General features: G+C 47.0%; 1 protein-coding gene across 1 annotated transcript; it reads right to left on the bottom strand.

The window, feature by feature from the left end:
* Nucleotides 1–110,474: 110,474 nt before the first annotated feature.
* LOC138750538 (endogenous retrovirus group 3 member 1 Env polyprotein-like) lies at nt 110,475–118,712 on the bottom strand. Its single transcript, XM_069912629.1, has 2 exons — nt 118,070–118,712; nt 110,475–113,014 (listed from the first exon to the last, which is right to left on the bottom strand). The coding sequence occupies exon 2, from the start codon at nt 112,701–112,703 to the stop codon at nt 111,000–111,002; it is 1,704 nt and encodes a 567-aa protein (XP_069768730.1). The 5' UTR covers nt 112,704–113,014; nt 118,070–118,712; the 3' UTR covers nt 110,475–110,999.
* Nucleotides 118,713–288,358: the final 169,646 nt, after the last annotated feature.

The following is a 288,358-nucleotide window of genomic DNA, read 5'->3' as shown; positions in this document are numbered from 1 at the left end:
TCCAATTTTTTTGCCATGATCGCTTTAGTTCCTCTCTGTCTGCAGTGTTCTTCACAGTTCCCCACTTTATCCAATCCGTTCCCCCTGCTACCTTTGTTTCCCCTCTGTCCTGCAATGTTCTCCACGGTTCCCCACTTTTTGCAATCCATTCCCCCTGCTCCTTTTGGTTCTCCACTGTTCTGCAGAACTCCCCACGGTTACCCACTTTTTCCAAACCGTTCCCCCTGCTCCCTTTGGTTCCCCTCTGTCCTGCAGTGGTTCCCACGGTTACCCACTTTTTCCAATCTGTTCCCCCTGCTCCCTTTTTTTTCCTCACTCTACTGCATTTTCCACACCGTTCCCCACTTTTTCCAATCTGTTCCCCCTGCTCCCTTTGTTTCCTCACTCTTCTGCATTTTCCACACTGCTCCCCACTTTTTCCAATCTGTTTCCCCCGCTCCCTTTGGTTCCCCACTGTTCTGCAGTGTTCCCCACTTCTCCACTATTTTCCAATTTGTTCGCCGTGCTCGCTTTGGTTCCTCTCTGTCTGCAGTGTTGTTCACAGTTCCCCACTTTTTCCAATCCGTTACCCCTGCTCTCTCGGTTCCCCTCTATTCTGCAGTGTTCCCCACGGTTCCCCACTTTTCCGAGTTCTTCCCTCTGCTCCCTTTGAGTCCTCTCTGTTCTGCAGTGTTCCCCATAGTTCTCCACATTCTTTCCAATCTGTTCCCATGCTCCATTATTTTCCCCTCTGTTCTGCTGTGTTCCAGACAGTTCCCCAATTTTTTCAAATCTGTTCCCCCTGCGCCTTTGGTTCCCCTCTGTTCTGCAGCTTCCCCCCGGTTCTCCAAATTTTTCCAATCTGTTCCCCCTGATCCCTTTGGTTCCCCTCTTTTCTGCAGTGTTCCCCAAGATTCCCCACTTTTTCCAATCTGTTCTCCCTGCTCCCTTTGGTTTTCCTCTGTCCTGCAGTGTTCGCCATGGCTCCACACTTTTTACAATCTGTTCGCCGTGCTCTCTTTGGTTCCCCTCCATTCTACAGTGTTCCCCACAGTTCCCCACTTTTTCCAATGTATACCCCCTGCTCCCTTTGTTTCCTCACTCTTCTGCATTTTCCACACTGTTCCCCACTTTTTCCAATCTTTTTCCCCCGCTCCCTTTGTTCCCCTCTGTTCTGCAGTTTCCCCACGGTTCTCCACATTTTTCCAATCTGTTCCCCCTGCTCCCTTTGGTTCCCCTCTTTTCTGCAGTGATTCCCAGTATTCCCCAATTTTTCCAATCTGTTCTCCCTGCTCCCTTTGGTTCCCCTCTGTCCTGCAGTGTTCCCCACGCTTCCACACTTTTTCCAATCTGTTCGCCGTGCTCTCTTTGGTTCCCCTCTGTTCAACAGTGTTCCCCACAGTTCCCCACTTTTTCCAATCTGTTCCCCCTGCTCCCTTTGGTTCCCCTCCGTCCTGCACTGTCCTCCATTGTTTCCCAATTTTTCCAATCTCTTCCCCGTGCTCCTTTGATTCCCCTCTGTTGTGCTGTGTTCCTAACGGTTCCCCACTTTTTCCAATCCGTTCCCCCTGCTTCCTTTGTTTCCCCTCTGTTCTGCAGTGTTCCAAACACTTCCCCACTTTTTCCAATCCGTTCACCCTGCTCCCGTTGTTTCTCCACTCTTCTGCATTTTTCCACACCGTTCCCCACTTTTTCCAATCTGTTCGCCCTGCTCCCATTGTTTCCCCTCGGTTCTGCTGTGTTCCCCACAGTTCCCCACTTTTTCCAATCCGTTCCCCCTGTGCCCTTTCTTTCCCCTCTGTCCTGCATTGTCCTTCGCGATTCCCCACTTTTTCCAATCCGTTCCACCTGCTCCATTGGTTCCCCTCTGTTCTGCAGTGTTCCCCACGGTTCCGCAAATTTTCCAATGTATACCCCCTGCTCCCTTTGTTTCCTCACTCTTCTGCATTTTTCCACACTGTTCCCCACTTTTTCCAATCTGTTTCCCCCGCTCCCTTTGGTTCCCACTGTTCTGCAGTATTCCCCACTTTTCCACTATTTTCGAATTTGTTCGCCGTGATCGCTTTGGTTCCTCTCTTTCTGCAGTGTTCTTCACAGTTCCCCACTTTATCCAATCCGTTCCCCCTGCTCCCTTTGTTTCCCCTCTGTCCTGCAGTGTTCCCCACTTCTCAACTTCTTTCCGATATGCTCGCCGTGCTCCATTTCGTTCCCCTCTGTTCTGCAGTGTTTCCCACGGTTCCCCACTTTTTCCAATCCGTTCCCGCTGCTTCCTTTGGTTCCCCACTGTTTTGCAGTTTTCGCCATGGTTCTGCACTTTTTCCAATCTGTTCCCTTTGCTCCGTTTAGTTCCCCTCTATTCAGCAGTGTTCCCCAATTTGCACACTTTTTCGAATCTGTTCACCCTGCTCCCTTTGTTTCCCCTCTGTCCTGCAGTGTTCCCCACGTTTCCCCACTTTTTCCAATCAGTTCGCCCTGCTCCCTTTGTTTCCCCTCTGTCCTGCAATGTTCTCCACGGTTCCCCACTTTTTCCAATCCATTCCCCCTGCTCCTTTTGGTTCCCCACTGTTCTGCAGAACTCCCCACGATTCCCCACTTTTTCCAATCTGTTCCCCCTGCTCCGTTTGGTTCTCCTTTATTCTGCAGTATTCCCCAAGGTTCCCCACTTTTCCGAGCTGTTCCCCCTGCTCCCTTTGCTTCTGCAGTGTTCTGCAGTGTTCCCCACGGTTACCCACTTTTTCCAAACCGTTCCCCCTGCTCCCTTTGGTTCCCCTCTGTCCTGCAGTGTTCCCCACGGTTACCCTGTTATTCCAATCCATTCCCCCTGCCTCCTTTGGTTCCCCTCTGTCCTGCATTTTCCCCCACAGTTCCCCACTTTTCCAATCCGTTTCCCCTGCTCCCTTTAGTTCCCCTCTGTACTGCAGTGCTCTCCACGGTTCCCCGCATTTTCCAATCCCTTCTCCCTGCTCCCTTTGGTTTCCCACTGTTCTGCATTTTTCCAGACGGTTCCCCAATTTTTCCAATCTGTTCCCATGCTCCATTTGGTTCCCCTCTTTTCTGCAATATTCCCCACTGTTCTCCACCTTTTGCAATATGTTCCCCCTGCTCCCTTTGGTTCCCCACTGTTCTGCAGTGTTCGCTAACGGTTCCCCACTTTTTACAACCTGTACCTCCTGTTCCCTTTGGTTCCCCTCTGTCCTGCAGTGTTCCCCACAGTTCCCCACTTTTTCCAATCTGTTCCCCCTGCTCCCTTTGGTTCCCCTCCGTCCTGCACTGTCCTCCATTGTTTCCCAATTTTTACAATCTCTTCCCCGTGCTCCTTTGGTTCCCCTCTGTTGTGCTGTGTTCCTAACGGTTCCCCACTTTTTCCAATCCGTTCCCCCTGCTTCCTTTGTTTCCCCTCTGTTCTGCAGTGTTCCAAACACTTCCCCACTTTTTCCAATCCGTTCACCCTGCTCCCGTTGTTTCTCCACTCTTCTGCATTTTTCCACACCGTTCCCCACTTTTTCCAATCTGTTCGCCCTGCTCCCATTGTTTCCCCTCGGTTCTGCAGTGTTCCCCACAGTTTCCCACTTTTTCCAATCCGTTCCCCCTGTGCCCTTTCTTTCCCCTCTGTCCTGCATTGTCCTTCGCGATTCCCCACTTTTTCCAATCCGTTCCACCTGCTCCATTGGTTCCCCTCTGTTCTGCAGTGTTCCCCACTGTTCCGCAAATTTTCCAATGTATACCCCCTGCTCCCTTTGTTTCCTCACTCTTCTGCATTTTTCCACACTGTTCCCCACTTTTTCCAATCTGTTTCCGCCGCTCCCTTTGGTTCCCACTGTTCTGCAGTATTCCCCACTTTTCCACTATTTTCGAATTTGTTCGCCGTGATCGCTTTGGTTCCTCTCTTTCTGCAGTGTTCTTCACAGTTCCCCACTTTATCCAATCCGTTCCCCCTGCTCCCTTTGGTTCCCCTCTGTTCTGCAGTGTTTCCCACGGTTCCCCACTTTTTCCAATCCGTTCCCGCTGCTCCCTTTGGTTCCCCACTGTTTTGCAGTTTTCGCCATGGTTCTGCACTTTTTCCAATCTGTTCCCTTTGCTCCGTTTAGTTCCCCTCTATTCAGCAGTGTTCCCCAATTTGCACACTTTTTCGAATCTGTTCACCCTGCTCCCTTTGTTTCCCCTCTGTCCTGCAGTGTTCCCCACGTTTCCCCACTTTTTCCAATCAGTTCGCCCTGCTCCCTTTGTTTCCCCTCTGTCCTGCAATGTTCTCCACGGTTCCCCACTTTTTCCAATCCATTCCCCCTGCTGCTTTTGGTTCCCCACTATTCTGCAGAACACCCCACGATTCCCCACTTTTTCCAATCTGTTCCCCCTGCTCCGTTTGGTTCTCCTTTATTCTGCAGTGTTCCCCAATGTTCCCCACTTTTCCGAGCTGTTCCCCCTGCTCCCTTTGGTTCTGCAGTGTTCTGCAGTGTTCCACACGGTTACCCACTTTTTCCAAACCGTTCCCCCTGCTCCCTTTGGTTCCCCTCTGTCCTGCAGTGTTCCCCACGGTTACCCTCTTATTCCAATCCATTCCCCCTGCCTCCTTTGGTTCCCCTCTGTCCTGCATTTTCCCCCACAGTTCCCCACTTTTCCAATCCGTTTCCCCTGCTCCCTTTAGTTCCCCTCTGTACTGCAGTGCTCTCCACGGTTCCCCGCATTTTCCAATCCGTTCTCCCTGCTCCCTTTGGTTTCCCACTGTTCTGCATTTTTCCACACGGTTCCCCAATTTTTCCAATCTGTTCCCATGCTCCATTTGGTTCCCCTCTTTTCTGCAATATTCCCCACTGTTCTCCACCTTTTGCAATCTGTTGCCCCTGCTCCCTTTGGTTCCCCACTGTTGTGCAGTGTTCGCTAACGGTTCCCCACTTTTTACAACCTGTACCTCCTGTTCCCTTTGGTTCCCCTCTGTCCTGCAGTATTCCCCACGGTTCCACACTTTTTCCAATCTGTTCGCCATGCTCTCTTTGGTTCCCCTCAGTTCTACAATGTTCCCCACAGTTCCCCACTTTATCCAATCTGTTCCCCCTGCTCCCTTTGGTTCCCCTCCGTCCTGCACTGTCCTCCATGGTTTCCCAATTTTTCCAATCTCTTCCCCGTGCTCCTTTGGTTCCCCTCTGTTGTTCAGTGTTCCGAACGGTTCCCCACTTTTTCCAATCCGATCCCCCTGCTTCCTTTGATTCCCCTCTGTTCTGCAGTGTTCCACACTGTTCCCCACATTTTCCAATCCGTTCACCCTGCTCCCGTTGTTTCTCCACTCTTCTGCATTTTCCACACCGTTCCCCACTTTTTCCAATCTGTTCCCCCTTCTCCTTGGGCTCCTCTCTGTTCTGCAGTTTTCCCCACAGTTTCCACTTTTTCCAATCGGTTCCCCCTGCTCCCGTTGGTTCCCCTCTATTCTGCAGTTTTCTATACAGTTCCCCACATTTTCCAATCCCTTACCCCTGCTCGCTTTGGTTCCCCTCTGTTCTGCAGGGTTCTCCACAGTTCCCGACTTTTTCCAATCTGTTCCTCCTGCTCCCTTTGGTTTCCCACTCTTCTGCATTTTTCCACACAGTTCCCCACTTTTTCCAATCTGATCCCCCTGCTCCCTTTGATTCCCCACTGTTCTGCAGTCTTCCCCACTTCTCAACTTTTTTCCGATATGTTCGTCCTGCTCCCTTTCGTTCCCCTCTGTTCTGCAGTGTTTCCCACGGTTCCCAACTTTTTCCAATCCGTTCCCACTGCTCCCTTTCGTTCCCCACTGTTTTGCAGTGTTCGCCATGGTTCCGCTCTTTTTCCAATCTATTCTCCATGTTCCCTTTAGTTCTCCTATGTTCTGCAGTGTTCCACACAGTTCCCCACTTTTTCGAATCTGTTCACCCTGCTCCCTTTGTTTCCCCTCTGTCCTGCATTGTTCTCCACGGTTCCCCACTTTTTCCAATCCATTCCCCCTGCTCCTTTTGGTTCCCCACTGTTCTGCAGAACTCCCCACGATACCCCACTTTTTCCAATCTGTTCCCCCTGCTCCGTTTGGTTCTCCTTTATTCTGCAGTGTTCCCCACGGTTCCCCACTTTTCCGAGCTGTTCCCCCTGCTCCCTTTGGTTCCCCTCTGTTGTGCAGTGTTCCCCACAGTTCCCCACTTTTTCCATCCGTTCCCCCTGTGCCCTTTCTTTCCCCTCTGTCCTGCATTGTCCTTCGCGATTCCCCACTTTTTCTAATCCGTTCCACCTGCTCCCTTGGTTCCCCTCTGTTTTTCAGTGTTCCCCATGGTTCCCCAATTTTTCCAATGTTTTCCCCCTGCTCCCTTTGTTTCCTCACTCTTCTGCATTTTTCCACACTGTTCCCCACTTTTTCCAATCAGTTTCCCCCGATCCCTTTGGTTCTCCACTGTTCTGCAGTATTACCCACTTTTCCACTATTTTCGAATTTGTTCGCCGTGATCGCTTTTGTTCCACTCTGTCTGCATTGTTCTTCACAGTTCCCAACTTTATCCAATCCGTTCCCCCCTGCTCCCTTTGGTTCCCCTCTGTCCTGCAGTGTTCCCCACTTCTCAACTTCTTTCCGATATGCTCGCCGTGCTCCATTTCGTTCCCCTCTGTTCTGCAGTGTTTCCCACGGTTCCCCACTTTTTCCAATCCGTTCCCGCTGCTCCCTTTGGTTCCCCACTGTTTTGCAGTGTTCGCCATGATTCTGCACTTTTTCCAATCTGTTCCCCATGCTCCGTTTAGTTCCCCTCTATTCTGCAGTGTTCCCCAAGGTGCACACTTTTTCGATTCTGTTCACCCTGCTCCCTTTGTTTCCCCTCTGTCCTGCAGTGTTCTCCACGGTTCCCCACTTTTTCCAATCCATTCCCCCTGCTCCTTTTGGTTCCCCACTGTTCTGCAGAACTCCCCACGATTCCCCACTTTTTCCAATCTGTTCCCCCTGCTCCGTTTGGTTCTCCTTTATTCTGCAGTGTTCCCCAAGGTTCCCCACTTTTCCGAGCTGTTCCCACTGCTCCCTTTGGATCTGCAGTGTTCTGCAGTGTTCCCCACGGTTACCCACTTTTTCCAAACCGTTCGCCCTGCTCCCTTTGGTTCCCCTCTGTCCTGCAGTGTTCCCCACGGTTACCCTCTTATTCCAATCCATTCCCCCTGCCCCCTTTGGTTCCCCTCTGTCCTGCATTTTCCCCCACAGTTCCCCACTTTTCCAATCCGTTTCCCCTGCTCCCTTTAGTTCCCCTCTGTACTGCAGTGCTCTCCACGGTTCCCCGTATTTTCCAATCCGTTCTCCCTGCTCCCTTTGGTTTCCCACTGTTCTGCATTTTTCCACACGGTTCCCCAATTTTTCCAATCTGTTCCCATGCTCCATTTGGTTCCCCTCTTTTCTGCAATATTCCCCACTGTTCCCCACCTTTTGCAATCTGTTCCCCCTGCTCCCTTTGGTTCCCCACTGTTCTGCAGTGTTCGCTAACGGTTCCCCACTTTTTACAACCTGTACCTCCTGTTCCCTTTGGTTCCCCTCTGTCCTGCAGTATTCCCCACGGTTCCACACTTTTTCCAATCTGTTCCCCCTGCTCCCTTTGGTTCCCCTCAGTTCTACAATGTTCCCCACAGTTCCCCACTTTATCCAATCTGTTCCCCCTGCTCCCTTTGGTTCCCCTCCGTCCTGCACTGTCCTCCATGGTTTCCCAATTTTTCCAATCTCTTCCCCGTGCTCCTTTGCTTCCCCTCTGTTGTGCAGTGTTCCGAACGGTTCCCCACTTTTTCCAATCCGTTCCCCCTGCTTTCTTTGATTCCCTTCTGTTCTGCAGTGTTCCACACTGTTCCCCAATTTTTCCAATCCGTTCACCCTGCTCCCATTGTTTCTCCACTCTTCTGCATTTTTCCACACCATTCCCCACTTTTTCCAATCTGTTCGCCCTTCTCCATGGGCTCCCCTGTGTTCTGCAGTTTACCCCACAGTTTCCACTTTTTCCAATCTGTTCCCCCTGCTCCCTTTGGTTTCCCCTCTATTCTGCAGCATTCTATACAGTTCCCCACATTTTCCAATCTGTCTCCCTGCTCCCTTTGGTTCCCCTCTGTCCTGCAGTGTTCCCCACGGCTCCACACTTTTTCCAATCTGTTCGCCGTGCTCTCTTTGGTTCCCCTCTGTTGTGCAGTGTTCCGAACGGTTCCCCACTTTTTCCAATCCGTTCCCCCTGCTTTCTTTGATTCCCTTCTGTTCTGCAGTTTTCCACACTGTTCCCCAAATTTTCCAATCCGTTCACCCTGCTCCCATTGTTTCTCCACACTTCTGCATTTTTCCACACCGTTCCCCACTTTTTCCAATCTGTTCGCCCTTCTCCATGGGCTCCCCTGTGTTCTGCAGTTTACCCCACAGTTTCCACTTTTTCCAATCTGTTCCCCCTGCTCCCTTTGGTTTCCCCTCTATTCTGCAGTATTCTATACAGTTCCCCACATTTTCCAATCCGTTACCCCTGCTCCCTTTGGTTCCCCTCTGTTCTGCAGTGTTCTCCACGGTTCCCGACTTTTTCCAATCTGTTCCTCCTGCTCCCTTTGATTCCCCACTCTTCTGCATTTTTTCACACAGTTCCCCACTTTTTCCAATCTGTTACCCCTGCTCCCTTTGTTTCCTCACTCTTCTGCATTTTTCCACAATATTCGCCACTTTTTCCAATCTGATCCCCCTGCTCCCTTTGTTTCCTCACTCCTCTGCATTTTTCCACACTGTTCCCCACTTTTTCCAATCTGTTTCCCCCGATCCCTTTGGTTCCCCACTGTTCTGCAGTATTCCCCACTTTTCCACTATTTTCGAATTTGTTCGCCGTGATCGCTTTGGTTCCTCTCTGTCTGCAGTGTTCTTCACAGTTCCCCACTTTATCCAATCCGTTCCCCCCTGCTCCCTTTGGTTCCCTCTGTCCTGCAGTGTTCCCCACTTCTCAACTTCTTTCCGATATGCTCGCCGTGCTCCATTTCGTTCCCCTCTGTTCTGCAGTGTTTCCCACGGTTCCCCACTTTTTCCAATCCGTTCCCGCTGCTCACTTTGGTTCCCCACTGTTTTGCAGTGTTCGCCAGGGTTCTGCACTTTTTCCAATCTGTTCCCCATGCTCCGTTTAGTTCCCCTCTATTCTGTAGTGTTCCCCAAGGTGCACACTTTTTCGAATCTGTTCACCCTGCTCCCTTTGTTTCCCCTCTGTCCTGCAGTGTTCCCCAAGTTTCCCCACTTTTTCCAATCAGTTCACCCTGCTCCCTTTGTTTCCCCTCTGTCCTCCAATGTTCTCCACGGTTCCCCACTTTTTCCAATCCATTCCCCCTGCTCCTTTTGGTTCCCCACTGTTCTGCAGAACTCCCCACGATTCCCCACTTTATCCAATCTGTTCCCCCTGCTCCGTTTGGTTCTCCTTTATTCTGCAGTGTTCGCCAAGGTTCCCCACTTTTCCGAGCTGTTCCCCCTGCTCCCTTTGGTTCTGCAGTGTTCAGCAGTGTTCCCCACGGTTACCCACATTTTCCAATCCGTTCTCCCTGCTCCCTTTGGTTTCCCACTGTTCTGCATTTTTCCACACGGTTCCCCGATTTTTCCAATCTGTTCCCATGCTCCATTTGGTTCCCCTCTTTTCTGCAATATTCCCCACTGTTCCCCACCTTTTGCAATCTGTTCCCCCTGCTCCCTTTGATTCCCCACTGTTCTGCAGTGTTCGCTAACGGTTCCCCAGTTTTTACAACCTGTACGTCCTGTTCCCTTTGGTTCCCCTCTGTCCTGCAGTATTCCCCACGGTTCCACACTTTTTCCAATCTGTTCCCCCTTCTCCTTGGGCTCCCCTCTGTTCTGCTTTTTTCCCCACAGTTTCTACTTTTTCCAATCTGTTCCCCCTGCTCCCGTTGGTTCCCCTCTATTCTGTAGTTTTCTATACAGTTCCCCACATTTTCCAATCCGTAAACCCCTGCTCCGTTTGGTTCCCTTCTGTTCTGCAGTGTTCTACACGGTCCCCGACTTTTTCCAATCTGTTCCTCCTGCTCCCTTTGGTTCCCCACTCTTCTGCATTTTTCCACACAGTTCCCCACTTTTTCCAATCCGTTCCACCTGCTCCCTTGGTTCCCCTCTGTTCTGCAGTGTTCCCCATGGTTCCCCAATTTTTCCAATGTATAACTCCTGCTCCCTTTATTTCCTCACTCTTCTGCATTTTTCCACACTGTTCCCCACTTTTTCCACTCTGTTTTCCCCGCTCCGTTTGGTTCCCCACTGTTCTGCAGTATTCCCCACTTCTCCACTATTTTCCAATTTTTTTGCCATGATCGCTTTAGTTCCTCTCTGTCTGCAGTGTTCTTCACAGTTCCCCACTTTATCCAATCCGTTCCCCCTGCTACCTTTGTTTCCCCTCTGTCCTGCAATGTTCTCCACGGTTCCCCACTTTTTGCAATCCATTCCCCCTGCTCCTTTTGGTTCTCCACTGTTCTGCAGAACTCCCCACGGTTACCCACTTTTTCCAAACCGTTCCCCCTGCTCCCTTTGGTTCCCCTCTGTCCTGCAGTGGTTCCCACGGTTACCCACTTTTTCCAATCTGTTCCCCCTGCTCCCTTTTTTTTCCTCACTCTACTGCATTTTCCACACCGTTCCCCACTTTTTCCAATCTGTTCCCCCTGCTCCCTTTGTTTCCTCACTCTTCTGCATTTTCCACACTGCTCCCCACTTTTTCCAATCTGTTTCCCCCGCTCCCTTTGGTTCCCCACTGTTCTGCAGTGTTCCCCACTTCTCCACTATTTTCCAATTTGTTCGCCGTGCTCGCTTTGGTTCCTCTCTGTCTGCAGTGTTGTTCACAGTTCCCCACTTTTTCCAATCCGTTACCCCTGCTCTCTCGGTTCCCCTCTATTCTGCAGTGTTCCCCACGGTTCCCCACTTTTCCGAGTTCTTCCCTCTGCTCCCTTTGAGTCCTCTCTGTTCTGCAGTGTTCCCCATAGTTCTCCACATTCTTTCCAATCTGTTCCCATGCTCCATTATTTTCCCCTCTGTTCTGCTGTGTTCCAGACAGTTCCCCAATTTTTTCAAATCTGTTCCCCCTGCGCCTTTGGTTCCCCTCTGTTCTGCAGCTTCCCCCCGGTTCTCCAAATTTTTCCAATCTGTTCCCCCTGATCCCTTTGGTTCCCCTCTTTTCTGCAGTGTTCCCCAAGATTCCCCACTTTTTCCAATCTGTTCTCCCTGCTCCCTTTGGTTTTCCTCTGTCCTGCAGTGTTCGCCATGGCTCCACACTTTTTACAATCTGTTCGCCGTGCTCTCTTTGGTTCCCCTCCATTCTACAGTGTTCCCCACAGTTCCCCACTTTTTCCAATGTATACCCCCTGCTCCCTTTGTTTCCTCACTCTTCTGCATTTTCCACACTGTTCCCCACTTTTTCCAATCTTTTTCCCCCGCTCCCTTTGTTCCCCTCTGTTCTGCAGTTTCCCCACGGTTCTCCACATTTTTCCAATCTGTTCCCCCTGCTCCCTTTGGTTCCCCTCTTTTCTGCAGTGATTCCCAGTATTCCCCAATTTTTCCAATCTGTTCTCCCTGCTCCCTTTGGTTCCCCTCTGTCCTGCAGTGTTCCCCACGCTTCCACACTTTTTCCAATCTGTTCGCCGTGCTCTCTTTGGTTCCCCTCTGTTCAACAGTGTTCCCCACAGTTCCCCACTTTTTCCAATCTGTTCCCCCTGCTCCCTTTGGTTCCCCTCCGTCCTGCACTGTCCTCCATTGTTTCCCAATTTTTCCAATCTCTTCCCCGTGCTCCTTTGATTCCCCTCTGTTGTGCTGTGTTCCTAACGGTTCCCCACTTTTTCCAATCCGTTCCCCCTGCTTCCTTTGTTTCCCCTCTGTTCTGCAGTGTTCCAAACACTTCCCCACTTTTTCCAATCCGTTCACCCTGCTCCCGTTGTTTCTCCACTCTTCTGCATTTTTCCACACCGTTCCCCACTTTTTCCAATCTGTTCGCCCTGCTCCCATTGTTTCCCCTCGGTTCTGCTGTGTTCCCCACAGTTCCCCACTTTTTCCAATCCGTTCCCCCTGTGCCCTTTCTTTCCCCTCTGTCCTGCATTGTCCTTCGCGATTCCCCACTTTTTCCAATCCGTTCCACCTGCTCCATTGGTTCCCCTCTGTTCTGCAGTGTTCCCCACGGTTCCGCAAATTTTCCAATGTATACCCCCTGCTCCCTTTGTTTCCTCACTCTTCTGCATTTTTCCACACTGTTCCCCACTTTTTCCAATCTGTTTCCCCCGCTCCCTTTGGTTCCCACTGTTCTGCAGTATTCCCCACTTTTCCACTATTTTCGAATTTGTTCGCCGTGATCGCTTTGGTTCCTCTCTTTCTGCAGTGTTCTTCACAGTTCCCCACTTTATCCAATCCGTTCCCCCTGCTCCCTTTGTTTCCCCTCTGTCCTGCAGTGTTCCCCACTTCTCAACTTCTTTCCGATATGCTCGCCGTGCTCCATTTCGTTCCCCTCTGTTCTGCAGTGTTTCCCACGGTTCCCCACTTTTTCCAATCCGTTCCCGCTGCTTCCTTTGGTTCCCCACTGTTTTGCAGTTTTCGCCATGGTTCTGCACTTTTTCCAATCTGTTCCCTTTGCTCCGTTTAGTTCCCCTCTATTCAGCAGTGTTCCCCAATTTGCACACTTTTTCGAATCTGTTCACCCTGCTCCCTTTGTTTCCCCTCTGTCCTGCAGTGTTCCCCACGTTTCCCCACTTTTTCCAATCAGTTCGCCCTGCTCCCTTTGTTTCCCCTCTGTCCTGCAATGTTCTCCACGGTTCCCCACTTTTTCCAATCCATTCCCCCTGCTCCTTTTGGTTCCCCACTGTTCTGCAGAACTCCCCACGATTCCCCACTTTTTCCAATCTGTTCCCCCTGCTCCGTTTGGTTCTCCTTTATTCTGCAGTATTCCCCAAGGTTCCCCACTTTTCCGAGCTGTTCCCCCTGCTCCCTTTGCTTCTGCAGTGTTCTGCAGTGTTCCCCACGGTTACCCACTTTTTCCAAACCGTTCCCCCTGCTCCCTTTGGTTCCCCTCTGTCCTGCAGTGTTCCCCACGGTTACCCTGTTATTCCAATCCATTCCCCCTGCCTCCTTTGGTTCCCCTCTGTCCTGCATTTTCCCCCACAGTTCCCCACTTTTCCAATCCGTTTCCCCTGCTCCCTTTAGTTCCCCTCTGTACTGCAGTGCTCTCCACGGTTCCCCGCATTTTCCAATCCCTTCTCCCTGCTCCCTTTGGTTTCCCACTGTTCTGCATTTTTCCAGACGGTTCCCCAATTTTTCCAATCTGTTCCCATGCTCCATTTGGTTCCCCTCTTTTCTGCAATATTCCCCACTGTTCTCCACCTTTTGCAATATGTTCCCCCTGCTCCCTTTGGTTCCCCACTGTTCTGCAGTGTTCGCTAACGGTTCCCCACTTTTTACAACCTGTACCTCCTGTTCCCTTTGGTTCCCCTCTGTCCTGCAGTGTTCCCCACAGTTCCCCACTTTTTCCAATCTGTTCCCCCTGCTCCCTTTGGTTCCCCTCCGTCCTGCACTGTCCTCCATTGTTTCCCAATTTTTACAATCTCTTCCCCGTGCTCCTTTGGTTCCCCTCTGTTGTGCTGTGTTCCTAACGGTTCCCCACTTTTTCCAATCCGTTCCCCCTGCTTCCTTTGTTTCCCCTCTGTTCTGCAGTGTTCCAAACACTTCCCCACTTTTTCCAATCCGTTCACCCTGCTCCCGTTGTTTCTCCACTCTTCTGCATTTTTCCACACCGTTCCCCACTTTTTCCAATCTGTTCGCCCTGCTCCCATTGTTTCCCCTCGGTTCTGCAGTGTTCCCCACAGTTTCCCACTTTTTCCAATCCGTTCCCCCTGTGCCCTTTCTTTCCCCTCTGTCCTGCATTGTCCTTCGCGATTCCCCACTTTTTCCAATCCGTTCCACCTGCTCCATTGGTTCCCCTCTGTTCTGCAGTGTTCCCCACTGTTCCGCAAATTTTCCAATGTATACCCCCTGCTCCCTTTGTTTCCTCACTCTTCTGCATTTTTCCACACTGTTCCCCACTTTTTCCAATCTGTTTCCGCCGCTCCCTTTGGTTCCCACTGTTCTGCAGTATTCCCCACTTTTCCACTATTTTCGAATTTGTTCGCCGTGATCGCTTTGGTTCCTCTCTTTCTGCAGTGTTCTTCACAGTTCCCCACTTTATCCAATCCGTTCCCCCTGCTCCCTTTGGTTCCCCTCTGTTCTGCAGTGTTTCCCACGGTTCCCCACTTTTTCCAATCCGTTCCCGCTGCTCCCTTTGGTTCCCCACTGTTTTGCAGTTTTCGCCATGGTTCTGCACTTTTTCCAATCTGTTCCCTTTGCTCCGTTTAGTTCCCCTCTATTCAGCAGTGTTCCCCAATTTGCACACTTTTTCGAATCTGTTCACCCTGCTCCCTTTGTTTCCCCTCTGTCCTGCAGTGTTCCCCACGTTTCCCCACTTTTTCCAATCAGTTCGCCCTGCTCCCTTTGTTTCCCCTCTGTCCTGCAATGTTCTCCACGGTTCCCCACTTTTTCCAATCCATTCCCCCTGCTGCTTTTGGTTCCCCACTATTCTGCAGAACACCCCACGATTCCCCACTTTTTCCAATCTGTTCCCCCTGCTCCGTTTGGTTCTCCTTTATTCTGCAGTGTTCCCCAATGTTCCCCACTTTTCCGAGCTGTTCCCCCTGCTCCCTTTGGTTCTGCAGTGTTCTGCAGTGTTCCACACGGTTACCCACTTTTTCCAAACCGTTCCCCCTGCTCCCTTTGGTTCCCCTCTGTCCTGCAGTGTTCCCCACGGTTACCCTCTTATTCCAATCCATTCCCCCTGCCTCCTTTGGTTCCCCTCTGTCCTGCATTTTCCCCCACAGTTCCCCACTTTTCCAATCCGTTTCCCCTGCTCCCTTTAGTTCCCCTCTGTACTGCAGTGCTCTCCACGGTTCCCCGCATTTTCCAATCCGTTCTCCCTGCTCCCTTTGGTTTCCCACTGTTCTGCATTTTTCCACACGGTTCCCCAATTTTTCCAATCTGTTCCCATGCTCCATTTGGTTCCCCTCTTTTCTGCAATATTCCCCACTGTTCTCCACCTTTTGCAATCTGTTGCCCCTGCTCCCTTTGGTTCCCCACTGTTGTGCAGTGTTCGCTAACGGTTCCCCACTTTTTACAACCTGTACCTCCTGTTCCCTTTGGTTCCCCTCTGTCCTGCAGTATTCCCCACGGTTCCACACTTTTTCCAATCTGTTCGCCATGCTCTCTTTGGTTCCCCTCAGTTCTACAATGTTCCCCACAGTTCCCCACTTTATCCAATCTGTTCCCCCTGCTCCCTTTGGTTCCCCTCCGTCCTGCACTGTCCTCCATGGTTTCCCAATTTTTCCAATCTCTTCCCCGTGCTCCTTTGGTTCCCCTCTGTTGTTCAGTGTTCCGAACGGTTCCCCACTTTTTCCAATCCGATCCCCCTGCTTCCTTTGATTCCCCTCTGTTCTGCAGTGTTCCACACTGTTCCCCACATTTTCCAATCCGTTCACCCTGCTCCCGTTGTTTCTCCACTCTTCTGCATTTTCCACACCGTTCCCCACTTTTTCCAATCTGTTCCCCCTTCTCCTTGGGCTCCTCTCTGTTCTGCAGTTTTCCCCACAGTTTCCACTTTTTCCAATCGGTTCCCCCTGCTCCCGTTGGTTCCCCTCTATTCTGCAGTTTTCTATACAGTTCCCCACATTTTCCAATCCCTTACCCCTGCTCGCTTTGGTTCCCCTCTGTTCTGCAGGGTTCTCCACAGTTCCCGACTTTTTCCAATCTGTTCCTCCTGCTCCCTTTGGTTTCCCACTCTTCTGCATTTTTCCACACAGTTCCCCACTTTTTCCAATCTGATCCCCCTGCTCCCTTTGATTCCCCACTGTTCTGCAGTCTTCCCCACTTCTCAACTTTTTTCCGATATGTTCGTCCTGCTCCCTTTCGTTCCCCTCTGTTCTGCAGTGTTTCCCACGGTTCCCAACTTTTTCCAATCCGTTCCCACTGCTCCCTTTCGTTCCCCACTGTTTTGCAGTGTTCGCCATGGTTCCGCTCTTTTTCCAATCTATTCTCCATGTTCCCTTTAGTTCTCCTATGTTCTGCAGTGTTCCACACAGTTCCCCACTTTTTCGAATCTGTTCACCCTGCTCCCTTTGTTTCCCCTCTGTCCTGCATTGTTCTCCACGGTTCCCCACTTTTTCCAATCCATTCCCCCTGCTCCTTTTGGTTCCCCACTGTTCTGCAGAACTCCCCACGATACCCCACTTTTTCCAATCTGTTCCCCCTGCTCCGTTTGGTTCTCCTTTATTCTGCAGTGTTCCCCACGGTTCCCCACTTTTCCGAGCTGTTCCCCCTGCTCCCTTTGGTTCCCCTCTGTTGTGCAGTGTTCCCCACAGTTCCCCACTTTTTCCATCCGTTCCCCCTGTGCCCTTTCTTTCCCCTCTGTCCTGCATTGTCCTTCGCGATTCCCCACTTTTTCTAATCCGTTCCACCTGCTCCCTTGGTTCCCCTCTGTTTTTCAGTGTTCCCCATGGTTCCCCAATTTTTCCAATGTTTTCCCCCTGCTCCCTTTGTTTCCTCACTCTTCTGCATTTTTCCACACTGTTCCCCACTTTTTCCAATCAGTTTCCCCCGATCCCTTTGGTTCTCCACTGTTCTGCAGTATTACCCACTTTTCCACTATTTTCGAATTTGTTCGCCGTGATCGCTTTTGTTCCACTCTGTCTGCATTGTTCTTCACAGTTCCCAACTTTATCCAATCCGTTCCCCCCTGCTCCCTTTGGTTCCCCTCTGTCCTGCAGTGTTCCCCACTTCTCAACTTCTTTCCGATATGCTCGCCGTGCTCCATTTCGTTCCCCTCTGTTCTGCAGTGTTTCCCACGGTTCCCCACTTTTTCCAATCCGTTCCCGCTGCTCCCTTTGGTTCCCCACTGTTTTGCAGTGTTCGCCATGATTCTGCACTTTTTCCAATCTGTTCCCCATGCTCCGTTTAGTTCCCCTCTATTCTGCAGTGTTCCCCAAGGTGCACACTTTTTCGATTCTGTTCACCCTGCTCCCTTTGTTTCCCCTCTGTCCTGCAGTGTTCTCCACGGTTCCCCACTTTTTCCAATCCATTCCCCCTGCTCCTTTTGGTTCCCCACTGTTCTGCAGAACTCCCCACGATTCCCCACTTTTTCCAATCTGTTCCCCCTGCTCCGTTTGGTTCTCCTTTATTCTGCAGTGTTCCCCAAGGTTCCCCACTTTTCCGAGCTGTTCCCACTGCTCCCTTTGGATCTGCAGTGTTCTGCAGTGTTCCCCACGGTTACCCACTTTTTCCAAACCGTTCGCCCTGCTCCCTTTGGTTCCCCTCTGTCCTGCAGTGTTCCCCACGGTTACCCTCTTATTCCAATCCATTCCCCCTGCCCCCTTTGGTTCCCCTCTGTCCTGCATTTTCCCCCACAGTTCCCCACTTTTCCAATCCGTTTCCCCTGCTCCCTTTAGTTCCCCTCTGTACTGCAGTGCTCTCCACGGTTCCCCGTATTTTCCAATCCGTTCTCCCTGCTCCCTTTGGTTTCCCACTGTTCTGCATTTTTCCACACGGTTCCCCAATTTTTCCAATCTGTTCCCATGCTCCATTTGGTTCCCCTCTTTTCTGCAATATTCCCCACTGTTCCCCACCTTTTGCAATCTGTTCCCCCTGCTCCCTTTGGTTCCCCACTGTTCTGCAGTGTTCGCTAACGGTTCCCCACTTTTTACAACCTGTACCTCCTGTTCCCTTTGGTTCCCCTCTGTCCTGCAGTATTCCCCACGGTTCCACACTTTTTCCAATCTGTTCCCCCTGCTCCCTTTGGTTCCCCTCAGTTCTACAATGTTCCCCACAGTTCCCCACTTTATCCAATCTGTTCCCCCTGCTCCCTTTGGTTCCCCTCCGTCCTGCACTGTCCTCCATGGTTTCCCAATTTTTCCAATCTCTTCCCCGTGCTCCTTTGCTTCCCCTCTGTTGTGCAGTGTTCCGAACGGTTCCCCACTTTTTCCAATCCGTTCCCCCTGCTTTCTTTGATTCCCTTCTGTTCTGCAGTGTTCCACACTGTTCCCCAATTTTTCCAATCCGTTCACCCTGCTCCCATTGTTTCTCCACTCTTCTGCATTTTTCCACACCATTCCCCACTTTTTCCAATCTGTTCGCCCTTCTCCATGGGCTCCCCTGTGTTCTGCAGTTTACCCCACAGTTTCCACTTTTTCCAATCTGTTCCCCCTGCTCCCTTTGGTTTCCCCTCTATTCTGCAGCATTCTATACAGTTCCCCACATTTTCCAATCTGTCTCCCTGCTCCCTTTGGTTCCCCTCTGTCCTGCAGTGTTCCCCACGGCTCCACACTTTTTCCAATCTGTTCGCCGTGCTCTCTTTGGTTCCCCTCTGTTGTGCAGTGTTCCGAACGGTTCCCCACTTTTTCCAATCCGTTCCCCCTGCTTTCTTTGATTCCCTTCTGTTCTGCAGTTTTCCACACTGTTCCCCAAATTTTCCAATCCGTTCACCCTGCTCCCATTGTTTCTCCACACTTCTGCATTTTTCCACACCGTTCCCCACTTTTTCCAATCTGTTCGCCCTTCTCCATGGGCTCCCCTGTGTTCTGCAGTTTACCCCACAGTTTCCACTTTTTCCAATCTGTTCCCCCTGCTCCCTTTGGTTTCCCCTCTATTCTGCAGTATTCTATACAGTTCCCCACATTTTCCAATCCGTTACCCCTGCTCCCTTTGGTTCCCCTCTGTTCTGCAGTGTTCTCCACGGTTCCCGACTTTTTCCAATCTGTTCCTCCTGCTCCCTTTGATTCCCCACTCTTCTGCATTTTTTCACACAGTTCCCCACTTTTTCCAATCTGTTACCCCTGCTCCCTTTGTTTCCTCACTCTTCTGCATTTTTCCACAATATTCGCCACTTTTTCCAATCTGATCCCCCTGCTCCCTTTGTTTCCTCACTCCTCTGCATTTTTCCACACTGTTCCCCACTTTTTCCAATCTGTTTCCCCCGATCCCTTTGGTTCCCCACTGTTCTGCAGTATTCCCCACTTTTCCACTATTTTCGAATTTGTTCGCCGTGATCGCTTTGGTTCCTCTCTGTCTGCAGTGTTCTTCACAGTTCCCCACTTTATCCAATCCGTTCCCCCCTGCTCCCTTTGGTTCCCTCTGTCCTGCAGTGTTCCCCACTTCTCAACTTCTTTCCGATATGCTCGCCGTGCTCCATTTCGTTCCCCTCTGTTCTGCAGTGTTTCCCACGGTTCCCCACTTTTTCCAATCCGTTCCCGCTGCTCACTTTGGTTCCCCACTGTTTTGCAGTGTTCGCCAGGGTTCTGCACTTTTTCCAATCTGTTCCCCATGCTCCGTTTAGTTCCCCTCTATTCTGTAGTGTTCCCCAAGGTGCACACTTTTTCGAATCTGTTCACCCTGCTCCCTTTGTTTCCCCTCTGTCCTGCAGTGTTCCCCAAGTTTCCCCACTTTTTCCAATCAGTTCACCCTGCTCCCTTTGTTTCCCCTCTGTCCTCCAATGTTCTCCACGGTTCCCCACTTTTTCCAATCCATTCCCCCTGCTCCTTTTGGTTCCCCACTGTTCTGCAGAACTCCCCACGATTCCCCACTTTATCCAATCTGTTCCCCCTGCTCCGTTTGGTTCTCCTTTATTCTGCAGTGTTCGCCAAGGTTCCCCACTTTTCCGAGCTGTTCCCCCTGCTCCCTTTGGTTCTGCAGTGTTCAGCAGTGTTCCCCACGGTTACCCACATTTTCCAATCCGTTCTCCCTGCTCCCTTTGGTTTCCCACTGTTCTGCATTTTTCCACACGGTTCCCCGATTTTTCGAATCTGTTCCCATGCTCCATTTGCTTCCCCTCTTTTCTGCAATATTCCCCACTGTTCCCCACTTTTTGCAATCTGTTCCCCCTGCTCCCTTTGGTTCCCCTCTGTCCTGCAGTGTTCCCCACGGTTACCCTCTTATTCCAATCCATTTCCCCTGCCCCCTTTGGTTCCCCTCTGTCCTGCATTTTCCCCCACAGTTCCCCACTTTTCCAATCCGTTCCCCCTGCTCCCTTTAGTTCCCCTCTGTACTGCAGTGCTCTCCACGGTTCCCCGCATTTTCCAATTCGTTCTCCCTGCTCCCTTTGGGTTCCCACTGTTCTGCATTTTTCCACACGGTTCCCCAATTTTTCCAATCTGTTCCCATGCTCCATTTGGTTCCCCTCTTTTCTGCAATATTCCCCACTGTTCCCCACCTTTTGCAATCTGTTCCCCCTGCTCCCTTTGGTTCCCCACTGTTCTGCAGTGTTCGCTAACGGTTCCCCACTTTTTACAACCTGTACCTCCTGTTCTCTTTGGTTCCCCTCTGTCCTGCAGTATTCCCCACGCTTGCACACTTTTTCCAATCTGTTCGCCGTGCTCTCTTTGGTTCCCCTCAGTTCTACAATGTTCCCCACAGTTCCCCACTTTATCCAATCTGTTCCCCCTGCTCCCTTTGGTTCCCCTCCGTCCTGCACTGTCCTCCATGGTTTCCCAATTTTTCCAATCTCTTCCCCGTGCTCCTTTGCTTCCCCTCTGTTGTGCAGTGATCCGAACGGTTCCCCACTTTTTCAAATCCGTTCCCCCTGCTTTCTTTGATTCCCTTCTGTTCTGCAGTGTTCCACACTGTTCCCCAATTTTTCCAATCCGTTCACCCTGCTCCCATTGTTTCTCCACTCTTCTGCATTTTTCCACACCATTCCCCACTTTTTCCAATCTGTTCGCCCTTCTCCATGGGCTCCCCTGTGTTCTGCAGTTTACCCCACAGTTTCCACTTTTTCCAATCTGTTCCCCCTGCTCCCTTTGGTTTCCCCTCTATTCTGCAGCATTCTATACAGTTCCCCACATTTTCCAATCCGTTACCCCTGCTCCCTTTAGTTCCCCTCTGTTCTGCAGTGTTCTCCACGGTTCCCGACTTTTTCCAATCTGTTCCTCCTGCTCCCTTTGGTTCCCCACTGTTCTGCATTTTTCCACACAGTTCCCCACTTTTTCCAATCTGTTCCCCCTGCTCCCTTTGTTTCCTCACTCTTCTGCATTTTTCCACGCTGTTCGCCACTTTTTCCAATCTGATCCCCCTGCTCCCTTTGTTTCCTCACTCTTCTGCATTTTTCCACACTGTTCCCCACTTTTTCCAATCTTTTTCCCCCGATCCCTTTGGTTCCCCACTGTTCTGCAGTATTCCCCACTTTTCCACTATTTTCGAATTTGTTCGCCGTGATCGCTTTGGTTCCTCACTGTCTGCAGTGTTCTTCACAGTTTCCCACTTTATCCAATCCGTTCACCCCTGCTCCCTTTGGTTCCCCTCTGTCCTGCAGTGTTCCCCACTTCTCAACTTCTTTCCGATATGCTCGCCGTGCTCCATTTCGTTCCCCTCTGTTCTGCAGTGTTTCCCATGGTTCCCCACTTTTTCCAATCCGTTCCCGCTGCTCCCTTTGGTTCCCCACTGTTCTGCAGAACTCCCCACGATTCCCCACTTTTTCCAATCTGTTCCCCCTGCTCCGTTTGGTTCTCCTTTATTCTGCAGTGTTCCCCAAGGTTCCCCACTTTTCCGAGCTGTTCCCCCTGCTCCCTTTGGTTCTGCAGTGTTCAGCAGTGTTCCCCACGGTTACCCACTTTTTCCAAACCGTTCCCCCTGCTCCCTTTGGTTCCCCTCTGTCCTGCAGTGTTCCCCACGGTTACCCTCTTATTCCAATCCATTCCCCCTGCTCCCTTTCGTTCCCCTCTGTCCTGCATTTTCCCCCACAGTTCTCCACTTTTCCAATCCGTTCTCCCTGCTCCCTTTAGTTCCCCTCTGTACTGCAGTGCTCTCCACGGTTCCCCGCATTTTCCAATCCGTTCTCCCTGCTCCCTTTGGTTTCCCACTGTTCTGCATTTTTCCACACGGTTCCCCAATTTTTCCAATCTGTTCCCATGCTCCATTTGGTTCCCCTCTTTTCTGCAATATTCCCCACTGTTCCCCACCTTTTGCAATCTGTTCCCCCTGCTCCCTTTGGTTCCCCACTGTTCTGCAGTGTTCGCTAACGGTTCCCCACTTTTTACAACCTGTACCTCCTGTTCCCTTTGGTTCCCCTCTGTCCTGCAGTGTTCCCCACGGTTCCACACTTTTTCCAATCTGTTCGCAGTGCTCTCTTTGGTTCCCCTCAGTTCTACAATGTTCCCCACAGTTCCCCACTTTATCCAATCTGTTCCCCCTGCTCCCTTTGGTTCCCCTCCGTCCTGCACTGTCCTCCATGGTTTCCCAATTTTTCCAATCTCTTCCCCGTGCTCCTTTGGTTCCCCTCTGTTGTGCAGTGTTCCGATCGCTTCCCCACTTTTTCCAATCCGTTCCCCCTGCTTTCTTTGATTCCCTTCTGTTCTGCAGTGTTCCACACTGTTCCCCAATTTTTCCAATCCGTTCACCCTGCTCCCATTGTTTCTCCACTCTTCTGCATTTTTCCACACCGTTCCCCACTTTTTCCAATCTGTTCGCCCTTCTGCTTGGGCTCCCTTCTGTTCTGCAGTTTACCCCACAGTTTCCACTTTTTCCAATCTGTTCCCCCTGCTCCCTTTGGTTTCCCCTCTATTCTGCAGTATTCTATACAGTTTCCCACATTTTCCAATCCGTTACCCCTGCTCCCTTTGGTTCCCCTCTGTTCTGCAGTGTTCTCCACAGTTCCCGACTTTTTCCAATCTGTTCCTCCTGCTCCCTTTGGTTACCGACTGTTCTGCATTTTTCCACACAGTTCCCCACTTTTTCCAATCTGTTCCCCCTGCTCCCTTTGTTTCCTCACTCTTCTGCATTTTTCCACACTGTTCGCCACTTTTTCCAATCTGATCCCCCTGCTCCCTTTGGTTTCCCACTGTTCTGCGTTTTTCCACACGGTTCCCCAATTTTTCCAATCTGTTCCCATGCTCCATTTGGTTCCCCTCTTTTCTGCAATATTCCCCACTGTTCCCCACCTTTTGCAATCTGTTCCCCCTGCTCCCTTTGGTTCCCCACTGTTCTGCAGTGTTCGCTAACGGTTCCCCACTTTTTACAATCTGTACCTCCTGTTCCCTTTGGTTCCCCTCTGTCCTGCAGTGTTCCCCACAGTTCCACACTTTTTCCAAATTGTTCGCCGTGCTCTCTTTGGTTCACCTCAGTTCTACAATGTTCCCCACAGTTCCCCATTTTTTGCAATCTGTTCCCCCTGCTCCCTTTGTTTCCTCACTCTTCTGCATTTTTCCACACTGTTCCCCACTTTTTCCAATCTGTTTCCCCCGATCCCTTTGGTTCCCCACTGTTCTGCAGTATTCCCCACTTTTCCACTATTTTCGAATTTGTTCGCCGTGATCGCTTTGGTTCCTCTCTGTCTGCAGTGTTCTTCACAGTTCCCCACTTTATCCAATCCGTTCCCCCCTGCTCCCTTTGGTTCCCTCTGTCCTGCAGTGTTCCCCACTTCTCAACTTCTTTCCGATATGCTCGCCGTGCTCCATTTCGTTCCCCTCTGTTCTGCAGTGTTTCCCACGGTTCCCCACTTTTTCCAATCCGTTCCCGCTGCTCCCTTTAGTTCCCCACTGTTTTGCAGTGTTCGCCAGGGTTCTGCACTTTTTCCAATCTGTTCCCCATGCTCCGTTTAGTTCCCCTCTATTCTGTAGTGTTCCCCAAGGTGCACACTTTTTCGAATCTGTTCACCCTGCTCCCTTTGTTTCCCCTCTGTCCTGCAGTGTTCCCCAAGTTTCCCCACTTTTTCCAATCAGTTCACCCTGCTCCCTTTGTTTCCCCTCTGTCCTCCAATGTTCTCCACGGTTCCCCACTTTTTCCAATCCATTCCCCCTGCTCCTTTTGGTTCCCCACTGTTCTGCAGAACTCCCCACGATTCCCCACTTTTTCCAATCTGTTCCCCCTGCTCCGTTTGGTTCTCCTTTATTCTGCAGTGTTCGCCAAGGTTCCCCACTTTTCCGAGCTGTTCCCCCTGCTCCCTTTGGTTCTGCAGTGTTCAGCAGTGTTCCCCACGGTTACCCACATTTTCCAATCCGTTCTCCCTGCTCCCTTTGGTTTCCCACTGTTCTGCATTTTTCCACACGGTTCCCCGATTTTTCGAATCTGTTCCCATGCTCCATTTGCTTCCCCTCTTTTCTGCAATATTCCCCACTGTTCCCCACTTTTTGCAATCTGTTCCCCCTGCTCCCTTTGGTTCCCCTCTGTCCTGCAGTGTTCCCCACGGTTACCCTCTTATTCCAATCCATTTCCCCTGCCCCCTTTGGTTCCCCTCTGTCCTGCATTTTCCCCCACAGTTCCCCACTTTTCCAATCCGTTCCCCCTGCTCCCTTTAGTTCCCCTCTGTACTGCAGTGCTCTCCACGGTTTCCCGCATTTTCCAATTCGTTCTCCCTGCTCCCTTTGGGTTCCCACTGTTCTGCATTTTTCCACACGGTTCCCCAATTTTTCCAATCTGTTCCCATGCTCCATTTGGTTCCCCTCTTTTCTGCAATATTCCCCACTGTTCCCCACCTTTTGCAATCTGTTCCCCCTGCTCCCTTTGGTTCCCCACTGTTCTGCAGTGTTCGCTAACGGTTCCCCACTTTTTACAACCTGTACCTCCTGTTCCCTTTGGTTCCCCTCTGTCCTGCAGTATTCCCCACGCTTGCACACTTTTTCCAATCTGTTCGCCGTGCTCTCTTTGGTTCCCCTCAGTTCTACAATGTTCCCCACAGTTCCCCACTTTATCCAATCTGTTCCCCCTGCTCCCTTTGGTTCCCCTCCGTCCTGCACTGTCCTCCATGGTTTCCCAATTTTTCCAATCTCTTCCCCGTGCTCCTTTGCTTCCCCTCTGTTGTGCAGTGATCCGAACGGTTCCCCACTTTTTCAAATCCGTTCCCCCTGCTTTCTTTGATTCCCTTCTGTTCTGCAGTGTTCCACACTGTTCCCCAATTTTTCCAATCCGTTCACCCTGCTCCCATTGTTTCTCCACTCTTCTGCATTTTTCCACACCATTCCCCACTTTTTCCAATCTGTTCGCCCTTCTCCATGGGCTCCCCTGTGTTCTGCAGTTTACCCCACAGTTTCCACTTTTTCCAATCTGTTCCCCCTGCTCCCTTTGGTTTCCCCTCTATTCTGCAGCATGCTATACAGTTCCCCACATTTTCCAATCCGTTACCCCTGCTCCCTTTGGTTCCCCTCTGTTCTGCAGTGTTCTCCACGGTTCCCGACTTTTTCCAATCTGTTCCTCCTGCTCCCTTTGGTTCCCCACTGTTCTGCATTTTTCCACACAGTTCCCCACTTTTTCCAATCTGTTCCCCCTGCTCCCTTTGTTTCCTCACTCTTCTGCATTTTTCCACGCTGTTCGCCACTTTTTCCAATCTGATCCCCCTGCTCCCTTTGTTTCCTCACTCTTCTGCATTTTTCCACACTGTTCCCCACTTTTTCCAATCTTTTTCCCCCGATCCCTTTGGTTCCCCACTGTTCTGCAGTATTCCCCACTTTTCCACTATTTTCGAATTTGTTCGCCGTGATCACTTTGGTTCCTCACTGTCTGCAGTGTTCTTCACAGTTTCCCACTTTATCCAATCCGTTCACCCCTGCTCCCTTTGGTTCCCCTCTGTCCTGCAGTGTTCCCCACTTCTCAACTTCTTTCCGATATGCTCGCCGTGCTCCATTTCGTTCCCCTCTGTTCTGCAGTGTTTCCCATGGTTCCCCACATTTTCCAATCCGTTCCCGCTGCTCCCTTTGGTTCCCCACTGTTTTGCAGTGTTCGCCATGGTTCTGCACTTTTTCCAATCTGTTCCCCATGCTCCGTTTAGTTCCCCTCTATTCTATAGTGTTCCCCAAGGTGCACACTTTTTCGAATCTGTTCACCCTGCTCCCTTTGTTTCCCCTCTGTCCTGCAGTGTTCCCCACGATTCCCCACTTTTTCCAATCCATTCCCCCTGCTACTTTTGGTTCCCCACTGTTCTGCAGAACTCCCCACGATTCCCCACTTTTTCCAATCTGTTCCCCCTGCTCCGTTTGGTTCTCCTTTATTCTGCAGTGTTCCCCAAGGTTCCCCACTTTTCCGAGCTGTTCCCCCTGCTCCCTTTGGTTCTGCAGTGTTCAGCAGTGTTCCCCACGGTTACCCACTTTTTCCAAACCGTTCCCCCTGCTCCCTTTGGTTCCCCTCTGTCCTGCAGTGTTCCCCACGGTTACCCTCTTATTCCAATCCATTCCCCCTGCTCCCTTTCCTTCCCCTCTGTCCTGCATTTTCCCCCACAGTTCTCCACTTTTCCAATCCGTTCTCCCTGCTCCCTTTAGTTCCCCTCTGTACTGCAGTGCTCTCCACGGTTCCCCGCATTTTCCAATCCGTTCTCCCTGCTCCCTTTGGTTTCCCACTGTTCTGCATTTTTCCACACGGTTCCCCAATTTTTCCAATCTGTTCCCATGCTCCATTTGGTTCCCCTCTTTTCTGCAATATTCCCCACTGTTCCCCACCTTTTGCAATCTGTTCCCCCTGCTCCCTTTGGTTCCCCACTGTTCTGCAGTGTTCGCTAACGGTTCCCCACTTTTTACAACCTGTACCTCCTGTTCCCTTTGGTTCCCCTCTGTCCTGCAGTGTTCCCCACGGTTCCACACTTTTTCCAATCTGTTCGCAGTGCTCTCTTTGGTTCCCCTCAGTTCTACAATGTTCCCCACAGTTCCCCACTTTATCCAATCTGTTCCCCCTGCTCCCTTTGGTTCCCCTCCGTCCTGCACTGTCCTCCATGGTTTCCCAATTTTTCCAATCTCTTCCCCGTGCTCCTTTGGTTCCCCTCTGTTGTGCAGTGTTCCGATCGCTTCCCCACTTTTTCCAATCCGTTCCCCCTGCTTTCTTTGATTCCCTTCTGTTCTGCAGTGTTCCACACTGTTCCCCAATTTTTCCAATCCGTTCACCCTGCTCCCATTGTTTCTCCACTCTTCTGCATTTTTCCACACCGTTCCCCACTTTTTCCAATCTGTTCGCCCTTCTGCTTGGGCTCCCCTCTGTTCTGCAGTTTACCCCACAGTTTCCACTTTTTCCAATCTGTTCCCCCTGCTCCCTTTGGTTTCCCCTCTATTCTGCAGTGTTCTCCACAGTTCCCGACTTTTTCCAATCTGTTCCTCCTGCTCCCTTTGGTTACCGACTGTTCTGCATTTTTCCACACAGTTCCCCACTTTTTCCAATCTGTTCCCCCTGCTCCCTTTGTTTCCTCACTCTTCTGCATTTTTCCACACTGTTCGCCACTTTTTCCAATCTGATCCCCCTGCTCCCTTTGGTTTCCCACTGTTCTGCGTTTTTCCACACGGTTCCCCAATTTTTCCAATCTGTTCCCATGCTCCATTTGGTTCCCCTCTTTTCTGCAATATTCCCCACTGTTCCCCACCTTTTGCAATCTGTTCCCCCTGCTCCCTTTGGTTCCCCACTGTTCTGCAGTGTTCGCTAACGGTTCCCCACTTTTTACAATCTGTACCTCCTGTTCCCTTTGGTTCCCCTCTGTCCTGCAGTGTTCCCCACAGTTCCACACTTTTTCCAAATTGTTCGCCGTGCTCTCTTTGGTTCACCTCAGTTCTACAATGTTCCCCACAGTTCCCCATTTTTTGCAATCTGTTCCCCCTGCTCCCTTTGGTTCCCCTCCGTCCTGCACTGTCCTCCATGGTTTCCCAATTTTTCCAATCTCTTCCCCGTGCTCCTTTGTTTCCCCTCTGTTGTGCAGTGTTCCTAACGGTTCCCCACTTTTTCCAATCCATTCCCCCTGCTTCCTTTGATTCCCCTCTGTTCTGCATTTTTCCACACCGTTTCCCACTTTTTCCAATCTGTTCCCCCTGCTCCCTTTGGTTCCCCTCTATTCTGCAGTTTTCCATACAGTTCCCCACATTTTCCAATCCGTTACCCCTGCTCCCTTTGGTTCCCCTCTGTTGTGCAGTGTTCCGCGCTTCTCAACTTCTTTCCGATATGCTCGCCCTGCTCCATTTCGTTCCCCTCTGTTCTGCAGTGTTTCCCACGGTTCCCCACTTTTTCCAATCCGTTCCCGCTGCTCCCTTTGGTTCCCCACTGTTTTGCAGTGTTCGCCATGGTTCTGCACTTTTTCCAATCTGTTCTCCATGCTCCGTTTAGTTCCCCTCTATTCTGCAGTGTTCCCCAAGGATGCACACTTTTTCGAATCTGTTCACCCTGCTCCCTTTGTTTTTCCTCTGTACTGCAGTGCTCCCCACGATTCCCCACATTTTCCAATCTGTTCTCCCTGCTCCCTTTGGTTTCCCACTGTTCTGCATTTTTCCACACGGTTCCCCAATTTTTCCAATCTGTTCCCATGCTCCATTTGGTTCCCCTCTTTTCTGCAATGTTCCCCACTGTTCCCCACTTTTTGCAATCTGTTCCCCCTGCTCCCTTTGGTTCCCCACTGTTCTGCAGTGTTCGCCAACGGTTCCCCACTTTTTCCAACCTGTACCTCCTGTTCCCTTTGGTTCCCCTCTGTCCTGCAGTGTTCCCCATGGTTCTCCACTTTTTCCAATCTGTACTCCATGCTCCGTTTAGTTCCCCTCTATTCTGCAGTGTTCCCCAAGGATGCACACTTTTTCGAATCTGTTCACCCTGCTCCCTTTGTTTCCCCTCTGTACTGCAGTGTTCCGCACAGTTCCCCACTTTTTCCAATCTGTTCCCCCTGCTCCCTTTGGTTCCCCTCCGTCCTGCACTGTCCTCCATGGTTTCCCAAATTTTCCAATCTCTTCCCCGTGCTCCTTTGGTTCCCCTCTGTTGTGCAATGTTCCGAACGGTTCCCCACTTTTTCCAATCCGTTCCCCCTGATCCCTTTAGTTTCCCTCTGTACTGCAGTGCTCCCCACGATTCCCCACATTTTCCAATCCGTTCTCCCTGCTCCCTTTGGTTTCCCACTGGTTCTGCATTTTTCCACACGGTTCCCCAATTTTTCCAATCTGTTCCCATGCTCCATTTGGTTCCCCTCTTTTCTGCAATATTCCCCACTGTTCCCCACTTTTTGCAATCTGTTCCCCCTGCTCCCTTTCGTTCCCCACTGTTCTGCAGTGTTCGCCAACGGTTCCCCACTTTTTCCAACCTGTACCTCCTGCTCCCTTTGGTTCCCCTCTGTTCTGCAGTTTTCTCCATGGTTCCCGACTTTTTCCAATCTGTTCCTCCTGCTCCCTTTGCTTCCCCACTGTTCTGCATTTTTCCACACTGTTCCCCACTTTTTCCAATCTGATCCCCCTGCTCCCTTTGATTCCCAACTGTTCTGCAGTGTTCCCCACTTCTCAACTTTTTTCCGATATGTTCGCCCTGCTCCCTTTCGTTACCCTCTGTTCTGCAGTGTTTTCCACGGTTCCCCACTTTTTCCAATCCGTTCCCACTGCTCCCTTTGGTTCCCCACTGTTTTGCAGTGTTCGCCACGGTTCCCCTTTCCTAATTGTTCCCCACTATTCCCCTCTGTTCCCCATTGTTCTGCAGTGTTCCTCATGGTTCCACACTGTACCCCATTTGTTCCTCACTGTTTCCCACCTGTTCAAAACAGGTTCACCAGACGTCCCCACTGTTCCTCTCAATTCCCCACTGAACCCCACATTATTTCACTCTTCCCTGCTGTTCTCCAGCAGGTCCCGAACTGTTTCCCACTGTTCCCGCATTTTCCACAGTTCGCTATCTGTTCTCCACCGCTCCCCACTATTCCCCACTGTTCCGCAGTTTTCCAAACTGTTCACCATATGTTCCCTGAGGTCCGCATTATTCTCCGCTACTCCCCACTATTCCCCTCCATTCCCAATTATTATGCAGTGTTCACCAGAGTTCCACACTGTTGCCCATTTGTTCCTCACTGTTAATCACATGTTCGACATATTTTACCCACATGTTCGACACATGTTCCCCACAAGTCCCAACTGTAACTCAGCAGTTCCACACTATGTCTCCAATGTTCCCCACTATTCTCAGTTTTCCCTACAGTTCCCCACTGTTCCTCAATATTTCCCTCTGTTCCTAACTGTTCCCCAGCTGTTCTCCATTTCTTTTCCATCTGTTACTCACTGTTCCCCCATTCTCCACTGTTCCCCATCTGTTCCCCTTTCCTCATTGTTAACCCCCTGCTTCCCACTATTCCCCTCTATTTCCCACTGCCCAGCAGTATTTTCCACGGTACCCCACACTTTCCCATCTGTTCCTCACTGTTCCCCACCTGTTCCTCAACAGTTTACCACAATTTCTAGTCTGTTCCCCATCTGTTCTCCACTGTTCCTCACAAGTTCCCCACTGTTCACCACTTAGACACTATGTTCCCCCACTGTTCCCTTTGGATCCCCACTGTTCCCCTCATTTCCCAATCTGTTTCCCATTTTTCCCCACTGTTCCCCCATTCTCCACAGTTCACCATCTGTTCACCACTGCTCCCCACTATTCCCCTCTGTTCTGCAGATTTTCCCACTGTTCCCCATCTGTTCCTTCAATTTCTCATTTTTCTCCCCTGTTCCCCACTATTCCCCTCCATTCCCCATTGTTATGCAGTGTTCATCCCAGTTCCACACTGTTCCCCACATGTTTGACACATGTTCACCACTTGTTTGACACATGTTCCACACTATTCCCCTCTGTTCACCAGCAGTTCTCTCCATTCCTTAATGTTACCCTCTGTTACCCACTCTTCTCCACTGATCCCCACTGTTCCTCAATGATCCCCCTCTGTTATCCACTGTTCCACACAGTTCCTCACTGTTTCCCAGCTGTTCTCTATCTCATTTCCATCTGTTACCCACTGTTCCCCACATTCTCCAATGTTCTGCATTTGTTCACCTTTCCTCGTTATTCACCCCTGCACCCCACTCTTTCCCTCTGTTCTGCACTGTTCTCAACTGTTCAACATTTGTTCCCCTTTCCTCATTGTTCACCCCTGCTCCCCACTATTCCCTCTGTTACCCACTGCTTGGCAGTGTTCCCCAAGGTTCCCCACTCCTCCCCATCTTTTCTTCACTTTTTCCCACCTGTTAGATACATGTTCCCACAAGTCCCCATTTTTCACCTGCAGTTCCCCACCATCTCTCCACTGTTCCCCATCAGTTCCCCATCTAATACCCACTGTTTTCAAGCTGTTTCCGCAATGTTCCCCTCCTGTTCGACACATGTCCCCAGCAGTTCTCCACCATTTCTCCACTTTTCCCTACGGTTCCCCATCATTTTAACATTCCTCAGTGTTTCCCCCCCCACTGCTCTCCAATATTCCCCTCCATTACCCATTATTCTGCAGTGTTCTGCACGGTTCCACATTGTTCCCTACTATTCCCCACTGATCCACATCTGTTCTTCCCCGTTGCCCATATTCCCAAATGTTCCTCACAGTTCCCCATTTTTCCCCATTAATACCACTGTTGCCCATCTGTTCGTCACTGTTGCCCAATTTTAGTAATATTCCCACTGTTCACTATCAGTTCCCCACTGTTCCTCAATTGTTCCCCACAGTTTCCCACTTTAACCTTCTTATTCCCACAGTTCCACATATGTTCCGCCATCTTGCCCATTTTCCCCAATGTTTCCCACTGTTCCCCATCTTTTCCCACTGTTTCCCATTTACCCACTGTTCCCCACTGTTTCACACCTGTTCTCCACTGTTCCACAACTGTTCCCCACAGTTCCTTACATTTCCCCACTGTTCCCCACCAATCCCATCTGTTTCCCAGAAGTTTCCCAACTGTTCCCTAGGGTTGCCCACTGTCCCCAATAGTTCCTCACTGTTCCCTACCTGTTCGACACATGTTCCCCAGCAGTTGTCCATCATTTCACCACTGTTCCCCACTGATCCCCAGAGTTCCACATCAGTTCCCCATCTGTACTAAACTGTTTCACACTGTCCCTCCACATCAGTTCCCCATCTGTACTAAACTGTTTCACACTGTCCCTCACCTTTTCCCCATCTGTTCCTCACTGTTCCCGACCTGTTCGACACATGTTCCCCAGCAGTTGCCCACCATTTCTGCACTGTTCCTCACTGATCGCCACAGTTCCACATCAGTTCTCCATTTGTTCTAAACATTTTCCCACCGTCCCTCACCTTTTTCGACTGTTCCCCACCTGTGTCCCACCAGTTCTGCACTTTTCAACACTGTTTCCCAAGATTCCCCACTGTTCACCTCATTCCCAATCTGTTCCCCATTTTTCCCCACTCTTCCCCCATTCTCCATTGTTCACCATCTGTTCCACACTGTTCTTCCTGCTCCCCACAGTTTGGCAGCTGTTTTCCAGCAGTTCCCCCTTTACCACTGTAGCCTACTGTTCCGGATCTGCTTCCCACTGTACCCCACTTTTTTCCACATGTTCCCCAACTGTTTCCTACTCTTCCCCATCAATCCCAACTGTTTACCAGCAGTTTCCCACCTGTCCCCCTTGGTTTACCTGTGTTCCCCATCAGTTCCCCATCTGTTCCCCTCTGTTCTCCAGCTGTTCCTAAACTGTTCCCCACTGTTCACCACTGTTCACCACTGTTCCCCATTTTTCTTACTGTTCCACATCTGTTCCCCAACTTTTCCCCACTTTCCCACCAATCCCAACTTTATCCCAGCATTTTCCCACATATTACCCACAGTTCCCCACTGTTTCCCATCAGATTCCCAACTGTTCCCCCAACACTCTTTTGCTCACCTCTGTTCTGCAGTGTTCCCCATCAGTTCCCCTTTCCTCGTTGTTCCACTCTGCTCCCCAATATTCCCCTGTTCATCATTTTTCTAGAGTTTTCCCCACGGTTCCACACTTTTCCCCACTGTTTCACACCTGTTCTCCTTTATTTAACAACTGCTCCACAATTACTTTTCCCCACTGTTCCCCATGTGTTCTGCATTGTTGCCCAATTTTTGCAATGTTCCCCAATCTTCATATTCAGTTCCCCACTGTCCCACAACTATTCCCCACTGTTCCACACAGTTCCCCACTTTTCCCCTCTGTTCCCCATTTATACCACTGTTCCCCAATGTTTTACAACTGTTCTCCACTATTCCACAACTATTCCCCAAATGTTCCTTACTTTTCCCCACTGTTCCCCAATTGTTCCTCACTATTCCCTACCTGTTCGACACATGTTCCCCATCAGTTCCCCACTGTTCTCCAGCTGTTCCCGATCTGTTCCCGATCTGTTCCCCATTTTTCCCACTGTTCCCCATGGGTCCACACTGTTCCCCAACAGTTACCAATCTGCTTCCCACTGTTCCACACAGTTCACCACTTTTCCCCACTGTTTCTCTTTTTTCCCACCTTTCCACCTCTGTTCACCACCATTCCCGACTGTCCCCCAATGTTCCCCAATATTCTCCAGCTGTTCCCCACAGTTCCACATAATTCTTCACTGTACTCCACTGTTCTTCACCTGTTCTGCATGGTCCCCACTGTTCTCCAGCTGTAACCAAACTGTTCCCCACCTTTTCCCAACTATTTCCCAAAGTTCATCGCTGTTCCCCACTGTTCCCCTTTGTTCCCAACTCTTACTCATTTTCCCCACTGTTCCCTACTGTTCCACATCTGTTCCGCACTGTTCCACACAGTTCTTCACTATTCTCTCGCCGTACCCTAATTGTTCCCCATTTATCCCACTGATCCCTATTGTTCCACATCTGTTACCCACAATTCTTCACTGTACCATGCTGTTCTTCACCTGTTTCCCAACTGTTACGCACTGTTCGCCACCAATCCCAACTGTTTTCCAGCATTTTCCCACCTGTTCCCCACGGTTCCCCATGGATCCCCACTGACACCTCATTTCCCAATCTGTTCCCCACTGTTCCCCCGTTCTCCACAATTCCCTATCTGGTCCCCACTATTCCCCGCTGTTGCCCACTGTTCTCCTCTGTTCTGCAGAGATCTCCACTGTTCCCCATCCCTTCCTTCCATTCCTCAATTTTCCCCAATGTTGCCCTCTATACACCACTGTTCCTCAACTTTTTCCCAAGTGTTCCCTGCTGTTCCCCACCTGTCACACACTTTTTAACAGTTAACCACATTCTCCAGTGTTCCCTACTGCTCTCCCCTGTTACCCTCTGTTCCTCATTCTCCCCATTACCCACTGTTCCCTCACAGTTCCTCACTGTTCTCCAGCTGTTCCCAAATGTTACCCATCCTTTCTCCACTGTTCTCCATTTTTCCCACTGTTTCCTACTGTTCCACACCTCTTCTCCACTGTTCCCCAGCTGCTCTCAAACTGTTCACCACTGTTCTCCATTTTTCCCACTGTTCCCTACTGTTCCACACCTGTTCTCCACTGTTCCCCAGCTGCTCTCAAACTGTTCACCACTGTTCTCCATTTTTCCCACTGTTTCCTACTGTTCCACACCTGTTCTCCACTGTTCCCCAGCTGCTCTCAAACTGTTCACCACTGTTCCCCATTTTTCCCACTGTTCCCTACTGTTCCACACCTGTTCTCCACTGTTCCCCAGCTGCTCTCAAACTGTTCACCACTGTTCCCCATTTTTCCCACTGTTCCCTACTGTTCCACACCTGTTCTCCACTGTTCCCCAGCTGCTCTCAAACTGTTCACCACTGTTCTCCATTTTTCCCACTGTTTCCTACTGTTCCACACCTGTTCTCCACTGTTCCCCAGCTGCTCTCAAACTGTTCACCACTGTTCCCCATTTTTCCCATTGTTCCCTAATGCTCCATATCTGTTCCACACTGATCCCCACAGTTCTTCACTGTTCCCCACTGTACTCCAGCTATTCACAAACTGTTCCCCACTCTTCCCCATTTGTTCTACCGTTCCCTAATGTTCCACATCTATTTCCCACAATTATTCACTATACCACACTGCTTTTCACCTTTCTCCAACTGTTCCACACTTTTCCCCACCAATCCCAACTGTTTTCCAGCAGTTTCCCTCCTGTTCCTCACGGTTCCACACTGTTCCCCATCAGTTCCCCCTGGTCCCTACTGTTCCCCTTTGTTCTCATCTGTTCTGCAGTGTTCCCCACTGTTTCCCATCTGTTCCTTTCCTCATTGATCCCCCCTGCTCCCCAATATTCCCCTCTGATCCCCATTGTCCTACAGTGTTCCCCATGCTTCCAGACTGTTTCACATCTGTTCCACACTGTTGCCCATTTTTCCCCACTGTTCTCCATCTGTTCCCCACTCTTCCATTTTCCCCCATGTTCTGCACTGTTTCCCAATGTTCTCTAGCTGTTCCCCATCTGTTCCCTAATTTTTCCACAGTTACCCCAATTCCCCATTGTTCACCTCTGTTCCCCACTGTTCCCCAGAGTTCTTCACTGTTCCACACTTTTCCCAACTGTAGCCAAACTGTTCCCCATTTTTCCCACTGTTCGCCATCTGATCACCACTGTTCCCGACTATTCCCCACAGTTCTCCACTGTTCCGCTCTGTTGCCTACTGTTCCCCATGGTTCTTCACTGTTCTCCACCTCTCCACTGTTATCCAGATGTTCCCGAACTGTTTCCTACTGTTCGCCACTTTTCTCCACTGTTCCTCACTGTTCCCCAATGTTCTCCACAGTTCTGCAGTGTACCCCACTATACCCCATCTGTTCCCCTTGTTCCTCATTGTCCTCACTGTTCTCCACTATTTCACACCTGTTCCCTACTGATCCCAACTGTTCCCTTTAGTTCCCCACTTTTCCCCACTGTTTCCCATTTTTGCCATTGTTCCACATCTGTTCACCACCATTACTGACTGTTCCTGACTATTCCCCACTATTCTCATCAGTCCCCCATCTGTTCCCCACTGTTCCTCCTATTCCCCAATGTTCTCCACTGTTCCCCTCATTACCCATCAGTTACCCACATTTCTCCACTATTACCCCGTTCTCCACAGTTCGCTATCTATTACCCACTGTTACTCATTCTTCCCTTTGACCCCTCAGTTTCCCACCAGGTCCCATGGTTCCTCACTGTTCCCCACTGTTCCCCATTTGTTCCCCACTGTTATCCAGCTGTTTTCCACCACTTCCCCACTTTTCACCACTGTTCCACATGGTTCCCCACTTTTCCCCTCATTTCCCAATCTGTTCCCTACTGTTCCCACATTCTCCACAGGTCAATATCTGTTCCCCATTGCTCCCCCCTATTTGTCTCTGTTCCACTGTTCTCCACTGTTCCTCAGTGATCTCAACTGTTCCCCATCTCTTCCTTCTGTACCTCAATTTCCCCACTGTTGCCCACTATACACCACTGTTCCCTAATTGTGCCCCGTGTTTCCCACTGTTCTTCACAGTTCTCCATCTGTCACACACATTTGACCACTGTTCCCCACATTCTCCAATGTTCACATTCTGTTCCCCACTGCTCTCCCCGTTACCCTGTATACCCCACTGTTACTCATTCTTCCCCTCTTTCCCACTGTCTCCCACAGTTCCTCACTGTTCCCCACTTCTCTCCATCTATTCTAAACTGTTCCCTACTTTTCCACTCTGTTCACCACTGTTCCCCTCTGTTTTTTACTTTTCCCCTCTGTTCCCAACTGTTCCCCATTTCTCCCACTTTCCCCTATTGTTCCTCACTGTTCCCGACTGTACCCCACAGATCCCAACTGTTACCCACTGCACCCCATGTTTCCCATTGTTGCCCATCAGATACTCCTCTTTTTCCCATCTGTGACCTAATTTTCCACACTGTTTCCCACAGTTCTCCACTGTTCACCATCTGTTCCCCACTGCTCCCCACTGTCCTCAACAGTTCCCCAGTTTTCACCAATGTTTCCCAGAGTTGCTCACAGTTCCCCAGCTGTTCGACACATGTTCCCGATAGTTCCCCACATTTCTCCACTGTTCACTAATGTTCCACATCAGTTCCCCATCTGTTCTAAACTGTTTCCCACTGTCCCTCATCTTTTCCCCACTGTTCCCCACCGTTTTCCTACTGTTCCAAACCTGTTCCCACTGTTTCCCAGCTATTCCACACCTGTTCGCCACTGTTCCCCAACTGTCTCCCACCAATTCCCCACTTTTCCCCCATTCTCCACCGTTCACCATCTCTTCCACACTGTTCCCCTGCTCCCCACAGTTTGGCTCTGTTTTCCAGCTGTTCACCAATTTTTCCACTGTACCCTACTGTTCCACCTCTTTACTCCACAGTTCATCACTGTCCCCCACTGTTCTTCACCTGTTCCCAAATGTTCCCTACTCTTCTCCACCAATCCCAACTGTTTTCTACCAGTTTCCCACCTGTTTCCCCATGGTTCCCCACTGTTCCCCATCAGTTCCCCTCTGTTCTCCAGCTGTTCCCAAACTGTTCTCTACTGTTTCACATCTGTTCCACACAGTTCTGCACTGTAGCCCATTGTTCTTCACCTGTTCCCCAACTTTCCCCACTGTTCCCCACCAATCCCAACTGTTTTCTAGCAGTATCCCACCTATTACCCACAGTTCCCCACTGATTCCCATCAGTTCCCCATCTGTTCTCCTGCTCCCTTTTGTTCCCCTCTGTTCTGCAGTGTTCCCCACTCTTTCCCATCTGTTCCCCTTTCCTCATTGTTCCACCCTGCTCCCCAATATTCCCGTGTTCTCCATTTTACTGCAGTGATCACCACGGTTCCACACCATTCCCTACTTTTCCCCACACTTGATCTCATGACAAGATCTACCTTGGTGAAAGCACAGAAATTGTGCAGATGGGCAGTGAAATCTCGCATATGAGGTATAGGGTACTGGAACAGTAGTTATTGATCCTACGGTAATCGCTGCAGGGTGTCCATCCACCTGTTTTCTTGGACTGTTGGAGCGCTGAATGATACCTAATTCCTCAATTGCAGTTCACTCTGCCCTTGCCTGCGCAGTTTATCAGGTGGAAGATGACGAACCCTGGCGTCATTTGGTGGGCCTGAAGTGTCTATGTAATGGGACACACCCTGGGCTGTTTAGGAGATATTGAAATTAGGTGAGAGAGTACAGGGAAATTCGTTGAGCAGAGCAGCATGTGCACATTTGTTCAAGGTATGCACCCCGAGGTGGGAAACTCTCCCTTTGCTGCATCCCAGAGGGTATGTTTGAAAAGTGGTAGCAGGAACCAATTTCCTCCACTTCACATCTACTGGCAAGTCATGGGACCTTAAAAAATCTGCACCCAAAATAGGCTGTGCAATGGAAGCCAATAGGCAATTCCAATGGAATGTCACACCTCCTATCCCAATCGTGACCTATCCTGTGCCAAAGCAGGGAATTTTCATCCCATTTGTGTTTGAAGAGTCAGGTGGTGTTGTTTATGTGGGTTTTATTTCAAAATAGGTTGGTGGGAGCAAACGAACCTCAGCACTCGTGTCTACAAGAAACTTGTGCTTACCAGCGCAGTCTTGAAAGATACAATGGGACGTACTTGTGCCAGCTGACATGGCCATAAATGGTAGACGGCCTTATCTTTCCTGCCTTTTTTCTGTAATAGGTACATGTCGGGACACATTTATGGGCATTTTTCACCAACGGCCATGGTAAAAACACCATTCTCACCGCCTGTCAGCACGTTCATCCTTCTTTGACTGAACTGAAGATATAGTTGGCTCATAGGACACGGGATATGGATCTGCTGCGAAAACAGTCTGTACGTGAGCAGACTCTAGCGTTGGAGTGTGATCCAGCCTGTCAGTCTCCTGCGCTACGTCATGGGGATGGTGGAAATCCATGTTAATGATTGGTATTGCGACACGACCTGGGAGTTTGGACAGGAATAGAGTCTCAAAAAGTAAACAATGAGAATAACCATCTGCTAATGCGAGCATCTCATTCATTAAATCGGATAGATTCCTATCACCTAGGTCCTCCATATTTAAAAGTCGTGTTCATGTCTAGTCAATTCCAGCGAGTCCAGGAGAAATTGGCGGAACCTGGTTTACTGGTTTTCTGCCAGGGGATTGGCAACATATTCTATTACTTGAGACGCTGCAGTAGTGTCCAATGCACCTATTACATGGCAGAATTTCATGTCCTCTGCCATTATGCCACAAGACAAATCTGGGTTTCAGCCTGATTAAGCCATACCCGAGGTTGATGTGTCCATAAAGGAGGGAAGTGAAGTTCCACCACATTAACTGCAGCCCTGGTGGCAACAGCTGCTGCCGTCCTTGTGTACATGGTAACTGGAGATTCAAGTTTCCCTGAATCTTGCATTTTGGGTCCCCAATTGTAGCGGCGACTTCGGTAGAGCTACTAAAGTAATACACACACAAACACACATACACCAAGTTAGTCAACACAAGACTGCTTTATTCAGACTTTACAGACTTCTTTTAGGAACAGTGGGGAACAATGAGGGAACAGTGGGGAACAGAGGGGAAAAGTGGTGTATAGTGGGCAACAGAGGTGAAAATTGAGGAATGAAAGGAAGAGATGAGGAAAAGTGGGGATCGCTGAGGAACAATGGAGAACAGTGGGGAACAGAGACAAATGGGAGGAACAGTGGGGAACAGATTGGGAAATGAGGGGAAGAGTGGGGAATCATGGGGTACGGTGGTGAATAGTGGGGAACTGGTGGGGAACAGCTGGGGAATAGTGGGGAACAGGTGTACCACATCTGTTCCACCCTGTTGCCCATTCTTCACAATGTTCCCCACTTTGCCCCATCTGTTCCCCATTTATCCCAGCCCATAAGTATTACATTCCTTAAATGGCAATTATTACCCCTTCTGGGCTTTTTGAATTTCTTAGGATGCCATTTGGGTTGAAGAATGCTGTTCAAACCTGCCAGCAGCTTATTGGCACTTAGGGCAGATATTTAGAATTCCCTTAAATATACTTGGAAACATCTGGTAAAAACAATGGCGTCATGAATATTCTGTCCAGACCGACTGTATATCATATTCAGGATGAGATTGATATTCCTGAATTAGCCAGTGTCCAGGCAATGGACCCCGATGGTCAGCCATATAGTACGACCATGACTAACTTGGACATACTGCAGGTGGCATCACAACTGGGCGGCCAACCTTACTTTGTGACATGTCTTTGGGCTACATTAGACCAGTGATTCCGGATATCTTGGAGGCAACGCCTTTTTGACCAGATACACACCTTGTCTCATCTGTCCATCAGAACATCTGTCAAGCTCATGTCAAATAAATATGTATTGCATGGACTAAAAAAGGGTGTTGCATAATGGGTCTGCACAGGTACCTCCTGCCAGACTGCCAAAATTCAGCGGCACAATAAGGCACCTCTTCAACATTTCCCGGTGGTACACAGGCGGTTGGAACACGTGCATGTGGACCTGCTTGGATCATTGCCATTATCTCAAATTTTGAAATACATTCTAACAGTCATAGAACGTTTCACACGCTGGTCAGGGGCTGTCCCGTTGCCATCCAGTGACACTGAGACAAGGGCAAGAGCATTCACTGTCGATTGGATGGCTAGATTTGGTTTTCCAACACACATTACTTCAGATCGTTGAGCACAATTCATCCACAGTCCAACAGACTTGTGGAACGTTTCTACTGGCAACTGAAGTCCGCACTTAAGGCCTGACTCACCAGTCCCAATTAGGTCGATGAGTTGCCATGGATTCTATTCGGAGTGCACATCTCTTCAAAGGAAGATATGTCCGCATTGTCCACAGAGATGGTTTATGGTACAGTTCTTACAGTTTCATGGGACATTCATTTCACAACCAACTCTGACCTGAATTTCCTTCACAGCTTTGACATGGAGTCATGATCAGCAAACTTTTTCCTACCCACTGGCATGGATCACCTAAACAGAATGTGCCCCACCATTCCTGGACGCTGATTTTGTTTTTGTGCGCGGACAGGTCCCAGGAGCGCGATTACAATTAACGTATGAGGGCCCTTTCCATGTGGTGAAGAAGGATGGGCTTGTGTATACTTTGGACATAAGGGGACATTCACAGCTGTTTCGTGTAGACTCAAGCCTGCCCATGTGAAGCCCGCTTCACCTATTTCAGTGCCCCCAGCCCAGACGGCGAGGGGGTCCACCTCAGGTGCATGCAGCTGATGTTTTAGTTTCTGTGAAGGTTCTGGGGGGGAACTGGGTGGTTTAGCAGCTGTGTAGTGGGCCGAGCGGGTAAGGTTCTTTGGCACGCGAGTGAAAATATAAGACAGACAGTTGGGAACTCATCCATTTAATTGACTGTCCAGGCGTGGTGCTTCGTGGCGTGGAACGGCACGTTGATCTGTGGATTCTCCTGCCGGATGGCACGGGACACTCACACGGCTTCATTTAAATCTGCGGTCCTGTGGTTCAGAAGCAAACTCATAATGATGTCCCATGGAGCCCAGGACACACTAAATCAAAGAAGCCTGTAAAGTCTGAATAAAGCAGTCTTGTGTTGACTAACCTGGTGTGTGTGTGTGGGTGTGTTGCTTTAGTAGCCCTATCGAAGTAGCCGCTACATATATAAATATTTGGGATGATTATCCCACTTACAGGATACTTTTCTTCCATCTCACAGCCTGTGGGAAGAAGCTATTCCCCAGCCTGGCAGTCCTGATTTTGATGATGGACGTGGTTAAAGATGCTGTGCACTGGATGGAAATGGTCTTTTTACAATTCCTTGAGCCCTATTTAAACAACACTCCCAGTAAATGTCATCTACAGAAGAAAGGGAGACCCCAGTGATCCTCACAACTCTTTGCATCATTCCTGTCTGATGCTTTACAGCTACTAGACCATCCAATGATGCAGCCAGACAGGAGACTCAACTGCGCTCCTGTAAAATCTCAGGATGAGAGCCGTTGGCCTTGACCTCCTCAGTCTCCTTGTGAGGTTTACGCACTTCCTGACCAATAAGGAGGTGTGATTGTTTTGTGTATTAATACATGTTCTGTATAGATGTAACAATCTTTAGTGGAGAGAATTACTCATTGTACTTCAGGGTGTACAATCAGGTACAGAATATCCTTAAATAGCCATTTGGCCCAGATGTCTATTCAGTACAAGAATACTTTCAATCTCAGGGAGATTTTGAACAATAACACCATTCATTTTGCAACAAGCGCAACTTAATTTTGCCAGTTGTTCAATGGCAAGCGACATGGGGAAAACACCACTGTCAACTCTTCTACCTTAAAGGAGTAATTTTATTCAAATGGGCAGTAGATCAAGAGATGGAAACTGAAATCAGACAGAGGTGAGTGATTGGTTAAAATTAGAAACATTCGTATTCATGCTATAGAGTTTAAGGCTGCCCAGGAGGAATATAATATGTTTTCTTTAAGTTTGTGTGCCCTCAGCCTGCCAAAGGATGGGGCCAACAGACATGTTGCTGGAAGGGTTTGAGAAATGATATGGAAGGCCACAGGAAGCTCAAGGTTAGATCCACAGAGCACAGATGTTTAGCAAAATGGCTACCCAGTCTGTATTTGGTCTTGGTGATATCGAGGTCAACTGAGTCGACCAAATGTAGTAGATTAGGTTGGATGGGGTGCATGTGAAACAGTGCCTCACCTGGAAGGTCTGATTGTGGCCTTGGATGGAGGTGGCAGGAAATGGAGGGACAACTTTGGAAATTTCTGCAATTCCAAAGGGGAGTGCGTCAGGTGGTGGTGGGTGGAGAGGGAAGTGCTCTTGAGGGATTCACAGAAAGACGTGCCCCTGTGAAAAGAGGATCTGAGTGGAGTGGGTTAGATGTAGCAGGTTAGAGAATGGTGCTGAAGTTGGAAGTGTTCAAGGATAATGTGTCAGATGTGGCAGCTGATGGGTGGTAAGCGAGAAATCTGAGGATTCTGTCCTTGTTCTGCCGGAGAGGAGGTGGGGTAAGGGCAGAAAGAAAATTGGAGATATGGGTGCAGGCTTTATGGGGGAATCTGCATTTATTGAAGAAATAAGACATTTTGGGTGTTCTGGAGTAGAAAACCTCCTTGGGTCTTTTACAAGCCCAGAGGACCCAAAACCTAGCAGCAATAGAAAATCACCAAGACAAAAGATACTTTAACAAACGTCATTTTTAATTTTCTTTAAACAAAAAAACAGGATCAAACTTTAACTTATCACTATTAACTTAACAGCCTTACTTTGCCCCGTTCTAATTCTCAGTGCAGGTGTATTTAATGTGCATAAAGTTCTTTGACACAACTCCATGTTCACTGGTGTCTATCAATTCTTATACTGTGCAAAGAATTCAACATTTATGAATTTGCACCAAGCTCTGGTGCTTAAAAGTGAATGGTTACCCCTCCAGGAAGGCTCTTGTTGGTTTCAGAGAGGGATTTCTTGCTCATTGGACACACAAAAACTGATTCCCTCTGATCAGCCACTTTGGGGTCTTGTCAATGAAACCCGTCACGGTTTTCCAAATGATCACCTCTTCTGCAGGTCACCATAGAGTTCCTTTTGTTTTCCTTATTTCAGGTGAAACACTCAGGCCAGCCATTTCCTATAGTTTGGATTAAAAGTTTTTCAACAGGCTGAACTGAGAACTCACAAACCGTCTTCAGCTTGCCATCTCTCTATTAGAAAAAGCATATTTGGTCTCTCCTCTATGCTTGCAAAAGCACATGACCTTCGTAGAACAGCAAACTGCAACCAGCCAGATTACTGCACTGGACCCAAACTTCTGAGTCCATTCATCAGTTGATTTAAAATCAATAATCCATTTACACCTGCTTTTGAAATTCTTTAGCAAAGCAGTCTCCTTGTTTTGTCTTTGCAAAGGCTCTTGGCACCTGAATGACTCTCTATCAGCAAAGCTCTTGCATTTTAAATAAGAGCTGTTTTGTGAAGTGTTTGTGTTTGTTTGTGGCCTCCACGACTCCTACAATAATCTCTTTCAAAAACATATCAATATACAATGTGGTGTCCTTGCAAAAAAATAAAGTGGGAAGAGGTATAATCCAGGTAGCTCTGGTGACTGGAGTTTGTAATAGTTTGAAACTTGAACCTCTCTCTCTATTTACTGTCATGTAATTAAAAAGTGTCTTATCACACAAAATTGCTTTTTTCCTGCTGTGAGGCAGACAGATTCGCCATTGATTTTAATTATCTTTAAATATGAATATGGAATTACACTTCAACTTATGACTGTTTTACTACTTTAAATTACTTTACTTAACTTACCGACCTTCTAATTCTAAGTGCACGTGTGTGTAATGTGTGTGTAAGTTCAGAAAAGTTCTTTGGTTCACAGTCCAATCTCACTTCTCATTCCTCAAAGTTCACTGGTTGCAGGCCATTCTTATACTGTGCACAGAATTTAACATATGTAAAATTCACCAGGCTTTGGTGCTCGAAAGGTAAAAAAAACATTAAAGTTCAGGAAGGTTCTTGCTGGTTTTCAGAGAGAGGTGTGTTGTTCAGGGAAGTATTAGGGTGTTTCTGACTCGTCGTATCTGCATCTGAATTCTGATATCTCTTCAGAAAAGCTCTGATAGCTTTAGCATGGAGCAGAGCTGAGCCAGGACTTTGGAGGTATTTAAGGGAGTGTGTGGGCAGGGTTTGTTCTGGACCAACAATCTCACCAAATGACTCTGCTTGAAATCAAGATTCAAACCATTTTGAGGAATACAACAGGAATTGTTCAACAAAAGCCTGAGTTTTCTTTCAATAGTGGAAATGATTTTTTTTTAAAAGCCCGTTAATATTCCTGATACAGATCTTTGTATTTATCTTTCAGGTTGCTATCTGTTGTTAACTTGGAGGCCTTTAATGAGGTGACTGGGAGGAATCTTTGCTTTAACCCAGCAGTTCTCTTGCAATTTTCCAGCTGTAGGATGAGGTGCAGTTGCTTGCAAGTTTAGCAAGTAGGATTAAGATGTGAAACTGCAAGTCACAGCACCATTTTTGTTTTTGAAAATGCAAATATGAAAATTTTAACTTTGGTCTCCTTGGTTTGCTTAAGTTTACAGAGGAGACGTTGGGTCAAGCTGAGAAGAGAGAGTTGGATGCCCATTTGGTGAAGCTGCACAGGCAAAAAAGAAAACACAAAACGAGGGACTGAAAAAATGATGAAGCAAACTGAAGAGCTGTTGCAACCAAACCCAAGTAAAGAATTTAATTTTGTGAGGCGTACTTTAGAGACCAAATGATTTGGGCTTTTAATGGTGACCTATTTAAATGAACAAAATCTGATTAGAATTTAACTTTATGGAAAGTTTGGAAGTTGCCACAAGAAAAATGGAGCACATAAATTAGATGTTGTCTTTTCTTTGGCTTGGCTTCGCGGACGAAGATTTATGGAGGGGGTAAAAAGTCCACGTCAGCTGCAGGCTCGTTTGTGGCTGACCAGTCCGATGCGGGACAGGCAGACACGATTGCAGCGGTTGCAAGGGAAAATTGGTTGGTTGGGGTTGGGTGTTGGGTTTTTCCTCCTTTGCCTTTTGTCAGTGAGGTGGGCTCTGCGGTCTTCTTCAAAGGAGGCTGCTGCCCGCCAAACTGTGAGGCGCCAAGATGCACGGTTTGAGGCGTTATCAGCCCACTGGCGGTGGTCAATGTGGCAGGCACCAAGAGATTTCTTTAGGCAGTCCTTGTACCTTTTCTTTGGTGCACCTCTGTCACGGTGGCCAGTGGAGAGCTCGCCATATAATACGATCTTGGGAAGGCGATGGTCCTCCATTCTGGAGACGTGACCCATAATGAAGAGAAATTAACAATACAATGAGCCTTGTGTCATAGTATCTACCTCAGTCTACCATACATCACGTTAAACCTTCTCCCCATTGTGAACTTGGTGTCACAGTATCAAACACAGTTTATCGTACATTACTGTTCAACCGTATGACGGATGTGAACCCAGTGTCACAATATTTGACACAGTTTATCGTTCATCACTGTTCAAACTCATTCCCTCTATTCAACTAGTGTCACAGTATCCATCTCAATTTACCGTACATCACCATTAAACTTTCTCCCCACTGTGAACCTGGGGTCACAGTATTTGACACAGTTCATCGTTCATTACTGTGAAACATTCTCGCACTGTGAACCTAGGGTCAAAGTATCTTGCACAGTTTATGGTCCAGCAGTGATTGACCTTCTCCCCATTGTGAATCCGGTTTCACAGTATCTGCCTCTGTCTTCCGTTCATCACCATTAAACCACTCCCCACACTGAATCCGGTGTCACAGTATCTCATGGAGTTTCTAGTATCTGTCTCAATCTGCCATACATCATCATTAAACCATCTCCCCACAGTGAACCCGGTGTCATAATATCTGGAACTGTTTATCGTGTATCACTGTTAAACATTCTCATTACTGTGAACCCGGTGTCACAGTATCTGACGTAGTTTATTGTACATCAATGTTGAACCTTCTCCCCACTATGAAACCGGGGTCATAGTATATGCCAGAGTTTATTATACATCACCATTAAAACTTCATAATATTGTGAACATCATGTCACAGTATTGCCACAATTTATCATACATCACTGTTCATCCTTCTCCCCACTGTAAACCCATTGTCTCTCTATCTGCCACAGATTATCGTACATCGCCATTAAACCTCTTTCCCCTTTGAACCTTCTGTCAAAATATCTGCTACACATAATCCTACACTGTTAAATCCACTAACAAATGGTTATCAGGTGTCACAGAACCTGGGACTGTTTATCGTACTGTTAAATCTTCCACCACTGTGAACTCAATGTCACAGTATCTGTCTCACTCTAACAAACATCATAAAACCTTCTCCTCACTGTGAACCTGGTGTCTCTGCATCTGCCATAATGTATCATCTTTGGCTTGGCTTCGCGGACGAAGATTTATGGAGGGGGTAAAAAGTCCACGTCAGCTGCAGGCTCGTTTGTGGCTGACAAGTCCGATGCGGGACAGGCAGACACGATTGCAGCAGTTGCAAGGGAAAATTGGTTGGTTGGGGTTGGGTGTTGGGTTTTTCCTCCTTTGCCTTTTGTCAGTGAGGTGGGCTCTGCGGTCTTCTTCAAAGGAGGTTGCTGCCCGCCAAACTGTGAGGCGCCAAGATGCACGGTTTGAGGCGTTATCAGCCCACTGGCGGTGGTCAATGTGACAGGCACCAAGAGATTTCTTTAGGCAGTCCTTGTACCTTTTCTTTGGTGCACCTCTGTCACGGTGGCCAGTGGAGAGCTCGCCATTTAACACGATCTTGGGAAGGCGATGGTCCTCCATTCTGGAGACGTGACCCATCCAGCGCAGCTGGATCTTCAGCAGCGTGGACTCGATGCTGTCGACCTCTGCCATCTCGAGTACTTCGACGTTAGGGGTGTAAGCGCTCCAATGGATGTTGAGGATGGAGCGGAGACAACGCTGGTGGAAGCGTTCTAGGAGCCGTAGGTGGTGTCGGTAGAGGACCCATGATTCGGAGCCGAACAGGAGTGTGGGTATGACAACGGCTCTGTATACGCTTATCTTTGTGAGGTTTTTCAGTTGGTTGTTTTTCCAGACTTGTAGTCTTCCAAAGGCGCTATTTGCCTTGGCGAGTCTGTTGTCTTTCTCAATGTATCATATATCACTGTTAAACCTACTCACTACTGTGTACCTGGTGTGAACAGTATCTGTCAAAGTGTACCATACATCCTCATTAAACATTCTCCCCACTGTGTAACTGGTGTCACAGTATCTGCCTCAGTCTGCCATACATCACCATTGTTTTATCTCTCAAATGTGAATCCAGTGTCACAGTATTTGCTACATTATATTGGACATAATTGTTAAACCTTCTCACTGCTGCTGTGAACCCTGTCTCACAGTATCTTCCTCATTCTTCCGTATATCACCGTTAAACCTTCTGCCCGGTGAACCCGGTGTAACATTATTTGCCTATGTCTGCCATGCATCACCGTTAAATCTTCTCACTACTGTGAGCCCAGTGTCTGAGTACCTGCCTCAGTCAACCATATACCACCATTGAACATTCTCACATCTGTGAACTTGGTGTCTCAGTATCTGTCACAGTTTATCTTACAGCACCGTTAAACCTTATGCCAACTGGAAACCTCTTCTCAGAGTTTCTGCCACAGTTTATTGTACAAAACTGTAAACTTTCTCCCTACTGTGAACCCAGTGTAACGGTCTCTGCCTCAGTCTGCCGTACATCACCATTAAACCTTCTTACTGTGAACATGGTGTTACAGTATCTGACACAGTTTATCGTACATCACTTTTTAACCATTTCACTACTGTGAACACAGTGTCACAAAATATGCCTGAGTCTACCATATATCACCATTAAACCATCTCTCCACTTTAAACTCGGTCACCATATCCACCAAAGTTTATCGTACGTCACTATTTAAACTTCTCAACACTGTGAAACCTTTGTCACAGGATCTGTCTAACATCACCGTTAATCTTTCTCCCCACTATGAGACCCGTGTTACTGTATTTGGCACAGTTTATTGTACATCACTGTTAAACCCTCTCAACACTGTGTACCTGGTATCATAATATCTGCTTCAGTTTACAGTACATCACTGTTAAACCATCTCCTAACTGTCAAATTGGAGTCACTGCATCTGGCAGGAAGACCATTCTACATCCGGCATCTGGCAGGTGGACCATTGGAAATCCGACATATTGAAGAAGAACCATTCCAGATCCAGCAACTGGCAGGAAGACCATTCTCCTTCTTCCTTCTGGCAGGCAGACTATTCCTCATCCAGCATATGTCAGATGGACCATTCCATATCGGACATTTTCCAGGAAGGCCATTCCACATCATGAATCTGACAGGCAGAACATTCCACATCCGGCATCTGGCAAAGGACCATTCCACATTCTGTAAGTTGCTAGCAGTCCATTCCACATCCAGAAACTGGCACGAAGTCCATTCCACATCCAGATTCTCACATGAGGACCATTCCACCTCCAACATTTGGCAGGTGTACCATTCCACATCCGGAATCTGGCAGAGGAACATTCCACATCCAGCATCTGACAGGCAGACCATTCCACATCCGGCATCTGGCAGGTAGTCAATTCTAAATCCGGCATCTCGTTGGCAGACCAGTCCAAATCTGGCATCTGGCAGGCCAACCGCTCCACATTCAGCATCTGGCAGGAATACCATTCCACATCTGGCATTTGGCAGCAAACCAATCCACATCTGGCAATTGAAAGCAGGACCATTCCACATCTGGCATTCTACAGGAGTACCATTCTACAATCGGCATCTGGCAGGCAGACAATTTCACTTCAGGCATTTTTCAGGCAGACCATTCCATATCTGGCATCTGTCGACCATTCAACATCCAGTGTTTGGCAGGTGGACCATTTCACATCTGGCATCTGTTAATTGGACAATTTCACATCTGGCAGTAGGACCATACCATATCTGGCATCTGGTAGGTGGACCATTCCGTCTGCAATTTGTCAGGATGACCATTCCACCTCTGCATCTGGCAGGTGGACTATTCCACATTAACATCAGCCAGGCAGGACATTCCACATCTGTCATCTGGCAGGAGGACAATTCCACCTCTGATATCTGGCAAGTGGACAATTTCACATCTGAAATCTGGTAGGCAGACAATTCCACATCTGGCATCTGGCAGGATGACCATTCAACCTCAGGCATCTGGCAGATGGACTATTCCACTACAGCATCAGCCAGGTGGCTCATTCCACATCCAGCATCTGGCAGGAGTACCATTATACATTCAGCATCTGGCAGGCATACCATTTGACATCAGGCATTTTTCAGATGGATCATTCCATATCTGGTATCTGTCGACCATTCACCATCCAGCATCTTGCAGGTGGACCATTTCACATCTGGCATCTGTCAAGTGAACCATTCCACATATGGCAGGAGGACAATACCATATCTGGCACCTTCTAGGCAGACCATTCCACATTTGCAAATTGTCAGGATGACCATTCAACCTCCAGCATCTGGCAGGTGGACTATTCCACACCAGCATCAGCCACGCAGACCATTCCACATCTGGCATCTGGCATGAATTCCATTCCACATCCAGCATCTGTCCAGAAGATAATTCCACATTTGGCATATGGCCGGTGAACCATTACACATCTGGCAACTGGCAAGTGGACGTTTCCATATCCAGCAAATGGCAGGAAGCTGATATGACATTTGACATCTGACATGCAGACCATTCTGCATCCGGCATCTGACAAGTGGTCCATTCCAAATCCGGCATCTGACAGGTAGACCATTGCACATCTGGCATCTGTCAGGTAGACTAGTCAATATCTGACCTCAAGTGGGTGGACAATGCCACATCTGGCATCTGGCCAGACGACCACTCCACATCCTGCATCTAGGAAAAACACCATTCCACATTTGGCATCTGACAGCAAACCATTCCTCATCCGGCAACTGTGGTCTATTCCACTCCAGCAAACTATTCCTCATCTGGCAACGTGGTCTATTCCACTCCAGCATCAGCCAGGCGGACCATTCCATATCTTTCATCAGTCAGGTCCATCATTCCACATCTGGGAGGCGGACCAGACCATTACACATCTGGCATCTCTCAGGCGGTCCATTCTACATCTGGCATCTGGTAGGCAGACCATTCAACATCTGGCATGTGGCAGGAGGACCATTCCACCTCCGGCATCTGTCTGGTGGACCATTCCACATCCAGCAACTGGCATGCGGAACATTCCACATGTGGCATCTGGCAGGAGGACTATTCCACATGCCATCTGGCAGGAGGTCCTTTCCAAATCTGGCATCTGACCAGAAGATCATTCCACATCTAGCATCTGTCAAGTGGACCATTCCACTTCCGGCATCTGGCAGGTGGACCATTCCACATCCGGCAACTGCCAGTTGGACTGTTTGACATCTGACATCTTTAAGGAAGACCATTCCACATCTAGCATTTGGCAGGAGGACTATTCCATTTAAGGCATCTGGCAGGCGGAACTTTCCAAACCTGGCATTTGGCCATAAGACCATTCTACATCTGGCATCTGGCAGGCGGACCATTCCACATCCAGCATCTGGCAGGTTGACCATTCCACATCCAGCATCTGGCAGGTTGACCATTTCACATCCAGCATCTGGCAGGTTGACCATTTCACATCCAGCATCTGGCAGGTGGTCCATTCCACATCCGGTATATGGCAGGCGGACCATTCCACGTCCAGCATCTTGCATATGGACCATTCCACATCCGGCATCCTGAAGTGCTCTCGGCAATGGGTAAAGTAGTACCTCTCACTTTGTTCGTTTTAGATTGGTCACAATGTTTGAGCTTCTGAAAGAAAACAGACACACACACTGAGAGCACTTTAGTTTATACAAAACTTTATTACTAAATCTGAAGCTGAATTCAAAGTACAATATCACATCTCCAGGTCACACTGATAAAATTACTCACATAACAAGCTTACACTGTGGGACTCAGTAACATAAAATGTACAATATGGGATTTACAAAGAAAACATGATTATACAGTGGAACTCACTCACGTAACAAGGTTACACTGTGGAACTCACTAACAAAACATTTTCAATGTCGAACCCAGTGATATAACAAGGTCAGAATGTGGGACTCACTCACATAACAAGGTAGGACGGTGGGTAAAAATTACATCACGTTCCTTCTGTGGAACTCATTCAAATAACAAAGTTAAGTTGTGTAATCCCCCTCAATAAGAAAATTAAACTGTGGGAATCTCTCATATAATAGGTTTGCAATGTGGAACTCACTAGCACATCAATATCACACTGTGGAACTAACTCAAATAGCAAGGTCACACTGTGAAAGTCACCAACATAACAATCTCACACTGTGGTACACTTTACTTAACAAGGTTACACAGTGCAACTCATTAACATAACATGGCTGGAATGTGGAATTCACACACATAACCATCCACATTGTGAAAATCGTTCATATCAAAAGGTCACACTGTAAAAACCACTCACTTTACATTTTCAATCTCGAACTCACTGACATAACAAGGTGAAACTGTGGGACTCACTCACAGAACAAGTTCACCCTGTTTGACTAACTCACTTTAATGTTTACACAGTAGAACTCGCTCACATAACATGATAACACTATGGGAATACCTCAAATAACAAGGTCACACTGTGGAACTGACTAACAAAATGTTTACATGGTGGGAATCTCACACATAACAACGTCACACTGTCAAACTCACTAACATACCAATTTTACACTCTGAGATTCACTAACTAGAGGTTGACAGTGTGGAATTCACTCCCATCACTCACATAACACGGTTACACTGTGGGACTCAGGAACATAAAATGTATAATATGGGATTTACAAAGAAAACATGATTATACAGTGGAACTCACTCACGTAACAAGGTTACACTGTGGAACTCACTAACAAAACATTTTCAATGTCGAACACCAGTGATATAACAAGGTCAGAATGTGGGACTCACTCACATAACAAGGTTAGACGGCAGGTAAAAATCACATCACATGTTCATTCTGTGGAACTCATTCACATTGTGGAATCCCCCTCAATAAGAAAGTTAAACTGTGGAAATCTCTCACATAATAAGTTTACAATGTGGAACTCATGACCTCAGCAATGTCACACTGTGGAACTGATTCACATAACAAGGTCAAACTGTGGGACTCACTCACGTAACATTTACAATGTGGGATTCTCTAAGTAAACCAAATTATACTGTGCAACTCTCACACATAACAAATTTACACCATTGAACTATCTCACATGACATTTTCAAATGTCGAATACACTGACATAAAAAGTTCATTCTGTGGAACTCATTCACCTCCTCAATAAGAAGGTGAAATAAACTGTGGGAATATCTCACATAATAAATTTACCCTTTGGAACTCACTAGAACACCAAGGTCACAGTGTTGAAGTGACTAACATAACAAGCTCACACTGGTACTCAATTAGTTCACAAGGTTTCACTGTGGGACTCACTGACATAACATGGTTTGAATGTGGAACTCACTCACAGAACCAGTCCACACTGTGAAAATCATTCCTATCACCAGGTCACACTGTGAAAATCACTCACGTTACATTTTCAATGTCGAACTCACTGACATAACCAGGTCAAACAGTGCGACTCACTCACAGAACATGAGAACACTATGGGAATCCCTCAAATAACAATGTTACACTGTGAAACTGACCCAGATAACAAGCTTACACTGTGGAACTCTCTCACATAAAAAATTTACACTGTGGGAGTCACTAACATGAAGTTTACAATATGGGATTCACTAAGTGAACAAAATTATACTGTGCAACTCTCTCACATGACAATGTTACAGTGTGGAACTAACTCTCATAACACAGTTACACTGTGGAGCTGACTGACATAACAAGTATACACTGTGGGACTCACTCACCTAAAAAGGGTACACTGAGGAACTCACTAACATCACATTTTCAATCTCGAATATAGTGGAATTACAAGGTTACACAGTGAAACTCACCCACATAACAAGTTTACACGGTGGGAATCACACACATTACAATGTCACAATGTCAAATTCACTCACATTACAAGATCAAATTGTGGTACACACTCACCTAACAAGGTCACACTGTGGAACTCACTCACCTAAAAAAGTTGCACTGAGGAACTCACTAACATAACATTTTCAATATCGAATTTAGCAAAATTACAAGAAAACACTGTGAAACTACGACACATAACAATTTTACATGGTGGAAATCACTCACATAACAAGGTCACACTGTGTAAATTACTCACACAACAAGTTTACACTGTGGGACACACTAACATATAGTTTAGAATATGGGTTTCACTAAGTAAACAAAAGTATACTGTGCAACTCTCTCACATGACGTTTACACTGTAGAACTGATTCACATGACACTGTTACACTGTGGAACTCACTCACAAAACAAGGTTATACTGTGTAACTCACTCACCTAAATAGGTTTCACTGAAGAACTCACTAACATCACATTTTCAATATCGAATTTAGCGAAATTAAAAGGTAACACTGTGAAACTCAGACACATAACAAGTTTACACGGTGGGAATCTCACACATAACAATGTCACACTGTCATACTCACTCTGTACCAATGTTACACTCTGAAGCTCACTAACTAGACAGGTTGACACTAGAATTCACTTCCATAACAACGTCACACTTTGAAACTCTCTCATATTACAAGGTCAAATGGTGGGACTCACTCACACTGTGGAACACACTCACCTAAAAAATTTCAACTGAGGAACTCACTAACATAACTTTTATAATATCGAATTTAGCCAAATTACAAGGTTACACTGTGAAACTCAGACACATAACAAGTTTACATGGTGCGAATAAATCACATCACACAAAGTAAATTACTCACACAACAAGTTTACATTGAGGGACACACTAACACATAGATAGTTTAGAATATGGGTTTCACTAAGAAAACAAAATTATATTGTGCAACTCTCTCACGTGATAGTTTAGAATATGGGTTTCAATAAGTAAACAAAATTATACTGTGCAATTCTCTCACATGACAAGTTTACACTGTGGAACTGACTAACATAACACGGTTACACTCTTTAAAACACTCACATAAAAATGTTGCACTGAGTTTTTATCTATCGGATTTAGCGAAATTACAAGGTTACAGTGTGAAACTCACACACATAACAAGTTTACACTGTGGGACTAACTCACATGAAGTTTACAATATGGGATTCCCCAAGTAAACAAAATTATACGGTGCAACTCTCTCACACGACGTTTACACTGTGGAAATGACTCACATAACACGGTTACACTGTGGAACTCACAAACATCACATTTTCAATGTCGAATTTAGCAAAATTACAAGGTTACACAGTGAAACTCAGACACATAACAAGTTTACAGGGTGGGAATCACTCACATAATAAGGTCACACTGTCTAAATTACTCACACAACAAGTTTACTCTGTGGGACACACTAACATATAGTTTGGAATATGGGTTACGCTAAGTCAACAAAATTATACTGTGCAACTCTCTCATATGACAAGTTTACACTGTGGAACTGACTCACATAACACGGTTACACTGTGGAACTCACTCACATAACAAATTTATACTGTCAATCTCCGGATGTGGATTTGTTTGCTGCCAAATGCCAGATGTGGAATGGTACTCCTGCCAGATACTGAATGTGGAGTGGTTGGCCTGCCAGATGCCAGATTTGGACTGGTCTGCCAGTGAGATGCCGGATTTAGCATTGACTACCTGCCAGATGCTAGATATGGAATGGTCTGCCAGTAAGATGCTGAATCTGGTATCATCTTCCTGCCATTTGCTGGACATGGACTGCTCTGCCTAACAGATGCCAGATGTGGAATTGTCCATCTGGAAGATGCTGGATGTGGAATGTTCCTCTGACACATTCCGGATTTGGAATGGTACATCTGCCAGATGGTCCTCATGTGAGAATGTGGATGTACAATATAATTCGTGCCAGATGCTAGATGTGGAATTGCCCACCTGCAAGATATCGGAGGTATAATTGTCCACCTGCGAGTCGCCAGATGTGGAATGTTCCACCTGCCAGATGCCGGAGGTAGAATGGTCCTTCTGTGAGAATCCGGATGTGGAATGGACTTTGTACCAGATGCCGGATGTGTAATGGTACAGCGGCGAGATGCCGGATGTAGAATGATCTTCTGGACGGATGCCGGATGTGGAATGAAATTCGTGCCAGATGCCAGATGTGAAATGGTACAGCGGTGAGTTTACAGTGTGGGACTCACTCACCTAAAAAGGTTACACTGAGGAATTCACTAACATGACATTTTCAATCTCGAATTTAGCGAAATACAAGGTAACACTGTGAAACTCACCCACATAACAAGTTTACACGGTGGGAATCTCACATATAACAATGTAACACTGTCGCACACACTCCAAACCAATGTTACACCCTGATACTCACTAAGTAGAAAGGTTGACACTATGGAAATCACTTCGATAACAATGTCACACTTTCAAACTCACTCACAAAACAAATTTAAACTCTGGGAATCTCTCACATAATAAGGTGAATTTTTGGGACGCATATAATAAGGTCACACTGTGTAAATTACTCACAGAACAAATTTACACTGTGGGACTCACTAACATAAAGTTTACAATATGGGATTCCCTAAGTACCCAAAATTATACTGTGTAAATCTCTCACACGACAAGTTTACACTGTGGAACTCACTCACCTAAAAAAGTTGCACTGAGGAATACACTTACATAACTTTTACAAGATCGAATTTAGCAAAATTACAAGGTTACACAGTGAAACTCAGACACATTACAAGTTTACATGGTGGGAATCACTCACATAATAAGGTCATACTGTCTAAATTACTCAAACAACGTTTACACTGTGGGACTAACTCAAATGAAGTTTACAACATGGGATTCCCCAAGTGAACAAAATTATACGGTGCAACTCTCTCACACGACAAGTTTACACTGTGGAAATGACTCACATAACACGGTTACACTGTGGAACTCACTCGCATAACAAATTTATACTGTCAATCGCCGGATGTGGATTTGTTATCTGCCAAATGCCAGATGTGGAATGGTACTCCTACCAGATACTGAATGTGGAGTGGTTGGCCTGCCAGATGCCAGATTTGGACTGGTCTGCCAGTGAGATGCGGATTTAAAATTGACTACCTGCCAGATGCTAGATATGGAATGGTCTGCCTGTAAGATGCTGAATCTGGTATCATCTTCCTGCCATTTGCTGGACATGGACTGCTTTGCCTAACAGATGCCAGATGTGGAATTGTCCATCTGGAAGATGCTGGATGTGGAATGTTCCTCTGACACATTCCGGATTTGGAATGGTACATCTGCCAGATGGTCCTCATGTAAGAATGTGGATGTACAATATAATTCGTGCCAGATGCTAGATGTGGAATTGTGCACCTGCAAGATGTCGGAGGTATAATTGTCCACCTGCGAGTCGCAAGATGTGGAATAGTCCTTCTGTGAGAATCCGGATGTTGAATGGACTTTGTACCAGATGCCGGACGTGTAATGGTACAGCGGCGAGATGCCGGATGTAGAATGATCTTCTGGACGGATGCCGGATCTGGAATGAAATTCGTGCCAGATGCCAGATGTGAAATGGTATGCTTGTCAGTTGCAGGATGTGGAATGGTCCTCTGCCAGATACTGGATATGGAATGGTCTGCCTGGCTGATGCTGGAGTGGAATAGACCACCTGTCAGTTGCAGGATGGGAAATTGTTTGCTGCCGGATGCCAGATGTAGAATGGTTTTCTTTTCCCAGATTCAGGATGTGGAGTGGTCGGCCTGCCAGGTGCCAGATGTGGCATTCTCCACCCACTTGATGCCAGGTATTGACTAGTCTGCCTGATAGATGCCAGATGTGGACTGGTCTGCCAGCGAGATGCCGCATTTAGAATTGACTACCTGCCAGATGCTGGATGTGGAATGGTCTGCCTGTAAGATGCTGAATCTGGTATCATCTTCCTGCCATTTGCTGGAATTGGACTGCTCAGCCTAACAGATGATGGATGTGGAATTGTCCACCTGGAAGATGCTGGATGTGGAATGTTCCTCTGACACATTCCGCATGTGGAATGGTACATCTGCCAGATGACGGAGGTGGAATGTTCCTCATGTGAGGCTCTGGATGTACAATATAATTTGTGCCAGATGCCAGATGTGGATATGTATGCTTGCAAGATCCCGTAGTTGGAATTGTCGACCTGCAAACACACAAATGTGGAATGGTCTGCCTGCCAGATTCCAGATGTGGAATGGTCCACCTGTCAGATGCCGGAGGTGGAATGGTCCTTCTGTGAGAATCCGGATGTGGAATGGACTTCATGACAGATGCTGGATGTGTAATGGAACAGTGGCAAGATGCCAGAGTATAATGATCTTCTTGACAATATACCGGATGTGGAATGGAATTCGTGCCAGATGCCAGATTTGAAATGGTACAGCGGTGAGTTTACAGTGTGGGACTCACTCACCTAAAAAGGTCACGCTGAGGAATTCACTAACATAACATTTTCAATACTGAATTTAGCGAAATTACAAATTACACTGTGAAACTCACCCACATAACAAGTTTACACGGTGGGAATCTCACATATAACAATGTAACACTGTCGAACACACTCCATACCAATGTTACACTCTGATACTCACTAAGTAGAAAGGTTGACACGATGGAAATCACTTCGATAACAATGTCACACTTTCAAACTCATTCACATAACAAGTTTACACTCTGGGAATCTCTCACATAATAAGGTGAATTTGTGGGATGCACATAATAAGGTGACACTGTGTAAATTACTCACAGAACAAATTTACACTGTGGGACTCACTAACATAAAGTTTACAATATGGGATTCCCTAAGTACCCAAAATTATACTGTGCAAATCTCTCACATGACAAGTTTACACTGTGGAACTCACTCACATAACAAGTTTACACTGTGGAACTCACTCACCTAAAAAAGTTGCACTGAGGAACTCACGAACAAACAATATCGAATTTAGCAAAATTATAAGGTTACACAGTGAAACTCAGACACATTACAAGTTTACATGGTGGGAATCACTCACATAATAAGGTCACACTGTCTAAATTGCTCACACAACAAGTTTACTCTGTGGGACACACTAACATATAGTTTGGAATATGGGTTACACTAAGTAAACAAAATTGTACTGTGCAACTCTCTCACATGACGTTTACACTGTGGAACTGACTCACATAACACGGTTACACTGTGGAACTCACTCACATAACAAATTTATACTGTCCATCGCCGGATGTGGATTTGTTTGCTGCCAAATGCCAGATGTGGAATGGTACTCCTGCCAGATACTGAATGTGGAGTGTTTGGCCTGCCAGATGCCAGATTTGGACTGGTCTGCCAGTGAGATGCCGGATTTAGAATTGACTACCTGCCACATGCTAGATGTGGAATGGTCTGCCAGTAAGATGCTGAATCTGGTATCATCTTCCTGCCATTTGCTGGACATGGACTGCCCTGCCTAACAGATGCCAGATGTGGAATTGTCCATCTGGAAGATGCTGGATGTGGAATGTTCATCTGACACATTCCGGATTTGGAATGGTACATCTGCCAGATGGTCCTCATGTGAGAATGTGGATTTACAATATAATTCGTGCCAAATGCTAGATGTGGATTTGTGCACCTGCAAGATGTCGGAGGTATAATTGTCCACCTGCGAGACGGCAGATGTGGAATGTTCCACCTGCCAGATGCCGGAAGTGGAATGGTCATTCTGTGAGAATCCGGATGTGGAATGGACTTTGTACCAGATGCCGGACGTGTAATGGTACAGCGGCTAGATGCCGGATGTAGAATGATCTTCTGGACGGATGCCGGTTGTGGAATGAAATTCGTGCCAGATGCCAGATGTGAAATGGTATGCTTGTCAGTTTCAGGATGTGGAATGGTCCTCTGCCAGATGCTGGATATGGAATAGTCTGCCTGGCTGATGCTGGTGTGGAATAGACCACCTGCCAGTTGCAGGATGGGGAATGGTTTGCTGCCAGATGCCAGATATAGAATGTTTTTTTTTCCCAGATGCAGCATGTGGAGTGGTCGGACTGCCTGATGCCAGATGTGGCATTGTCCACCCACTTGATCCCAGATATTGACTAGTCTGCCTGATAGATGCCAGATGTGGACTGGTCTGCCAGCGAGATGCCGCATTTAGAATTGACTACCTGCCAGATGCTGGATGTGGAATGGTCTGCCTGTAAGATGCTGAATCTGGTATTATCTTCCTGCCATTTGCTGGAATTGGACTGCTCAGCCTAACAGATAATGGATGTGGAATTGTCCACCTGGAAGATGCTGGATGTGGAATGTTCCTCTGACACATTCCGCATGTGGAATGGTACATCTGCCAGATGACGGAGGTGGAATGTTCCTCATGTGAGGCTCTGGATGTACAATATAATTTGTGTCAGATGCCAGATGTGGATATGTATGCTTGCAAGATCCCGGAGTTGGAATTGTCGACCTGCAAACACACAAATGTGGAATGGTCTGCCTGCCAGATGCCAGATGTGGAATGGTCCACCTGCCAGATGCCGGAGGTGGAATGGTCCTTCTGTGAGAATCCGGATGTGGAATGGACTTCCTGACAGATGCTGGATGTGTAATGGTACAGCGGCGAGATGCCAGAGTAGAATGATCTTCAGGACAGATACCAGATGTGGAATGGAATTCGTGCCAGATGCCAGATGTGAAAGTGTACAGCGGCGAGTTTACAGTGTGGGACTCACTCACCTAAAAAGGTTACACTGAGGAATTCACTAACATAACATTTTCAATGTCGAATTTAGCGAATTACAAGGTAACACTGTGAAACTCAACCACATAACAAGTTTACACGGTGAGAATTTCACATATAACAATGTCACAATGTCGAACACACTCTATACCAATGTTACACTCTGAGGCCCATTAACTAGACAGGTTGACACTGTGGAATTCACTTCCATAACAATGTCACACTTTCAAACTCATTGACATTACAAGGTCAAATGGTGAGACTGTGGAACACACTCACCGAAAAAAAGTTGCACTGAGGAACTCACCAACAAACAATATCGAATTTAGCAAAATTACAAGGTTACACAGTGAAACTCAGACACATAACAAGTTTACATGGTGGGTATCACTCACATAACAAGGTCACACTGTGTAAATGACTCACACAACAAGTTTACACTGTGGGACTAACTCACATGAAGTTTATAATATGGGATTCCACAAGTGAACAAAATTATACGGTGCAACTCTCTCACACGACAAGTTTACACTGTGGAAATAACTCACATAACATGGTTACACTGTGGGAATCTCTCACCTAAAAAGGTTACACTGAGGAACTCATTAAAATCACATTTTGAATATCGAATTTAGCGAAATTAAAAGGTAACTCTGTGAAACTCAGACACATAACAAGTTTACACGGTGGGACTCTCACACATAACAATGTCACACTGTCAAACTCACTCTATACCAATGTTACACTCTGAGGCTCACTAACTAGACAGGTTGACACTGTGGAATTCACTTCCATAACAATGTCACACTTTCAAACTCACTGACATTACAAGGTCAAATGGTGAGACTCACTCACACTGTGGAACACACTCACCTAAAAAAGTTGCACTGAGGAACTCACTAACATAACATTTTCAATACTGAATTTAGCGAAATTACAAGGTTACACTGTGAAACTCACCCACATAAAAAATGTACACCTTGGGAATCTCACACATAAAATGTCACACTGTCGAACGCACTCCATACCAATATTACACCCTGAGACTCACTCAGTAGAAAGGTTGACACTATGGAAATCACTTCGATAAAAATGTCACACTTTCAAACTCACTCACATAACAAATTTACACTGTGGGACTCACTAACATAAAGTTTACAATATGGGATTCCCTCAGTAGCCAAAATTATACTGTGCAACTCTCTCACATGACAAGTTTACACTGTGGAACACACTCACCTAAAAAAGTTGCACTGAGGAACTCACTAACATAACTTTTTCAATGTCAAATTTAGCAAAATTACAAGGTTAGACTGTGAAATTCAGACACATAACAAGTTTACATGGTGGGAATCAATCACATGACAAGGTCACACTATGTAAATTACTCACAGAAGTTTACACTGTGGGACACACTAACATATAGTTTGGAATATGGGTTACACTAAGTAAACAAAATTATACTGTGCAACTCTCTCATATGACAAGTTTACACTGTGGAACTGACTCACATAACACGGTTACACTGTGGAACTCACTCACGTAACAAATCTATACTGTCAATCGCCGGATGTGGATTTGTTTGCTGCCAAATGCCAGATGTGGAATGGTACTTCTGCCAGACACTGAATGTGGAGTGGTTGGCCTGCCAGATGCCAGATTTGGACTGGTCTGCCAGTGAGATGCGGATTTAAAATTGACTACCTGCCAGATGCTAGATGTGGAATGGTCTGCAAGTTAGATGCTGAATCTGGTATCATCTTCCTGCCATTTGCTGGACATGGACAGCTCTGCCTAACAGATGCCAGATGTGGAATTGTCCATCTGGAAGATGCTGGATGTGGAATGTTCCTCTGGCACATTCTGGATTTGGAATGGTACATCTATCAGGTGGTCCTCATGTGAGAATGTGGTTGTACAATATAATTCGTGCCAGATGCTAGATGTGGAATTGTCCACCTGCAAGATGTCAGAATATAATTGTCCACCTGCGAGACGCCAGATGTGGAATGTTCCACCTGCCAGATGCCGGAGGTGGAATGGTCCTTCTGTGAGAATCCGGATGTGGAATGTACTTTGTACCAGATGCCGGACGTGTAATGGTACAGCGGCGAGATGCCGGATGTAGAATGATCTTCTGGACGGATGCCTGATCTGGAATGAAATTCGTGCCAGATGCCAGATGTGAAATGGTATGCTTGTCATTTGCAGGATGTGGAATGGTCCTCTGCCAGATGGTGAATATGTAATGGTCTGCCTCGCTGATGCTGGAGTGGAATAGACCACCTGCCAGTTGCAGATGGGGAATGGTTTGCTGCCAGATGCCAGATGTAGAATGTTTTTTTTTTCCGAGATGCAGGATGTGGAGTGGTCTGCCTGCCAGATGCCAGATGTGGCATTGTCCACCCTCTTGATGCCAGATATTGACTAGTCTGCCTGATAGATGCCAGATGTGGACTGGTTTGCCAACGAGATGTCGCATTTAGAATTGACTACCTGCCAGATGCTGGATGTGGAATGGTCTGCCTGTAAGATGCTGAATCTGGTATCATCTTCCTGCCATTTGCTGGAATTGGACTGCTGAGCCAAACAGATGCTGGATGTGGAATGTTCCTCTGACACATTCCGGATGTGGAATGGTACATCTACCAGATGCCGGAGGTGGAATGTTCCTCATGTGAGACTATGGATGTACAATATAATTCGTGCCAGATGCCAGATGTGGAATTGTATGCTTGCCAGATCCCGGAGGTGGAATTGTCACCTGCAAAAGCCCAAATGTGGAATGGTCTGCCTGCCAGATGCCAGATGTGGAATGGTCCACCTGTCAGATGCCGGAGGTGGAATCGTCCTTCTGTGAGAATCCGGATGTGGAATGGACTTCATTACAGATGCTGGATGTCTAATGGTACAGCGGCGAGATGCCAGAGTAGAATGATCTTCTGGACAGTTACCGGATGTGGAATGGAATTCGTGCCAGATGCCAGATGTGAAAGTGTACAGCGGTGAATTTACAGTGTGGGACTCACTCACCTAAAAAGGTTGCACTGAGGAACTCACGAACATAACTTTTTCAATATCGCATTTAGTAAAATTACAGGGTTACACTGTGAAACTCAGACACATAACAAGTTTACATGGTGGGAATCACTCACAATAAGGTCACACTGTGTAAATGATTCACGAATCAAGTTAACACTGTGGGACTCACTTACATGAAGTTTACAATATGGGATTCCCTAAGTGAACAAAATTGGACTGTGAAACTCTCTAACATGACAAGTTTACACTGTGGAACTGACTCACATAACACGGTAACACTGTGTAATTCGCTCACTTTAAACGGTTACACTGTGGAACTCACCTAAAAAGGTTACACTGAGGAACTGACTAACATAACATTTTCAATATCGAATTTAGCAAAATTACAAGGTTACACTGTGAAACTCAGATACATAACAGGTTTACATGGTGGGAATCTCTCACACAACAAGGTCAAATTTTGGGACTCACATAATAAGGTCACACTGTGTAAATGACTCCCATAACAAGTTTACATTGTGGGACTCACTCACCTAAAAAGGTTACACTGAGGAACTCATTAACATCACATTTTCAATATCGAATTTAGCGAAATTAAAAGGTAACACTGTGAAACTCAGACACATAACAAGTTTACATGGTGGGACTCTCACACATAACAATGTCACACTTTCAAACTCACTGACATTACAAGTTTACTCTGTGGGAATTTCTCACATAAAAAGGTCAATTTGTGGGACTCACATAATAAGGTCACATTGTGAAAATTACTCACAGAACAAATTTACACTGTGGGACTCACTAACATAAAGTTTACAATATGGGATGCCCTAAGTACCCAAAATTATACTGTGGAACTCTCCAAAATAACACGGTTACACTGTGGAACACACTCACCTAAACATGTTTCATTGAGGAACTCACTAATATAACATGTTCCATATCGAATTTAGCAAAATTACAAGGTTAGACTGTGAAACTAACCCACATAACAAATTTACACTGTGGGAATCTCACACATAACAATGTCACACAGTCAAACTCACTCTCTCCAATGTTACACTCTGAGGCTCACTAACTAGACAGGTTGACACTGTGGAATTCACTTCCATAACAACGTCACACTTTCAAACTCTCTCATATAACAAGGTCAAACGGTGGGACTCACTCACATTACAAGGTCACACTGTGTAAATTACATAACAAGTTTACACTGTGGGACACACTAACATATAGTTTAGAATATGGGTTTCACAAAGTAAACAAAATTATACTGTGCATTTCTCTTACATGACGTTTACACTGTGGAAATGACTCACATAACACGGTTACACTGTGGAACTCACTCACCTAAAAAAGTTGCACTGAGGAACTCATTAACATCACATTTTCAATATCGAATTTTGCAAAATTACAAGGTTACACTGTGAAACTCAGACAAATAACAAGTTTACATGGTGGGAATCACTCACATAATAAGGTCACACTGTGTAAATTACTCACACAACAAGTTTACTCTGTGGGACACACTAACATATAGTTTGGAATATGGGTTACACTAAGTAAACAAAATTATAAAGTGCAACTCTCTCATATGACAAGTTTACACTGTGGAACTGACTCACATAACAAATTTATACTGTCCATCGCCGGATGTGGATTTGTTTGCTGCCACATGCCAGATGTGGAATGGTACTCCTGCCAGATACTGAATGTGGAGTGGTTGGCCTGCCAGATGCCAGATTTGGACTGGTCTGCCAGTGAGATGCCCGATTTAGAATTGACTACCTGCCACATGCTAGATGTGGAATGGTTTGCCTGTAAGATGCTGAATCTGGTATCATCTTCCTGCCATTTGCTGGACATGGACTGCTCTGCCTAACAGATGCCAGATGTGGAATTGTCCATCTGGAAGATGCTGGATGTGGAATGTTCCTCTGACACATTCCAGATTTGGAATGGTACATCTGCCAGATGGTCCTCATGTGAGAAAGTGGATTTACAATATAATTTGTGCCAGATGCTAGATGTGGAATTGTGCACCTGCAAGATGTCGGAGGTATAATTGTCCACCTGCGAGACGCCAGATGTGGAATGTTCCACCTGCCAGATGCCGGAGGTGGAATGGTCCTTCTGTGAGAATCCGGATGTGGAATGGACTTTGTACCAGATGCCGGACGTGTAATGGTACAGCGGCGAGATGCCGGAGGTAGAATGATCTTCTGGACGGATGCCGGATGTGGAATGAAATTCGTGCCAGATGCCAGATGTGAAATGTTATGCTTGTCAGTTTCAGGATGTGGAATGGTCCTCTGCCAGATGCTGGATATGGAATGGTCTGCCTGGCTGATGCTGGTGTGGAATAGACCACCTGCCAGTTGCAGGATGGGGAATGGCTTGCTGCCAGATGCCAGATATAGAATGTTTTTTTTTTTTCCCAGATGCAGCATGTGGAGTGGTCGGACTGCCTGATGCCAGATGTGGCATTGTCCACCCACTTGATGCCAAATATTCACTAGTCTGCCTGATAGATGCCAGATGTGGACTGGTCTGCCAGCGAGATGCCGCATTTAGAATTGACTACCTGCCAGATGCTGGATGTGGAATGGTCTGCCTGTAAGATGCTGAATCTGGTATCATCTTCCTGCCATTTGCTGGAATTGGACTGCTCAGCCTAACAGATGATGGATGTGGAATTGTCCACCTGGAAGATGCTGATGTGGAATGTTCCTCTGACACATTCCACATGTGGAATGGTACATCTGCCAGATGACGGAGGTGGAATGTTCCTCATGTGAGGCTCTGGATGTACAATATAATTTGTGCCAGATGCCAGATGTGGAATTGTATGCTTGCCAGATCCCAGAGTTGGAATTGTCCACCTGCAAACACCCAAATGTGGAATGGTCTGCCTGCAAGATACCAGATGTGGAATGGTCCACCTGCCAGATGCCAGAGGTGGAACGGTCCTTCTGTGAGAATCTGGATGTGGAATGGACTTCATGACAGATGCTGGATGTGTAATGGTACAGCGGCGAGATGCCAGAGTAGAATGATCTTCTGGACAATATACCGGATGTGGAATTGAATTCGTGCCAGATGCCTGATTTGAAATGGTACAGCGGTGAGTTTACAGTGTGGGACTCACTCACCTAAAAAGGTCACGCTGAGGAATTTACTAACATAACATTTTCAATGTCGAATTTAGCGAAATACAAGGTAACACTGTGAAACTCACCCACATAACAAGTTTACACGGTGGGAATCTCACATATAACAATGTCACACTGTCGAACACACTCCATACCAATGTTACACTCTGATACTCACTAAGTAGAAAGGTTGACACTATGGAAATCACTTCGATAACAATGTCACACTTTCAAACTCACTCACATAACAAGTTTACACTCTGGGAATCTCTCACATAATAAGGTGAATTTGTGGGATGCACATAATAAGGTGACACTGTGTAAATTACTCACAGAACATATTTACACTGTGGGACTCACTAACATAAAGTTTACAATATGGGATTCCCTAAGTACCCAAAATTATACTGTGCAAATCTCTCACATGACAAGTTTACACTGTGGAACTCACTCACATAACAAGTTTACACTGTGGAACTCACTCACCTAAAAAAGTTGCACTGAGGAACTCACTAATATAACTTTTTCATTTTCGAATTTAGCAAAATTACAAGGTTACACTGTGAAACTCAGGCACATAACCAGTTTACATGGTGGGAATCACTCACACAACAAGGTCAAATTTTGGGACTCACATAATACGGTCACACTGTGTAAGTTACTCCCAGAACAAGTTTACACCATGGAACTTACTCACCTAAAAAAATTACACTGAGGAACTCATTAACATCACATTTTCAAAATCGAATTTAGCGAAATTAAAAGGTAACACTGTGAAACTCAGACACATAACAAGTTTACACGGTGGGACTCTCACACATAACAATGTCACACTGTCAAACTCACTCTATACCAATGTTATACTCTGAGGCCCACTAACTAGACAGGTTGACACTGTGGAATTCACTTCCATAACAATGTCACACTTTCAAACTCACTGACATTACAAGGTCAAATGGTGAGACTCACTCACACTGTGGAACACACTCACCTAAAAAAGTTGCACTGAGGAACTCACTAACATAACAAATTTGTACTGTCCATCGCCGGATGTGGATTTGTTTGCTGCCAAATGCCAGATGTGGAATGGTACTCCTACCCGATACTGAATGTGGAGTGTTTGGCCTGCCAGATGCCAGATTTGGACTGGTCTGCCAGTGAGATGCCGGATTTAGAATTGACTACCTGCCACATGCTAGATGTGGAATGGTCTGCCAGTAAGATGCTGAATCTGGTATCATCTTCCTGCCATTTGCTGGACATGGACTGCTCTGCCTAACAGATGCCAGATGTGGAATTGTCCATCTGGAAGATGCTGGATGTGGAATGTTCCTCTGACACATTCTGGATTTGGAATGGTACATCTGCCAGATGGTCCTCATGTAAGAATGTGGATGTACAATATAATTCGTGCCAGATGCTAGATGTGGAATTGTCCACCTGCAAGATGTCGGAGGTATAATTGTCCACCTGCGAGTCGCCAGATGTGGAATGTTCCACCTGCCAGATGCTGGAGGTGGAATGGTCCTTCTGTGAGAATCCGGATGTTGAATGGACTTTGTACCAGATGCCGGATGTGTAATTGTACAGCGGCGAGATGCCGGATGTAGAATGATCTTCTGGACGGGATGCCGGATGTGGAATGAAATTCGTGCCAGATGCCAGATGTGAAATGGTATGCTTGTCAGTTTCAGGATGTGGAATGGTCCCCTGCCAGATGCTGGCTATGGAATGGTCTGCCTGGCTGATGCTGGAGTGGAATAGACCACCTGCCAGTTGCAGGATGGGGAATAGTTTGCTGCCAGATTCCAGATGTAGTATGGGTTTTTTTTCCCCAGATGCAGGATGTGGAGTGGTCTGCCTGCCAGATGCCAGATGTGGACTGGTCGCTAGCGAGATGCCGCATTTAGAATTGACTAGCTGCCAGATGCTGGATGTGGAATGGTCTGCCTGTAAGATGCTGAATCTGCTATCATCTTCCTGCCATTTGCTGGAATTGGACTGCTCAGCCTAACAGATGATGGATGTGGAATTGTCCACATGGAAGATGCTGGATGTTGAATGTTCGTCTGACACATTCCGAATGTGGAATGGTCTGCCTGCCAGATGCCAGATGTGGAATGGTCCACCTGTCAGATGCCGGAGGTGGAATGGTCCTTCTGTGAGAATCCGGATGTGGAATGGACTTCATGACAGATGCTGGATGTGAAATGGTACAGCGGCGAGATGCCAGAGTAGAATGATCTTCTGGACAGATACCGGATGTGGAATGGAATTCGTGCCAGATGTGAAATGATACAACGGCGAGTTTACAGTGTGGGTCTCACTCACCTAAAAAGGTTACACTGAGGAACTCACTAACAAAACATGTTCAATATCGAATTTAGCAAAATTAAAAGGTAACACTGTGAAACTCACCCGCATAACAAGTTTACACTGTGGGAATCTCACACATAACAATGTCACACAGTCAAACTCACTCTCTACCAATGTTACACTCTGAGGCCCACTAACTAGACAGGCTGACACTGTGGAATTCACTTCCATAACAACGTCACACTTTCAAACTCACTGACATTACAAGTTTACTCTGTGGGAATTTCTCACATAATAAGGTCAATTTGTGGGACTCACATAATAAGGTCACACTGTGAAAATTACTCACATAACAAATTTACACTGTGGGACTCACTAACATAAAGTTTACAATATGGGATGCCCTAAATACCCAAAATTATACTGTGGAACTCTCCAAAATAACACGGTTACACTGTGGAACACACACACCTGAACATGTTTCATTGAGGAACTCACTAACATAACATGTTCAATATCGAATTTAGCAAAATTACAAGGTAACACTGTGAAACACACCCACATAACAAGTTTACACTGTGGGAATCTCACACATAACAATGTCACACAGTCAAACTCACTCTCTACCAATGTTACACTCTGAGGCTCACTAACTAGACAGGTTGACACTGTGGAATTCACTTCCATAACAACGTCACACTTTCAAACTCTCTCATATAACAAGGTCAAACCGTGGGATTCACTCACATAACAAGGTCACACTGTGTAAATTACATAACACGGTTACACTGTGGAACTCACTCACCTAAAAAAGTTGCACTGAGGAACTCACGAACAAACAATATCGAATTTAGCAAAATTATAAGGTTACACAGTGAAACTCAGACACATTACAAGTTTACATGGTGGGAATCACTCACATAATAAGGTCACACTGTCTAAATTGCTCACACAACAAGTTTACTCTGTGGGACACACTAACATATAGTTTGGAATATGGGTTACACTAAGTAAACAAAATTGTACTGTGCAACTCTCTCACATGACGTTTACACTGTGGAACTGACTCACATAACACGGTTACACTGTGGAACTCACTCACATAACAAATTTATACTGTCCATCGCCGGATGTGGATTTGTTTGCTGCCAAATGCCAGATGTGGAATGGTACTCCTGCCCGATACTGAATGTGGAGTGTTTGGCCTGCCAGATGCCAGATTTGGACTGGTCTGCCAGTGAGATGCCGGATTTAGAATTGACTACCTGCCACATGCTAGATGTGGAATGGTCTGCCAGTAAGATGCTGAATCTGGTATCATCTTCCTGCCATTTGCTGGACATGGACTGCTCTGCCTAACAGATGCCAGATGTGGAATTGTCCATCTGGAAGATGCTGGATGTGGAATGTTCCTCTGACACATTCCGGATTTGGAATGGTACATCTGCCAGATGGTCCTCATGTGAGAATGTGGATTTACAATATAATTCGTCCCAAATGCTAGATGTGGATTTGTGCACCTGCAAGATGTCGGAGGTATAATTGTCCACCTGCGAGACGGCAGATGTGGAATGTTCCACCTGCCAGATGCCGGAGGTGGAATGGTCCTTCTGTGAGAATCCGGATGTGGAATGGACTTTATACCAGATGCCGGACGTGTAATGGTACAGCGGCGAGATGCCGGATGTAGACTGATCTTCTGGACGGATGCCGGATGTGGAATGAAATTCGTGCCAGATGCCAGATGTGAAATGGTATGCTTGTCAGTTTCAGGATGTGGAATGGTCCTCTGATAGATGCTGGATATGGAATAGTCTGCCTGGCTGATGCTGGTGTGGAATAGACCACCTGCCAGTTGCAGGATGGGGAATGGTTTGCTGCCAGATGCCAGATATAGAATGTTTTTTTTCCCCAGATGCAGCATGTGGAGTGGTCGGACTGCCTGATGCCAGATGTGGCATTGTCCACCCACTTGATCCCAGATATTGACTAGTCTGCCTGATAGATGCCAGATGTGGACTGGTCTGCCAGCGAGATGCCGCATTTAGAATTGACTACCTGCCAGATGCTGGATGTGGAATGGTCTGCCTGTAAGATGCTGAATCTGGTATCATCTTCCTGCCATTTGCTGGAATTGGACTGCTCAGCCTAACAGATGATGGATGTGGAATTGTCCACCTGGAAGATGCTGGATGTGGAATGTTCCTCTGACACATTCCGCATGTGGAACGGTACATCTGCCAGATGACGGAGGTGGAATGTTCCTCATGTGAGGCTCTGGATGTACAATATAATTTGTGCCAGATGCTAGATGTGGATATGTATGCTTGCAAGATCCCGTAGTTGGAATTGTCGACCTGCAAACACACAAATGTGGAATGGTCTGCCTGCCAGATTCCAGATGTGGAATGGTCCACCTGTCAGATGCCGGAGGTGGAATGGTCCTTCTGTGAGAATCCGGATGTGGAATGGACTTCATGACAGATGCTGGATGTGTAATGGAACAGCGGCAAGATGCCAGAGTATAATGATCTTCTTGACAATATACCGGATGTAGAATGGAATTCGTGCCAGATGCCACATTTGAAATGGTACAGCGGTGAGTTTACAGTGTGGGACTCACTCACCTAAAAAGGTCACGCTGAGGAATTCACTAACATAACATTTTCAATACTGAATTTAGCGAAATTACAAGGTTACACTGTGAAACTCACCCACATAACAAGTTTACACGGTGGGAATCTCACATATAACAATGTAACACTGTCGAACACACTCCATACCAATGTTACACTCTGATACTCACTAAGTAGAAAGGTTGACACTATGGAAATCACTTCGATAACAATGTCACACTTTCAAACTCACTCACATAACAAGTTTACACTCTGGGAATCTCTCACATAATAAGGTGAATTTGTGGGATGCACATAATAAGGTGACACTGTGTAAATTACTCACAGAACAAATTTACACTGTGGGACTCACTAACATAAAGTTTACAATATGGGATTCCCTAAGTACCCAAAATTATACTGTGCAAATCTCTCACATGACAAGTTTACACTGTGGAACTCACTCACATAACAAGTTTACACTGTGGAACTCACTCACCTAAAAAAGTTGCACTGAGGAACTCACGAACAAACAATATCGAATTTAGCAAAATTATAAGGTTACACAGTGAAACTCAGACACATTACAAGTTTACATGGTGGGAATCACTCACATAATAAGGTCACACTGTCTAAATTGCTCACACAACAAGTTTACTCTGTGGGACACACTAACATATAGTTTGGAATATGGGTTACACTAAGTAAACAAAATTGTACTGTGCAACTCTCTCACATGACGTTTACACTGTGTAACTGACTCACATAACACGGTTACACTGTGGAACTCACTCACATAACAAATTTATACTGTCCATCGCCGGATGTGGATTTGTTTGCTGCCAAATGCCAGATGTGGAATGGTACTCCTGCCAGATACTGAATGTGGAGTGTTTGGCCTGCCGGATGCCAGATTTGGACTGGTCTGCCAGTGAGATGCCGGATTTAGAATTGACTACCTGCCACATGCTAGATGTGGAATGGTCTGCCAGTAAGATGCTGAATCTGGTATCATCTTCCTGTCATTTGCTGGACATGGACTGCCCTGCCTAACAGATGCCAGATGTGGAATTGTCCATCTGGAAGATGCTGGATGTGGAATGTTCCTCTGACACATTCCGGATTTGGAATGGTACATCTGCCAGATGGTCCTCATGTGAGAATGTGGATTTACAATATAATTCGTGCCAAATGCTAGATGTGGATTTGTGCACCTGCAAGATGTCGGAGGTATAATTGTCCACCTGCGAGACGGCAGATGTGGAATGTTCCACCTGCCAGATGCCGGAAGTGGAATGGTCATTCTGTGAGAATCCGGATGTGGAATGGACTTTGTACCAGATGCCGGACGTGTAATGGTACAGCGGCTAGATGCCGGATGTAGAATGATCTTCTGGACGGATGCCGGTTGTGGAATGAAATTCGTGCCAGATGCCAGATGTGAAATGGTATGCTTGTCAGTTTCAGGATGTGGAATGGTCCTCTGCCAGATGCTGGATATGGAATAGTCTGCCTGGCTGATGCTGGTGTGGAATAGACCACCTGCCAGTTGCAGGATGGGGAATGGTTTGCTGCCAGATGCCAGATATAGAATGTTTTTTTTTCCCAGATGCAGCATGTGGAGTGGTCGGACTGCCTGATGCCAGATGTGGCATTGTCCACCCACTTGATGCCAAATATTCACTAGTCTGCCTGATAGATGCCAGATGTGGACTGGTCTGCCAGCGAGATGCCGCATTTAGAATTGACTACCTGCCAGATGCTGGATGTGGAATGGTCTGCCTGTAAGATGCTGAATCTGGTATCATCTTCCTGCCATTTGCTGGAATTGGACTGCTCAGCCTAACAGATGATGGATGTGGAATTGTCCACCTGGAAGATGCTGATGTGGAATGTTCCTCTGACACATTCCACATGTGGAATGGTACATCTGCCAGATGACGGAGGTGGAATGTTCCTCATGTGAGGCTCTGGATGTACAATATAATTTGTGCCAGATGCCAGATGTGGAATTGTATGCTTGCCAGATCCCAGAGTTGGAATTGTCCACCTGCAAACACCCAAATGTGGAATGGTCTGCCTGCCAGATGCCAGATGTGGAATGGTCCACCTGCCAGATGCCAGAGGTGGAACGGTCCTTCTGTGAGAATCTGGATGTGGAATGGACTTCATGACAGATGCTGGATGTGTAATGGTACAGCGGCGAGATGCCAGAGTAGAATGATCTTCTGGACAATATACCGGATGTGGAATTGAATTCGTGCCAGATGCCTGATTTGAAATGGTACAGCGGTGAGTTTACAGTGTGGGACTCACTCACCTAAAAAGGTCACGCTGAGGAATTTACTAACATAACATTTTCAATGTCGAATTTAGCGAAATACAAGGTAACACTGTGAAACTCACCCACATAACAAGTTTACACGGTGGGAATCTCACATATAACAATGTCACACTGTCGAACACACTCCATACCAATGTTACACTCTGATACTCACTAAGTAGAAAGGTTGACACTATGGAAATCACTTCGATAACAATGTCACACTTTCAAACTCACTCACATAACAAGTTTACACTCTGGGAATCTCTCACATAATAAGGTGAATTTGTGGGATGCACATAATAAGGTGACACTGTGTAAATTACTCACAGAACATATTTACACTGTGGGACTCACTAACATAAAGTTTACAATATGGGATTCCCTAAGTACCCAAAATTATACTGTGCAAATCTCTCACATGACAAGTTTACACTGTGGAACTCACTCACATAACAAGTTTACACTGTGGAACTCACTCACCTAAAAAAGTTGCACTGAGGAACTCACTAATATAACTTTTTCATTTTCGAATTTAGCAAAATTACAAGGTTACACTGTGAAACTCAGGCACATAACCAGTTTACATGGTGGGAATCACTCACACAACAAGGTCAAATTTTGGGACTCACATAATACGGTCACACTGTGTAAGTTACTCCCAGAACAAGTTTACACCATGGGACTTACTCACCTAAAAAGATTACACTGAGGAACTCATTAACATCACATTTTCAAAATCGAATTTAGCGAAATTAAAAGGTAACACTGTGAAACTCAGACACATAACAAGTTTACACGGTGGGACTCTCACACATAACAATGTCACACTGTCAAACTCACTCTATACCAATGTTATACTCTGAGGCCCACTAACTAGACAGGTTGACACTGTGGAATTCACTTCCATAACAATGTCACACTTTCAAACTCACTGACATTACAAGGTCAAATGGTGAGACTCACTCACACTGTGGAACACACTCACCTAAAAAAGTTGCACTGAGGAACTCACTAACATAACAAATTTGTACTGTCCATCGCCGGATGTGGATTTGTTTGCTGCCAAATGCCAGATGTGGAATGGTACTCCTACCCGATACTGAATGTGGAGTGTTTGGCCTGCCAGATGCCAGATTTGGACTGGTCTGCCAGTGAGATGCCGGATTTAGAATTGACTACCTGCCACATGCTAGATGTGGAATGGTCTGCCAGTAAGATGCTGAATCTGGTATCATCTTCCTGCCATTTGCTGGACATGGACTGCTCTGCCTAACAGATGCCAGATGTGGAATTGTCCATCTGGAAGATGCTGGATGTGGAATGTTCCTCTGACACATTCTGGATTTGGAATGGTACATCTGCCAGATGGTCCTCATGTAAGAATGTGGATGTACAATATAATTCGTGCCAGATGCTAGATGTGGAATTGTCCACCTGCAAGATGTCGGAGGTATAATTGTCCACCTGCGAGTCGCCAGATGTGGAATGTTCCACCTGCCAGATGCTGGAGGTGGAATGGTCCTTCTGTGAGAATCCGGATGTTGAATGGACTTTGTACCAGATGCCGGATGTGTAATTGTACAGCGGCGAGATGCCGGATGTAGAATGATCTTCTGGACGGGATGCCGGATGTGGAATGAAATTCGTGCCAGATGCCAGATGTGAAATGGTATGCTTGTCAGTTTCAGGATGTGGAATGGTCCCCTGCCAGATGCTGGCTATGGAATGGTCTGCCTGGCTGATGCTGGAGTGGAATAGACCACCTGCCAGTTGCAGGATGGGGAATAGTTTGCTGCCAGATTCCAGATGTAGTATGGGTTTTTTTTCCCCAGATGCAGGATGTGGAGTGGTCTGCCTGCCAGATGCCAGATGTGGACTGGTCGCTAGCGAGATGCCGCATTTAGAATTGACTAGCTGCCAGATGCTGGATGTGGAATGGTCTGCCTGTAAGATGCTGAATCTGCTATCATCTTCCTGCCATTTGCTGGAATTGGACTGCTCAGCCTAACAGATGATGGATGTGGAATTGTCCACATGGAAGATGCTGGATGTTGAATGTTCGTCTGACACATTCCGAATGTGGAATGGTCTGCCTGCCAGATGCCAGATGTGGAATGGTCCACCTGTCAGATGCCGGAGGTGGAATGGTCCTTCTGTGAGAATCCGGATGTGGAATGGACTTCATGACAGATGCTGGATGTGTAATGGAACAGCGGCAAGATGCCAGAGTATAATGATCTTCTTGACAATATACCGGATGTAGAATGGAATTCGTGCCAGATGCCACATTTGAAATGGTACAGCGGTGAGTTTACAGTGTGGGACTCACTCACCTAAAAAGGTCACGCTGAGGAATTCACTAACATAACATTTTCAATACTGAATTTAGCGAAATTACAAGGTTACACTGTGAAACTCACCCACATAACAAGTTTACACGGTGGGAATCTCACATATAACTATGTAACACTGTCGAACACACTCCATACCAATGTTACACTCTGATACTCACTAAGTAGAAAGGTTGACACTATGGAAATCACTTCGATAACAATGTCACACTTTCAAACTCACTCACATAACAAGTTTACACTCTGGGAATCTCTCACATAATAAGGTGAATTTGTGGGATGCACATAATAAGGTGACACTGTGTAAATTACTCACAGAACAAATTTACACTGTGGGACTCACTAACATAAAGTTTACAATATGGGATTCCCTAAGTACCCAAAATTATACTGTGCAAATCTCTCACATGACAAGTTTACACTGTGGAACTCACTCACATAACAAGTTTACACTGTGGAACTCACTCACCTAAAAAGGTTGCACTGAGGAACTCACGAACAAACAATATCGAATTTAGCAAAATTATAAGGTTACACAGTGAAACTCAGACACATTACAAGTTTACATGGTGGGAATCACTCACATAATAAGGTCACACTGTCTAAATTGCTCACACAACAAGTTTACTCTGTGGGACACACTAACATATAGTTTGGAATATGGGTTACACTAAGTAAACAAAATTGTACTGTGCAACTCTCTCACATGACGTTTACACTGTGTAACTGACTCACATAACACGGTTACACTGTGGAACTCACTCACATAACAAATTTATACTGTCCATCGCCGGATGTGGATTTGTTTGCTGCCAAATGCCAGATGTGGAATGGTACTCCTGCCAGATACTGAATGTGGAGTGTTTGGCCTGCCGGATGCCAGATTTGGACTGGTCTGCCAGTGAGATGCCGGATTTAGAATTGACTACCTGCCACATGCTAGATGTGGAATGGTCTGCCAGTAAGATGCTGAATCTGGTATCATCTTCCTGTCATTTGCTGGACATGGACTGCCCTGCCTAACAGATGCCAGATGTGGAATTGTCCATCTGGAAGATGCTGGATGTGGAATGTTCCTCTGACACATTCCGGATTTGGAATGGTACATCTGCCAGATGGTCCTCATGTGAGAATGTGGATTTACAATATAATTCGTGCCAAATGCTAGATGTGGATTTGTGCACCTGCAAGATGTCGGAGGTATAATTGTCCACCTGCGAGACGGCAGATGTGGAATGTTCCACCTGCCAGATGCCGGAAGTGGAATGGTCATTCTGTGAGAATCCGGATGTGGAATGGACTTTGTACCAGATGCCGGACGTGTAATGGTACAGCGGCTAGATGCCGGATGTAGAATGATCTTCTGGACGGATGCCGGTTGTGGAATGAAATTCGTGCCAGATGCCAGATGTGAAATGGTATGCTTGTCAGTTTCAGGATGTGGAATGGTCCTCTGCCAGATGCTGGATATGGAATCGTCTGCCTGGCTGATGCTGGTGTGGAATAGACCACCTGCCAGTTGCAGGATGGGGAATGGTTTGCTGCCAGATGCCAGATATAGAATGTTTTTTTTTCCCAGATGCAGCATGTGGAGTGGTCGGACTGCCTGATGCCAGATGTGGCATTGTCCACCCACTTGATGCCAAATATTCACTAGTCTGCCTGATAGATGCCAGATGTGGACTGGTCTGCCAGCGAGATGCCGCATTTAGAATTGACTACCTGCCAGATGCTGGATGTGGAATGGTCTGCCTGTAAGATGCTGAATCTGGTATCATCTTCCTGCCATTTGCTGGAATTGGACTGCTCAGCCTAACAGATGATGGATGTGGAATTGTCCACCTGGAAGATGCTGATGTGGAATGTTCCTCTGACACATTCCACATGTGGAATGGTACATCTGCCAGATGACGGAGGTGGAATGTTCCTCATGTGAGTCTCTGGATGTACAATATAATTTGTGCCAGATGCCAGATGTGGAATTGTATGCTTGCCAGATCCCAGAGTTGGAATTGTCCACCTGCAAACACCCAAATGTGGAATGGTCTGCCTGCCAGATGCCAGATGTGGAATGGTCCACCTGCCAGATGCCAGAGGTGGAACGGTCCTTCTGTGAGAATCTGGATGTGGAATGGACTTCATGACAGATGCTGGATGTGTAATGGTACAGCGGCGAGATGCCAGAGTAGAATGATCTTCTGGACAATATACCGGATGTGGAATTGAATTCGTGCCAGATGCCTGATTTGAAATGGTACAGCGGTGAGTTTACAGTGTGGGACTCACTCACCTAAAAAGGTCACGCTGAGGAATTTACTAACATAACATTTTCAATGTCGAATTTAGCGAAATACAAGGTAACACTGTGAAACTCACCCACATAACAAATTTACACGGTGGGAATCTCACATATAACAATGTCACACTGTCGAACACACTCCATACCAATGTTACACTCTGATACTCACTAAGTAGAAAGGTTGACACTATGGAAATCACTTCGATAACAATGTCACACTTTCAAACTCACTCACATAACAAGTTTACACTCTGGGAATCTCTCACATAATAAGGTGAATTTGTGGGATGCACATAATAAGGTCACACTGTGTAAATTACTCACAGAACATATTTACACTGTGGGACTCACTAACATAAAGTTTACAATATGGGATTCCCTAAGTACCCAAAATTATACTGTGCAAATCTCTCACATGACAAGTTTACACTGTGGAACTCACTCACATAACAAGTTTACACTGTGGAACTCACTCACCTAAAAAAGTTGCACTGAGGAACTCACTAATATAACTTTTTCATTTTCGAATTTAGCAAAATTACAAGGTTACACTGTGAAACTCAGGCACATAACCAGTTTACATGGTGGGAATCACTCACACAACAAGGTCAAATTTTGGGACTCACATAATACGGTCACACTGTGTAAGTTACTCCCAGAACAAGTTTACACCATGGGACTTACTCACCTAAAAAGATTACACTGAGGAACTCATTAACATCACATTTTCAAAATCGAATTTAGCGAAATTAAAAGGTAACACTGTGAAACTCAGACACATAACAAGTTTACACGGTGGGACTCTCACACATAACAATGTCACACTGTCAAACTCACTCTATACCAATGTTATACTCTGAGGCCCACTAACTAGACAGGTTGACACTGTGGAATTCACTTCCATAACAATGTCACACTTTCAAACTCACTGACATTACAAGGTCAAATGGTGAGACTCACTCACACTGTGGAACACACTCACCTAAAAAAGTTGCACTGAGGAACTCACTAACATAACAAATTTGTACTGTCCATCGCCGGATGTGGATTTGTTTGCTGCCAAATGCCAGATGTGGAATGGTACTCCTACCCGATACTGAATGTGGAGTGTTTGGCCTGCCAGATGCCAGATTTGGACTGGTCTGCCAGTGAGATGCCGGATTTAGAATTGACTACCTGCCACATGCTAGATGTGGAATGGTCTGCCAGTAAGATGCTGAATCTGGTATCATCTTCCTGCCATTTGCTGGACATGGACTGCTCTGCCTAACAGATGCCAGATGTGGAATTGTCCATCTGGAAGATGCTGGATGTGGAATGTTCCTCTGACACATTCCGGATTTGGAATGGTACATCTGCCAGATGGTCCTCATGTAAGAATGTGGATGTACAATATAATTCGTGCCAGATGCTAGATGTGGAATTGTCCACCTGCAAGATGTCGGAGGTATAATTGTCCACCTGCGAGTCGCCAGATGTGGAATGTTCCACCTGCCAGATGCTGGAGGTGGAATGGTCCTTCTGTGAGAATCCGGATGTTGAATGGACTTTGTACCAGATGCCGGATGTGTAATTGTACAGCGGCGAGGTGCCGGATGTAGAATGATCTTCTGGACGGGATGCCGGATGTGGAATGAAATTCGTGCCAGATGCCAGATGTGAAATGGTATGCTTGTCAGTTTCAGGATGTGGAATGGTCCCCTGCCAGATGCTGGCTATGGAATGGTCTGCCTGGCTGATGCTGGAGTGGAATAGACCACCTGCCAGTTGCAGGATGGGGAATAGTTTGCTGCCAGATTCCAGATGTAGTATGGGTTTTTTTTCCCCAGATGCAGGATGTGGAGTGGTCTGCCTGCCAGATGCCAGATGTGGACTGGTCGCTAGCGAGATGCCGCATTTAGAATTGACTAGCTGCCAGATGCTGGATGTGGAATGGTCTGCCTGTAAGATGCTGAATCTGCTATCATCTTCCTGCCATTTGCTGGAATTGGACTGCTCAGCCTAACAGATGATGGATGTGGAATTGTCCACCTGGAAGATGCTGGATGTGGAATGTTCGTCTGACACATTCCGAATGTGGAATGGTCTGCCTGCCAGATGCCAGATGTGGAATGGTCCACCTGTCAGATGCCGGAGGTGGAATGGTCCTTCTGTGAGAATCCGGATGTGGAATGGACTTCATGACAGATGCTGGATGTGAAATGGTACAGCGGCGAGATGCCAGAGTAGAATGATCTTCTGGACAGATACCGGATGTGGAATGGAATTCGTGCCAGATGTGAAATGATACAACGGCGAGTTTACAGTGTGGGTCTCACTCACCTAAAAAGGTTACACTGAGGAACTCACTAACAAAACATGTTCAATATCGAATTTAGCAAAATTAAAAGGTAACACTGTGAAACTCACCCGCATAACAAGTTTACACTGTGGGAATCTCACACATAACAATGTCACACAGTCAAACTCACTCTCTACCAATGTTACACTCTGAGGCCCACTAACTAGACAGGCTGACACTGTGGAATTCACATCCATAACAACGTCACACTTTCAAACTCACTGACATTACAAGTTTACTCTGTGGGAATTTCTCACATAATAAGGTCAATTTGTGGGACGCACATAATAAGGTCACACTGTGAAAATTACTCACATAACAAATTTACACTGTGGGACTCACTAACATAAAGTTTACAATATGGGATGCCCTAAATACCCAAAATTATACTGTGGAACTCTCCAAAATAACACGGTTACACTGTGGAACACACACACCTGAACATGTTTCATTGAGGAACTCACTAACATAACATGTTCAATATCGAATTTAGCAAAATTACAAGGTAACACTGTGAAACACACCCACATAACAAGTTTACACTGTGGGAATCTCACACATAACAATGTCACACAGTCAAACTCACTCTCTACCAATGTTACACTCTGAGGCTCACTAACTAGACAGGTTGACACTGTGGAATTCACTTCCATAACAACGTCACACTTTCAAACTCTCTCATATAACAAGGTCAAACCGTGGGATTCACTCACATAACAAGGTCACACTGTGTAAATTACATAACACGGTTACACTGTGGAACTCACTCACCTAAAAAAGTTGCACTGAGGAACTCACGAACAAACAATATCGAATTTAGCAAAATTATAAGGTTACACAGTGAAACTCAGACACATTACAAGTTTACATGGTGGGAATCACTCACATAATAAGGTCACACTGTCTAAATTGCTCACACAACAAGTTTACTCTGTGGGACACACTAACATATAGTTTGGAATATGGGTTACACTAAGTAAACAAAATTGTACTGTGCAACTCTCTCACATGACGTTTACACTGTGGAACTGACTCACATAACACGGTTACACTGTGGAACTCACTCACATAACAAATTTATACTGTCCATCGCCGGATGTGGATTTGTTTGCTGCCAAATGCCAGATGTGGAATGGTACTCCTGCCCGATACTGAATGTGGAGTGTTTGGCCTGCCAGATGCCAGATTTGGACTGGTCTGCCAGTGAGATGCCGGATTTAGAATTGACTACCTGCCACATGCTAGATGTGGAATGGTCTGCCAGTAAGATGCTGAATCTGGTATCATCTTCCTGCCATTTGCTGGACATGGACTGCTCTGCCTAACAGATGCCAGATGTGGAATTGTCCATCTGGAAGATGCTGGATGTGGAATGTTCCTCTGACACATTCCGGATTTGGAATGGTACATCTGCCAGATGGTCCTCATGTGAGAATGTGGATTTACAATATAATTCGTCCCAAATGCTAGATGTGGATTTGTGCACCTGCAAGATGTCGGAGGTATAATTGTCCACCTGCGAGACGGCAGATGTGGAATGTTCCACCTGCCAGATGCCGGAGGTGGAATGGTCCTTCTGTGAGAATCCGGATGTGGAATGGACTTTATACCAGATGCCGGACGTGTAATGGTACAGCGGCGAGATGCCGGATGTAGACTGATCTTCTGGACGGATGCCGGATGTGGAATGAAATTCGTGCCAGATGCCAGATGTGAAATGGTATGCTTGTCAGTTTCAGGATGTGGAATGGTCCTCTGATAGATGCTGGATATGGAATAGTCTGCCTGGCTGATGCTGGTGTGGAATAGACCACCTGCCAGTTGCAGGATGGGGAATGGTTTGCTGCCAGATGCCAGATATAGAATGTTTTTTTTCCCCAGATGCAGCATGTGGAGTGGTCGGACTGCCTGATGCCAGATGTGGCATTGTCCACCCACTTGATCCCAGATATTGACTAGTCTCCCTGATAGATGCCAGATGTGGACTGGTCTGCCAGCGAGATGCCGCATTTAGAATTGACTACCTGCCAGATGCTGGATGTGGAATGGTCTGCCTGTAAGATGCTGAATCTGGTATCATCTTCCTGCCATTTGCTGGAATTGGACTGCTCAGCCTAACAGATGATGGATGTGGAATTGTCCACCTGGAAGATGCTGGATGTGGAATGTTCCTCTGACACATTCCGCATGTGGAATGGTACATCTGCCAGATGACGGAGGTGGAATGTTCCTCATGTGAGGCTCTGGATGTACAATATAATTTGTGCCAGATGCCAGATGTGGATATGTATGCTTGCAAGATCCCGTAGTTGGAATTGTCGACCTGCAAACACACAAATGTGGAATGGTCTGCCTGCCAGATTCCAGATGTGGAATGGTCCACCTGTCAGATGCCGGAGGTGGAATGGTCCTTCTGTGAGAATCCGGATGTGGAATGGACTTCATGACAGATGCTGGATGTGTAATGGAACAGCGGCAAGATGCCAGAGTATAATGATCTTCTAGACAATATACCGGATGTGGAATGGAATTCGTGCCAGATGCCAGATTTGAAATGGTACAGCGGTGAGTTTACAGTGTGGGACTCACTCACCTAAAAAGGTCACGCTGATGAATTCACTAACATAACATTTTCAATACTGGATTTAGCGAAATTACAAGGTTACACTGTGAAACTCACCCACATAACAAGTTTACACGGTGGGAATCTCACATATAACAATGTAACACTGTCGAACACACTCCATACCAATGTTACACTCTGATACTCACTAAGTAGAAAGGTTGACACTCTGGAAATCACTTCGATAACAATGTCACACTTTCAAACTCACTCACATAACAAGTTTACACTCTGGGAATCTCTCACATAATAAGGTGAATTTGTGGGATGCACATAATAAGGTGACACTGTGTAAATTACTCACAGAACAAATTTACACTGTGGGACTCACTAACATAAATTTACAATATGGGATTCCCTAAGTACCCAAAATTATACTGTGCAAATCTCTCACATGACAAGTTTACACTGTGGAACTCACTCACATAACAAGTTTACACTGTGGAACTCACTCACCTAAAAAAGTTGCACTGAGGAGCTCACGAACAAACAATATCGAATTTAGCAAAATTATAAGGTTACACAGTGAAACTCAGACACATTACAAGTTTACATGGTGGGAATCACTCACATAATAAGGTCACACTGTCTAAATTGCTCACACAACAAGTTTACTCTGTGGGACACACTAACATATAGTTTGGAATATGGGTTACACTAAGTAAACAAAATTGTACTGTGCAACTCTCTCACATGACGTTTACACTGTGGAACTGACTCACATAACACGGTTACACTGTGGAACTCACTCACATAACAAATTTATACTGTCCATCGCCGGATGTGGATTTGTTTGCTGCCAAATGCCAGATGTGGAATGGTACTCCTGCCAGATACTGAATGTGGAGTGTTTGGCCTGCCAGATGCCAGATTTGGACTGGTCTGCCAGTGAGATGCCGGATTTAGAATTGACTACCTGCCACATGCTAGATGTGGAATGGTCTGCCAGTAAGATGCTGAATCTGGTATCATCTTCCTGCCATTTGCTGGACATGGACTGCCCTGCCTAACAGATGCCAGATGTGGAATTGTCCATCTGGAAGATGCTGGATGTGGAATGTTCCTCTGACACATTCCGGATTTGGAATGGTACATCTGCCAGATGGTCCTCATGTGAGAATGTGGATTTACAATATAATTCGTGCCAAATGCTAGATGTGGATTTGTGCACCTGCAAGATGTCGGAGGTATAATTGTCCACCTGCGAGACGGCAGATGTGGAATGTTCCACCTGCCAGATGCCGGAAGTGGAATGGTCATTCTGTGAGAATCCGGATGTGGAATGGACTTTGTACCAGATGCCGGACGTGTAATGGTACAGCGGCTAGATGCCGGATGTAGAATGATCTTCTGGACGGATGCCGGTTGTGGAATGAAATTCGTGCCAGATGCCAGATGTGAAATGGTATGCTTGTCAGTTTCAGGATGTGGAATGGTCCTCTGCCAGATGCTGGATATGGAATAGTCTGCCTGGCTGATGCTGGTGTGGAATAGACCACCTGCCAGTTGCAGGATGGGGAATGGTTTGCTGCCAGATGCCAGATATAGAATGTTTTTTTTTTTCCCAGATGCAGCATGTGGAGTGGTCGGACTGCCTGATGCCAGATGTGGCATTGTCCACCCACTTGATCCCAGATATTGACTAGTCTGCCTGATAGATGCCAGATGTGGACTGGTCTGCCAGCGAGATGCTGCATTTAGAATTGACTACCTGTCAGATGCTGGATGTGGAATGGTCTGCCTGTAAGATGCTGAATCTGGTATTATCTTCCTGCCATTTGCTGGAATTGGACTGCTCAGCCTAACAGATAATGGATGTGGAATTGTCCACCTGGAAGATGCTGGATGTGGAATGTTCCTCTGACACATTCCGCATGTGGAATGGTACATCTGCCAGATGACGGAGGTGGAATGTTCCTCATGTGAGGCTCTGGATGTACAATATAATTTGTGTCAGATGCCAGATGTGGATATGTATGCTTGCAAGATCCCGGAGTTGGAATTGTCGACCTGCAAACACACAAATGTGGAATGGTCTGCCTGCCAGATGCCAGATGTGGAATGGTCCACCTGCCAGATGCCGGAGGTGGAATGGTCCTTCTGTGAGAATCCGGATGTGGAATGGACTTCCTGACAGATGCTGGATGTGTAATGGTACAGCGGCGAGATGCCAGAGTAGAATGATCTTCAGGACAGATACCAGATGTGGAATGGAATTCGTGCCAGATGCCAGATGTGAAAGTGTACAGCGGCGAGTTTACAGTGTGGGACTCACTCACCTAAAAAGGTTACACTGAGGAATTCACTAACATAACATTTTCAATGTCGAATTTAGCGAATTACAAGGTAACACTGTGAAACTCAACCACATAACAAGTTTACACGGTGAGAATTTCACATATAACAATGTCACAATGTCGAACACACTCTATACCAATGTTACACTCTGAGGCCCATTAACTAGACAGGTTGACACTGTGGAATTCACTTCCATAACAATGTCACACTTTCAAACTCATTGACATTACAAGGTCAAATGGTGAGACTGTGGAACACACTCACCGAAAAAAAGTTGCACTGAGGAACTCACCAACAAACAATATCGAATTTAGCAAAATTACAAGGTTACACAGTGAAACTCAGACACATAACAAGTTTACATGGTGGGTATCACTCACATAACAAGGTCACACTGTGTAAATGACTCACACAACAAGTTTACACTGTGGGACTAACTCACATGAAGTTTATAATATGGGATTCCACAAGTGAACAAAATTATACGGTGCAACTCTCTCACACGACAAGTTTACACTGTGGAAATAACTCACATAACATGGTTACACTGTGGGAATCTCTCACCTAAAAAGGTTACACTGAGGAACTCATTAAAATCACATTTTGAATATCGAATTTAGCGAAATTAAAAGGTAACTCTGTGAAACTCAGACACATAACAAGTTTACACGGTGGGACTCTCACACATAACAATGTCACACTGTCAAACTCACTCTATACCAATGTTACACTCTGAGGCTCACTAACTAGACAGGTTGACACTGTGGAATTCACTTCCATAACAATGTCACACTTTCAAACTCACTGACATTACAAGGTCAAATGGTGAGACTCACTCACACTGTGGAACACACTCACCTAAAAAAGTTGCACTGAGGAACTCACTAACATAACATTTTCAATACTGAATTTAGCGAAATTACAAGGTTACACTGTGAAACTCACCCACATAAAAAATGTACACCTTGGGAATCTCACACATAAAATGTAACACTGTCGAACGCACTCCATACCAATATTACACCCTGAGACTCACTAAGTAGAAAGGTTGACACTATGGAAAGCACTTCGATAAAAATGTCCCACTTTCAAACTCACTCACATCACAAATTTACACTGTGGGACTCACTAACATAAAGTTTACAATATGGGATTCCCTCAGTAGCCAAAATTATACTGTGCAACTCTCTCACATGACAAGTTTACTCTGTGGAACACACTCACCTAAAAAAGTTGCACTGAGGAACTCACTAACATAACTTTTTCAATGTCAAATTTAGCAAAATTACAAGGTTAGACTGTGAAATTCAGACACATAACAAGTTTACATGGTGGGAATCAATCACATGACAAGGTCACACTATGTAAATTACTCACAGAAGTTTACACTGTGGGACACACTAACATATAGTTTGGAATATGGGTTACACTAAGTAAACAAAATTATACTGTGCAACTCTCTCATATGACAAGTTTACACTGTGGAACTGACTCACATAACACGGTTACACTGTGGAACTCACTCACGTAACAAATCTATACTGTCAATCGCCGGATGTGGATTTGTTTGCTGCCAAATGCCAGATGTGGAATGGTACTTCTGCCAGATACTGAATGTGGAGTGGTTGGCCTGCCAGATGCCAGATTTGGACTGGTCTGCCAGTGAGATGCGGATTTAAAATTGACTACCTGCCAGATGCTAGGTGTGGAATGGTCTGCAAGTTAGATGCTGAATCTGGTATCATCTTCCTGCCATTTGCTGGACATGGACAGCTCTGCCTAACAGATGCCAGATGTGGAATTGTCCATCTGGAAGATGCTGGATGTGGAATGTTCCTCTGGCACATTCTGGATTTGGAATGGTACATCTATCAGGTGGTCCTCATGTGAGAATGTGGTTGTACAATATAATTCGTGCCAGATGCTAGATGTGGAATTGTCCACCTGCAAGATGTCAGAATATAATTGTCCGCCTGCGAGACGCCAGATGTGGAATGTTCCACCTGCCAGATGCCGGAGGTGGAATGGTCCTTCTGTGAGAATCCGGATGTGGAATGTACTTTGTACCAGATGCCGGACGTGTAATGGTACAGCGGCGAGATGCCGGATGTAGAATGATCTTCTGGACGGATGCCTGATCTGGAATGAAATTCGTGCCAGATGCCAGATGTGAAATGGTATGCTTGTCATTTGCAGGATGTGGAATGGTCCTCTGCCAGATGGTGAATATGTAATGGTCTGCCTCGCTGATGCTGGAGTGGAATAGACCACCTGCCAGTTGCAGATGGGGAATGGTTTGCTGCCAGATGCCAGATGTAGAATGTTTTTTTTTTCCGAGATGCAGGATGTGGAGTGGTCGGCCTGTCAGATGCCAGATGTGGCATTGTCCACCCTCTTGATGCCAGATATTGACTAGTCTGCCTGATAGATGCCAGATGTGGACTGGTTTGGCAACGAGATGTCGCATTTAGAATTGACTACCTGCCAGATGCTGGATGTGGAATGGTCTGCCTGTAAGATGCTGAATCTGGTATCATCTTCCTGCCATTTGCTGGAATTGGACTGCTGAGCCAAACAGATGCTGGATGTGGAATGTTCCTCTGACACATTCCGGATGTGGAATGGTACATCTACCAGATGCCGGAGGTGGAATGTTCCTCATGTGAGACTATGGATGTACAATATAATTCGTGCCAGATGCCAGATGTGGAATTGTATGCTTGCCAGATCCCGGAGGTGGAATTGTCACCTGCAAAAGCCCAAATGTGGAATGGTCTGCCTGCCAGATGCCAGATGTGGAATGGTCCACCTGTCAGATGCCGGAGGTGGAATCGTCCTTCTGTGAGAATCCGGATGTGGAATGGACTTCATTACAGATGCTGGATGTGTAATGGTACAGCGGCGAGATGCCAGAGTAGAATGATCTTCTGGACAGTTACCGGATGTGGAATGGAATTCGTGCCAGATGCCGGATGTGAAATGGTACAGCGGTGAATTTACAGTGTGGGACTCACTCACCTAAAAAGGTTGCACTGAGGAACTCACGAACATAACTTTTTCAATATCGCATTTAGTAAAATTACAGGGTTACACTGTGAAACTCAGACACATAACAAGTTTACATGGTGGGAATCACTCACAATAAGGTCACACTGTGTAAATGATTCACAAATCAAGTTAACACTGTGGGACTCACTTACATGAAGTTTACAATATGGGATTCCCTAAGTGAACAAAATTGGACTGTGAAACTCTCTAACATGACAAGTTTACACTGTGGAACTGACTCACATAACACGGTAACACTGTGTAATTCGCTCACTTTAAACGGTTACACTGAGGAACTGACTAACATAACATTTTCAATATCGAATTTAGCAAAATTACAAGGTTACACTGTGAAACTCAGATACATAACAGGTTTACATGGTGGGAATCTCTCACACAACAAGGTCAAATTTTGGGACTCACATAATAAGGTCACACTGTGTAAATGACTCCCATAACAAGTTTACATTGTGGGACTCACTCACCTAAAAAGGTTACACTGAGGAACTCATTAACATCACATTTTCAATATCGAATTTAGCGAAATTAAAAGGTAACACTGTGAAACTCAGACAAATAACAAGTTTACATGGTGGGACTCTCACACATAACAATGTCACACTTTCAAACTCACTGACATTACAAGTTTACTCTGTGGGAATTTCTCACATAAAAAGGTCAATTTGTGGGACTCACATAATAAGGTCACATTGTGAAAATTACTCACAGAACAAATTTACACTGTGGGACTCACTAACATAAAGTTTACAATATGGGATGCCCTAAGTACCCAAAATTATACTGTGGAACTCTCCAAAATAACACGGTTACACTGTGGAACACACTCACCTAAACATGTTTCATTGAGGAACTCACTAATATAACATGTTCCATATCGAATTTAGCAAAATTACAAGGTTAGACTGTGAAACTAACCCACATAACAAATTTACACTGTGGGAATCTCACACATAACAATGTCACACAGTCAAACTCACTCTCTCCAATGTTACACTCTGAGGCTCACTAACTAGACAGGTTGACACTGTGGAATTCACTTCCATAACAACGTCACACTTTCAAACTCTCTCATATAACAAGGTCAAACGGTGGGACTCACTCACATTACAAGGTCACACTGTGTAAATTACATAACAAGTTTACACTGTGGGACACACTAACATATAGTTTAGAATATGGGTTTCACAAAGTAAACAAAATTATACTGTGCATTTCTCTTACATGACGTTTACACTGTGGAAATGACTCACATAACACGGTTACACTGTGGAACTCACTCACCTAAAAAAGTTGCACTGAGGAACTCATTAATATCACATTTTCAATATCGAATTTTGCAAAATTACAAGGTTACACTGTGAAACTCAGACAAATAACAAGTTTACATGGTGGGAATCACTCACATAATAAGGTCACACTGTGTAAATTACTCACACAACAAGTTTACTCTGTGGGACACACTAACATATAGTTTGGAATATGGGTTACACTAAGTAAACAAAATTATAAAGTGCAACTCTCTCATATGACAAGTTTACACTGTGGAACTGACTCACATAACAAATTTATACTGTCCATCGCCGGATGTGGATTTGTTTGCTGCCACATGCCAGATGTGGAATGGTACTCCTGCCAGATACTGAATGTGGAGTGGTTGGCCTGCCAGATGCCAGATTTGGACTGGTCTGCCAGTGAGATGCCCGATTTAGAATTGACTACCTGCCACATGCTAGATGTGGAATGGTTTGCCTGTAAGATGCTGAATCTGGTATCATCTTCCTGCCATTTGCTGGACATGGACTGCTCTGCCTAACAGATGCCAGATGTGGAATTGTCCATCTGGAAGATGCTGGATGTGGAATGTTCCTCTGACACATTCCAGATTTGGAATGGTACATCTGCCAGATGGTCCTCATGTGAGAAAGTGGATTTACAATATAATTTGTGCCAGATGCTAGATGTGGAATTGTGCACCTGCAAGATGTCGGAGGTATAATTGTCCACCTGCGAGACGCCAGATGTGGAATGTTCCACCTGCCAGATGCCGGAGGTGGAATGGTCCTTCTGTGAGAATCCGGATGTGGAATGGACTTTGTACCAGATGCCGGACGTGTAATGGTACAGCGGCGAGATGCCGGAGGTAGAATGATCTTCTGGACGGATGCCGGATGTGGAATGAAATTCGTGCCAGATGCCAGATGTGAAATGGTATGCTTGTCAGTTTCAGGATGTGGAATGGTCCTCTGCCAGATGCTGGATATGGAATGGTCTGCCTGGCTGATGCTGGTGTGGAATAGACCACCTGCCAGTTGCAGGATGGGGAATGGTTTGCTGCCAGATGCCAGATATAGAATGTTTTTTTTTTTTCCCAGATGCAGCATGTGGAGTGGTCGGACTGCCTGATGCCAGATGTGGCATTGTCCACCCACTTGATGCCAAATATTCACTAGTCTGCCTGATAGATGCCAGATGTGGACTGGTCTGCCAGCGAGATGCCGCATTTAGAATTGACTACCTGCCAGATGCTGGATGTGGAATGGTCTGCCTGTAAGATGCTGAATCTGGTATCATCTTCCTGCCATTTGCTGGAATTGGACTGCTCAGCCTAACAGATGATGGATGTGGAATTGTCCACCTGGAAGATGCTGATGTGGAATGTTCCTCTGACACATTCCGCATGTGGAATGGTACATCTGCCAGATGACGGAGGTGGAATGTTCCTCATGTGAGGCTCTGGATGTACAATATAATTTGTGCCAGATGCCAGATGTGGAATTGTATGCTTGCCAGATCCCAGAGTTGGAATTGTCCACCTGCAAACACCCAAATGTGGAATAGTCTGCCTGCCAGATGCCAGATGTGGAATGGTCCACCTGCCAGATGCCAGAGGTGGAACGGTCCTTCTGTGAGAATCTGGATGTGGAATGGACTTCATGACAGATGCTGGATGTGTAATGGTACAGCGGCGAGATGCCAGAGGAGAATGATCTTCTGGACAATATACCGGATGTGGAATTGAATTCGTGCCAGATGCCAGATTTGAAATGGTACAGCGGTGAGTTTACAGTGTGGGACTCACTCACCTAAAAAGGTCACGCTGAGGAATTCACTAACATAACATTTTCAATGTCGAATTTAGCGAAATACAAGGTAACACTGTGAAACTCACCCACATAACAAGTTTACACGGTGGGAATCTCACATATAACAATGTCACACTGTCGAACACACTCCATACCAATGTTACACTCTGATACTCACTAAGTAGAAAGGTTGACACTATGGAAATCAATTCGATAACAATGTCACACTTTCAAACTCACTCACATAACAAGTTTACACTCTGGGAATCTCTCACATAATAAGGTGAATTTGTGGGATGCACATAATAAGGTGACACTGTGTAAATTACTCACAGAACATATTTACACTGTGGGACTCACTAACATAAAGTTTATAATATGGGATTCCCTAAGTACCCAAAATTATACTGTGCAAATCTCTCACATGACAAGTTTACACTGTGGAACTCACTCACATAACAAGTTTACACTGTGGAACTCATTCTCCTAAAAAAGTTGCACTGAGGAGCTCACGAACAAACAATATCGAATTTAGCAAAATTATAAGGTTACACAGTGAAACTCAGACACATTACAAGTTTACATGGTGGGAATCACTCACATAATAAGGTCACACTGTCTAAATTGCTCACACAACAAGTTTACTCTGTGGGACACACTAACATATAGTTTGGAATATGGGTTACACTAAGTAAACAAAATTGTACTGTGCAACTCTCTCACATGACGTTTACACTGTGGAACTGACTCACATAACACGGTTACACTGTGGAACTCACTCACATAACAAATTTATACTGTCCATCGCCGGATGTGGATTTGTTTGCTGCCAAATGCCAGATGTGGAATGGTACTCCTGCCAGATACTGAATGTGGAGTGTTTGGCCTGCCAGATGCCAGATTTGGACTGGTCTGCCAGTGAGATGCCGGATTTAGAATTGACTGCCTGCCACATGCTAGATGTGGAATGGTCTGCCAGTAAGATGCTGAATCTGGTATCATCTTCCTGCCATTTGCTGGACATGGACTGCCCTGCCTAACAGATGCCAGATGTGGAATTGTCCATCTGGAAGATGCTGGATGTGGAATGTTCATCTGACACATTCCGGATTTGGAATGGTACATCTGCCAGATGGTCCTCATGTGAGAATGTGGATTTACAATATAATTCGTGCCAAATGCTAGATGTGGATTTGTGCACCTGCAAGATGTCGGAGGTATAATTGTCCACCTGCGAGACGGCAGATGTGGAATGTTCCACCTGCCAGATGCCGGAAGTGGAATGGTCATTCTGTGAGAATCCGGATGTGGAATGGACTTTGTACCAGATGCCGGACGTGTAATGGTACAGCGGCTAGATGCCGGATGTAGAATGATCTTCTGGACGGATGCCGGTTGTGGAATGAAATTCGTGCCAGATGCCAGATGTGAAATGGTATGCTTGTCAGTTTCAGGATGTGGAATGGTCCTCTGCCAGATGCTGGATATGGAATAGTCTGCCTGGCTGATGCTGGTGTGGAATAGACCACCTGCCAGTTGCAGGATGGGGAATGGTTTGCTGCCAGATGCCAGATATAGAATGTTTTTTTTTCCCAGATGCAGCATGTGGAGTGGTCGGACTGCCTGATGCCAGATGTGGCATTGTCCACCCACTTGATCCCAGATATTGACTAGTCTGCCTGATAGATGCCAGATGTGGACTGGTCTGCCAGCGAGATGCCGCATTTAGAATTGACTACCTGCCAGATGCTGGATGTGGAATGGTCTGCCTGTAAGATGCTGAATCTGGTATTATCTTCCTGCCATTTGCTGGAATTGGACTGCTCAGCCTAACAGATAATGGATGTGGAATTGTCCACCTGGAAGATGCTGGATGTGGAATGTTCCTCTGACACATTCCGCATGTGGAATGGTACATCTGCCAGATGACGGAGGTGGAATGTTCCTCATGTGAGGCTCTGGATGTACAATATAATTTGTGTCAGATGCCAGATGTGGATATGTATGCTTGCAAGATCCCGGAGTTGGAATTGTCGACCTGCAAACACACAAATGTGGAATGGTCTGCCTGCCAGATGCCAGATGTGGAATGGTCCACCTGCCAGATGCCGGAGGTGGAATGGTCCTTCTGTGAGAATCCGGATGTGGAATGGACTTCCTGACAGATGCTGGATGTGTAATGGTACAGCGGCGAGATGCCAGAGTAGAATGATCTTCAGGACAGATACCAGATGTGGAATGGAATTCGTGCCAGATGCCAGATGTGAAAGTGTACAGCGGCGAGTTTACAGTGTGGGACTCACTCACCTAAAAAGGTTACACTGAGGAATTCACTAACATAACATTTTCAATGTCGAATTTAGCGAATTACAAGGTAACACTGTGAAACTCAACCACATAACAAGTTTACACGGTGAGAATTTCACATATAACAATGTCACAATGTCGAACACACTCTATACCAATGTTACACTCTGAGGCCCATTAACTAGACAGGTTGACACTGTGGAATTCACTTCCATAACAATGTCACACTTTCAAACTCATTGACATTACAAGGTCAAATGGTGAGACTGTGGAACACACTCACCGAAAAAAAGTTGCACTGAGGAACTCACCAACAAACAATATCGAATTTAGCAAAATTACAAGGTTACACAGTGAAACTCAGACACATAACAAGTTTACATGGTGGGTATCACTCACATAACAAGGTCACACTGTGTAAATGACTCACACAACAAGTTTACACTGTGGGACTAACTCACATGAAGTTTATAATATGGGATTCCACAAGTGAACAAAATTATACGGTGCAACTCTCTCACACGACAAGTTTACACTGTGGAAATAACTCACATAACATGGTTACACTGTGGGAATCTCTCACCTAAAAAGGTTACACTGAGGAACTCATTAAAATCACATTTTGAATATCGAATTTAGCGAAATTAAAAGGTAACTCTGTGAAACTCAGACACATAACAAGTTTACACGGTGGGACTCTCACACATAACAATGTCACACTGTCAAATTCACTCTATACCAATGTTACACTCTGAGGCTCACTAACTAGACAGGTTGACACTGTGGAATTCACTTCCATAACAATGTCACACTTTCAAACTCACTGACATTACAAGGTCAAATGGTGAGACTCACTCACACTGTGGAACACACTCACCTAAAAAAGTTGCACTGAGGAACTCACTAACATAACATTTTCAATACTGAATTTAGCGAAATTACAAGGTTACACTGTGAAACTCACCCACATAAAAAATGTACACCTTGGGAATCTCACACATAAAATGTCACACTGTCGAACGCACTCCATACCAATATTACACCCTGAGACTCACTCAGTAGAAAGGTTGACACTATGGAAATCACTTCGATAAAAATGTCACACTTTCAAACTCACTCACATAACAAATTTACACTGTGGGACTCACTAACATAAAGTTTACAATATGGGATTCCCTCAGTAGCCAAAATTATACTGTGCAACTCTCTCACATGACAAGTTTACACTGTGGAACACACTCACCTAAAAAAGTTGCACTGAGGAACTCACTAACATAACTTTTTCAATGTCAAATTTAGCAAAATTACAAGGTTAGACTGTGAAATTCAGACACATAACAAGTTTACATGGTGGGAATCAATCACATGACAAGGTCACACTATGTAAATTACTCACAGAAGTTTACACTGTGGGACACACTAACATATAGTTTGGAATATGGGTTACACTAAGTAAACAAAATTATACTGTGCAACTCTCTCATATGACAAGTTTACACTGTGGAACTGACTCACATAACACGGTTACACTGTGGAACTCACTCACGTAACAAATCTATACTGTCAATCGCCGGATGTGGATTTGTTTGCTGCCAAATGCCAGATGTGGAATGGTACTTCTGCCAGACACTGAATGTGGAGTGGTTGGCCTGCCAGATGCCAGATTTGGACTGGTCTGCCAGTGAGATGCGGATTTAAAATTGACTACCTGCCAGATGCTAGATGTGGAATGGTCTGCAAGTTAGATGCTGAATCTGGTATCATCTTCCTGCCATTTGCTGGACATGGACAGCTCTGCCTAACAGATGCCAGATGTGGAATTGTCCATCTGGAAGATGCTGGATGTGGAATGTTCCTCTGGCACATTCTGGATTTGGAATGGTACATCTATCAGGTGGTCCTCATGTGAGAATGTGGTTGTACAATATAATTCGTGCCAGATGCTAGATGTGGAATTGTCCACCTGCAAGATGTCAGAATATAATTGTCCACCTGCGAGACGCCAGATGTGGAATGTTCCACCTGCCAGATGCCGGAGGTGGAATGGTCCTTCTGTGAGAATCCGGATGTGGAATGTACTTTGTACCAGATGCCGGACGTGTAATGGTACAGCGGCGAGATGCCGGATGTAGAATGATCTTCTGGACGGATGCCTGATCTGGAATGAAATTCGTGCCAGATGCCAGATGTGAAATGGTATGCTTGTCATTTGCAGGATGTGGAATGGTCCTCTGCCAGATGGTGAATATGTAATGGTCTGCCTCGCTGATGCTGGAGTGGAATAGACCACCTGCCAGTTGCAGATGGGGAATGGTTTGCTGCCAGATGCCAGATGTAGAATGTTTTTTTTTTCCGAGATGCAGGATGTGGAGTGGTCTGCCTGCCAGATGCCAGATGTGGCATTGTCCACCCTCTTGATGCCAGATATTGACTAGTCTGCCTGATAGATGCCAGATGTGGACTGGTTTGCCAACGAGATGTCGCATTTAGAATTGACTACCTGCCAGATGCTGGATGTGGAATGGTCTGCCTGTAAGATGCTGAATCTGGTATCATCTTCCTGCCATTTGCTGGAATTGGACTGCTGAGCCAAACAGATGCTGGATGTGGAATGTTCCTCTGACACATTCCGGATGTGGAATGGTACATCTACCAGATGCCGGAGGTGGAATGTTCCTCATGTGAGACTATGGATGTACAATATAATTCGTGCCAGATGCCAGATGTGGAATTGTATGCTTGCCAGATCCCGGAGGTGGAATTGTCACCTGCAAAAGCCCAAATGTGGAATGGTCTGCCTGCCAGATGCCAGATGTGGAATGGTCCACCTGTCAGATGCCGGAGGTGGAATCGTCCTTCTGTGAGAATCCGGATGTGGAATGGACTTCATTACAGATGCTGGATGTCTAATGGTACAGCGGCGAGATGCCAGAGTAGAATGATCTTCTGGACAGTTACCGGATGTGGAATGGAATTCGTGCCAGATGCCAGATGTGAAAGTGTACAGCGGTGAATTTACAGTGTGGGACTCACTCACCTAAAAAGGTTGCACTGAGGAACTCACGAACATAACTTTTTCAATATCGCATTTAGTAAAATTACAGGGTTACACTGTGAAACTCAGACACATAACAAGTTTACATGGTGGGAATCACTCACAATAAGGTCACACTGTGTAAATGATTCACGAATCAAGTTAACACTGTGGGACTCACTTACATGAAGTTTACAATATGGGATTCCCTAAGTGAACAAAATTGGACTGTGAAACTCTCTAACATGACAAGTTTACACTGTGGAACTGACTCACATAACACGGTAACACTGTGTAATTCGCTCACTTTAAACGGTTACACTGTGGAACTCACCTAAAAAGGTTACACTGAGGAACTGACTAACATAACATTTTCAATATCGAATTTAGCAAAATTACAAGGTTACACTGTGAAACTCAGATACATAACAGGTTTACATGGTGGGAATCTCTCACACAACAAGGTCAAATTTTGGGACTCACATAATAAGGTCACACTGTGTAAATGACTCCCATAACAAGTTTACATTGTGGGACTCACTCACCTAAAAAGGTTACACTGAGGAACTCATTAACATCACATTTTCAATATCGAATTTAGCGAAATTAAAAGGTAACACTGTGAAACTCAGACACATAACAAGTTTACATGGTGGGACTCTCACACATAACAATGTCACACTTTCAAACTCACTGACATTACAAGTTTACTCTGTGGGAATTTCTCACATAAAAAGGTCAATTTGTGGGACTCACATAATAAGGTCACATTGTGAAAATTACTCACAGAACAAATTTACACTGTGGGACTCACTAACATAAAGTTTACAATATGGGATGCCCTAAGTACCCAAAATTATACTGTGGAACTCTCCAAAATAACACGGTTACACTGTGGAACACACTCACCTAAACATGTTTCATTGAGGAACTCACTAATATAACATGTTCCATATCGAATTTAGCAAAATTACAAGGTTAGACTGTGAAACTAACCCACATAACAAATTTACACTGTGGGAATCTCACACATAACAATGTCACACAGTCAAACTCACTCTCTCCAATGTTACACTCTGAGGCTCACTAACTAGACAGGTTGACACTGTGGAATTCACTTCCATAACAACGTCACACTTTCAAACTCTCTCATATAACAAGGTCAAACGGTGGGACTCACTCACATTACAACGTCACACTGTGTAAATTACATAACAAGTTTACACTGTGGGACACACTAACATATAGTTTAGAATATGGGTTTCACAAAGTAAACAAAATTATACTGTGCATTTCTCTTACATGACGTTTACACTGTGGAAATGACTCACATAACACGGTTACACTGTGGAACTCACTCACCTAAAAAAGTTGCACTGAGGAACTCATTAACATCACATTTTCAATATCGAATTTTGCAAAATTACAAGGTTACACTGTGAAACTCAGACAAATAACAAGTTTACATGGTGGGAATCTCACATATAACAATGTCACACTGTCGAACACACTCCATACCAATGTTACACTCTGATACTCACTAAGTAGAAAGGTTGACACTATGGAAATCACTTCGATAACAATGTCACACTTTCAAACTCACTCACATAACAAGTTTACACTCTGGGTATCTCTCACATAATAAGGTGAATTTGTGGGATGCACATAATAAGGTCACACTGTGTAAATTACTCACAGAACATATTTACACTGTGGGACTCACTAACATAAAGTTTACAATATGGGATTCCCTAAGTACCCAAAATTATACTGTGCAAATCTCTCACATGACAAGTTTACACTGTGGAACTCACTCACATAACAAGTTTACACTGTGGAACTCACTCACCTAAAAAAGTTGCACTGAGGAACTCACTAATATAACTTTTTCAATTTCGAATTTAGCAAAATTACAAGGTTACACTGTGAAACTCAGGCACATAACCAGTTTACATGGTGGGAATCACTCACACAACAAGGTCAAATCTTGGGACTCACATAATACGGTCACACTGTGTAAGTTACTCCCAGAACAAGTTTACACCATGGGACTTACTCACCTAAAAAGATTACACTGAGGAACTCATTAACATCACATTTTCAAAATCGAATTTAGCGAAATTAAAAGGTAACACTGTGAAACTCAGACACATAACAAGTTTACACGGTGGGACTCTCACACATAACAATGTCACACTGTCAAACTCACTCTATACCAATGTTATACTCTGAGGCCCACTAACTAGACAGGTTGACACTGTGGAATTCACTTCCATAACAATGTCACACTTTCAAACTCACTGACATTACAAGGTCAAATGGTGAGACTCACTCACACTGTGGAACACACTCACCTAAAAAAGTTGCACTGAGGAAATCACTAACATAACATTTTCAATACTGAATTTTGCAAAATTACAAGGTTACAATGTGAAAGTCACCCACATAACAAATTTACACCTTGGGAATTTCACACATAAAATGTCACACTGTCGAACGCACTCCATACCAATGTTACACCCTGAGACTCACTAAGTAGAAAGGTTGACACTGTGGAAATCACTTCTATAACAATGTCACACTTTCAAACTCACTGACATTACAAGTTTACTCTGTGGGAATTTCTCACATAATAAGGACAACTTGTGGGACCAACATAATAAGGTCACACTGTGAAAATTACTCACGTAACAAATTTACACTGTGGGACTCACTAACATAAAGTTTACAATATGGGATGCCCTAAATACCCAAAATTATACTGTGGAACTCTCCAAAATAACACGGTTGCACTGTGGAACACACACACCAGAACATGTTTCATTGAGGAACTCACTAACATAACATGTTCAATATCGAATTTAGCAAAATTACAAGGTAACACTGTGAAACACACCCACATAACAAGTTTACACTGTGGGAATCTCACACATAACAATGTCACACAGTCAAACCCACTCTCTACGAATGTTACACTCTGAGGCTCACTAACTAGACAGGTTGACACTGTGGAATTCACTTCCATAACAACGTCACACTTTCAAACTCTCTCATATAACAAGGTCAAACGGTGGGACTCACTCACATAACAAGGTCACACTGTGTAAATTACATAACACGGTTACACTGTGGAACTCACTCACCTAAAAAAGTTGCACTGAGGAACTCACGAACAAACAATAACGAATTTAGCAAAATTATAAGGTTACACAGTGAAACTCAGACACATTACAAGTTTACATGGTGGGAATCACTCACATAATAAGGTCACACAGTCTAAATTACTCACACAACAAGTTTACTCTGTGGGACACACTAACATATAGTTTGGAATATGGGTTACACTAAGTAAACAAAATTATACTGTGCAACTCTCTCATATGACAAGTTTACACTGTGGAACTGACTCACATAACACGGTTACACTGTGGAACTCACTCACATAACAAATTTATACTGTCCATCGCCGGATGTGGATTTGTTTGCTGCCAAATTCCAGATGTGGAATGGTACTCCTACCCGATACTGAATGTGGAGTGTTTGTCCTGCCAGATGCCAGATTTGGACTGGTCTGCCAGTGAGATGCCGGATTTAGAATTGACTACCTGCCACATGCTAGATGTGGAATGGTCTGCCAGTAAGATGCTGAATCTGGTATCATCTTCCTGCCATTTGCTGGACATGGACTGCTCTGCCTAACAGATGCCAGATGTGGAATTGTCCATCTGGAAGATGCTGGATGTGGAATGTTCCTCTGACACATTCCGGATTTGGAATGGTACATCTGCCAGATGGTCCTCATGTAAGAATGTGGATGTACAATATAATTCGTGCCAGATGCTAGATGTGGAATTGTCCACCTGCAAGATGTCGGAGGTATAATTGTCCACCTGCGAGTCGCCAGATGTGGAATGTTCCACCTGCCAGATGCTGGAGGTGGAATGGTCCTTCTGTGAGAATCCGGATGTGGAATGGACTTTGTACCAGATGCCGGATGTGTAATTGTACAGCGGCGAGATGCCGGATGTAGAATGATCTTCTGGACGGGATGCCGGATGTGGAATGAAATTCGTGCCAGATGCCAGATGTGAAATGGTATGCTTGTCAGTTTCAGGATGTGGAATGGTCCCCTGCCAGATGCTGGCTATGGAATGGTCTGCCTGGCTGATGCTGGAGTGGAATAGACCACCTGCCAGTTGCAGGATGGGGAATAGTTTGCTGCCAGATTCCAGATGTTGTATGGGGTTTTTTTCCCCAGATGCAGGATGTGGAGTGGTCTGCCTGCCAGATGCCAGATGTGGACTGGTCGCTAGCGTGATGCCGCATTTAGAATTGGCTAGCTGCCAGATACTGGATGTGGAATGGTCTGCCTGTAAGATGCTGAATCTGCTATCATCTTCCTGCCATTTGCTGGAATTGGACTGCTCAGCCTAACAGATGATGGATGTGGAATTGTCCACCTGGAAGATGCTGGATGTGGAATGTTCGTCTGACACATTCCGAATGTGGAATGGTCTGCCTGCCAGATGCCAGATGTGGAATGGTCCACCTGTCAGATGCCGGAGGTGGAATGGTCCTTCTGTGAGAATCCGGATGTGGAATGGACTTCATGACAGATGCTGGATGTGAAATGGTACAGCGGCGAGATGCCAGAGTAGAATGATCTTCTGGACAGATACGGGATGTGGAATGGAATTCGTGCCAGATGTGAAATGATACAACGGCGAGTTTACAGTGTGGGTCTCACTCACCTAAAAAGGTTACACTGAGGAACTCACTAACAAAACATGTTCAATATCGAATTTAGCAAAATTACAAGGTAACACTGTGAAACTCACCCGCATAACAAGTTTACACTGTGGGAATCTCACACATAACAATGTCACACAGTCAAACTCACTCTCTACCAATGTTACACTCTGAGGCCCACTAACTAGACAGGCTGACACTGTGGAATTCACTTCCATAACAACGTCACACTTTCAAACTCACTGACATTACAAGTTTACTCTGTGGGAATTTCTCACATAATAAGGTCAATTTGTGGGACTCACATAATAAGGTCACACTGTGAAAATTATTCACATAACAAATTTACACTGTGGGACTCACTAACATAAAGTTTACAATATGGGATGCCCTAAATACCCAAAATTATACTGTGGAACTCTCCAAAATAACACGGTTACACTGTGGAACACACACACCTGAACATGTTTCATTGAGGAACTCACTAACATAACATGTTCAATATCGAATTTAGCAAAATTACAAGGTAACACTGTGAAACACACCCACATAACAAGTTTACACTGTGGGAATCTCACACATAACAATGTCACACAGTCAAACTCACTCTCTACCAATGTTACACTCTGAGGCTCACTAACTAGACAGGTTGACACTGTGGAATTCACTTCCATAACAACGTCACACTTTCAAACTCTCTCATATAACAAGGTCAAACCGTGGGATTCACTCACATAACAAGGTCACACTGTGTAAATTACATAACACGGTTACACTGTGGAACTCACTCACCTAAAAAAGTTGCACTGAGGAACTCACGAACAAACAATATCGAATTTAGCAAAATTGTAAGGTTACACAGTGAAACTCAGACACATTACAAGTTTACATGGTGGGAATCACTCACATAATAAGGTCACACTGTCTAAATTGCTCACACAACAAGGTTACTCTGTGGGACACACTAACATATACTTTGGAATATGGGTTACACTAAGTAAACAAAATTGTACTGTGCAACTCTCTCACATGACGTTTACACTGTGGAACTGACTCACATAACACGGTTACACTGTGGAACTCACTCACATAACAAATTTATACTGTCCATCGCCGGATGTGGATTTGTTTGCTGCCAAATGCTAGATGTGGAATGGTACTCCTGCCCGATACTGAATGTGGAGTGTTTGGCCTGCCAGATGACAGATTTGGACTGGTCTGCCAGTGAGATGCCGGATTTAGAATTGACTACCTGCCACATGCTAGATGTGGAATGGTCTGCCAGTAAGATGCTAAATCTGGTATCATCTTCCTGCCATTTGCTGGACATGGACTGCTCTGCCTAACAGATGCCAGATGTGGAATTGTCCATCTGGAAGATGCTGGATGTGGAATGTTCCTCTGACACATTCTGGATTTGGAATGGTACATCTGCCAGATGGTCCTCATGTGAGAATGTGGATTTACAATATAATTCGTCCCAAATGCTAGATGTGGATTTGTGCACCTGCAAGATGTCGGAGGTATAATTGTCCACCTGCGAGACGGCAGATGTGGAATGTTCCACCTGCCAGATGCCGGAGGTGGAATGGTCCTTCTGTGAGAATCCGGATGTGGAATGGACTTTATACCAGATGCCGGACGTGTAATGGTACAGCGGCGAGATGTCGGATGTAGACTGATCTTCTGGACGGATGCCGGATGTGGAATGAAATTCGTGCCAGATGCCAGATGTGAAATGGTATGCTTGTCAGTTTCAGGATGTGGAATGGTCCTCTGATAGATGCTGGATATGGAATAGTCTGCCTGGCTGATGCTGGTGTGGAATAGACCACCTGCCAGTTGCAGGATGGGGAATGGTTTGCTGCCAGATGCCAGATATAGAATGTTTTTTTTTCCCAGATGCAGCATGTGGAGTGGTCGGACTGCCTGATGCCAGATGTGGCATTGTCCACCCAATTGATCCCAGATATTGACTAGTCTGCCTGATAGATGCCAGATGTGGACTGGTCTGCCAGCGAGATGCCGCATTTAGAATTGACTACCTGCCAGATGCTGGATGTGGAATGGTCTGCCTGTAAGATGCTGAATCTGGTATCATCTTCCTGCCATTTGATGGAATTGGACTGCTCAGCCTAACAGATGATGGATGTGGAATAGTCCACCTGGAAGATGCTGGATGTGGAATGTTCCTCTGACACATTCCGCATGTGGAATGGTACATCTGCCAGATGACGGAGGTGGAATGTTCCTCATGTGAGGCTCTGGATGTACAATATAATTTGTGCCAGATGCCAGATGTGGAATTGTATGCTTGCCAGATCCCGGAGGTGGAATTGTCCACCTGCAAAAGCCCAAATGTGGAATGGTCTGCCTGCCAGATGGCAGATGTGGAATGGTCCACCTTCCAGATGCCAGATGTGGAATGGTTAACCTGCCAGATGCCGAAGGTGGAATGGTCCTTCTGTGAGAATCCGGATGTGGAATGGACTTCATGACAGATGCCGGACGTGTAATGGTACAGCGGCGAGATGCCAGATGTAGAATAATCTTCTGGACGGATGCCGGATGTGGAATGAAATTCGTGCCAGATGCCAGATGTGAAATGGTATGCTTGTCAGTTGCAGGATGTGGAATGGTCCTCTGCCAGATGCTGGATATGGAATGGTCTGCCTGGCTGATGCTGGAGTGGAATAGACCACCTGCCAGTTGCAGGATGGGGAATGGTTTGCTGCCAGATGCCAGATGTAGAATGTTTTTTTTTTCCCAGATGCAGGATGTGGAGTGGTCGGCCTGCCAAATGCCAGATGTGGCATTGTCCACCCACTTGATGCCAGATATTGACTAGTCTGCCTGATAGATGCCAGATGTGGACTGGTCTGCCAGCGAGATGCCGCATTTAGATTTGACTACCTGCCAGATGCTGGATTTGGAATGGTCTGCCTGTAAGATGCTGAATCTGGTATCATCTTCCTGCCATTTGCTGGAATTGGACTGCTCAGCCTAACAGATGAGGGATGTGGAATTGTTCACCTGGAAGATGCTGGATGTGGAATGTTTCTCTGACACATTCCGGATGTGGAACGGCAAATCTGCCAGATGCCGGAGGTGGAATGTTCCTCATGTGAGACTCTGGATGTAAAATATAATTCGTGCCAGATGCCAGATGTGGAATTGTATGCTTGCCAGATCCCGGAGGTGGAATTGTCCACCTGCAAAAGCCCAAATGTGGAATGGTCCACCTGCCAGATGCCAGATGTGGAATGGTCCACCTGCCAGATGCCGAAGCTAGAATGGTCCTTCTGTGAGAATCTGGATGTGGAATGGACTTCATGACAGATGCCGGACGTGTAATGGTACAGCAGCGAGATGCCGGATGTAGAATAATCTTCTGGACGGATGCCGGATGTGGAATGAAATTCGTGCCAGATGCCAGATGTGAAATGGTATGCTTGTCATTTGCAGGATGTGGAATGGTCCTCTGCCAGATGGTGAATATGTAATGGTCTGCCTCGCTGATGCTGGAGTGGAATAGACCACCTGCCAGTTGCAGATGGGGAATGGTTTGCTGCCAGATGCCAGATGTAGAATGCTTTTTTTTCCGAGATGCAGGATGTGGAGTGGTCGGCCTGCCAGATGCCAGATGTGGCATTGTCCACCCTCTTGATGCCAGATATTGACTAGTCTGCCTGATAGATGCCAGATGTGGACTGGTTTGCCAACGAGATGTCGCATTTAGAATTGACTACCTGCCAGATGCTGGATGTGGAATGGTCTGCCTGTAAGATGCTGAATCTGGTATCATCTTCCTGCCATTTGCTGGAATTGGACTGCTGAGCCAAACAGATGCTGGATGTGGAATGTTCCTCTGACACATTCCGGATGTGGAATGGTACATCTACCAGATGCCAGAGGTGGAATGTTTCTCATGTGAGACTATGGATGTACAATATAATTCGTGCCAGATGCCAGATGTGGAATTGTATGCTTGCCAGATCCCGGAGGTGGAATTGTCACCTGCAAAAGCCCAAATGTGGAATGGTCCACCTGTCAGATGCCGGAGGTGGAATCGTCCTTCTGTGAGAATCCGGATGTGGAATGGACTTCATTACAGATGCTGGATGTGTAATGGTACAGCGGCGAGATGCCAGAGTAGAATGATCTTCTGGACAGTTACCGGATGTGGAATGGAATTCGTGCCAGATGCCGGATGTGAAATGGTACAGCGGTGAATTTACAGTGTGGGACTCACTCACCTAAAAAGGTTGCACTGAGGAACTCACGAACATAACTTTTTCAATATCGCATTTAGTAAAATTACAGGGTTACACTGTGAAACTCAGACACATAACAAGTTTACATGGTGGGAATCACTCACAATAAGGTCACACTGTGTAAATGATTCACAAATCAAGTTAACACTGTGGGACTCACTTACATGAAGTTTACAATATGGGATTCCCTAAGTGAACAAAATTGGACTGTGAAACTCTCTAACATGACAAGTTTACACTGTGGAACTGACTCACATAACACGGTAACACTGTGTAATTCGCTCACTTTAAACGGTTACACTGTGGAACTCACCTAAAAAGGTTACACTGAGGAACTGACTAACATAACATTTTCAATATCGAATTTAGCAAAATTACAAGGTTACACTGTGAAACTCAGATACATAACAGGTTTACATGGTGGGAATCTCTCACACAACAAGGTCAAATTTTGGGACTCACATAATAAGGTCACACTGTGTAAATGACTCCCATAACAAGTTTACATTGTGGGACTCACTCACCTAAAAAGGTTACACTGAGGAACTCATTAACATCACATTTTCAATATCGAATTTAGCGAAATTAAAAGGTAACACTGTGAAACTCAGACACATAACAAGTTTACATGGTGGGACTCTCACACATAACAATGTCACACTTTCAAACTCACTGACATTACAAGTTTACTCTGTGGGAATTTCTCACATAAAAAGGTCAATTTGTGGGACTCACATAATAAGGTCACATTGTGAAAATTACTCACAGAACAAATTTACACTGTGGGACTCACTAACATAAAGTTTACAATATGGGATGCCCTAAGTACCCAAAATTATACTGTGGAACTCTCCAAAATAACATGGTTACACTGTGGAACACACTCACCTAAACATGTTTCATTGAGGAACTCACTAATATAACATGTTCCATATCGAATTTAGCAAAATTACAAGGTTAGACTGTGAAACTAACCCACATAACAAATTTACACTGTGGGAATCTCACACATAACAATGTCACACAGTCAAACTCACTCTCTCCAATGTTACACTCTGAGGCTCACTAACTAGACAGGTTGACACTGTGGAATTCACTTCCATAACAACGTCACACTTTCAAACTCTCTCATATAACAAGGTCAAACGGTGGGACTCACTCACATTACAAGGTCACACAGTGTAAATTACATAACAAGTTTACACTGTGGGACACACTAACATATAGTTTAGAATATGGGTTTCACAAAGTAAACAAAATTATACTGTGCATTTCTCTTACATGACGTTTACACTGTGGAAATGACTCACATAACACGGTTACACTGTGGAACTCACTCACCTAAAAAAGTTGCACTGAGGAACTCATTAACATCACATTTTCAATATCGAATTTTGCAAAATTACAAGGTTACACTGTGAAACTCAGACAAATAACAAGTTTACATGGTGGGAATCACTCACATAATAAGGTCACACTGTGTTAATTACTCACACATCAAGTTTACTCTGTGGGACACACTAACATATAGTTTGGAATATGGGTTACACTAAGTAAACAAAATTATACTGTGCAACTCTCTCATATGACAAGTTTACACTGTGGAACTGACTCACATAACAAATTTATACTGTCCATCGCCGGATGTGGATTTGTTTGCTGCCAAATGCCAGATGTGGAATGGTACTCCTGCCAGATACTGAATGTGGAGTGGTTGGCCTGCCAGATGCCAGATTTGGACTGGTCTGCCAGTGAGATGCCCGATTTAGAATTGACTACCTGCCAGATGCTAGATGTGGAATGGTCTGCCAGTAAGATGCTGAATCTGGTATCATCTTCCTGCCATTTGCTGGACATGGACTGCTCTGCCTAACAGATGCCAGATGTGGAATTGTCCATCTGGAAGATGCTGGATGTGGAATGTTCCTCTGACACATTCCAGATTTGGAATGGTACATCTGCCAGATGGTCCTCATGTGAGAATGTGGATTTACAATATAATTCGTGCCAGATGCTAGATGTGGAATTGTGCACCTGCAAGATGTTGGAGGTATAATTGTCCACCTGCGAGACGGCAGATGAGGAATGGTCCACCTGCCAGATGCCGGAGGTGGAATGGTCCTTCTGTGAGAATCCGGATGTGGAATGGACTTTGTACCAGATGCAGGACGTGTAATGGTACAGCGGCGAGATGCCGGAGGTAGAATGATCTTCTGGACGGATGCCGGATGTGGAATGAAATTCGTGCCAGATGCCAGATGTGAAATGGTATGCTTGTCAGTTTCAGGATGTGGAATGGTCCTCTGCTAGATGCTGGATATGGAATGGTCTGCCTGGCTGATGCTGGTGTGGAATAGACCACCTGCCAGTTGCAGGATGGGGAATGGTTTGCTGCCAGATGCCAGATATAGAATGTTTTTTTTTTTTCCCAGATGCAGCAAGTGGACTGGTCGGACTGCCTGATGCCAGATGTGGCATTGTCCACCCACTTGATGCCAAATATTCACTAGTCTGCCTGATAGATGCCAGATGTGGACTGGTCTGCCAGCGAGATGCCGCATTTAGAATTGACTACCTGCCAGATGCTGGATGTGGAATGGTCTGCCTGTAAGATGCTGAATCTGGTATCATCTTCCTGCCATTTGCTGGAATTGGACTGCTCAGCCTAACAGATGATGGATGTGGAATTGTCCACCTGGAAGATGCTGATGTGGAATGTTCCTCTGACACATTCCGCATGTGGAATGGTACATCTGCCAGATGACGGAGGTGGAATGTTCCTCATGTGAGGCTCTGGATGTACAATATAATTTGTGCCAGATGCCAGATGTGGAATTGTATGCTTGCCAGATCCCAGAGTTGGAATTGTCCACCTGCAAACACCCAAATGTGGAATGGTCTGCCTGCCAGATGCCAGATGTGGAATGGTCCACCTGCCAGATGCCAGAGGTGGAACGGTCCTTCTGTGAGAATCTGGATGTGGAATGGACTTCATGACAGATGCTGGATGTGTAATGGTACAGCGGCGAGATGCCAGAGTAGAATGATCTTCTGGACAATATACCGGATGTGGAATTGAATTCGTGCCAGATGCCAGATTTGAAATGGTACAGCGGTGAGTTCACAGTGTGGGACTCACTCACCTAAAAAGGTCACGCTGAGGAATTCACTAACATAACATTTTCAATGTCGAATTTAGCGAAATACAAGGTAACACTGTGAAACTCACCCACATAACAAGTTTACACGGTGGGAATCTCACATATAACAATGTCACACTGTCGAACACACTCCATACCAATGTTACACTCTGATACTCACTAAGTAGAAAGGTTGACACTATGGAAATCACTTCGATAACAATGTCACACTTTCAAACTCACTCACATAACAAGTTTACACTCTGGGAATCTCTCACATAATAAGGTGAATTTGTGGGATGCACATAATAAGGTCACACTGTGTAAATTACTCACAGAACATATTTACACTGTGGGACTCACTAACATAAAGTTTACAATATGGGATTCCCTAAGTACCCAAAATTATACTGTGCAAATCTGTCACATGACAAGTTTACACTGTGGAACTCACTCACATAACAAGTTTACACTGTGGAACTCACTCACCTAAAAAAGTTGCACTGAGGAACTCACTAATATAACTTTTTCATTTTCGAATTTAGCAAAATTACAAGGTTACACTGTGAAACTCAGGCACATAACCAGTTTACATGGTGGGAATCACTCACACAACAAGGTCAAATTTTGGGACTCACATAATACGGTCACACTGTGTAAGTTACTCCCAGAACAAGTTTACACCATGGGACTTACTCACCTAAAAAGATTACACTGAGGAACTCATTAACATCACATTTTCAAAATCGAATTTAGCGAAATTAAAAGGTAACACTGTGAAACTCAGACACATAACAAGTTTACACGGTGGGACTCTCACACATAACAATGTCACACTGTCAAACTCACTCTATACCAATGTTATACACTGAGGCCCACTAACTAGACAGGTTGACACTGTGGAATTCACTTCCATAACAATGTCACACTTTCAAACTCACTGACATTACAAGGTCAAATGGTGAGACTCACTCACACTGTGGAACACACTCACCTAAAAAAGTTGCACTGAGGAACTCACTAAAATAACATTTTCAATACTGAATTTTGCAAAATTACAAGGTTACACTGTGAAACTCACCCACATAACAAATTTACACCTTGGGAATTTCACACATAAAATGTCACACTGTCGAACGCACTCCATACCAATGTTACACCCTGAGACTCACTAAGTAGAAAGGTTGACACTGGAAATCACTTCTATAACAATGTCACACTTTCAAACTCACTGACATTACAAGTTTACTCTGTGGGAATTTCTCACATAATAAGGACAACTTGTGGGACTAACATAATAAGGTCACACTGTGAAAATTACTCACGTAACAAATTTACACTGTGGGACTCACTGTCAGAAATAAAACTTCTCACACGAGTCTCTTTAAAACTGATGACACGACAAGCTTTATTTACAAGTCTGCAGAGTTGGACTCAAATGGTTTCTCACCAGTTAAGTCCCGATACATACAGTGCATTGATTTTTATACCTTTATTATTTGCCCTTCCCCTTCTTATTAATACTGTTTTAATTGGTTAGTATTACAAAAACATTCTAAGTATAACTGCATTATTAATTATCACGTTCGTTACGTACGCTGTGAACTCTACATTCACTGAATTCTGTTTCTCACACTTCTTATCAATCCTTTGTCTCCTGCATGTCTCTCACTATGACCATGAAAAGATAGGTTTAAAAAAACATATTCAGCAGATCCTTCTGTCCTTGACTGCTAGTAAACTCTCTGTCCGTTCTGGCTTCCCTGTTTATGATTAATCATCACATTTTAACTTAAGTCTTTTTAACCTAAATTCTCTATATCACAATCCACCCCTTTCTCTCTTTAAAATGTGTTGAATATATGTATAGATATGAATGGGGATTCTAAGCTAGGGAAGAGAAATGTTTTATGATACATTAATCTCACGCTGAAATAAAAGTCTTACAGGGTCTCCCATCCCCCCTGGTTGCATAGCTTGTTCGACCATGGAAATCACCAGGCTGCGTAGACAGGGAATAATACAGGGCAAAATAAGTAGGAGGAATAAAATACCTCCGATGACCCACAAGAAGGTACGCCACCAGGTTCCTCCAAACCATTTGTCCATCCAATTAAATTGTGGGAAAGGATGCCAGGTTTGAACCGGTACATGGGACAATGTTCGAATATTATCAGCGATTTTACGAACGGCTTTTCCATTATCATCAATCTGTAAGCAGCAGTTAGTCAAATTAAGTTTGCCACATACACCTCCTTCCGTGGCTAGGAGATAGTCTAGGGCTAGACGGTTCTGATATATAGCAGAGCGCATTTGACCTTGCTGGGATGCAAGTAATTGCAGGGCTATAGCTGTTTGATTTGTAACAATTTCAAGCACTGCTTGTAAGCGAATTATGCGATTTAACATATATATAGGAGTACGATAACCCCAAGATCCATCTTGAGCCCATGTAGCGGGACCATAATATTGAATTATGCGCTCTGGAGGCCAATCATCTCTCCATTCTCCCAAATGTACCGTGGTAGAGCGGGGTTCACGATGTAATGTATCAAAGACCTTCACGCCTAATTTATGACCGTGATCCTGGGGTAGAAGGAAAAATTCTGGGCGGATTATTCCTAGGAAACAAGTTCCACTCCACTGTGAGGGAAGACGAGTATAAGCTTTATTACCACATACCCAGAATAATCCATTTGGGGATACTCCATACCCCCTTTCCCAAACTCTTTTAAGAACAGGATTTGATTGGTATGGTCCTGTGATGGTGGAAGTGGTACAATTCCAAAACTGAATACTGCTATTAGACAGGGGTAGGCAATTAGTTTTAAAAACAGTGGATAAGAACCAAGTCTGAGGTTTAGGAAACCAAGTGAAAACACCAGGCGAAATGCGAATCCATACAGCCTTGCAGGGACTTTCTCCTACTGGGTATTTGCCAGCTCGTGAGAGACAATAAAAACCAGAGGGGACGTTAGAGAGAGACCAGGTTTCTCTTGATCTCGTTCGGTTAGTTGTCCAAATGCGGGAAATCATGGTCAATGAATTGAGAGGTTCTCCCCACCAAGGCCATTGTTCTGACATCCGTGGACCCCCGCAGACCCAACAATTAGTTACATTAAAAGTTCCTGCAATTTTAGTTGCCAGATCTACAAAAAGGTTATCTCCCCCAATTACATTACTGAAACTTACATGGTTATTTGGATGGACTCGAACTAAGTCCGGCTGTCTTAAAGGGACAGGCAATCTCGAGTGTGGAGTGTAACTTCTCATTGGAACAGTACGTTGGTGTATGCAAAACCAGAGTCCATCAGGGCATGGTGGGCTTGAGTCACCTTTCCAACCGTTAAGAGGGAAAGGAGTGGTATTAGGAATCTGTATATAATGACCCATATTATTTCCTTCTTTTTCCACACAAGGGGTATATGGATGTTGGGTGGTATTTTCTGCCCAGCATTTCTCAGGAACTGAGGTATGGGAAATGAAATTACCTTCCTTTCTTCCCCAAATGTGGTCCTGAAACAGGACCACTGTATCTCTGCATTTCTTACATTTCACACCTGATAAAGACATAGGCAAACTAAGAAAAATCAAAGAACATAACAATAACATTGTGAATTAAGTCTTTTTACGAAATCGTAAGGTAAGAGGTTTTTCTCCAGGAATACAAGTCCAATCTGAGTTCGTATCAGGGTCCTGTGGCGCCTCTACAGGTCCCTTAAATCTGGATGCGTGTGTCCACCCCTTCTCTCTTGTTCGTGCTGCAGCTTCTGTAGTTAAGAGAACTTGGTATGGACCTTCCCACTGGGGCTGGAGTTTTTCAGTCTTCCAGGTCTTGATAAGAATCCAGTCTCCTGGTTCCACTTTGTGTAAAGAAAAGTCTAGAGGCGGTGTTTGTGCCAATAGTCCTCTCTTTCGTAAATCTGTAAGAGAGCGTGACAGTGCCTGTAAATAGTTCCTAACAAATATATCCCCTTCCCCCAAGGTGGGACACCCCTCAACTGTACTCCAGAAGGGAAGCCCAAACATCATTTCATAAGGGGACAGCCCTACATCTTTTCGTGGGGCAGTACGAATTCTCAATAAGGCTAGGGGCAGACACTTTATCCAAGGCATTTTAGTTTCCACCATTAACTTTGTCAATTGGATTTTTAGTGTTCCATTCATACGTTCGACCTTCCCTGAGCTTTGTGGATGCCAAGGGGTATGTAATTTCCAAGAGACCTGTAATGCATCACAAATCAATTGCTGGATTTTTGAAGAAAAATGTGGACCCCTGTCTGAGTCTATAGAATCCATTATACCATATCTGGGGATTATCTGCTCTAGGAGGAGGCGAGCTACTGTAGAGGCTGTAGTATTTATTGTTGGGAAGGCTTCTACCCATCGGGTAAAGTGATCTATTATCACCAACAGATATTTCCATCTTTGAACTTGAGGTAACTCTGTGAAGTCGATCTGGATACGTTGAAAAGGGCGTATGGCTAATGGTTGACCTCCCATGGTCCCTGTCCTCATTATCTTCTTATTAATTTTTGTGCATAGGTAACAATTTTGCACCTCTTGTTGGGCCAAGGTGTAGATTCCCTTACACACATATTCTCGAAGCACTGTGTCACATAAGGCTTGGGTGCCCCAGTGGCTCTGTTGATGCAGGTGTTTTAAAATATTGCGAGTTATTTCTTTATTTAGAACAATTCTTCCATCTGGTGTTTTCCATGTTCCATCAGGTAACTGGCTTGCGCCCAGCAATCCATGTTCTTTTCTTCCTTAGCAGTGAAAATGGGAGCTGTCTTTATGCCTTGCCTTATTGGGATTAAAGTCAGCAAACGGACTTCTTGTTGCATGGCTGCTCTTTTGGCTTCTTCATCAGCCAGTCTGTTTCCAATTGCTGTCGGGTTATCTCCCCTTTGATGGCTTGGTATGTAGACCACTGCTATTTCTTGGGGTAATGTTAAGGCTTCTAGAGTCAGAGTAATCATCTGTTCGTGTGCCAATTCCTTTCCTCTTGATGTAATTAGACCACGCTCCTTCCAGATCTTACCAAAGGTATGCACTACCCCGTATGCGTATTTGGAATCTGTGTAAATTGTTCCAATTTTCTTTGCCAGTATTTTGAGGGCTCTCTGCAAGGCATATAGTTCACAGGATTGTGCTGACCAGCTTCCGGGTAGTCTCGTGGATTCTACTACTTTCCAAGTATTTCCTTCTATTATAGCATACCCATTTCTTCTCATTCCGTCAACACATCTGGCGGAGCCGTCAATGTAGAATTCATATCCTTCTCCCAGCGGAGTATCGCAAAGGTCTTCTCGGGTCTTGGTCTGAAGATCTGTCAACTCGACACAGTCATGCTCCACCTCTTTCTCTGTTTCACTGCCGTATAAAAATTGAGCTGGGTTGCAGCTATTAATTTTTGCAAACTGTAAATCTTCTCCAACCATTAAAATGGTTTCATACTTTAATATGCGAGAATCAGTCAGCCATCGATGGGCAGTTTGTGTTAATAAAACACTTACAGAATGGGAGGTGTACACAGTCATCTTTCCTCCAAAAGTAAGTTTACGTGCTTCCTCTACCAACAGAGCAGCAGCCGCTACTCCCTGGATACACGTCGGCCATCCGCGAGACACTGGGTCCATCATTTTGGAAAGGAAAGCTACTGGGTGTCGCTGACCGCCTTTTTCTTGTGTTAAAACTCCCACAGCTGTTCCTTGGTTATGAGTGACAAATAGCTGGAAGGGCTGTTTTAAAGAGGGCAGAGTGAGCACTGGGGCTCGTGTTAGGCGATGTTTCAAGTCCTCGAACCATCCCTCCTCCTCCTGGGTCCATTTCAATGGATAGTCATTTTCATTTGTCAGTTTATCATACATAAACTTCACCAAAGCTGAGTAGTCCTCTATCCATAACCTACAGTATCCTAAGAGTCCCAGGAATTGTCTTATTTCCTTCTTATTACGGGGTAAAGGCATTCTAGTGATTCCCGCAATTCGTTCAGGGGTAATCCGTTTCTGTCCTTTACTTATCTGGTGTCCCAGATATATCACAGTTTTCTCAACAAACTGTAACTTGTTTCTGGACACTCGTAGACCCTTTTTCCCCAGATAATTCAAGAGTCTAATGGTCTCTCTCCTCATTTCTTGTTCCTTGGGTCCTGATAATAGTAAATCATCCACATACTGCATTAGTTGGGAATCATCAGATTGTGGATAGTCCATCAGGATTTGTTCTAGCATTTGTCCAAACAGGTTTGGAGATTCAGTGAACCCTTGGGGCAATACAGTCCACCGAAACTGTCTCCGTCTACCTGTCCATGGATTTTCCCATTCAAACGCAAACATATCTCTACTTTCCTCTTCTAACGGACAAGTCCAGAAGGCATCCTTCAAGTCGATAACACTAAACCACTCATGGTCTGGGGGAATCCGACTCATAATAGTATAGGGATTAGGTACCACTGGGTGGCGGGTCTGAACAATAGCATTCAAACTTCTTAGATCCTGAACTAGGCGATAGGATCCATCTGACTTTTTTACTGGGAGTATAGGGGTGTTATAAGGTGACATGCATTCTTCTAATAGTCCGTCTCGTATTAAAGTCTCAATTACCGGTTGTAGCCCTTTTCTCCCTTCCAAAGAAATAGGATACTGACGTTTCCTTACCGGCTGATGACCTGGTATTAATGTGACATGTAAAGGTGGGATGTCCAGACCTCCTCGATTTCCCTCCTTATACCAGACTCTCTCGTCAATCTGCCGTTCATTCTCTTCCTTTAAAGCGCAGAGGTGGACTCGCACTTCTCCGTCCACAGGGAGAGCACCCAAACCTAGGAGAGCCTGTAAGTCCCTTCCTAGGAGGTTAAATCCAGCCAAAGGTAATAACAAGAGGTCTTGTACCCCTTCTCTTTCTTCCAGTTTCACTGTTACTTGGGGAATTATTGATACCATTCTGGGAGCTCCTTCTATCCCAGAAATTGTCAAATTACTTTTTATAGGCTCAGTTCCGATTGGCACAGTTATTACACTACTTCGTTCCGCTCCTGTGTCCACCATAAACACCACCTCTTCTCCCTTGGGACCAATTTTTAGTTTTACCAGGGGTTCCCTCTTATATTTGGTCCCTAACATTTGGAACCCCTGACACCCCTAATCTTCTTCCATAAGTTCGAGGGCACGCAATTCCCTCTTGTATCGGGGGCATTCCCTCTTAAAGTGTCCTTCCTCATTGCAGTAATAGCACTTAACGAATCTCCGGGGTCTTCCCTCTCTTGGATATTTTGGATTGTTTAGAGGAAGGTTTTGTTTTCTTTCCCCTCTGGATTCAGCATTCATCTGTCGGATAGTCTGTACCATAACCTTTGTCGCCTTCTTTTGATCTTCTTCTTCTCTCTGCACATATACTTTTTGTGCCTTTTTTAACAGTTCACTTAGGGGTTTTTCACTCCAGTCCTCCTCCTTTTCTAGTTTCTTTCTAATGTCTTGCCATGATTTGGAAACAAATTCAATTCGAATAAGCTGTTCACCCATTGGTGTACTAGGGTCCACACCAGCATACTGTTGGACATTCTTTCTCACCCTCTCCAAAAAATCAGTAGGGGACTCGTCTTTCCCCTGGTGGTTCCCAAATGCCTTGGTAAAATTGTGACCCTTTGGCACAGCCTCCCGTATCCCTTTAATTGTCCACTCTCTATATTGTCTCATACTTGCCAATCCCTCGGGTGTTCGTTTGTCCCACCTGGGTTCATTTAAGGGATATTTTTGTTCATGGGGTCTAGGGTCCCCAGGTTGTTCATATTCCCACATGAGGAGGGCAGCCCGTCGAATCATCTGCCTCTCCTGGGGTGAAAATAATGTTCCCATTATTGCCTGCATCTCTTCCCACGTATATGTGTTTGGTCCCAAGAATTGGTCAAGCTGTTCAGCCAGTCCTATAGGATCTTCCAATAACTTTTTCATTTCTTTCTTAAATCCCCGCACCTCTGTACTAGTTAGGGGAACATTCACATATCCCGTTCCCCCTCCCGGTCCTCCCATAGGAACTTCTCTCAGGGGATTTAGGTTTATTGAAAACTTTGATGGTCCTGGACCAGTCTGGGATCTTGTCCAGGGTCGGTTTACCGGTGGAAGTTTAGGGTCCGACTCCCTTAATTCATCCTTTTTATCCCGGCCCCCTTCGGGGCAATCAGATTCATCACCTTTCCCCTCCGGTAATAAGCTTTCCTCGGGCGCAGTAGGCACCGGGGGAATATAAGGAGGGGGAAGGTTGTCCAGAGGTTCCCATTTCTTTTCTCCTGCCACTCTCAATTTAAAACATTCTGTTAAGGATCCTGGCCAGGGAACCCAACAAAATGCATATGCTGACTCTTCTTGATTCACCTTTTGTCTCGAATTTACATATATGTTTAATGCTTGTCTAACCCAATCCTCATCAGATCCAAATTTCGGCCACCAGACCGAGGAACCTTTAATAGGTTGTTTTGACCAAAGGAGACAATACTGGACCATCTTTTTCTTGTTTTTGTCCCGATATCTTTTACTATCCCAATTTTCAAACATTCTCCCCAAAGGGCTGTCAAGGTGTACTCCCAGGAATTGTCCTGAATTTTCAGACGAGCCCTTAGATTTTGATCCTCCCATTTTCCCACCTAGATCTGTTTATCGTTGCTGAGGACCCTCTCGCTCTGGACCCTACTCCCTTCCTCTCAGACGCCTCGTCGGAGGTGCTGTCCCTCCTTCGGTTACCGCTGAGGTTTTCCTGGGGTTGACCCCTCTCTTCTCGGCACTTCGTCGGAGGTGCTGTCCCTCCTTCGGTTACCGCCGAGGTTTCCCTGGGGTCTATCCTAGAGTCCCGCGACAGGGTCCTCACACAACGACAAAAGATCTATACTTAATCTATTCCGTTAGGTTTTTATCCAAACAGGTGTATCCCGTTACACCTGTTACCCAATCCCCACACCACAATCGTAAGTCGTCACTTACCGGTGTCTTCCCGGGGATTGAACCGTCACCCTTCTCCTCTCCGTCTTGTCGTGTCACCCTGTCCGGATACCACTCGCTCAAGCCGCCCGAAGCGACGAGCAAGGGACTAGGAGCCGCTGAACTCAGCGGGGTGCACCGCCTCCGATGTCCCTCTTCTCGCCTCCCCTCACGGCCGGAGTGTGGATCCCGGACGAGCCCCCATTTGTCAGAAATAAAACTTCTCACACATGAGTCTCTTTAAAACTGATGACACGACAAGCTTTATTTACAAGTCTGCAGAGTTGGACTCAACTGGTTTCTCACCAGTTAAGCCCCGATACATACAGTGCATTGATTTTTATACCTTTATTATTTGCCCTTCCCCTTCTTATTAATACTGTTTTAATTGGTTAGTATTACAAAAACATTCTAAGTATAACTGCATTATTAATTATCACGTTCGTTACGTACGCTGTGAACTCTACATTCACTGAATTCTGTTTCTCACACTTCTTATCAATCCTTTGTCTCCTGCATGTCTCTCACTATGACCATGAAAAGATAGGTTTAAAAAAACATATTCAGCAGATCCTTCTGTCCTTGACTGCTAGTAAACTCTCTGTCCGTTCTGGCTTCTCTGTTTATGATTAATCATCACATTTTAACTTAAGTCTTTTTAACCTAAATTCTCTATATCACACTCACTAACATAAAGTTTACAATATGGGATGCCCTAAATACCCAAAATTATACTGTGGAACTCTCCAAAATAACACGGTTACACTGTGGAACACACACACCAGAACATGTTTCATTGAGGAACTCACTAACATAACATGTTCAATATCGAATTTAGCAATATTACAAGGTAACACTGTGAAACACACCCACATAACAAGTTTACACTGTGGGAATCTCACACATAACAATGTCACACAGTCAAACTCACTCTCTACGAATGTTACACTCTGAGGCTCACTAACTAGACAGGTTGACACTGTGGAATTCACTTCCATAACAACGTCACACTTTCAAACTCTCTCATATAACAAGGTCAAACGGTGGGACTCACTCACATAACAAGGTCACACTGTGTAAATTACATAACACGGTTACACTGTGGAACTCACTCACCTAAAAAAGTTGCACTGAGGAACTCACGAACAAACAATATCGAATTTAGCAAAATTATAAGGTTACACAGTGAAACTCAGACACATTACAAGTTTACATGGTGGGAATCACTCACATAATAAGGTCACACAGTCTAAATTACTCACACAACAAGTTTACTCTGTGGGACACACTAACATATAGTTTGGAATATGGGTTACACTAAGTAAACAAAATTATACTGTGCAACTCTCTCATATGACAAGTTTACACTGTGGAACTGACTCACATAACACGGTTACACTGTGGAACTCACTCACATAACAAATTTATACTGTCCATCGCCGGATGTGGATTTGTTTGCTGCCAAATGCCAGATGTGGAATGGTACTCCTGCCCGATACTGAATGTGGAGTGTTTGGCCTGCCAGATGCCAGATTTGGACTGGTCTGCCAGTGAGATGCCGGATTTAGAATTGACTACCTGCCACATGCTAGATGTGGAATGGTCTGCCAGTAAGATGCTGAATCTGGTATCATCTTCCTGCCATTTGCTGGACATGGACTGCTCTGCCTAACAGATGCCAGATGTGGAATTGTCCATCTGGAAGATGCTGGATGTGGAATGTTCCTCTGACACATTCCGGATTTGGAATGGTACATCTGCCAGATGGTCCTCATGTAAGAATGTGGATGTACAATATAATTTGTGCCAGATGCTAGATGTGGAATTGTCCACCTGCAAGATGTCGGAGGTATAATTGTCCACCTGCGAGTCGCCAGATGTGGAATGTTCCACCTGCCAGATGCCGGAGGTGGAATGGTCCTTCTGTGAGAATCCGGATGTGGAATGGACTTTGTACCAGATGCCGGATGTGTAATCGTACAGCGGCGAGATGCCGGATGTAGAATGATCTTCTGGACGGGATGCCGGATGTGGAATGAAATTCGTGCCAGATGCCAGATGTGAAATGGTATGCTTGTCAGTTTCAGGATGTGGAATGGTCCCCTGCCAGATGCTGGCTATGGAATTGTCTGCCTGGCTGATGCTGGAGTGGAATAGACCACCTGCCAGTTGCAGGATAGGGAATAGTTTGCTGCCAGATTCCAGATGTAGTATGGGTTTTTTTTCCCCAGATGCAGGATGTGGAGTGGTCTGCCTGCCAGATGCCAGATGTGGAATTGTCCATCCACTTGATGCCAGATATTGACTAGTCTGCCTGATAGATGCCAGATGTGGACTGGTCGCTAGCGAGATGCCGCATTTAGAATTGACTAGCTGCCAGATGCTGGATGTGGAATGGTCTGCCTGTAAGATGCTGAATCTGCTATCATCTTCCTGCCATTTGCTGGAATTGGACTGCTCAGCCTAACAGATGATGGATGTAGAATTGTCCACCTGGAAGATGCTGGATGTGGAATGTTCGTCTGACACATTCCGAATGTGGAATGGTCTGCCTGCCAGATGCCAGATGTGGAATGGTCCACCTGTCAGATGCCGGATGTGGAATGGTCCTTCTGTGATAATCCGGATGTGGAATGGACTTCATGACAGATGCTGGATGTGAAATGGTACAGCGGCGAGATGCCAGAGTAGAATGATCTTCTGGACAGATACCGGATGTGGAATGGAATTCGTGCCAGATGTGAAATGATACAACGGCGAGTTTACAGTGTGGGTCTCACTTACCTAAAAAGGTTACACTGAGGAACTCACTAACAAAACATGTTCAATATCGAATTTAGCAAAATTACAAGGTAACACTGTGAAACTCACCCGCATAACAAGTTTGCACTGTGGGAATCTCACACATAACAATGTCACACAGTCAAACTCACTCTCTACCAATGTTACACTCTGAGGCCCACTAACTAGACAGGCTGACACTGTGGAATTCACTTCCATAACAACGTCACACTTTCAAACTCACTGACATTACAAGTTTACTCTGTGGGAATTTCTCACATAATAAGGTCAATTTGTGGGACTCACATAATAAGGTCACACTGTGAAAATTACTCACATAACAAATTTACACTGTGGGACTCACTAACATAAAGTTTACAATATGGGATGCCCTAAATACCCAAAATTATACTGTGGAACTCTCCAAAATAACACGGTTACACTGTGGAACACACACACCTGAACATGTTTCATTGAGGAACTCACTAACATAACATGTTCAATATCGAATTTAGCAAAATTACAAGGTAACACTGTGAAACACACCCACATAACAAGTTTACACTGTGGGAATCTCACACATAACAATGTCACACAGTCAAACTCACTCTCTACCAATGTTACACTCTGAGGCTCACTAACTAGACAGGTTGACACTGTGGAATTCACTTCCATAACAACGTCACACTTTCAAACTCTCTCATATAACAAGGTCAAACCGTGGGATTCACTCACATAACAAGGTCACACTGTGTAAATTACATAACACGGTTACACTGTGGAACTCACTCACCTAAAAAAGTTGCACTGAGGAACTCACGAACAAACAATATCGAATTTAGCAAAATTATAAGGTTACACAGTGAAACTCAGACACATTACAAGTTTACATGGTGGGAATCAGTCACATAATAAGGTCACACTGTCTAAATTGCTCACACAACAAGTTTACTCTGTGGGACACACTAACATATAGTTTGGAATATGGGTTACACTAAGTAAACAAAATTGTACTGTGCAACTCTCTCACATGACGTTTACACTGTGGAACTGACTCACATAACACGGTTACACTGTGGAACTCACTCACATAACAAATTTATACTGTCCATCGCCGGATGTGGATTTGTTTGCTGCTAAATGCCAGATGTGGAATGGTACTCCTGCCCGATACTGAATGTGGAGTGTTTGGCCTGCCAGATGACAGATTTGGACTGGTCTGCCAGTGAGATGCCGGATTTAGAATTGACTACCTGCCACATGCTAGATGTGGAATGGTCTGCCAGTAAGATGCTGAATCTGGTACCATCTTCCTGCCATTTGCTGGACATGGACTGCTCTGCCTAACAGATGCCAGATGTGGAATTGTCCATCTGGAAGATGCTGGATGTGGAATGTTCCTCTGACACATTCCGGATTTGGAATGGTACATCTGCCAGATGGTCCTCATGTGAGAATGTGGATGTACAATATAATTCGTGCCAGATGCTAGATGTGGAATTGTGCACCTGCAAGATGTCGGAGGTATAATTGTCCACCTGCGAGTCGCCAGATGTGGAATGTTCCACCTGCCACATGCCGGAGGTGGAATGGTCCTTCTGTGAGAATCCGGATGTGGAATGGACTTTGTACCAGATGCCGGACGTGTAATGGTACAGCGGCGAGATCCCGGATGTAGAATGATCTTCTGGACGGGATGCCAGATGTGGAATGAAATTCGTGCCAGATACCAGATGTGAAATGGTATGCTTGTCAGTTGCAGGATATGGAATGGTCCTCTGCCAGATGCTGGCTATGGAATGGTCTGCCTGGCTGATGCTGGAGTGGAATAGACCACCTGCCAGTTGCAGGATGGGGAATGGTTTGCTGCCAGATTCCAGATGTAGAATGGGTTTATTTTCCCCAGATGCAGGATGTGGAGTGGTCGGACTGCCAGATGCCAGATGTGGCATTGTCCACCCACTTGATGCCAGATATTGACTAGTCTTCCTGATAGATGCCAGATGTGGACTGGTCGATAGCGAGATGCCGCATTTAGAATTGACTACCTGCCAGATGCTGGCTGTGGAATGGTCTGCCTGTAAGATGCTGAATCTGCTATCATCTTCCTGCCATTTGCTGGAATTGGACTGCTCAGCCTAACAGATGATGGATGTGGAATTGTCCACCTGGAAGATGCTGAATGTGGAATGTTCCTCTGACACATTCTGGATGTGGAATGGTACATCTGCCAGATGCCGGAGGTGGAATGTTCCTCATGTGAGACTCTGGATGTATAATATAATTCGTGCCAGATGCCAGATGTCGAATTGTATGCTTGCCAGATTCCGGAGGTGAAATTGTCCACCTGCAAAAGCCCAAATGTGGAATGGTCTGCCTGCCAGATGCCAGATGTGGAATGGTCCACCTGCCAGATGCCAGATATGGATTGGTCCACCTGCCAGATGCCGGAGGTGGAATGGTCCTTCTGTGTGATTCCGGATGTGGAATGGACTTCATGACAGTTGCTGGATGTGTAATGGTACAGCGGCGAGATGCCAGAGTAGAATGATCTTCTGGACAGATACCGGATGTGGAATGGAATTCGTGCTAGATGCCAGATGTGAAATGGTACAGCGGCGAGTTTACAGTGTGGGACTCACTCACCTAAAAAGGTTACCCTGAGGAATTCACTAACGTAATATTTTCAATGTCGAATTTAGCGAAATACAAGGTAACACTGTGAAACTCACCCACATAACAAGTTTACACGGTGGGAATCTCACATATAACAATGTAACACTGTCGAACACACTCCATACGAATGTTACACCCTGATACTCACTAAGTAGAAAGGTTGACACTATGGAAATCACTTCGATAACAATGTCACACTTTCAAACTCACTCACATAACAAGTTTACACTCTGGGAATCTCTCACATAATAAGGTGAATTTGTGGGATGCACATAATAAGGTCACACTTTGTAAATTACTCACAGAACAAATTTACATTGTGGGACTCACTAACATAAAGTTTACAATATGGGATGCCCTAAGTACCCAAAATTATACTGTGGAACGCTCCAAAATAACACGGTTACACTGTGGAACACACTCACCTAAACATGTTTCATTGAGGAACTCACTAACATAACATGTTCAATATCGAATTTAGCAAAATTACAAGGTAACACTGTGAAACTCACCCACATAACAAGTTTACACTGTGGGAATCTCACACATAACAATGTCACACAGTCAAACTCACTCTCTACCAATGTTACACTCTGAGGCTCACTAACTAGACAGGTTGACACTGTGGAATTCACTTCCATAACAACGTCACACTTTCAAACTCTCTCATATAACAAGGTCAAACGGTGGGACTCACTCACATAACAAGGTCACACTGTGTAAATTACATAACACGGTTACACTGTGGAACTCACTCACCTAAAAAAGTTGCACTGAGGAACTCACGAACAAACAATATCGAATTTAGCAAAATTATAAGGTTACACAGTGAAACTCAGACACATTACAAGTTTACATGGTGGGAATCACTCACATAATAAGGTCACACAGTCTAAATTACTCACACAACAAGTTTACTCTGTGGGACACACTAACATATGGTTTAGAATATGGGTTTCACAAAGTAAACAAAATTATACTGTGCATTTCTCTTACATGACGTTTACACTGTGGAAATGACTCACATAACACGGTTACACTGTGGAACTCACTCACATAACAAGGTTATACTGTGGAACTCACTCACCTAAAAAGGTTACACTGAGGAACTCATTAACATCACATTTTCAATATCGAATTTTGCAAAATTACAAGGTTACACTGTGAAACTCAGACAAATAACAAGTTTACATTGTGGGAATCACTCACATAATAAGGTCACACTGTGTAAATTACTCACACAACAAGTTTACTCTGTGGGACACACTAACATATAGTTTGGAATATGGGTTACACTAAGTAAACAAAATTATACTGTGCAACTCTCTCATATGACAAGTTTACACTGTGGAACTGACTCACATAACAAATTTATACTGTCCATCGCAGGATGTGGATTTGTTTGCTGCCAAATGCCAGATGTGGAATGGTACTCCTGCCAGATACTGAATGTGGAGTGGTTGGCCTGCCAGATGCCAGATTTAGACTGGTCTGCCAGTGAGATGCCCGATTTAGAATTGACTACCTGCCAGATGCTAGATGTGGAATGGTTTGCCTGTAAGATGCTGAATCTGGTATCATCTTCCTGCCATTTGCTGGACATGGACTGCTCTGCCTAACAGATGCCAGATGTGGAATTGTCCATCTGGAAGATGCTGGATGTGGAATGTTCCTCTGACACATTCCGGATTTGGAATGGTACATCTGCCAGATGGTCCTCATGTGAGAATGTGGATTTACAATATAATTCGTGCCAGATGCTAGATGTGGAATTGTGCACCTGCAAGATGTCGGAGGTATAATTGTCCACCTGCGAGACGCCAGATGTGGAATGTTCCAACTGCCAGATGCCGGAGGTTGAATGGTCCTTCTGTGAGAATCCGGATGTGGAATGGACTTTGTACCAGATGCCGGACGTGTAATGGTACAGCGGCGAGATGCCGGATGTAGAATGATCTTCTGGACGGATGCCGGATGTGGAAAGAAATTCGTGCCAGATGCCAGATGTGAAATGGTATGCTTGTCAGTTTCAGGATGTGGAATCGTCCCCTGCCAGATGCTGGATATGGAATGGTCTGTCTGGCTGATGCTGGTGTGGAATAGACCACCTGCCAGTTGCAGGATGGGGAATGGTTTGCTGCCAGATGCCAGATATAGAATGTTTTTTTTTCCCAGATGCAGCAAGTGGAGTGGTCGGACTGCCTGATGCCAGATGTGGCATTGTTCACCCACTTGATGCCAAATATTGACTAGTCTGCCTGATAGATGCCAGATGTGGACTGGTCTGCCAGCGAGATGCCGCATTTAGAATTGACTACCTGCCACATGCTGGATGTGGAATGGTCTGCCTGTAAGATGCTGAATCTGGTATCATCTTCCTGCCATTTGCTGGAATTGGACTGCTCAGCCTAACAGATGATGGATGTGGAATTGTCCACCTGGAAGATGCTGATGTGGAATGTTCCTCTGACACATTCCGCATGTGGAATGGTACATCTGCCAGATGACGGAGGTGGAATGTTCCTCATGTGAGGCTCTGGATGTACAATATAATTTGTGCCAGATGCCAGATGTGGAATTGTATGCTTGCCAGATCCCGGAGTTGGAATTGTCCACCTGCAAACACCCAAATGTGGAATGGTCTGCCTGCCAGATGCCAGATGTGGAATGGTCCACCTGCCAGATGCCAGAGGTGGAACGGTCCTTCTGTGAGAATCTGGATGTGGAATGGACTTCATGACAGATGCTGGATGTGTAATGGTACAGCGGCGAGATGTCAGAATAGAATGATCTTCTGGACAATATACCATATGTGGAATTGAATTCGTGCCAGATGCCAGATTTGAAATGATACAGCGGTGAGTTTACAGTGTGGGACTCACTCACCTAAAAAGGTCACGCTGAGGAATTCACTAACATAACATGTTCAATGTCGAATTTAGCGAAATACAAGGTAACACTGTGAAACTCACCCACATAACAAGTTTACACGGTGGTAATCTCACATATAACAATGTCACACTGTCGAACACACTCCATACCAATGTTACACTCTGATGCTCACTAAGTAGAAAGGTTGACACTATGGAAATCACTTCGATAACAATGTCACACTTTCAAACTCACTCACATAACAAGTTTGCACTCTGGGAATCTCTCACATAATAAGGTGAATTTGTGGGATGCACATAATAAGGTCACACTGTGTAAATTACTCACAGAACATATTTACACTGTGGGACTCACTAACATAAAGTTTACAATATGGGATTCCCTAAGTACCCAAAATTATACTGTGCAAATCTCTCACATGACAAGTTTACACTGTGGAACTCACTCACATATCAAGTTTACACTGTGGAACTCACTCACCTAAAAAAGTTGCACTGAGGAACTCACTAATATAACTTTTTCAATTTCGAATTTAGCAAAATTACAAGGTTACACTGTGAAACTCAGGCACATAACCAGTTTACATGGTGGGAATCACTCACACAACAAGGTCAAATTTTGGGACTCACATAATACGGTCACACTGTGTAAGTTACTCCCATAACAAGTTTACACCATGGGACTTACTCACCTAAAAAGATTACACTGAGGAACTCATTAACATCACATTTTCAAAATCGAATTTAGCGAAATTAAAAGGTAACATTGTGAAACTCAGACACATAACAAGTTTACACGGTGGGACTCTCACACATAACAATGTCACACTGTCAAACTCACTCTATACCAATGTTATACTCTGAGGCCCACTAACTAGACAGGTTGACACTGGAATTCACTTCCATAACAATGTCACACTTTCAAACTCACTGACATTACAAGTTTACTCTGTGGGAATTTCTCACATAATAAGGACAACTTGTGGGACTAACATAATAAGGTCACACTGTGAAAATTACTCACATAACAAATTTACACTGTGGGACTCACTAACATAAAGTTTACAATATGGGATGCCCTAAATACCCAAAATTATACTGTGGAACTCTCCAAAATAACACGGTTACACTGTGAAACACACACACCTGAACATGTTTCATTGAGGAACTCACTAACATAACATGTTCAATATCGAATTTAGCAAAATTACAAGGTAACACTGTGAAACACACCCACATAACAAGTTTACACTGTGGGAATCTCACACTTAACAATGTCACACAGTCAAACTCACTCTCTACCAATGTTACACTCTGAGGCCCACTAACTAGACAGGCTGACACTGTGGAATTCACTTCCATAACAACGTCACACTTTCAAACTCACTGACATTACAAGTTTACTCTGTGGGAATTTCCCACATAATAAGGTCAATTTGTGGGACTCACATAATAAGGTCACACTGTGAAAATTACTCACGTAACAAATTTACACTGTGGGACTCACTAACATAAAGTTTACAATATGGGATGCCCGAAGTACCCAAAATTATACTGTGGAACTCTCCAAAATAACACGGTTACACTGTGGAACACACTCACCTAAACATGTTTCATTGAGGAACTCACTAATATAACATGTTCCATATCGAATTTAGCAAAATTACAAGGTTAGACTGTGAAACTCACCCACATAACAAGTTTACACTGTGGGAATCTCACACATAACAATGTCACACAGTCAAGCTCACTCTCTACCAATGTTACACTCTGAGGCCCACTAACTAGACAGGCTGACACTGTGGAATTCACTTCCATAACAACGTCACACTTTCAAACTCACTGACATTACAAGTTTACTCTGTGGGAATTTCTCACATAATAAGGTCAATTTGTGGGACTCACATAATAAGGTCACACTGTGAAAATTACTCACATAACAAATTTACACTGTGGGACTCACTAACATAAAGTTTACAATATGGGATGCCCTAAATACCCAAAATTATACTGTGGAACTCTCCAAAATAACACGGTTACACTGTGGAACACACACACCTGAACATGTTTCATTGAGGAACTCACTAACATAACATGTTCAATATCGAATTTAGCAAAATTACAAGGTAACACTGTGAAACACACCCACATAACAAGTTTACACTGTGGGAATCTCACACATAACAATGTCACACAGTCAAACTCACTCTCTACCAATGTTACACTCTGAGGCTCACTAACTAGACAGGTTGACACTGTGGAATTCACTTCCATAACAACGTCACACTTTCAAACTCTCTCATATAACAAGGTCAAACCGTGGGATTCACTCACATAACAAGGTCACACTGTGTAAATTACATAACATGGTTACACTGTGGAACTCACTCACCCAAAAAAGTTGCACTGAGGAACTCACGAACAAACAATATCGAATTTAGCAAAATTACAAGGTTACACAGTTAAACTCAGACACATTACAAGTTTACATGGGGGGAATCACTCACATAATAAGGTCACACTGTCTAAATTACTAACACAACAAGTTTACTCTGTGGGACACACTAACATATAGTTTGGAATATGGGTTACACTAAGTAAACAAAATTATACTGTGCAACTCTCTCATATGACAAGTTTACACCGTGGAACTGACTCACATAACACGGTTACACTGGGGAACTCACTCACATAACAAATTTATACTGTCAATCGCCAGATGTGGATTTGTTTGCTGCCAGATGCTAGATATGGAATGGTCTGCCTGTAAGATTCTGAATCTGGTATCATCTTCCTGCCATTTGCTGGACATGAACTGCTCTGCCTAACAGATGCCAGATGTGGAATTGTCCATCTGGAAGATATCGGAGATATAATTGTCCACCTGCGAGACGCCAGATGTGGAATGTTCCACCTGCCAGATGCCGGAGGTAGAATGGTCCTTCTGTGAGAATCCGGATGTGGAATGGAATTTGTACCAGATGCCGGACGTGTAATGGTACAGCGGCGAGATGCCGGATATAGAATGATCTTCTGGACGGATGCCGGATGTGGAATGAAATTCGTGCCAGATGCCAGATGTGAAATGGTATGCTTGTCAGTTGCAGGATGTGGAATGGTCCTCTGCCAGATGCTGGATATGGAATGGTCTGCCTGGCTGATGCTGGAGTGGAATAGACCATCTGCCAGTTGCAGGATGGGGAATGGTTTGCTGCCAGGTGCCAGATGTAGAATGGTATTTTTTTCCCAGATGCAAGATGTGGAGTGGTCATCCTGCCAGATGCCAGATGTGGCATTGTCCACCCACTTGATGCCACATATTGACTAGTCTGCCTGATAGATGCCAGATGTGGACTGGTCTGCCAGCGAGATGCTGCATTTAGAATTGACTACCTGCCAGATGCTGGATGTGGAATGGTCTGCCTGTAAGATGCTGAATCTGGTATCATCTTCCTGCCATTTGCTGGAATTGGACTGCTCAGCCTAACAGATGATGGATGTGGAATTGTCCATCTGGAAGATGCTGGATGTGGAATGTTCCTCTGACACATTCCAGATTTGGAATGGTACATCTGCCAGATGGTCTTCATGTGAGAATGTGGATTTACAATATAATTTGTGCCAGATGCTAGATGTGGAATTGTGCACCTGCAAGATGTTGGAGGTATAATTGTCCACCTGCGAGGCGGCAGATGAGGAATGGTCCACCTGCCAGATGCCGGAGGTGGAATGGTCCTTCTGTGAGAATCCGGATGTGGAATGGACTTTGTACCAGATGCCGGACGTGTAATGGTACAGCGGCGAGATGCCGGAGGTAGAATGATCTTCTGGACGGATGCCGGATGTGGAATGAAATTCGTGCCAGATGCCAGATGTGAAATGGTATGCTTGTCAGTTTCAGGATGTGGAATGGTCCTCTGCCAGATGCTGGATATGGAATGGTCTGCCTGGCTGATGCTGGTGTGGAATAGACCACCTGCCAGTTGCAGGATGGGGAATGGTTTGCTGCCAGATGCCAGATATAGAATGTTTTTTTTTTTTCCCAGATGCAGCATGTGGAGTGGTCGGACTGCCTGATGCCAGATGTGGCATTGTCCACCCACTTGATGCCAAATATTCACTAGTCTGCCTGATAGATGCCAGATGTGGACTGGTCTGCCAGCGAGATGCCGCATTTAGAAATGACTACCTGCCAGATGCTGGATGTGGAATGGTCTGCCTGTAAGATGCTGAATCTGGTATCATCTTCCTGCCATTTGCTGGAATTGGACTGCTCAGCCTAACAGATGATGGATGTGGAATTGTCCACCTGGAAGATGCTGATGTGGAATGTTCCTCTGACACATTCCGCATGTGGAATGGTACATCTGCCAGATGACGGAGGTGGAATGTTCCTCATGTGAGGCTCTGGATGTACAATATAATTTGTGCCAGATGCCAGATGTGGAATTGTATGCTTGCCAGATCCCAGAGTTGGAATTGTCCACCTGCAAACACCCAAATGTGGAATGGTCTGCCTGCCAGATGCCAGATGTGGAATGGTCCACCTGCCAGATGCCAGAGGTGGAACGGTCCTTCTGTGAGAATCTGGATGTGGAATGGACTTCATGACAGATGCTGGATGTGTAATGGTACAGCGGCGAGATGCCAGAGTAGAATGATCTTCTGGACAATATACCGGATGTGGAATTGAATTCGTGCCAGATGCCAGATTTGAAATGGTACAGCGGTGAGTTTACAGTGTGGGACTCACTCACCTAAAAAGGTCACGCTGAGGAATTCACTAACATAACATTTTCAATGTCGAATTTAGCGAAAAACAAGGTAACACTGTGAAACTCACCCACATAACAAGTTTACACGGTGGGAATCTCACATATAACAATGTCACACTGTCGAACACACTCCATACCAATGTTACACTCTGATACTCACTAAGTAGAAAGGTTGACACTATGGAAATCACTTCGATAACAATGTCACACTTTCAAACTCACTCACATAACAAGTTTACACTCTGGGAATCTCTCACATAATAAGGTGAATTTGTGGGATGCACATAATAATGTCACACTGTGTAAATTACTCACAGAACATATTTACACTGTGGGACTCACTAACATAAAGTTTACAATATGGGATTCCCTAAGTACCCAAAATTATACTGTGCAAATCTCTCACATGACAAGTTTACACTGTGGAACTCACTCACATAACAAGTTTACACTGTGGAACTCACTCACCTAAAAAAGTTGCACTGAGGAACTCACTAATATAACTTTTTCATTTTCGAATTTAGCAAAATTACAAGGTTACACTGTGAAACTCAGCCACATAACCAGTTTACATGGTGGGAATCACTCACACAACAAGGTCCAATTTTGGGACTCACATAATACGGTCACACTGTGTAAGTTACTCCCAGAACAAGTTTACACCATGGGACTTACTCACCTAAAAAGATTACACTGAGGAACTCATTAACATCACATTTTCAAAATCGAATTTAGCGAAATTAAAAGGTAACACTGTGAAACTCAGACACATAACAAGTTTACACGGTGGGACTCTCACACATAACAATGTCACACTGTCAAACTCACTCTATACCAATGTTATACTCTGAGGCCCACTAACTAGACAGGTTGACACTGTGGAATTCACTTCCATAACAATGTCACACTTTCAAACTCACTGACATTACAAGGTCAAATGGTGAGACTCACTCACACTGTGGAACACACTCACCTAAAAAAGTTGCACTGAGGAACTCACTAACATAACATTTTCAATGCTGAATTTTGCAAAATTACAAGGTTACACTGTGAAACTCACCCACATAACAAATTTACACCTTGGGAATTTCACACATAAAATGTCACACTGTCGAACGCACTCCATACCAATGTTACACCCTGAGACTCACTAAGTAGAAAGGTTGACACTGTGGAAATCACTTCTATAACAACGTCACACTTTCAAACTCACTGACATTACAAGTTTACTCTGTGGGAATTTCCCACATAATAAGGTCAATTTGTGGGACTCACATAATAAGGTCACACTGTGAAAATTACTTACGTAACAAATTTACACTGTGGGACTCACTAACATAAAGTTTACAATATGGGATGCCCTAAATACCCAAAATTATACTGTGGAACTCTCCAAAATAACACGGTTACACTGTGGAACACACACACCTGAACATGTTTCATTGAGGAACTCACTAACATAACATGTTCAATATCGAATTTAGCAAAATTACAAGGTAACACTGTGAAACACACCCACATAACAAGTTTACACTGTGGGAATCTCACACATAACAATGTCACACAGTCAAACTCACTCTCTACCAATGTTACACTCTGAGGCTCACTAACTAGACAGGTTGACACTGTGGAATTCACTTCCATAACAACGTCACACTTTCAAACTCTCTCATATAACAAGGTCAAACGGTGGGACTCACTCACATAACAAGGTCACACTGTGTAAATTACATAACACGGTTACACTGTGGAACTCACTCACCTAAAAAAGTTGCACTGAGGAACTCACGAACAAACAATATCGAATTTAGCAAAATTATAAGGTTACACAGTGAAACTCAGACACATTACAAGTTTACATGGTGGGAATCACTCACATAATAAGGTCACACAGTCTAAATTACTCACACAACAAGTTTACTCTGTGGGACACACTAACATATAGTTTGGAATATGGGTTACACTAAGTAAACAAAATTATACTGTGCAACTCTCTCATATGACAAGTTTACACTGTGGAACTGACTCACATAACACGGTTACACTGTGGAACTCACTCACATAACAAATTTATACTGTCCATCGCCGGATGTGGATTTGTTTGCTGCCAAATGCCAGATGTGGAATGGTACTCCTGCCCGATACTGAATGTGGAGTGTTTGGCCTGCCAGATGCCAGATTTGGACTGGTCTGCCAGTGAGATGCCGGATTTAGAATTGACTACCTGCCACATGCTAGATGTGGAATGGTCTGCCAGTAAGATGCTGAATCTGGTATCATCTTCCTGCCATTTGCTGGACATGGACTGCTCTGCCTAACAGATGCCAGATGTGGAATTGTCCATCTGGAAGATGCTGGATGTGGAATGTTCCTCTGACACATTCCGGATTTGGAATGGTACATCTGCCAGATGGTCCTCATGTAAGAATGTGGATGTACAATATAATTCGTGCCAGATGCTAGATGTGGAATTGTCCACCTGCAAGATGTCGGAGGTATAATTGTCCACCTGCGAGTCGCCAGATGTGGAATGTTCCACCTGCCAGATGCCGGAGGTGGAATGGTCCTTCTGTGAGAATCCGGATGTGGAATGGACTTTGTACCAGATGCCGGATGTGTAATCGTACAGCGGCGAGATTCTGGATGTAGAATGATCTTCTGGACGGGATGCCGGATGTGGAATGAAATTCGTGCCAGATGCCAGATGTGAAATGGTATGCTTGTCAGTTTCAGGATGTGGAATGGTCCCCTGCCAGATGCTGGCTATGGAATGGTCTGCCTGGCTGATGCTGAAGTGGAATAGACCACCTGCCAGTTGCAGGATGGGGAATGGTTTGCTGCCAGATTCCAGATGTAGAATGGGTTTATTTTCCCCAGATGCAGGATGTGGAGTGGTCGTCGTGCCAGATGCCAGATGTGGCATTGTCCACCCACTTGATGCCAGATATTGACTAGTCTTCCTGATAGATGCCAGATGTGGACTGGTCGATAGCGAGATGCCGCATTTAGAATTGACTACCTGCCAGATGCTGGATGTGGAATGGTCTGCCTGTAAGATGCTGAATCTGCTATCATCTTCCTGCCATTTGCTGGAATTGGACTGCTCAGCCTAACAGATGATGGATGTGGAATTGTCCACCTGGAAGATGCTGGATGTGGAATGTTCGTCTGACACATTCCGAATGTGGAATGGTACATCTGCCAGATGCCGGAGGTGGAATGGTCCTTCTGTGAGAATCCGGATGTGGAATGGACTTCATGACAGATGCTGGATGTGAAATGGTACAGCGGTGAGATGCCAGAGTAGAATGATCTTCTGGACAGATACCGGATGTGGAATGGAATTCGTGCCAGATGTGAAATGATACAACGGCGAGTTTACAGTGTGGGTCTCACTCACCTAAAAAGGTTACACTGAGGAACTCACTAACAAAACATGTTCAATATTGAATTTAGCAAAATTACAAGGCAACACTGTGAAACTCACCCGCATAACAAGTTTACACTGTGGGAATCTCACACATAACAATGTCACACAGTCAAACTCACTCTCTACCAATGTTACACTCTGAGGCTCACTAACTAGACAGATTGACACTGTGGAATTCACTTCCATAACAATGTCACACTTTCAAACTCACTGACATTACAAGTTTACTCTGTGGGAATTTCTCACATAATAAGGTCAATTTGTGGGACTCACATAATAAGGTCACACTGTGAAAATTACTCACGTAACAAATTTACATTGTGGGACTCACTAACATAAAGTTTACAATATTGGATGCCCTAAATATCCAAAATTATACTGTGGAACTCTCCAAAATAACACGGTTACACTGTGGAACACACACACCTGAACATGTTTCATTGAGGAACTCACTAACATAACATGTTCAATATCGAATTTAGAAAAATTACAAGGTAACACTGTGAAACACACCCACATAACAAGTTTACACTGTGGGAATCTCACACATAACAATGTCACACAGTCAAACTCACTCTCTACCAATGTTACACTCTGAGGCTCACTAACTAGACAGGTTGACACTGTGGAATTCACTTCCATAACAACGTCACACTTTCAAACTCTCTCATATAACAAGGTCAAACCGTGGGATTCACTCACATAACAAGGTCACACTGTGTAAATTACATAACACGGTTACACTGTGGAACTCACTCACCTAAAAAAGTTGCACTGAAAAACTCACGAACAAACAATATCGAATTTAGCAAAATTATAAGGTTACACAGTGAAACTCAGACACATTACAAGTTTACATGGTGGGAATCACTCACATAATAAGGTCACACTGTCTAAATTGCTCACACAACAAGTTTACTCTGTGGGACACACTAACATATAGTTTGGAATATGGGTTACACTAAGTAAACAAAATTGTACTGTGCAACTCTCTCACATGACGTTTACACTGTGGAACTGACTCACATAACACGGTTACACTGTGGAACTCACTCACATAACAAATTTATACTGTCCATCGCCGGATGTGGATTTGTTTGCTGCCAAATGCCAGATGTGGACTGGTCTGCCAGTGAGATGCCGGATTTAGAATTGACTACCTGCCACATGCTAGATGTGGAATGGTCTGCCAGTAAGATGCTGAATCTGGTATCATCTTCCTGCCATTTGCTGGACATGGACTGCTCTGCCTAACAGATGCCAGATGTGGAATTGTCCATCTGGAAGATGCTGGATGTGGAATGTTCCTCTGACACATTCCGGATTTGGAATGGTACATCTGCCAGATGGTCCTCATGTGAGAATGTGGATTTACAATATAATTCGTGCCAGATGCTAGATGTGGAATTGTGCACCTGCAAGATGTCGGAGGTATAATTGTCCACCTGCGAGAGGCCAGATGTGGAATGTTCCAACTGCCAGATGCCGGAGGTGGAATGGTCCTTCTGTGAGAATCCGGATGTGGAATGGACTTTGTACCAGATGCCGGACGTGTAATGGTACAGCGGCGAGATGCCGGATGTAGAATGATCTTCTGGACGGATGCCGGATGTGGAATGAAATTCGTGCCAGATGCCAGATGTGAAATGGTATGCTTGTCAGTTTCAGGATGTGGAATGGTCCTCTGCCAGATGCTGGATATGGGATGGTCTGTCTGGCTGATGCTGGTGTGGAATAGACCACCTGCCAGTTGCAGGATGGGGAATGGTTTGCTGCCAGATGCCAGATATAGAATGTTTTTTTTTCCCAGATGCAGCAAGTGGAGTGGTCGGACTGCCTGATGCCAGATGTGGCATTGTCCACCCACTTGATGCCAAATATTGACTAGTCTGCCTGAGAGATGCCAGATGTGGACTGGTCTGCCAGCGAGATGCCGCATTTAGAATTGACTACCTGCCAGATGCTGGATGTGGAATGGTCTGCCTGTAAGATGCTGAATCTGGTATCATCTTCCTGCCATTTGCTGGAATTGGACTGCTCAGCCTAACAGATGATGGATGTGGAATTGTCCACCTTGAAGATGCTGATGTGGAATGTTCCTCTGACACATTCCGCATGTGGAATGGTACATCTGCCAGATGACGGAGGTGGAATGTTCCTCATGTGAGGCTCTGGATGTACAATATAATTTGTGCCAGATGCCAGATGTGGAATTGTATGCTTGCCAGATCCCGGAGTTGGAATTGTCCACCTGCAAACACCCAAATGTGGAATGGTCTGCCTGCCAGATGCCAGATGTGGAATGGTCCACCTGCCAGATGCCAGAGGTGGAACGGTCCTTCTGTGAGAATCTGGATGTGGAATGGACTTCATGACAGATGCTGGATGTGTAATGGTACAGCGGCGAGATGCCAGAGTAGAATGATCTTCTGGACAATATACCGGATGTGGAATTGAATTCGTGCCAGATGCCAGATTTGAAATGGTACAGTGGTGAGTTTACAGTGTGGGACTCACTCACCTAAAAAGGTCACGCTGAGGAATTCACTAACATAACATTTTCAATGTCGAATTTAGCGAAATACAAGGTAACACTGTGAAACTCACCCACATAACAAGTTTACACGGTGGTAATCTCACATATAACAATGTCACACTGTCGAACACACTCCATACCAATGTTACACTCTGATACTCACTAAGTAGAAAGGTTGACACTATGGAAATCACTTCGATAACAATGTCACACTTTCAAACTCACTCACATAACAAGTTTGCACTCTGGGAATCTCTCACATAATAAGGTGAATTTGTGGGATGCACATAATAAGGTCACACTGTGTAAATTACTCACAGAACATATTTACACTGTGGGACTCACTAACATAAAGTTTACAATATGGGATTCCCTAAGTACCCAAAATTATACTGTGTAAATCTCTCACATGACAAGTTTACACTGTGGAACTCACTCACATAACAAGTTTACACTGTGGAACTCACTCACCTAAAAAAGTTGCACTGAGGAACTCACTAATATAACTTTTTCAATTTCGAATTTAGCAAAATTACAAGGTTACACTGTGAAACTCAGCCACATAACCAGTTTACATGGTGGGAATCACTCACACAACAAGGTCAAATTTTGGGACTCACATAATACGGTCACACTGTGTAAGTTACTCCCATAACAAGTTTACACCATGGGACTTACTCACCTAAAAAGATTACACTGAGGAACTCATTAACATCACATTTTCAAAATCGAATTTAGCGAAATTAAAAGGTAACATTGTGAAACTCAGACACATAACAAGTTTACACGGTGGGACTCTCACACATAACAATGTCACACTGTTAAACTCACTCTATACCAAAGTTATACTCTGAGGCCCACTAACTAGACAGGTTGACACTGTGGAATTCACTTCCATAACAATGTCACACTTTCAAACTCACTGACATTACAAGTTTACTCTGTGGGAATTTCTCACATAATAAGGACAACTTGTGGGACTAACATAATAAGGTCACACTGTGAAAATTACTCACATAACAAATTTACACTGTGGGACTCACTAACATAAAGTTTACAATATGGGATGCCCTAAATACCCAAAATTATACTGTGGAACTCTCCAAAATAACACGGTTACACTGTGAAACACACACACCTGAACATGTTTCATTGAGGAACTCACGAACATAACATGTTCAATATCGAATTTAGCAAAATTACAAGGTAACACTGTGAAACACACCCACATAACAAGTTTACACTGTGGGAATCTCACACTTAACAATGTCACACAGTCAAACTCACTCTCTACCAATGTTACACTCTGAGGCTCACTAACTAGACAGGTTGACACTGTGGAATTCACTTCCATAACAACGTCACACTTTCGAACTCTCTCATATAACAAGGTCAAACAGTGGGACTCACTCACATAACAAGGTCACACTGTGTAAATTACATAACATGGTTACACTGTGGAACTCACTCACCTAAAAAAGTTGCACTGAGGAACTCACGAACAAACAATATCGAATTTAGCAAAATTACAAGGTTACACAGTTAAACTCAGACACATTACAAGTTTACATGGGGGGAACCATTAACATAATAAGGTCACACTGTCTAAATTACTAACACAACAAGTTTACTCTGTGGGACACACTAACATATAGTTTGGAATATGGGTTACACTAAGTAAACAAAATTATACTGTGCAACTCTCTCATATGACAAGTTTACACCGTGGAACTGACTCACATAACACGGTTACACTGGGGAACTCACTCACATAACAAATTTATACTGTCAATCGCCAGATGTGGATTTGTTTGCTGCCAGATGCCAGATTTGGACTGGTCTGCCAGTGAGATGCCGGATTTAGCATTGACTACCTGCCAGATGCTAGATATGGAATGGTCTGCCTGTAAGATGCTGAATCTGGTATCATCTTCCTGCCATTTGCTGGACATGAACTGCTCTGCCTAACAGATGCCAGATGTGGAATTGTCCATCTGGAAGATATCGGAGATATAATTGTCCACCTGCGAGACGCCAGATGTGGAATGTTCCACCTGCCAGATGCCGGAGGTAGAATGGTCCTTCTGTGAGAATCCGGATGTGGAATGGAATTTGTACCAGATGCCGGACGTGTAATGGTACAGCGGCGAGATGCCGGATGTAGAATGATCTTCTGGACGGATGCCGGATGTGGAATGGAATTCGTGCCAGATGCCAGATGTGAAATGGTATGCTTGTCAGTTGCAGGATGTGGAATGGTCCTCTGCCAGATGCTCGATATGGAATGGTCTGCCTGGCTGATGCTGGAGTGGAATAGACCATCTGCCAGTTGCAGGATGGGGAATGGTTTGCTGCCAGATGCCAGATGTAGAATGGTATTTTTTCTCCCAGATGCAGGATGTGGAGTGGTCGGCCTGCCAGATGCCAGATGTGGCATTGTCCACCCACTTGATGCCACATATTGACTAGTCTGCCTGATAGATGCCAGATGTGGACTGGTCTGCCAGCGAGATGCCGCATTTAGAATTGACTACCTGCCAGATGCTGGATGTGGAATGGTCTGCCTGTAAGATGCTGAATCTGGTATCATCTTCCTGCCATTTGCTGGAATTGGACTGCTCAGCCTAACAGATGATGGATGTGGAATTGTCCACCTGGAAGATGCTGGATGTGGAATGTTCCTCTGACACATTCCGGATGAGCAATGGTACATCTGCCAGATGCCGGAGGTGGAATTGTCCACCTGAAAAAGCCCAAATGTGGAATGGTCTGCCTGCCAGATGCCAGATGTGGAATGGTACACCTGCCAAATGCCAGATGTGGAATGGTCCACCTGCCAGATGCCGGAGGTGGAATGGTCCTTCTGTGAGAATCCGGATGTGGAATGGACTTCCTGACAGATGCTGGATGTGTAATGGTACAGCGGCGAGATGCCAGAGTAGAATGATCTTCAGGACAGATACCAGATGTTGAATGGAATTCGTGCCAGATGCCAGATGTGAAAGTGTACAGCGGCGAGTTTACAGTGTGGGACTCACTCACCTAAAAAGGTTACACTGAGGAATTCACTAACATAACATTTTCAATGTCGAATTTAGCGAATTACAAGGTAACACTGTGAAACTCAACCACATAACAAGTTTACACGGTGAGAATCTCACATATAACAATGTCACACTGTCGAACACACTCTATACCAATGTTACACTCTGAGGCCCATTAACTAGACAGGTTGACACTGTGGAATTCACTTCCATAACAATGTCACACTTTCAAACTCATTGACATTACAAGGTCAAATGGTGAGACTCACTCACACTGTTGAACACACTCACCTAAAAAAAGTTGCACTGAGGAACTCACCAACAAACAATATCGAATTTAGCAAAATTACAAGGTTACACAGTGAAACTCAGACACATAACAAGTTTACATGGTGGGAATCACTCAAATAACAAGGTCACACTGTGTAAATGACTCACACAACAAGTTTACACTGTGGGACTAACTCACATGAAGTTTACAATATGGGATTCCCCAAGTGAACAAAATTATACGGTGCAACTGTCTCACACGACAAGTTTACACTGTGGAAATAACTCACATAACATGGTTACACTGTGGGAATCTCTCACCTAAAAAGGTTACACTGAGGAACTCATTAAAATCACATTTTGAATATCGAATTTAGCGAAATTAAAAGGTAACTCCGTGAAACTCAGACACATAACAAGTTTACACGGTGGGACTCTCACACATAACAATGTCACACTGTCAAACTCACTCTATACCAATGTTACACTCTGAGGCTCACTAACTAGACAGGTTGACACTGTGGAATTCACTTCCATAACAATGTCACACTTTCAAACTCACTGACATTACAAGGTCAAATGGTGAGACTCACTCACACTGTGGAACACACTCACCTAAAAAAGTTGCACTGAGGAACTCACTAACATAACATTTTCAATACTGAATTTAGCGAAATTACAAGGTTACACTGTGAAACTCACCCACATAAAAATTTTACACCTTGGGAATCTCACACATAAAATGTCACACTGTCGAACGCACTCCATACCAATATTACACCCTGAGACTCACTAAGTAGAAAGGTTGACACTATGGAAATCACTTCGATAACAATGTCACACTTTCAAACTCACTCACATAACAAATTTACACAGTGGGACTCACTAACATAAAGTTTACAATATGGGAATCCCTCAGTAGCCAAAATTATACTGTGCAACTCTCTCACATGACAAGTTTACACTGTGTAACACACTCAGCTAAAAAAGTTGCACTGAGGAACTCACTTACATAACTTTTTCAATGTCGAATTTAGCAAAATTACAAGGTTAGACTGTGAAACTCAGACACATAACAAGTTTACATGGTGGGAATCAATCACATGACAAGGTCACACTATGTAAATTACTCACAGAAGTTTACACTGTGGGACACACTAACATATAGTTTGGAATATGGGTTACACTAAGTAAACAAAATTATACTGTGCAACTCTCTCATATGACAAGTTTACACTGTGGAACTGACTCACATAACACGGTTACACTGTGGAACTCACTCACATAACAAATTTATACTGTCCATCGCCGGATGTGGATTTGTTTGCTGCCAAATTCCAGATGTGGAATGGTACTCCTACCCGATACTGAATGTGGAGTGTTTGTCCTGCCAGATGCCAGATTTGGACTGGTCTGCCAGTGAGATGCGGATTTAAAATTGACTACCTGCCAGATGCTAGATGTGGAATGGTCTGCAAGTAAGATGCTGAATCTGGTATCATCTTCCTGCCATTGGCTGGACATGGACTGCTCTGCCTAACAGATGCCAGATGTGGAATTGTCCATCTGGAAGATGCTGGATGTGGAATGTTCCTCTGACACATTCCGGATTTGGAATGGTACATCTATCAGGTGGTCCTCATGTGAGAATGTGGTTGTACAATATAATTCGTGCCAGATGCTAGATGTGGAATTGTCCACCTGCAAGATGTCGGAGGTATAATTGTCCACCTGCGAGACGCCAGATGTGGAATGTTCCACCTGCCAGATGCCGGAGGTGGAATGGTCCTTCTGTGAGAATCCGGATGTGGAATGGACTTTGTACCAGATGCCGGACGTGTAATGGTACAGCGGCGAGATGCCGGATGTAGAATGATCTTCTGGACGGATGCCTGATCTGGAATGAAATTCGTGCCAGATGCCAAATGTGAAATGGTGTGCTTGTCAGTTGCAGGTTGTGGAATGGTCCTCTGCCAGTTGCTGGATATGGAATGGTCTGCCTGGCTGATGCTGGAGTGGAATAGACCATCTGCCAGTTGCAGGATGGGGAATGGTTTGCTGCCAGATGCCAGATGTAGAATGTTTTTTTTTCCCAGATGCAGGATGTGGAGTGGTCGTCCTGCCAGATGCCAGATGTGGCATTGTCAACCCACTTGATGCCAGATATTGACTAGTCTGCCTGATAGATGCCAGATGTGGACTGGTCTGCCAGCGAGATGCCGCATTTAGAATTGACTCCCTGCCAGATGCTGGATGTGGAATGGTCTGCCTGTAAGTTGCTGCATCTGGTATCATCTTCCTGCCATTTTCTGGAATTGGACTGCTCAGCCTAACAGATGTGGGATGTGGAATTGTTCACCTGGAAGATGCTGGATGTGGAATGTTTCTCTGACACATTCCGGATGTGGAACGGCAAATCTGCCAGATGCCGGAGGTGGAATGTTCCTCATGTGAGACTCTGGATGTAAAATATAATTCGTGCCAGATGCCAGATGTGGAATTGTATGCTTGCCAGATCCCGGAGGTGGAATTGTCCACCTACAAAAGCCCAAATGTGGAATGGTCCACCTGCCAGATGCCAGATGTGGAATGGTCCACCTGCCAGATGCCGAAGGTAGAATGGTCCTTCTGTGAGAATCTGGATGTGGAATGGACTTCATGACAGATGCCGGACGTGTAATGGTACAGCAGCGAGATGCCGGATGTAGAATAATCTTCTGGACGGATGCCGGATGTGGAATGAAATTCGTGCCAGATGCCAGATGTGAAATGGTATGCTTGTCAGTTGCAGGATGTGGAATGGTCCTCTGCCAGATGGTGAATATGTAATGGTCTGCCTCGCTGATGCTGGAGTGGAATAGACCACCTGCCAGTTGCAGATCGGGAATGGTTTGCTGCCAGATGCCAGATGTAGAATTTTTTTTTTTTCCGAGATGCAGGATGTGGAGTGCGGCCTGCCAGATGCCAGATGTGGCATTGTCCACCCTCTTGATGCCAGATATTGACTAGTCTGCCTGATAGATGCCAGATGTGGACTGGTTTGCCAGCGAGATGTCGCATTTAGAATTGACTACCTGCCAGATGCTGGCTGTGGAATGGTCTGCCTGTAAGATGCTGAATCTGGTATCATCTTCCTGCCATTTGCTGGAATTGGACTGCTGAGCCAAACATATGATGGATGTGGAATTGTCCACCTGGAAGATGCTGGATTTTGAATGTTCCTCTGACACATTCCGGATGTGGAATGGTACATCTACCAGATGCCGGAGGTGGAATGTTCCTCATGTGAGACTATGGATGTACAATATAATTCGTGCCAGATGCCAGATGTGGAATTGTATGCTTGCCAGATCCCGGAGGTGGAATTGTCCACCTGCAAAAGCCCAAATGTGGAATGGTCTGCCTGCCAGATGCCAGATGTGGAATGGTCCACCTGTCAGATGCCGGAGGTGGAATCGTCCTTCTGTGAGAATCCGGATGTGGAATGGACTTCATGACAGATGCTGGATGTGTAATGGTACAGCGGCGAGATGCCAGAGTAGAATGATCTTCTGGACAGTTACCGGATGTGGAATGGAATTCGTGCCAGATGCTGGATGTGAAATGGTACAGCGGTGAATTTACAGTGTGGGACTCACTCACCTAAAAAGGTTGCACTGAGGAACTCACGAACATAACTTTTTCAATATCGCATTTAGTAAAATTACAGGGTTACACTGTGAAACTCAGACACATAACAAGTTTACATGGTGGGAATCACTCACAATAAGGTCACACTGTGTAAATGATTCACAAATCAAGTTAACACTGTGGGACTCACTTACATGAAGTTTACAATATGGGATTCCCTAAGTGAACAAAATTGGACTGTGAAACTCTCTAACATGACAAGTTTACACTGTGGAACTGACTCACATAACACGGTAACACTGTGTAATTCGCTCACTTTAAACGGTTACACTGTGGAACTCACCTAAAAAGGTTACACTGAGGAACTGACTAACATAACATTTTCAATATCGAATTTAGCAAAATTACAAGGTTACACTGTGAAACTCAGATACATAACAGGTTTACATGCTGGGAATCTCTCACACAACAAGGTCAAATTTTGGGACTCACATAATAAGGTCACACTGTGTAAATGACTCCCATAACAAGTTTACATTGTGGGACTCACTCACCTAAAAAGGTTACACTGAGGAACTCATTAACATCACATTTTCAATATCGAATTTAGCGAAATTAAAAGGTAACACTGTGAAACTCAGACACATAACAAGTTTACATGGTGGGACTCTCACACATAACAATGTCACACTTTCAAACTCACTGACATTACAAGTTTACTCTGTGGGAATTTCTCACATAAAAAGGTCAATTTGTGGGACTCACATAATAAGGTCACATTGTGAAAATTACTCACAGAAAAAATTTACACTGTGGGACTCACTAACATAAAGTTTACAATATGGGATGCCCTAAGTACCCAAAATTATACTGTGGAACTCTCCAAAATAACACGGTTACACTGTGGAACACACTCACCTAAACATGTTTCATTGAGGAACTCACTAATATAACATGTTCCATATCGAATTTCGCAAAATTACAAGGTTAGACTGTGAAACTCACCCACATAACAAATTTACACTGTGGGAATCTCACACATAACAATGTCACACAGTCAAACTCACTCTCTCCAATGTTACACTCTGAGGCTCACTAACTAGACAGGTTGACACTGTGGAATTCACTTCCATAACAACGTCACACTTTCAAACTCTCTCATATAACAAGGTCAAACGGTGGGACTCACTCACATTACAAGGTCACACTGTGTAAATTACATAACAAGTTTACACTGTGGGACACACTAACATATAGTTTAGAATATGGGTTTCACAAAGTAAACAAAATTATACTGTGCATTTCTCTTACATGACGTTTACACTGTGGAAATGACTCACATAACACGGTTACACTGTGGAACTCACTCAAATAACAAGGTTATACGGTGGAACTCACTCACCTAAAAAAGTTGCACTGAGGAACTCATTAACATCACATTTTCAATATCGAATTTTCCAAAATTACAAGGTTACACTGTGAAACTCAGGCACATAACCAGTTTACATGGTGGGAATCACTCACACATCAAGGTCAAATTTTGGGACTCACATAATACGGTCACACTGTGTAAGTTACTCCCAGAACAAGTTTACACCATGGGACTTACTCACCTAAAAAAATTACACTGAGGAACACATTAACATCACATTTTCAAAATCGAATTTAGCGAAATTAAAAGGTAACACTGTGAAACTCAGACACATAACAAGTTTACATGGTGGGACTCTCACACATAACAATGTCACACTTTCAAACTCACTCTATACCAATGTTATACTCTGAGGCCCACTAACTAGACAGGTTGACACTGTGGTATTCACTTCCATAACAATGTCACACTTTCAAACTCACTGACATTACAAGGTCAAATGGTGAGACTCACACTGTGGAACACACTCACCTAAAAAAGTTGCACTGAGGAACTCACTAACATAACATTTTCAATACTGAATTTTGCAAAATTACAAGGTGACACAGTGAAACTCAGACACATTACAAGTTTACATGGTGGGAATCACTCACATAATAAGGTCACACTGTCTAAATTACTAACACAACAAGTTTACTCTGTGGGACACACTAACATATAGTTTGGAATATGGGTTACACTAAGTAAACAAAATTATACTGTGCAACTCACTCATATGACAAGTTTACACTGTGGAACTGACTCACATAACACGGTTACACTGTGGAACTCACTCACATAACAAATTTATACTGTCCATCGCCGGATGTGGATTTGTTTGCTGCCAAATGCCAGATGTGGAATGGTAATCCTGCCAGATACTGAATGTGGAGTGTTTGGCCTGCCAGATGCCAGATTTGGACTGGTCTGCCAGTGAGATGCCGGATTTAGAATTGACTACCTGCCACATGCTAGATGTGGAATGGTCTGCCAGTAAGATGCTGAATCTGGTACCATCTTCCTGCCATTTGCTGGACATGGACTGCTCTGCCTAACAGATGCCAGATGTGGAATTGTCCATCTGGAAGATGCTGGATGTGGAATGTTCCTCGGACACATTCCGGATTTGGAATGGTACATCTGCCAGAAGGTCCTCATGTAAGAATGTGGATGTACAATATAATTCGTGCCAGATGCTAGATGTGGAATTGCCCACCTGCAAGATGTCGGAGGTATAATTGTCCACCTGCCAGATGCCGGAGGTGGAATGGTCCTTCTGTGAGAATCCAGATGTGGAATGGACTTTGTACCAGATGCCGGATGTGTAATCGTACAGCGGCGAGATGCCGGATGTAGAATGATCTTCTGGACGGGAAGCCGGATGTGGAATGAAATTCGTGCCAGATGCCAGATGTGAAATGGTATGCTTGTCAGTTTCAGGATGTGGAATGGTCCCCTGCCAGATGCTGGCTATGGAATGGTCTGCCTGGCTGATGCTGGAGTGGAATAGACCACCTGCCAGTTGCAGGATGGGGAATGGTTTGCTGCCAGATTCCAGATGTAGTATGGGTTTTTTTTCCCCAGATGCAGGATGTGGAGTGGTCTGCCTGCCAGATGCCGGATGTGGAATTGTCCATCCACCTGATGCCAGATATTGACTAGTCTGCCTGATAGATGCCAGATGTGGACTGGTCGCTAGCGAGATGCCGCATTTAGACTTGACTACCTGCCAGATGCTGGATGTGGAATGGTCTGCCTGTAAGATGCTGAATCTGCTATCATCTTCCTGCCATTTGCTGGAATTTGACTGCTCAGCCTAACAGATGATGGATGTGGAATTGTCCACCTGGAAGATGCTGGATGTGGAATGTTCCTCTGACACATTCCGGATGTGGAATGGTGCATCTGCCAGATGCCGGAGGTGGAATGTTCGTCATGTGAGACTCTGGATGTACAATATAATTCGTGCCAGATGCCAGATGTGGAATTGTATGCTTGCCAGATTCCGGAGGTGGAATTGTCCACCTGCAAAAGACCAAATGTGGAATGGTCTGCCTGCCAGATGCCAGATGTGGAATGGTCCACCTGCCAGATGCCAGATATGGAATGGTCCACCTGCCAGATGCCGGAGGTGGAATGGTCCTTCTGTGTGAATCTGGATGTGGAATGGACTTCATGACAGTTGCTGGATGTGTAATGGTACAGCGGCGAGATGCCAGAGTAGAATGATCTTCTGGACAGATACCGGATGTGGAATGGAATTCGTGCTAGATGCCAGATGTGAAATGGTACAGCGGCGAGTTTACAGTGTGCGACTCACTCACCTAAAAAGGTTGCCCTGAGGAAATCACTAACGTAACATTTTCAATGTCGAATTTAGCGAAATACAAGGTAACACTGTGAAACTCACCCACATAACAAGTTTACAGGGTTGGAATCTCACATATAACAATGTAACACTGTCGAACACACTCCATACCAATGTTACACCCTGATACTCACTAAGTAGAAAGGTTGACACTATGGAAATCACTTCGATAACAATGTCACACTTTCAAACTCACTCACATAACAAGTTTACACTCTGGGAATCTCTCACATAATAAGGTGAATTTGTGGGATGCACATAATAAGGTCACACCTTGTAAATTACACACAGAACAAATTTACACTGTGGGACTCACTAACATAAAGTTTACAATATGGGATGCCCTAAGTACCCAAAATTATACTGTGCAACTCTCTCACATGACAAGTTTACACTGTGGAACACACTCACCTAAAAAAGTTGCACTGAGGAACTCACTAACATAACTTTTTCAATGTCGAATTTAGCAAAATTACAAGGTTAGACTGTGATACTCAGACACATAACAAGTTTACATGGAGGGAATCAATCACATTACAAGGTCACACTATGTAAATTACTCACAGAAGTTTACACTGTGGGACACACTAACATATAGTTTGGAATATGGGTTACACTAAGTAAACAAAATTATACTGTGCAACTCTCTCATATGACAAGTTTACACTGTGGAACTGACTCACATAACACGGTTACACTGTGGAACTCACTCACGTAACAAATTTATACTGTCAATCGCCGGATGTGGATTTGTTTGCTGCCAAATGCCAGATGTGGAATGGTACTCCTGCCAGATACTGAATGTGGAGTGGTTGGCCTGCCAGATGCCAGATTTGGACTGGTCTGCCAGTGAGATGCCGGATTTAGAATTGACTACCTGCCAGATGCTAGATGTGGAATGGTCTGCCAGTAAGATGCTGAAACTGGTATCATCTTCCTGCCATTTGCTGGACATGGACAGCTCTGCCTAACAGATGCCAGATGTGGAATTGTCCATCTGGAAGATGCTGGATGTGGAATGTTCCTCTGACACATTCCGGATTTGGAATGGTACATCTGCCAGAAGGTCCTCATGTAAGAATGTGGATGTACAATATAATTCGTGCCAGATGCTAGATGTGGAATTGCCCACCTGCAAGATGTCGGAGGTATAATTGTCCACCTGCCAGATGCCGGAGGTGGAATGGTCCTTCTGTGAGAATCCAGATGTGGAATGGACTTTGTACCAGATGCCGGATGTGTAATCGTACAGCGGCGAGATGCCAGAGTAGAATGATCTTCTGGACAGATACCGGATGTGGAATGGAATTCGTGCTAGATGCCAGATGTGAAATGGTACAGCGGCGAGTTTACAGTGTGCGACTCACTCACCTAAAAAGGTTGCCCTGAGGAATTCACTAACGTAACATTTTCAATGTCGAATTTAGCGAAATACAAGGTAACACTGTGAAACTCACCCACATAACAAGTTTACAGGGTTGGAATCTCACATATAACAATGTAACACTGTCGAACACACTCCATACCAATGTTACGCCCTGATACTCACTAAGTAGAAAGGTTGACACTATGGAAATCACTTCGATAACAATGTCACACTTTCAAACTCACTCACATAACAAGTTTACACTCTGGGAATCTCTCACATAATAAGGTGAATTTGTGGGATGCACATAATAACGTCACACCTTGTAAATTACACATAGAACAAATTTACACTGTGGGACTCACTAACATAAAGTTTACAATATGGGATGCCCTAAGTACCCAAAATTATACTGTGCAACTCTCTCACATGACAAGTTTACACTGTGGAACACACTCACCTAAAAAAGTTGCACTGAGGAACTCACTAACATAACTTTTTCAATGTCGAATTTAGCAAAATTACAAGGTTAGACTGTGAAACTCAGACACATAACAAGTTTACATGGTGGGAATCAATCACATGACAAGGTCACACTATGTAAATTACTCACAGAAGTTTACACTGTGGGACACACTAACATATAGTTTGGAATATGGGTTACACTAAGTAAACAAAATTATACTGTGCAACTCTCTCATATGACAAGTTTACACTGTGGAACTGACTCACATAACACGGTTACACTGTGGAACTCACTCACGTAACAAATCTATACTGTCAATCGCCGGATGTGGATTTGTTTGCTGCCAAATGCCAGATGTGGAATGGTACTTCTGCCAGACACTGAATGTGGAGTGGTTGGCCTGCCAGATGCCAGATTTGGACTGGTCTGCCAGTGAGATGCGGATTTAAAATTGTCTACCTGCCAGATGCTAGATGTGGAATGGTCTGCCAGTAAGATGCTGAAACTGGTATCATCTTCCTGCCATTTGCTGGACATGGACAGCTCTGCCTAACAGATGCCAGATGTGGAATTGTCCATCTGGAAGATGCTGGATGTGGAATGTTCCTCTGACACATTCCGGATTTGGAATGGTACATCTATCAGGTGGTCCTCATGTGAGAATGTGGATGAACAATATAATTCGTGCCAGATGCTAGATGTGGAATTGTCAACCTGCAAGATGTCGGAGGTATAATTGTCCACCTGCGAGTCGCCAGATGTGGAATGTTCCACCTGCCAGATGCCGGAGGTGGAATGGTCCTTCTGTTAGAATCCGGATGTGGAATGGACTTTGTACCAGATGCCGGACATGTAATGGTACAGCGGCGAGATGCCGGATGTAGAATGATCTTCTGGACGGATGCCGGATCTGGAATGAAATTCGTGCCAGATGCCAAATGTGAAATGGTATGCTTGTCAGTTGCAGGATGTGGAATGGTCCTGTGCCAGATGCTGGATATGGAATGGTCTGCCTGGCTGATGCTGGAGTGGAATAGACCACCTGCCAGTTGCAGGATGGGGAATGGTTTTCTGCCAGATGCCAGATGTAGAAATTTTTTTTTTCACAGATGCAGGATGTGGAGTGGTCGGCCTGCCAGATGCCAGATGTGGCATTGTCAACCCACTTGATGCCAGATATTGACTAGTCTGCCTGATAGATGCCAGATGTGGACTGGTCTGCCAGCGAGATGCCGCATTTAGAATTGACTACCTGCCAGATGCTGGATGTGGAATGGTCAGCCTGTAAGATGCTGAATCTGGTATCATCTTCCTGCCATTTGCTGGAATTGGACTGCTCAGCCTAACAGATGATGGATGTGGAATTGTCCACCTGGAAGATGCTGATGTGGAATGTTCCTCTGACACATTCCGGATGTGGAACGGCAAATCTGCCAGATGCCGGAGGTGGAATGTTCCTCATGTGAGACTCTGGATGTAAAATATAATTCGTGCCAGATGCCAGATGTGGAATTGTATGCTTGCCAGATCCCGGAGGTGGAATTGTCCACCTGCAAAAGCCCAAATGTGGAATGGTCTGCCTGCCAGATGGCAGATGTGGAATGGTCCACCTCCCAGATGCCAGATGTGGAATGGTCCACCTGCCAGATGCCGAAGGTGGACTGGTCCTTCTGTGAGAATCCGGATGTGTAATGGACTTCATGACAGATGCCGGACGTGTAATGGTACAGCGGCGAGATGCCAGATGTAGAATAATCTTCTGGACGGATGCCGGATGTGGAATGAAATTCGTGCCAGATGCCAGATGTGAAATGGTATGCTTGTCAGTTGCAGGATGTGGAATGGTTCTCTGCCAGATGCTGGATATGGAATGGTCTGCCTGGCTGATGCTGGAGTGGAATAGACCACCTGCCAGTTGCAAAATGGGGAATGGTTTGCTGCCAGATGCCAGATGTAGAATGTTTTTTTTTCCCAGATGCAGGATGTGGAGTGGTCGACCTGCCAGATGCCAGATGTGGCATTGTCAACCCACTTGATGCCAGATATTGACTAGTCTGCCTGATAGATGCCAGATGTGGACTGGTCTCCCAGCGAGTTGCCGCATTTAGATTTGACTACCTGCCAGATGCAGGATTTGGAATGGTCTGCCTCTAAGATGCTGAATCTGGTATCATCTTCCTGCCATTTGCTGGAATTGGACTGCTCAGCCTAACAGATGAGGGATGTGGAATTGTTCACCTGGAAGCTGCTGGATGTGGAATGTTTCTCTGACACATTCCGGATGTGGAACGGCAAATCTGCCAGATGCCGGAGGTGGAATGTTCCTCATGTGAGACTCTGGATGTAAAATATAATTCGTGCCAGATGCCAGATGTGGAATTGTATGCTTGCCAGATCCCGGAGGTGGAATTGTCCACCTGCAAAAGCCCAAATGTGGAATGGTCCACCTGCCAGATGCCAGATGTGGAATGGTCCACCTGCCAGATGCCGAAGGTAGAATGGTCCTTCTGTGAGAATCCGGATGTGGAATGGACTTCATGACAGATGCCGGACGTGTAATGGTACAGCGGCGAGATGCCGGATGTAGAATAATCTTCTGGACGGATGCTGGATGTGGAATTGTCTTGGATAAACTTATACCTCTCATTTTGTTCATTTTAGATTGGTCACAGTGTTTGAGCTACCGAAAGAAAATAGACACACACACCGAGAGCAGTTCAGTTTATACAAATGTTTATTACTAATTCAAAAGCTGATTTCACACTACAATATGCAAGCCCTTCCCAACTATACTTATCAACGCTTGGACTGGTCCCAACTGCCGAAGCGAGGCAACGACTGCACAGTTGTAGTAGGTTGTCAGGGCGCTGGTAGCAGCTTCTCCACCTCCCCCGACCGGGACGTTGCTCGGACTCTGGCTGTTCTTCCTTCTTGACAAGGGGTGTTCCCACCCCTCGGAGAGTCTAAACTTCAGCAGCAGGACCACAGGCTTATATACCCCAAAAACAATTATCATGCGTCTACTCCTTCTAATATTTGTCAGTCAAAATCAAAACTGAACATTACATTCTACAATTTAGAAGATTAATTATTATGGAACCAGGATGTTATAATTTCCTGGTTTATCTCATAGATACAAAGACTTATTAAAACTTCTCGAGCAAGACAGGTTGTGACCATTTCGTCAATTTCAGAGTGTTGCATTTGACAACTGCTTTCCCTGGGCCTCACAGTGGAATTCCATTTCAAAGTGTATCTTCGGATAAGTCCCCATGGCTGAGTTAATTACATCTGCTAGTTCTGAAAGTAAGATGACCTGCGTGTGGACCCAGTGTCGTCAGTTCCACATAAGCAAAAAGCATCTGGGTACATGGTTTTAATCCTCCATTACATTCCACCCCTTGGTCACAATCTGTCATTTGCGAGGCCTAACCAGTATTTGAGTACAGAGGGAGCGAAAAAAGAGAAATCAAAACAACAATTACAAAGATAAGCAATGACGCGAGCAACCAACGGAGGATAGTGTGGCCCACTCCCCCAAATGTAGCAGTTAGCCATGAGAAAGGATTCCAACCAAGGTTCAAATTATCCTTGTTGGCCACACTACCCAGATACTGGAGCTCACGAACAGATTTTGAAACATGCTGAACAATAACATATTTATATAAGCTGCACTTGAGGCTGGTGACCGAGGACTTCCTTGGTGTAATGCATCGGACCGTGTTTCCCACGGGGAACTCCCTTGGAATGTCCTCGACATTACAAATCCAATTGCTGGCATCAAAGCAGCTGTTAAGCCAGATCACCAGGAGTGTAAAATGGAGAACCTGGAACAAAGAAGCCTGACACATGTCACTCACGATACCATAAGTGTTCAGTGTTTAAACAGACTAAATCATCCTGTCCCTCAATAGCTACCCACTGAGTGTTACCCTGGGCAGGTGTCACTATTTCCCCTTTTACAGGAGGGCCACTACCTGGTGGTGCCACCCATACCTTTTCTCCAACATTCTCTAGTTCGGGGATGGGGGGCAATGACTGTTTTTCCTCTGGAATAGGCTGTAATTCAGGAGCGTGAAGAAGTCGGTGGAATCATCCTTTTAAAGGGCGATGATTCAAATTGTCGACTGCCTGCTGCAGCACATGGCAGCATCCCTTCTGGGTCCCCAGTGATGTTAACTGTTAGGAATTAAAGTACCTTTAAAGAAATTGCTCGAGACAAAAATTGAGAACAAAGAACATTTATTACTACAACAATGCAAAGTTGGGTGCTTCCCCTTACCCTGGGAATACACACACACACTGGGGCTCACCCAACTTTTATACAGTTGATTTCAGTGTAGGAATACCCTCCCCCTTACATTCTTCTGCCTCCTGCTGGAGAGGTTTGGCATTAGGCAATCCTGCCTGCCTACGTGCAATTTCAGTATACTTGGAGAACCAGGGGGGGTATCCTGTCGGTGTCCCTTCATGTCATTGTCCTTATTCACACCTTCCTGATTCTCGGGGCTACAGTCTCTTGATATGCAGAGTTGACTCATTCTATCTAGGGTTGGCTAATTTCATATGTATAAATCTGTGTATGGTTAGCTAATTAGAAATGTATGACTTGGTACTTCTGTCCAGGGCTAGGAGACCCTTATCTGATCCAGACTACCTCAACTTCCTACATTCTATTGTACCTTACCATTCCTTATCTTAGTCCTATGGTCTTGTCACAAAGACTAGAAGATTCTTATGTTAATCGTGCTGACTCTGCTTTCCTGCATCCTAAGCCCCAAGCTTATCCTGTTTGAACTGGTTACAGCCATTTTACTGATGAACTTTAGTTTCTTCCATGTTCATAATTTTAGATCAATTTTCCCATCTCTCACAATCCTCACTTTTCTTTTAGATCAGTAATACTGATCTTTGGTTACTAGTGTCAGTGTGACTGATCCCCCCCCCCCCCCTCACTTTTCTTTTAGATCAGTAATACTGATCTTTCAAGTGTAAGGTGTAGTTTTACCCAGCTGGTCAATAACCGAAATGTAACACCTTTAGGTAGGGGAGCACCATGAAGGTCAGAGTAGCGAGTCCAGCTGCTTATTAGAGTTGTGAGTATCAGGCTCCAGTTCTCAGTAAAGAGTCTAGTCCATCCCACATCAGTCCGAAGTTGCCACGTCTGAACATGGGCATGGGCAGAATCACATTGAAACATTGAAGCAGTGTCTTTGAACCACCCGACTTTTGTAAGCATTGTCCTGACGAAGTCTGTGAGAGACGCTGCCTTCAGCAGCGAACGAGTAGCAGTAGTCAGGCGGTTCCGTTGAATTGTGGCTAGTATCTGATGTCCTCTTCAGCCCCGAACCCTAGGGCCACCGATCTCCGAAGGCTGTTTGGAGCCTGATATTAAAGTGTCAAGCAGCTCACGTTGTTGGTAACTGGTGCTCCCCTTCACGGGGTGATGAAAAGAGACCAAGCTGGGGGGGATTGTTTCTTGTGATTTAACTGTGTGTTGCAGCTTGTCTGCTAACATTAGCATGGGTATCATTGAACTTGTGAGTTGCAGCCTGTCTGTGTACATTAGCATATGTATTAACTCTCTCTCTCTCTGTTACATGTACAATGCTGACTACCATTCTGTCTGTCTTTGTCCCACCATGTCCTTTGTGCTATCGCTTCAAAACTCCTGTCTTTAATACCTGTGTAGGCTATGATACAAATTAGATGTGCTCCACTAAAGCTGTTTAATTCCCCTGGTCCGTATTGGGATCCCTTATATCCCATTATGATTATACATTAAATCTATGCCCTGTCTACATTCTAAAGGAGCTGAATTGTAACATCTGCTGCCCCTATTCCAGGGGGGCTTAAAACATTAACGAACAATATTCCAAAGAAATTAGTAAACAACAATGAACAATACATGTAAAGCTCATTAAAAACAGCATTAAAATACAATAAGAACTGAATAAAGCACAATAAATGTAAAGCTCATTGAAAACTGCAATAAAATACAATAAGAACTGAATAAAACACAATAAATGTAAAGCTCATTGAAAACTGCAATAAAATACAATAAGAACTGAATAAAACACAATAAATGTAAAGCTCATTGAAAACTGCAATAAAATACAATAAGAACTGAATAAAACACAATAAATGTAAAGCTCATTGAAAACTGCAATAAAATACAATAAGAACTGAATAAAACCACAATAAATATCAAGCTCATTGAAAACTGCAATAAAATACAACAATAACTGAATAATCAAAAGACAAGTAAAATACAACAATAACTGAATAAACCATTAAAGAAACGAAAAAAAATGTTAAATTACGGCACTTTGTAACAATCTGACTTTCCTTTGTGTTAGTGTAAAAATTGTAAAATGAAACACAAACCATATTTGCATGGGTTTTGAATATGTTAGACCTTATTAAAATGCAGTTGGAGCTGCTTGTCTGTATGGGGCACAACCCTCCAATTTGTTAGAGTGAGTACATAACAGACATTGCAGCACAAGAGCCCCTGCAAGAGAACTTGAAACATATTCAACCTTTAGTTCTGCCTTAAGTAAAATGCCTTGTGCCACAGCTCACAGGAGCTGGTCTTATTTAAAACAGTCTGTAAAACACGCACCAAAAAAAGTTAAAAGATGTTCTTATGAAGATTGCACACACAATAATTTAAGTACAGGCTAGTTTCTATTATATTCCACTTAAAAGTTCTGCTGCATGAATCCTGGAGCTTGTGGAGTCATTATTGAATCAAGAAATATTGGTACCATGCCAATCTCATTCTAACATGCCAATTTCTCCAGTCCTTAAGTCAAGATGTACTGAATAGCATCCGGTACAAGATCTGTGAGTTCTTAATGATATTATTATTCTTATGCACCCAATTGTTCTGAACTATGCCACCAATTTAAATCATATTCCACCTATTGCAGTACTCACACAGCACCACAGACCAGTTCGCAGGTTTATTTCTCCATTAAGCTGAATCCAGTTGTGCAGGGTTTACCTCCGTGATTATTTACAATGTAACTTCCGCACTACCGGATTTAAATATAAACCTGATGAATGGGGGAAAGTTATCATGAATTAAATAACAGCGGCAATACAGAGAAATTGTGCTGAGGCATTAATTTCACTCCAGAGGAAAATGCACCAGAGAAATGAATGATTAAACTTATAGGAATCCCCATAGGAATCCCCAGAGGTATCTTTATTCTCCAGAGGTGGGTGATCTTTAAACTCACGGACCTTGACTGCTGAATGTGTAGAAGAAATGTATTAAATGTGTTGATAGGGCTCCATACCTCTAACTGCAAGACAAGAGCCTGAAGCCTCAATTTCAAGTGCCACAGTGCACTTAAAGGGACATGCACACTCCCCCTTCAACTGGCTGATCCAGCCACTTTACACATCAGATCCTTTCTTTATCTTACATACACTTAAAATAAGATGTAGAACTCACCCTATTTGCGCAAACATTTCTCCCTGCAAATGTTATAACATCACTCAACTCTCAGGTACTCCCTGTGCAAATTCACATTTGAATACAATTTATTTCATAAATTGGAATTAACTGGTAGTTCAATTCGCTCATTCTACAGTATTGATAAACGATCCTTTATGACATTTAAATTTTAGCATGAATTTTAATCAATATTGGTCAGTGACTGAAGTGGGAAGTCGTGATTTATGAAATTATCTCTGGTCTCTACTCTCCCACTCCCTGCACTTCTCCCAACATTCAGGAGCTGGCACACAGTCCCTGCCTTTTCCATGTTACTCATCTACTATTACTTTAACTGCTTGCATCAAAATGTTAGCCTTTGCTTTCTGCTTATCCTCAGATGTCTGGACAAATGCTTTTTGTGTGATCTGTAGAAGCTGGGTTATTCCCTGCTCATGCCAATTTTCTGTCTTTTGTAATTTTCTCCTAATGTCTGGGGCTGAGTTGGTAACAAAACCTGTTAGTACCAATTGTTCCCCTGCTGGGGATTCTATGTCGAGACCCCCATATTGTATATATATATGGTCCCAAAAATTGGTCTAACTGTTCAGCACATCCCTGGGGATCTTCTATCAGGGAGGTCAGTTCTTTCTTAAAGTTACACACTTCAGTACTGGTCAGGGGCACATTTACGAAACCGAGACCCTCTCCCATGGGAACTTCCCGCAGTGGTCTCATCCAATTGGTTTCTGGCTTATTAGGTCTGGGTTCCTGCTCCCTGGGAAATGAATCAAAGGGTTCTGCCCTTTCTTCCTGAAGAGTCTCACGCTGTTCTGAATTAAAGTTACCTCTCTCTCCTGCCAACAGAGGTGGTAATCGAGTGCTTTGTGAGCAAGTTATCAAACCACTCCTGCTCTCTTCTCTCTTCTCTAGTGGTGGGGGAGGTGGGGAAGGTGCAGAAGGGTAGGTCATAGGAGGGGAAGGAAAGATAGGAGCTGGCATAGGAGGAACATAGGGTGGAGGGAGGGAATGTAACACATCCCAACCCTGTGATTCAGGGACAAGAGGTTCCTCCTCTCTCTTATCCCTGGATTCTTTCTCATTCAAAACCAGCTGTTCAATGGATCCCTTGAGCCAGCAGGCTGCATATTCCCTGCTCTCAACATTGTCTTTCTGGTTTTGATAGAGCCATAAGTTCAAAGCTTCACACATCCATTCATCCTCGGATCCGAATTTTGGCCAGTACACGGAGCTCCCTTTAACCGGGTATCTCACCCATTCATTACAACAATACCTGACCGTCGTCAGTTTGTCTTTACCGCGGGTCTTTCCTGTGCCCCACTCAGATAACATCATCCCAAGCGGGCTGTACGTAGCTATCTGGTGGTCACGTCCTGTGTCAGGACTCTCATCTCTACTGCCCGCTATTCCCATACTTAGGAACAAGTAAAATACTCTTACCGAGTTCTGGCAGTACTGCTCTAGCGCGCGTCCTTCCGCCGTTTGTTCTCAATGCCTCTTCTCGGATATCACTCGCTTCTTCCACTGACCAGCCACCCGTCGCCCGTGAGTCCAGCTGAACAAGCCGGGGTGCACCTACTCTCGTCGTCGGGGTACTCTGTCAGTGGAGGGAGTGTGATCCCGGACGAGCCCCCATTTGTTAGGAATTAAAGTACCTTTAAAGAAATTGCTCGAGACAAAAATTGAGAACAAAGAACATTTATTACTACAACAATGCAAAGTTGGGTGCTTCCCCTTACCCTGGGAATACACACACACACTGGGGCTCACCCAACTTTTATACAGTTGATTTCAGTGTAGGAATACCCTCCCCCTTACATTCTTCTGCCTCCTGCTGGAGAGGTTTGGCATTAGGCAATCCTGCCTGCCTACGTGCAATTTCAGTATACTTGGAGAACCAGGGGGGGTATCCTGTCGGTGTCCCTTCATGTCATTGTCCTTATTCACACCTTCCTGATTCTCGGGGCTACAGTCTCTTGATATGCAGAGTTGACTCATTCTATCTAGGGTTGGCTAATTTCATATGTATAAATCTGTGTATGGTTAGCTAATTAGAAATGTATGACTTGGTACTTCTGTCCAGGGCTAGGAGACCCTTATCTGATCCAGACTACCTCAACTTCCTACATTCTATTGTACCTTACCATTCCTTATCTTAGTCCTATGGTCTTGTCACAAAGACTAGAAGATTCTTATGTTAATCGTGCTGACTCTGCTTTCCTGCATCCTAAGCCCCAAGCTTATCCCACAACAGCTGCCACAACTCTTTTCCCCATACTGGGCGGTCATGTATCATCCAGTTGTTCTTTTGCAAATCAGGCATCCATACCACAAGTCCATTAGCCAAAGCCCAGGAATCAGTAAACAGGCGAAGAGGGTGATCATGGGGATTTAGTGGTAAAATGACTGCCTTCAACTCAGCATACTGACTGGAGCCACCATCCCCCTCCTCCGATAAGTGAGTTCCTGACCAGGGATGGTAAGCCACCTGTTCGTGTACGCGGCCCACCCCTTCAGGCCCTCTGGTCGCACGACTCTGAATATACCACTTCCATTTAACAATAGAAGACTGCTGAGCCCTCCCGATCTTTAGATTAGCGTCATTAGCCAGGACCCAATTCATTATAGGAAGTGCAGGTCGCAATTGAACATCTGCATCACCTGTCATTCTTTCAGTCTCTAGCAGGGCCCAGTAACAGGCTAGTAACTGTTGTTCAAAAACAGAATAACGAGTGGCAGCCTCAGGCATGGTACGTGACCAGAATCCCAGTGGGACTCAGCGACCCTCTTGTTTCTGCCAGAGGCTCCAGGAGGCCACATCATCAATATAATGGTGAATTGAGAGGGAAGGCGATACTGGAAGGTGGGTGAAGGTATACTGGCACCCCTTCCAGTTAAAGGCGAACTGATCCTGTGAGTCCTCAGCTATAAGAATACTGAAGAAGGCGTTTGCAAGATCAATGACAGTATACCGTGTTCCTGAGTTCCCAGTAGCAATGTTTTCAATAAGGGTGACAATGTCCGGAACTGCTGAAGCAAGTGGTGGGGCATGTTTGTTCAAAAAACGATAATCAACTGTCATTCTCCAGGAGCCGTCCGGCTTCTGGACCGGCCAAACAGGGCTATTAAAGGGCGACGTTGCGGGCCTCACTACCCCTTCTTCTTGCAGAGCATCGATGGTGGCAGTAATCTCTTCCTGCCCCCCAGGGAGACGATATTGTGGAATGCACACTGGTTTCATGGGGGCTGGCACCATCACAGGATCCCACTTAGCCTGACCCACTACTAGTTTTTTTGTAATAGTTCGAATTCCAAATTCAAATCCCCCTTGGCTAGTATTAAGGGCCATACCGGCCAACATATTAATACCCAGGATACACTTGTCAGTAGCAGCCACCAGGGCATGTAACCAGACAGGGGAAGGGCTATCACCCACCATGGCACAGACTTTTATTTCCTTTGCCAGGGTGACCGCTCCTCCCAACCCATCTATTCGAAAGGCCGGTCCAGTCCAGAGGTCGGGATTACCAGGAATCACCGAGTGCTCTGTACCGGTGTCGACCAAAGCCAAGTATTGGCGATCATTACCCCCACCCCAGTGGATTGTTAACGGTATGTAGGGCCGCGGATCCCCGTGTGTGCGCCGTGTCTCGATCGAGTAGACACGAGAATCCTGCCCACACCTTCAGGCTTCAGAAGGGTTCGGGGGCTTCCAGGACCACATGCTATTGTTATCTTTAAGAGCCTGTTTAACCCATTGTTTTACCTCATCATGAGTAACTGGAGCAGGAGAAGCCGGATCGATAGAAGCAGCAGTGGGAACAGAAGGCACAGCTGGGCCAGGAGGACTCAGCAGCTGGGGATGATGTTCCCCTGCCTTCCTCTCATAAAGGGCATAAAGGACCGCAGTAGGTTTCCCATCAATATCACTTTTAGGTACACCTAACTTTAACAAGGTTAGAAAAAGGTCCTTCCTTGTCGGTCCTCTCTTTTCATCCTGCTTATCTGATTTAACCTGGGCTGTACATGAGTGGATTTTATTTCCCAGTTCTAATTCTCTAGGCCCAGATAAGGCGTGCACCGCCTCAGATACAGAGTGCCCAATTAGTGGACTAGTTATGGACAGAACCAATCCCTGTGTGGTGGGTTGGGCAGAACGAACCAATCTGGTATGCATTCCGGCAGTGAATATCTCTTCATCAGGGCTCCCCCCATGTACCCACAGCCTCAAACGCCCTCCATACAAGGCAGAGGCCAGGGCCTGTTGACGAATTAATGCTATACCCTCCTCTGGGGTTCTCCAATTGTTTTGCAAATGTAAATCCCAATCTATTGGTGATGGGTATACTCGTAGCAGGGCATCCCCTAGAGTAGTAAGTAAGTAATCCATCTCTCTCCCTCTACCCCGCAGCTCAGCAGTGACCCGGATATCAGTAGTCAATGTTCCTAATCCCAACAATTCCTCAGGGGTTAAAAATACATTACCCCCTCCTTGTTCCCAGACATGCAGGAGCCAGGCCGCCAGAGTTTCTCCTGCCTTTTGCCTAAATTGATCTCCAATGGCAGCCAGCTCTTTTACAGAGAAATCACGTATCTTTGACTCCTTCCGACCCCTGTTCCCACTTTGGCTCCATCCAGTCTAGGGGAGGAGGTGGAGGCCATCCAACAGAGGGAGTAGGCCATAGAGCATAAGCAGGGGTTTGGGTATTTTCCCCTGGGTCCACATGGGAAACTGGGGTATCTATCCCTTCCATCTCTACTCTTACATCATCCCCCCTTCTGTCTGTTTGGGAAATCTGCTGCCTTATAGGGCGGGCATGAACAGCAGATGGAGAGGGTAGTATGTTAGACACATGCTGAGGAGTATCTGCATTATTACCATTGTCATTCCAGATATTCCCATCCCAATCCTCAATTACATCAGGATCGTCACCATTCCTTATCATGGCATGAATACGATATGGATCGGGTTCTACTCCATGCCTTTCCTTATCTGCACAGAGCTGCTGTCGGAGTTTAATATTACGGCAAATCATTTGGACGTGCTTATCTTCCCATTCTTTGGCTCTGTCCTGACTGGTGCGAACAATCTCGCTCATCATGGAACAGCATTGTCGCAGGACTTCTAGCTCCTCCTCTAATTGCTTTCTTTTGCACTGAGATTCTACTTCTCTTTGAATTAATTCTGCTTCACGCTGAACGGAGTGGCGTAATGCTGTGGCCAGCAACCAAAAACCATTCATCAGCGTTCCCTTTTTATCAGGAAATTTACTTTCTCGAAGGAGAGTGGCAACCCGCTCTCCCAGAGGTGCACTTGATGAGTCTAACTTCTCATCCCAACTAATGGGTGGTCCCAACAAAGACAGGGTATTAGCCAACATGCCAAACCCATCGTCTTTGGAAGTCCATCCAGGAATCAAGAACTGCTCAGGGCTCACCTCTTTCTTTCGGTGAAACATCTTGAGACCAACCCTGCTCGCAGCGCCAATTGTCTTGGGTAAACTTATACCTCTCATTTTGTTCATTTTAGATTGGTCACAGTGTTTGAGCTACCGAAAGAAAATAGACACACACACCGAGAGCAGTTCAGTTTATACAAATGTTTATTACTAATTCAAAAGCTGATTTCACACTACAATATGCAAGCCCTTCCCAACTATACTTATCAACGCTTGGACTGGTCCCAACTGCCGAAGCGAGGCAACGACTGCACACTTGTAGTAGGTTGTCAGGACGCTGGTAGCAGCTTCTCCACCTCCCCCGACCAGGACGTTGCTCGGACTCTGGCTGTTCTTCCTTCTTGACAAGGGGTGTTCCCACCCCTCGGAGAGTCTAAACTTCAGCAGCAGGACCACAGGCTTATATACCCCAAAAACAATTATCATGCGCCTACTCCTTCTAATACTTGTCCGTCAAAATCAAAACTGAACATTACATTCTACAATTTAGAAGATTAATTATTATGGAACCAGGATGTTATAATTTCCTGGTTTATCTCGTAGATACAAAGACTTGTTAAAACTTCTCGAGCAAGACAGGTTGTGACCAATTCGTCAATTTCAGAGTGTTGCATTTGACAACTGCTTTCCCTGGGCCTCACAGTGGAATTCCATTTCAAAGTGTATCTTCAGATAAGTCCCCATGGCTGAGTTTAATTACATCTGCTAGTTCTGAAAGTAAGGTGACCTGCGTGTGGACCCAGTGTCGTCAGTTCCACATAAGGAAAAAGCATCTGGGTACATGGTTTTAATCCTCCATTACAGTTCCCCTCTGTTGTGCTGTGTTCCTAACGGTTCCCCACTTTTTCCAATCCGTTCCCCCTGCTCCCGTTGTTTCTCCACTCTTCTGCATTTTTCCACACCTTTCCCCACTTTATCCAATCTGTTCGACCTGCTCCCATTGTTTCCCGTCTGTTCTGCAGTGTTCCCCACAGTTCCCCACTTTTTCCAATCCGTTCCCCCTGTGCCCTTTCTTTCCCCTCTGTCCTGCATTGTCCTTGGCGATTTCCCACTTTTTCCAACCTGTACCCCCTGCTCCCTTTGTTTCCTCACTCTTCTGCATTTTTCCACACTGTTCCCCACTTTTTCCAATCTGTTTCCCCCGCTCCCTTTGGTTCCCCACTGTTCTGCAGTATTCCCCACTTTTCCACTATTTTCGAATTTTTTCGCCGTGATCGCTTTGGTTCCTCTCTTTCTGCTGTGTTCTACACAGTTCCCCACTTTATCCAATCCATTCCCCCTGCTCCCTTTGGTTCCCCTCTGTCCTGCAGTGTTCCCCACTTCTCAACTTCTTTCCGATATGCTCGCCGTGCTCCATTTCGTTCCCCTCTGTTCTGCAGTGTTTCCCACGGTTCCCCACTTTTTCCAATCCGTTCCCGCTGCTCCCTTTGGTTCCCCACTGTTTTGCAGTGTTCGCCATGGTTCTGCACTTTTTCCAATCTGTTCCCTTTGCTCCGTTTAGTTCCCCTCTATTCTGCAGTGTTCCCCAAGGTTGCACACTTTTTCGAATCTGTTCACCCTGCTCCCTTTGTTTCCCCTCTATCCTGCAGTGTTCCCCACGTTTCCCCACTTTTTCCAATCAGTTCGCCCTGCTCCCTTTGTTTCCCCTCTGTCCTGCAATGTTCTCCACGGTTCCCCACTTTTTCCAATCCATTCCCCCTGCTCCTTTTGGTTCCCCACTGTTCTGCAGAACTCCCCACGATTCCCCACTTTTTCCAATCTGTTCCCCCTGCTCCATTTGGTTCTCCTTTATTCTGCAGTGTTCCCCACGGTTCCCCACTTTTCCGAGCTGTTCCCCCTGCTCCCTTTGGTTCCGCAGTGTTCTGCAGTGTTCCCCACGGTTACCCTTTTTTTCCAAACCGTTCCCCCTGCTCCCTTTGGTTCCCCTCTGTCCTGCATTTACCCCCATATTTCCCCACTTTTCCAATCCATTCCCCTTGCTCCCTTTAGTTCCCCTCTGTACTGCAGTGCTCCCCACGGTTCCCCACATTTTCCAATCCGTTCTCCCTGCTCCCTTTGGTTTCCCACTGTTCTGCATTTTTCCACACGGTTTCCCGATTTTTCCAATCTGCTCCCATGCTCCATTTGCTTCCCCTCTTTTCTGCAATATTCCCCACTGTTCCCCACTTTTTGCAATTTGTTCCCCCTGCTCCCTTTGGTTCCCCACTGTTCTGCAGTGTTCGCCAACGGTTCCCCACTTTTTCCAACCTGTACCTCCTGTTCCCTTTGGTTCCCCTCTGTCCTGCAGTGTTCCCCACGGTTCCACACTTTTTCCAACCTGTTCGCCGTGCTCTCTTTGGTTCCTCTCTGTTCTACAGTGTTCCCCACAGTTCCCCACTTTTTCCAATCTGTTCCCCCTGCTCCCTTTGGTTCCCCTCCGTCCTGCACCGTCCTCCATGGTTTCACAATTTTTCCAATCTCTTCCCCGTGCTCCTTTGGTTCCCCTCTGTTGTTCAGTGTTCCGAACGGTTCACCACTTTTTCCAATCCGTTCCCCCTGCTTCCTTTGATTCCCCTCTGTTCTGCAGTGTTCCACACTGTTCCCCACTTTTTCCAATCCGTTCACCCTGCTCCCGTTGTTTCTCCACTCTTCTGCATTTTCCACACCGTTCCCCACTTTTTCCAATCTGTTCCCCCTTCTCCTTGGGCTCCCCTCTGTTCTGCAGTTTTCCCCACAGTTTCCACTTTTTCCAATCTGTTCCCCCTGCTCCCGTTGGTTCCCCTCTATTCTGCAGTTTTCTATAAAGTTCCCCACATTTTCCAATCTGTTCCTCCTGCTCCCTTTGGTTCCCCACTGTTCTGCATTTTTCCACACAGTTCCCCACTTTTTCCAATCCGTTCCACCTGCTCCCTTGGTTCCCCTCTGTTCTGCAGTTTTCACCACAGTTTCCACTTTTTCCAATCTGTTCCCCCTGCTCCCGTTGGTTCCCCTCTATTCTGCAGTTTTCTATACAGTTCCCCACATTCTCCAATCCGTTACCCCTGCTCCCTTTGGTTCCCCTCTGTTCTGCAGGGTTCTCCATGGTTCCCGACTTTTTCCAATCTGTTCCTCCTGCTCCCTTTGGTTCCCCACTGTTCTGCATTTTTCCAAACAGTTCCCCACTTTTTCAAATCTGATCCCCCTGCTCCCTTTGATTCCCCACTGTTCTGCAGTGTTCCCCACTTCTCAACTTTTTTCCGATATGTTCGTCCTGCTCCATTTCGTTCCCCTCTGTTCTGCAGTATTTCCCACGGTTCCCAACTTTTTCCAATCCGTTCCCACTGCTCCCTTTCGTTCCCCACTGTTTTGCAGTGTTCGCCACGGTTCCGCACTTTTTCCAATCTATTCTCCATGTTCCCTTTAGTTCCCCTATGTTCCGAAGTGTTCCACACAGTTCCCCACTTTTTCCAATCTGTTCCCCCTGCTCCCTTTGTTTCCTCACTCTTCTGCGTTTTCCACACTGTTCCCCACTTTTTCCAATCTGTTTCCCCCGCTCCCTTTGGTTCCCCACGGTTCCCCACTTTTCCGAGTTCTTCCCTCTGCTCACTTTGGGTCCTCTCTGTTCTGCAGTGTTCCCCATGGTTCTCCACATTTTTTCCAATCTGTTCCCATGCTCCTTTTGGTTCCCCTCCGACCTGCACTGTCCTCCATTGTTTCCCAATTTTTCCAATCCCTTTGCCCTGCTCTTTTGGTTTCCCTCTGTTCTGCAGTGTTCCCCACGTTTCCCCACTTTTTCGAATCTGTTCCCCCTGCTCCCTTTGGTTCCCCTCTGTTCTGCAGTTTTCCATACAGTAACCCACTTTTTCCAATCCGTTCCCCCAGCTCCCTTTGGTTCCCCTCTTTCCTGCAGTGTTCTACACGGTTCCCCCCTTTTTCCAATCCGTCCCCCCTGATCCCTTTGGTTCCCCTCTGTTCTGCAGTTTTCCCCACAGTTCCCACTTTTTTCCAATCTGTTCGCTCTGCTCCCATTGGTTCCCCTCTGTTCTGCAGTGTTCCCCACAGTTCCCCACTTTTTCCAATCCGTTCCCCCTCTGCCCTTTCTTTCCCCTCTGTCCTGCATTGTCCTTCGTGATTCCCCATTTTTTCCAATCCGTTCCACCTGCTCCCTTGGTTCCCCTCTGTCATGCAGTGTTCCCCATGATTCCCCAATTTTTCCAATGTATACCCCCTGCTCCCTTTGTTTCCTCACTCTTCTACATTTTTCCACACTGTTCCCCACTTTTTCCAATCTGTTTCCCCCGATCCCTTTGGTTCCCCACTGTTCTGCAGTATTCCCCACATTTCCACTATTTTCGAATTTGTTCGCCGTGATCGCTTTGGTTCCTCTCTGTCTGCATTGTTTTTCACAGTTCCCCACTTTATCCAATCCGTTCCCCCCCGCTCCCTTTGGTTCCCCACGGTTCCCCACTTTTCCGAGTTCTTCCCTCTGCTCACTTTGGGTCCTCTCTGTTCTGCAGTGTTCCCCATGGTTCTCCACATTTTTTCCAATCTGTTCCCATGCTCCTTTTGGTTCCCCACCGACCTGCACTGTCCTCCATTGTTTCCCAATTTTTCCAATCCCTTTGCCCTGCTCTTTTGGTTTCCCTCTGTTCTGCAGTGTTCCCCACGTTTCCCCACTTTTTCGAATCTGTTCCCCCTGCTCCCTTTGGTTCCCCTCTGTTCTGCAGTTTTCCATACAGTAACCCACTTTTTCCAATCCGTTCCCCCAGCTCCCTTTGGTTCCCCTCTTTCCTGCAGTGTTCTACACGGTTCCCCCCTTTTTCCAATCCGTCCCCCCTGATCCCTTTGGTTCCCCTCTGTTCTGCAGTTTTCCCCACAGTTCCCACTTTTTTCCAATCTGTTCGCTCTGCTCCCATTGGTTCCCCTCTGTTCTGCAGTGTTCCCCACTTTTTCCAATCCGTCCCCCCTCTGCCCTTTCTTTCCCCTCTGTCCTGCATTGTCCTTCGTGATTCCCCATTTTTTCCAATCCGTTCCACCTGCTCCCTTGGTTCCCCTCTGTCCTGCAGTGTTCCCCATGATTCCCCAATTTTGCCAATGTATACCCCCTGCTCCCTTTGTTTCCTCACTCTTCTACATTTTTCCACACTGTTCCCCACTTTTTCCAATCTGTTTCCCCCGATCCCTTTGGTTCCCCACTGTTCTGCAGTATTCCCCACATTTCCACTATTTTCGAATTTGTTCGCCGTGATCGCTTTGGTTCCTCTCTGTCTGCATTGTTCTTCACAGTTCCCCACTTTATCCAATCCGTTCCCCCCTGCTCCCTTTGGTTCCCCTCTGTCCTGCAGTGTTCCCCACTTCTCAACTTCTTTCCGATATGCTCGACGTGATCCATTTCGTTCCCCTCTGTTCTGCAGTGTTTCCCACGGTTCCCCACTTTTTCCAATCCGTTCCCGCTGCTCCCTTTGGTTCCCCACTGTTTTGCAGTGTTCGCCATGGTTCTGCACTTTTTCCAATCTGTTCCCCATGCTCCGTTTAGTTCCCCTCTATTCTGCAGTGTCCCCAAGGTGCACACTTTTTCGAATCTGTTCACCCTGCTCCCTTTGTTTCCCCTCTGTCCTGCAGTGTTCCCCACGTTTCCCCACTTTTTCCTATCAGTTCGCCCTGCTCCCTTTGTTTCCCCTCTGTCCTCCAATGTTCTCCACGGTTCCCCACTTTTTCCAATCCATTCCCCCTGCTCCTTTTGGTTCCCCACTGTTCTGCAGAACTCCCCACGATTCCCCACTTTTTCCAATCTGTTCCCCCTGCTCCGTTTGGTTCTCCTTTATTCTGCAGTGTTCAACAAGGTTCCCCACTTTTCCGAGCTGTTCCCCCTGCTCCCTTTGGTTCTGCAGTGTTCTGCAGTGTTCCCCACGGTTACCCACTTTTTCCAAACTGTTCCCCCTGCTCCCTTTGGTTCCCCACTGTTCTGCAGTGTTGCCCACTTCTCAACTTCTTTCCGATATGCTCGCCGTGCTCCATTTCGTTCCCCTCTGTTCTGCAGTGTTTCCCACGGTTCCCCACTTTTTCCAATCCGTTCCCGCTGCTCCCTTTGGTTCCCCACTGTTTTGCAGTGTTCGCCATGGTTCTGCACTTTTTCCAATCTGTTCCCCATGCTCCGTTTAGTTCCCCTCTATTCTGCAGTGTTCCCAAAGGTTGCACACTTTTTCAAATCTGTTCACCCTGCTCCCTTTGTTTCCCCTCTGTCCTGCAGTGTTCCCCACATTTCCCCACTTTTTCCAATCAGTTCGTCCTGCTCTCTTTGTTTCCCCTCGGTCCTGCAGTGTTTCCCACCGTTACCCACTTTTTCGAATCCATTCCCCCTGCTCCCTTTGGTTCCCCACTGTTCTGCATTTTTCCACACAGTTCCCCACTTTTTCCAATCCGTTCCACCTGCACCCTTGGTTCCCCTCTGTTCTGCACTGTTCCCCATGGTTCCCCAATTTTTCCAATGTATACCCCCTGCTCCCTTTGTTTCCTCACTCTTCTGCATTTTTCCACACTGTTCCCCACTTTTTCCAATCTGTTTTCCCGCTCCCTTTGGTTCCCCACTGTTCTGCAGTATTCCCCACTTCTCCACTATTTTCCAATTTGTTCGCCATGATCGCTTTGGTTCCTCTCTGTCTGCAGTGTTCTTCACAGTTCCCCACTTTATCCAATCCGTTCCCCCTGCTCCGTTTGGTTCCCCTCTGTTCTGCAGTGTTCCCCACGGTTCCCCATTTTTTCCACTCCATTCCCCCTGCTCCCTTTGGTTCCCCACTGTTCTGTACATTTCCACATAATCCCCCAATTTTACAATTCTGTACCCCGTACTCTATTCGGTTCCCCTCTGTTCTGCAGTGTTCCCCACGGTTCCCCTCTTTTTCTAATCAGTTGCCCTTGCTCCTTTGCTACCCCTCTGTTCTGCAGTGTTCCCCACGGTTCCCCTCTTTTTCTAATCAGTTGCCCTTGCTCCTTTGCTACCCCTCTGTTCTGCAGTGTTCCCCACGGTTCTTCACATTTTTTCCAATCTGTTCCCCTTCTCCCTTTTTTCCCCTCTGTTCTGCAGTGTTCTCCACAGTTCCCCACTTTTTTCCAATCTGTTCCCCCTGCTCCTTTGGTTCCACTCACTTCTGCATTTTCCACACCGTTGCCCACTTTTTCCAATCTGTATCCCCTGCTCCCTTTTTTTTCCTCACTCTTCTGCATTTTCCACACCGTTCCCCACTTTTTCCAATCTGTTCCCCCTGCTCCCTTTGTTTCCTCACTCTTCTGCATTTTTCCACACTGTTCCCCACTTTTTCCAATCTGTTTCCCCCGCTCTCTTTGGTTCCCCACCGTTCTGCAGTATTCCCCACTTTTCCACTATTTTCGAATTTGTTCGCCGTGATCGCTTTGGTTCCTCTCTTTCTGCAGTGTTCTTCACAGTTCCCCACTTTATCCAATCCTTTCCCCCTGCTCCCGTTGGTTCCCCTCTATTCTGCAGTTTTCTATACAGTTCCCCACATTTTCCAATCCGTTACCCCTGCTCCCTTTGTTTCCCTTCTGTTCTGCAGTGTTCTCCACGGTCACCCGACTTTTTCCAATCTGTTCCTCCTGCTCCCTTTGGTTCCCCACTCTTCTGCATTTTTCCACACAGTTCCCCACTTTTTCCAATCCGTTCCACCTGCTCCCTTGGTTCCCCTCTGTTCTGCAGTGCTCCCCATGGTTCCCCAATTTTTCCAATGTATACCCCCTGCTCCCTTTGTTTCCTCACTCTTCTTCATTTTTCCACACTGTTCCCCACTTTTTCCACTCTGTTTTCCCCGCTCCCTTTGGTTCCCCACTGTTCTGCAGTATTCCCCACTTCTCCACTATTTTCCAATTTGTTCGCCATGATCGCTTTGGTTCCTCTCTGTCTGCAGTGTTCTTCACAGTTCCCCACTTTATCCAATCCGTTCCCCCTGCTCCCTTTGTTTCCCCTCTGTCCTGCAATGTTCTCCACGGTTCCCCACTTTTTCCAATCCATTGCCCCTACTCCTTTTGGTTCCCCACTGTTCTGCAGAACTCCCCACGATTCCCCACTTTTTCCAATCTGTTCCCCCTGCTCCGTTTGGTTCTCCTTTATTCTGCAGTGTTCCCCACGGTTCCCCACTTTTCCGAGCTGTTCCCCCTGCTCCCTTTGGTTCCGCAGTGTTCTGCAGTTTTCCCCACGATTACCCACTTTTTCCAAACCGTTCCCCCTGCTCCCTTTGGTTCCCCTCTGTCCTGCAGTGTTTCCCACGGTTACCCACTTTTTCCAATCCATTCCCCCTGCTCCCTTTGGTTCCCCTCTGTCCTGCATTTTCCCCCACAGTTCCCCACTTTTCCAATCCGTTCCCCTTGCTCCCTTTAGTTCCCCTCTGTACTGCAGTGCTCCCCACGGTTCCCCACATTTTCCAATCCGTTCTCCCTGCTCCCTTTGTTTCCCACTGTTCTGCATTTTTCCAAACGGTACCCCGATTTTTCCAATCTGTTCCCATGCTCCATTTGCTTCCCCTCTTTTCTGCAATATTCCCCACTGTTCCCCACTTTTTGCAATCTGTTCCCCCTGCTCCCTTTGGTTCCCCACTGTTCTGCAGTGTTCGCCAACGGTTCCCCACTTTTTCCAACCTGTACCTCCTGTTCCCTTTGGTTCCCCTCTGTCCTGCAGTGTTCCCCACGGTTCCACATTTTTTCCAATCTGTTCGCCGTGCTCCCTTTGTTTCCTCACTCTTCTGCATTTTTCCACACTGTTCCCCACTTTTTCCACTCTGTTTTCCCCGCTCCCTTTGGTTCCCCACTGTTCTGCAGTATTCCCCACTTCTCCACTATTTTCCAATTTGTTCGCCATGATCGCTTTGGTTCCTCTGTCTGCAGTGTTCTTCACAGTTCCCCACTTTATCCAATCCGTTCCCCCTGCTCCGTTTGGTTCCCCTCTGTTCTGCAGTGTTCCCCACGGTTCCCCATTTTTTCCACTCCGTTCCCCCTGCTCCCTTTGGTTCCCCACTGTTCTGTAGATTTCCACATAATCCCCCAATTTTTCGAATCTGTACCCCGTACTCCATTCGGTTCCCCTCTGTTCTGCAGTGTTCCCCATGGTTCCCCTCTTTTTCTAATCAGTTGCCCTTGCTCCTTTGGTTCCCCTCTGTTCTGCAGTGTTCCCCACGGTTCTTCACATTTTTTCCAATCTGTTCCCCTTCTCCCTTTTTTCCCCCTCTGTCCTGCATTGTCCTTCGTGATTCCCCATTTTTTCCAATCCGTTCCACCTGCTCCCTTGGTTCCCCTCTGTCCTGCAGTGTTCCCCATGATTCCCCAATTTTGCCAATGTATACCCCCTGCTCCCTTTGTTTCCTCACTCTTCTACATTTTTCCACACTGTTCCCCACTTTTTCCAATCTGTTTCCCCCGATCCCTTTGGTTCCCCACTGTTCTGCAGTATTCCCCACATTTCCACTATTTTCGAATTTGTTCGCCGTGATCGCTTTGGTTCCTCTCTGTCTGCATTGTTCTTCACAGTTCCCCACTTTATCCAATCCGTTCCCCCCTGCTCCCTTTGGTTCCCCTCTGTCCTGCAGTGTTCCCCACTTCTCAACTTCTTTCCGATATGCTCGACGTGATCCATTTCGTTCCCCTCTGTTCTGCAGTGTTTCCCACGGTTCCCCACTTTTTCCAATCCGTTCCCGCTGCTCCCTTTGGTTCCCCACTGTTTTGCAGTGTTCGCCATGGTTCTGCACTTTTTCCAATCTGTTCCCCATGCTCCGTTTAGTTGCCCTCTATTCTGCAGTGTCCCCAAGGTGCACACTTTTTCGAATCTGTTCACCCTGCTCCCTTTGTTTCCCCTCTGTCCTGCAGTGTTCCCCACGTTTCCCCACTTTTTCCTATCAGTTCGCCCTGCTCCCTTTGTTTCCCCTCTGTCCTCCAATGTTCTCCACGGTTCCCCACTTTTTCCAATCCATTCCCCCTGCTCCTTTTGGTTCCCCACTGTTCTGCAGAACTCCCCACGATTCCCCACTTTTTCCAATCTGTTCCCCCTGCTCCGTTTGGTTCTCCTTTATTCTGCAGTGTTCAACAAGGTTCCCCACTTTTCCGAGCTGTTCCCCCTGCTCCCTTTGGTTCTGCAGTGTTCTGCAGTGTTCCCCACGGTTACCCACTTTTTCCAAACTGTTCCCCCTGCTCCCTTTGGTTCCCCACTGTTCTGCAGTGTTGCCCACTTCTCAACTTCTTTCCGATATGCTCGCCGTGCTCCATTTCGTTCCCCTCTGTTCTGCAGTGTTTCCCACGGTTCCCCACTTTTTCCAATCCGTTCCCGCTGCTCCCTTTGGTTCCCCACTGTTTTGCAGTGTTCGCCATGGTTCTGCACTTTTTCCAATCTGTTCCCCATGCTCCGTTTAGTTCCCCTCTATTCTGCAGTGTTCCCAAAGGTTGCACACTTTTTCGAATCTGTTCACCCTGCTCCCTTTGTTTCCCCTCTGTCCTGCAGTGTTCCCCACATTTCCCCACTTTTTCCAATCAGTTCGTCCTGCTCTCTTTGTTTCCCCTCGGTCCTGCAGTGTTTCCCACCGTTACCCACTTTTTCGAATCCATTCCCCCTGCTCCCTTTGGTTCCCCACTGTTCTGCATTTTTCCACACAGTTCCCCACTTTTTCCAATCCGTTCCACCTGCTCCCTTGGTTCCCCTCTGTTCTGCACTGTTCCCCATGGTTCCCCAATTTTTCCAATGTATACCCCCTGCTCCCTTTGTTTCCTCACTCTTCTGCATTTTTCCACACTGTTCCCCACTTTTTCCAATCTGTTTTCCCGCTCCCTTTGGTTCCCCACTGTTCTGCAGTATTCCCCACTTCTCCACTATTTTCCAATTTGTTCGCCATGATCGCTTTGGTTCCTCTCTGTCTGCAGTGTTCTTCACAGTTCCCCACTTTATCCAATCCGTTCCCCCTGCTCCGTTTGGTTCCCCTCTGTTCTGCAGTGTTCCCCACGGTTCCCCATTTTTTCCACTCCATTCCCCCTGCTCCCTTTGGTTCCCCACTGTTCTGTACATTTCCACATAATCCCCCAATTTTACCAATCTGTACCCCGTACTCTATTCGGTTCCCCTCTGTTCTGCAGTGTTCCCCACGGTTCCCCTCTTTTTCTAATCAGTTGCCCTTGCTCCTTTGCTACCCCTCTGTTCTGCAGTGTTCCCCACGGTTCCCCTCTTTTTCTAATCAGTTGCCCTTGCTCCTTTGCTACCCCTCTGTTCTGCAGTGTTCCCCACGGTTCTTCACATTTTTTCCAATCTGTTCCCCTTCTCCCTTTTTTCCCCTCTGTTCTGCAGTGTTCTCCACAGTTCCCCACTTTTTTCCAATCTGTTCCCCCTGCTCCTTTGGTTCCACTCACTTCTGCATTTTCCACACCGTTGCCCACTTTTTCCAATCTGTATCCCCTGCTCCCTTTTTTTTCCTCACTCTTCTGCATTTTCCACACCGTTCCCCACTTTTTCCAATCTGTTCCCCCTGCTCCCTTTGTTTCCTCACTCTTCTGCATTTTTCCACACTGTTCCCCACTTTTTCCAATCTGTTTCCCCCGCTCTCTTTGGTTCCCCACCGTTCTGCAGTATTCCCCACTTTTCCACTATTTTCGAATTTGTTCGCCGTGATCGCTTTGGTTCCTCTCTTTCTGCAGTGTTCTTCACAGTTCCCCACTTTATCCAATCCTTTCCCCCTGCTCCCGTTGGTTCCCCTCTATTCTGCAGTTTTCTATACAGTTCCCCACATTTTCCAATCCGTTACCCCTGCTCCCTTTGTTTCCCTTCTGTTCTGCAGTGTTCTCCACGGTCACCCGACTTTTTCCAATCTGTTCCTCCTGCTCCCTTTGGTTCCCCACTCTTCTGCATTTTTCCACACAGTTCCCCACTTTTTCCAATCCGTTCCACCTGCTCCCTTGGTTCCCCTCTGTTCTGCAGTGCTCCCCATGGTTCCCCAATTTTTCCAATGTATACCCCCTGCTCCCTTTGTTTCCTCACTCTTCTTCATTTTTCCACACTGTTCCCCACTTTTTCCACTCTGTTTTCCCCGCTCCCTTTGGTTCCCCACTGTTCTGCAGTATTCCCCACTTCTCCACTATTTTCCAATTTGTTCGCCATGATCGCTTTGGTTCCTCTCTGTCTGCAGTGTTCTTCACAGTTCCCCACTTTATCCAATCCGTTCCCCCTGCTCCCTTTGTTTCCCCTCTGTCCTGCAATGTTCTCCACGGTTCCCCACTTTTTCCAATCCATTGCCCCTACTCCATTTGGTTCCCCACTGTTCTGCAGAACTCCCCACGATTCCCCACTTTTTCCAATCTGTTCCCCCTGCTCCGTTTGGTTCTCCTTTATTCTGCAGTGTTCCCCACGGTTCCCCACTTTTCCGAGCTGTTCCCCCTGCTCCCTTTGGTTCCGCAGTGTTCTGCAGTTTTCCCCACGATTACCCACTTTTTCCAAACCGTTCCCCCTGCTCCCTTTGGTTCCCCTCTGTCCTGCAGTGTTTCCCACGGTTACCCACTTTTTCCAATCCATTCCCCCTGCTCCCTTTGGTTCCCCTCTGTCCTGCATTTTCCCCCACAGTTCCCCACTTTTCCAATCCGTTCCCCTTGCTCCCTTTAGTTCCCCTCTGTACTGCAGTGCTCCCCACGGTTCCCCACATTTTCCAATCCGTTCTCCCTGCTCCCTTTGTTTCCCACTGTTCTGCATTTTTCCACACGGTACCCCGATTTTTCCAATCTGTTCCCATGCTCCATTTGCTTCCCCTCTTTTCTGCAATATTCCCCACTGTTCCCCACTTTTTGCAATCTGTTCCCCCTGCTCCCTTTGGTTCCCCACTGTTCTGCAGTGTTCGCCAACGGTTCCCCACTTTTTCCAACCTGTACCTCCTGTTCCCTTTGGTTCCCCTCTGTCCTGCAGTGTTCCCCACGGTTCCACATTTTTTCCAATCTGTTCGCCGTGCTCCCTTTGTTTCCTCACTCTTCTGCATTTTTCCACACTGTTCCCCACTTTTTCCACTCTGTTTTCCCCGCTCCCTTTGGTTCCCCACTGTTCTGCAGTATTCCCCACTTCTCCACTATTTTCCAATTTGTTCGCCATGATCGCTTTGGTTCCTCTGTCTGCAGTGTTCTTCACAGTTCCCCACTTTATCCAATCCGTTCCCCCTGCTCCGTTTGGTTCCCCTCTGTTCTGCAGTGTTCCCCACGGTTCCCCATTTTTTCCACTCCGTTCCCCCTGCTCCCTTTGGTTCCCCACTGTTCTGTAGATTTCCACATAATCCCCCAATTTTTCGAATCTGTACCCCGTACTCCATTCGGTTCCCCTCTGTTCTGCAGTGTTCCCCATGGTTCCCCTCTTTTTCTAATCAGTTGCCCTTGCTCCTTTGGTTCCCCTCTGTTCTGCAGTGTTCCCCACGGTTCTTCACATTTTTTCCAATCTGTTCCCCTTCTCCCTTTTTTCCCCCTCTGTCCTGCATTGTCCTTCGTGATTCCCCATTTTTTCCAATCCGTTCCACCTGCTCCCTTGGTTCCCCTCTGTCCTGCAGTGTTCCCCATGATTCCCCAATTTTGCCAATGTATACCCCCTGCTCCCTTTGTTTCCTCACTCTTCTACATTTTTCCACACTGTTCCCCACTTTTTCCAATCTGTTTCCCCCGATCCCTTTGGTTCCCCACTGTTCTGCAGTATTCCCCACATTTCCACTATTTTCGAATTTGTTCGCCGTGATCGCTTTGGTTCCTCTCTGTCTGCATTGTTCTTCACAGTTCCCCACTTTATCCAATCCGTTCCCCCCTGCTCCCTTTGGTTCCCCTCTGTCCTGCAGTGTTCCCCACTTCTCAACTTCTTTCCGATATGCTCGACGTGATCCATTTCGTTCCCCTCTGTTCTGCAGTGTTTCCCACGGTTCCCCACTTTTTCCAATCCGTTCCCGCTGCTCCCTTTGGTTCCCCACTGTTTTGCAGTGTTCGCCATGGTTCTGCACTTTTTCCAATCTGTTCCCCATGCTCCGTTTAGTTGCCCTATATTCTGCAGTGTCCCCAAGGTGCACACTTTTTCGAATCTGTTCACCCTGCTCCCTTTGTTTCCCCTCTGTCCTGCAGTGTTCCCCACGTTTCCCCACTTTTTCCTATCAGTTCGCCCTGCTCCCTTTGTTTCCCCTCTGTCCTCCAATGTTCTCCACGGTTCCCCACTTTTTCCAATCCATTCCCCCTGCTCCTTTTGGTTCCCCACTGTTCTGCAGAACTCCCCACGATTCCCCACTTTTTCCAATCTGTTCCCCCTGCTCCGTTTGGTTCTCCTTTATTCTGCAGTGTTCAACAAGGTTCCCCACTTTTCCGAGCTGTTCCCCCTGCTCCCTTTGGTTCTGCAGTGTTCTGCAGTGTTCCCCACGGTTACCCACTTTTTCCAAACTGTTCCCCCTGCTCCCTTTGGTTCCCCACTGTTCTGCAGTGTTGCCCACTTCTCAACTTCTTTCCGATATGCTCGCCGTGCTCCATTTCGTTCCCCTCTGTTCTGCAGTGTTTCCCACGGTTCCCCACTTTTTCCAATCCGTTCCCGCTGCTCCCTTTGGTTCCCCACTGTTTTGCAGTGTTCGCCATGGTTCTGCACTTTTTCCAATCTGTTCCCCATGCTCCGTTTAGTTCCCCTCTATTCTGCAGTGTTCCCAAAGGTTGCACACTTTTTCGAATCTGTTCACCCTGCTCCCTTTGTTTCCCCTCTGTCCTGCAGTGTTCCCCACATTTCCCCACTTTTTCCAATCAGTTCGTCCTGCTCTCTTTGTTTCCCCTCGGTCCTGCAGTGTTTCCCACCGTTACCCACTTTTTCGAATCCATTCCCCCTGCTCCCTTTGGTTCCCCACTGTTCTGCATTTTTCCACACAGTTCCCCACTTTTTCCAATCCGTTCCACCTGCTCCCTTGGTTCCCCTCTGTTCTGCACTGTTCCCCATGGTTCCCCAATTTTTCCAATGTATACCCCCTGCTCCCTTTGTTTCCTCACTCTTCTGCATTTTTCCACACTGTTCCCCACTTTTTCCAATCTGTTTTCCCGCTCCCTTTGGTTCCCCACTGTTCTGCAGTATTCCCCACTTCTCCACTATTTTCCAATTTGTTCGCCATGATCGCTTTGGTTCCTCTCTGTCTGCAGTGTTCTTCACAGTTCCCCACTTTATCCAATCCGTTCCCCCTGCTCCGTTTGGTTCCCCTCTGTTCTGCAGTGTTCCCCACGGTTCCCCATTTTTTCCACTCCATTCCCCCTGCTCCCTTTGGTTCCCCACTGTTCTGTACATTTCCACATAATCCCCCAATTTTACCAATCTGTACCCCGTACTCTATTCGGTTCCCCTCTGTTCTGCAGTGTTCCCCACGGTTCCCCTCTTTTTCTAATCAGTTGCCCTTGCTCCTTTGCTACCCCTCTGTTCTGCAGTGTTCCCCACGGTTCCCCTCTTTTTCTAATCAGTTGCCCTTGCTCCTTTGCTACCCCTCTGTTCTGCAGTGTTCCCCACGGTTCTTCACATTTTTTCCAATCTGTTCCCCTTCTCCCTTTTTTCCCCTCTGTTCTGCAGTGTTCTCCACAGTTCCCCACTTTTTTCCAATCTGTTCCCCCTGCTCCTTTGGTTCCACTCACTTCTGCATTTTCCACACCGTTGCCCACTTTTTCCAATCTGTATCCCCTGCTCCCTTTTTTTTCCTCACTCTTCTGCATTTTCCACACCGTTCCCCACTTTTTCCAATCTGTTCCCCCTGCTCCCTTTGTTTCCTCACTCTTCTGCATTTTTCCACACTGTTCCCCACTTTTTCCAATCTGTTTCCCCCGCTCTCTTTGGTTCCCCACCGTTCTGCAGTATTCCCCACTTTTCCACTATTTTCGAATTTGTTCGCCGTGATCGCTTTGGTTCCTCTCTTTCTGCAGTGTTCTTCACAGTTCCCCACTTTATCCAATCCTTTCCCCCTGCTCCCGTTGGTTCCCCTCTATTCTGCAGTTTTCTATACAGTTCCCCACATTTTCCAATCCGTTACCCCTGCTCCCTTTGTTTCCCTTCTGTTCTGCAGTGTTCTCCACGGTCACCCGACTTTTTCCAATCTGTTCCTCCTGCTCCCTTTGGTTCCCCACTCTTCTGCATTTTTCCACACAGTTCCCCACTTTTTCCAATCCGTTCCACCTGCTCCCTTGGTTCCCCTCTGTTCTGCAGTGCTCCCCATGGTTCCCCAATTTTTCCAATGTATACCCCCTGCTCCCTTTGTTTCCTCACTCTTCTTCATTTTTCCACACTGTTCCCCACTTTTTCCACTCTGTTTTCCCCGCTCCCTTTGGTTCCCCACTGTTCTGCAGTATTCCCCACTTCTCCACTATTTTCCAATTTGTTCGCCATGATCGCTTTGGTTCCTCTCTGTCTGCAGTGTTCTTCACAGTTCCCCACTTTATCCAATCCGTTCCCCCTGCTCCCTTTGTTTCCCCTCTGTCCTGCAATGTTCTCCACGGTTCGCCACTTTTTCCAATCCATTGCCCCTACTCCTTTTGGTTCCCCACTGTTCTGCAGAACTCCCCACGATTCCCCACTTTTTCCAATCTGTTCCCCCTGCTCCGTTTGGTTCTCCTTTATTCTGCAGTGTTCCCCACGGTTCCCCACTTTTCCGAGCTGTTCCCCCTGCTCCCTTTGGTTCCGCAGTGTTCTGCAGTTTTCCCCACGATTACCCACTTTTTCCAAACCGTTCCCCCTGCTCCCTTTGGTTCCCCTCTGTCCTGCAGTGTTTCCCACGGTTACCCACTTTTTCCAATCCATTCCCCCTGCTCCCTTTGGTTCCCCTCTGTCCTGCATTTTCCCCCACAGTTCCCCACTTTTCCAATCCGTTCCCCTTGCTCCCTTTAGTTCCCCTCTGTACTGCAGTGCTCCCCACGGTTCCCCACTTTTCCGAGTTCTTCCCTCTGCTCCCTTTGGGTCCTCTCTGTTCTGCAGTGTTCCCCACAGTTCCCCACTTTTTCCAATGTATACCCCCTGCTCCCTTTGTTTCCTCACTCTTCTGCATTTTCCACACTGTTCCCCACTTTTTCCAATCTTTTTCCCCTGCTCCCTTTGGTTCTCCTCTTTTCTGCAGTGTTTCCCAGGATTCCCCAATTTTTCCAATCTGTTCTCCCTGCTCCCTTTGGTTCCCCTCTGTCCTGCAGTGTTCCCCACGCCTCCACACTTTTTCCAATCTGTTCGCCGTGCTCTCTTTGGTTCCCCTCTGTTCAACAGTGTTCCCCACAGTTCCCCACTTTTTCCAATCTGTTCCCCCTGCTCCCTTTGGTTCCCCTCCGTCCTGCACTGTCCTCCATTGTTTCCCAATTTTTCCAATCTCTTCCCCGTGCTCCTTTGGTTCCACTCTGTAGTGCTGTGTTCCTAACGGTTCCCCACATTTTCCAATCCGTTCCCCCTGCTTCCTTTGTTTCCGCTCTGTTCTGCAGTGTTCCAAACACTTCCCCACTTTTTCCAATCCGTTCACCCTGCTCCCGTTGTTTCTACACTCTTCTGCATTTTTCCACACCGTTCCCCACTTTTTCCAATCTGTTCGCCCTGCTCCCATTGTTTCCCCTCGGTTCTGCAGTGTTCCACACAGTTCCCCACTTTTTCCAATCCGTTCCCCCTGTGCCCTTTCTTTCCCCTCTGTCCTGCATTGTCCTTCGCAATTCCCCACTTTTTCCAATCCGTTCCACCTGCTCCGTTGGTTCCCCTCTGTTCTGCAGTGTTCCCCACGGTTCCGCAATTTTTCCAATGTATACCCCCCGCTCCCTTTGGTTCCCCACTGTTCTGCAGTATTCCCCACTTTTCCACTATTTTCAAATTTGTTCGCCGTGATCGCTTTGGTTCCTCTCTTTCTGCAGTGTTCTTCACAGTTCCCCACTTTATCCAATCCGTTCCCCCTGCTCCCTTTGGTTCCCCTCTGTCCTGCAGTGTTCCCCACTTCTCAACTTCTTTCCGATATGCTCGCCGTGCTCCATTTCGTTCCCCTCTGTTCTGCAGTGTTTCCCACAGTTCCCCACTTTTTCCAATCCGTTCCCGCTGCTCCCTTTGGTTCCCCACTGTTTTGCAGTGTTCGCCATGGTTCTGCACTTTTTCCAATCTGTTCCCTTTGCTCCGTTTAGTTCCCCTCTATTCTGCAGTGTTCCCCAAGGTTGCACACTTTTTCGAATCTGTTCACCCTGCTCCCTTTGTTTCCCCTCTGTCCTGCAGTGTTCCCCACGTTTCCCCACTTTTTCCAATCCATTCCCCCTGCTCCTTTTGGTTCCCCACTGTTCTGCCGAACTCTCCACGATTCCCCACTTTTTCCAATCTGTTCCCCCTGCTCCGTTTGGTTCACCTTCATTCTGCAGTGTTCCCCACGGTTCCCCACTTTTCCGAGCTGTTCCCCCCGCTCCCTTTGGTTCCCCAGTGTTCTGCAGTATTCCCCACTTTTCCACTATTTTCAAATTTGTTCGCCGTGATCGCTTTGGTTCCTCTCTTTCTGCAGTGTTCTTCACAGTTCCCCACTTTTTCCAAACCGTTCCCCCTGCTCCCTTTGGTTCCCCACTGTTCTGCAGTGTTGCCCACTTCTCAACTTCTTTCCGATATGCTCGCCGTGCTCCATTTCGTTCCCCTCTGTTCTGCAGTGTTTCCCACGGTTCCCCACTTTTTCCAATCCGTTCCCGCTGCTCCCTTTGGTTCCCCACTGTTTTGCAGTGTTCGCCATGGTTCTGCACTTTTTCCAATCTGTTCCCCATGCTCTGTTTAGTTCCCCTCTATTCTGCAGTGTTCCCCAAGGTTGCACACTTTTTCAAATCTGTTCACCCTGCTCCCTTTGTTTCCCCTCTGTCCTGCAGTGTTCCCCACATTTCCCCACTTTTTCCAATCAGTTTGCCCTGCTCTCTTTGTTTCCCCTCGGTCCTGCAGTGTTTCCCACCGTTACCCACTTTTTCGAATCCATTCCCCCTGCTCCCTTTGGTTCCCCACTGTTATGCATTTCTCCACACAGTTCCCCACTTTTTCCAATCCGTTCCACCTGCTCCCTTGGTTCCCCTCTGTTCTGCACTGTTCCCCATGGTTCCCCAATTTTTCCAATGTATACCCCCTGCTCCCTTTGTTTCCTCACTCTTCTGCATTTTTCCACACTGTTCCCCACTTTTTCCACTCTGTTTTCCCCGCTCCCTTTGGTTCCCAACTGTTCTGCAGTATTCCCCACTTCTCCACTATTTTCCAATTTGTTCGCCATGATCGCTTTGGTTCCTCTCTGTCTGCAGTGTTCTTCGCAGTTCCCCACTTTATCCAATCCGTTCCCCCTGCTCCGTTTGGTTCCCCTCTGTTTTGCAGTGTTCCCCACGATTCCCCATTTTTTCCACTCCATTCCCCCTGCTCCCTTTTGTTCCCCACTGTTCTGTACATTTCCACATAATCCCCCAATTTTTCCAATCTGTACCCCGTACTCTATTCGGTTCCCCTCTGTTCTGCAGTGTTCCCCACGGTTCCCCTCTTTTTCTAATCAGTTGCCCTTGCTCCTTTGCTACCCCTCTGTTCTGCAGTGTTCCCCACGGTTCTTCACATTTTTTTCCAATCTGTTCCCCTTCTCCCTTTTTTCCCCTCTGTTCTGCAGTGTTCTCCACAGTTCCCCACTTTTTTCCAATCTGTTCCGCCTGCTCCTTTGGTTCCACTCACTTCTGCATTTTCCACACCGTTGCCCACTTTTTCCAATCTGTATCCCCTGCTCCCTTTTTTTTCCTCACTCTTCTGCATTTTCCACACCGTTCCCCACTTTTTCCAATCTGTTCCCCCTGCTCCCTTTGTTTCCTCACTCTTCTGCATTTTTCCACACTGTTCCCGACTTTTTCCAATCTGTTTCCCCCGCTCTCTTTGGTTCCCCACCGTTCTGCAGTATTCCCCACTTTTCCACTATTTTCGAATTTGTTCGCCGTGATCGCTTTGGTTCCTCTCTTTCTGCAGTGTTCTTCACAGTTCCCCACTTTATCCAATCCTTTCCCCCTGCTCCCGTTGGTTCCCCTCTATTCTGCAGTTTTCTATACAGTTCCCCACATTTTCCAATCCGTTACCCCTGCTCCCTTTGTTTCCCTTCTGTTCTGCAGTGTTCTCCACGGTCCCCGACGTTTTCCAATCTGTTCCTCCTGCTCCCTTTGGTTCCCCACTCTTCTGCATTTTTCCACACAGTTCCCCACTTTTTCCAATCCGTTCCACCTGCTCCCTTGGTTCCCCTCTGTTCTGCAGTGTTCCCCATGGTTCCCCAATTTTTCCAATGTATACCCCCTGCTCCCTTTCTTTCCTCACTCTTCTGCATTTTTCCACACTGTTCCCCACTTTTTCCACTCTGTTTTCCCCGCTCCCTTTGGTTCCCCATTGTTCTGCAGTATTCCCCACTTCTCCACTATTTTCCAATTTGTTCGCCATGATCGCTTTGGTTCCTCTCTGTCTGCAGTGTTCTTCACAGTTCCCCACTTTATCCAATCCATTCCCCCTGCTCCCTTTGTTTCCCCTCTGTCCTGCAATGTTCTCCACGGTTCCCCACTTTTTCCAATCCATTCCCCCTACTCCTTTTGGTTCCCCACTGTTCTGCAGAACTCCCCACGATTCCCCACTTTTTCCAATCTGTTCCCCCTGCTCCGTTTGGTTCTCCTTTATTCTGCAGTGTTCCCCACGGTTCCCCACTTTTCCGAGCTGTTCCCCCTGCTCCCTTTGGTTCCGCAGTGTTCTGCAGTTTTCCCCACGATTACCCACTTTTTCCAAACCGTTCCCCCTGCTCCCTTTGGTTCCCCTCTGTCCTGCAGTGTTTCCCACGGTTACCCACTTTTTCCAATCCATTCCCCCTGCTCCCTTTGGTTCCCCTCTGTCCTGCATTTTCCCCCACAGTTCCCCACTTTTCCAATCCGTTCCCCTTGCTCCCTTTAGTTCCCCTCTGTACTGCAGTGCTCCCCACGGTTCCCCACATTTTCCAATCCGTTCTCCCTGCTCCCTTTGTTTCCCACTGTTCTGCATTTTTCCACACGGTTCCCCGATTTTTCCAATCTGTTCCCATGCTCCATTTGCTTCCCCTCTTTCCTGCAATATTCCCCACTGTTCCCCACTTTTTGCAATCTGTTCCCCCTGCTCCCTTTGGTTCCCCACTGTTCTGCAGTGTTCGCCAACGGTTCCCCACTTTTTCCAACCTGACCCTCCTGTTCCCTTTGGTTCCCCTCTGTCCTGCAGTGTTCCCCACGGTTCCACATTTTTTCCAATCTGTTCGCCGTGCTCCCTTTGTTTCCTCACTCTTCTGCATTTTTCCACACTGTTCCCCCCTTTTTCCAATCCGTCCCCCCTGATCCCTTTGGTTCCCCTCTGTTCTGCAGTTTTCCCCACAGTTCCCACTTTTTTCCAATCTGTTCGCTCTGCTCCCATTTGTTCCCCTCTATTCTGCAGTATTCCCCACAGTTCCCCACTTTTTCCAATCCGTTCCCCCTGTGCCCTTTCTTTCCCCTCTGTCCTGCATTGTCCTTCGTGATTCCCCATTTTTTCCAATCCGTTCCACCTGCTCCCTTGGTTCCCTTCTGTCCTGCAGTGTTCCCCATGATTCCCCAATTTTTCCATTGTATACCCCCTGCTCCCTTTGTTTCCTCACTCTTCTACATTTTTCCACACTGCTCCCCACTTTTTCCAATCTGTTTCCCCCGATCCCTTTGGTTCCCCACTGTTCTGCAGTATTCCCCACATTTCCACTATTTTCGAATTTGTTCGCCGTGATCGCTTTGGTTCCTCTCTGTCTGCATTGTTCTTCACAGTTCCCCACTTTATCCAATCCGTTCCCCCCTGCTCCCTTTGTTTCCCCTCTGTCCTGCAGTGTTCCCCACTTCTCAACTTTTTTCCGATATGCTCGACATGATCCATTTCGTTCCCCTCTGTTCTGCAGTGTTTCCCACGGTTCCCCACTTTTTCCAATCAGTTCCCGCTGCTCCCCTTGGTTCCCCACTGTTTTGCAGTGTTCGCCATGGTTCTGCACTTTTTCCAATCTGTTCCCCATGCTCCGTTTAGTTCCCCTCTATTCTGCAGTGTTCCCCAAGGTGCACACTTTTTCAAATCTGTTCACCCTGCTCCCTTTGTTTCCCCTCTGTCCTGCAGTGTTCCCCACGTTTCCCCACTTTTTCCAATCAGTTCGCCCTGCTCCCTTTGTTTCCCCTCTGTCCTCCAATGTTCTCCACGGTTCCCCACATTTTCCAATCCATTCCCCCTGCTCCTTTTGGTTCCCCACTGTTCTGCAGAACTCCCCACGATTCCCCACTTTTCCCAATCTGTTCCCCCTGCTCTGTTTGGTTCTCCTTTATTCTGCAGTGTTCAACAAGGTTCCCCACTTTTCCGAGCTGTTCCCCCTGCTCCCTTTGGTTCTGCAGTGTTCTGCAGTGTTCCCCACGGTTACCCACTTTTTCCAAACCATTCCCCCTGCTCCCTTTGGTTCCCCACTGTTCTGCAGTGTTGCCCACTTCTCAACTTCTTTCCGATATGCTCGCCGTGCTCCATTTCGTTCCCCTCTGTTCTGCAGTGTTTCCCACGGTTCCCCACTTTTTCCAATCCGTTCCCGCTGCTCCCTTTGGTTCCCCACTGTTTTGCACTGTTCGCCATGGTTCTGCACTTTTTCCAATCTGTTCCCCATGCTCCGTTTAGTTCCCCTCTATTCTGCAGTGTTCCCCAAGGTTGCACACTTTTTCAAATCTGTTCACCCTGCTCCCCTTGTTTCCCCTCTGTCCTGCAGTGTTCCCCACATTTCCCCACTTTTTCCAATCAGTTCGTCCTGCTCTCTTTGTTTCCTCTCGGTCCTGCAGTGTTTCCCACCGTTACCCACTTTTTCAAATCCATTCCCCCTGCTCCCTTTGGTTCCCCACTGTTCTGCATTTTTCCACACAGTTCCCCACTTTTTCCAATCCGTTCCACCTGCTCCCTTGGTTCCCCTCTGTTCTGCACTGTTCTCCATTGTTCCCCAATTTTTCCAATGTATACCCCCTGCTCCCTTTGTTACCTCACTCTTCTGCATTTTTCCACACTGTTCCCCACTTTTTCCACTCTGTTTTCCCCGCTCCCTTTGGTTCCCCACTGTTCTGCAGTATTCCCGACTTCTCCACTATTTTCCAATTTGTTCGCCATGATCGCTTTGGTTCCTCTCTGTCTGCAGTGTTCTTCACAGTTCCCCACTTTATCCAATCCGTTCCCCCTGCACCGTTTGGTTCCCCTCTGTTCTGCAGTGTTCCCCACGGTTCCCCATTTTTCCACTCCATTCCCCCTGCTCCCTTTGGTTCCCCACTGTTCTGTACATTTCCACATAATTCCCTAATTTTTCCAATCTGTACCCCCTGCTCCTTTGGTTCCACTCACTTCTGCATTTTCCACACCGTTGCCCACTTTTTCCAATCTGTATCCCCTGCTCCCTTTTTTTTTCCTCACTCTTCTGCATTTTCCACACCGTTCCCCACTTTTTCCAATCTGTTCCCCCTGCTCCCTTTGTTTCCTCACTCTTCTGCATTTTTCCACACTGTTCCCCACTTTTTCCAATCTGTTTCCCCCGCTCTCTTTGGTTCCCCACCGGTCTGCAGTATTCCCCACTTTTCCACTATTTTCGAATTTGTTCGCCGTGATCGCTTTGGTTCCTCTCTTTCTGCAGTGTTCTTCACAGTTCCCCACTTTATCCAATCCTTTCCCCCTGCTCCCATTGGTTCCCCTCTATTCTGCAGTTTTCTATACAGTTCCCCACATTTTCCAATCCGTTACCCCTGCTCCCTTTGTTTCCCTTCTGTTCTGCAGTGTTCTCCACGGTCCCCGAATTTTTACAATCCGTTCTCCCTGCTCCCTTTGTTCCCCACTCTTCTGCATTTTCCACACCGTTGCCCACTTTTTCCAATCTGTATCCCCTGCTCCCTTTTTTTTTCCTCACTCTTCTGCATTTTCCACACGATTCCACACTTTTTCCAATCTGTTCCCCCTGCTCCCTTTGGTTCCGCAGTGTTCTGCAGTTTTCCCCACGATTACCCACTTTTTCCAATCCATTCCCCCTGCTCCCTTTGGTTCCCCTCTGTCCTGCAGTGTTTCCCACGGTTACCCACTTTTTCCAATCCATTCCCCCTGCTCACTTTAGTTCCCCTCTGTACTGCAGTGCTCCCCACGGTTCCCCACATTTTCCAATCCGTTCTCCCTGCTCCCTTTGTTTCCCACTGTTCTGCATTTTTCCACACGGTTCCCCGATTTTTCCAATCTGTTCCCATGCTCCATTTGCTTCCCCTCTTTTCTGCAATATTCCCCACTGTTCACCACTTTTTGCAATCTGTTCCCCCTGCTCCCTTTGGTTCCCCACTGTTCTGCAGTGTTCGCCAACGGTTCCCCACTTTTTCCAACCTGTACCTCCTGTTCCCTTTGATTCCCCTCTGTCCTGCAGTGTTCCCCACGGTTCCACATTTTTTCCACTCCGTTCCCCCTGCTCCCTTTGGTTCCCCACTGTTCTGTACATTTCCACATAATCCCCAAATTTTTCCAATCTGTACCCCGTACTCCATTCGGTTCCCCTCTGTTCTGCAGTGTTCCCCATGGTTCCCCTCTTTTTCTAATCAGTTGCCCTTGCTCCTTTGGTTCCCCTCTGTTCTGCAGTGTTCCCCACGGTTCTTCACATTTTTTCCAATCTGTTCCCCTTCTCCCTTTTTTCCCCCTCTGTTCTGCAGTGTTCTCCACGGTTCGCCACTTTTTTTCCAATCTGTTCCCCCTGCTCCTTTGGTTCCACTCACTTCTGCAGTTTCCACACCGTTGCCCACTTTTTCCAATCTGTTCCCCCTGCTCCCTTTTTTTTCCTCACTCTTCTGCATTTTCCACACCGTTCCCCACTTTTTCCAATCTGTTCCCCCTGCTCTCTTTGTTTCCTCACTCTTCTGCATTTTCCACACTTCCCCACTTTTTCCAATCTGTTTCCCCCACTCCCTTTGGTTCCCCACTGTTCTGCAGTGTTCCCCACTTCTCCACTATTTTCCAATTTGTTCGCCGTGCTCGCTTTGGTTCCTCTCTGTCTGCAGTGTTCTTCACAGTTCCCCACTTTTTCCAATCCGTTCCCCCTGCTCTCTTGGTTCCCCTCTATTCTGCAGTGTTCCCCACGGTTCCCCACTTTTCCGAGTTCTTCCCTCTGCTCCCTTTGGGTCCTCTCTGTTCTGCAGTGTTCCCCATGGTTCTCCACATTTTTTCCAATTTGTTCCCATGCTCCCTTTTTTTCCCCTCTGTTCTGCTGTGTTCCAGACAGTTCCCCAATTTTTTCCAATCTGTTAACCCTGCGCCTTTGGTTCCCCTCTGTTCTGCAGTTTCCCCACGGTTCTCCAAATTTTTCCAATCTGTTCCCCCTGATCCCTTTGGTTCCCCTCTTTTCTGCAGTGTTCCCCAAGATTCCCAACTTTTTCCAATCTGTTCTCCCTGCTCCCTTTGGTTCCCCTCTGTCCTGCAGTGTTCGCCATGGCTCCACACTTTTTCCAATCTGTTCGCCGTGCTCTCTTTGGTTCCCCTCCGTTCTACAGTGTTCCCCACAGTTCCCCACTTTTTCCAATGTATACCCCCTGCTCCCTTTGTTTCCTCACTCTTCTGCATTTTCCACACTGTTCCCCACTTTTTCCAATCTTTTTCCCCTGCTCCCTTTGGTTCCCCTCTGTTCTGCAGTTTCCCCACTGTTCTCCACATTTTTTCCAATCTGTTCCCCCTGTTCCCTTTGGTTCCCCTCTTTTCTGCAGTGTTTCCCAGGATTCCCCAATTTTTCCAATCTGTTCTCCCTGCTCCCTTTGGTTCCCCTCTGTCCTGCAGTGTTCCCCACGCCTCCACACTTTTTCCAATCTGTTCGCCGTGCTCTCTTTGGTTCCCCTCTGTTCAACAGTGTTCCCCACAGTTCCCCACTTTTTCCAATCTGTTCCCCCTGCTCCTTTTGGTTCCCCACTGTTCTGCAGAACTCTCCACGATTCCCCACTTTTTCCAATCTGTTCCCCCTGCTCCGTTTGTTTCACCTTTATTCTGCAGTGTTCCCCACGGTTCCCCACTTTTCCGAGCTGTTCCCCCTGCTCCCTTTGGTTCCGCAGTGTTCTGCAGTGTTCCCCACGGTTACCCACTTTTTCCAAACCGTTCCCCTTGCTCCCTTTGGTTCCGCAGTGTTCTGCAGTGTTCCCCACGGTTACCCACTTTTTCCAAACCGTTCCCCCTGCTCCCTTTGATTCCCCTCTGCCCTGCAGTGTTCTCCACGGTTACCCACTTTTTCCAATCCATTCCCCCTGCTCCCTTTGGTTCCCCACTGTTCTGCAGAACTCTCCACGATTCCCCACTTTTTCCAATCTGTTCCCCCTGCTCCCTTTGGTTCCCCTCTGCCCTGCAGTGTTCTCCACGCGTATCCACTTTTTCCAATCCATTCCCCCTGCTCCTTTTGGTTCCCCAATGTTCTGCAGAACTCCCCACGATTCCCCACTTTTTCCAATCTGTTCCCCCTGCTTCGTTTGGTTCTCCTTTATTCTGCAGTGTTCCCCACGGTTCCCCACTTTTCTGAGCTGTTCCCCCTGCTCCCTTTGGTTCCGCAGTGTTCTGCAGTGTTCCCCACGGTTACCCACTTTTTCCAAACCGTTCCCCCTGCTCCCTTTGGTTCCCCTCTGCCCTGCAGTGTTCTCCACGGGTACCCACTTTTTCCAATCCATTCCCCCTGCTCGCTTTGGTTCCCCTCTGTCCTGCATTTTCCCCCATATTTCCCCACTTTTCCAATCTGTTCTCCCTGCTCCCTTTGGTTCCCCTCTGTCCTGCAGTGTTCCCCACGGCTCCACACTTTTTCCAATCTGTTCGCCGTGCTCTCTTTCGTTCCCCTCTTTTCTACAGTGTTCCCCACTGTTCCCCACGTTTTCCAATCTGTTCCCCCTGCTCCCTTTGGTTCCCCTCCGTCCTGCACTGTCCTCCATTGTTTCCCAATTTTTCCAATCTCTTACCCGTGCTCCTTTGGTTCCCCTCTGTAGTGCTGTGTTCCTAACGGTTCCCCACTTTTTCCAATCCGTTCCCCCTGCTTCCTTTGTTTCCGCTCTGTTCTGCAGTGTTCCAAACACTTCCCCACTTTTTCCAATCCGTTCACCCTGCTCCCGTTGTTTCTCAACTCTTCTGCATTTTTCCACACCGTTCCCCACTTTTCCCAATCTGTTCGCCCTGCTCCCATTGTTTCCCCTCAGTTCTGCAGTGTTCCACACAGTTCCCCACTTTTTCCAATCCGTTCCCCCTGTGCCCTTTCTTTCCCCTCTGTCCTGCATTGTCCTTCGCAATTCCCAACTTTTTCCAATCCGTTCCACCTGCTCCATTGGTTCCCCTCTGTTCTGCAGTGTTCCCCACGGTTCCGCAATTTTTCCGATGTATACCCCCCGCTCCCTTTGGTTCCCCACTGTTCTGCAGTATTCCCCACTTTTCCACTATTTTCAAATTTGTTCGCCGTGATCGCTTTGGTTCCTCTCTTTCTGCAGTGTTCTTCACAGTTCCCCACTTTATCCAATCCGTTCCCCCTGCTCCCTTTGGTTCCCCTCTGTCCTGCAGTGTTCCCCACTTCTCAACTTCTTTCCGATATGCTCGCCGTGCTCCATTTCGTTCCCCTCTGTTCTGCAGTGTTTCCCACGGTTCCCCACTTTTTCCAATCCGTTCCCGCTGCTCCCTTTGGTTCCCCACTGTTGTGCAGTGTTCGCCATGGTTCTGCACTTTTTCCAATCTGTTCCCTTTGCTCCGTTTAGTTCCCCTCTATTCTGCAGTGTTCCCCAAGGTTGCACACTTTTTCGAATCTGTTCACCCTGCTCCCTTTGTTTCCCCTCTGTCCTGCAGTGTTCCCCACGTTTCCCCACTTTTTCCAATCCATTCCCCCTGCTCCTTTTGGTTCCCCACTGTTCTGCAGAACTCTCCACGATTCTCCACTTTTTCAAATCTGTTCCCCCTGCTCCGTTTGGTTCACCTTTATTCTGCAGTGTTCCCCACGGTTCCCCACTTTTCCGAGCTGTTCCCCCTGCTCCCTTTGGTTCTGCAGTGTTCTGCAGTGTTCCCCATGGTTACCCACTTTTTCCAAACCGTTCCCCCTGCTCCCTTTGGTTCCGCAGTGTTCTGCAGTGTTCCCCACGGTTACCCACTTTTTCCAAACCGTTCCCCCTGCTCCCTTTGGTTCCCCTCTGCCCTGCAGTGTTCTCCACGGTTACCCACTTTTTCCAATCCATTCCCCCTGCTCCCTTTGGTTCCCCACTGTTCTGCAGAACTCTCCACGATTCCCCACTTTTTCCAATCTGTTCCCCCTGCTCCCTTTGGTTCCCCTCTGCCCTGCAGTGTTCTCCACGGGTACCCACTTTTTCCAATCCATTCCCCCTGCTCCTTTTTGTTCCCCAATGTTGTGCAGAACTCCCCACGATTCCCCTCTTTTTCCAATCGGTTCCCCCTGCTCCGTTTGGTTCTCCTTTATTCTGCAGTGTTCCCCACGGTTCCCCACTTTTCCGAGCTGTTCCCCCTGCTCCCTTTGGTTCCGCAGTGTTCTGCAGTGTTCCCCACAGTTACCCACTTTTTCCAAACCGTTCCCCCTGCTCCCTTTGGTTCCCCTCTGCCCTGCAGTGTTCTCCACGGGTACCCACTTTTTCCAATCCATTCCCCCTGCTCGCTTTGGTTCCCCTCTGTCCTGCATTTTCCCCCATATTTCCCCACTTTTCCAATCTGTTCTCCTTGCTCCCTTTGGTTCCCCTCTGTCCTGCAGTGTTCCCCACGCCTCCACACTTTTTCCAATCTGTTCGCCGTGCTCTCTTTGGTTCCCCTCTTTTCTACAGTGTTCCCCACTGTTCCCCACGTTTTCCAATCTGTTCCCCCTGCTCCCTTTGGTTCCCCTCCGTCCTGCACTGTCCTCCATGGTTTCCCAATTTTTCCAATCTCTTCCCCGTGCTCCTTTGGTTCCCCTCTGTTGTGCTGTGTTCCTATTGGTTCCCCACTTTTTCCAATCCGTTCCCCCTGCTCCCGTTGTTTCTCCACTCTTCTGCAGTTTTCCACACCGTTCCCCACTTTTTCCAATCTGTTCGCCCTGCTCCCATTGTTTCCCCTCTGTTCTGCAGTGTTCCCCACAGTTCCCCACTTTTTCCAATCCGTTACCCCTGTGCCCTTTCTTTCCCCTCTGTCCTGCATTGTCCTTCGCGATTCCCCACTTTTTCCAACCTGTACCCCCTGCTCCCTTTGTTTCCTCACTCTTCTGCATTTTTCAACACTGTTCCCCACTTTTTCCAATCTGTTTCCCCCGGTCCCTTTGGTTCCCCACTGTTTTGCAGTGTTCGCCATGGTTCTGCACTTTTTCCAATCTGTTCCCTTTGCTCCGTTTAGTTCCCCTCTATTCTGCAGTGTTCCCCAAGGTTGCACACTTTTTCGAATCTGTTCACCCTGCTCCCTTTGTTTCCCCTCTGTCCTGCAGTGTTCCCCACGTTTCCCAACTTTTTCCAATCAGTTCGCCCTGCTCCCTTTGTTTCCCCTCTGTCCTGCAATGTTCCCCACGGTTCCCCACTTTTCCGAGCTGTTCCCCCTGCTCCCTTTGGTTCCGCAGTGTTCTGCAGTGTTCCCCACGGTTACCCTTTTTTTCCAAACCGTTCCCCCTGCTCCCTTTGGTTCCCCTCTGTCCTGCAGTGTTCCCCACGGTTACCCACTTTTTCCAATCCAATCCCCCTGCTCCCTTTGGTTCCCCTCTGTCCTGCATTTTCCCCCATATTTCCCCACTTTTCCAATCCGTTCCCCTTGCTCCCTTTAGTTCCCCTCTGTACTGCAGTGCTCCCCACAGTTCCCCACATATTCCAATCCGATCTCCCTGCTCCCTTTGGTTTCCCACTGTTCTGCATTTTTCCACACGGTTCCCCGATTTTTCCAATCTGTTCCCATGCTCCATTTGCTTCCCCACTTTTCTGCAATATTCCCCACTGTTCCCCACTTTTTGCAATCTGTTCCTCCTGCTCCCTTTGGTTCCCCACTGTTCTGCAGTGTTCGCCACTTCTCAACTTTTTTCCGATATGTTCGTCCTGCTCCCTTTCGTTCCCCTCTGTTCTGCAGTGTTTCCCACGGTTCCCAACGTTTTCCAATCCATTCCCACTGCTCCCTTTCTTTCCCCACTGTTTTGCAGTGTTCGCCACGGTTCCGCACTTTTTCCAATCTATTCTCCATGTTCCCTTTAGTTCCCCTATGTTCTGAAGTGTTCCACACTGTTCCCCACTTTTTCCAATCTGTTTCCCCCGCTCCCTTTGGTTCCCCACGGTTCCCCACTTTTCCGAGTTTTTCCCTCTGCTCACTTTGGGTCCTCTCTGTTCTGCAGTGTTCCCCATGGTTCTCCACATTTTTTCCAATCTGTTCCCATGCTCCTTTTGGTTCCCCTCCGACCTGCACTGTCCTCCATTGTTTCCCAATTTTTCCAATCCCTTTTCCCTGCTCTTTTGGTTCCCCTCTGTTCTGCAGTGTTCCCCATGTTTCCCCACTTTTTCGAATCTGTTCCCCCGCTCCCTTTGGTTCCCCTCTGTTCTGCAGTTTTCCATACAGTAACCCACTTTTTCCAATCCGTTCCCCCAGCTCCCTTTGGTTTCCCTCTTTCCTGCAGTGTTCTACACGGTTCCCCCCTTTTTCCAATCCGTCCCCCCTGATCCCTTTGGTTCCCCTCTGTTCTGCAGTTTTCCCCACAGTTCCCACTTTTTTCCAATCTGTTCGCTCTGCTCCCATTGGTTCCCCTCTGTTCTGCAGTGTTCCCCACAGTTCCCCACCTTTTCCAATCCGTTCCCCCTGTGCCCTTTCTTTCCCCTCTGTCCTGCATTGTCCTTCATGATTCCCCATTTTTTCCAATCCGTTCCACCTGCTCCCTTGGTTCCCCTCTGTTCTGCAGTGTTCCCCATGATTCCCCAATTTTTCCAATGTATACCCCCTGCTCCCTTTGTTTCCTCACTCTTCTACATTTTTCCACACTGTTCCCCACTTTTTCCAATCTGTTTCCCCCGATCCCTTTGGTTCCCCACTGTTCTGCAGTATTCCCCACTTTTCCACTATTTTCGAATTTGTTCGCCGTGATCGCTTTGGTTCCTCTATGTCTGCATTGTTCTTCACAGTTGCCACTTTATCCAATCCGTTCCCCCCTGCTCCCTTTGGTTCCCCTCTGTCCTGCAGTGTTCCCCACTTCTCAACTTCTTTCCGATATGCTCGCCGTGCTCCATTTCGTTCCCCTCTGTTCTGCAGTGTTTCCCACGGTTCCCCACTTTTTCCAATCCGTTCCCGCTGCTCCCTTTGGTTCCCCACTGTTTTGCAGTGTTCGCCATGGTTCTTCACTTTTTCCAATCAGTTCCCCATGCTCTGTTTAGTTCCCCTCTATTCTGCATTGTTCCCTAAGCTGCACACTTTTTCGAATCTGTTCGCCCTGCTCCCTTTGGTTCTGCAGTGTTCTGCAGTGTTCCCCACGGTTACCCACTTTTTCCAAACCATTCCCCCTGCTCCCTTTGATTCCCCTCTGTCCTGCAGTGTTCCCCACGGTTACCCACTTATTCCAATCCATTCCCCCTGCTCCCTTTGGTTCCCCTCTGTCCTGCATTTTCCTCCACAGTTCCCCACTTTTCCAATCCGTTCCCCCTGCTCCCTTTAGTTCCCCTCTATACTGCAGTGCTCTCCACGGTTCCCCGCATTTTCCAATCCGTTCTCCCTGCTCCCTTTGGTTTCCCACTGTTCTGCATTTTTCCACACGTTTCCCCAATTTTTCCAATCTGTTCCAATGCTCCATTTGGTTCCCCTCTTTTCTGCAATATTCCCCACTGTTCCCCACCTTTTGCAATCTGTTCACCCTGCTCCCTTTGGTTCCCCACTGTTCTGCAGTGTTCGCTAACGGTTCCCCACTTTTTACAACCTGTACCTCCTGTTCCCTTTGGTTCCCCTCTGTCCTGCAGTGTTCCCCATGGTTCCACACTTTTTCCAATCTGTTCGTCGTGTTCTCTTTGGTTCCCCTCAGTTCTACAATGTTCCCCACAGTTCCCCACTTTATCCAATCTGTTCCCCCTGCTCCCTTTGGTTCCCCTCCGTCCTGCACTGTCCTCCATGCTTTCCCAATTTTTCCAATCTCTTCCCCGTGCTCCTTTGGTTCCCCTCTGTTGTGCAGTGATCCGAACGGTTCCCCACTTTTTCCAATCCGTTCTCCCTGCTCCCTTTTGTTTCCCACTGTTCTGCATTTTTCCACACGGTGACCCAATTTTTCCAATCTGTTCCCATACTCCATTTGGTTCCCCTCTTTTCTGCAATATTCCCCACTGTTCCCCACCTTTTGCAATCTGTTCCCCCTGCTCCCTTTGGTTCCCCACTGTTCTGCAGTGTTCGCTAACGGTTCCCCACTTTTTACAACCTGTACCTCCTGTTCCCTATGGTTCCCCTCTGTCCTGCAGTGTTCCCCACGGTTCCCCACATTTTCCAATCCGTTCTCCCTGCTCCCTTTGGTTTCCCACTGTTCTGCATTTTTCCACATGGTTCCCCGATTTTTCCAATCTGTTCCCATGCTCCATTTGCTTCCCCTCTTTTCTGCAATATTCCACACTGTTCCCCACTTTTTGCAATCTGTTCCCCCTGCTCCCTTTTGTTCCCCACTGTTCTGCAGTGTTCGCCAACGGTTCCCCACTTTTTCCAACCTGTACCTCCTGTTCCCTTTGGTTCCCCTCTGTCCTGCAGTGTTCCCCACGGTTCCACACTTTTTCCAATCTGTTCCCCCTGCTCCCTTTGGTTCCCCTCCGTCCTGCACTGTCCTCCATGCTTTCCCAATTTTTCCAGTCTCTTCCCCGTGCTCCTTTGGTTCCCCTCTGTTGTTCAGTGTTCCGAACGGTTCCCCACTTTTTCCAATCCGTTCCCCCTGCTTCCTTTGATTCCCCTCTGTTCTGCAGTGTTCCACACTGTTCCCCACTTTTTCCAATCCGTTCACCCTGCTCCCGTTGTTTCTCCACTCTTCTGCATTTTACACACTGTTCCCCACTTTTTCCAATCTGTTCCCCGTTCTCCTTGGGCTCCCCTCTGTTCTGCAGTTTTCCCCACAGTTTCCACTTTTTCCAATCTGTTCCCCCTGCTCCCGTTGGTTCCCATCTATTCTGCAGTTTTCTATACAGTTCCCCACATTTTCCAATCCGTTACCCCTGCTCCCTTTGGTTCCCCTCTGTTCTGCAGGGTTCTCCACGGTTCCCGACTTTTTCCAATCTGTTCCTCCTGCTCCCTTTGGTTCCCCACTATTCTGCATTTTTCCACACAGTTCCCCACTTTTTCCAATCTGTTCCCCCTGCTCCCTTTGTTTCCTCACTCTTCTGCATTTTTCCACACTGTTCGCCACTTTTTCCAATCTGATCCCCCTGTTCCCTTTGATTCCCCACTGTTCTGCAGTGTTCCCCACTTCTCAACTTTTTTCCGATATGGTCGTCCTGCTCCCTTTCGTTCCCCTCTGTTCTGCAGTGTTTCCCACGGTTCCCAACTTTTTCCAATCCGTTCCCACTGCTCCCTTTCGTTTCCCACTGTTTTGCAGTGTTCGCCACGGTTCCGCACTTTTTCCAATCTATTCTCCATGTTCCCTTTAGTTCCCCTATGTTCTGCAGTGTTCCACACAGTTCCCCACATTTTCCAATCTGTTCTCCCTGCTCCCTTTGTTTCCTCACTCTTCTGCGTTTTCCACACTGTTCCCCACTTTTTCCAATCTGTTTCCCCCGCTCCCTTTTGTTCCCCACGGTTCCCCACTTTTCCGAGTTCTTCCCTCTGCTCACTTTGGGTCCTCTCTGTTCCGCAGTGTTCCCCATGGTTCTCCACATTTTTTACAATCTTTTCCCATGCTCCTTTGGTTTCCCTCCGACCTGCACTGTCCTCCATTGTTTCCCAATATTTCCAATCTCTTCCCCGTGCTCCTTTGGTTCCCCTCTGTTCTGCAGTGTTCCAAACAGTTCCCCACTTTTTCCAATACGTTCACCCTGCTCCCATTGTTTCTCCACTCTTCTGCATTTTCCACACCGTTCCCCACTTTTTCCAATCTGTTCCCCCTTCTCCTTGGGCTCCCCTCTGTTCTGCAGTTTTCCCCACAGTTTCCACTTTTTCCAATCTGTTCCCCCTGCTCCCGTTGGTTCCCCTCTATTCTGCAGTTTTCTATACAGTTCCCCACATTTTCCAATCCGTTACCCCTGCTCCCTTTTGTTCCCCACTGTTCTGCAGTGTTCGCCAACGGTTCCCCACTTTTTCCAACCTGTACCTCCTGTTCCCTTTGGTTCCCCTCTGTCCTGCAGTGTTCCCCACGGTTCCACACTTTTTCCAATCTGTTCGCCGTGCTCTCTTTGGTTCCTCTCTGTTCTACAGTGTTCCCCACAGTTCCCCACTTTTTCCAATCTGTTCCCCCTGCTCCCTTTGGTTCCCCTCCGTCCTGCACTGTCCTCCATGGTTTCCCAATTTTTCCAATCTCTTCCCCGTGCTCCTTTGGTTCCCCTCTGTTGTTCAGTGTTCCGAACGGTTCACCACTTTTTCCAATCCGTTCCCCCTGCTTCCTTTGATTCCCCTCTATTCTGCAGTGTTCCACACTGTTCCCCACTTTTTCCAATCCGTTCACCCTGCTCCCGTTGTTTCTCCACTCTTCTGCATTTTACACACCGTTCTCCACTTTTTCCAATCTGTTCCCCGTTCTCCTTGGGCTCCCCTCTGTTCTGCAGTTTTCCCCACAGTTTCCACTTTTTCCAATCTGTTCCCCCTGCTCCCGTTGGTTCCCATCTATTCTGCAGTTTTCTATACAGTTCCCCACATTTTCCAATCCGTTACCCCTGCTCCCTTTGGTTCCCCTCTGTTCTGCAGGGTTCTCCACGGTTACCGACTTTTTCCAATCTGTTCCTCCTGCTCCCTTTGGTTCCCCACTATTCTGCATTTTTCCACACAGTTCCCCACTTTTTCCAATCTGTTCCCCCTGCTCCCTTTGTTTCCTCACTCTTCTGCATTTTTCCACACTGTTCCCCACTTTTTCCAATCTGTTTCCCCCGCTCCCTTTGGTTCCCCACGGTTCCCCACTTTTCCGAGTTCTTCCCTCTGCTCACTTTGGGTCCTCTCTGTTCTGCAGTGTTCCCCATGGTTCTCCACATTTTTTACAATCTTTTCCCATGCTCCTTTGGTTTCCCTCCGACCTGCACTGTCTTCCATTGTTTCCCAATATTTCCAATCACTTCCCCGTGCTCCTTTGGTTCCCCTCTGTTCTGCAGTGTTCCAAACAGTTCCCCACTTTTTCCATTGCGTTCACCCTGCTCCCATTGTTTCTCCACTCTTCTGCATTTTCCACACCGTTCCCCACTTTTTCCAATCTGTTCCCCCTTGTCCTTGGGCTCCCCTCTGTTCTGCAGTTTTCCACACAGTTTCCACTTTTTCCAATCTGTTCCCCCTGCTCCCGTTGGTTCCCCTCTATTCTGCAGTTTTCTATACAGTTCCCCACATTTTCCAATCCGTTACCCCTGCTCCCTTTGGTTCCCCTCTGTTCTGCAGGGTTCTCCACGGTTCCCGACTTTTTCCAATCTGTTCCTCCTGCTCCCTTTGGTTCCCCACTGTTCTGCATTTTTCCACACAGTTCCCCACTTTTTCCAATCTGTTCCCCCTGCTCCCTTTGTTTCCTCACTCTTCTGCATTTTTCCACACTGTTCGCCACTTTTTCCAATCTGATCCCCCTGCTCCCTTTCGTTCCCCTCTGTTCTGCAGTGTTTCCCACGGTTCCCAACTTTTTCCAATCCGTTCCCACTGCTCCCTTTCGTTTCCCACTGTTTTGCAGTGTTCACCACGGTTCCGCACTTTTTCCAATCTATTCTCCATGTTCCCTTTAGTTCCCCTATGTTCTGCAGTGTTCCACACAGTTCCCCACATTTTCAAATCTGTTCCCCCTGCTCCCTTTGTTTTCTCACTCTTCTGCGTTTTCCACACTGTTCCCCACTTTTTCCAATCTGTTTCCCCCGCTCCCTTTGGTTCCCCAAGGTTCCCCACTTTTCCGAGTTCTTCCCTCTGCTCACTTTGGGTCATCTCTTTTCTGCAGTGTTCCCCATGGTTCTCCACATTTTTTCCAATCTGTTCCCATGCTCCTTTGGTTCCCCTCCGACCTGCACTGTCCTCCATTGTTTCCAAATTTTTCCAATCTCTTCCCCGTGCTCCTTTGGCTCCCCTCTGTTCTGCAGTGTTCCAAACAGTTCCCCACTTTTTCCAATACGTTCACCCTGCTCCCGTTGTTTCTCCACTCTTCTGCATTTTTCCACACCGTTCCCCAATTTTTCCAATCTGCTCCCCCTGCTCCCTTGGTTCCCCTCTGTTCTTCAGTGTTCCCCATGGTTCCCCAATTTTTCCAATGTATACCCCCTGCTCCCTTTGTTTCCTCACTCTTCTGCATTTTTCCACACTGTTCCCCACTTTTTCCAATCTGTTTCCCCCGATCCCTTTGGTTCCCCACTGTTCTGCAGTATTCCCCACTTCTCAACTTCTTTCCGATATGCTCGCCGTGCTCCATTTCGTTCCCCTCTGTTCTGCAGTGTTTCCCACGGTTCCCCACTTTTTCCAATCCGTTCCCGCTGCTCCCTTTGGTTCCCCACTGTTTTGCAGCGTTCGCCATGGTTCTGCACTTTTTCCAATCTGTTCCCCATGCTCCGTATAGTTCCCCTCTATTCTGCAGTGTTCCCCGAGGTGTACAATTTTTCGAATCTGTTCACCCTGCTCCCTTTGTTTCCCCTCTGTCCTCCAATGTTCTCCACGGTCCCCGACTTTTTCCAATCTGTTCCTCCTGCTCCCTTTGGTTCCCCACTCTTCTGCATTTTTCCACACAGTTCCCCACTTTTTCCAATCCGTTCCACCTGCTCCCTTGGTTCCCCTCTGTTCTGCAGTGTTCCCCATGGTTCCCCAATTTTTCCAATGTATACCCCCTGCTCCCTTTCTTTCCTCACTCTTCTGCATTTTTCCACACTGTTCCCCACTTTTTCCACTCTGTTTTCCCCGCTCCCTTTGGTTCCCCATTGTTCTGCAGTATTCCCCACTTCTCCACTATTTTCCAATTCGTTCGCCATGATCGCTTTGGTTCCTCTCTGTCTGCAGTGTTCTTCACAGTTCCCCACTTTATCCAATCTATTCCCCCTGCTCCCTTTGTTTCCCCTCTGTCCTGCAATGTTCTCCACGGTTCCCCACTTTTTCCAATCCATTCCCCCTACTCCTTTTGGTTCCCCACTGTTCTGCAGAACTCCCCACGATTCCCCACTTTTTCCAATCTGTTCCCCCTGCTCCGTTTGGTTTTCCTTTATTCTGCAGTGTTCCCCACGGTTCCCCACTTTTCCGAGCTGTTCCCCCTGCTCCCTTTGGTTCCGCAGTGTTCTGCAGTTTTCCCCACGATTACCCACTTTTTCCAAACCGTTCCCCCTGCTCCCTTTGGTTCCCCTCTGTCCTGCATTTTCCCCCACAGTTCCCCACTTTTCCAATCCGTTCCCCTTGCTCCCTTTAGTTCCCCTCTGTACTGCAGTGCTCCCCACGGTTCCCCACATTTTCCAATCCGTTCTCCCTGCTCCCTTTGTTTCCCACTGTTCTGCATTTTTCCACACGGTTCCCCGATTTTTCCAATCTGTTCCCATGCTCCATTTGCTTCCCCTCTTTTCTGCAATATTCCCCACTGTTCCCCACTTTTTGCAATCTGTTCCCCCTGCTCCCTTTGGTTCCCCACTGTTCTGCAGTGTTCGCCAACGGTTCCCCACTTTTTCCAACCTGACCCTCCTGTTCCCTTTGGTTCCCCTCTGTCCTGCAGTGTTCCCCACGGTTCCACATTTTTTCCAATCTGTTCGCCGTGCACCCTTTGTTTCCTCACTCTTTTGCATTTTTCCACACTGTTCCCCCCTTTTTCCAATCCGTCCCCCCTGATCCATTTGGTTCCCCTCTGTTCTGCAGTTTTCCCCACATTTCCCACTTTTTTCCAATCTGTTCGCTCTGCTCCCATTTGTTCCCCTCTGTTCTGCAGTATTCCCCACAGTTCCCCACTTTTTCCAATCCGTTCCCCCTGTGCCCTTTCTTTCCCCTCTGTCCTGCATTGTCCTTCGTGATTCCCCATTTTTTCCAATCCGTTCCACCTGCTCCCTTGGTTCCCTTCTGTCCTGCAGTGTTCCCCATGATTCCCCAATTTTTCCATTGTATACCCCCTGCTCCCTTTGTTTCTTCACTCTTCTACATTTTTCCACACTGCTCCCCACTTTTTCCAATCTGTTTCCCCCGATCCCTTTGGTTCCCCACTGTTCTGCAGTATTCCCCACATTTCCACTATTTTCGAATTTGTTCGCCGTGATCGCTTTGGTTCCTCTCTGTCTGCATTGTTCTTCACAGTTCCCCACTTTATCCAATCCGTTCCCCCCTGCTCCCTTTGTTTCCCCTCTGTCCTGCAGTGTTCCCCACTTCTCAACTTTTTTCCGATATGCTCGACATGATCCATTTCGTTCCCCTCTGTTCTGCAGTGTTTCCCACGGTTCCCCACTTTTTCCAATCCGTTCCCGCTGCTCCCCTTGGTTCCCCACTGTTTTGCAGTGTTCGCCATGGTTCTGCACTTTTTCCAATCTGTTCCCCATGCTCCGTTTAGTTCCCCTCTATTCTGCAGTGTTCCCCAAGGTGCACACTTTTTCAAATCTGTTCACCCTGCTCCCTTTGTTTCCCCTCTGTCCTGCAGTGTTCCCCACGTTTCCCCACTTTTTCCAATCAGTTCGCCCTGCTCCCTTTGTTTCCCCTCTGTCCTCCAATGTTCTCCACGGTTCCCCACATTTTCCAATCCATTCCCCCTGCTCCTTTTGGTTCCCCACTGTTCTGCAGAACTCCCCACGATTCCCCACTTTTTCCAATCTGTTCCCCCTGCTCTGTTTGGTTCTCCTTTATTCTGCAGTGTTCAACAAGGTTCCCCACTTTTCCGAGCTGTTCCCCCTGCTCCCTTTGGTTCTGCAGTGTTCTGCAGTGTTCCCCACGGTTACCCACTTTTTCCAATCCATTCCCCCTGCTCCTTTTGGTTCCCCACTGTTCTGCCGAACTCTCCACGATTCCCCACTTTTTCCAATCTGTTCCCCCTGCTCCGTTTGGTTCACCTTTATTCTGCAGTGTTCCCCACGGTTCCCCACTTTTCCGAGCTGTTCCCCCCGCTCCCTTTGGTTGCCCACTGTTCTGCAGTATTCCCCACTTTGCCACTATTTTCAAATTTGTTCGCCGTGATCGCTTTGGTTCCTCTCTTTCTGCAGTGTTCTTCACAGTTCCCCACTTTTTCCAAACCGTTCCCCCTGCTCCCTTTGGTTCCCCACTGTTCTGCAGTGTTGCCCACTTCTCAACTTCTTTCCGATATGCTCGCCGTGCTCCATTTCGTTCCCCTCTGTTCTGCAGTGTTTCCCACGGTTCCCCACTTTTTCCAATCCGTTCCCGCTGCTCCCTTTGGTTCCCCACTGTTTTGCAGTGTTCGCCATGGTTCTGCACTTTTTCCAATCTGTTCCCCATGCTCTGTTTAGTTCCCCTCTATTCTGCAGTGTTCCCCAAGGTTGCACACTTTTTCAAATCTGTTCACCCTGCTCCCTTTGTTTCCCCTCTGTCCTGCAGTGTTCCCCACATTTCCCCACTTTTTCCAATCAGTTCGCCCTGCTCTCTTTGTTTCCCCTCGGTCCTGCAGTGTTTCCCACCGTTACCCACTTTTTCGAATCCATTCCCCCTGCTCCCTTTGGTTCCCCACTGTTCTGCATTTCTCCACACAGTTCCCCACTTTTTCCAATCCGTTCCACCTGCTCCCTTGGTTCCCCTCTGTTCTGCACTGTTCCCCATGGTTCCCCAATTTTTCCAATGTATACCCCCTGCTCCCTTTGTTTCCTCACTCTTCTGCATTTTTCCACACTGTTCCCCACTTTTTCCACTCTGTTTTCCCCGCTCCCTTTGGTTCCCCACTGTTCTGCAGTATTCCCCACTTCTCCACTATTTTCCAATTTGTTCGCCATGATCGCTTTGGTTCCTCTCTGTCTGCAGTGTTCTTCACAGTTCCCCACTTTATCCAATCCGTTCCCCCTGCTCCGTTTGGTTCCCCTCTGTTCTGCAGTGTTCCCCACGGTTCCCCATTTTTTCCACTCCATTCCCCCTGCTCCCTTTGGTTCCCCACTGTTCTGTACATTTCCACATAATCCCCCAATTTTTCCAATCTGTACCCCGTACTCTATTCGGTTCCCCTCTGTTTGGCAGTGTTCCCCACGGTTCCCCTCTTTTTCTAATCAGTTGCCCTTGCTCCTTTGCTACCCCTCTGTTCTGCAGTGTTCCCCACGGTTCTTCACATTTTTTTCCAATCTGTTCCCCTTCTCCCTTTTTTCCCCTCTGTTCTGCAGTGTTCTCCACAGTTCCCCACTTTTTTCCAATCTGTTCCGCCTGCTCCTTTGGTTCCACTCACTTCTGCATTTTCCACACCGTTGCCCACTTTTTCCAATCTGTATCCCCTGCTCCCTTTTTTTTCCTCACTCTTCTGCATTTTCCACACCGTTCCCCACTTTTTCCAATCTGTTCCCCCTGCTCCCTTTGTTTCCTCACTCTTCTGCATTTTTCCACACTGTTCCCGACTTTTTCCAATCTGTTTCCCCCGCTCTCTTTGGTTCCCCACCGTTCTGCAGTATTCCCCACTTTTCCACTATTTTCGAATTTGTTCGCCGTGATCGCTTTGGTTCCTCTCTTTCTGCAGTGTTCTTCACAGTTCCCCACTTTATCCAATCCTTTCCCCCTGCTCCCGTTGGTTCCCCTCTATTCTGCAGTTTTCTATACAGTTCCCCACATTTTCCAATCCGTTACCCCTGCTCCCTTTGTTTCCCTTCTGTTCTGCAGTGTTCTCCACGGTCCCCGACGTTTTCCAATCTGTTCCTCCTGCTCCCTTTGGTTCCCCACTCTTCTGCATTTTTCCACACAGTTCCCCACTTTTTCCAATCCGTTCCACCTGCTCCCTTGGTTCCCCTCTGTTCTGCATTGTTCCCCATGGTTCCCCAATTTTTCCAATGTATACCCCCTGCTCCCTTTCTTTCCTCACTCTTCTGCATTTTTCCACACTGTTCCCCACTTTTTCCACTCTGTTTTCCCCGCTCCCTTTGGTTCCCCATTGTTCTGCAGTATTCCCCACTTCTCCACTATTTTCCAATTTGTTCGCCATGATCGCTTTGGTTCCTCTCTGTCTGCAGTGTTCTTCACAGTTCCCCACTTTATCCAATCTATTCCCCCTGCTCCCTTTGTTTCCCCTCTGTCCTGCAATGTTCTCCACGGTTCCCCACTTTTTCCAATCCATTCCCCCTACTCCTTTTGGTTCCCCACTGTTCTGCAGAACTCCCCACGATTCCCCACTTTTTCCAATCTGTTCCCCCTGCTCCGTTTGGTTTTCCTTTATTCTGCAGTGTTCCCCACGGTTCCCCACTTTTCCGAGCTGTTCCCCCTGCTCCCTTTGGTTCCGCAGTGTTCTGCAGTTTTCCCCACGATTACCCACTTTTTCCAAACCGTTCCCCCTGCTCCCTTTGGTTCCCCTCTGTCCTGCAGTGTTTCCCACGGTTACCCACTTTTTCCAATCCATTCCCCCTGCTCCCTTTGGTTCCCCTCTGTCCTGCATTTTCCCCCACAGTTCCCCACTTTTCCAATCCGTTCCCCTTGCTCCCTTTAGTTCCCCTCTGTACTGCAGTGCTCCCCACGGTTCCCCACATTTTCCAATCCGTTCTCCCTGCTCCCTTTGTTTCCCACTGTTCTGCATTTTTCCACACGGTTCCCCGATTTTTCCAATCTGTTCCCATGCTCCATTTGCTTCCCCTCTTTTCTGCAATATTCCCCACTGTTCCCCACTTTTTGCAATCTGTTCCCCCTGCTCCCTTTGGTTCCCCACTGTTCTGCAGTGTTCGCCAACGGTTCCCCACTTTTTCCAACCTGACCCTCCTGTTCCCTTTGGTTCCCCTCTGTCCTGCAGTGTTCCCCACGGTTCCACATTTTTTCCAATCTGTTCGCCGTGCACCCTTTGTTTCCTCACTCTTTTGCATTTTTCCACACTGTTCCCCCCTTTTTCCAATCCGTCCCCCCTGATCCCTTTGGTTCCCCTCTGTTCTGCAGTTTTCCCCACATTTCCTACTTTTTTCCAATCTGTTCGCTCTGCTCCCATTTGTTCCCCTCTGTTCTGCAGTATTCCCCACAGTTCCCCACTTTTTCCAATCCGTTCCCCCTGTGCCCTTTCTTTCCCCTCTGTCCTGCATTGTCCTTCGTGATTCCCCATTTTTTCCAATCCGTTCCACCTGCTCCCTTGGTTCCCTTCTGTCCTGCAGTGTTCCCCATGATTCCCCAATTTTTCCATTGTATACCCCCTGCTCCCTTTGTTTCCTCACTCTTCTACATTTTTCCACACTGCTCCCCACTTTTTCCAATCTGTTTCCCCCGATCCCTTTGGTTCCCCACTGTTCTGCAGTATTCCCCACATTTCCACTATTTTCGAATTTGTTCGCCGTGATCGCTTTGGTTCCTCTCTGTCTGCATTGTTCTTCACAGTTCCCCACTTTATCCAATCCGTTCCCCCCTGCTCCCTTTGTTTCCCCTCTGTCCTGCAGTGTTCCCCACTTCTCAACTTTTTTCCGATATGCTCGACATGATCCATTTCGTTCCCCTCTGTCCTGCAGTGTTCCCCACGTTTCCCCACTTTTTCCAATCAGTTCGCCCTGCTCCCTTTGTTTCCCCTCTGTCCTCCAATGTTCTCCACGGTTCCCCACATTTTCCAATCCATTCCCCCTGCTCCTTTTGGTTCCCCACTGTTCTGCAGAACTCCCCACGATTCCCCACTTTTTCCAATCTGTTCCCCCTGCTCTGTTTGGTTCTCCTTTATTCTGCAGTGTTCAACAAGGTTCCCCACTTTTCCGAGCTGTTCCCCCTGCTCCCTTTGGTTCTGCAGTGTTCTGCAGTGTTCCCCACGGTTACCCACTTTTTCCAATCCATTCCCCCTGCTCCTTTTGGTTCCCCACTGTTCTGCCGAACTCTCCACGATTCCCCACTTTTTCCAATCTGTTCCCCCTGCTCCGTTTGGTTCACCTTTATTCTGCAGTGTTCCCCACGGTTCCCCACTTTTCCGAGCTGTTCCCCCCGCTCCCTTTGGTTGCCCACTGTTCTGCAGTATTCCCCACTTTGCCACTATTTTCAAATTTGTTCGCCGTGATCGCTTTGGTTCCTCTCTTTCTGCAGTGTTCTTCACAGTTCCCCACTTTTTCCAAACCGTTCCCCCTGCTCCCTTTGGTTCCCCACTGTTCTGCAGTGTTGCCCACTTCTCAACTTCTTTCCGATATGCTCGCCGTGCTCCATTTCGTTCCCCTCTGTTCTGCAGTGTTTCCCACGGTTCCCCACTTTTTCCAATCCGTTCCCGCTGCTCCCTTTGGTTCCCCACTGTTTTGCAGTGTTCGCCATGGTTCTGCACTTTTTCCAATCTGTTCCCCATGCTCTGTTTAGTTCCCCTCTATTCTGCAGTGTTCCCCAAGGTTGCACACTTTTTCAAATCTGTTCACCCTGCTCCCTTTGTTTCCCCTCTGTCCTGCAGTGTTCCCCACATTTCCCCACTTTTTCCAATCAGTTCGCCCTGCTCTCTTTGTTTCCCCTCGGTCCTGCAGTGTTTCCCACCGTTACCCACTTTTTCGAATCCATTCCCCCTGCTCCCTTTGGTTCCCCACTGTTCTGCATTTCTCCACACAGTTCCCCACTTTTTCCAATCCGTTCCACCTGCTCCCTTGGTTCCCCTCTGTTCTGCACTGTTCCCCATGGTTCCCCAATTTTTCCAATGTATACCCCCTGCTCCCTTTGTTTCCTCACTCTTCTGCATTTTTCCACACTGTTCCCCACTTTTTCCACTCTGTTTTCCCCGCTCCCTTTGGTTCCCCACTGTTCTGCAGTATTCCCCACTTCTCCACTATTTTCCAATTTGTTCGCCATGATCGCTTTGGTTCCTCTCTGTCTGCAGTGTTCTTCACAGTTCCCCACTTTATCCAATCCGTTCCCCCTGCTCCGTTTGGTTCCCCTCTGTTCTGCAGTGTTCCCCACGGTTCCCCATTTTTTCCACTCCATTCCCCCTGCTCCCTTTGGTTCCCCACTGTTCTGTACATTTCCACATAATCCCCCAATTTTTCCAATCTGTACCCCGTACTCTATTCGGTTCCCCTCTGTTTGGCAGTGTTCCCCACGGTTCCCCTCTTTTTCTAATCAGTTGCCCTTGCTCCTTTGCTACCCCTCTGTTCTGCAGTGTTCCCCACGGTTCTTCACATTTTTTTCCAATCTGTTCCCCTTCTCCCTTTTTTCCCCTCTGTTCTGCAGTGTTCTCCACAGTTCCCCACTTTTTTCCAATCTGTTCCGCCTGCTCCTTTGGTTCCACTCACTTCTGCATTTTCCACACCGTTGCCCACTTTTTCCAATCTGTATCCCCTGCTCCCTTTTTTTTCCTCACTCTTCTGCATTTTCCACACCGTTCCCCACTTTTTCCAATCTGTTCCCCCTGCTCCCTTTGTTTCCTCACTCTTCTGCATTTTTCCACACTGTTCCCGACTTTTTCCAATCTGTTTCCCCCGCTCTCTTTGGTTCCCCACCGTTCTGCAGTATTCCCCACTTTTCCACTATTTTCGAATTTGTTCGCCGTGATCGCTTTGGTTCCTCTCTTTCTGCAGTGTTCTTCACAGTTCCCCACTTTATCCAATCCTTTCCCCCTGCTCCCGTTGGTTCCCCTCTATTCTGCAGTTTTCTATACAGTTCCCCACATTTTCCAATCCGTTACCCCTGCTCCCTTTGTTTCCCTTCTGTTCTGCAGTGTTCTCCACGGTCCCCGACGTTTTCCAATCTGTTCCTCCTGCTCCCTTTGGTTCCCCACTCTTCTGCATTTTTCCACACAGTTCCCCACTTTTTCCAATCCGTTCCACCTGCTCCCTTGGTTCCCCTCTGTTCTGCATTGTTCCCCATGGTTCCCCAATTTTTCCAATGTATACCCCCTGCTCCCTTTCTTTCCTCACTCTTCTGCATTTTTCCACACTGTTCCCCACTTTTTCCACTCTGTTTTCCCCGCTCCCTTTGGTTCCCCATTGTTCTGCAGTATTCCCCACTTCTCCACTATTTTCCAATTTGTTCGCCATGATCGCTTTGGTTCCTCTCTGTCTGCAGTGTTCTTCACAGTTCCCCACTTTATCCAATCTATTCCCCCTGCTCCCTTTGTTTCCCCTCTGTCCTGCAATGTTCTCCACGGTTCCCCACTTTTTCCAATCCATTCCCCCTACTCCTTTTGGTTCCCCACTGTTCTGCAGAACTCCCCACGATTCCCCACTTTTTCCAATCTGTTCCCCCTGCTCCGTTTGGTTTTCCTTTATTCTGCAGTGTTCCCCACGGTTCCCCACTTTTCCGAGCTGTTCCCCCTGCTCCCTTTGGTTCCGCAGTGTTCTGCAGTTTTCCCCACGATTACCCACTTTTTCCAAACCGTTCCCCCTGCTCCCTTTGGTTCCCCTCTGTCCTGCAGTGTTTCCCACGGTTACCCACTTTTTCCAATCCATTCCCCCTGCTCCCTTTGGTTCCCCTCTGTCCTGCATTTTCCCCCACAGTTCCCCACTTTTCCAATCCGTTCCCCTTGCTCCCTTTAGTTCCCCTCTGTACTGCAGTGCTCCCCACGGTTCCCCACATTTTCCAATCCGTTCTCCCTGCTCCCTTTGTTTCCCACTGTTCTGCATTTTTCCACACGGTTCCCCGATTTTTCCAATCTGTTCCCATGCTCCATTTGCTTCCCCTCTTTTCTGCAATATTCCCCACTGTTCCCCACTTTTTGCAATCTGTTCCCCCTGCTCCCTTTGGTTCCCCACTGTTCTGCAGTGTTCGCCAACGGTTCCCCACTTTTTCCAACCTGACCCTCCTGTTCCCTTTGGTTCCCCTCTGTCCTGCAGTGTTCCCCACGGTTCCACATTTTTTCCAATCTGTTCGCCGTGCACCCTTTGTTTCCTCACTCTTTTGCATTTTTCCACACTGTTCCCCCCTTTTTCCAATCCGTCCCCCCTGATCCCTTTGGTTCCCCTCTGTTCTGCAGTTTTCCCCACATTTCCTACTTTTTTCCAATCTGTTCGCTCTGCTCCCATTTGTTCCCCTCTGTTCTGCAGTATTCCCCACAGTTCCCCACTTTTTCCAATCCGTTCCCCCTGTGCCCTTTCTTTCCCCTCTGTCCTGCATTGTCCTTCGTGATTCCCCATTTTTTCCAATCCGTTCCACCTGCTCCCTTGGTTCCCTTCTGTCCTGCAGTGTTCCCCATGATTCCCCAATTTTTCCATTGTATACCCCCTGCTCCCTTTGTTTCCTCACTCTTCTACATTTTTCCACACTGCTCCCCACTTTTTCCAATCTGTTTCCCCCGATCCCTTTGGTTCCCCACTGTTCTGCAGTATTCCCCACATTTCCACTATTTTCGAATTTGTTCGCCGTGATCGCTTTGGTTCCTCTCTGTCTGCATTGTTCTTCACAGTTCCCCACTTTATCCAATCCGTTCCCCCCTGCTCCCTTTGTTTCCCCTCTGTCCTGCAGTGTTCCCCACTTCTCAACTTTTTTCCGATATGCTCGACATGATCCATTTCGTTCCCCTCTGTTCTGCAGTGTTTCCCACGGTTCCCCACTTTTTCCAATCCGTTCCCGCTGCTCCTCTTGGTTCCCCACTGTTTTGCAGTGTTCGCCATGGTTCTGCACTTTTTCCAATCTGTTCCCCATGCTCCGTTTAGTTCCCCTCTATTCTGCAGTGTTCCCCAAGGTGCACACTTTTTCAAATCTGTTCACCCTGCTCCCTTTGTTTCCCCTCTGTCCTGCAGTGTTCCCCACGTTTCCCCACTTTTTCCAATCAGTTCGCCCTGCTCCCTTTGTTTCCCCTCTGTCCTCCAATGTTCTCCACGGTTCCCCACATTTTCCAATCCATTCCCCCTGCTCCTTTTGGTTCCCCACTGTTCTGCAGAACTCCCCACGATTCCCCACTTTTTCCAATCTGTTCCCCCTGCTCTGTTTGGTTCTCCTTTATTCTGCAGTGTTCAACAAGGTTCCCCACTTTTCCGAGCTGTTCCCCCTGCTCCCTTTGGTTCTGCAGTGTTCTGCAGTGTTCCCCACGGTTACCCACTTTTTCCAAACCATTCCCCCTGCTCCCTTTGGTTCCCCACTGTTCTGCAGTGTTGCCCACTTCTCAACTTCTTTCCGATATGCTCGCAGTGCTCCATTTCGTTCCCCTCTGTTCTGCAGTGTTTCCCACGGTTCCCCACTTTTTCCAATCCGTTCCCGCTGCTCCCTTTGGTTCCCCACTGTTTTGCACTGTTCGCCATGGTTCTGCACTTTTTCCAATCTGTTCCCCATGCTCCGTTTAGTTCCCCTCTATTCTGCAGTGTTCCCCAAGGTTGCACACTTTTTCAAATCTGTTCACCCTGCTCCCCTTGTTTCCCCTCTGTCCTGCAGTGTTCCCCACATTTCCCCACTTTTTCCAATCAGTTCGCCCTGCTCTCTTTGTTTCCTCTCGGTCCTGCAGTGTTTCCCACCGTTACCCACTTTTTCGAATCCATTCCCCCTGCTCCCTTTGGTTCCCCACTGTTCTGCATTTTTCCACACAGTTCCCCACTTTTTCCAATCCGTTCCACCTGCTCCCTTGGTTCCCCTCTGTTCTGCACTGTTCCCCATGGTTCCCCAATTTTTCCAATGTATACCCCCTGCTCCCTTTGTTTCCTCACTCTTCTGCATTTTTCCACACTGTTCCCCACTTTTTCCACTCTGTTTTCCCCGCTCCCTTTGGTTCCCCACTGTTCTGCAGTATTCCCCACTTCTCCACTATTTTCCAATTTGTTCGCCATGATCGCTTTGGTTCCTCTCTGTCTGCAGTGTTCTTCACAGTTCCCCCCTTTATCCAATCCGTTCCCCCTGCACCGTTTGGTTCCCCTCTGTTCTGCAGTGTTCCCCACGGTTCCCCATTTTTCCACTCCATTCCCCCTGCTCCCTTTGGTTCCCCACTGTTCTGTACATTTCCACATAATCCCCCAATTTTTCCAATCTGTACCCCGTACTCTATTCGGTTCCCCTCTGTTCTGCAGTGTTCCCCACGGTTCCCCTCTTTTTCTAATCAGTTGCCCTTGCTCCTTTGCTACCCCTCTGTTCTGCAGTGTTCCCCACGGTTCTTCACATTTTTTCCAATCTGTTCCCATTCTCCCTTTTTTCCCCTCTGTTCTACAGTGTTCTCCACAGTTCCCCACTTTTTTCCAATCTGTTCCCCCTGCTCCTTTGGTTCCACTCACTTCTGCATTTTCCACACCGTTGCCCACTTTTTCCAATCTGTATCCCCTGCTCCCTTTTTTTTTCCTCACTCTTCTGCATTTTCCACACCGTTCCCCACTTTTTCCAATCTGTTCCCTCTGCTCCCTTTGTTTCCTCACTCTTCTGCATTTTTCCACACTGTTCCCCACTTTTTCCAATCTATTCCCCCTGCTCCCTTTGTTTCCCCTCTGTCCTGCAATGTTCTCCACGGTTCCCCACTTTTTCCAATCCATTCCCCCTACTCCTTTTGGTTCCCCACTGTTCTGCAGAACTCCCCACGATTCCCCACTTTTTCCAATCTGTTCCCCCTGCTCCGTTTGGTTTTCCTTTATTCTGCACTGTTCCCCACGGTTCCCCACTTTTCCGAGCTGTTCCCCCTGCTCCCTTTGGTTCCGCAGTGTTCTGCAGTTTTCCCCACGATTACCCACTTTTTCCAAACCGTTCCCCCTGCTCCCTTTGGTTCCCCTCTGTCCTGCAGTGTTTCCCACGGTTACCCACTTTTTCCAATCCATTCCCCCTGCTCCCTTTGGTTCCCCTCTGTCCTGCATTTTCCCCCACAGTTCCCCACTTTTCCAATCCGTTCCCCTTGCTCCCTTTAGTTCCCCTCTGTACTGCAGTGCTCCCCACGGTTCCCCACATTTTCCAATCCGTTCTCCCTGCTCCCTTTGTTTCCCACTGTTCTGCATTTTTCCACACGGTTCCCCGATTTTTCCAATCTGTTCCCATGCTCCATTTGCTTCCCCTCTTTTCTGCAATATTCCCCACTGTTCCCCACTTTTTGCAATCTGTTCCCCCTGCTCCCTTTGGTTCCCCACTGTTCTGCAGTGTTCGCCAACGGTTCCCCACTTTTTCCAACCTGACCCTCCTGTTCCCTTTGGTTCCCCTCTGTCCTGCAGTGTTCCCCACGGTTCCACATTTTTTCCAATCTGTTCGCCGTGCACCCTTTGTTTCCTCACTCTTTTGCATTTTTCCACACTGTTCCCCCCTTTTTCCAATCCGTCCCCCCTGATCCCTTTGGTTCCCCTCTGTTCTGCAGTTTTCCCCACATTTCCCACTTTTTTCCAATCTGTTCGCTCTGCTCCCATTTGTTCCCCTCTGTTCTGCAGTATTCCCCACAGTTCCCCACTTTTTCCAATCCGTTCCCCCTGTGCCCTTTCTTTCCCCTCTGTCCTGCATTGTCCTTCGTGATTCCCCATTTTTTCCAATCCGTTCCACCTGCTCCCTTGGTTCCCTTCTGTCCTGCAGTGTTCCCCATGATTCCCCAATTTTTCCATTGTATACCCCCTGCTCCCTTTGTTTCCTCACTCTTCTACATTTTTCCACACTGCTCCCCACTTTTTCCAATCTGTTTCCCCCGATCCCTTTGGTTCCCCACTGTTCTGCAGTATTCCCCACATTTCCACTATTTTCGAATTTGTTCGCCGTGATCGCTTTGGTTCCTCTCTGTCTGCATTGTTCTTCACAGTTCCCCACTTTATCCAATCCGTTCCCCCCTGCTCCCTTTGTTTCCCCTCTGTCCTGCAGTGTTCCCCACTTCTCAACTTTTTTCCGATATGCTCGACATGATCCATTTCGTTCCCCTCTGTTCTGCAGTGTTTCCCACGGTTCCCCACTTTTTCCAATCCGTTCCCGCTGCTCCCCTTGGTTCCCCACTGTTTTGCAGTGTTCGCCATGGTTCTGCACTTTTTCCAATCTGTTCCCCATGCTCCGTTTAGTTCCCCTCTATTCTGCAGTGTTCCCCAAGGTGCACACTTTTTCAAATCTGTTCACCCTGCTCCCTTTGTTTCCCCTCTGTCCTGCAGTGTTCCCCACGTTTCCCCACTTTTTCCAATCAGTTCGCCCTGCTCCCTTTGTTTCCCCTCTGTCCTCCAATGTTCTCCACGGTTCCCCACATTTTCCAATCCATTCCCCCTGCTCCTTTTGGTTCCCCACTGTTCTGCAGAACTCCCCACGATTCCCCACTTTTTCCAATCTGTTCCCCCTGCTCTGTTTGGTTCTCCTTTATTCTGCAGTGTTCAACAAGGTTCCCCACTTTTCCGAGCTGTTCCCCCTGCTCCCTTTGGTTCTGCAGTGTTCTGCAGTGTTCCCCACGGTTACCCACTTTTTCCAAACCATTCCCCCTGCTCCCTTTGGTTCCCCACTGTTCTGCAGTGTTGCCCACTTCTCAACTTCTTTCCGATATGCTCGCAGTGCTCCATTTCGTTCCCCTCTGTTCTGCAGTGTTTCCCACGGTTCCCCACTTTTTCCAATCCGTTCCCGCTGCTCCCTTTGGTTCCCCACTGTTTTGCACTGTTCGCCATGGTTCTGCACTTTTTCCAATCTGTTCCCCATGCTCCGTTTAGTTCCCCTCTATTCTGCAGTGTTCCCCAAGGTTGCACACTTTTTCAAATCTGTTCACCCTGCTCCCCTTGTTTCCCCTCTGTCCTGCAGTGTTCCCCACATTTCCCCACTTTTTCCAATCAGTTCGCCCTGCTCTCTTTGTTTCCTCTCGGTCCTGCAGTGTTTCCCACCGTTACCCACTTTTTCGAATCCATTCCCCCTGCTCCCTTTGGTTCCCCACTGTTCTGCATTTTTCCACACAGTTCCCCACTTTTTCCAATCCGTTCCACCTGCTCCCTTGGTTCCCCTCTGTTCTGCACTGTTCCCCATGGTTCCCCAATTTTTCCAATGTATACCCCCTGCTCCCTTTGTTTCCTCACTCTTCTGCATTTTTCCACACTGTTCCCCACTTTTTCCACTCTGTTTTCCCCGCTCCCTTTGGTTCCCCACTGTTCTGCAGTATTCCCCACTTCTCCACTATTTTCCAATTTGTTCGCCATGATCGCTTTGGTTCCTCTCTGTCTGCAGTGTTCTTCACAGTTCCCCCCTTTATCCAATCCGTTCCCCCTGCACCGTTTGGTTCCCCTCTGTTCTGCAGTGTTCCCCACGGTTCCCCATTTTTCCACTCCATTCCCCCTGCTCCCTTTGGTTCCCCACTGTTCTGTACATTTCCACATAATCCCCCAATTTTTCCAATCTGTACCCCGTACTCTATTCGGTTCCCCTCTGTTCTGCAGTGTTCCCCACGATTACCCACTTTTTCCAAACCGTTCCCCCTGCTCCCTTTGGTTCCCCTCTGTCCTGCAGTGTTTCCCACGGTTACCCACTTTTTCCAATCCATTCCCCCTGCTCCCTTTGGTTCCCCTCTGTCCTGCATTTTCCCCCACAGTTCCCCACTTTTCCAATCCGTTCCCCTTGCTCCCTTTAGTTCCCCTCTGTACTGCAGTGCTCCCCACGGTTCCCCACATTTTCCAATCCGTTCTCCCTGCTCCCTTTGTTTCCCACTGTTCTGCATTTTTCCACACGGTTCCCCGATTTTTCCAATCTGTTCCCATGCTCCATTTGCTTCCCCTCTTTTCTGCAATATTCCCCACTGTTCCCCACTTTTTGCAATCTGTTCCCCCTGCTCCCTTTGGTTCCCCACTGTTCTGCAGTGTTCGCCAACGGTTCCCCACTTTTTCCAACCTGACCCTCCTGTTCCCTTTGGTTCCCCTCTGTCCTGCAGTGTTCCCCACGGTTCCACATTTTTTCCAATCTGTTCGCCGTGCACCCTTTGTTTCCTCACTCTTTTGCATTTTTCCACACTGTTCCCCCCTTTTTCCAATCCGTCCCCCCTGATCCCTTTGGTTCCCCTCTGTTCTGCAGTTTTCCCCACATTTCCCACTTTTTTCCAATCTGTTCGCTCTGCTCCCATTTGTTCCCCTCTGTTCTGCAGTATTCCCCACAGTTCCCCACTTTTTCCAATCCGTTCCCCCTGTGCCCTTTCTTTCCCCTCTGTCCTGCATTGTCCTTCGTGATTCCCCATTTTTTCCAATCCGTTCCACCTGCTCCCTTGGTTCCCTTCTGTCCTGCAGTGTTCCCCATGATTCCCCAATTTTTCCATTGTATACCCCCTGCTCCCTTTGTTTCCTCACTCTTCTACATTTTTCCACACTGCTCCCCACTTTTTCCAATCTGTTTCCCCCGATCCCTTTGGTTCCCCACTGTTCTGCAGTATTCCCCACATTTCCACTATTTTCGAATTTGTTCGCCGTGATCGCTTTGGTTCCTCTCTGTCTGCATTGTTCTTCACAGTTCCCCACTTTATCCAATCCGTTCCCCCCTGCTCCCTTTGTTTCCCCTCTGTCCTGCAGTGTTCCCCACTTCTCAACTTTTTTCCGATATGCTCGACATGATCCATTTCGTTCCCCTCTGTTCTGCAGTGTTTCCCACGGTTCCCCACTTTTTCCAATCCGTTCCCGCTGCTCCCCTTGGTTCCCCACTGTTTTGCAGTGTTCGCCATGGTTCTGCACTTTTTCCAATCTGTTCCCCATGCTCCGTTTAGTTCCCCTCTATTCTGCAGTGTTCCCCAAGGTGCACACTTTTTCAAATCTGTTCACCCTGCTCCCTTTGTTTCCCCTCTGTCCTGCAGTGTTCCCCACGTTTCCCCACTTTTTCCAATCAGTTCGCCCTGCTCCCTTTGTTTCCCCTCTGTCCTCCAATGTTCTCCACGGTTCCCCACATTTTCCAATCCATTCCCCCTGCTCCTTTTGGTTCCCCACTGTTCTGCAGAACTCCCCACGATTCCCCACTTTTTCCAATCTGTTCCCCCTGCTCTGTTTGGTTCTCCTTTATTCTGCAGTGTTCAACAAGGTTCCCCACTTTTCCGAGCTGTTCCCCCTGCTCCCTTTGGTTCTGCAGTGTTCTGCAGTGTTCCCCACGGTTACCCACTTTTTCCAAACCATTCCCCCTGCTCCCTTTGGTTCCCCACTGTTCTGCAGTGTTGCCCACTTCTCAACTTCTTTCCGATATGCTCGCAGTGCTCCATTTCGTTCCCCTCTGTTCTGCAGTGTTTCCCACGGTTCCCCACTTTTTCCAATCCGTTCCCGCTGCTCCCTTTGGTTCCCCACTGTTTTGCACTGTTCGCCATGGTTCTGCACTTTTTCCAATCTGTTCCCCATGCTCCGTTTAGTTCCCCTCTATTCTGCAGTGTTCCCCAAGGTTGCACACTTTTTCAAATCTGTTCACCCTGCTCCCCTTGTTTCCCCTCTGTCCTGCAGTGTTCCCCACATTTCCCCACTTTTTCCAATCAGTTCGCCCTGCTCTCTTTGTTTCCTCTCGGTCCTGCAGTGTTTCCCACCGTTACCCACTTTTTCGAATCCATTCCCCCTGCTCCCTTTGGTTCCCCACTGTTCTGCATTTTTCCACACAGTTCCCCACTTTTTCCAATCCGTTCCACCTGCTCCCTTGGTTCCCCTCTGTTCTGCACTGTTCCCCATGGTTCCCCAATTTTTCCAATGTATACCCCCTGCTCCCTTTGTTTCCTCACTCTTCTGCATTTTTCCACACTGTTCCCCACTTTTTCCACTCTGTTTTCCCCGCTCCCTTTGGTTCCCCACTGTTCTGCAGTATTCCCCACTTCTCCACTATTTTCCAATTTGTTCGCCATGATCGCTTTGGTTCCTCTCTGTCTGCAGTGTTCTTCACAGTTCCCCCCTTTATCCAATCCGTTCCCCCTGCACCGTTTGGTTCCCCTCTGTTCTGCAGTGTTCCCCACGGTTCCCCATTTTTCCACTCCATTCCCCCTGCTCCCTTTGGTTCCCCACTGTTCTGTACATTTCCACATAATCCCCCAATTTTTCCAATCTGTACCCCGTACTCTATTCGGTTCCCCTCTGTTCTGCAGTGTTCCCCACGGTTCCCCTCTTTTTCTAATCAGTTGCCCTTGCTCCTTTGCTACCCCTCTGTTCTGCAGTGTTCCCCACGGTTCTTCACATTTTTTCCAATCTGTTCCCATTCTCCCTTTTTTCCCCTCTGTTCTACAGTGTTCTCCACAGTTCCCCACTTTTTTCCAATCTGTTCCCCCTGCTCCTTTGGTTCCACTCACTTCTGCATTTTCCACACCGTTGCCCACTTTTTCCAATCTGTATCCCCTGCTCCCTTTTTTTTTCCTCACTCTTCTGCATTTTCCACACCGTTCCCCACTTTTTCCAATCTGTTCCCTCTGCTCCCTTTGTTTCCTCACTCTTCTGCATTTTTCCACACTGTTCCCCACTTTTTCCAATCTATTCCCCCTGCTCCCTTTGTTTCCCCTCTGTCCTGCAATGTTCTCCACGGTTCCCCACTTTTTCCAATCCATTCCCCCTACTCCTTTTGGTTCCCCACTGTTCTGCAGAACTCCCCACGATTCCCCACTTTTTCCAATCTGTTCCCCCTGCTCCGTTTGGTTTTCCTTTATTCTGCACTGTTCCCCACGGTTCCCCACTTTTCCGAGCTGTTCCCCCTGCTCCCTTTGGTTCCGCAGTGTTCTGCAGTTTTCCCCACGATTACCCACTTTTTCCAAACCGTTCCCCCTGCTCCCTTTGGTTCCCCTCTGTCCTGCAGTGTTTCCCACGGTTACCCACTTTTTCCAATCCATTCCCCCTGCTCCCTTTGGTTCCCCTCTGTCCTGCATTTTCCCCCACAGTTCCCCACTTTTCCAATCCGTTCCCCTTGCTCCCTTTAGTTCCCCTCTGTACTGCAGTGCTCCCCACGGTTCCCCACATTTTCCAATCCGTTCTCCCTGCTCCCTTTGTTTCCCACTGTTCTGCATTTTTCCACACGGTTCCCCGATTTTTCCAATCTGTTCCCATGCTCCATTTGCTTCCCCTCTTTTCTGCAATATTCCCCACTGTTCCCCACTTTTTGCAATCTGTTCCCCCTGCTCCCTTTGGTTCCCCACTGTTCTGCAGTGTTCGCCAACGGTTCCCCACTTTTTCCAACCTGACCCTCCTGTTCCCTTTGGTTCCCCTCTGTCCTGCAGTGTTCCCCACGGTTCCACATTTTTTCCAATCTGTTCGCCGTGCACCCTTTGTTTCCTCACTCTTTTGCATTTTTCCACACTGTTCCCCCCTTTTTCCAATCCGTCCCCCCTGATCCCTTTGGTTCCCCTCTGTTCTGCAGTTTTCCCCACATTTCCCACTTTTTTCCAATCTGTTCGCTCTGCTCCCATTTGTTCCCCTCTGTTCTGCAGTATTCCCCACAGTTCCCCACTTTTTCCAATCCGTTCCCCCTGTGCCCTTTCTTTCCCCTCTGTCCTGCATTGTCCTTCGTGATTCCCCATTTTTTCCAATCCGTTCCACCTGCTCCCTTGGTTCCCTTCTGTCCTGCAGTGTTCCCCATGATTCCCCAATTTTTCCATTGTATACCCCCTGCTCCCTTTGTTTCCTCACTCTTCTACATTTTTCCACACTGCTCCCCACTTTTTCCAATCTGTTTCCCCCGATCCCTTTGGTTCCCCACTGTTCTGCAGTATTCCCCACATTTCCACTATTTTCGAATTTGTTCGCCGTGATCGCTTTGGTTCCTCTCTGTCTGCATTGTTCTTCACAGTTCCCCACTTTATCCAATCCGTTCCCCCCTGCTCCCTTTGTTTCCCCTCTGTCCTGCAGTGTTCCCCACTTCTCAACTTTTTTCCGATATGCTCGACATGATCCATTTCGTTCCCCTCTGTTCTGCAGTGTTTCCCACGGTTCCCCACTTTTTCCAATCCGTTCCCGCTGCTCCCCTTGGTTCCCCACTGTTTTGCAGTGTTCGCCATGGTTCTGCACTTTTTCCAATCTGTTCCCCATGCTCCGTTTAGTTCCCCTCTATTCTGCAGTGTTCCCCAAGGTGCACACTTTTTCAAATCTGTTCACCCTGCTCCCTTTGTTTCCCCTCTGTCCTGCAGTGTTCCCCACGTTTCCCCACTTTTTCCAATCAGTTCGCCCTGCTCCCTTTGTTTCCCCTCTGTCCTCCAATGTTCTCCACGGTTCCCCACATTTTCCAATCCATTCCCCCTGCTCCTTTTGGTTCCCCACTGTTCTGCAGAACTCCCCACGATTCCCCACTTTTTCCAATCTGTTCCCCCTGCTCTGTTTGGTTCTCCTTTATTCTGCAGTGTTCAACAAGGTTCCCCACTTTTCCGAGCTGTTCCCCCTGCTCCCTTTGGTTCTGCAGTGTTCTGCAGTGTTCCCCAAGGTTACCCACTTTTTCCAAACCATTCCCCCTGCTCCCTTTGGTTCCCCACTGTTCTGCAGTGTTGCCCACTTCTCAACTTCTTTCCGATATGCTCGCAGTGCTCCATTTCGTTCCCCTCTGTTCTGCAGTGTTTCCCACGGTTCCCCACTTTTTCCAATCCGTTCCCGCTGCTCCCTTTGGTTCCCCACTGTTTTGCACTGTTCGCCATGGTTCTGCACTTTTTCCAATCTGTTCCCCATGCTCCGTTTAGTTCCCCTCTATTCTGCAGTGTTCCCCAAGGTTGCACACTTTTTCAAATCTGTTCACCCTGCTCCCCTTGTTTCCCCTCTGTCCTGCAGTGTTCCCCACATTTCCCCACTTTTTCCAATCTGTGCCCCCTGCTCCCTTTGTTTCCTCACTCTTCTGCATTTTTCCACACTGTTCCCCACTTTTTCCACTCTGTTTTCCCCGCTCCCTTTGGTTCCCCACTGTTCTGCAGTATTCCCCACTTCTCCACTATTTTCCAATTTGTTCGCCATGATCGCTTTGGTTCCTCTCTGTCTGCAGTGTTCTTCACAGTTCCCCCCTTTATCCAATCCGTTCCCCCTGCACCGTTTGGTTCCCCTCTGTTCTGCAGTGTTCCCCACGGTTCCCCATTTTTCCACTCCATTCCCCCTGCTCCCTTTGGTTCCCCACTGTTCTGTACATTTCCACATAATCCCCCAATTTTTCCAATCTGTTCCCCGTACTCTATTCGGTTCCCCTCTGTTCTGCAGTGTTCCCCACGGTTCCCCTCTTTTTCTAATCAGTTGCCCTTGCTCCTTTGCTACCCCTCTGTTCTGCAGTGTTCCCCACGGTTCTTCACATTTTTTCCAATCTGTTCCCATTCTCCCTTTTTTCCCCTCTGTTCTACAGTGTTCTCCACAGTTCCCCACTTTTTTCCAATCTGTTCCCCCTGCTCCTTTGGTTCCACTCACTTCTGCATTTTCCACACCGTTGCCCACTTTTTCCAATCTGTATCCCCTGCTCCCTTTTTTTTTCCTCACTCTTCTGCATTTTCCACACCGTTCCCCACTTTTTCCAATCTGTTCCCTCTGCTCCCTTTGTTTCCTCACTCTTCTGCATTTTTCCACACTGTTCCCCACTTTTTCCAATCTGTTCCCCCCGCTCTCTTTGGTTCCCCACCGTTCTGCAGTATTCCCCACTTTTCCACTATTTTCGAATTTGTTCGCCGTGATCGCTTTGGTTCCTCTCTTTCTGCAGTGTTCTTCACAGTTCCCCACTTTATCCAATCCTTTCCCCCTGCTCCCGTTGGTTCCCCTCTATTCTGCAGTTTTCTATACAGTTCCCCACATTTTCCAATCCGTTACCCCTGCTCCCTTTGTTTCCCTTCTGTTCTGCAGTGTTCTCCACGGTCCCCGACTTTTTCCAATCCGTTCTCCCTGCTCCCTTGGTTCCCCTCTGTTCTGCAGTGTTCCCCATGGTTCCCCAATTTTTCCAATGTATACCCCCTGCTCCCTTTGTTTCCTCACTCTTCTGCATTTTTCCACACTGTTCCCCACTTTTTCCACACTGTTTTCCCCGCTCCCTTTGGTTCCCCACTGTTCTGCAGTATTCCCCACTTCTCCACTATTTTCCAATTTGTTCGCCATGATCGCTTTGGTTCCTCTCTGTCTGCAGTGTTCTTCACAGTTCCCCACTTTATCCAATCCGTTCCCCCTGCTCCCTTTGTTTCCCCTCCGTCCTGCAATGTTCTCCACGGTTCCCCACTTTTTCCAATCCATTCCCCCTAATCCTTTTGGTTCCCCACTGTTCTGCAGAACTCCCCACGATTCCCCACTTTTTCCAATCTGTTCCCCCTGCACCGTTTGGTTCCCCTCTGTTCTGCAGTGTTCCCCACGGTTCCCCATTTTTCCACTCCATTCCCCCTGCTCCCTTTGGTTCCCCACTGTTCTGTACATTTCCACATAATCCCCCAATTTTTCCAATCTGTACCCCGTACTCTATTCGGTTCCCCTCTGTTCTGCAGTGTTCCCCACGGTTCCCCTCTTTTTCTAATCAGTTGCCCTTGCTCCTTTGCTACCCCTCTGTTCTGCAGTGATCCCCACGGTTCTTCACATTTTTTCCAATCTGTTCCCATTCTCCCTTTTTTCCCCTCTGTTCTACAGTGTTCTCCACAGTTCCCCACTTTTTTCCAATCTGTTCCCCCTGCTCCTTTGGTTCCACTCACTTCTGCATTTTCCACACCGTTGCCCACTTTTTCCAATCTGTATCCCCTGCTCCCTTTTTTTTTCCTCACTCTTCTGCATTTTCCACACCGTTCCCCACTTTTTCCAATCTGTTCCCTCTGCTCCCTTTGTTTCCTCACTCTTCTGCATTTTTCCACACTGTTCCCCACTTTTTCCAATCTGTTCCCCCCGCTCTCTTTGGTTCCCCACCGTTCTGCAGTATTCCCCACTTTTCCACTATTTTCGAATTTGTTCGCCGTGATCGCTTTGGTTCCTCTCTTTCTGCAGTGTTCTTCACAGTTCCCCACTTTATCCAATCCTTTCCCCCTGCTCCCATTGGTTCCCCTCTATTCTGCAGTTTTCTATACAGTTCCCCACATTTTCCAATCCGTTACCCCTGCTCCCTTTGTTTCCCTTCTGTTCTGCAGTGTTCTCCACGGTCCCCGACTTTTTCCAATCCGTTCTCCCTGCTCCCTTGGTTCCCCTCTGTTCTGCAGTGTTCCCCATGGTTCCCCAATTTTTCCAATGTATACCCCCTGCTCCCTTTGTTTCCTCACTCTTCTGCATTTTTCCACACTGTTCCCCACTTTTTCCACTCTGTTTTCCCCGCTCCCTTTGGTTCCCCACTGTTCTGCAGTATTCCCCACTTCTCCACTATTTTCCAATTTGTTCGCCATGATCGCTTTGGTTCCTCTCTGTCTGCAGTGTTCTTCACAGTTCCCCACTTTATCCAAACCGTTCCCCCTGCTCCCTTTGTTTCCCCTCCGTCCTGCAATGTTCTCCACGGTTCCCCACTTTTTCCAATCCATTCCCCCTACTCCTTTTGGTTCCCCACTGTTCTGCAGAACTCCCCACGATTCCCCACTTTTTCCAATCTGTTCCCCCTGCTCCGTTTGGTTCTCCTTTATTCTGCAGTGTTCCCCACGGTTCCCCACTTTTCCGAGCTGTTCCCCCTGCTCCCTTTGGTTCCGCAGTGTTCTGCAGTTTTCCCCACGATTACCCACTTTTTCCAAACCGTTTCCCCTGCTCCCTTTGGTTCCCCTCTGTCCTGCAGTGTTTCCCACGGTTACCCACTTTTTCCAATCCATTCCCCCTGCTCCCTTTGGTTCCCCTCTGTCCTGCAGTGTTTCCCACGGTTACCCACTTTTTCCAATCCATTCCCCCTGCTCCCTTTAGTTCCCCTCTGTACTGCAGTGCTCCCCACGGTTCCCCACATTTTCCAATCCGTTCTCCCTGCTCCCTTTGTTTCCCACTGTTCTGCATTTTTCCACACGGTTCCCCGATTTTTCCAATCTGTTCCCATGCTCCATTTGCTTCCCCTCTTTTCTGCAATATTCCCCACTGTTCACCACTTTTTGCAATCTGTTCCCCCTGCTCCCTTTGGTTCCCCACTGTTCTGCAGTGTTCGCCAACGGTTCCCCACTTTTTCCAACCTGTACCTCCTGTTCCCTTTGGTTCCCCTCTGTCCTGCAGTGTTCCCCACGGTTCCACATTTTTTCCAATCTGTTCGCTGTGCTCCCTTTGTTTCCTCACTCTTCTGCATTTTTCCACACTGTTCCCCACTTTTTCCACTCTGTTTTCCCCGCTCCCTTTGGTTCCCCACTGTTCTGCAGTATTCCCCACTTCTCCACTATTTTCCAATTTGTTCGCCATGATCGCTTTGGTTCCTCTGTCTGCAGTGTTCTTCACAGTTCCCCACTTTATCCAATCCGTTTCCCCTGCTCCGTTTGGTTCCCCTCTGTTCTGCAGTGTTCCCCACGGTTCCCCATTTTTTCCACTCCGTTCCCCCTGCTCCCTTTGGTTCCCCACTGTTCTGTACATTTCCACATAATCCCCCAATTTTTCGAATCTGTACCCCGTACTCCATTCGGTTCCCCTCTGTTCTGCAGTGTTCCCCATGGTTCCCCTCTTTTTCTAATCAGTTGCCCTTGCTCCTTTGGTTCCCCTCTGTTCTGCAGTGTTCCCCACGGTTCTTCACATTTTTTCCAATCTGTTCCCCTTCTCCCTTTTTTCCCCCTCTGTTCTGCAGTGTTCTCCACGGTTCGCCACTTTTTTTCCAATCTGTTCCCCCTGCTCCTTTGGTTCCACTCACTTCTGCAGTTTCCACACCGTTGCCCACTTTTTCCAATCTGTTCCCCCTGCTCCCTTTTTTTTCCTCACTCTTCTGCATTTTCCACACCGTTCCCCACTTTTTCCAATCTGTTCCCCCTGCTCCCTTTGTTTCCTCACTCTTCTGCATTTTCCACACTTCCCCACTTTTTCCAATCTGTTTCCCCCGCTCCCTTTGGTTCCCCACTGTTCTGCAGTGTTCCCCACTTCTCCACTATTTTCCAATTTGTTCGCCGTGCTCGCTTTGGTTCCTCTCTGTCTGCAGTGTTCTTCACAGTTCCCCACTTTTTCCAATCCGTTCCCCCTGCTCTCTTGGTTCCCCTCTATTCTGCAGTGTTCCCCACGGTTCCCCACTTTTCCAAGTTCTTCCCTCTGCTCCCTTTGGGTCCTCTCTGTCCTGCAGTGTTCCCCATGGTTCTCCACATTTTTTCCAATTTGTTCCCATGCTCCCTTTTTTTCCCCTATGTTCTGCTGTGTTCCAGACAGTTCCCCAATTTTTTCCAATCTGTTAACCCTGCGCCTTTGGTTCCCCTCTGTTCTGCAGTTTCCCCACGGTTCTCTAAATTTTTCCAATCTGTTCCCCCTGATCCCTTTGGTTCCCCTCTTTTCTGCAGTGTTCCCCAAGATTCCCAACTTTTTCCAATCTGTTCTCCCTGCTCCCTTTGGTTCCCCTCTGTCCTGCAGTGTTCGCCATGGCTCCACACTTTTTACAATCTGTTCGCCGTGCTCTCTTTGGTTCCCCTCCGTTCTACAGTGTTCCCCACAGTTCCCCACTTTTTCCAATGTATACCCCCTGCTCCCTTTGTTTCCTCACTCTTCTGCATTTTCCACACTGTTCCCCACTTTTTCCAATCTTTTTCCCCTGCTCCCTTTGGTTCCCCTCTGTTCTGCAGTTTCCCCACTGTTCTCCACATTTTTTCCAATCTGTTCCCCCTGTTCCCTTTGGTTCCCCTCTTTTCTGCAGTGTTTCCCAGGATTCCCCAATTTTTCCAATCTGTTCTCCCTGCTCCCTTTGGTTCCCCTCTGTCCTGCAGTGTTCCCCACGCCTCCACACTTTTTCCAATCTGTTCGCCGTGCTCTCTTTGGTTCCCCTCTGTTCAACAGTGTTCCCCACAGTTCCCCACTTTTTCCAATCTGTTCCCCCTGCTCCCTTTGGTTCCCCTCCGTCCTGCACTGTCCTCCATTGTTTCCCAATTTTTCCAATCTCTTCCCCGTGCTCCTTTGGTTCCCCTCTGTAGTGCTGTGTTCCTAACGGTTCCCCACTTTTTCCAATCCGTTCCCCCTGCTTCCTTTGTTTCCGCTCTGTTCTGCAGTGTTCCAAACCCTTCCCCACTTTTTCCAATCTGTTCCCCCTGCTTCGTTTGGTTCTCCTTTATTCTGCAGTGTTCCCCACGGTTCCCCACTTTTCTGAGCTGTTCCCCCTGCTCCCTTTGGTTCCGCAGTGTTCTGCAGTGTTCCCCACGGTTACCCACTTTTTCCAAACCGTTCCCCCTGCTCCCTTTGGTTCCCCTCTGCCCTGCAGTGTTCTCCACGGGTACCCACTTTTTCCAATCCATTCCCCCTGCTCGCTTTGGTTCCCCTCTGTCCTGCATTTTCCCCCATATTTCCCCACTTTTCCAATCTGTTCTCCCTGCTCCCTTTGGTTCCCCTCTGTCCTGCAGTGTTCCCCACGGCTCCACACTTTTTCCAATCTGTTCGCCGTGCTCTCTTTCGTTCCCCTCTTTTCTACAGTGTTCCCCACTGTTCCCCACGTTTTCCAATATGTACCCCCTGCTCCCTTTGGTTCCCCTCCGTCCTGCACTGTCCTCCATTGTTTCCCAATTTTTCCAATCTCTTGCCCGTGCTCCTTTGGTTCCCCTCTGTAGTGCTGTGTTCCTAACGGTTCCCCACTTTTTCCAATCCGTTCCCCCTGCTTCCTTTGTTTCCGCTCTGTTCTGCAGTGTTCCAAACACTTCCCCACTTTTTCCAATCCGTTCACCCTGCTCCCGTTGTTTCTCAACTCTTCTGCATTTTTCCACACCGTTCCCCACTTTTTCCAATCTGTTCGCCCTGCTCCCATTGTTTACCCTCGGTTCTGAAGTGTTCCACACAGTTCCCCACTTTTTCCAATCCGTTCCCCCTGTGCCCTTTCTTTCCCCTCTGTCCTGCATTGTCCTTCGCAATTCCCAACTTTTTCCAATCCGTTCCACCTGCTCCATTGGTTCCCCTCTGTTCTGCAGTGTTCCCCACGGTTCCGCAATTTTTCCGATGTATACCCCCCGCTCCCTTTGGTTCCCCACTGTTCTGCAGTATTCCCCACTTTTCCACTATTTTCAAATTTGTTCGCCGTGATCGCTTTGGTTCCTCTCTTTCTGCAGTGTTCTTCACAGTTCCCCACTTTATCCAATCCGTTCCCCCTGCTCCCTTTGGTTCCCCTCTGTCCTGCAGTGTTCCCCACTTCTCAACTTCTTTCCGATATGCTCGCCGTGCTCCATTTCGTTCCCCTCTGTTCTGCAGTGTTTCCCACGGTTCCCCACTTTTTCCAATCCGTTCCCGCTGCTCCCTTTGGTTCCCCACTGTTGTGCAGTGTTCGCCATGGTTCTGCACTTTTTCCAATCTGTTCCCTTTGCTCCGTTTAGTTCCCCTCTATTCTGCAGTGTTCCCCAAGGTTGCACACTTTTTCGAATCTGTTCACCCTGCTCCCTTTGTTTCCCCTCTGTCCTGCAGTGTTCCCCACGTTTCCCCACTTTTTCCAATCCATTCCCCCTGCTCCTTTTGGTTCCCCACTGTTCTGCAGAACTCTCCACGATTCCCCACTTTTTCCAATCTGTTCCCCCTGCTCCGTTTGGTTCACCTTTATTCTGCAGTGTTCCCCACGGTTCCCCACTTTTCCGAGCTGTTCCCCCTGCTCCCTTTGGTTCTGCAGTGTTCTGCAGTGTTCCCCATGGTTACCCACTTTTTCCAAACCGTTCCCCCTGCTCCCTTTGGTTCCGCAGTGTTCTGCAGTGTTCCCCACGGTTACCCACTTTTTCCAAACCGTTCCCCCTGCTCCCTTTGGTTCCCCTCTGCCCTGCAGTGTTCTCCACGGTTACCCACTTTTTCCAATCCATTCCCCCTGCTCCCTTTGGTTCCCCACTGTTCTGCAGAACTCTCCACGATTCCCCACTTTTTCCAATCTGTTCCCCCTGCTCCCTTTGGTTCCCCTCTGCCCTGCAGTGTTCTCCACAAGTACCCACTTTTTCCAATCCATTCCCCCTGCTCCTTTTGGTTCCCCAATGTTGTGCAGAACTCCCCACGATTCCCCACTTTTCCGAGCTGTTCCCCCTGCTCCCTTTGGTTCCGCAGTGTTCTGCAGTGTTCCCCACGGTTACCCACTTTTTCCAAACCGTTCCCCCTGCTCCCTTTGGTTCCCCTCTGCCCTGCAGTGTTCTCCACGGGTACCCACTTTTTCCAATCCATTCCCCCTGCTCGCTTTGGTTCCCCTCTGTCCTGCATTTTCCCCCATATTTCCCCACTTTTCCAATCTGTTCCCCCTGTTCCCTTTGGTTCCCCTCTTTTCTGCAGTGTTTCCCAGGATTCCCCAATTTTTCCAATCTGTTCTCCCTGCTCCCTTTGGTTCCCCTCTGTCCTGCAGTGTTCCCCACGCCTCCACACTTTTTCCAATCTGTTCGCCGTGCTCTCTTTGGTTCCCCTCTGTTCAACAGTGTTCCCCACAGTTCCCCACTTTTTCCAATCTGTTCCCCCTGCTCCCTTTGGTTCCCCTCCGTCCTGCACTGTCCTCCATTGTTTCCCAATTTTTCCAATCTCTTCCCCGTGCTCCTTTGGTTCCCCTCTGTAGTGCTGTGTTCCTAACGGTTCCCCACTTTTTCCAATCCGTTCCCCCTGCTTCCTTTGTTTCCGCTCTGTTCTGCAGTGTTCCAAACCCTTCCCCACTTTTTCCAATCTGTTCCCCCTGCTTCGTTTGGTTCTCCTTTATTCTGCAGTGTTCCCCACGGTTCCCCACTTTTCTGAGCTGTTCCCCCTGCTCCCTTTGGTTCCGCAGTGTTCTGCAGTGTTCCCCACGGTTACCCACTTTTTCCAAACCGTTCCCCCTGCTCCCTTTGGTTCCCCTCTGCCCTGCAGTGTTCTCCACGGGTACCCACTTTTTCCAATCCATTCCCCCTGCTCGCTTTGGTTCCCCTCTGTCCTGCATTTTCCCCCATATTTCCCCACTTTTCCAATCTGTTCTCCCTGCTCCCTTTGGTTCCCCTCTGTCCTGCAGTGTTCCCCACGGCTCCACACTTTTTCCAATCTGTTCGCCGTGCTCTCTTTCGTTCCCCTCTTTTCTACAGTGTTCCCCACTGTTCCCCACGTTTTCCAATCTGTACCCCCTGCTCCCTTTGGTTCCCCTCCGTCCTGCACTGTCCTCCATTGTTTCCCAATTTTTCCAATCTCTTGCCCGTGCTCCTTTGGTTCCCCTCTGTAGTGCTGTGTTCCTAACGGTTCCCCACTTTTTCCAATCCGTTCCCCCTGCTTCCTTTGTTTCCGCTCTGTTCTGCAGTGTTCCAAACACTTCCCCACTTTTTCCAATCCGTTCACCCTGCTCCCGTTGTTTCTCAACTCTTCTGCATTTTTCCACACCGTTCCCCACTTTTTCCAATCTGTTCGCCCTGCTCCCATTGTTTACCCTCGGTTCTGAAGTGTTCCACACAGTTCCCCACTTTTTCCAATCCGTTCCCCCTGTGCCCTTTCTTTCCCCTCTGTCCTGCATTGTCCTTCGCAATTCCCAACTTTTTCCAATCCGTTCCACCTGCTCCATTGGTTCCCCTCTGTTCTGCAGTGTTCCCCACGGTTCCGCAATTTTTCCGATGTATACCCCCCGCTCCCTTTGGTTCCCCACTGTTCTGCAGTATTCCCCACTTTTCCACTATTTTCAAATTTGTTCGCCGTGATCGCTTTGGTTCCTCTCTTTCTGCAGTGTTCTTCACAGTTCCCCACTTTATCCAATCCGTTCCCCCTGCTCCCTTTGGTTCCCCTCTGTCCTGCAGTGTTCCCCACTTCTCAACTTCTTTCCGATATGCTCGCCGTGCTCCATTTCGTTCCCCTCTGTTCTGCAGTGTTTCCCACGGTTCCCCACTTTTTCCAATCCGTTCCCGCTGCTCCCTTTGGTTCCCCACTGTTGTGCAGTGTTCGCCATGGTTCTGCACTTTTTCCAATCTGTTCCCTTTGCTCCGTTTAGTTCCCCTCTATTCTGCAGTGTTCCCCAAGGTTGCACACTTTTTCGAATCTGTTCACCCTGCTCCCTTTGTTTCCCCTCTGTCCTGCAGTGTTCCCCACGTTTCCCCACTTTTTCCAATCCATTCCCCCTGCTCCTTTTGGTTCCCCACTGTTCTGCAGAACTCTCCACGATTCCCCACTTTTTCCAATCTGTTCCCCCTGCTCCGTTTGGTTCACCTTTATTCTGCAGTGTTCCCCACGGTTCCCCACTTTTCCGAGCTGTTCCCCCTGCTCCCTTTGGTTCTGCAGTGTTCTGCAGTGTTCCCCATGGTTACCCACTTTTTCCAAACCGTTCCCCCTGCTCCCTTTGGTTCCGCAGTGTTCTGCAGTGTTCCCCACGGTTACCCACTTTTTCCAAACCGTTCCCCCTGCTCCCTTTGGTTCCCCTCTGCCCTGCAGTGTTCTCCACGGTTACCCACTTTTTCCAATCCATTCCCCCTGCTCCCTTTGGTTCCCCACTGTTCTGCAGAACTCTCCACGATTCCCCACTTTTTCCAATCTGTTCCCCCTGCTCCCTTTGGTTCCCCTCTGCCCTGCAGTGTTCTCCACAAGTACCCACTTTTTCCAATCCATTCCCCCTGCTCCTTTTGGTTCCCCAATGTTGTGCAGAACTCCCCACGATTCCCCACTTTTCCGAGCTGTTCCCCCTGCTCCCTTTGGTTCCGCAGTGTTCTGCAGTGTTCCCCACGGTTACCCACTTTTTCCAAACCGTTCCCCCTGCTCCCTTTGGTTCCCCTCTGCCCTGCAGTGTTCTCCACGGGTACCCACTTTTTCCAATCCATTCCCCCTGCTCGCTTTGGTTCCCCTCTGTCCTGCATTTTCCCCCATATTTCCCCACTTTTCCAATCTGTTCTCCCTGCTCCCTTTGGTTCCCCTCTGTCCTGCAGTGTTCCCCACGCCTCCACACTTTTTCCAATCTGTTCGCCGTGCTCTCTTTGGTTCCCCCCTTTTCTACAGTGTTCCCCACTGTTCCCCACGTTTTCCAATCTGTTCCCCCTGCTCCCTTTGGTTCCCCTCCGTCCTGCACTGTCCTCCATGGTTTCCCAATTTTTCCAATCTCTTCCCCGTGCTCCTTTGGTTCCCCTCTGTTGTGCTGTGTTCCTATTGGTTCCCCACTTTTTCCAATCCGTTCCCCCTGCTTCCTTTGTTTCCGCTCTGTTCTGCAGTGTTCCAAACACTTCCCCACTTTTTCCAATCCGTTCACCCTGCTCACGTTGTTTCTCAACTCTTCTGCATTTTTCCACACTGTTCCCCACTTTTTCCACTCTGTTTTCCCCGCTCCCTTTGGTTCCCCACTGTTCTGCAGTGTTCCCCACTTCTCCACTATTTTCCAATTTGTTCGCCGTGCTCGCTATGGTTCCTCTCTGTCTGCAGTGTTCTTCACAGTTCCCCACTTTTTCCAATCCGTTCCCCCTGCTCTCTTGGTTCCCCTCTATTCTGCAGTGTTCCCCACGGTTCCCCACTTTTCCAAGTTCTTCCCTCTGCTCCCTTTGGGTCCTCTCTGTCCTGCAGTGTTCCCCATGGTTCTCCACATTTTTTCCAATTTGTTCCCATGCTCCCTTTTTTTCCCCTATGTTCTGCTGTGTTCCAGACAGTTCCCCAATTTTTTCCAATCTGTTAACCCTGCGCCTTTGGTTCCCCTCTGTTCTGCAGTTTCCCCACGGTTCTCCAAATTTTTCCAATCTGTTCCCCCTGATCCCTTTGGTTCCCCTCTTTTCTGCAGTGTTCCCCAAGATTCCCAACTTTTTCCAATCTGTTCTCCCTGCTCCCTTTGGTTCCCCTCTGTCCTGCAGTGTTCGCCATGGCTCCACACTTTTTACAATCTGTTCGCCGTGCTCTCTTTGGTTCCCCTCCGTTCTACAGTGTTCCCCACAGTTCCCCACTTTTTCCAATGTATACCCCCTGCTCCCTTTGTTTCCTCACTCTTCTGCATTTTCCACACTGTTCCCCACTTTTTCCAATCTTTTTCCCCTGCTCCCTTTGGTTCCCCTCTGTTCTGCAGTTTCCCCACTGTTCTCCACATTTTTTCCAATCTGTTCCCCCTGTTCCCTTTGGTTCCCCTCTTTTCTGCAGTGTTTCCCAGGATTCCCCAATTTTTCCAATCTGTTCTCCCTGCTCCCTTTGGTTCCCCTCTGTCCTGCAGTGTTCCCCACGCCTCCACACTTTTTCCAATCTGTTCGCCGTGCTCTCTTTGGTTCCCCTTTGTTCAACAGTGTTCCCCACAGTTCCCCACTTTTTCCAATCTGTTCCCCCTGCTCCCTTTGGTTCCCCTCCGTCCTGCACTGTCCTCCATTGTTTCCCAATTTTTCCAATCTCTTCCCCGTGCTCCTTTGGTTCCCCTCTGTAGTGCTGTGTTCCTAACGGTTCCCCACTTTTTCCAATCCGTTCCCCCTGCTTCCTTTGTTTCCGCTCTGTTCTGCAGTGTTCCAAACACTTCCCCACTTTTTCCAATCCGTTCACCCTGCTCCCGTTGTTTCTCCACTCTTCTGCATTTTTCCACACCGTTCCCCACTTTTTCCAATCTGTTCGCCCTGCTCCCATTGTTTCCCCTCGGTTCTGCAGTGTTCCACACAGTTCCCCACTTTTTCCAATCCGTTCCCCCTGTGCCCTTTCTTTCCCCTCTGTCCTGCATTGTCCTTCGCAAATCCCCACTTTTTCCAATCCGTTCCACCTGCTCCGTTTGTTCCCCTCTGTTCTGCAGTGTTCCCCACGGTTCCGCAATTTTTCCAATGTATACCCCCCGCTCCCTTTGGTTCCCCTCTGTCCTGCAGTGTTCCCCACTTCTCAAATTCTTTCCGATATGTTCGCCGTGCTCCATTTCGTTCCCCTCTGTTCTGCAGTGTTTCCCACGGTTCCCCACTTTTTCCAATCCGTTCCCGCTGCTCCCTTTGGTTCCCCACTGTTTTGCAGTGTTCGCCATGGTTCTGCACTTTTTCCAATCTGTTCCCTTTGCTCCGTTTAGTTCCCCTCTATTCTGCAGTGTTCCCCACGGTTCCCCACTTTTCCGAGCTGTTCCCCCTGCTCCCTTTGGTTCCGCAGTGTTCTGCAGTGTTCCCCACGGTTACCCACTTTTTCCAAACCGTTCCCCCTGCTCCCTTTGGTTCCCCTCTGCCCTACAGTGTTCTCCACGCGTACCCACTTTTTCCAATCCATTCCCCCTGCTCCTTTTGGTTCCCCAATGTTCTGCAGAACTCCCCACGATTCCCCACTTTTTCCAATCTGTTCCCCCTGCTTCGTTTGGTTCTCCTTTATTCTGCAGTGTTCCCCACGGTTCCCCACTTTTCTGAGCTGTTCCCCCTGCTCCCTTTGGTTCCGCAGTGTTCTGCAGTGTTCCCCACGGTTACCCACTTTTTCCAAACCGTTCCCCCTGCTCCCTTTGGTTCCCCTCTGCCCTGCAGTGTTCTCCACGGGTACCCACTTTTTCCAATCCATTCCCCCTGCTCGCTTTGGTTCCCCTCTGTCCTGCATTTTCCCCCAAATTTCCCCACTTTTCCAATCTGTTCTCCCTGCTCCCTTTGGTTCCCCTCTGTCCTGCAGTGTTCCCCACGGCTCCACACTTTTTCCAATCTGTTCGCCGTGCTCTCTTTCGTTCCCCTCTTTTCTACAGTGTTCCCCACTGTTCGCCACGTTTTCCAATCTGTTCCCCCTGCTCCCTTTGGTTCCCCTCCGTCCTGCACTGTCCTCCATTGTTTCCCAATTTTTCCAATCTCTTACCCGTGCTCCTTTGGTTCCCCTCTGTAGTGCTGTGTTCCTAACGGTTCCCCACTTTTTCCAATCCGTTCCCCCTGCTTCCTTTGTTTCCGCTCTGTTCTGCAGTGTTCCAAACACTTCCCCACTTTTTCCAATCCGTTCCACCTGCTCCATTGGTTCCCCTCTGTTCTGCAGTGTTCCCCACGGTTCCGCAATTTTTCCGATGTATACCCCCCGCTCCCTTTGGTTCCCCACTGTTCTGCAGTATTCCCCACTTTTCCACGATTTTCAAATTTGTTCGCCGTGATCGCTTTGGTTCCTCTCTTTCTGCAGTGTTCTTCACAGTTCCCCACTTTATCCAATCCATTCCCCCTGCTCCCTTTGGTTCCTCTCTGTCCTGCAGTGTTCCCCACTTCTCAACTTCTTTCCGATATGCTCGCCGTGCTCCATTTCGTTCCCCTCTGTTCTGCAGTGTTTCCCACGGTTCCCCACTTTTTCCAATCCGTTCCCGCTGCTCCCTTTGGTTCCCCACTGTTGTGCAGTGTTCGCCATGGTTCTGCACTTTTTCCAATCTGTTCCCTTTGCTCCGTTTAGTTCCCCTCTATTCTGCAGTGTTCCCCAAGGTTGCACACTTTTTCGAATCTGTTCACCCTGCTCCCTTTGTTTCCCCTCTGTCCTGCAGTGTTCCCCACGTTTCCCCACTTTTTCCAATCCATTCCCCCTGCTCCTTTTGGTTCCCCACTGTTCTGCAGAACTCTCCACGATTCCCCACTTTTTCCAATCTGTTCCCCCTGCTCCGTTTGGTTCACCTTTATTCTGCAGTGTTCCCCACGGTTCCCCACTTTTCCGAGCTGTTCCACCTGCTCCCTTTGGTTCTGCAGTGTTCTGCAGTGTTCCCCATGGTTACCCACTTTTTCCAAACCGTTCCCCCTGCTCCCTTTGGTTCCGCAGTGTTCTGCAGTGTTCCCCACGGTTACCCACTTTTTCCAAACCGTTCCCCCTGCTCCCTTTGTTTCCCCTCTGCCCTGCAGTGTTCTCCACGGTTACCCACTTTTTCCAATCCATTCCCCCTGCTCCCTTTGGTTCCCCACTGTTCTGCAGAACTCTCCACGATTCCCCACTTTTTCCAATCTGTTCCCCCTGCTCCCTTTGGTTCCCCTCTGCCCTGCAGTGTTCTCCACGGGTACCCACTTTTTCCAATCCATTCCCCCTGCTCCTTTTGGTTCCCCAATGTTGTGCAGAACTCCCCACGATTCCCCACTTTTCCGAGCTGTTCCCCCTGCTCCCTTTGGTTCCGCAGTGTTCTGCAGTGTTCCCCACGGTTACCCACTTTTTCCAAACCGTTCCCCCTGCTCCCTTTGGTTCCCCTCTGCCCTGCAGTGTTCTCCACGGGTATCCACATTTTCCAATCCATTCCCCCTGCTCGCTTTGGTTCCCCTCTGTCCTGCATTTTCCCCCATATTTCCCCACTTTTCCAATCTGTTCTCCCTGCTCCCTTTGGTTCCCCTCTGTCCTGCAGTGTTCCCCACGCCTCCACACTTTTTCCAATCTGTTCGCCGTGCTCTCTTTGGTTCCCCTCTTTTCTACAGTGTTCCCCACTGTTCCCCACGTTTTCCAATCTGTTCCCCCTGCTCCCTTTGGTTCCCCTCCGTCCTGCACTGTCCTCCATGGTTTCCCAATTTTTCCAATCTCTTCCCCGTGCTCCTTTGGTTCCCCTCTGTTGTGCTGTGTTCCTATTGGTTCCCCACTTTTTCCAATCCGTTCCCCCTGCTCCCGTTGTTTCTCCACTCTTCTGCAGTTTTCCACACCGTTCCCCACTTTTTCCAATCTGTTCGCCCTGCTCCCATTGTTTCCCCTCTGTTCTGCAGTGTTCCCCACAGTTCCCCACTTTTTCCAATCCGTTACCCCTGTGCCCTTTCTTTCCCCTCTGTCCTGCATTGTCCTTCGCGATTCCCCACTTTTTCCAACCTGTACCCCCTGCTCCCTTTGTTTCCTCACTCTTCTGCATTTTTCCACACTGTTCCCCACTTTTTCCAATCTGTTTCCCCCGCTCCCTTTGGTTCCCCACTGTTTTGCAGTGTTCGCCATGGTTCTGCACTTTTTCCAATCTGTTCCCTTTGCTCCGTTTAGTTCCCCTCTATTCTGCAGTGTTCCCCAAGGTTGCACAATTTTTCGAATCTGTTCACCCTGCTTCCTTTGTTTCCCCTCTGTCCTGCAGTGTTCCCCACGTTTCCCCACTTTTTCCAATCAGTTCGCCCTGCTCCCTTTGTTTCCCCTCTGTCCTGCAATGTTCCCCACGGTTCCCCACTTTTCCGAGCTGTTCCCCCTGCTCCCTTTGGTTCCGCAGTGTTCTGCAGTGTTCCCCACGGTTACCCTTTTTTTCCAAACCATTCCCCCTGCTCCCTTTGGTTCCCCTCTGTCCTGCAGTGTTCCCCACGGTTACCCACTTTTTCCAATCCATTCCCCCTGCTCCCTTTGGTTCCCCTCTGTCCTGCATTTTCCCCCATATTTCCCCACTTTTCCAATCCGTTCCCCTTGCTCCCTTTAGTTCCCCTCTGTACTGCAGTGCTCCCCACGGTTCCCCACATATTCCAATCCGTTCTCCCTGCTCCCTTTGGTTTCCCACTGTTCTGCATTTTTCCACACAGTTCCCCGATTTTTCCAATCTGTTCCCATGCTCCATTTGCTTCCCCTCTTTTCTGCAATATTCCCCACTGTTCCCCACTTTTTGCAATCTGTTCCCCCTGCTCCCTTTGGTTCCCCACTGTTCTGCAGTGTTCGCCACTTCTCAACTTTTTTCCGATATGTTCGTCCTGCTTCCTTTCGTTCGCCTCTGTTCTGCAGTGTTTCCCACGGTTCCCAACGTTTTCCAATCCATTCCCACTCTCCCTTTCTTTCCCCACTGTTTTGCAGTGTTCGCCACGGTTCCGCACTTTTTCCAATCTATTCTCCATGTTCCCTTTAGTTCCCCTATGTTCTGAAGTGTTCCACACTGTTCCCCACTTTTTCCAATCTGTTTCCCCCGCTCCCTTTGGTTCCCCACGGTTCCCCACTTTTCCGAGTTCTTCCCTCTGCTCACTTTGGGTCCTCTCTGTTCTGCAGTGTTCCCCATGGTTCTCCACATTTTTTCCAATCTGTTCCCATGCTCCTTTTGGTTCCCCTCCGACCTGCACTGTCCTCCATTGTTTCCCAATTTTTCCAATCCCTTTTCCCTGCTCTTTTGGTTCCCCTCTGTTTTGCAATGTTCCCCATGTTTCCCCACTTTTTCGAATCTGTTCCCCCTGCTCCCTTTGGTTCCCCTCTGTTCTGCAGTTTTCCATACAGTAACCCACTTTTTCCAATCCGTTCCCCCAGCTCCCTTTGGTTCCCCTCTTTCCTGCAGTGTTCTACACGGTTCCCCCCTTTTTCCAATCCGTCCCCCCTGATCCCTTTGGTTCCCCTTGTTCTGCAGTTTTCCCCACAGTTCCCACTTTTTTCCAATCTGTTCGCTCTGCTCCCATTGGTTCCCCTCTGTTCTGCAGTGTTCCCCACAGTTCCCCACTTTTTCCAATCCGTTCCCCCTGTGCCCTTTCTTTCCCCTCTGTCCTGCATTGTCCTTCATGATTCCCCATTTTTTCCAATCCGTTCCACCTGCTCCCTTGGTTCCCCTCTGTCCTGCAGTGTTCCCCATGATTCCCCAATTTTTCCAATGTATACCCCCTGCTCCCTTTGTTTCCTCACTCTTCTACATTTTTCCACACTGTTCCCCACTTTTTCCAATCTGTTTCCCCCGATCCCTTTGGTTCCCCACTGTTCAACAGTATTCCCCACTTTTCCACTATTTTCGAATTTGTTCGCCGTGATCGCTTTGGTTCCTCTATGTCTGCATTGTTCTTCACAGTTGCCACTTTATCCAATCCGTTCCCCCCTGCTCCCTTTGTTTCCCCTCTGTCCTGCAGTGTTCCCCACTTCTCAACTTCTTTCCGATATGCTCGCCGTGCTCCATTTCGTTCCCCTCTGTTCTGCAGTGTTTCCCACGGTTCCCCACTTTTTCCAATCCGTTCCCGCTGCTCCCTTTGGTTCCCCACTGTTTTGCAGTGTTCGCCATGGTTCTGCACTTTTTCCAATCAGTTCCCCATGCTCCGTTTAGTTCCCCTCTATTCTGCATTGTTCCCTAAGGTGCACACTTTTTCGAATCTGTTCACCCTGCTCCCATTGTTTCCCCTCTGTCCTGCAGTGTTCCCCACGTTTCCCCACTTTTTCCAATCAGTTCGCCCTGCTCCCTTTGTTTCCCCTCTGTCCTCCAATGTTCCCCACGGTTCCCCACTTTTTCCAATCCATTCCCCCTGCTCCTTTTGGTTCCCCACTGTTCTGCAGAACTCCCCACGATTCCCCACTTTTTCCAATCTGTTCCCCCTGCTCCGTTTGGTTCTTCTTTATTCTGCAGTGTTCAACAAGGTTCCCCACTTTTCCAACCTGTTCCCCCTGCTCCCTTTGGTTCTGCAGTGTTCTGCAGTGTTCCCCACGGTTACCCACTTTTTCCAAACCGTTCCCCCTGCTCCCTTTGGTTCCCCTCTGTCCTGCAGTGTTCCCCACGGTTACCCACTTATTCCAATCCATTCCCCCTGCTCCCTTTGGTTCCCCTCTGTCCTGCATTTTCCTCCACAGTTCCCCACTTTTCCAATCCGTTCCCCCTGCTCCCTTTAGTTCCCCTCTATACTGCAGTGCTCTCCACGGTTCCCCGCATTTTCCAATCCGTTCTCCCTGCTCCCTTTGGTTTACCACTGTTCTTCATTTTTCCACACGTTTCCCCAATTTTTCCAATCTGTTCCCATGCTCCATTTTGTTCCCCTCTTATCTGCAATATTCCCCACTGTTCCCCACCTTTTGCAATCTGTTCCCCCTGCTCCCTTTGGTTCCCCACTGTTCTGCAGCGTTCACTAACGGTTCCCCACTTTTTACAACCTGTACCTCCTGTTCCCTTTGGTTCCCCTCTGTCCTGCAGTGTTCCCCATGGTTCCACACTTTTTCCAATCTGTTCGTCGTGCTCTCTTTGGTTCCCCTCAGTTCTACAATGTTCCCCACAGTTCCCCACTTTATCCAATCTGTTCCCCCTGCTCCCTTTGGTTCCCCTCCGTCCTGCACTGTCCTCCATGCTTTCCCAATTTTTCCAATCTCTTCCCCGTGCTCCTTTGGTTCCCCTCTGTTGTGCAGTGATCCGAACGGTTCCCCACTTTTTCCAATCCGTTCTCCCTGCTCCCTTTTGTTTCCCACTGTTCTGCATTTTTCCACATGGTTCCCCGATTTTTCCAATCTGTTCCCATTTTCCATTTGCTTCCCCTCTTTTCTGCAATATTCCCCACTGTTCCCCACCTTTTGCAATCTGTTCCCCCTGCTCCCTTTGGTTCCCCACTGTTCTGCAGTGTTCGCTAACGGTTCCCCACGTTTTACAACCTGTACCTCCTGTTCCCTATGGTTCCCCTCTGTCCTGCAGTGTTCCCCACGGTTCCCCACATTTTCCAATCCGTTCTCCCTGCTCCCTTTGGTTTCCCACTGTTCTGCATTTTTCCACATGGTTCCCCGATTTTTCCAATCTGTTCCCATGCTCCATTTGCTTCCCCTCTTTTCTGCAATATTCCACACTGTTCCCCACTTTTTGCAATCTGTTCCCCCTGCTCCCTTTTGTTCCCCACTGTTCTGCAGTGTTCGCCAACGGTTCCCCACTTTTTCCAACCTGTACCTCCTGTTCCCTTTGGTTCCCCTCTGTCCTGCAGTGTTCCCCACGGTTCCACACTTTTTCCAATCTGTTCGCCGTGCTCTCTTTGGTTCCTCTCTGTTCTACAGTGTTCCCCACAGTTCCCCACTTTTTCCAATCTGTTCCCCCTGCTCCCTTTGGTTCCCCTCCGTCCTGCACTGTCCTCCATGGTTTCCCAATTTTTCCAATCTCTTCCCCGTGCTCCTTTGGTTCCCCTCTGTTGTTCAGTGTTCCGAACGGTTCCCCACTTTTTCCAATCCGTTCCCCCTGCTTCCTTTGATTCCCCTCTATTCTGCAGTGTTCCACACTGTTCCCCACTTTTTCCAATCCGTTCACCCTGCTCCCGTTGTTTCTCCACTCTTCTGCATTTTACACACCGTTCCCCACTTTTTCCAATCTGTTCCCCGTTCTCCTTGGGCTCCCCTCTGTTCTGCAGTTTTCCCCACAGTTTCCACTTTTTCCAATCTGTTCCCCCTGCTCCCGTTGGTTCCCATCTATTCTGCAGTTTTCTATACAGTTCCCCACATTTTCCAATCCGTTACCCCTGCTCCCTTTGGTTCCCCTCTGTTCTGCAGGGTTCTCCACGGTTACCGACTTTTTCCAATCTGTTCCTCCTGCTCCCTTTGGTTCCCCACTATTCTGCATTTTTCCACACAGTTCCCCACTTTTTCCAATCTGTTCCCCCTGCTCCCTTTGTTTCCTCACTCTTCTGCATTTTTCCACACTGTTCGCCACTTTTTCCAATCTGATCCCCCTGTTCCCTTTGATTCCCCACTGTTCTGCAGTGTTCCCCACTTCTCAACATTTTTCCGATATGGTCGTCCTGCTCCCTTTCGTTCCCCTCTGTTCTGCAGTGTTTCCCACGGTTCCCAACTTTTTCCAATCCGTTCCCACTGCTCCCTTTCGTTTCCCACTGTTTTGCAGTGTTCGCCACGGTTCCGCACTTTTTCCAATCTATTCTCCATGTTCCCTTTAGTTCCCCTATGTTCTGCAGTGTTCCACACAGTTCCCCACATTTTCCAATCTGTTCCCCCTGCTCCCTTTGTTTCCTCACTCTTCTGCGTTTTCCACACTGTTCCCCACTTTTTCCAATCTGTTTCCCCCGCTCCCTTTTGTTCCCCACGGTTCCCCACTTTTCCGAGTTCTTCCCTCTGCTCACTTTGGGTCCTCTCTGTTCTGCAGTGTTCCCCATGGTTCTCCACATTTTTTACAATCTTTTCCCATGCTCCTTTGGTTTCCCTCCGACCTGCACTGTCCTCCATTATTTCCCAATATTTCCAATCTCTTCCCCGTGCTCCTTTGGTTCCCCTCTGTTCTGCAGTATTCCAAACAGTTCCCCACTTTTTCCAATACGTTCACCCTGCTCCCATTGTTTCTCCACTCTTCTGCATTTTCGACACCGTACCCCACTTTTTCCAATCTGTTCCCCCTTCTCCTTGGGCTCCCCTCTGTTCTGCAGTTTTCCCCACAGTTTCCACTTTTTCCAATCTGTTCCCCCTGCTCCCGTTGGTTCCCCTCTATTCTGCAGTTTTCTATACAGTTCCCCACATTTTCCAATCCGTTACCCCTGCTCCCTTTGGTTCCACTCTGTCCTGCAGGGTTCCCCACGGTTCCACACTTTTTCCAATCTGTTCGCCGTGCTCTCTTTGGTTCCTCTCTGTTCTACAGTGTTCCCCACAGTTCCCCACTTTTTCCAATCTGTTCCCCCTGCTCCCTTTGGTTCCCCTCCGTCCTGCACTGTCCTCCATGGTTTCCCAATTTTTCCAATCTCTTCCCCGTGCTCCTTTGGTTCCCCTCTGTTGTTCAGTGTTCCGAACGGTTCCCCACTTTTTCCAATCCGTTCCCCCTGCTTCCTTTGATTCCCCTCTATTCTGCAGTGTTCCACACTGTTCCCCACTTTTTCCAATCCGTTCACCCTGCTCCCGTTGTTTCTCCACTCTTCTGCATTTTACACACCGTTCCCCACTTTTTCCAATCTGTTCCCCGTTCTCCTTGGGCTCCCCTCTGTTCTGCAGTTTTCCCCACAGTTTCCACTTTTTCCAATCTGTTCCCCCTGCTCCCGTTGGTTCCCATCTATTCTGCAGTTTTCTATACAGTTCCCCACATTTTCCAATCCGTTACCCCTGCTCCCTTTGGTTCCCCTCTGTTCTGCAGGGTTCTCCACGGTTACCGACTTTTTCCAATCTGTTCCTCCTGCTCCCTTTGGTTCCCCACTATTCTGCATTTTTCCACACAGTTCCCCACTTTTTCCAATCTGTTCCCCCTGCTCCCTTTGTTTCCTCACTCTTCTGCATTTTTCCACACTGTTCGCCACTTTTTCCAATCTGATCCCCCTGTTCCCTTTGATTCCCCACTGTTCTGCAGTGTTCCCCACTTCTCAACTTTTTTCTGATATGGTCGTCCTGCTCCCTTTCGTTCCCCTCTGTTCTGCAGTGTTTCCCACGGTTCCCAACTTTTTCCAATCCGTTCCCACTGCTCCCTTTCGTTTCCCACTGTTTTGCAGTGTTCGCCACGGTTCCGCACTTTTTCCAATCTATTCTCCATGTTCCCTTTAGTTCCCCTATGTTCTGCAGTGTTCCACACAGTTCCCCACAATTTCCAATCTGTTCCCCCTGCTCCCTTTGTTTCCTCACTCTTCTACGTTTTCCACACTGTTCCCCACTTTTTCCAATCTGTTTCCCCCGCTCCCTTTGGTTCCCCACGGTTCCCCACTTTTCCGAGTTCTTCCCTCTGCTCACTTTGGGTCCTCTCTGTTCTGCAGTGTTCCCCATGGTTCTCCACATTTTTTCCAATCTCTTCCCCGTGCTCCTTTGGTTCCCCTCTGTTCTGCAGTGTTCCAAACAGTTCCCCACTTTTTCCATTGCGTTCACCCTGCTCCCATTGTTTCTCCACTCTTCTGCATTTTCCACACCGTTCCCCACTTTTTCCAATCTGTTCCCCCTTCTCCTTGAGCTCCACTCTGTTCTGCAGTTTTCCCCACAGTTTCCACTTTTTCCAATCTGTTCCCCCTGCTCCCGTTGGTTCCCCTCTATTCTGCAGTTTTCTATACAGTTCCCCACATTTTCCAATCCGTTACCCCTGCTCCCTTTGGTTCCCCTCTGTTCTGCAGGGTTCTCCACGGTTCCCGACTTTTTCCAATCTGTTCCTCCTGCTCCCTTTGGTTCCCCACTGTTCTGCATTTTTCCACACAGTTCCCCACTTTTTCCAATCTGTTCCCCCTGCTCCCTTTGTTTCCTCACTCTTCTGCATTTTTCCACACTGTTCGCCACTTTTTCCAATCTGATCCCCCTGCTCCCTTTGATTCCCCACTGTTCTGCAGTGTTCCCCACTTCTCAACTTTTTTCCGATATGTTCGTCCTGCTCCCTTTCGTTCCCCTCTGTTCTGCAGTGTTTCCCACGGTTCCCAACTTTTTCCAATCCGTTCCAACTGCTCCCTTTCGTTTCCCACTGTTTTGCAGTGTTCACCACGGTTCCGCACTTTTTCCAATCTATTCTCCATGTTCCCTTTAGTTCCCCTATGTTCTGCAGTGTTCCACACAGTTCCCCACATTTTCAAAACTGTTCCCCCTGCTCCCTTTGTTTTCTCACTCTTCTGCGTTTTCCACACTGTTCCCCACTTTTTCCAATCTGTTTCCCCCGCTCCCTTTGGTTCCCCAAGGTTCCCCACTTTTCCGAGTTCTTCCCTCTGCTCACTTTGGGTCCTCTCTTTTCTGCAGTGTTCCCCATGGTTCTCCACATTTTTTCCAATCTGTTCCCATGCTCCTTTGGTTCCCCTCCGACCTGCACTGTCCTCCATTGTTTCCAAATTTTTCCAATCTCTTCCCCGTGCTCCTTTGGCTCCCCTCTGTTCTGCAGTGTTCCAAACAGTTCCCCACTTTTTCCAATACGTTCACCCTGCTCCCGTTGTTTCTCCACTCTTCTGCATTTTTCCACACCGTTCCCCACTTTTTCCAATCTGCTCCCCCTGCTCCCTTGGTTCCCCTCTGTTCTTCAGTGTTCCCCATGGTTCCCCAATTTTTCCAATGTATACCCCCTGCTCCCTTTGTTTCCTCACTCTTCTGCATTTTTCCACACTGTTCCCCACTTTTTCCAATCTGTTTCCCCCGATCCCTTTGGTTCCCCACTTTTCTGCAGTATTCCCCACTTTTCCACTATTTTTGAATTTGTTCGCCGTGATCGCTTTGGTTCCTCTCTGTCTGCATTGTTCTTCACAGTTCCCCACTTTATCCAATCCGTTCCCCCTGCTCCCTTTGGTTCCCCTCTGTCCTGCAGTGTTCCCCACTTCTCAACTTCATTCCGATAAGCTCGCCGTGCTCCATTTCGTTCCCCTCTGTTCTGCAGTGTTTCCCACGGTTCCCCACTTTTTCCAATCCGTTCCCGCTGCTCCCTTTGGTTCCCCACTGTTTTGCAGTGTTCGCCATGGTTCTGCACTTTTTCCAATCTGTTCCCCATGCTCCGTTTAGTTCCCCTCTATTCTGCAGTGTTCCCCAAGGTGCACACTTTTTCGAATCTGTTCACCCTGCTCCCTGTGTTTCCCCTCTGTCCTGCAGTGTTCCCCACGTTTCCCCACTTTTTCCAATCAGTTCGCCCTGCTCCCTTTGTTTCCCCTCTGTCCTCCAATGTTCTCCAGTGTTCCCCACTTTTTCCAATGCATTTCCCCTGCTCCTTTTGGTTCCCCACTGTTCTGCAGAACTCCCCACGATTCCCCACTTTTTCCAATCTGTTCCCCCTGCTCCGTTTGGTTCTCCTTTATTCTGCAGTGTTCCCCAAGGTTCCCCACTTTTCCGAGCTGTTCCCCCTGCTCCTTTTGCTTCTGCAGTGTTCTGCTGTGTTCCCCACGGTTACCCACTTTTTCCAAACCGTTCCCCCTGCTCCCTTTGGTTCCCCTCTGTCCTGCAGTGTTCCCCACGGTTACCCACGAATTCCAATCCATTCCCCCTGCTCCCTTTCGTTCCCCTCTGTCCTGCATTTTCCCCCACAGTTCCCCACTTTTCCAATCCGTTCCCCCTGCTCCCTTTAGTTCCCCTCTGTACTGCAGTGCTCTCCACGGTTCCCCGCATTTTCCAATCCGTTCTCCCTGCTCCCTTTGGCTTCCCACTGTTCTGCATTTTTCCACACGGTTCCCCAATTTTTCCAATCTGTTCCCCGTGCTCCTTTGGTTCCCCTCTTTTCTGCAATATTCCCCACTGTTCCCCACCTTTTCCAATCTGTTCCCCCTGCTCCCTTTGGTTCCCCACTGTTCTGCAGTGTTCGCTAACGGTTCCCCACTTTTTACAACCTGTACCTCCTGTTCCCTTTGGTTCCCCTCTGTCCTGCAGTGTTCCCCACTGTTCCACACTTTTTCCAATCTGTTCGCCGTGCTCTCTTTGGTTCCCCTCATTTCTACAATGTTCCCCACAGTTCCCCACATTTTCCAATCCGTTACCCCTGCTCCCTTTGGTTCCCCTCTGTTCTGCAGTGTTCTCCACGGTTCCCGAATTTTTCCAATCTGTTCCTCCTGCTCCCTTTGGTTCCCCACTGTTCTGCATTTTGCCACACAGTTCCCCACTTTTTCCAATCTGTTCCCCCTGCTCCCTTTGTTTCCTCACTCTTCTGCATTTTTCCACACTGTTCGCCACATTTTCCAATCTGATCCCCCTGCTACCTTTGTTTCCTCACTCTTCTGCATTTTTCCACACTGTTCCCCACTTTTTCCACTCTGTTTCCCCCGATCCCTTCGGTTCCCCACTGTTCTGCAGTATTCCCCACTTTTCCACTATTTTCGAATTTGTTCGCCGTGATCGCTTTGGTTCCTCTCTGTCTGCAGTGTTCTTCACAGTTCCCCACTTTATCCAATCCGTTCCCCCCTGCTCCCTTTGGTTCCCCTCTGTACTGCAGTGTTCCCCACTTCTCAACTTCTTTCCGATATGCTCGCCGTGCTCCATTTCGTTCCCCTCTGTTCTGCAGTGTTTCCCACGGTTCCCCACTTTTTCCAATCCGTTCCCGCTGCTCCCTTTGGTTCCCCACTGTTTTGCAGCGTTCGCCATGGTTCTGCACTTTTTCCAATCTGTTCCCCATGCTCCGTATAGTTCCCCTCTATTCTGCAGTGTTCCCCGAGGTGTACAATTTTTCGAATCTGTTCACCCTGCTCCCTTTGTTTCCCCTCTGTCCTCCAATGTTCTCCACGGTTCCCCATTTTTTCCAATCCATTCCCCCTGCTCCTTTTGGTTCCCCACTGTTCTGCAGAACTCCCCACGATTCCCCACTTTTTCCAATCAGTTCCCCCTGCTCCGTTTGGTTCTCCTTTATTCTGCAGTGTTCCCCAAGGTTCCCCACTTTTCCGTGCTGTTCCCCCTGCTCCCTTTGGTTCTGCAGTGTTCTGCAGTGTTCCACACAGTTCCCCACATTTTCAAATCTGTTCCCCCTGCTCCCTTTGTTTCCTCACTCTTCTGCGTTTTCCACACTGTTCCCCACTTTTTCCAATCTGTTTCCCCCGCTCCCTTTGGTTCCCCAAGGTTCCCCACTCTTCCGAGTTCTTCCCTCTGCTCACTTTGGGTCCTCTCTTTTCTGCAGTGTTCCCCATGGTTCTCCACATTTTTTCCAATCTGTTCCCATGCTCCTTTGGTTCCCCTCCGACCTGCACTGTCCTCCATTGTTTCCAAATTTTTCCAATCTCTTCCCCGTGCTCCTTTGGTTCCCCTCTGTTCTGCAGTGTTCCAAACAGTTCCCCACTTTTTCCAATACGTTCACCCTGCTCCCGTTGTTTCTCCACTCTTCTGCATTTTTCCACACCGTTCCCCACTTTTTCCAATCTGCTCCCCCTGCTCCCTTGGTTCCCCTCTGTTCTTCAGTGTTCCCCATGGTTCCCCAATTTTTCCAATGTATACACCCTGCTCCCTTTGTTTCCTCACTCTTCTGCATTTTTCCACACTGTTCCCCACTTTTTCCAATCTGTTTCCCCCGATCCCTTTGGTTCCCCACTGTTCTGCAGTATTCCCCACTTTTCCACTATTTTCGAATTTGTTCGCTGTGATCGCTTTGGCTCCTCTCTGTCTGCATTGTTCTTCACAGTTCCCCACTTTATCCAATCCGTTCCCCCCTGCTCCCTTTGGTTCCCCTCTGTCCTGCAGTGTTCCCCACTTCTCAACTTCTTTCCGATAAGCTCGCCGTGCTCCATTTCGTTCCCCTCTGTTCTGCAGTGTTTCCCACGGTTTCCCACTTTTTCCAATCCGTTCCCGCTGCTCCCTTTGGTTCCCCACTGTTTTGCAGTGTTCGCCATGGTTCTGCACTTTTTCCAATCTGTTCCCCATGCTCCGTTTAGTTCCCCTCTATTCTGCAGTGTTCCCCAAGGTGCACACTTTTTCGAATCTGTTCACCCTGCTCCCTGTGTTTCCCCTCTGTCCTGCAGTGTTCCCCACGTTTCCCCACTTTTTCCAATCAGTTCGCCCTGCTCCCTTTGTTTCCCCTCTGTCCTCCAATGTTCTCCAGTGTACCCCACTTTTTCCAATCCATTCCCCCTGCTCCTTTTGGTTCCCCACTGTTCTGCAGAACTCCCCACGATTCCCCACTTTTTCCAATCTGTTCCCCCTGCTCCGTTTGTTTCTCCTTTATTTTGCAGTGTTCCCAAAGGTTCCCCACTTTTCCGAGCTGTTCCCCCTGCTCCTTTTGGTTCTGCAGTGTTCTGCTTTGTTCCCCACGGTTACCCACTTTTTCCAAACCGTTCCCCCTGCTCCCTTTGGTTCCCCTCTGTCCTGCAGTGTTCCCCACGGTTACCCACTAATTCCAATCCATTCCCCCTGCTCCCTTTGGTTCCCCTCTGTCCTGCATTTTCCCCCACAGTTCCCCACTTTTCCAATCCGTTCCCCCTGCTCCCTTTAGTTCCCCTCTGTACTGCAGTGCTCTCCACGGTTCCCCGCATTTTCCAATCCGTTCTCCCTGCTCCCTTTGGTTTCCCACTGTTCTGCATTTTTCCACACGGTTCCCCAATTTTTCCAATCTGTTCCCATGCACCATTTGGTTCCCCTCTTTTCTGCAATATTCCCCACTGTTCCCCACCTTTTCCAATCTGTTCGCCCTTCTCCTTGGGCTCCCCTCTGTTCTGCAGTTTTCCCCACAGTTTCCACTTTTTCCAATCTGTTCCCCCTGCTCCCTTTGGTTTCCCCTCTATTCTGCAGTATTCTATACAGTTCCCCACATTTTCCAATCCGTTACCCCTGCTCCCTTTGGTTCCCCTCTGTTCTGCAGTGTTCTCCACGGTTCCCGACTTTTTCCAATCTGTTCCTCCTGCTCCCTTTGGTTCCCCACTGTTCTGCATTTTGCCACACAGTTCCCCACTTTTTCCAATCTGTTCCCCCTGCTCCCTTTGTTTCCTCACTCTTCTGCATTTTTCCACACTGTTCGCCACATTTTCCAATCTGATCCCCCTGCTACCTTTGTTTCCTCACTCTTCTGCATTTTTCCACACTGTTCCCCACTTTTTCCACTCTGTTTCCCCCGATCCCTTCGGTTCCCCACTGTTCTGCAGTATTCCCCACTTTTCCACTATTTTCGAATTTGTTCGCCGTGATCGCTTTGGTTCCTCTCTGTCTGCAGTGTTCTTCACAGTTCCCCACTTTATCCAATCCGTTCCCCCCTGCTCCCTTTGGTTCCCCTCTGTACTGCAGTGTTCCCCACTTCTCAACTTCTTTCCGATATGCTCGCCGTGCTCCATTTCGTTCCCCTCTGTTCTGCAGTGTTTCCCACGGTTCCCCACTTTTTCCAATCCGTTCCCGCTGCTCCCTTTGGTTCCCCACTGTTTTGCAGTGTTCGCCATGGTTCTGCACTTTTTCCAATCTGTTCCCCATGCTCCGTTTAGTTCCCCTCTTTTCTGCAGTGTTCCCCAAGGTGTACACTTTTTCGAATCTGTTCACCCTGCTCCCTTTGTTTCCCCTCTGTCCTCCAATGTTCTCCACGGTTCCCCATTTTTTCCAATCCATTCCCCCTGCTCCTTTTGGTTCCCCACTGTTCTGCAGAACTCCCCACGATTCCCCACTTTTTCCAATCAGTTCCCCCTGCTCCGTTTGGTTCTCCTTTATTCTGCAGTGTTCCCCAAGGTTCCCCACTTTTCCGTGCTGTTCCCCCTGCTCCCTTTGGTTCTGCAGTGTTCTGCAGTGTTCCACACAGTTCCCCACATTTTCAAATCTGTTCCCCCTGCTCCCTTTGTTTCCTCACTCTTCTGCGTTTTCCACACTGTTCCCCACTTTTTCCAATCTGTTTCCCCCGCTCCCTTTGGTTCCCCAAGGTTCCCCACTCTTCCGAGTTCTTCCCTCTGCTCACTTTGGGTCCTCTCTTTTCTGCAGTGTTCCCCATGGTTCTCCACATTTTTTCCAATCTGTTCCCATGCTCCTTTGGTTCCCCTCCGACCTGCACTGTCCTCCATTGTTTCCAAATTTTTCCAATCTCTTCCCCGTGCTCCTTTGGTTCCCCTCTGTTCTGCAGTGTTCCAAACAGTTCCCCACTTTTTCCAATACGTTCACCCTGCTCCCGTTGTTTCTCCACTCTTCTGCATTTTTCCACACCGTTCCCCACTTTTTCCAATCTGCTCCCCCTGCTCCCTTGGTTCCCCTCTGTTCTTCAGTGTTCCCCATGGTTCCCCAATTTTTCCAATGTATACACCCTGCTCCCTTTGTTTCCTCACTCTTCTGCATTTTTCCACACTGTTCCCCACTTTTTCCAATCTGTTTCCCCCGATCCCTTTGGTTCCCCACTGTTCTGCAGTATTCCCCACTTTTCCACTATTTTCGAATTTGTTCGCTGTGATCGCTTTGGCTCCTCTCTGTCTGCATTGTTCTTCACAGTTCCCCACTTTATCCAATCCGTTCCCCCCTGCTCCCTTTGGTTCCCCTCTGTCCTGCAGTGTTCCCCACTTCTCAACTTCTTTCCGATAAGCTCGCCGTGCTCCATTTCGTTCCCCTCTGTTCTGCAGTGTTTCCCACGGTTTCCCACTTTTTCCAATCCGTTCCCGCTGCTCCCTTTGGTTCCCCACTGTTTTGCAGTGTTCGCCATGGTTCTGCACTTTTTCCAATCTGTTCCCCATGCTCCGTTTAGTTCCCCTCTATTCTGCAGTGTTCCCCAAGGTGCACACTTTTTCGAATCTGTTCACCCTGCTCCCTGTGTTTCCCCTCTGTCCTGCAGTGTTCCCCACGTTTCCCCACTTTTTCCAATCAGTTCGCCCTGCTCCCTTTGTTTCCCCTCTGTCCTCCAATGTTCTCCAGTGTACCCCACTTTTTCCAATCCATTCCCCCTGCTCCTTTTGGTTCCCCACTGTTCTGCAGAACTCCCCACGATTCCCCACTTTTTCCAATCTGTTCCCCCTGCTCCGTTTGTTTCTCCTTTATTTTGCAGTGTTCCCAAAGGTTCCCCACTTTTCCGAGCTGTTCCCCCTGCTCCTTTTGGTTCTGCAGTGTTCTGCTTTGTTCCCCACGGTTACCCACTTTTTCCAAACCGTTCCCCCTGCTCCCTTTGGTTCCCCTCTGTCCTGCAGTGTTCCCCACGGTTACCCACTAATTCCAATCCATTCCCCCTGCTCCCTTTGGTTCCCCTCTGTCCTGCATTTTCCCCCACAGTTCCCCACTTTTCCAATCCGTTCCCCCTGCTCCCTTTAGTTCCCCTCTGTACTGCAGTGCTCTCCACGGTTCCCCGCATTTTCCAATCCGTTCTCCCTGCTCCCTTTGGTTTCCCACTGTTCTGCATTTTTCCACACGGTTCCCCAATTTTTCCAATCTGTTCCCATGCACCATTTGGTTCCCCTCTTTTCTGCAATATTCCCCACTGTTCCCCACCTTTTCCAATCTGTTCGCCCTTCTCCTTGGGCTCCCCTCTGTTCTGCAGTTTTCCCCACAGTTTCCACTTTTTCCAATCTGTTCCCCCTGCTCCCTTTGGTTTCCCCTCTATTCTGCAGTATTCTATACAGTTCCCCACATTTTCCAATCCGTTACCCCTGCTCCCTTTGGTTCCCCTCTGTTCTGCAGTGTTCTCCACGGTTCCCGACTTTTTCCAATCTGTTCCTCCTGCTCCCTTTGGTTCCCCACTGTTCTGCATTTTGCCACACAGTTCCCCACTTTTTCCAATCTGTTCCCCCTGCTCCCTTTGTTTCCTCACTCTTCTGCATTTTTCCACACTGTTCGCCACATTTTCCAATCTGATCCCCCTGCTACCTTTGTTTCCTCACTCTTCTGCATTTTTCCACACTGTTCCCCACTTTTTCCACTCTGTTTCCCCCGATCCCTTCGGTTCCCCACTGTTCTGCAGTATTCCCCACTTTTCCACTATTTTCGAATTTGTTCGCCGTGATCGCTTTGGTTCCTCTCTGTCTGCAGTGTTCTTCACAGTTCCCCACTTTATCCAATCCGTTCCCGCTGCTCCCTTTGGTTCCCCACTGTTTTGCAGTGTTCGCCATGGTTCTGCACTTTTTCCAATCTGTTCCCCATGCTCCGTTTAGTTCCCCTCTTTTCTGCAGTGTTCCCCAAGGTGTACACTTTTTCGAATCTGTTCACCCTGCTCCCTTTGTTTCCCCTCTGTCCTCCAATGTTCTCCACGGTTCCCCATTTTTTCCAATCCATTCCCCCTGCTCCTTTTGGTTCCCCACTGTTCTGCAGAACTCCCCACGATTCCCCACTTTTTCCAATCTGTTCCCCCTGCTCCGTTTGGTTCTCCTTTATTCTGCAGTGTTCCCCAAGGTTCCCCACTTTTCCGAGCTGTTCCCCCTGCTCCCTTTGGTTCTGCAGTGTTCTGCAGTGTTCCCCACTGTTACCCACTTTTTCCAAACCATTCCCCCTGCTCCCTTTCGTTCCCCTCTGTCCTGCAATGTTCCCCACGGTTACCCACTTATTCCAATCCATTCCCCCTGCTCCCTTTGGTTCCCCTCTGTCCTGCATTTTCCCCCACAGTTCCCCACTTTGCCAATCCGTTCACCCTGCTCCCTTTGGTTTCCCACTGTTCCTCATTTTTCCACACGGTTCCCCAATTTTTCCAATCTGTTCCCATGCTCCATTTGGTTCCCCTCTTTTCTGCAATATTCCCCACTGTTCCCCACCTTTTGCAATCTGTTCCCCCTGCTCCCTTTGGTTCCCCACTGTTCAGCAGTTTTCGCTAACGGTTCCCCACTTTTTACAACCTGTACCTCCTGTTTCCTTTGGTTCCCCTCTGTCCTGCAGTGTTCCCCACGGTTCCACACTTTTTGCAATCTGTTCGCCGTGCACTCTTTGGTTCCCCTCAGTTCTACAATGTTCCCCACAGTTCCCCACTTTATCCAATCTGTTCCCCCTGCTCCCTTTGGTTCCCCTCCGTCCTGCACTGTCCTCCATGGTTTCCCAATTTTTCCAATCTCTTCCCCGTGCTCCTTTGGTTCCCCTCTGTTGTGCAGTGTTCCGAACGGTTCCCCACTTTTTCCAATCCGTTCCCCCTGCTTCCTTTGATTCCCTTCTGTTCTGCAGTGTTCCACACTGTTCCCCAATTTTTCCAATCCGTTCACCCTGCTCCCATTGTTTCTCCACTCTTCTCAATTTTTCCACACCGTTCCCCACTTTTTCCAATCTGTTCGCCGTTCTTCTTCGGCTCCCCTCTGTTCTGGATTTTTCCACACAGTTCCCCACTTTTTCCAATCTGTTCCCCCTGCTCCCTTTGTTTCCTCACTCTTCTGCATTTTTCCACACTGTTCGCCACTTTTTCCAATCTGATCCCCCTGCTCCCTTTGATTCCCCACTGTTCTGCAGTGTTCCCCACTTCTCAACTTTTTTCCGATATGTTCGTCCTGCTCCCTTTGGTTCCCCACTGTTTTGCAGTGTTCGCCACGGTTCCACACTTTTTCCAATCTGTTCCCCCTGCTCCCTTTAGTTCCCCTCTGTACTGCAGTGCTCTCCACGGTTCCCCACATTTTCCAATCCGTTCTCCCTGCTCCCTTTGGTTTCCCACTGTTCTGCATTTTTCCACACGGTTCCCCAATTTTTCCAATCTCTTCCCCGTGCTCCTTTGGTTCCCCTCTGTTGTGCAGTGTTCCGAACGGTTCCCCACTTTTTCCAATCCGTTCCCCCTGCTCCCTTTGATTCCCCTCTGTTTTGCAGTGTTCTCCACGGTTACCGACTTTTTCCAATCTGTTCCTCCTGCTCCCTTTGGTTCCCCACTGTTCTGCATTTTTCCACACAGTTCCCCACTTTTTCCAATCTGTTCCCCCTGCTCCCTTTGTTTCCTCACTCTTCTGCATTTTTCCACACTGTTCGCCACTTTTTCCAATCTGATCCCCCTGCTCCCTTTGATTCCCCACTGTTCGGCAGTGTTTCCCACTTCTCAACATTTTTCCGATATGTTCGCCCTGCTCCCTTTCGTTCCCCTCTGTTCTGCAGTGTTTCCCACGGTTCCCCACTTTTTCCAATCCGTTCCCGCTGCTCCGTTTGGTTCCCCACTGTTTTCCAGTATTCGCCACGGTTCCGCACTTTTTCCAATCTGTTCCCCGTGCTCCCTATGGTTCCCCTCCGTCCTGCACTGTCCTCCATTGTTTCCCAATTTTTCCAATCTATTCCCCGTGCTCCTTTGTTTCCCCTCTGTTGTGCAGTGTGCCCAACGGTTCCCCACTTTTTCCAATCCGTTCACCCTGCTCCCGTTGGTTCCCCTCTGTTCTGCAGTGTTCCCCACAGTTCCCCACTTTTTCCAATCCGTTCCCCCTGTGCCCTTTCTTTCCCCTCTGTCCTGCATTGTCCTTTGCGATTCCCCACTTTTTCCAATTCGTTCCACCTGCTCCCTTGGTTCCCCTCTGTTCTGCAGTGTTCCCCACGGTTCCGCAATTTTTCCAATGTATACCCCCTGCTCCCGTTGTTTCCTTACTCTTCTGCATTTTTCCACACTGTTTCCCAATTTTTCCAATCTCTTCCCCGTGCTTGTTTGTTTCCCCTCTGTTGTGCAGTGTTCCAAACGGTTTCCCACTTTTTCCAATCTGTTCCCCCTGCTTCTTTTGATTCCCCTCTGTTCTGCAGTGTTCCACACTGTTCCCCACTTTTTCCAATCCGTTCTCCCTGCTCCCGTTGTTTCTCCACTCTTCTGCATTTTCCACACCGTTCCCCACTTTTTCCAATCTGTTCCCCCTTCTCCTTGGGCTCCCCTCTGTTCTGCAGTTTTCCCCACTGTTTCCACTTTTTCCAATCTGTTCCCCCTGCTCCCTTTGGTTCCCCTCTATTCTGCAGTTTTCTATACAGTTCCCCACATTTTCCAATCCGTTACCCCTGCTCCCTTTTGTTCCCCTCTGTTCTGCAGTGTTCTCCACGGTTACCGACTTTTTCCAATCTGTTCCTCCTGCTCCCTTTGGTTCCCCACTGTTCTGCATTTTTCCACACAGTTCCCCACTTTTTCCAATCTGTTCCCCCTGCTCCCTTTGTTTCCTCACTGTTATGCAGTGTTCCCCACTTCTCAACTTTTTTCCGATATGTTCGTCCTGCTCCCTTTCGTTCCCCTCTGTTCTGCAGTGTTTCCCACGGTTCCCCACTTTTTCCAATCCGTTCCCACTGCTCCCTTTGGTTCCCCACTGTTTTGCAGTGTTCCACACAGTTCCCCACTTTTTCCAATCTGTTCCCCCTGCTCCCTTTGTTTCCTCACTCTTCTGTGTTTTCCACACTGTTCCCCACTTTTTCCAATCTATTTCCCCCGCTCCCTTTGGTTCCCCACTGTTCTGCAGTGTTCCCCACTTCTCCACTATTTTCCAATTTGTTCGCCGTGCTCGCTTTGGTTCCTCTCTGTCTGCAATATTCTTCACAGTTCCCCACTTTTTCCAATCCGTTCCCCCTGCTCTCTTGCTTCCCCTCTGTTCTGCAGTGTTCCCCACGGTTCCCCACTTTTCCGAGTTCTTCCCTCTGCTCCCTTTGGGTCCTCTCTGTTCTACAGTGTTCCCCATGGTTCTCCACATTTTTTCCAATCTGTTCCCATGCTCCCTTTGGTTCCCCTCCGTCCTGCACTGTCCTCCATTGTTTCCCAATTTTTCCAATCCCTTCCCCGTGCTCCTTTGGTTCCCCTCTGGTCTTCAGTGTTACAAACAGTTCCCCACTTTTTCCAATCCGTTCACCCTGCTCCCGTTGTTTCTCCACTCATCTGCATTTTTCCACACCGTTCCCCACTTTTTCCAATCTGTTCCCCCTGCTCCTTGGGCTCCCCTCTATTCTGCAGTTTTCCATATAGTTCCCGACATTTTCCAATCCGTTACCCCTGCTCCCTTTGGTTCCCCTCTGTTCTGCAGTGATCTCCACGGTTCCCGACTTTTTCCAATCTCTTCCCCCTGCTCCCTTTGGTTCACCTCTATTCTGCAGTTTTCCATACAGTTCCCGACATTTTCCAATCCGTTACCCCTGCTCCCTTTGGTTCCCCTCTGTTCTGCAGTGATATCCACGGTTCCCGACTTTTTCCAATCTGTTCCTCCTGCTCCCTTTGGGTCCCCACTCTTCTGCATTTTTCCACACTGCTCCACACATTTTCCAAACTGATCCCCCTGCTCCCTTTGATTCCCCACTGTTCTGCAGTGTTGCCCACTTCTCAACTTTTTTCCGATATGCTCGCAGTGCTCCATTTCGTTCCCCTCTGTTCTGCAGTGTTTCCCACGGTTCCCCACTTTTTCCAATCCGTTCCCGCTGCTCCCTTTCGTTCCCCACTGTTTTGCAGTGTTCGCCATAGTTCTGCACTTTTTCCAATCTGTTCCCCATGCTCCGTTTAGTTCCCCTCTATTCTGCAGTGTTCCCCAAGGTTGCACACTTTTTCGAATCTGTTCACCCTGCTCCCTTTGTTTCCCCTCTGTCCTGCAGTGTTCCCCACGTTTCCCCACTTTTTCCAATCAGTTCGCCCTGCTCTCTTTGTTTCCCCTCTGTCCTGCAATGTTCTCCACGGTTCCCCACTTTTTGCAATCCATTCCCCCTGCTCCTTTTGGTTCCCCACTGTTCTGCAGAACTCCCCACAATACCCCACTTTTTCCAATCTGTTCACCCTGCTCTGTTTAGTTCTCCTTATTCTGCAGTGTTCCCCAAGGTTCCCCACTCTTCCGAGCTGTTCCCCCTGCTCCCTTTGGTTCTGCAGTGTTCTGCACTGTTCCCCACGGTTACCCACTTTTTCCAAACCATTCCCCCTGCTCCCTTTGGTTCCCCTCTGTCCTGCAGTGTTACCCACGGTTACCCACTTTTTCCAATCCATTCCCCCTGCTCCCTTTGGTTCCCCTCTGTCCTGCATTTTCCCCCACAGTTCCCCACTTTTCCAATCCGCTCCCCCTGCTCCCTTTGGTTTCCCACTGTTCTGCATTTTTCCACACGGTTCCCCAATTTTTCCAATCTGTTCCCATGCTCCATTTGGTTCCCCTCTTTTCTGCAATATTCCCCACTGTTCCCCACCTTTTGCAATCTGTTCCCCCTGCTCCCTTTGGTTTCCCACTGTTCTGCATTTTTCCACACGGTTCCCCAATTTTTCCAATCTGTTCCCATGCTCCATTTGGTTCCCCTCTTTTCTGCAATATTCCCCACTGTTCCCCACCTTTTGCAATCTGTTCCCCCTGCTCCCTTTGGTTGCCCACTGTTCTGCAGTGTTCGCTAACGGTTCCCCACTTTTTCCAACCTGTACCTCCTGTTCCCTTTGGTTCCCCTCTGTCCTGCAGTGTTCCCCACGGTTCCACACTTTTTCCAATCTGTTCGCCGTGCTCTCTTTGGTTCCTCTCAGTTCTACAATGTTCCCCACAGTTCCCCACTTTTTCCAATCTGTTCGCCCTGCTCCCATTGGTTCCCCACTGTTTTGCAGTGTTCCGCACTTCTCAACTTCTTTCCGATATGCTCGCCGTGCTCCATTTCGTTCCCATCTGTTCTGCAGTGTTTCCCACGGTTCCCCACTTTTTCCAATCCGTTCCCGCTGCTCCCTTTGGTTCCCCACTGTTTTGCAGTGTTCGCCATGGTTCTGCACTTTTTCCAATCTGTTCCCTTCGCTCCGTTTAGTTCCCCTCTATTCTGCAGTGTTCCCCAAGGTTGCACACTTTTTCGAATCTGTTCACCCTGCTCCCTTTGTTTCCCCTCTGTCCTGCAGTGTTCTCCATGGTTCCCGACTTTTTCCAATCTGTTCCTCCTGCTCCCTTTGGTTCCCCACTGTTCTGCATTTTTCCACACTGTTCCCCACTTTTTCCAATCTGATCCCCCTGCTCCCTTTGATTCCCCACTGTTCTGCAGTGTTCCCCACTTCTCAACTTTTTTATGATATGTTCGCCCTGCTCCCTTTCGTTCCCCTCTGTTCTGCAGTGTTCCCCACGTTTCCCCACTTTTTCCAATCAGTTCGCCCTGTTCCCTTTGTTTACCCTCTGTCCTGCAATGTTCTCCAGGGTTCCGCACTCTTTCCAATCCATTCCCCATGCTCCATTTGTTTCCCCTCTTTTCTGCCATATTCCCCACTGTTCCCCACTTTTTGCAATCTGTTCCCCCTGCTCCCTTTGGTTCCCCAATGTTCTGCAGTGTTCACCAACGGTTCCCCACTTTTTCCAACCTGTACCTCCTGTTCCCTTTTGTTCCCCTCTGTCATGCTGTGTTCCCCACGGTTACCAACTTTTTCCAATCCATTCCCCCTGCTCCCTTTGGTTCTCCTCTGTCCTACATTTTCCCCCTCAGTTCCCCACTTTTCCAATCCGTTCCCCCTGATCCCTTTAGGTCCCCTCTGTACTGCAGTGCTCCCCACGATTCCCCACATTTTCCAATCCGTTCTCCCTGCTCCCTTTGGTTTCCCACTGTTCTGCATTTTTCCACACGGTTCCCCAATTTTTCCAATCTGTTCCCATGCTCCATTTGGTTCCCCTCTTTTCTGCAATATTCCCCACTGTTCCCCACTTTTTGCAATCTGTTCCCCCTGCTCCCTTTGGTTCCCCTCTATTCTGCAGTTTTCTATACAGTTCCCCACATTTTCCAATCCGTTACCCCTGCTCCCTTTTGTTCCCCTCTGTTCTGCAGTGTTCTCCACGGTTACCGACTTTTTCCAATCTGTTCCTCCTGCTCCCTTTGGTTCCCCACTGTTCTGCATTTTTCCACACAGTTCCCCACTTTTTCCAATCTGTTCCCCCTGCTCCCTTTGTTTCCTCACTCTTCTGCATTTTTCCACACTGTTCGCCACTTTTTCCAATCTGATCCCCCTGCTCCCTTTGATTCCCCACTGTTATGCAGTGTTCCCCACTTCTCAACTTTTTTCCGATATGTTCGTCCTGCTCCCTTTCGTTCCCCTCTGTTCTGCAGTGTTTCCCACGGTTCCCCACTTTTTCCAATCCGTTCCCACTGCTCCCTTTGGTTCCCCACTGTTTTGCAGTGTTCCACACAGTTCCCCACTTTTTCCAATCTGTTCCCCCTGCTCCCTTTGTTTCCTCACTCTTCTGTGTTTTCCACACTGTTCCCCACTTTTTCCAATCTATTTCCCCCGCTCCCTTTGGTTCCCCACTGTTCTGCAGTGTTCCCCACTTCTCCACTATTTTCCAATTTGTTCGCCGTGCTCGCTTTGGTTCCTCTCTGTCTGCAATATTCTTCACAGTTCCCCACTTTTTCCAATCCGTTCCCCCTGCTCTCTTGCTTCCCCTCTGTTCTGCAGTGTTCCCCACGGTTCCCCACTTTTCCGAGTTCTTCCCTCTGCTCCCTTTGGGTCCTCTCTGTTCTACAGTGTTCCCATGGTTCTCCACATTTTTTCCAATCTGTTCCCATGCTCCCTTTGGTTCCCCTCCGTCCTGCACTGTCCTCCATTGTTTCCCAATTTTTCCAATCCCTTCCCCGTGCTCCTTTGGTTCCCCTCTGGTCTGCAGTGTTCCAAACAGTTCCCCACTTTTTCCAATCCGTTCACCCTGCTCCCGTTGTTTCTCCACTCTTCTGCATTTTTCCACACCGTTCCCCACTTTTTCCAATCTGTTCCCCCTGCTCCTTGGGCTCCCCTCTATTCTGCAGTTTTCCATACAGTTCCCGACATTTTCCAATCCGTTACCCCTGCTCCCTTTGGTTCCCCTCTGTTCTGCAGTGATCTCCACGGTTCCCGACTTTTTCCAATCTCTTCCCCCTGCTCCCTTTGGTTCACCTCTATTCTGCAGTTTTCCATACAGTTCCCGACATTTTCCAATCCGTTACCCCTGCTCCCTTTGGTTCCCCTCTGTTCTGCAGTGTTCCCCACTTCTCAACTTTTTTCCGATATGTTCGCCCTGCTCCCTTTCGTTCCCCTCTGTTCTGCAGTGTTCCCCACGTTTCCCCACTTTTTCCAATCAGTTCACCCTGCTCCCTTTGTTTACCCTCTGTCCTGCAATGTTCTCCAGGGTTCCGCACTTTTTCCAATCCATTCCCCCTGCTCCCTTTGGTTCCCCAATGTTCTGCAGTGTTCACCAACGGTTCCCCACTTTTTCCAACCTGTACCTCCTGTTCCCTTTTGTTCCCCTCTGTCATGCTGTGTTCCCCACGGTTACCAACTTTTTCCAATCCATTCCCCCTGCTCCCTTTGGTTCCCCTCTGTCCTACATTTTCCCCCTCAGTTCCCCACTTTTCCAATCCATTCCCCCTGATCCCTTTAGGTCCCCTCTGTACTGCAGTGCTCCCCACGATTCCCCACATTTTCCAATCCGTTCTCCCTGCTCCCTTTGGTTTCCCACTGTTCTGCATTTTTCCACACGGTTCCCCAATTTTTCCAATCTGTTCCCATGCTCCATTTGGTTCCCCTCTCTCCTGCAGTGTTCCCCACAGTTCCACACTTTTTCCAATCTGTTCGCCGTGCTCTCTTTGGTTCCCCTCTGTTCTACAGTGTTCCCCACAGTTCCCCACTTTTTCCAATCTGTTCCCCCTGCTCCCTTTGGTTCCCCTCCGTCCTGCACTGTCCTCCATGGTTTCCCAATTTTTCCAATCTCTTCCCCGTGCTCCTTTGGTTCCCTTCTGTTGTGCAATGTTCAGAACGGTTCCCCACTTTTTCCAATTCCTTCCCCCTGATTCCTTTGATTCCCCACTGTTCTGCAGTGTTCCCCACTTCTCAACTTTTTTCCGATATGTTCTCCCTGCTCCCTTTCGTTCCCCTCTGTTCTGCAGTGTTTCCCACGGTTCCCCACTTTTTCCAATCCGTTCCCACTGCTCCCTTTGGTTCCCCACTGTTTTGCAGTGTTCGCCACGGTTCCCCTTTCCTAATTGTTCCCCACTATTCCCCTCTGTTCCCCGTTGTTCTGCAGTGTTCCTCATGGTTCCACACTGTACCCCATTTGTTCCTCACTGTTTCCCCCCTGTTCAAAACAGGTTCACCAGAAGTCCCCACTGTTCCTCTCAATTCCTCACTGAACCCCACATTACTTCACTCTTCCCTGCTGTTCTCCAGCAGGTCCCGAACTGTTTCCCAGTGTTCCTGCATTTTCCACAGTTCGCTATCTGTTCTCCACCGCTCCCCACTATTCCCCACTGTTCCGCAGTTTTCCAAACTGTTCACCATATGTTCCCTGAGGTCCGCATTATTCTCCGCTTCTCCCCACTATTCCCCTCCATTCCCAATTATTATGCAGTGTTCACCAGAGTTCCACACTGTTGCCCATTTGTTCCTCACTGTTAATCACATGTTCGACATATTTTACCCACATGTTCGACACATGTTCCCCACAAGTCCCAACTGTAACTCAGCAGTTCCACACTATGTCTCCAATGTTCCCCACTATTCTGCAATTTTCCCTACAGTTCCCCACTGTTCCTCAATATTCCCCTCTGTTCCTAACTGTTCCCCAGCTGTTCTCCATTTCTTTTCCATCTGTTACTCACTGTTCCCCCATTCTCCACTGTTCCCCATCTGTTCCCCTTTCCTCATTGTTAACCCCCTGCTTCCCACTATTCCCCTCTATTTCCCACTGCCCAGCAGTATTTTCCACGGTACCCCACACTATCCCATCTGTTCCTCACTGTTCCCCACCTGTTCCTCAACAGTTTACCACAATTTCTAGTCTGTTCCCCATCTGTTCTCCACTGTTCCTCACAAGTTCCCCACTGTTCACCACTTAGACACTATGTTCCCCCACTGTTCCCTTTGGATCCCCACTGTTCCCCTCATTTCCCAATCTGTTTCCCATTTTTCCCCACTGTTCCCCCATTCTCCACAGTTCACCATCTGTTCACCACTGCTCCCCACTATTCCCCTCTGTTCTGCAGATTTTCCCACTGTTCCCCATCTGTTCCTTCAATTCCTCATTTTTCTCCCCTATTCCCCACTATTCCCCTCCATTCCCCATTGTTATGCAGTGTTCATCCCAGTTCCACACTGTTCCCCACATGTTTGACACATGTTCACCACTTGTTTGACACATATTCCACACTATTCCCCTCTGTTCACCAGCAGTTCTCTCCATTCCTTAATGTTACCCTCTGTTACCCACTCTTCTCCACTGATCCCCACTGTTCCTCAATGATCCCCCTCTGTTATCCACTGTTCCACACAGTTCCTCACTGTTTCCCAGCTGTTCTCTATCTCATTTCCATCTGTTACCCACTGTTCCCCACATTCTCCAATGTTCTGCATTTGTTCACCTTTCCTCGTTATTCACCCCTGCACCCCACTCTTTCCCTCTGTTCTGCACTGTTCTCAACTGTTCAACATTTGTTCCCCTTTCCTCATTGTTCACCCCTGCTCCCCACTATTCCCTCTGTTACCCACTGCTTGGCAGTGTTCCCCAAGGTTCCCCACTCCTCCCCATCTTTTCTTCACTTTTTCCCACCTGTTAGATACATGTTCCCACAAGTCCCCATTTTTCACCTGCAGTTCCCCACCATCTCTCCACTGTTCCCCATCAGTTCCCCATCTAATACCCACTGTTTTCAAGCTGTTTCCGCAATGTTCCCCTCCTGTTCGACACATGTCCCCAGCAGTTCTCCACCATTTCTCCACTTTTCCCTACGGTTCCCCATCATTTTAACATTCCTCAGTGTTTCCCCCCCCACTGCTCTCCAATATTCCCCTCCATTACCCATTATTCTGCAGTGTTCTGCACGGTTCCACATTGTTCCCTACTATTCCCCACTGATCCACATCTGTTCTTCCCCGTTGCCCATATTCCCAAATGTTCCTCACAGTTCCCCATTTTTCCCCATTAATACCACTGTTGCCCATCTGTTCGTCACTGTTGCCCAATTTTAGTAATATTCCCACTGTTCACTATCAGTTCCCCACTGTTCCTCAATTGTTCCCCACAGTTTCCCACTTTAACCTTCTTATTCCCACAGTTCCACATATGTTCCGCCATCTTGCCCATTTTCCCCAATGTTTCCCACTGTTCCCCATCTTTTCCCACTGTTTCCCATTTACCCACTGTTCCCCACTGTTTCACACCTGTTCTCCACTGTTCCACAACTGTTCACCACAGTTCCTTACATTTCCCCACTGTTCCCCACCAATCCCATCTGTTTCCCAGAAGTTTCCCAACTGTTCCCTAGGGTTGCCCACTGTCCCCAATAGTTCCTCACTGTTCCCTACCTGTTCGACACATGTTCCCCAGCAGTTGTCCATCATTTCACCACTGTTCCCCACTGATCCCCAGAGTTCCACATCAGTTCCCCATCTGTACTAAACTGTTTCACACTGTCCCTCCACATCAGTTCCCCATCTGTACTAAACTGTTTCACACTGTCCCTCACCTTTTCCCCATCTGTTCCTCACTGTTCCCGACCTGTTCGACACATGTTCCCCAGCAGTTGCCCACCATTTCTGCACTGTTCCTCACTGATCGCCACAGTTCCACATCAGTTCTCCATTTGTTCTAAACATTTTCCCACCGTCCCTCACCTTTTTCGACTGTTCCCCACCTGTGTCCCACCAGTTCTGCACTTTTCAACACTGTTTCCCAAGATTCCCCACTGTTCACCTCATTCCCAATCTGTTCCCCATTTTTCCCCACTCTTCCCCCATTCTCCATTGTTCACCATCTGTTCCACACTGTTCTTCCTGCTCCCCACAGTTTGGCAGCTGTTTTCCAGCAGTTCCCCTTTTACCACTGTAGCCTACTGTTCCGGATCTGCTTCCCACTGTACCCCACTTTTTTCCACATGTTCCCCAACTGTTTCCTACTCTTCCCCATCAATCCCAACTGTTTACCAGCAGTTTCCCACCTGTCCCCCTTGGTTTACCTGTGTTCCCCATCAGTTCCCCATCTGTTCCCCTCTGTTCTCCAGCTGTTCCTAATCTGTTCCCCACTGTTCACCACTGTTCCCCTCTGTTCCCCATTTTTCTTACTGTTCCACATCTGTTCCCCAACTTTTCCCCACTTTCCCACCAATCCCAACTTTATCCCAGCATTTTCCCACATATTACCCACAGTTCCCCACTGTTTCCCATCAGATTCCCAACTGTTCCCCCTATACTCTTTTGCTCACCTCTGTTCTGCAGTGTTCCCCATCAGTTCCCCTTTCCTCGTTGTTCCACCCTGCTCCCCAATATTCCCCTGTTCATCATTTTTCTAGAGTTTTCCCCACGGTTCCACACTTTTCCCCACTGTTTCACACCTGTTCTCCTTTATTTAACAACTGCTCCACAATTACTTTTCCCCACTGTTCCCCATCTGTTCTGCATTGTTGCCCAATTTTTGCAATGTTCCCCAATCTTCATATTCAGTTCCCCACTGTCCCACAACTATTCCCCACTGTTCCACACAGTTCCCCACATTTCCCCTCTGTTCCCCATTTATACCACTGTTCCCCACTGTTTTACAACTGTTCTCCACTATTCCACAACTATTCCCCAAATGTTCCTTACTTTTCCCCACTGTTCCCCAATTGTTCCTCACTATTCCCTACCTGTTCGACACATGTTCCCCATCAGTTCCCCACTGTTCTCCAGCTGTTCCCGATCTGTTCCCGATCTGTTCCCCATTTTTCCTACTGTTCCCCATGGGTCCACACTGTTCCCCAACAGTTACCAATCTGCTTCCCACTGTTCCACACAGTTCACCACTTTTCCCCACTGTTTCTCTTTTTTCCCACCTTTCCACCTCTGTTCACCACCATTCCCGACTGTCCCCCAATGTTCCCCAATATTCTCCAGCTGTTCCCCACAGTTCCGCATAATTCTTCACTGTACTCCACTGTTCTTCACCTGTTCTGCATGGTCCCCACTGTTCTCCAGCTGTAACCAAACTGTTCCCCACCTTTTCCCAACTATTTCCCAAAGTTCATCGCTGTTCCCCACTGTTCCCCTTTGTTCCCAACTCTTCCTCATTTTCCCCACTGTTCCCTACTGTTCCACATCTGTTCCGCACTGTTCCACACAGTTCTTCACTATTCTCTCGCCGTACCCTAATTGTTCCCCATTTATCCCACTGATAACTATTGTTCCACATCTGTTACCCACAATTCTTCACTGTACCATGCTGTTCTTCACCTGTTTCCCAACTGTTACGCACTGTTCGCCACCAATCCCAACTGTTTTCCAGCATTTTCCCACCTGTTCCCCACGGTTCCCCATGGATCCCCACTGACATCTCATTTCCCAATCTGTTCCCCACTGTTCCCCCGTTCTCCACAATTCCCTATCTGGTCCCCACTATTCCCCGCTGTTGCCCACTGTTCTCCTCTGTTCTGCAGAGATCTCCACTGTTCCCCATCCCTTCCTTCCATTCCTCAATTTTCCCCAATGTTGCCCTCTATACACCACTGTTCCTCAACTTTTTCCCAAGTGTTCCTTGCTGTTCCCCACCTGTCACACACTTTTTAACAGTTAACCACATTCTCCAGTGTTCCCTACTGCTCTCCCCTGTTACCCTCTGTTCTCCACTGTTACTCATTCTCCCCATTACCCACTGTTCCCTCACAGTTCCTCACTGTTCTCCAGCTGTTCCCAAATGTTACCCATCCTTTCTCCACTGTTCTCCATTTTTCTCACTGTTCCCTACTGTTCCACACCTGTTTTCCACTGTTCCCCAGCTGCTCTCAAACTGTTCACCACTGTTCCCCATTTTTCCCACTGTTCCCTACTGTTCCACACCTGTTCTCCACTGTTCCCCAGCTGCTCTCAAACTGTTCACCACTGTTCTCCATTTTTCCCACTGTTTCCTACTGTTCCACACCTGTTCTCCACTGTTCCCCAGCTGCTCTCAAACTGTTCACCACTGTTCTCCATTATTCCCACTGTTTCCTACTGTTCCACACCTGTTCTCCACTGTTCCCCAGCTGCTCTCAAACTGTTCACCACTGTTCCCCATTTTTCCCATTGTTCCCTAATGCTCCATATCTGTTCCACACTGATCCCCACAGTTCTTCACTGTTCCCCACTGTACTCCAGCTATTCACAAACTGTTCCCCACTCTTCCCCATTTTTTCTACCGTTCCCTAATGTTCCACATCTATTTCCCACAATTATTCACTATACCACACTGTTTTTCACCTTTCTCCAACTGTTCCACACTTTTCCCCACCAATCCCAACTGTTTTCTAGCAGTTTCCCTCCTGTTCCTCACGGTTCCACACTGTTCCCCATCAGTTCCCCCTGGTCCCTACTGTTCCCCTCTGTTCTCATCTGTTCTGCAGTGTTCCCCACTGTTTCCCATCTGTTCCTTTCCTCATTGATCCCCCCTGCTCCCCAATATTCCCCTCTGATCCCCATTGTCCTACAGTGTTCCCCATGCTTCCAGACTGTTTCACATCTGTTCCACACTGTTGCCCATTTTTCCCCACTGTTCTCCATCTGTTCCCCACTCTTCCATTTTCCCCCATGTTCTGCACTGTTTCCCAATGTTCTCTAGCTGTTCCCCATCTGTTCCCTAATTTTTTCCACAGTTACCCCAATTCCCCATTGTTCACCTCTGTTCCCCACTGTTCCCCAGAGTTCTTCACTGTTCCACACTTTTCCCAACTGTAGCCGAACTGTTCCCCATTTTTCCCACTGTTCGCCATCTGATCACCACTGTTCCCGACTATTCCCCACAGTTCTCCACTGTTCCGCTCTGTTGCCTACTGTTCCCCATGGTTCTTCACTGTTCTCCACCTCTCCACTGTTATCCAGATGTTCCCGAACTGTTTCCTACTGTTCGCCACTTTTCTCCACTGTTCCTCACTGTTCCCCAATGTTCTCCACAGTTCTGCAGTGTACCCCACTATACCCCATCTGTTCCCCTTGTTCCTCATTGTCCTCACTGTTCTCCACTATTTCACACCTGTTCCCTACTGATCCCAACTGTTCCCTTTAGTTCCCCACTTTTCCCCACTGTTTCCCATTTTTGCCATTGTTCCACATCTGTTCACCACCATTACTGACTGTTCCTGACTATTCCCCACTATTCCCCATCAGTCCCCCATTTGTTCCCCACTGTTCCTCCTATTCCCCAATGTTCTCCACTGTTCCCCTCATTACCCATCAGTTACCCACTTTTCTCCACTATTACCCCGTTCTCCACAGTTCGCTATCTATTACCCACTGTTACTCATTCTTCCCTTTGACCCCTCAGTTTCCCACCAGGTCCCATGGTTCCCCACTGTTCCCCACTGTTCCCCATTTGTTCCCCACTGTTATCCAGCTGTTTCCCATCAGTTCCCCACTTTTCACCACTGTTCCACATGGTTCCCCACTTTTCCCCTCATTTCCCAATCTGTTCCCCACTGTTCCCACATTCTCCACAGGTCAATATATGTTCCCCATTGCTCCCCCCTATTTGTCTCTGTTCCACTGTTCTCCACTGTTCCTCAGTGATCCCCACTTTTCCCCATGTCTTCCTTCTGTACCTCAATTTTCCCACTGTTGCCCACTATACACCACTGTTCCCTAATTGTGCCCCGTGTTTCCCACTGTTCTTCACAGTTCTCCATCTGTCACACACATTTGACCACTGTTCCCCACATTCTCCAATGTTCACATTCTGTTCCCCACTGCTCTCCCCGTTACCCTGTATACCCCACTGTTACTCATTCTTCCCCTCTTTCCCACTGTCTCCCACAGTTCCTCACTGTTCCCCACTTCTCTCCATCTATTCTAAACTGTTCCCTACTTTTCCACTCTGTTCACCACTGTTCCCCTCTGTTCTTTACTTTTCCCCTCTGTTCCCAACTGTTCCCCATTTCTCCCACTTTTCCCTATTGTTCCTCACTGTTTCCAACTGTTCCCCACAGATCCCAACTGTTACCCACTGCACCCCATGTTTCCCATTGTTGCCCATCAGATACTCCTCTTTTTCCCATCTGTGACCTAATTTTCCACACTGTTTCCCACAGTTCTCCACTGTTCACCATCTGTTCCCCACTGCTCCCCACTGTCCTCAACAGTTCCCCAGTTTTCACCAATATTTCCCAGAGTTGCTCATAGTTCCCCAGCTGTTCGACACATGTTCCCGATAGTTCCCCACATTTCTCCACTGTTCACTAATGTTCCACATCAGTTCCCCATCTGTTCTAAACTGTTTCCCACTGTCCCTCATCTTTTCCCCACTGTTCCCCACCGTTTTCCTACTGTTCCAAACCTGTTCCCACTGTTCCCCAGCTATTCCACACCTGTTCGCCACTGTTCCCCAACTGTCTCCCACCAATTCCCCACTTTTCCCCCATTCTCCACCGTTCACCATCTCTTCCACACTGTTCCCCTGCTCCCCACAGTCGGCTCTGTTTTCCAGCTGTTCACCAATTTTTCCACTGTACCCTACTGTTCCACCTCTTTACTCCACAGTTCATCACTGTCCCCCACTGTTCTTCACCTGTTCCCAAATGTTCCCTACTCTTCTCCACCAATCCCAACTGTTTCCTACCAGTTTCCCACCTGTTTCCCCATGGTTCCCCACTGTTCCCCATCAGTTCCCCTCTGTTCTCCAGCTGTTCCCAAACAGTTCTCTACTGTTTCACATCTGTTCCCCACAGTTCTGCACTGTAGCCCATTGTTCTTCACCTGTTCCCCAACTTTCCCCACTGTTCCCCACCAATCCCAACTGTTTTCTAGCAGTATCCCACCTATTACCCACAGTTCCCCACTGATTCCCATCAATCCCCCTGCTCCCTTTTGTTCCCCTCTGTTCTGCAGTGTTCCCCACTCTTTCCCATCTGTTCCCCTTTCCTCATTGTTCCACCCTGCTCCCCAATATTCCCGTGTTCTCCATTTTACTGCAGTGATCACCACGGTTCCACACCATTCCCTACTTTTCCCCACACTTGATCTCATGACAAGATCTACCTTGGTGAAAGCACAGAAATTGTGCAGATGGGCAGCGAAATCTCGCATATGAGGTATAGGGTATCTGTCGGCTGTAGTTATTGATCCTACGGTAATCGCTGCAGGGTGTCCATCCACCTGTTTTCTTGGGTGCCATGTTTAACAGTGATGCCCAAGGACTGTTGGAGCGCTGAATGATACCTAATTCCTCAATTGCAGTTCACTCTGCCCTTGCCTGCGCAGTTTATCAGGTGGAAGATGACGAACCCTGGCGTAATTTGGTGGGCCTGAAGTGTCTATGTAATGGGACACACCCTGGGCTGTTTAGGAGATATTGAAATTAGGTGAGAGAGTACAGGGAAATTCGTTGAGCAGAGCAGCATGTGCACATTTGTTCAAGGTATGCACCCCGAGGTGGGAAACTCTCCCTTTGCTGCATCCCAGAGGGTATGTTTGAAAAGTGGTAGCAGGAACCAATTTCCTCCACTTCACATCTACTGGCAAGTCATGGGACCTTAAAAAATCTGCACCCAAAATAGGTTGTGCAATGGAAGCCAATAGGCAATTCCAATGGAATGTCACACCTCCTATCCCAATCGTGACCTATCCTGTGCCAAAGCAGGGAATTTTCATCCCATTTGTGTTTGAAGAGTCAGGTGGTGTTGTTTATGTGGGTTTTATTTCAAAATAGGTTGGTGGGAGCAAACGAACCTCAGCACTCGTGTCTACAAGAAACTTGTGCTTACCAGCGCAGTCTTGGAAGATACAATGGGACATACTTGTGCCAGCTGCCATGGCCATAAATGGTAGACGGCCTTATCGTTTCCTGCCTTTTTTCTGTAATATGTACATGTCGGGACACATTTATGGGCATTTTTTCACCAACGGCCATGGTAAAAACACCATTCTCACCGCCTGTCAGCACGTTCATCCTTCTTTAACTGAACTGAAGATATAGTTGGCTCATAGGACACGGGATATGGATCTGCTGTGAAAACAGTCTGTACGTGAGCAGACTCTAGCGTTGGAGTGTGATCCAGCCTGTCAGTCTCCTGCGCTACGTCATGGGGATGGTGGAAATCCATGTTAATGATTGGTATTGCGACACGACCTGGGAGTTTGGACAGGAATAGAGTCTCAAAAAGTAAACAATGAGAATAACCATCTGCTAATGCGAGCATCTCATTCATTAAATCGGATAGATTCCTATCACCTAGGTCCTCCATATTTAAAAGTCGTGCTCATGTCTAGTCAATTCCAGCGAGTCCAGGAGAAATTGGCGGAACCTGGTTTACTGGTTTTCTGCCAGGGGATTGGCAACATATTCTATTACTTGAGACGCTGCAGCAGTGTCCAATGCACCTATTACATGGCAGAATTTCATGTCCTCTGCCATTATGCCACAAGACAAATCTGGGTTTCAGCCTGATTAAGCCATACCCGAGGTTGATGGGTCCAGAAAGGAGGCAAGTGAAGTTCCACCACATTAACTGCAGCCGTGATGGCAACAGCTGCTGCCGTCCTTGTGTACATGGTAACTGGAGATTCAAGTTTCCCTGAATCTTGCATTTGGTGTCCCCAATTGTAGAGGCGACTTCGGTAGAGCTACTAAAGTAATACACACACAAACACACATACACCAAGTTAGTCAACACAAGACTGCTTTATTCAGACTTTACAGACTTCTTTTAGGAACAGTGGGGAACAATGAGGGAACAGAGGGGAAAAGTGGTGTATAGTGGGCAACAGAGGTGAAAATTGAGGAATGAAAGGAAGAGATGAGGAAAAGTGGGGATCGCTGAGGAACAATGGAGAACAGTGGGGAACGGAGACAAATGGGAGGAACAGTGGGGAACAGATTGGGAAATGAGGGGAAGAGTGGGGAATCATGGGGTACGGTGGTGAATAGTGGGGAACTGGTGGGGAACAGCTGGGGCATAGTGGGGAACAGGTGTACCACATCTGTTCCACCCTGTTGCCCATTCTTCACAATGTTCCCCACTTTGCCCCATCTGTTCCCCACTGTTCCCCATTTATCCCAGCCCATAAGTATTACATTCCTTAAATGGCAATTATTACCCCTTCTGGGCTTTTTGAATTTCTTAGGATGCCACTTGGGTTGAAGAATGTTGTTCAAACCTGCCAGCAGCTTATTGGCACTTAGGGCAGATATTTAGAATTCCCTTAAATCTACTTGGAAACATCTGGTAAAAACAATGGCGTCATGAATATTCTGTCCAGACCGACTGTATATCATATTCAGGATGAGATTGATATTCCTGAATTAGCCAGTGTCCAGGCAATGGACCCCGATGGTCAGCCATATAGTACGACCATGACTAACTTGGACATACTGCAGGTGGCATCACAACTGGGCAGTCAACCTTACTTTGTGACATGTCTTTGGGCTACATTAGACCAGTGATTCCGGATATCTTGGAGGCAACGCCTTTTTGACCAGATACACACCTTGTCTCATCTGTCCATCAGAACATCTGCCAAGCTCATGTCAAATAAATATGTATGGCATGGACTAAAAAAGGGTGTTGCATAATGGGTCTGCACAGGTACCTCCTGCCAGACTGCCAAAATTCAGCGGCACAATAGGGCACCTCTTCAACATTTCCCGGTGGTACACAGGCGGTTGGAACACGTGCATGTGGACCTGCTTGGATCATTGCCATTATCTCAAATTTTGAAATACATTCTAACAGTCATAGAACGTTTCACACGCTGGTCAGGGGCTGTCCCGTTGCCATCCAGTGACACTGAGAAAAGGGCAAGAGCATTCACTGTCGATTGGATGGCTAGATTTGGTTTTCCAACACACATTACTTCAGATCGTTGAGCACAATTCATCCACAGTCCAACAGACTTGTGGAACGTTTCTACTGGCAACTGAAGTCCGCACATAAGGCCTGACTCACCAGTCCCAATTAGGTCGATGAGTTGCCATGGATTCTATTCGGAGTGCACATCTCTTCAAAGGAAGATATGTCCGCATTGTCCACAGAGATGGTTTATGGTACAGTTCTTACAGTTTCATGGGACATTCATTTCACAACCAACTCTGACCTGAATTTCCTTCACAGCTTTGACATGGAGTCATGATCAGCAAACTTTTTCCTACCCACTGGCATGGATCACCTAAACAGAATGTGCCCCACCATTCCTGGACGCTGATTTTGTTTTTGTGCGCAGACAGGTCCCAGGAGCGCCATTACAATTAACGTATGAGGGCCCTTTCCATGTGGTGAAGAAGGATGGGCTTGTGTATACTTTGGACATAAGGGGACATTCACAGCTGTTTCGTGTAGACTCAAGCCTGCCCATGTGAAGCCCGCTTCACCTATTTCAGTGCCCCCAGCCCAGACAGCGAGGGGGTCCACCTCAGGTGCATGCAGCTGATGTTTTAGTTTCTGTGAAGGTTCTGGGGGGGAACTGGGTGGTTTAGCAGCTGTGTAGTGGGCCGAGCGGGTAAGGTTCTTTGGCACGCGAGTGAAAATATAAGACAGACAGTTGGGAACTCATCCATTTAATTGACTGTCCAGGCGTGGTGCTTCGTGGCGTGAAACGGCACGTTGATCTGTGGATTCTCCTGCCGGATGGCACGGGACACTCACACGGCTTCATTTAAATCTGCGGTCCTGTGGTTCAGAAGCAAACTCATAATGATGTCCCATGGAGCCCAGGACACACTAAATCAAAGAAGCCTGTAAAGTCTGAATAAAGCAGTCTTGTGTTGACTAACCTGGTGTGTGTGTGTGGGTGTGTTGCTTTAGTAGCCCTATCGAAGTAGCCGCTACATATATAAATATTTGGGATGATTATCCCACTTACAGGATACTTTTCTTCCATCTCACAGCCTGTGGGAAGAAGCTATTCCCCAGCCTGGCAGTCCTGATTTTGATGATGGACGTGGTTAAAGATGCTGTGCACTGGATGGAAATGGTCTTTTTACAATTCCTTGAGCCCTATTTAAACAACACTCCCAGTAAATGTCATCTACAGAAGAAAGGGAGACCCCAGTGATCCTCACAACTCTTTGCATCATTCCTGTCTGATGCTTTACAGCTACTAGACCATCCAATGATGCAGCCAGACAGGAGACTCAACTGCGCTCCTGTAAAATCTCAGGATGAGAGCCGTTGGCCTTGACCTCCTCAGTCTCCTTGGGAAGTTTAGGCGCTTCCTGACCAATAAGGAGGTGTGATTGTTTTGTGTATTAATACATGTTCTGTATAGATGTAACAATCTTTAGTGGAGAGAATTACTCATTGTACTTCAGGATGTACAATCAGGTACAGATTTTCCTTAAATAGCCATTTGACCCAGATGTCTATTCAGTACAAGAATACTTTCAATCTCAGGGAGATTTGGAACAATAACACCATTCATTTTGCAACAAGCGCAACTTAATTTTGCCAGTTGTTCAATGGCAAGCGACATGGGGAAAACACCACTGTCAACTCTTCTACCTTAAAGGAGTAATTTTATTCAAATGGGCAGTAGATCAAGAGATGGAAACTGAAATCAGACAGAGGTGAGTGATTGGTTAAAATTAGAAACATTCGTATTCATGCTATAGAGTTTAAGGCTGCCCAGGAGGAATATAATATGTTTTCTTTAAGTTTGTGTGCCCTCAGCCTGCCAAAGGATGGGGCCAACAGACATGTTGCTGGAAGGGTTTGAGAAATGATATGGTAGGCCACAGGAAGCTCAAGGTTAGATCCACAGAGCACAGGTGTTTAGCAAAATGGCTACCCAGTCTGTATTTGGTCTTGGTGATATCGAGGTCAACTGAGTCGACCAAATGTAGTAGATTAGGTTGGATGGGGTGCATGTGAAACAGTGCCTCACCTGGAAGGTCTGATTGTGGCCTTGGATGGAGGTGGCAGGAAATGGAGGGACAAGTTTGGAAATTTCTGCAATTCCAAAGGGGAGTGCGTCAGGTGGTGGTGGGTGGAGAGGGAAGTGCTGTCGAGGGAGAGGGAAGTGCTGTCGAGGGATTCACAGAAAGACGTGCCCCTGTGAAAAGAGGATCTGAGTGGAGTGGGTTAGATGTAGCAGGTTAGAGAATGGTGCTGAAGTTGGAAGTGTTCAAGGATAATGTGTCAGATGTGGCAGCTGATGGGTGGTAAGTGAGAAATCTGAGGATTCTGTCCTTGTTCTGCTGGAGAGGAGGTGGGGTAAGGGCAGAAAGAGAATTGGAGATATGGGTGCAGGCTTTATGGGGGAATCTGCATTTATTGAAGAAATAAGACATTTTGGGTGTTCTGGAGTGGAAAACCTCCTTGGGACTTTTACAGGCCCAGAGGACCCAAAACCTAGCAGCAATAGAAAATCACCAAGACAAAGGATACTTAAACAAACGTCATTTTTAATTTTCTTTAAACAAAAAAACAGGATCAAACTTTAACTTATCACTATTAACTTAACAGCCTTACATTGCCCCGTTCTAATTCTCTGTGCAGGTGTATTTAATGTGCATAAAGTTCTTTGACACAACTCCATGTTCACTGGTGTCTATCAATTCTTATACTGTGCACAGAATTCAACATTTATGAATTTGCACCAAGCTCTGGTGCTTAAAAATGAATGGTTACCCCTCCAGGAAGGCTCTTGTTGGTTTCAGAGAGGGATTTCTTGCTCATTGGACACACAAAAACTGATTCCCTCTGATCAGCCACTTTGGGGTCTTCTCAATGAAACCCGTCACGGTTTTCCAAATGATCACCTCTTCTGCAGGTCACCATAGAGTTCCTTTTGTTTTCCTTATTTCAGGTGAAACACTAAGGCCAGCCATTTCCTATAGTTTGGATTAAAAGTTTTTCAACAGGCTGAACTGAGAACTCACAAACCGTCTTCAGCTTGCCATCTCTCTATTAGAAAAAGCATATTTGGTCTCTCCTCTCTGCTTGCAAAAGCACATGACCTTCTTAGAACAGCAAACTGCAACCAGCCAGATTACTGCACCGGACCCAAACATCTGAGTCCATTCATCAGTTGATTTAAAATCAATAATCCATTTACACCTGCTTTTGAAATTCTTTAGCAAAGCAGTCTCCTTGTTTTGTCGTTGCAAAGGCTCTTGGCGCCTGAATGACTCTCTATCAGCAAAGCTCTTGCATTTTAAATAAGAGCTGTTTTGTGAAGTGTTTGTGTTTGTTTGTGGCCTCCACGACTCCTACAATAATCTCTTTCAAAAACATATCAATATACAATGTGGTGTCCTTGCAAAAAAATAAAGTGGGAAGAGGTATAATCTAGGTAGCTCTGGTGACTGGAGTTTGTAATAGTTTGAAACTTGAACCTCTCTCTCTATTTACTCTCATGTAATTAAAAAGTGTCTTATCACACAAAATTGCTTTTTTCCTGCTGTGAGGCAGACAGATTTGCCATTGATTTTAATTATCTTTAAACATGAATATGGAATTACACTTCAACTGTTTTACTACTTTAAATTACTTTACTTAACTTACCCCCCTTCTAATTCTAAGTGCACGTGTGTGTAATGTGTGTGTAAGTTCAGAAAAGTTCTTTGGTTCACAGTCCAATCTCACTTCTCATTCCTCCAAGTTCACTGGTTGCAGGCCATTCTTATACTGTGCACAGAATTTAACATATATAAAATTCACCAGGCTTTGGTGCTCGAAAGGTAAAAAAAAACATTACAGTTCAGGAAGGTTCTTGCTGGTTTTCAGAGAGAGGTGTGTTGTTCAGGGAAGTATTAGGGTGTTTCTGACTCGTCGTATCAGCATCTGAAATCTGTTATCTCTTCAGAAAAGCTCTGATAGCTTTAGCATGGAGCAGAGCTGAGCCAGGACTTTGCAGGTATTTAAGGGAGTGTGTGGGCAGGGTTTGTTCTGGACCAACAATCTCACCAAATGACTCTGCTTGAAATCAAGATTCAAACCATTTTGAGGAATACAACAGGAATTGTTCAACAAAAGCCTGGTGTTCCCTGATGAGTTTTCTTTCATGAGTGGATATGATTTTTTTTAAAGCCTGTTAATCTTCCTGATACAGATCTTTGTATTTAACTTTCAGGTTGCTATCTGTTGTTTACTTGGAGGCCTTTAATGGGGTGACTGGGTGGAATCTTTGCTTTAACCAAGCAGTTCTATTGCAATTTTCCAGCTGTAGGATGCAGTGCAGTTGCTTGCAAGTTTAGCAAGTGGGATTATATTGTGAAACTGCAAGTCACAGCACCATTTATGTTTTTGAAAATGCAAATATGAAAATTTTAACTTTGGTCTCCTTGGTTTGCTTAAGTTTACAGAGGAGACGTTGGGTCAAGCTGAGAAGAGAGAGTTGGATGCCCATTTGGTGAAGCTGCAAAGGCAAAGAAGAAAACACAAAATGAGGGACTGAAAAAATAATGAAGCAGACTGAAGAGCTGTTGCAACCAAACCCAAGTAAAGAATTTAATTTTGTGATGCGTACTTTAGAGACCAAATGATTTGGGCTTTTAATGGTGACCTATTTAAATGAACAAAATCTGATTAGAATTTAAATTTATGGAAAGTTTGGAAGTTGCCACAAGAAAAATGGAGCATATAAATTAGATGTTGTAATGAAGAGAAATTAACAATACAATGAGCCTTGTGTCATAGTAGCTACCTCAGTCTACCGTACATCACGTTAAACCTTCTCCCCACTGTGAACCTGGTGCCACAGTATCTCCCTTAATGTACCATCCATCCCCGTTAACCTTCTCCCCCACTGTGAATGCGGTATCTCCCGCTGTTTATTAAACATCACTGTTATATCTACTCCATACTCTGAAATCTGTCTCACAGTATCGGCCTCCATCTACCTACATTCCCATTAACATTCTCCCTATTGTGAACTTGGTGTCACAGTATCAAACACAGTTTATCGTACATTACTGTTCAACCGTATGACGGATGTGAACCCAGTGTCACAATATTTGACACAGTTTATCGTTCATCACTGTTTAAACTCATTCCCTCTATTCAACTAGTGTCACAGTATCCATCTCAATTTACCGTACATCACCGTTAAACTTTCTCCCCACTGTGAACCTGGGGTCACAGTATCTCATGGAGTTTATAGTATCTGTCTCAGTCTGCCGTACATCACCATTAAACCATCTCTCCACAGTGAACCCGGTGTCATAATATCTGGAACTGTTTATCGTGTATCACTGTTAAACATTCTCATTACTGTGAACCCGGTGTCACAGTATCTGACATAGTTTATTGTACATCAATGTTGAACCTTCTCCCCACTGTGAAACCGGGGTCATAGTATATGCCAGAGTTTATTATACATCACCATTAAAACTTCATAATATTGTGAACATCATGTCACAGTATTGCCACAATTTATCATACATCACTGTTCATCCTTCTCCCCATTGTAAACCCATTGTCTCTCTATCTGCCACAGATTATCGTACATCGCCATTAAACCTCTTTCCCCTTTGAACCTTCTGTCAAAATATCTGCTACACATAATCCTACACTGTTAAATCCACTAACAAATGGTTATCAGGTGTCACAGAACCTGGGACTGTTTATCGTACTGTTAAATCTTCCACCACTGTGAACTCAATGTCACAGTATCTGTCTCACTCTAACAAACATCATAAAACCTTCTCCTCACTGTGAACCTGGTGTCTCTGCATCTGCCATAATGTATCATACATCACTGTTAAACCTACTCACTACTGTGTACCTGGTGTGAACAGTATCTGTCAAAGTGTACCATACATCCTCATTAAACATTCTCCCCACTGTGTAACTGGTGTCACAGTATCTGCCTCAGTCTTCCATACATCACTGTTGTTTTATCTCTCAAATGTGAATCCAGTGTCACAGTATTTGCTACATTATATTGGACATCACTGTTAAACCTTCTAACTGCTGCTGTGAACCCTGTCTCACAGTATAATAATAATAATAATAATAACATAACAATTACAGCACGGAAACAGGCCATTAGGCCCTTCTAGTCCGCACCGAACCAAACACCCCTTTCTAGTCCCACCTCCCTGCACAATGCCCATAACCCTCCATCTTCTTCTCATCCATATACCTGTCCAACCTTTTCTTAAATAATACAATTGACTCCGCCGCCACTATTTCTCCCGGAAGATCATTCCACACAGCTACCACTCTCTGAGTAAAGAAGTTCCCCCTCATGTTACCTCTAAACCTCTGCCCCTTAATTCTTAACTCATGTCCTCTTGTTTTAATCTTTACTCCTCTTAACGGAAATAGTCTATCCACATCCACTCTGTCTATCCCTTTCATAATCTTAAATACTTCTATCAAATCCCCTCTCAACCTTCTACGCTCCAAAGAATAAAGACCTAATCTGTCCAATCTCTCCCCATACTCCAGATGCTTAAACCCAGGCAACATTCTGGTAAACCTTCTCTGCACTCTCTCCACTCTGTTTATATCCTTCCTATAATTAGGCGACCAGAACTGCACACAGAACTCCAAATTAGGCCGCACCAACGTCTTATACAATCTCAACATCACCTCCCAACTCCTATATTCCATGCAATGATTGATAAAGGCCAGCATACTAAAAGCCTTCTTCACCACCCTATTCACGTGAGTTTCTACCCTCAGGGAACGATGTACCGTCACTCCTAAATCTTTCTGCTCTTCTGTATTCATCAATGCTCTCCCATTTACCACGTATGTCCTATTCTGATTCTTCTTACCAAAATGAAGCACCTCACACTTATCAGCATTAAATTCCATCTGCCATTTTTCAGCCCACTTTTCTAAGCAGCCCAAATCCCTCTGCAATCCTTGAAAACCTTCTTCATTATCCACTATTCCACCTATCTTAGTATCGTCTGCATATTTACTAATCCAATTCACCACCCCATCATCTAGATCATTAATGTATATAACGAACAACAATGGGCCCAATACAGATCCTTGAGGCACACCACTGGTCACCGGCCTCCAACCTGACAGACAATTATCCACTACCACTCTCTGGCCTCTCCCTTTCAGCCAATGTTCAATCCATTTGACTATCTCAAAATTTATACCTAAAGACTGCACCTTCCTAACTAACCTTCCATGTGGTACCTTATCGAAGGCCTTACTGAAGTCCATATAGACAACATCCACTGCGCTACCCTCATCCACATTCCTAGTCACCTCTTCAAAAAATTCAATCAGATTGGTCAAACATGACCTTCCTCCCACAAATCCATGTTGAGTGCTCGTGATCAGACCCTGTCTATCCAGATGTTTATAAGTACTATCTCTAAGAATTTTCTCCATTAATTTACCTACCACAGACGTCAAACTCACAGGCCGATAGTTGCCAGGCTTCCTCCTTGAACCCTTTTTAAATAACAGAACCACATGCGCAATGCGCCAATCCTCCGGCACTATCCCCATATCTAATGACATTTGAAAAATTACCGCCAGAGCCTCTGCTATTTCCTCCTTCACTTCTCTCAATGTCCTGGGGAAGATCCCGTCTGGTCCTGGAGACTTATCCACCTTTATATTCTTCAAAAGCCTTAAAACTACACCTTTTGTAATCTCTATATTCCCCATATTTACCCAATTTGCTTTTTTTATCCCACATCTCCCAATCTTCCTCATTCTTCCGTATATCACCGTTAAACCTTCTGCCCACTGTGAACCCAGTGTAACATTATTTGCCTTTGTCTGCCATGCATCACCGTTAAACCTTCTCACTACTGTGAGCCCAGTGTCTGAGTACCTGCCTCAGTCAACCATATACCACCATTGAACATTCTCACGTCTGTGAACTTGGTGTCTCAGTATCTGTCACAGTTTATCTTACAGCACCGTTAAACCTTATGCCAACTGGAAACCTCTTGTCAGAGTTTCTGCCACAGTTTATTGTACAAAACTGTAAACTTTCTCCCCACTGTGAACCCAGTGTAACGGTCTCTGCCTCAGTCTGCCGTACATCACCATTAAACTTTCTCCTTACTGTGAACCTGGTGTTACAGTATCTGACACAGTTTATCGTACATCACTTTTTAACCATTTCACTACTATGAAATATGCCTGAGTCTACCGTATATCACCATTAAACCATCTCTCCACTTTAAACTCGGTCACCATATCCACCAAAGTTTATCGTATGTCACTATTTAAACTTCTCAACACTGTGAAACCTTTGTCACAGGATCTGTCTAACATCACCGTTAATCTTTCTCCCCACTATGAGACCCGTGTTACTGTATTTAGCACAGTTTATTGTACATCACTGTTAAACCCTCTCCTAACTGTCAAATTGGAGTCACTGCATCTGGCAGGAAGACCATGCTACATCTGGCATCTGGCAGATGGACCATTGGAAATCCGACATATTGAAGAAGAACCATTCCAGATCCAGCAACTGGCAGGAAGACCATTCTCCTTCTTGCTTCTGGCAGGCAGACTAGTCCTCATCCAGCATATGTCAGATGGACCATTCCACATCGGACATTTTCCACGAAGGCCATTCCACATCATGAATCTGACAGGCGGAACATTCCACATCCGGCATCTGGCAAAGGACCATTCCACATTCTGTAAGTTGCTAGCAGTCCATTCCACATCCAGAAACTGGCACGAAGTCCATTCCACATCCGGATTCTCACATGAGGACCATTCCACCTCCAACATTTGGCAGGTGTACCATTCCACATCCGGAATCTGGCAGAGGAACATTCCACATCCAGCATCTTCCAGGTGGACAATTCCACATCCGACATCTGTTAGGCTGATCAGTCCACGGCAGGCAAATGGCAGTAAGATGATACCAGATTCAGCATCTGACAGGCAGACCATTCCACATCCGGCATCTGGCAGGTAGTCAATTCTAAATCCGGCATCTCGTTGGCAGACCAGTCCAAATCTGGCATCTGGCAGGCCAACCGCTCCACATTCAGCATCTGGCAGGAATACCATTCCACATCTGGCATTTGGCAGCAAACCAATCCACATCTGGCAATTGAAAGCTGGACCATTCCACATCTGGCATTCTACAGGAGTACTATTCTACAATCGGCATCTGGCAGGCAGACAATTTCACATCAGGTATTTTTCAGGCAGACCATTCCATTTCTGGCATCTGTCGACCATTCAACATTCAGTGTTTGGCAGGTGGACCATTTCACATCTGGCATCTGTTAATAGGACAATTTTACATCTGGCAGTAGGACCATACCATATCTGGCATCTGGTAGGTGGACCATTCCATCTGCAATTTGTCAGGATGACCATTCCACCTCTGCATCTGGCAGGTGGACTATTCCACATTAACAGCAGCCAGGCAGGACATTCCACATCTGTCATCCGGCAGGAGGACAATTCCACCTCTGATATCTGGCAAGTGGACAATTTCACATCTGAAATCTGGTAGGCAGACAATTCCACATCTGGCATCTGGCAGGATGACCATTCAACCTCAGGCATCTGGCAGGTGGACTATTCCACTACAGCATCAGCCAGGTGGCTCATTCCACATCCAGCATCTGGCAGGAGTACCATTATACATTCAGCATCTGGCAGGCATACCATTTGACATCAGGCATTTTTCAGATGGATCATTCCATATCTGGTATCTGTCGACCATTCACCATCCAGCATCTGGCAGGTGGACCATTTCACATCTGGCATCTGTCAAGTGAACCATTCCACATATGGCAGGAGAACAATACCATATCTGGCACCTTCTAGGCAGACCATTCCACATTTGCAATTTGTAAGGATGACCATTCAACCTCCAGCATCTGGCAGGTGGACTATTCCACACCAGCATCTGCCACACAGACCATTCCACATCTGGCATCTGGCATGAATTCCATTCCACATCCAGCATCTGTCCAGAAGATAATTCTACATTTGGCATATGGCCGGTGAACCATTACACATCTGGCAACTGGCAAGTGGACCATTCCACATCTGGCATTTTGCAGGGGGACCATTGCATATCTGCCATCTGTTAGGTGGACGTTTCTATATCCAGCAAATGGCAGGAAGCTGATATGACTTTTGACATCTGACATGCAGACCATTCTGCATCCGGCATCTGACAAGTGGTCCATTCCAAATCCGGCATCTCACAGGTAGACCATTGCACAGCTGGCATCTGTCAGGTAGACTAGTCAATATCTGACCTCAAGTGGGTGGACAATGCCACATCTGGCATCTGGCCAGACGACACTCCACATCCTGCATCTAGGAAAAACACCATTCCACATCTGGCATCTGACAGCAAACCATTCCTCATCCGGCAACTGTGGTCTATTCCACTCCAGCAAACTATTCCTCATCTGGCAACATGGTCTATTCCACTCCAGCATCAGCCAGGCGGACCATTCCATATCTTTCATCAGTCAGGTCCATCATTCCACATCTAGCAACTGGGAGGCGGACCAGACCATTACACATCTGGCATCTCTCAGGCGGTCCATTCTACATCTGGCATCTGGTAGGCGGACCATTCAACATCTGGCATGTGGCAAGAAGACCATTCCACCTCCGGCATCTGGCTGGTGGACCATTCCACATCCAGCAACTGGCATGCGGAACATTCCACATGTGGCATCTGGCAGGAGGACTATTCCACATGCCATCTGGCAGGAGGTCCTTTCCAAATCTGGCATCTGACCAGAAGATCATTCCACATCTAGCATCTGGCAAGTGAACCATTCCACTTCCGGCATCTGGCAGGTGGACCATTCCACATCCGGCAACTGACAGTTGGACTGTTTGATATCTGACATCCTGAAGTGCTCTCGGTAATGGGTAATCATTCCACATCTAGCATTTGGCAGGAGGACTATTCCATTTAAGGCATCTGGCAGGCGGAACTTTCCAAACCTGGCATCTGGCCATAAGACCATTCTACATCTGGCATCTGGCAGGCGGACCATTCCACATCCAGCATCTGGCAGGTTGACCATTCCACATCCAGCATCTGGCAGGTTGACCATTTCACATCCGGCAACTGACAGTTGGACTGTTTGATATCTGACATCCTGAAGTGCTCTCGGTAATGGGTAATCATTCCACATCTAGCATTTGGCAGGAGGACTATTCCATTTAAGGCATCTGGCAGGCGGAACTTTCCAAACCTGGCATCTGGCCATAAGACCATTCTACATCTGGCATCTGGCAGGCGGACCATTCCACATCCAGCATCTGGCAGGTTGACCATTCCACATCCAGCATCTGGCAGGTTGACCATTTCACATCCAGCATCTGGCAGGTGGTCCATTCCACATCCGGTATATGGCAGGCGGACCATTCCACGTCCAGCATCTTGCATATGGACTATTCCACATCCGGCATCCTGAAGTGCTCTCGGCAATGGGTAAAGTAGTACCTCTCACTTTGTTCGTTTTAGATTGGTCACAATGTTTGAGCTTCTGAAAGAAAACAGACACACACACTGAGAGTACTTTAGTTTATACAAAACTTTATTACTAAATCTGAAGCTGAATTCAAAGTACAATATCACATCTCCAGGTCACACTGATAAAATTACTCACATAACAAGCTTACACTGTTGGACTCAGTAACATAAAATGTACAATATGGGATTTACAAAGAAAACATGATTATACAGTGGAACTCACTCACGTAACAAGGTTACACTGTGGAACTCACTAACAAAACATTTTCAATGTCGAACCCAGTGATATAACAAGGTCAGAATGTGGGACTCACTCACATAACAAGGTAGGACGGTGGGTAAAAATTACATCACGTTCCTTCTGTGGAACTCATTCAAATAACAAAGTTAAGTTGTGTAATCCCCCTCAATAAGAAAATTAAACTGTGGGAATCTCTCATATAATAAGTTTGCAATGTGGAACTCACTAGCACATCAATATCACACTGTGGAACTAACTCAAATAGCAAGGTCACACTGTGAAAGTCACCAACAAAACAATCTCACACTTTGGTACACTTTCCTTAACAAGGTTACACAGTGCAACTCATTAACATAACATGGCTGGAATGTGGAATTCACACACATAACCATCCACATTGTGAAAATCGTTCATATCAAAAGGTCACACTGTAAAAACCATTCACTTTACATTTTCAATCTCGAACTCACTGACATAACAAGGTGAAACTGTGGGACTCGCTCACAGAACAAGTTCACCCTGTTTGACTAACTCACTTTAATGTTTACACAGTAGAACTCGCTCACATAACATGATAACACTATGGGAATCCCTCAAATAACAAGGTTACACTGTGGAACTGACTCACATAACAAGGTCACACTGTGAACGTCACCAACATAACAATCTCACACTGTGCTCCACTTTACTTCACAAGGTTACACTGTGAGACTCATTAACATCACATGGCTGGAATGAGGACCTCACTCACATGACCAGTCCACATTGTGAAGGTCGTTAATATCAAAAGGTGAAACTGTGAAAACCACTCACATTACATTTTCAATCTCGAACTCACTGACATAAGAAGGTGAAACTGTGGGACTCACTCACAGAACATTTACAATGTGGGATTCACTAACTAAACAAAATTATACTGTGCCACTCTCTCACATAACAAGTTTACACCATTGAACTATCTCACATAACAAGATAACACTTTAGAACTCACTAACATAATATTTTCAATGTCGAACAAACTGATATAAAGAGTTCATTCTGTGAAACTCATTCACCTAACAAAGTTACATTGTGGAAACCTCCTCAATAAGGTTAAACTGTGGGAATAACTCAGGTAATAAGTTTATACTGTGGAACTCACTAGAACAGCAAGGTCACACTGTTGAAGTTATGAACATAACAAGCTCACACTCTGGTACTTAATCAATTCACAAGGTTTCACTGTGGGCCTCACTGACATAACATGGTTTGAATGTAGAACTCACTCACAGAACCAGTACACAGTATGAAAATCATATCAAAGGGTTACTCTGTGAAAACCACTCACCTTACATTTTCAATGTTGAACTCAGTGACATAACAAGGTCAAACTGTGGGACTCACTCACAGAACAAGTTCACCCTGTTTGACTAACACACATAAACTCGCTCACATAACATGATAACACTATGGGAATCCCTCAAATAACAAGGTCACACTGTGGAACTGACTAACAAAATGTTTACACGGTGGGAATCTCAGACATAACAACGTCACACTGTCAAACTCACTAACATACCAATTTTACACTCTGAGATTCACTAACTAGAGAGGTTGACACTGTGGAATTCACTCCCATCACTCACACAACAAGTTTACACTGTGCGACTCACTCACAGAACATGAGAACACTATGGGAATCCCTCAAATAACAATGTTACACTGTGAAACTGACTCAGATAACAAGATTACACTGTGGAACTCTCTCACATTAAAAATTTACACTGTGGGAATCACTCACATAAAAAGTGTACACAGTGAGAATCAAACACATAACGTCACACTGTCGAATTCTCTGACATACCAATATTACTCTGTGAGACTCAATAACTAGCCAGGTTGACTCTGAGGAATTCTCTTCCATAATGATGTCACACTTTGAAACTCACTCACATAATAAGGTCACACTGTTGGACTCACTAACATAACATTTTCAATATAGAATTTAGCAAAATTACAAGGTTACACTGTGAAACTCACTTACATAACAAATTTACACGGTGGGAATCTCACACATAACAATGTCACACTGTCATACTCACTCTATACCAATGTTACACTCTGAGGCTCACTAACTAGACAGACTGACACTGTGGAATTCACTTCCATAACAACGTCACACTTTCAAACTCTCTCATATTACAAGCTCAAATGGTGGGACTCACTCACACTGTAGAACACACCAAAAAATTTGCACTGAGGAACTCACTAACATAACTTTTATAATATCGAATTTAGCAAAATTACAAGGTTACACTGTGAAACTCAGACACATAACAAGTTTACATGGTGGGAATCACTCACAAGACAAGGTCACACTGTGTAATTTACTCACACAACAAGTTTGTACTGTGGGACACACTAAGATATAGTTTTGAATATGGGTTTCACTAAGTAAGCAAGGTCAAATTTTGAGACTCACATAATAAGGTGACACTGTGTAAATGACACACAGAACAAGTTTACACTGTGGGACTCACTAACATATAGTTTAGAATATGGGATTCACGAAGGAAAAAAGGTCAAATTTTGAGACTCACATAATAAGGTCACACTGTGTAAATTACTCGGATAACAAATTTACAATGTGTGACTCACTAACATAAAGTTTACAATATGGGATTCCCTAAGTACCCAAAATTATACTGTGTAACTCTCTCACATGACAAGTTTACACTGTGGAACTAAATCACATAACAGGTTTACACTGTGGAACTCACTCACCTAAAAAAGGAGCACTGAGGAGCTCACTAACATAACATTTTCAATGTCGAATTTAGCAAAATACAAGGTAACACTGTGAAACTCACCCACATAACAAGTTTACACGGTGGGAATCTCACATATAACCATGTCACACTGTCGAACACACTCCATACCAATGTTACACCCAAATACTCACTAAGTAGAAAGGTTGACACTGTGGAAATCACTTCCATAACAATGTCAAACTTTCAAACTCACTCACATAACAAGTTTACACAGTCGGAATCTCTCACATAATAAGATCAATTTGTGGGACTCACATAATAAGGTCACACTGTGTAAATTATTCACATAACAAATTTACACTGTGGGACTCACTAACATAAAGTTTACAATATGGGATTCCCTAAGTCCCCAAAATTATACTGTGGAACTCTCCAAAATAACACGGTTACACTGTGGAACACACTCACCTAAACATGTTTCATTGAGGAACTAACTAACATAACATGTTCAATATCGAATTTAGCAAAATTACAAGGTTACACTGTGCAATTCAGACACATAACAAGTTTAAATGGTGGAAATCATTCACATAACAAGGTCACACTGTGTAAATTACTCACAGAAGTTTACACTGTGGGACACACTAACATATAGTTTAGAATATGGGTTTTACTAAGTGGACAAAAGTATACTGTGCAACTCTCTCACATGACAAGTTTACACTGTGGAACTCACTCACCTAAAAAAGTTGCACTGAGGAACTCACTAACATAATATTTTCAATGTCGAATTTAGCGAAATTACAAGGTTACACTGTGAAACTCACCCACATAACTAGTTTACACGGTGCGAATCTCACACATAACAATGTCACACTGTCCAACACACTCCATACCAATGTTTCACTCTGAGGCTCACTAACTAGACAGGTTGACACTGTGGAATTCACTTCCATAACAACGTCACACTTTCAAACTCTCGCATATAACAAGGTCAACCAGTGGGACCTACTCACATAACATGGTCACACTGTGCGACAAACTAACATATAGTTTAGAATATGGGTTTCATTAAGTAAACAAAATTATACTGTCCAAATCTCTCACATGAGAGTTTACACTGTGGAACTCACTCACCTAAAAAGATTACACTGAGGAACTCACTAACATAAAATTTTCAATATCGAATTTAGCAAAATTACAAGGTTACACTGTGAAACAAAGACACATAACAAGTTTACATGGTGGGACTCACTAACATGAAGTTTACAATATGGGATTCCCTAAGTACCCAAAATTATACTGTGCAAATCTCTCACATGACAAGTTTACAGTGTGGAACTGAATCACATAACAGGTTTACACTGTGGAACTCACTCACCTAAAAAAGGTGCACTGAGGAACTCACTAACTTCACATTTTCAATGTCGAATTTAGCAAAATTACAAGGTTACACTGTGAAACTCAGACACATAACAAGTTTACATGGTGGGAATCACTCACAAAACAAGGTCACACTGTGTAATTTACTCACACAACAAGTTTACACTGTGGGACACACTAACATATAGTTTAGAATATGGGATTCACGAAGGAAACAAGGTCAAATTTTGAGACTCACATAATAAGGTCACACTGTGTAAATGACACACATAACAAGTTTACACTGTGGGACTCACTCACCTAAAAAAGGTGCACTGAGGAACTCACTAACATAACATTTTTGTCAGAAGTACAAATTCTCACACATGAGTCTCTTTAAAATTGATGACACGACAAGCTTTATTTACAAGTCTGCAGAGTTGGACTCAACTGGCTTCTCGCCAAGTCAAGCACCGATACATACAGTGCATTGATTTTTATACCTTTTTTGTTTGTCCTTCCCTTTCTTTTTAACACTGTTTTAATTGGTTAGTTTTTGTAAAATCATCCTAAGTACACTTGCATTTGTAATTATCATGTTTGTTACGTACACTACGAACTCTACACACACTAAATTCTGTTTCTCACTCTTTTTATCAATCTTTGGCTCCTACATGTCTCTCTGTGACCATGAAAATCTCTGTTTGTTATAACATTGTCTAGCTGAACTTTTATGGTAAGCTCCCTGTCTATTCTGGCTTCCCCTTTTATGATTAATCATCACATTTTAACTTAAGCCCTTTTTAACCTAAATTCTCTATCTCTAACAATCCACCCTTTTCTTTCTTTAAAATGTGTGTATTATTTCTGAATGGGGACCTTAACCCAGGGAAGAGAACCATCTTCTTATAAATCAATTTCTTGCTGAAGTAATATTCTAACTGGGTCTCCCAGGCCCCCTGGTTGCATGGTCTGCTGGACCATCGAAATCACTAGGCTGCGCAGACAGGGAATAAGATAGGGCAAAACAAGCAGGAGGAACAAAACACCCCCGATGACCCACATTACTTCCCTCTTTCTCCATACAAGGGGTATATGGATGTTGGGTGGTATTTTGTGCCCAGCATTTCTTTGAAACTGAGGTATGGGAAATGAAATTACCCTCCTTTCTTTCCCAAGTGCGGTCCTGAAAAAGGACTACTGTGTCTCTGCACTTCTTACACTTCAGACCTGACAAAGACATAGGCAAACCAAGAAAAACCAAAGCATATAACAATAACATTGTCAATCAAGTCTTTCTGCGAAATCGCAAAGTAAGAGGTTTGTCTCCAGGAACACAAGTCCAATCTGAGTCCGTATCAGGGTCCTGAGGCGCCTCTACAGGTCCCTTAAATCTGGATGCGTGCGTCCACCCCTTCTCTCTTGTTCGTACTGCAGCCTCTGTAGTCAAGAGAACTTGGAATGGACCTTCCCACTGCGGCTGGAGTCTTTCGGTTTTCCAGGTCTTGATGAGAATCCAGTCTCCCGGTTCCACCTTGTGTAAAGAAAAGTCTAGAGGCGGTGTTTGTGCCAATAGTCTCCTCTTTCGTAAATCTGTAAGAGAGCGTGACAGTGCCTGTAAATAGTTCCTAACAAAAATATCCCCTTCCCCCAAGATGGGACACCCCTCAACTGTACTCCAGAAGGGAAGCCCAAACATCATCTCATAAGGGGACAACCCCACATCCCTGCATGGGGCAGTACGAATTCTCAATAAGGCCAGGGGCAGACACTTTATCCAAGGCATTTTAGACTCCACCATTAATTTTGTCAATTGCGTCTTTAGGGTTCCATTCATACGTTCAACCCTCCCTGAGCTTTGTGGATGCCAAGGGGTATGCAATTTCCAAGAGACCTGCAATGCATCACAAATCAATTGCTGGACTTTGGAGCAAAAATGTGGACCCCTGTCTGAGTCTATAGAATCCATTATACCATATCTGGGGATCACCTGCTCTAGGAGGAGGCGAGCTACTGTAGAGGCTGTAGCATTTACTGTTGGGAAGGCTTCCACCCATCGGGTAAAGTGATCTATCACCACCAACAGATACTTCCATCTTTGGACTTGAGGTAACTCTGTGAAGTCAATCTGGATTGTTTGGAAGGGGCGTATGGCCAACGGTTGACCTCCCATGGTATTCGTCCTCATTACCTTCTTATTAATTCTTGTGCAGATGTGGCAGTTCTGCACCTCCTGTTGGGCCAAGGTGTAGATCCCCTTACACACATATTCTCGAAGCACTGTGTTGCACAAGGCCTGGGTGCCCCAGTGGCTCTGATGCTGCAGGTGTTTTAAAATATTGCGAGTTATTTCCTTATTTGAACCATTCTTCCATCCGGTGTCTTCCATGTTCCATCAGGCAGCTGGCTTGCGCCCAGCTGAGCCATGTCCTTTTCTTCCTTAGCAGTGAAAATGGGAGCCTTTTTTATACCTTGTCTTATTGGGATTAAGGTCAGCAAATGGACTTCTTGTTGCATGGCTGCCCTTTTGGCCTCTTCATCAGCCAGTCTGTTCCCAATTGCGGTCGGTGTATCTCCCCTCTGATGGCCTGGTATGTAGACCACTGCTATTTCCCGGGGTAATGTCAGGGCTTCCAAAGTCAGAGTAATCATCTGTTCGTGTGCCAATTCCTTTCCTCTTGATGTAATCAGACCGCGCTCCTTCCAGATCTTACCAAAGGTATGCACTACCCCGTATGCGTATTTGGAGTCAGTGTAAATTGTTCCAGTTTTCTCTGCCAGTATTCTGAGGGCTCTCTGCAAGGCATATAGTTCACAGGTCTGTGCCGACCAGCTTCCGGGTAGCCTCGCGGATTCTACCACTTTCCAAGCATTTCCTTCTATTATAGCATACCCACTTCTCCTCATTCCGTCAACACATCTGGCGCAGCCGTCAATGTAGAATTCATATCCCTCTCCCAGAGGAGTATCACAAAGGTCCTCTCAGGTCTTGGTCTGAAGATCCGTCAACTCGACACAGTCGTGCTCCACTTCTTCCCGTTTCACTGCCGTATAAAAACTGAGCTGGGTTGCAACTATTATTCTTAGCAAACTGTAGATCTTCTCCGACCATTAAAATGGTCTCATACTTTAATATGAAGGAATCAGTCAGCCATCGATGGGCGGTTTGTGTTAATAGAACACTCACAGAATGGGAGGTGTACACAGTCATCCTTCCTCCAAAAGTAAGTTTACGTGTCTCCTCCACCAACAGAGCAGCAGCCGCTACTCCCTGGATACACGTCGGCCATCCGCAAGACACTGGGTCCATCATTTTGGATAGGAAAGCCACTGGGTGTTGCTGACCGCCTTTTTCCTGCGTTAAAACTCCCACAGCTGTTCCTTGGTTATGAGTGACAAATAGCTGGAAGGGTTGTTTTAAAGAGGGCAGAGTGAGTACCGGGGCTCGCGTCAGGCGCGTCAAGTCCACAAACCATCCCTTCTCCTCCTGGGTCCATTTCAATGGATATTCATCTTCACTTGTCAGCTTTTCATACATAAACTTCACCAACGCTGAGTAGTCCTCTATCCATAACCTACAGTAACTTAAGAGTCCCAGGAATTGTCTTATTTCC

This window comes from Narcine bancroftii, unplaced genomic scaffold (genome assembly GCF_036971445.1).
Source record: "Narcine bancroftii isolate sNarBan1 unplaced genomic scaffold, sNarBan1.hap1 Scaffold_165, whole genome shotgun sequence".
In the NCBI taxonomy this organism is placed as follows: Eukaryota; Metazoa; Chordata; class Chondrichthyes; order Torpediniformes; family Narcinidae; genus Narcine; species Narcine bancroftii.
Note: the sequence above shows the minus strand (reverse complement) of the source record. Positions and strands in the feature narration are given on the sequence as shown.

What these genes read in the sequence shown, in the direction of transcription:
- LOC138750538 (XM_069912629.1), bottom strand. Translation starts at nt 112,703, where the DNA reads ATGTTATTGTTATGTTCTTTGATTTTTCTTAGTTTGCCTATGTCTTTA.